We start from the raw sequence: 288,358 nt of genomic DNA, 5'->3' as shown, positions 1-288,358 counted from the left end.
TTCTGTCTAAACATGCATAGGGTTGCACCCTTAGACAGCTTCCTTTCAAGTCTCTGGGCCCCTTCCCTCCCTGAAAACACGCATCTAGCCACAAATGCAGGGCAGGAGAATGGAGGAGAGGATCCCTTCCATGGTCTGTCTGCCCTGCAAAGGATAAGAGGCTGCCTCTGAGTTCAGAGGCGGCCGAGTATCCCGATAGGATAGCGCCCTTAATGGAGGAGTGAAACTTAACGAATGCTGGCATGCACCAGGTAAGGGTTACTGAGGAGTAGGGACAAGGGGGCAGTAACACACTTACCTAAATGGGCCCTCTGTTCACATAGTGGAGCTTACACATTAATGCACCCACTAGGCCTGCATGATGGATACGAACCTTCTTTATCAAAAAGAGAGGAAGTTCTGTATGTGTCGACCTAGTCTTTTCTAGCCTTCCTGCTCATTACTGCACCCAAACCTTGCCTTTCCACCCTCTGGGAAAAATATATATGGGTACATGCACAAGTATAGACAGCACAGCTCTCCACTGTCCCAGTGGTTTTCACACAGTGGGCTGAAAGGGGCGGGAAAACCCAAGACTAGTGTTGTCCCAGTTCCACAAAGCGCACAAATGAATTCAAAACCCAAGCCCAGCAGGTGTCAAGGGCTCCTTGGAGGGCTCTCTCATTACGTAGATTACGTAGACTACGGTGACCAAATAAGGAACGCGAATGGCGGCTCCCTATGGGGGCCGCCATTTGCGTACGTGTTTTTTTTTTTTTTTTTAAGTCACCCGTGATAGGCTACGTAGCCTATTTACGTAGCCTATCATGGCTGACTTTGCAGATCTAGCCGTGATAGGCTACGTTAATCATCACGTAGCCTATCACGGGGGCATTTTTTTTTTTTTACTTTTAATTTCGTGGCCGGGAGAGGCGAGGCGCCTCCTCCCCGGCCTGAATTTCGGCCGGGCGAGGCGGGAAGCCTCCCCCCCAGCCTGAATTTCGGCCGGGCGAGGCGGGAAGCCTCCCCCCCCTGGCCTGAACTTCACGGGGGGATCAGCGAAACGCCTCCCCCCCACCGCGAAAAGCTGCGAGACCAGGTAAGTGACTTTCGTGCACCCCTAGTGGTAGCTTGAAGTGGAGCTTACCCTGGGTGAGAGCCAGGGGGTGCGGGAGAGAACTGCTTTGCCACCTTCCAGGTGAGATAGAATGAGCATGAACTGATGGAAGATGGTTACATGTCTATGAAATAGCACTTTACTTGTTCTCTGCTTTATTTGGTTGGGTAACAAGCCTGATGTCCTAACTGTGACCAGTGGCTGGTTACAACCACAATTACAAACTGTGACTGTATTAGTTTGGTTGGGAGTGATTGTTGGATGAGTGAAGTGTATGAGTTGACTGGTTGATTGTATATTTGAATGGTGGGTGGTTGTGGAGAGTGTGTGGGTATTTTACAGTGGTAAGGATGTGCCTAGGAGACTCTAATGTGGGGACCCATGAAGGAGGCACCAATATTCCATTGACTTGGGGCAGAACGAGATACGGCAGGAGGAGGGAGTTGGTACATCAAAGTAGAATGGGCCACAGGTGTTTTTACACTGTTCCCCTTCTACCCCCCCTCCTCTAGCTCTCATGTAGCTGGTAGCTCTTCCACTGTGCCCTCCTGTCTTGTGGTGCTGCTATTTAATGCCAGATCAGTCTGCAATAAGACTGCACTCATTCACGATTTAATCGTGGATTAGAGGGCTGACTTGGCGTGTATCACTGAGACTTGGGTGGGTGAGCTGGGTGGAGTCAACCTGACTCAGCTCTGCCCACCTGGGTACTCAGTGCAGCACCAACATAGGTTGGAGGGCCGGGGGGGGGGGAGTTGCCATGGTTCATAGAACTTCCATCTCTATCACCAGGAGACCACTCCACCTTGAGGGTTGCACCTGGTGTTGGGCCATAGAGACAGAGTGGGGATGCTGCTGGTGTACCGCCCACCCTGCTGCCCAGCATCCTTCCTGACTGAGCTGATGGAGGCAGTTGCAAGTGTGGTGTTGGAGGAACCCAGGACGGTGGTTCTGGGTGACTTCAACTTCCATGCTGACTCTGAGCCTGTCTCCGGAGTTCCAGCTCAGGACTTCATGGCCTCCATGACAACCATGGGGCTGTCTCAGTATGTCATCGGCCCAACACATGAAGCAGGGCACACCCTTGATTTGGTTTTTGCTCCAAGTTGTGAGATGGGTAGTCTGAAGATTGGGGGGCTCCAAGTAACCCCATTGTCATGGTCAGACCATTTCCTGGTGAGATTTGAACTTACAGCATTACTCTCCTCCTGCAGGGGTGGGGGGCCTATTCAGATGGTCTGCCCTAGGAGACTGATGGAATCCAATGGATTTCTGAATGCTCTTGGGGATTTTCCAGTGGAGAGAGCTGGTGATCCAGCCAAGACCCTAGCCTCACTGTGGAACAGTGAGATGCGGAGGGCCATCGACATGATCGCACCTGAGTGCCCTCTCCAGCACTGTGGAGCCCATTCTCCCTGGTATATGGGGGAGCTGTGGTCAGTGAAACAGGCTGGACGTCGGCTGGAGTGCAAATGGCACAAGACTCAAAGTGAAGACAACCGAGCATGCTCTAGAGTGCATAATCATGCCTATTGCATGGCAGTGCGGGTAGCAAAGAAGATTTATTTTGCTGCCTCCACTGCGTCCTCAAGTAGCTGTCCAGTGGAGCTCTTCTGGGTGGTCCGGCGGTTGTTAACATCTTCCCCAGTAAATGCGGCCCTGGCCCCATCGAGGACCTGCTGCGACCTTTTTGCATCGCACTTTTAGGACAAAATCGCTTGTCTCCACAGCGACCTTGATGCTGTTGATAGTGCAGTACCAGTCAAGGTGTCTGATGCCACCATCTGCCCAATTTTGTGGGATCAGTTCCAGTTGTTACGGCCTGATGATGTAGACAAGATGCTTGCAATAATGCAACCGACCACGTGCCCTCTTGATCCCTGTCCCTCCTAGCTAATAAAAGCTAGCCGAAAGGGTATGACTGGGTGGGTCCAGGGAGTGATAAATGCTTCCCTACGGGAAGGGGTGGTCCCTGCTGTCCTTAAGGAGGCAGTAGTGCGGCCACTCCTGAAGGAGCCCATCCTGGACCCAACGGTATTAGACAACTACTGCCCAATCACAAATACCCCTTTTCTAGGGAAGGTACTTGAGAGGGTTGTGGCGAACCAATTGCAGGCACTCTTGGAAGATACTGATTATTTAGACTCATTTCAGTCTGAGTTTCGTTCTGGTTATGGGACTGAATTAGTCTTGGTCGCCCTGATGGATTTCCTTCATCGAGAGAGGGACAGGGGGAGTGCAACCCTGTTAATTCTGCTCGATCTCTCATCGGCTTTTGATACCATTGACCATGATATCCTTCTGGATCGACTCCATGGGATGGGTATTGGAGGCACTGTGCTACAGTGGTTCTGGCCCTACCTACGGGGCCGATTTCAGAGAGTAACATTGGGTGACTATTCCTCAGCCCCTTGGCAATTGAGCTATGGGGTACCGCAGGGTACCATCCTGTCCCCAATGTTGTTTAACATCTATATGAAGCTGCTTGGAGTGGTCATTCAGAGATTTGGAGCTAAATGCCATCAGTTTGCTGATGACACACAGCTCTATCTCCCTGTGACATCTGAATCAGGAGAGGCTGTACAAGTCCTGAATCAGTGCCTAGACTCAGTGATGGGCTGGATGAGGGCCAATAAACTGAAGCTGAATCCTGGCAAGATGGAAGCCCTGTGGGTGAGTGGTTCCCAGATCTGGGAGATAGGCTCATTGCCTGTTCTGGATGGGGTTGTACTCCCTCTGAAAGATCAGGTCCATAGTCTGGGGGTACTCCTAGATCCATCATTGTCGCTGGAGTGCCTTTTATCAGCTTTGGCTGGTTCACCAGCTACAGCCTCTCCTGGACAGGGATAGCTTGACCATGGTGGTACAGGCATTAGTAACCTCAAGACTGGATTACTGCAATGCACTCTATGTGGGGCTGCCCTTAAGGCTGGTCCAGAAGCTGGAGCTAGTGCAGAATGCAGCAGCTCAGCTCTTGTTGGGAGCTGCCCCTTTTCAGCGTGTAACTCCTTTGCTGAGGGTACTGCACTGGCTACCTATTCGCTACTGGGCCAGGTTTAAGGTATTAGTACTAGTGTACAAAGCCCTAAACAACTTGGGACCAGGATACCTGAGAGAGCGCCTCTTTCCCTACCAACCTGCCCAGTCACTGAGGTCATCAGAGGGCATGTTCTTGGTGGTTCCACATGGACCTATGGCCTGGTTGGAGTCCACCAGGAGAAGAGCCTTCAGTGTGGTGGCCCCCTTCCTGTGGAATTCCCTGCCTTTAGAGGTCAGGCAGGTGCCAACATTGTGTTCTTTCCGGTGCCTCCTGAAGATGTTGTTCTTTCAAGAGGCCTTCCTTGCATGACCAGCCATGGGTTGTTGAATTCCATTTCATTGGGATTTGTCTTTTTAAAAATGTTTTAACTTTTTTAACTCTTTTAACCATTACTTTATTCTTATGTTGTTCACCACGCCAAAATTTTCTGATGAGGAGTGGTATATAAATATTGAAAATAAATTAATAAATTAATAAATTAATGCAGCCTCAAATAGCATTGGCCTTTTTTGCAGCCACATCACTTTGTTGGCTCATATTCCGCTTGTGATCTACAACAATTCCAAGATCCTTCGCACTTGTAGTGTTGTTGAGCCACGTATCCCCCATCTTGTAACTGTGCCTTTGGTTTCTTTTTCCTAGGTGCAGAACTTGGCATTTATCCCTATTAAATTTTCATTCTATTGTTTTCTGCCCAGCGCTACAGTCTATCAAGATCACTTTGAATTTTGTGTCTGCCTTTCAAGGTATTAGCTATCCCACCCAATTTTGTGTCATCTGCAAATTTGATCAGCATTCCCTGCACCTCCTCCTCCAAGTCATTAATCAAAATGTTGAAGAGCACTGGGCCCAGGACTTAGCCCTGTGGTACCCCACTTGTTACCTCTCCCCAGTTTGAGAAAATTGTTGTTTCATCTAGCCCACTTTGAGATAGTTTGCTCATCAGGATATCATGGGGCACTTTGTCGAAAGCTTTGCTGAAGTCAGGGTATATTATGTCCACAGCATTCCCACAGTCCACAAGGGAGGTTACCTGATCCAAAAATGAGATCAGATTCGTCTGGCAGGATTTGTTCTTGACAAATCCATGTTGGCTTTGAGTAATCCCAGCACTGTTTTCAAGGTGCTTACAAACGGATTGCTTTATAATCTGCTCCAGAATTTTCCCAGAGATTGATGTCAGACTGACTGGTCTGTAGTTCCCAGGTTCCTCCTTTTTACCCTTTTTGAAGATAGGGACAACATTAGCCCACCTACAGTCATCTGGCACTTCACCCATCCTCCATGATTTCTCAAAGAGAACAGACAGCGGTTCTGAGAGTTCTTCTGCCAGTTCCTTTATTACTCTAGGGTGCAGTTCATCTGGCCCTGGAGATTTGAACTCATTCAAAGTAATTAGGTATTCCTTGACCATATGCGTATCGATCTCAAACTGCAATCCTGCCCCTTCAGCCTGTACTTAGCCTTTGCCAGGGGGGTCATAGACCCTCTTTTGGGAGAAGACTGAGCTAAAGTAGGAATTGAGCACTTTTGCCTTTTCTTTGTCATCTGTTATCATTTTGCCATCCTTATTTAATAGTTGAACCACCAATTCTTTCCTCTGTCTTTTACTATGCACATATCTAAAGAAAGCCTTCTTGTTGCTTTTAGCATCCCTCACTAACCTCAGCTCATTCTCAGCTTTAGCCTTCCTGACGCCATCCCTGCAATTCTGTGCTACCTGCCTGTACTCTTCCTTTGTTGCTTGGCCTTCTTTCCACTTCCTATATGTGTCCTTTTTTGTTTTCAGGTCATCTCTTAGCTTTTTGTGAAGCCACATTGGCTTCTTCTGTTGTCTTCCACCTTTTCTTCTTGTTGGAATGGTTTGTAATTGTGCCTTGAGAATTTCCTTTTTATAAAACTCCCACCCATCTTGGACTTCTTTTCTTGTTAGAGTAGCTTGCCATGGGACCTTCCTTATCATTGTTCTGAGTTTATTCAAATCAGCTTTCCTAAAATCCAGGGAACGCATTTGGCTACACTCGGCTTTTGCTTCCTTTAGAACCATGAACTCAAGCATAACATGGTCGCTTTCCCCCAGAGTTCCTGTAACTGCTACTTTACCCACTAAGTCATCTCTGTTGGTTAGGATCAAGTCAAGGATAGCCGATCCTCTAGTTCCTACCTCTACTTTCTGTAGGAGGAAGTTATCTGCCACACAAGTCAGGAATGTCCTGGAGAGGCCATGTTTTGCAGAATTTGTCTCCCAACAAATATTGGGGAAATTGAAGTCCCCCATTACTACTACATCATGCTTCCTTGAAACATTGGCTATTTGCTTTCCAAAAGTTTCATCCTCATCTTCTCCTTGATTGGGTGGCTGGTAGTAGATTCCAACCAACATGTTCCTTTTATTCTTTACTGCATTTGTTTTAACCTAATGAGACTAACTAGCCTGCCTTGCTCAGGCATAAAAGTGCCATAGCCCTATTCCTCCCCATCAGAATAGCGATTTACCGCAGCACATGAGCCATTCTGACTTGCTTAAAACCTAAGGCCCTATCTCTGTCTCCAAACACTATCTAACCAACCAACAGTCTGCTTCTGCCTTTTATAAACTCAGTTTACACACACACACACACACACACACACACCTCCCACCTTTCACTCACTCACTACCAAACAGTTAACCCCAACTTACCTGGGTTCTATTTAACACAGCAAACACATATAAACATTAATATGAACTCCACATGGCAAGCATTCTGATTCTGTCACAGCTACCCATTCAAAAACTACAATAAACTGGGAGTTTCAAGACCAAGGTTTCCCAAAGCATAAAGTTCTGCCATACCTGTGGGTGGGACTGATGAATACACAATCAGCCTTGAGTGTAGCGGCAAGAACGAATCTCTCCCATCACCTGTGTTGCGCCTTCCAGTGCCACAAAACATCTTGGCAAGCCAAAAGTGACACTTCTAAGCAACACACTTGGGAGAAATACTTTAACATTTCATTTGTTCGTTCTTTTGTCCCCTTACATTGTGAAACTATCAATGCGATCGCATCACAAAGTGTGAAGGAAATTACTGTCGACAACATTTTCTGGAACATCTGACTGATAGTTCAGAAAGTGAAAAATCCTTTATAGATCTCATGTGGGGGAAGTCTGAGAAATGTAGAATTGAACCACATTGTTCCTTGACTGAAGAAGTTGCTTTGCTTTTCTTTCTTTTTTTATATAAAATGTATCCAATAGTCTCAAGTGACTAGTACAAGTCCATTAGTACCCTGAAGTTCAAGTTTCTTCTTAGCTGCTTGGTGCAAAGCTAGAGTGCTATTTCCTTTGGTATACTGGGAAGAACTAAGCATTATACCTGACATGTGGCTGCCATTGAAAATAAAATGTAGGAATGTTCTGACATTGTCACATATGTTTCTCCACTGACTCGGGCACAGCAGATGCTATGGCTCAGAGAGAAAATGGGGGAATGTATTTGCCTCAGCCACCAGCCACTGCAATGAATGTACAGAATACATCAAACATAAAGTGCAACTAAGAGAGCAATCCAGTGACCACTAGACAGTGTCTGTGGGGCCATGGGATGCTGCAGATCTCTTCCTCCAAGGCTGGAGACAGAGCTCCAACCTTGGAGGAGAAGATTGATCGGTGGATCTTCCCTCCACTCCACCCTACTCCCTGCCCCTTCCAGCTGCATTGTGACCTTGGGAGGCAAGGAAAGTACCTCTCCCAACTAGGGATGCTGGAGAAATTCGAGATAGATTAAAATAAGCTTGAATTTCTAAGAATCCAACTCATGGAATTATTATTATTTATAATTATTTCCATATTTTTCAGCATGATGAAAAAATATTCGCATCTGTCCGAGAGTGGATGATGGAACGAAAGGCACCTGACAATCTGCGAAACACAGACAGAATGGATTTTACACAGGCCTCCCCCAAGGGAGGCTTGGAGGGTGGCAACAAGGAAGAGGGCCTTCTTGGTGCCCCCCCCCCATTATGGAATGATCTCCCTGATGAGGCCTGCCTGACACCAACATGGTTATCTTTTTGGTGCCAGGTTAAAACTGCCCTCTTCCCTCAGGCATTTTGCAGCACATAATGACTTTTTATTCATGTCCTGGCTTGCCTTTGGTTGATTGTTTAAAAATGGGGGGGGGGGTTGATATACATTCTGCACTGTTTATGTGTTTTTATGTAAATTGTTTTGCACTTTGTATAATTTTTTAATGGTTTTTCAATTTTGTGAACCACCCAAAGAGCTTTGGCTATAGGGTGATATAGAAGTATAATAAATGAAATGAAATTGATGTGTTGAGGGCAAGTTGAGGAGAGGTCATGGATCCACTGGATCCAAAGGCCTCTCAGCAACCAGCCCAGCCCCCAGCCAGGTAAAGTGACTTAGGTAGACTCAGAAGCCCATCTAATGTAAAATGTATTGCCAGAAATTTAAAAGGCATTGCAACTGAGCTTATTTAAGGCAGATGGCTATATGATCCTGCCATAAGGTTTCTACTTACCTATAAAGCAATATAGATCACTTAGAATAGTTACAGGATGGAATAGCTGAGAGAATCAAAGATTGCTAGGCCCGATAAAAGGTTGGTTCTGTGGGCCTGGTTTGAGCCAGAGTGAATTTTGTGAAGTGATTATTGGGTAGCAAAGTTATTTGACTTTGCTAAAGAGAGAGGAAAAGCTTGTGAATAATGCACCATTTTTATATAAGTTGCCAGCCACAGGGTATAGAGAAAGGATATTTAAGGAGATGTTGAGGAGTTTTCAAGTTTATCCGGAATGAACAAAGAGTACAACAATGATGTTAGCAGATGGGAGGCACTTAGATTAGGGTAAGGGGCTTAGAAGGAGGTACACCACCTTAGGGATGGTCAGACTCACCTCCATCTGGGCTCTCTGAGTGCTCGATGAGTTGCTTGCCCCCGCTCACAAGCCCCCACACTCACCTGGACCCCTTCACCCAGCAAGCTGATCCAGCAGCTGTCCACTCCCTCAGCAAGTCGCCATTTTACAAAAAAATGGCGACTCATTCTATTCCATAAATCTAATCTTACTCAAATAGCGGCCATAAAGGGGCCATTTCCTCAACATTACAGGTCCACCTATGCCTGTAATGTTGTGGAAGTGGCTCTTTTACAGCCGCCATTTGCACAAGATCAAATTTATGGAAAAAAAACGAGTAGCCATTTTTTTCATAAAGTGGCAAGCTGCTGAGGGAGTGGATGGCACTGGGTGGTCATGGATGGGTCTGGTAAGTGCTGGGGGCTCAGGTGGTTTGGCGAGCAGTGGGTGGTGGTTCAGCAGGCACAGTCCAGGAGGCCAAGTGGTGGGGAGACCGTCAGAGTCCACACACACACACCAAGCTCCCACAACATCCCTATACCACCTTAAAATAACCAATCCGAAAGCTTAAAAGAGAATAGTCGCCAAGTATGGTATCAGGTGTAATAACTGGCTTAGGACTAAAGATATAAAAGAAGGTTTCACCTTATTGGAGAGGCCCTGCCTCCTGTCCTGATTCTAAGAGAACTTCTGCTCAGAGGGAGAGAGGGGAGAGCTTCTGTAAGTCTGTTTTTTGTTTTGGTTTTCTGTTTCTGTTTCTGTATTAAGTATGAAAGCTGTGTGTGCATGCTCCTTCTTTCTAATAAAAGCATTCTAATTTATTTTAAACCATTACCTATGTGAGTGGAAGTCAATATAGTGTCAAGGCAGCTACTTCTCCTAGACGGTGAGAAATTTTAGCAGACAGAAAATGGGAAAGTGTCATTAATGTAAACAAGTGGTTCAAGGTAAAATCATCAGCAAATGTTCATTTCCCAACAGCATTATCAGAGGGCGGAAAGCCTACAAAGGCCTTTGCCATTCTTCCCATCCTGCTGCACTTGGGATGGACAGAGGCCCTGAGATCAGAGTCCTCCAACCTAAAGGCATCCATCTCATAGGACTGTGCCCTAAACTAATACAATTACCAAATTAAAAATTATACAAGTTAAGGCTCCAAGCACCATAGCAGACCTAAACACTTGGCAGACTTAAGTTTCACAAGGATGTCAAAGTCTGCAAGGAGAAAAGGCACAGATAAGAATAAGAAGCAATTGAGCACATGACCACACATGGAAGGGCCTTCTCTTCAGTGGCTCCACACCTTTGGAACAAGTTGCCATCGGAGGGCTGCCATGCTCTGTCACTGCAGGCTTTTAAGAAGGCCTTGAAAATGTATTATTTTACCATGGCTCTCTCTCGATATAATTGCAGTTGTTGCTGGTTTTATTGTTGGTTTTTATTGTTGCTTTTATCGCTATTTTATTGTGTTTATGTTTTTATCGCTTTTAATATTTCAACTGTTTTTATGTATTTTATTGCTGGGAGCCGCCTTGGGAGAACTTCTACCTCAAAAGGTGGCCAAGAAACATTTTAAAGAAATAATAAATAAATAAATATAAACATGGGATGTTATTTTGAGTGGCATGTAAAACATGAGATGTTAATTTGAATGGTCTACATTTCCATTGTCCATGTATACATTATCTTGTTGATATCTGTTCAAACAATAGGCAATAATGGAATGATATTATTATTTATTATTATTATTAAATTTATTAATAGCCCATCTGGCTGGTCACCCATACAAACTTTAGTATGATAATGGCATCTATGACACAATAATGGCAACTCTAATGTAGCATGAGGGGTGGTAAGGTAAGTTTTAGATTTATAGTAGAGAATTTACAGTGACAGCCCTTGAGTTCGAATTAGGCTCATATGAAGGAGCATCATACACGTGCTTGAGATCAGTTTTTCATAACCCTTAACACATTATAGAACTAGTTCCAAGTGAGATACTTAATTTGCTTCCTGATATGGGAGTCACTTAACACTGTTTCTAAGGATCTAACTGTGTTTCAGAAAACAAGCAGAATAAGGAGCCAGCTCTAGATTTTTTTAAAAAAAATAATCAGGCAGTTATGTCTGAGAAAAAAGAATACAAAATGAAAAAATCTTGCTGAACTATAACTTTAGTATGGCTAGCTGAGTGCAACATAAAACCTGTATAATAGAATAGGTGCCAGAGGTTGGGGGGGGGAGAGAGTTGGGTCCCCAAATGAGAATTAGGATTATAAAGGGGTAAAAAGGATTGCAAGTCATCCCTTTAATAAAAGCCGTTTCTGGTGGGAAGTTGTTCAGGGTAGGGATGTTGGAGAATTCCGCCACGGACTCCAGTAAAGAAAGATTCTAAAGAATCCAGCCCCCCGGAGTCCATGGCAGAACAGGGTGATTCCCCCCACCACCCCGCGGAATCCTGCCGGGACAGAGCCTACCTGGCGGCAGCGGCAGCTCCAGCAGCGGTGACGGCATCAGTGACGGCTCCGGGTGGTCTTCCAGCCACTGCCAGGCTGCGGCCTCAAATGGCAGCCACTACGCCACCACCATTTGCATCCCTGCCAAGCCATGATAGGCTATGTAAGTATCTACGTAGCCTATCATGGCTAACGCAGGGACGCAAATGGCGTAGCGGCCGCCATTTGCGTCCCTGTGGTAGCCGTGATAGGCTGCGTATATATTTACATAGCCTATCACGGCGAAAGGCAGGGAAGCAAATGGCGGCTGCTACGGTGGCTGCCATTTGCGGCCGCAGCCCAGGAGCAGATGGAGGTCCGGCTATGGGCAGCCCCGGCCGGCAGCTCTGTGGAGTTGCCATGGAGTGGAGCTGGCTGGGGAGGATTCCGGGGGGGGGGAACGGAACACCCCCCCCGACCACGGATGGCCCCAGTGGAACCAGGTAAGTGTTTCATACACCCCTAGTTCAGGGAGGAGGGATTGGCTGACTGGGAAAAGAGATGGGACAACACCTTTGGCAAGAAGAGGTAGAAGAACAGCAGCAGATAGGCTAGGACAGAGAGGACAATTGGCATGTGGGTGGGGTCTGCATTGTCATGGAGTTTTCAGCACAGTCCTATGCATGTCTACTCAGAAATACGTCTCCTTGATTCCAGTGAGACTTACTCCCAGGTAAGTGGGTATAAGACAATCTTTCCCAACTTTGGATCCCCAGATGATGTTGCACTACAACTCCCATCATCTCCAGCCAGCATGCCCAATGGTTAGGGGTGATGGGACTTGTACTCCAACAACATTGGGGGACCCAAGGTTGAGAAAGGCTGGGCTAGGATCGCAGCCTAAATAGGAGTAATGTGTGGAGGTGGAGTGGGACGGTGCCTCTTGACCCCACCCTCGACATCATGCACCCACCCAGCTGATGCTCCACCTGCAGTCTCCATCAGCTGGGCTCCAGTCCAGAGGGGGAGCCAGATGTACTCATGTAGACTCCGAATCACATGGCGGTGTCAGGAATGAATCTGAGCGTGTGGAGATGTCTGGCAGCTCAGATTCAGAATCAGAATGGCAACAGCAAGAACAGTGGGAGGCACCCTCCCTAGTGAGCCCAGATACAGTGAGACTTTCTTCCCAAGACCTTGACATACAGATGGCCCAGCCTGAACAACTCCCCCATTCCTCCACCATGAGAACTCAAGTTTCAGAGGGAGAGAAGGAGGAGGGTGAGAGGCATGACTTGAGGGGCGCTGGGGTCCATCACAGGGTGAAGCGAGGAAAGTTAGGGGCAGGGCTCAGACGGTCCACCAGGTTGGCAACTCCTGGAAGCCAACGTAGGAGGGAACCACCCTAAGGGAGAGGCATCCCTGTGAAGCAAGTCTGTCCATGAAGTTCATGCCCAAACTGCTGGCAACTTCTCTAACTTCCACTTCATCTCCTCTACTGAAATCTATAGATGTGTGGATTAGCTGGTTCTGTGCAGTCTGAGAGTTTCCTAGAATCTGCATTTGTAAAGAAGTGGGTCATTTTCCAATAAAGTAGGGTTGCCCTAAAGCTTTGTTTCCTGGAGTGTGTGATTGCGAAGGGAGAGGACAAAGGAACGTGACAGGAGGTGCCTATGAAGGTACAGCTCGCTCCCCCTTTGGACCTTCATCCAATGTGTGGGGATCAGGTGTGGAGCCAGGTGGACAGCCATGACATCGGGCTGGAGACTCTGCACACATGGTGGCTGGTTCACAAGCTGCTGTGTGCATCATAGGTAGGGATGTCAGAGAATTCCGCCACGGATCTCAGTGAAGCTGAATGCCAATGCATTCAGCCCACCGAAATCCATGGTGGACCTAAGCCCCCTGCCCCACCACCCCGCGAAAGGCGCGTGAAACGGAGTACTTACCTGGTGCCGTTCGCGCTGCTTTGCGAATGACAGCCGTGTCTGAGGCCACCATTCACTTCCCCATTTAGGCCGTGATAGGCTATGCCATTTGCGTCCCTGCAGAGGCCATGATAGGCTACGCCATTTGCGTCCCTGCAGAGGCCATGATTGGCTATGTAAGTATTTACGTAGCCTATCATGGCAAAAAAAAGGGAACACAAATGGTGGCTGCCGTACCCGCTGCCATTTGCGTTCCTGTTTTTTTGCCATTATAGGCTACGTAAATATTTACGTAGCCTATCACGGTAAAAAAACACAGGCACAAATGGCATGGCAGCTGCTATTTGCGCCCCTGTCTTTCGCCGTGATAGGCTACATAAATATTTACGTAGCCTATCATGGCCAAAAACAGGAACGCAAATAGCAGCCATTGTAGCCGCCGCCATTTGTGTCCGCAGGCTCCAGACGCCTGCGAATGCACCTGGCCGGTGGCTCCGCAGAGTAGCCGCAGAGCGGAGCCAGCCGGGTTAGGATTTCGGGGGGAGGTGCAGACTGCCTCCCCCCACCGCGAATCACCCCTGCGAAAAGGTAAGTGACTTTCGTACATCCCTTATCATAGGTGGCAGAAACCAATGCGTATTCAATGATACCTAACAACAAAAGGCTCAGCTGCATCTCTCAACAAAGTGATGGATTGTATTAAGGGATTAGTATGTCATATGGGCCATGGGGTGGAGGCCAGCATCCACTAAGTACAAGAAACCATAGGTACCACTGGTGTTGGGGCTGTGTTAGTAGGGCAATTGTTTTCCTCTCGTCACAGATGTAGTCATCATCATATATGGAATTAAGAAGCTGGATTTTTGGCCCCTTCCCATGTAATACATGTCTTAACTTACTGCCCTGAGCTTTTGAGAGCCTTTTTGGGGCAGAAAACCAACCTAAACACACTCATGTTATGTACAAAAGATGACAAATGAAATCAGAATTGCTACCATTCCCTGACTTTGTACTCATCATGCTCATGAAGGTGGAATAGAGTCCCCTTTTTACTCATTACTAAATTACTCATTAATAGGGATGGGAGAACCAGGAATGCTCATGCTGGCTGAAATTCTCCAAGCTTCATTTCAGAGCTCAGTTCACAAAATTCCTGCCTTCGTTTGCAACCTGTTTATCTTTCCATTCATACAGAGAAAGTGTGCATTTTGAACGGGAAAAGTGCACATTTCCATAAACATTTTTTGTAAGTGTGCACTTTCCCCCCATTGCCTAAAGCATGAAAATGTCTAATTTTTAAAGTGCATTTTAAAGTGTGCATTTTTCAAAAAAATATTCAGTTTTCAAATGCAATCACAAGCTTGAGAATCTGTGAGCACTTTTCAAAAACTGCCCTCTGAATTGTGTTCGGGGTTGCAATCGGGACAAGTTCTGAAGATTTGCGAACTGGAATGAAATTCTCATACATCCCTACTCATTATGTTTATATTGAATTGATGAAAGAAGTCCAACCTTTAGCACTCAGATTCTATGACAGAGTGGCAAAAGGGTGCCAACTGCCAAGGGGTAATAATTCTATAAACCCAAGAGCTGCATCCACCCTTATGTAATTCTAAGCTTAATTTGAAATAATGTGATGTTTCAGAGATCTGATTCCTGCAAAGTCATTGCAAAGGGTGCCAAGGAGAAATCCTGTAAATTATTTAAGGAGTTATGCAATGCAGATAAGAACAGAGGCTATTTCTCTCCAGACGTTCGGATGTCAAAAGGTACGATTATATTGAAACCAGCAGCCAGTTTAGGAGAATTATATATTGATGAGATTTGAAATAGGAAAACAGGCTCTCTTACCTCTGAATGCATGATGGATCAGAGATGGAAATGGTAATTGATCAAAAAACGGTGTTTGGAGACAGGATGCCTTAGTGTCATTTACATAAAGAGGAAAAATCTGCTGCTTTCCTCTGAAATGCCTCTAGCACCTTTTGGAAGGAGAAAAAGTTCTGCTAGCTTACAAGTTTATTTGATCTTAGAGGCTGGGTGATGGAAAAAGTTACCTTATGAACATAAGAAGAACCCCACTGGATCTGATGGAATGTTCATCTGCTCTGGCATTTGGTTTCCAATTCTGGCCAGCCAAGAAGCCTACAAAGCAAAGCATGAAAGTGGCATACCTCCTGCTTGGTTGGCATCTGCTATTCAGAGGTTCCCAGAAAAAAAGGTAGATTCCAATTAGCTGTAATGGCTAATTACCATCTTCCAGAAATCTGTCTAGTCCTTTTCAGAGGCCATTCTTAACCTAGGGGTTGTCACCCCAACTTGTGTCTGTGAGTTCCAGAAGTTAATTGTGGCATTGCATGTAAAAGTTCCATGTCTATATATAGCGATGCCACAAGTGCCTGGCTTGGTCCAGGAGGCTGTGGACTCCCCCACGCCCAGCCCCTGCTCACCAAGCCATGGGGTACTGACAGACCCAGTCACTGAGCACCCCAGAACTCAGTGAGCAGCCAGGAGCAGCTCAGAGTTGTCATCACTGCGCGTGCCCCAACCACTCCCACTATCTCCTCCTTGCAAGGAAAAGATGAGAAGAGCAGTTGGGGCATGTGTGGCACTGAGGACTTGTCCTGCTCCCTACAGCTGTCAAAGAAGTCCTTAACAGCAGGCAGGGGCAGAATGAGGACGAGGTCTCAGCACCACACGCATGCACCCCAACTGCTCTATCCATCTCCTCCTTGTGAGGAGGAGATGGCTAGAGTGCTTAGGGCGCACACGACATTGAGGGCTCTGGCAGTCAAGCCCTTGCACACATAAAGCCCTTGTGCATACAAGGGCTTGACTGCCGGAGTCCTCGGCACACAGAGGAGGGGAGGCTTGGTGGACAAGTAGGGAGGCTCGCTGAGTGGGTCCAGGCCACACAAGCAGGGATGGTGTCTCATTCAGCTCCTCTGTGCCCTGGACGAAGGTCAGTCCGTACATCCCTGTCTATATATCATTCACATTTGGGCCATTGGGAATGAAAATAAAATATGTGGTGTTTTTTTAAAGGTGGAGATTAATGTAAAGCATTGCCCAGCTCTGGACTATGGATGAAGAGCATATCACTTTGCCTGAAGGACACAGCATGCAGTAGTTTAGAGCTGCTTTAGAAATAAATTCTAATATTAGATGGTAATCGTAGTCGAGCACAAAAAGTGCAGGAAACAATCTTTCAAAATTCACTAGTCTTATTGACTATAGTCTTCAGGCATCCCTCAAAATTGGTCAGATGTTTTGCCCAAGCAGGTACCCTTGTATTCCTCCCAAATTTTAACTTCAGATTAAAATAAGGATGCTGTTATATTCATGGCCCTTGCTATGGTCCAGTACTCATGTTACCCCAGCAATGTGGGAGATGCAATAGTGTTGTATCTTTTCATGGTGAGTTGTCATCAAACCAAGAAGCACCTAGGGCCTCAGGGGAGATAACTGCAGGTTCATCCTGCTGGAGGGTTCTCAGGAACATCAGCACCTCAGGCAGCAGGCCAATAGGGGCCCTATGAGAATGAGTGCTCATTTGCAAACAAGGACTCCTCAGGAGAAAGCAACTTCTCATGAGAAGGGCTCTGACCAGAGAGATCTAATGTACTGCAGTTGAGCCCTGAATGGGGCTCACCAGGCTTTGGTTTAAAATCCTTCAGTGACTGCCCAGCCAGTGCTGAGAACAATGCTGTTCTTTCAGCTCCAGTGTCTTCTACCTGCCACCTGGACTTTGCCCTGTGATTGATGCTCTGTGCTACTGACCCTTGGACTCCTCCTTGAGTCTGCTTCTTGACTGTGTAATGTATCTGACTGCCTAACTATGTTTTGACCTCTGCCCGCTATCTTGACCTCTCCTGCCTTAGCCTGAACCCCATTGGACTGACACCTGTGTGCCAGTCCACATGCCTGCTTCACTACTTTGCGCTTTGGTTAGACCCTTCACTCCAAGTCTGCTGCAGCCAATACAGGACATCAGCATCCTGTACAGCCACTGCACCTCTGCTAGTTCTGTTGCACCAGCAGAACTGACCACTAGAGAAACAGGAACTAGTGGTTCCTGACACAACCCCGGAAATTAGCAGAAATGCTTGTTTCCAGATGGGGACGGGTCCATGGAGCTCCCTTCTGGGAACTCCACTGATTTGCCCAGTTCTGGAAATGAGCACTACTGTACTAGCAGTGAGTTCCATTAGCACAGGGCAGCATAGGGCAGCATAGGATGCTGTCCCATGGTGTCAAGTAACATGGGACACTCCAGACCAGGTTGAGGTTTAAACAAGTGTCATGGTCACTGTACAAGATCCTCTCATCATCATTAAGAGTACAAAGCTTGAGGCAGGTCTTCTCCTCGGGGCCTGCCTTGTACCTCTATAAAGGGCTCAGTTCTGGTCTGGAAGGCCTGCAGACTATAGCCCTATGCAGGCATTCAGCCTGCTTCCAGGAGGGCTTAAACTGTGGTGGGGGTGAGGGTATATACACAAACCCCTGTGCTTTAGCAGGGTGCCGGATTGCATGGGACAGATCTACTCGCATTCAAGTGAACACAAGTAGAACCCCCTTCAGACCCTGCCACTCAACCCAGAAAGGTCAAGAACAGGGAGGGCAGGGTGGGTGCACATGATGTTAGGGGTGGGGTCAGTGCCCCCAACTCAGGTTCATATTTCCTCTTCAGGCATAACACCTGAACAGGGCTCAGGACTACCTGACGGCTTTGCCTTGCCTCTTGCTGACTGCCGTAAACCTCCACCAGCCATGACAGAGACCTTGTTCAGTTACCTCCACCCACCATTTCCTGTATGCTTCTATGCAATGCCAAGCCTTGTCCCACAGCCTTCCACTAGCTAGTAAAGTAAAAGGACAAATGTGTTCTTGGGCTCCCTGCTACAAGAAAATGCTCTCTCTCTACATTTTGGGGAAAGGAAAGAAATACCTAGCAACGCATTGTCCTTCTCAACAACTGCTATTACAGCCTGAAGTACTATAGCATAATATCTGTAGCCACTTAACATTAAATGTTCCCACTATGGTTTCTATTATTATGTGAACTAGGCAGTAAAAAGACTAATCCAAAGCGATGACTTGCTGAATTGTCCATGTACACAACCAGATGCAGAATTAAATGATATACTTTTCCTTCCAGCAAGTACAGGAGGGGGCTGAAGTAGGAAGAGAATGGTAGCAGAGAAAGAAGCTGCTATGTGGCAACAGGATTCCCTTCATGTGAAATAGTAACCAAGCAAAATCCTTTATTCACAACCTCCAATACCCATAACCCTATGGAAAGACCCATAGTATAGTGGGAAAGCACATGTTTTACATGCATAAGGCCTCAGTAGATTTTGCTGTTCTGGATGAACCAGTAGTCATGCTCAGTATATGATCTCCCCTAGAACAAGGATCCCTAGCATCCTTCTTGAATAAAAAGCAAAGTATGTATATGGATCTCAGAGAAATCCACAATGGAACCAAATGAATTCAGATTTTGATGAACCCAATGGCGGATTCCACAGCAGACTGGGTTTTCCCCTGTCAGGTGGATTCTGCAGACTTGCAGGCCAGTTTTCTAACTTTCCCAAATTTTGTGCAAATTTTGTAGTAGAAAAATACACTTTTAAAAAAATTGCCAAAAATGTGCATTTCCCCCATAAGCTAAAGCATGAAAATGCACATTTGGGGAGAATTTGTGCATTTTCGCACATGCAGATTTGTGCAAATGTAAATTTGCGCAAATTCGGAAACAAAAAAAATCAATTCCATAGGTGGGTGGGCAACAGAATGAAAAGTGCCTGACAATCCACAAAACACAGATGGAATGGATTTTAAACAATCCATACTGAGACCACCATGCTCCTTGAGGGGAGATTAGACTTTTCCCCCACCTCACCCCATGGGGAGATCTTAAAAAGCCTCCATTGATGCCAAAAGAGAACTTTTTCTAATTTTACCCCACACACACATACACTATGTGTGCTTATGCTGCAGTAAATAAAAAGCTAATCCTCTGCTACATGCTATGCGATTTGTGTGATGGGGGGGGGTTCTCTAAGAGACCTATCTTCACCCACAGAGAACTGCCTCTTTCTCTTTCCCCCATGGCTATCAGCAGGCAGCTTCCATCTAAGCTATTTTAATAAACACACACAGCATTAGGGAATAAGTGGTCCTTGAAGAGACTACGTGGTAGGTATTTGTTTTGTTTCTTTAAAAATTGTGCTGATTGCTTTCATTCTCGCCTAACAAGAAAAAGGGGTTAGGCAAGAATGAAAGAATGAAAAACGGGGAAGGGTGTATGTGTGTGTTTGGCATCATGCTGGTGGAATTGTAAATTGACCAGACAGAAGCAGTTTGTTTTTCAGTTTTCTTCTTGTCAAAAGAAACGGCTCAACATTAAACCATAGATTAACATGCTTATAGCAGCTAGAATGTTAATAGCTAAACGTTGGAAGATGTGTATGTTTCCATCTGCAGGACAAACGTTGGTTTGTTAAGGTGGAATCCTATGCATAGTTAGACAGAAATCCCTACAACTCCCAGCATCCCCCAGCCAGGCAAACTACTTCCTGTCTAAACATGCATAGAATTGCACCCTAAATGAATAAAATTTCAAAGATATGATTTATTTATGAAAGGGTAAACTAAGTGCATATCAGTTAGATTCTAGAAAGTGGGATCGGTTTATAAAGTATTGGAAAGCCAGGTTCCGTTATAATGATGTTTGTGACCAAGCATTAGCCTTGTTATCATTCTTTTCTTCCTTTCTCTTGATGCACTGGGAAAATGTTTACAAGCAGAATTAGGAGGTTAGAAGGTTAAAAGAAAATGCCTAGATTTTATTATTATGCAGTCTATGGGCAATTCACAGTGTTTTTTGCATATGTCTATGTGCCCAGATAGACTTATACACAAAAAGTGCTCTGAATCAAAACAAAAAGCCCATAGACTCTAGTCTCACAGCGCTATGTTGCGTATAAGTCTATGGGCACCGGCTGCCGATCGCCATGTTTTTTAAAAGCACGGCGATTGGGACAGAGACAAATGGGCCCGGGTAAGTAGCAGGCTGCTTACCAAGCACAGGACGGTGGTCTGGGGACTGGCGAGTGGGCGGGAGGGCTTGGTGGGCACAATTCAGCGGGCGCCGGTGCCGGCAGTCCAGCAGATTTGTGGGCCAAAACGGGCGCTCGCAACATCCCTAATCTGTGCCCTTTTATTGTCTCCATCAATCTGACAAAGTGGGCTTTAGTCCCTGAAAGCTAGTTACACACTTACAGCCCAATCCTATACATGTGTATTCAGAAGTAAAAGTCACTGAGGTAGCTATGGGACTGTTGCCTATATGTGTTGGTATTTAAGGTGCGACAGATTAATACAACAGACTGACAGAGCTACCCCCTCAAAAATGCATTAATGTTCACAGAAATTTACCAAATCAAAATGTAGCTGTATACTAGCAAGGTAATCAATGGGTGAATATTTTTTCTCATTAAGTCATTATCTTGGGCATTCGCACTTTATGTACTTAAAACAAGACCATATTTAAAGAAAGCGCAGACAAAATAAGTTATGGTAGGTAACTTATAGTCTTTCTACAGAAGAAGAGAACACTGAACAAATTGAAAATAGATTCATGAAATGGCTGAGAAAACATTTGAAACCCTAAATTCTATACTTAAAGTGCACAGGAAACGCGCCTTTGCAATTGCCAAATAATGTGAAGTGTTGCAAAATTAAGGCGACAAGCAACGTTTCTGCCATAATGAACAGCTGCTAGATTCAATCAACAATATTTTGCATAACAACAGAAAGCATTTGCCATTGGCCTTGTGGGAGGAATAACAGTCTAATAATTGAAATGAACTACACTCTACAGTAGCCAGTTTCCACAATGAGAAACATTATGCAAAACAGAATGTTTCATACAAACAGAAAATTACAGCATTTCGTTGTCATGCAAAATGGAAATTCTGTTCATCAGCTTGGCAATAAAATTGAATCATCCAGATGATATCCCGCATTGCAGAGTGTAACTTCGAAATAATTGGACTAAATGGAATACTTCACAGTCAAATTTAACCAAGTGATTTAGGCTGCAATCCGATACCCACTTACCTAGGGTTAATGCCCCACTGAATGATCAGAAACGTGGCTGCACACAACACAGTGTTTACATTGCAAAGGGGCCAGTTGGAGGCTAAAATAACTCCCTACATTTCTAAGGGCATGTCCACAGATAGAGCTCTGTGCATTCATCTCTAAAACAAATGAATGAAAAGTGTGCATTCCTGTCTAAAATGAATGGGAAAAAAAATGCACCACCATTTGTTTCTAATTCATTCCTGTGAGAAAGAAATGGACATGGAGAAATGAATGAAAATCATAATTTCTTTTGCACCAGTGAGACCCGCTGCTAGCATTACAGGAAGCTGGTACTTCCTAAAGCAACCTCAGAAACAAGCAGAAATGCTCGTTTCGAGAATGGGACAGGTTAGCAGAGCTCCTTCCTAAGAGCTCTGCTAACCTGCTCCATTCCAGAAATGAATGTTTCTGCTCATTTCCATTTGCTTAAGGACCCACTAGTTTCCTGTTGCACTAGCAGTGAGTTCTGCTAGCCCACAGGCAGCAGAGGGTACAGCCCAAAGCATTGCTTAGCAAATTCATACAACTGGAAATATCCAGGGAACATTCTGGAGAGAAGGAGTATCTAGGAGGATTCTGAAAGTTATAAAACCTATCCATTTTGAAGCATAAAGCAAGGAGAAGCTTAGTGGATGTCACCTCATTTTAAATTGCATATAACAATGCACCCATTGATAAATCTGTCTGAATCTTGGTAGGTCTGATGCCTTAAGGGATAGTAGAATGCCTACAAATTTATACCATTTCTCTGTGAACTATTACAGGAGAATACAAGAAGGTTCTCCATTGAAAACAATGGGATGTTTAGAGAATTTCACTTCCTTTTTAATTGCTTATAAAATGGGAAGCTTTTGTGTAATTCATCTGAAGCTTGGCAGGTCTGATTCTGTATGGGAAAAGTATGTTACCCGAAAATTTCAGGCCATTGGGACAGAAAATACCAAAGGTATAGGCATCAGGCAACAGTCTGGGTCTCAATATAGAAATGACAAGAATTAGAAACAACAACAAAAATTAAAATGAGTGAAACAATAATGAAAGAGGAATGAAATGAATGATATAATGCAAATGGAAAATGCAACTATTGGGGCTGCCAGAACTGGGTGGGGTGGGCAGGAATTGTACACATCCTTGCATCCATTGTTGCATCACTTTTGCTTGTTTATGAATGAATAAATGACTTTTTTATGGTCATATGGCCTGTTCAGTTTAAGATACATAAGAAATACATTAACACCAAGGAAAGAAAAAAGAATCCCAGATTAACTAGAAAAATCCATCAATGGAGCTCTTCTATGCATAGCCATTAAAAAGAAGTTAGCCACCTGTTCAGATATGTATGGGATATGATCTGATGAAAGATACATACCCAGGCTCTCATCTGGGTGCCCCAGTAAACAAATTTTTTAAGGGTAAATTGTATGATGTCTCAGATCAGAATAGAAGTCACAATGTAACAGTGCATGTATCAAGCTTTCAGAGACTTCAGCATTGCATGAACACAATCTATCTTGAAAAAGCATTTTCAGAAATCTGCCCTGATATACCACCATAGGTAGAGCATTAAATCTTGCAAGCATAAATGTTCCAAAGGCTTTTGTTCTCTTCAGAGAATTCAAATAAGATGGAGAAGTACCACAATTGGGGACCATGGGGAAACAAGTTCAATTAGCCAGGGGGTATAAAATCTTTCTTTCAATATCTTATAGTCTTTGGACTGACACTTTACATGGTTGTTGTTACCCAAGCACTAAAAGAGACTCCACTAAGACAGCAATTAGACCAATTTTATGTAGAACTATACAGGACCATTTACTGGAGTATGAGTCTGTTAACATAAGGTATACAATGCTGTATGTTGTTGAAGAAAAAGTGAAGATGTAGCCAAACTTTTAAGGACTGTATCTAAATTCTAGTATCCACAAAGCCTACACCAGCTTATAAACATATGGCTGCATATCATACACAATCCCACCTCTTCACCCCCAAAATGTGGCCACAACATAATGCCTGAACTTAATAATTGAGCCAATGATTGGGTTTGCATGACATGACAACCCACCATGGGCAGCCAGACATGGTGGGCCATCATGTTGTGGTGGGAACCTGGCAAGATCGCCGCAGAGTGGCTTAATTTTTGCAATCAAGCCTGAGAACCCATGGCTTGTTGTAGGGTTGTTCATACCCATGGTGAGCTGTCATGTCATCTGAACCTGGGAGAGCAATTGTATCATGGAATCCCAGGATCGGCTACAAAGCTGCCTGGCAAGAGCAGCAAAAAAGCCCATGCTGCTCTTCCCAATCTTGCCAGTGCCTCTGCAGCCTCCCTCACCAGTGACTGCCCCTCCACTGATGCCCAAACAGCACTTTGGAAGGACCATCACTCATTCACCTTTTATTTTTATTTTTTTGGTACCTCAACATTGCACAAATGGAATCATAATTATTATTGTCATCATCATCATTATTAATTTTCCCATTATTTTGCAAGTGCGAAAGAGCACACTTTTGGCTGTCTGATATGTGTAGTCTTGCCTGGTCAATTTCCTTGTATTTTTCAGCTGTCAAAGGGAGCACAGAAGTTGAGTAGGTAACATACAAGGAAACTGACAAGATGGGACTGCATATAAGCTAATTTGCACACATCCCAGGGGAGAAATAATAGTAAGAGAAAGGATGGACCTAGTAGCGCAATTCAGAAGCACTGAAAATTGCCAGGGGTGGGAGGTGAACAGAGCAAGTGCACCAAAAGGGAGGGGACAATATCTCCCCTTTGGTAGTATAATCCTTTCGCTTTTAAGTGTTCAATTGACACTTCTGTGTCCTCCTCCCATTCAACACGTCCCCGAGTCTCCACCTAGTTCAGAAAGGGGAGCGATTTTCCTCATGTTCTGGAATAACAAACAAACATGATTTTAGATTTTACAAAATGTATGGTCAGTATGTTCTTATCACAATAATTGCTTCTACATATAGCAGGAATAGTGTTTACTTCAGACCAAGCTTTGTAGAATGAACCTCTACCATCAACAGTGATGAAACCAGATCATTCAAAGGGAATGCACATGCTCAGGGAATGGACAAAATGAGGAATAAACATACCAGGGAATATGAAGAACTATATTCTTCCATTATGTGTGTGTATGTGTATGTGTGTGTGTGGGGGAGATTCTCTCTCAATCCAGCTGTTTCCCTGGTATGTTTATTCCTCATTTTGTCCATTCCCTGAGCATGTGCAGAGTGTGCTTTTTGTTCAAAGAGAAGCTTGCTAATCTTTCCCTTCATACTGCATCTGTTTAACTGTGACTGCTTCAGAAAGAACTTCCATTATACTCTCTCTTTTTCATGAGTTTCATAACAGAAGTAGGGATGGGGGAGAATTTCTCCCCGAAACTTCGGGGGGCTGAGTGCCAACGTGTTCGGCCCCCTGAAGTAGTTTCGGGGAGAAATTCTCCGCACCCCCCCACCCCCCACACCCCCCCCGGGATGGGACTTACCTTTCCCGAATGTCCCTCCCGGCGGCGGGTCCCGGCAGCGGTTCATCAGGTCTTCAACAGGGGCAGAGGCGGCAGCCGGTCTTTTGACCGGCTGCCGCTGCTGCCATTCCAATAAAAGTAAAAAAAAAAAAACGCCCCTGTGATAGGCTACGTGACGATTAACGTAGCCTATCACGGCTAGATTTGCAAAGTCAGCCGTGATAGGCTACGTAAATCGTCACGTAGCCTATCACGGGTGACTTAAAAAAAAAAAAAAAGCGTGTACGGCTAATGGCGGCCCCCATAGGGAGCCGCCATTCACATTCCTTATTTGGTTGCTGTAGTCTACGTAAAGATTACGTAGACTACGGCGAAAATAAGGGCAACGCTATTTGCATTGCCCTTATTTTCGCCGTAGTCTACGTAAAGATTTACGTAGACTACAGCGACCAAATAAGGAACGCGAATGGCGGCTCCCTATGGGGGCCGCCATTTGCGTACGCGCTTTTTTTTTTTTTTTTGAAGTCACCCGTGATAGGCTATATGACGATTAACGTAGCCTATCACGGCTGACTTTGCCGATCTAGCCGTGATAGGCTACGTTAATCGTCACGTAGCCTATCACGGGGGCGTTTTTGTTTGTTTTTTAACTTTTTAGTTTGCGGCCGGGCGAGGCAAGGCGCCTCCTCCCCGGCCTGAATTTCGGCCAGGCGAGGCGGGAAGCCTCCCCCCCGGCTTGAATTTTGGCCAGGCGAGGCGGGAAGCCTCCCCCCCCGGCCTGAACTTCGCAGGGGGAGCAGCGAAGCGCCTCCCCCCCACTGCGAAAAGCTTCGAGGACAGGTAAGGGACTTTCGTGCACCCCTAGCAAGATCTTGAGCATTACCTTACTGGCATGTGAAATAAGTGCCACTGTTGGATAGTTGGAACATTCTTTGGTGCTTCCCTTTTTTGGTATGGGGATATAAGTTGATTTTTTCCAATCTGGTGGCCATTCTTGTGCTTTCCAAATTTGCTGGCATATGGCATGCATCACCTTGACAGCATCATCTTGCAAGATTTTAAACAGTTCAGCTAGGATACCATCATCTCCTGTTGCCTTGTTATTAGCAATGCTTCTTAAGGCCCATTCAACCTCACTCTTCTGGATGTCTGGCTCTAGCTCACTGACCACACCATCAAATCTATCCCCGATATTATTATCCTTCCTATACAGATCTTCCGTATATTCTTGCCACCTTTTCTTGATCTCTTCTGCTTCTGTTAGGTCCTTGCCATCTTTGTTTTTGATCATACCCATTTTTGCCTGGAATTTACCTCCGATGTTTCTAATTTTCTGGAAGAAGTCTCTTGTCCTTCTTATTCTATTATCTACTTCCACTTCCACACATTGCTTGTTTAAAAATAATACCTTATCTCTTCTGGCTAACCTCTGGAATTTTGCATTTAATTGGGCATATCTCTCCCTATCAGTCACTGTTGCCTTTTGCTTTCCTTCTTTCTTGGGCTGCTTCCAGTGTCTTAGCAGACAGCCATCTTGCCTTCTTGGTTTTCTTTTTCTTTGGGATGTTTTTTATTACTGCCTTCTGAACAATGTTGTGAACTTCTGTCCATAGTTCTTCTGGGACCCTATCTACCCATAGTTCTTCTGGGACCCTATCTACTAAATCTAGTCCCTTAAATCTATTCTTCACCTCCACTGCATATTCATTAGGAATATTAGTGAGCTCATATCTACCTGATCTGTGGGTCTTCCCTATTCTCTTGAGTCTGATTCTAAATTGTGCAATAAGAAGTTCGTGATCTGAACTACAATCAGCTCCAGGTCTTGTTTTTACCAACTGCATAGATGTCCGCCACCTTTGGCTACAAAGGATATAGTCAATCTGATTTCGGTGTCGACCATCTGGTGAAGTCCATGTATAAAGTCATCTCTTAGGTTGTTGGAAGAGAGTGTTTGTTATGCACAGTGAGTTGTCTTGGCAAAATTCTATCAGCCTATGTCCTGCTTCATTTTGTTCTCCCAGACCATGCTTGCCTGTAATTCCAGGTGTCGTTTGACTACCCACCTTAGCATTCCAGTCTCTTATAATGAAAATAACATTTTTTTTTGGTGTACTATCCAGTAGGTGCTGCAGATCCTCATAGAACTGATCTACTTCTGCTTCTTCAGCATCTGTGGTTGGGGCGTATATTTTGATCACTGTGATATTAAATGGCTTACCCTGAATTCGAATTGAGATCATTCTGTCATTTTTTGGGGATTGTATCCAAGCACTGCTTTAGCCACTTTATTATGAATTATGAAGGCTCCTCCATTTCTTCTGTGGTCCTCTTGTCCACAGTAGTAGATCTGGTGGTCATTTGATGTGAAGTGGCCCATTCCAGTCCATTTCAGTTCACTGACACCCAAAATGTCTATATTGAATCTTGACATCTCCCCAGTAACCACATCCAATTTGCCCTGGCTCATAGATCTTACATTCCAGGTTCCTATGGTGTGTTGATCTTTAGAACGTCGGATTCGTCGTTCACCACTAGCACCATCGGCTGCTAGCCGTCCTTTCGGCTTTGAGCTAGCTGCGTCATCACATCTGAGGCTAGTTGAACTTATCCTCTGTTCCTCCCCAGTAGCATTTTGACCATCTTCCGACCTGGGAGTCCCATCTTCCAATGGTATACCGACATAACTCTGGTTGTGCTGATCCATTTAGTTTTCATGGCAAGAATACTGGGGTGGGTTGCCATTTCCTTCCCCAGGGATCGTATTTAGTCTGACCTCTCTGCCATGACCTTCCCATCTTGGGTGTCCCTTCACGGTTTAGCTCATGACATCATTGAGGTGCTCAAGCTCCAGCATCACAACAAGGTAACAATCTCCTTTGCTGAAGGTGCTTTTAGTAGTCAGGTGGTATACACCCTGGGCCTCATGCTTTTGCAACTTTGAGTTGTGTGATAAGAGTTGGACGCATAGGGAGCCACTCTGGAGAATCCAAAGATAAACAGTCTGTAAGATTAGATGGGGGCCGCAGTGGCTTAGTGGTTAAGACGCTGAACTGCAGACCGGAAGGTCGGCAGGACAGCAGTTCGAGACCCAAGTGCCGCGTGACGGAGTGAGCTCCCGTCTTCAGTCCTAGCTCCTGCCAACCTAGCAGTTCGAAAGCAAGAAATTGCAAGTAGATAAATAGGTACCGCCTCGGCAGGAATGGTAACAGCGTTCCGTGAACCTCGGTGTTCAGTCATGCCGGCCACATGACCACGGAAGCGTCTTCGGACAGCGCTGGCTCTTCGGCTTAGAAACGGGGATGAGCACCGCACCCTAGAGTCGGACACAACTGGTTGGGGACACCTTTACCTTTTAAGATTAGATGAGGAGACTGATGCATTATAAACCATTCTTGAAAAATAACTTTCCCACACCTTAGCCTGAATCAGTCAGAAAGTGCACATGCCCTAATTTTTAAAGCACTCATAATTAAAGACCAGAATAATTTATTATTGTTTCTAAGTGTAGCATTTATCAATAATTCCCATCTCTCCCTTTGCACCACACTTTACTTTTTAACAAAACACTTTTTATATTTCTTTTTACACTTATACTATTCTATTGAAAGAGTATTTAGTTTGTTTTTTTATGGTAAAAGTGAAACAAAGAAAGTAAAACAGAGAATTAATCTATTTTTTAAAATGTTGACATTCTCTGTCAGACCAACATTTGGTATCTTCTGCTTGTTTCTAATAGTCTTTTATTCCAATACCATTTGGATAGTCTGAATAAAACTTTCATAATATTGAAAGTCATTAATATGGTGAGTTGTAGTTATCTTCTGATTTAAAGTATTAGAGATATGGGAATTAAGAATCTTTATAATATTTTCATCTACAGCTTTTGTCCATCAAACATGATTATTAGGGCTATGCACCACCTTGGTCCAAAGCCCAAATAACGAATTGAAGTGGGCTGCTTTGGAAGTGGCTCCATGTGATATGAGGTGGAGCAGAATAGAAACAAGGCACCCCAAAGTGAAGCAGCTTGTATACAAAGTAGGGATGTACAAAAGTCACTTACCTTTTCGCAGCTTGGATTCGTGGTGGAGGGGAGGCGCTTCGCTTCTCCCCCCAAAATTCAGGCCAGGGGGGGAGGCGCCCCGCCTCGCCCACCCGAAATTCAGGCCTGGGAGAACCGCCCCGTCTCCCCGGCTGCGAAACAAAAAGTAAAAAAAAAAAAAGACTCCGTGATAGGCTACGTGACAATTTACGTAGCCTGTCACAGCTAGATATCCAAAGTCAGCCGTGATAGGCTACGTAAATCATCACGTAGCCTATCACGGGTGACTTTGGAAAAAAAAAAAGCGTGTACGCAATAGCGTGCCCTTATTTTCACCGTAGTCTACGTAAATCTTTATGTAGACTAGACGTGCCAAAATAAGGAACACAAATGGCGGCGCCCCATGGGCGCCGCCATTTGCGTACGCACTTTTTTTTTTCCCCGAAGTCACCCGTGATAGGCTACGTGATGATTTACGTAGCCTATCACAGCTGACTTTGGAAATCTAGCCATGATAGGCTATGTAAATCGTTATGTAGCCTATCACGGGTGTTGTTGGGTTTTTTTTTACTTTAGTTTTTTTTTTTTTTGCAATGGCGGCGGCAGCGGCCGGTCAGGAGACCGGCCGCCACCCCCTCCCATGATGAACTGCCGCCGAACCACCGCCGGGAGCCACCACCGAGAGGGACATTTGCCGAAGATAAGTCCCGTCCCGGGGGGGGCGGGGGGCCGGCAGAGAATTTCCCAACCAACTTCGGGGGGCTGAATGCATCGGCGCTCGGCCTCCCAAAGATTCGGGGGGAAATTCTCCGCCATCCCTAATACAAAGCACCTCGTCCAACTTGGTGATTCGTTCTGAGCAACCCAGACGGTCTGGTGCCAAATGTATCAACTTGAGAAAGTTCAGCAAGGGGTTGAGGAGGAGGAGGAGGGAGGAAGCTTTGGTGAAGGGAAATTCTAGTTGCCAAATTAGGGCTGAACATAACCCAACAATCTCCAATCAATGACAGTGGTGGAGGAGGGGGGAAGATTGAATCACTGGCGAAAGACGCCTACATTTCAGAGACAGAGATAATTCTGGTGGTGTTACTTAGGGATGTGAGAACACACACACACCCTCCAGGTTCTCTGGACACCCCCCCCCCAAACCCCTGCTCCACTAGCTGGTCCCTCTGCCTCTGCCACGATTGCCATGTTTTTAAAAAACATGGTGATAGGAAGTCAATGTACACTTAACTTATATGCAAAAAAGTGCCATGAATCTGGAGTGTATGGGTGATTCACAGCACTTTTTGCATGTAAGTCTATGTGTGCACATAAAGCTATATGAAAAAAGCTCTGTGAATTGCCCAGGCAGTGGGAGGAGAAGGAGGTGTGGCACACATCCCCGCCGCTAACTAGCTGTCTCCTCCTCATGAGCAGGAGACAGCTAGCAATGGGGGGTTGCACGCACCACACCTCTTCCTCCTCCTATTTGGTCAGCTGTCAAGGACAGCCAACCAGCAGTGTGGCATATGCCCCCACAGCCTGCTGTCTCCTCCTTTTGAGCAGGAGACAGCTAGCAGTCCTTGGGGGTGTTTCTGCCAGCAATTTTTCCCATGAACTGACAAGGCACAGCACGATCTCAAGGCTCCAGTTCTCCTTTGTTTGGTCTATTGCCTTAGGAAGAAAATTCAGCTCTTTGTTATAGGGATCCTGTAAGTTAAAATGGAGGCTGGTTTTGGTCTTTATATTTACTGCTCTCTTTCCCAGCACAATCATATGTGTCTCTACTCAGTTGCTGTTGTTCAGTCGTTAAGTTGTGTCTGACTCTTTGTAACCCCATGGACCATAGCACGCCAGGCCTTCCTGTCCTCCGCTCTCTCCCTGAGTATGCTCAAGTTCATATTCATTGCATCATTGATGCTATCTAGCCATCTCATCCTCTGCCGTCCCCGTCTCCTTTTGCCTTCAATATTTCCCAGAATCAGGGTCTTTTCCAGGGAGTTTTCTCTTCTCATTAGGTGGCCAAAATATTTGAGCTTCAGCTTCAGTATGTGTCCTTCCAATGAGCACTCAAGGTTGATTTCCTTTAGGATGGACTGATTTGACCTCCTTACAGTCCAGGGGACTCGTAAGAGTCTACTCCAGCACCACAGTTTGAAAGCATCAGTTCTTCAGCACTCAGCCTTCCTTATAGTCCAGCTCTCACAGCCATACATTACTACTGGGAAAACCATAGCTTTGATTATACGAACCTTTGTTGGCAAGGTGATGTCTCTGCTTCTTACTATGCTGTCTAGGTTTGCCATAGCTTTCCTCCCCAGGAGCAAGCGTCTTTTAATTTCATGGCTACAGTCACCGTCTGCGATGATCTTGGAGCCCAAGAAAATTAAATCTGTCACTGCTTCCATTTCTTCCCCTTCCATAGGCCAGGAAGTGATGGGGCCAGATGCCACGATCTTAGTTTTTTTAATGTTGAGTTTCAAACCAGCTTTTGCACTCTCCTCTTTCACCCTCAACAAGAGGCTCTTGAGATCCTCTTCGCTTTCTGCCATTAGGGTGGTATCGTCTGCATATCGGAGGTTGTTGATAATTCTACTGGCAATCTTAATTCCGACCTGTGATTCATCCAACACGGCATTTCTCATGATGTACTCTGCATATAAATCAAATAAGCAGGGTGACAATATGCAGCCTTGTCGTACTCCTTTCCCAATTTTGAACCAATCGGTTGTTCCATGTCTGGTTCTTACTGTTGCTTCTTGACCCTCGTACAGGTTTCTCAGGAGACAGGTAAGGTGGTCTGGTACTCCCATCTCTTTAAGAATTTGCCACAGTTTGTTGTGATCCACACAATCAAAGGCTTTAGCGTAGTCAATGAAGCAGAAATAGACATTTTTCTGGAATTCTCTTGCTTTCTCCATGATCCAGCAAATGTTGGCGATTTGATCTCCAGTTTCTCTGCCTCTTCAAAACCCCGCTTGTACTTCCGGTAGTTCTTGGTTCACATACTGATGAAGCCTCGCTTGTAGGATTTTGAGCATCACCTTGCTGGCATGTGAAATGAGCGCAATTGTGCAGTAGTTTGAACACTCTTTGGCATTGCCCTTCTTTGGAATTGGAATGTAAACTGACATTTTCCAGTCTTGTGGCCACTGTTGAGTGTTCCAAATTTGTTGGCATATTGAGTGCAGCACTTTAACAGCATCATCTTTTAGGATTTTAAATAGCTCAGCAGGAAGACTGTCATCTCCGCTAGCATTGTTGTTACTAATGCTTCCTAAGGCCCACTTGACTTCACTCTCTAGGATGTCCGGCTCAAGTTCAGTGAGCACACTATCATGGCTATCAGGGACATTCAGATCTTTCCTGTATAAGTTCTTCTGTGTATTCTTGCCACCTCTTCTTAATCTCATCTGCTTCTGTTAGGTCCCTGCCTTCTTTGTAGGGATGTCAGAGAATTTTGCCACGAATCTCAGGGAGGCCGAATGCCAGCACATTCGGCCCCCCGAAATTGGTGGCGAAATGGTCTGCCCCCCCCGCCCAGGACGGGACTTACCTTGGGCGAATCCTCCTGGCGGTGGCGGCTCTGGCAGCGGTTCGGCGGCGGTTCGGCGGCGGTTTGGTGGCGGTTCAGCGGCAGTAGCTGCGGCAGCCGGTCTTCTGACTGGCTGCCGTCGCCGCCATTTCCAGTAAAAAAAAAAAAAAAAAAATGATAGGCTACGTAAAGATTTACGTAGCCTATCATGGCTAGATTTTAAAAAAATACCATGATAGGCTACGTAAATGTTTACGTAGCCTATCACAGCTGAGTAAAAAAAAAACAACGCGCATACACAAATGGCGGCACCCATGGGCGCCGCCATTTGCGTTCCTTATTTTGGCATGTCTAGTCTATGTAAACATTTACGTAGACTACGGTGAAAATAAGGGGAACGCAAATAGCATAGTGTCTACGCTATTTGCGTTCCCCTTATTTTCGCCATAGTCTACGTAAATGTTTATGTAGACTACACGTGCCAAAATAAGGAACGCAAATGGCGGCGCCCATGGGTGCCGCCATTTCTGTACGTGCTTTTTTTTTTTTTTTTTTTACTCAGCCGTTATAGGCTACGTAAAGATTTACATAGCCTATCACTGCTGACTGCAGGGACGCAAACGGCGGCGGCTACGGCCGCCGCCATTTGCGTCCCGGCCGGCCAGGATTCGCAGCAGGAGGGACGGGGCACCTCCCCCCCAGCCAGAATTTCGGGGGGGAGGGACGGGATGCCTCCCCCCCCAGCCAGCGCCTCCCCCACACCGCGAATCAAGTTTCATGAAAGGTAAGGGACTTTCGTACATCCCTACTTCTTTGTCCTTTATCATGCCTGTCTTTGCACAAAACGTTCCCTTGAGATCTCCAGTTTTCTTGAAGAGATCTCTAGTCTTTCCCATTCTATTGTTTTTTATTTCTTTGCATGTTCATTTAAGAAGGCCTTCTTGTCTCTCCTTGCTATTCTCTGGAAATCTGCATTCAGTTGGATATATCTTCCCCTTTCTCCCTTGCTTTTCGCTTCCCTTCTTTCCTCAGCTACTTGTAAAGCCTCATCAGACAGCCACTTGGCTTTCTTGCATTTCTTTTTCTTTGGCATGGATTGAGTTGCTGCCTCCTGAACAATGTTACAGACCTCCATCCATAGTTCCTCAGGCACTCTGTCTATCAGGTCTAATCCCTGAAATCTATTCCTCACCTCCACTGTATATTCATAAGAGATATGATTTAGGTCATACCTGAACGGTTTAGTGGTTTTCCCTACATTCTTCAATTTCAGCTGAAATTTTGCAAGAAGCAGCTCATGATCTGAGCCACAGTCAGCTCCAGGTCTTGTTTTGACTGACTGTATAGAGCTTCTCCATCTTTGGCTGCAAAGGACATCATCAATCTGATTTTGATATTGACCATCTGGTGATGTCCATGTGTAGAGTCGTCTCTTGTGCTGTTGGAAAAGCGTGTTTGCTATGATCAGCGTGTTCTCTTGCCAAAACTCTATTAGCCTTTGTCCTGCTTCATTTTGGACACCAAGGCCATGCTTGCCTGTTATCCCAGTTATTTCTTGACTTCCTACTTTAGCATTCCAATCCCCTATGATGAAGAGGACATCTTTTGTTGGTGTTAGTTCTAGAAGGTGTTGTAGGTCTTCATAGAACTGATCAACCTCAGCTTCTTCGGCCTCAGTGGTTGGGGCATAGACTTGAATTACTGTGATGTTGAATGGTTTGCCTTGGATTCATACTGAGATCATTGTATCATTTTTGAGATTGTACCCCAGTACTGCTTTTCCCACCCTTTTGTTGACTATGAGTGCTACTGCATTTCTTCTAAGGGATTCTTGCCCACAGTAGTAGATATGATGGCCACCTGAATTAAATTCGCCCATGCTTGTCCATTTGAGTTCGCTGATTCCCAAGATGTCGATGTTCAATCTTGCCATCTCATGTTTGACCACCTCCAGCTAGGGTTGGCGGAGAATTTCTCCCTGAAACTTCGGGGGGCTGAGCACCAACGTGTTCGGCCCCCCGAACAAGTTTCGGGGAGAAATCCTCCGAACCCCCCCGCACCCCCCCCCCGGGACGGGACTTACCTTCGCCGAATGTCCCTCCCGGCGGCGGGTCCAGCCGGCGGTTTGGCGGGTGTTCGAGCGGGGCGGGAGCGGCAGCCGGTCTTTCGACCGGCTGCCGCCGCCGCCATTGCAATCAAAGAAAGAAAAAAAAACGCCCCCTGACGTAGCCTATCACAGCTAGATTTGCAAAGTCAGCCGTCATAGGCTACGTGAATCGTCACATAGCCTATCACGGGTGACTTTAAAAAAAAAAAAAAGTGTGTACGCATAATGGCGGCCCCCATAGGGAGCCACCATTCCCGTTCCTTATTTGGTCGCTGTAGTCTACGTAAAGATTTACGTAGACTACAGCGAAAATAAGGGCAACACTATTTGCGTTGCCCTTATTTTCGCCGTAGTCTACGTAAAGATTTACGTAGACTACAGCAACTAAATAAGGAACGCGAATGGCGGCTCCCTATGGGGGCCGCCATTAGCGTACGTGCTTTTTTTTTTTTTTAAGTCACCCGTGATAGGCTACGTGACGATTGACGTAGCCTATCATGGCTGACTTTGCAGATCTAGCCGTGATAGGCTACGTGAATCGTCACGTAGCCTATCAGGGGGCGTTTTTTTGTTTTTTTTTAACTTTCGCGTTCGCGGCCGGGCGAGGCGGGAAGCCTCCTCCCCGGCCTGAATTTCGGCCGGGGCGAGGCGGGAAGCCTCCCCGCCAGCCTGAATTTCGGCCGGGCCGAGGCGGGAAGCCTCCCCCCCCAGCCTGAACTTCGTGGGGGGAGCAGCGAAGCGCCTCCCCCCCACCGCCAACGTCCTTCGAGGACAGGTAAGGGACTTTTGTCCACCCCTACCTCCAGCTTACCTTGATTCATTGATCTTTCATTCCAGGTTCCTAAACAATATTGTTCTTTACAGCATCGGATTTTCTTTTCACCACCAGACACATCCACAGCTGAGTGTCCTTTCGGCTTTGGCCCAGCCGCTTCACTCTTTCTGGCGCTACTGGGAAATTCCCTCTGCTTTTCCCCAGTAGTATATTGGACACCTTCTGACCTGAGAGGCTCATCTTCTGGAGTCATATCTTTTAGCCTTGTGATACGTTCCATAGGGATGTCAGAGAATTCCGCCACGGATCTCGGTGAGGCCAAATGCCAGTGCATTCGGCCCCCTGAACTCCGTGGCAGAATGGCCTGCCACACCCCCACCCCTGCGCGGATTCCCCCCCCCGGGACGAGACTTACCTGGGGCAGATCTTCCGGGTGGCGGTGGCTCTGGCGGCAGTGGCAGCGGCAGCCGGTCTTCCGACCGGCTGCCACCGCCGCTGCCATTTCCAGGCTTGTGTATACATATAAAAAAAAAGATGTGATAGGCTACGTAAAGATTTACGTAGCCTATCATGGTTGGGTGGGTTTCAAAAAAAACCCGCGTACGCAAATGGCAGCGGCTACGGCTGCCGCCATTTGCATTCCTTCTTTTTACCGTTTTAATCTACGTAAATATTTACGTAGACTATGACAGCGAAAAGAAAGGGGAACACAAATAGCATAGCAGGCGCTATTTGCGTCCCTTTTTCATTCACCGTTTTAGCCTACATAAATCTTTACGTAAAAAGATTTACATAGGCTAAAATGGTGAATGAAAAAGGGACGTAAATAGCGCCCGCTACGCTATTTGCGTTCCCCTTTCTTTTCCCCGTCATAGTCTACGTAAATATTTATGTAGATTAAGACGGCCAAAAAGAAGGAACGCAAATGGCGGCGGCCGTAGCCTCCGCCATTTGCGTACGCGGTTGGTTTTTGCTTGTTTTTTACCCAGAGCCCTCCGTGGCTGGAAATCCGGCTGCAGACGGCTCTGGCCTGGCTAGGCCTGGCCAGCTGCTCCACGGAGCTGCTGCGGAGCACAGCCGGCCGTTCGAGGATTCCGGGGGGAGGTACGGAGTGCCTCCCCCCCGGCCAGGATTCCTGGGGGAGGAACGGAGCGCCTCCCCCCCACCATCAACATAATCCGCAGAAAGGTAAGTCACTTTCGTACATCCCTAACGTTCCATGGGGTTTTCTTGGCAAGAATACTGGAGTGGGTTGCCATTTCCTTCTCTGGTGGACCACATTTTGTCAGAACTCTCCACTGTGACCTGTCCCTCTTGGGTGGCCCTGAATGGCATAGCTTATGGCTTCACTGAGTTATGCAAGCCCCTTCACCACATCAAGGCAGTGATCCATGAAGGGGGTCTACTCAGTAGTAACTCCCACTGTGGTCAATGAGGCTTGCTCCTGAAATGCAGGTGCATCTGGACTTTCAGAGGAAAAGAGAAAGGGGGGAGAAGGAGGAAGCCTCTCTTATTGGTTGAGCAGCCCCTGCCATTCAAATGACATTCACTCCAACTGCCACCAGGAAGTATGTTATATGAAGCAATTTTTACTGCTCTGGAGAACCTGCTCATGGAGTCTTGTATGGACCACATTGCAGCAAAGCTTATTCCTTTTTTAAAAAAAATCCAGTACTCCTTCATTAGCTTCTCCTTCCATTGTCATGGAAACATGGCCATAGACAGCCGAGCAGGCTGTAGGAGGAGGCAGTGCGGAGTGGAGAGGTATAACTCTTTGCTTTGAGAGTTTTTGTTGAAAAAATCAAATTTCAGCTGCACCTAGCACAGAAAGTACTGATCCAAACAATCTGAAATTTGACAGGTGGGATCCCCTCCATGTCACCAGAGAGGTCCCCAGGTTTCACATATTTATTGTACTTATCATGAAAACTGGAAAAGCTATGGCCATAGCTTTTTCAAGTCAATGGGAAAACACCGAAACCAAGTGATACAGATATCTGAATCTAACTTTGGATCCAGAACCAAGTCAAAGCAGGGGGGGTCTGAGTCAAAGCAGGGCTGATTTGGAGGGTATGAAGCGACATCCGAAGCAAAGGAGGTGGGGGGGGTCTGTGCACAGCCCTAATGATTATGGCAACATAAATTATCTACATCCAAAACAAGGCAAGAGAGAGAGGGGGGGAAGGAACAGTCCATCTTAGAGCACAATCCTATGCATGTTTAGACAGAAAAAAGTCTTATAACTCCCAGCATTCCCCATGCTGGCTAGGGAATGCTGGGAATTGTAGGACCTTTTTTCTGTTTAAACATACATAGGATTGTGCCTTTAATAACTAGTGGGAAGTGCACACTGTGCGTGTAAACTCCTACTAAAAATAATAATTATAATAACACAAATGTGGTATTTCGACTGAGGTGAGACAAGAACATAATTACAACACTCCTGCCTCTTGCAGAGCTAAACGTATATTTTCCAAGAGCATTGTGGGAAAATATGCATTTAGAAGGTTTACCAAAGCAAATACATAATTTTACTAAACAAACCAAGCTTCATTTATCTGCAGATCCTTAAAGGACCTTGTGTAGGGGAGAAGACTCTCAACGGAATCCCAGGGCATGGTCTGAAGGCAATTGAGACAGCCACCTTGCTGAAGCTAAGCAGGTTTGAGACTGGTCAGTGCTTGGAGGGGAGACCACCTGGGAACCACATGTAGCCACCTTGAGTTCTATGATGGAAGATAGGTAGGATATAAATCTAATAATAAATAAATAAATAAATAACATCATTAAGGTGTATCGGAGATGAGTCATTTCCCCTCTCCTAGCATTAAAATTTCTGGCCACAAGTACTTCTGCAACAGGATATTGATCACATTCTCACTTAATTTTTCCCATTCCTCTGTGGTGAAAGATGGACATAAATGATAAGCAATTGAGCAATAGTGTTTTAATTAAAATAGCAAGAGCTAAAGAGTCATGAGAAGGAAGTTGTTAGCTCAAAGTGGAGCAGGGTACACACACAGGCCAGCAGTAAAATATCCTGAGTGAGCTTTAAGTAGCTGGCTCAGAAAAGGTACCATAGCCATTCAAAAATGTTTCTTCATCTGCCCAAGTTTCTTTGAGGATAATCACATCAAAAGGAAATAGAACATCCAAAAAACTAGGGATGGATGAGAAATTTCTTGGGGGTACATTTTAATGAGTTTTTTTTATTTTAATGAGATTTTAATAAGATTTAATGAGAAACATTGTAATTACCAAATTAGAAATGCAGTTATATGGTGATATTCGCCCTTTCCCAAATGTTGCAATGCAGTTTGCCAACTTAAAAATTGACAGAAATTGCATATAAATGGGCAAATTGTGCAGAAAAGCACATAGAACAAGGGAAAGTGCAGACACAAACCATATATGAGGAAACCGTGCACAAATATTAGGGGAAATCACTTGCAAAAATATGTATATTTAGAAAAGTGCATACAAATATGTATATATTTGGAAAAGTACATGTGAAAATGCATAATGTAGATAAATGCACACAAAAATATGTACAAATGTTCATGCTGACTTTAAAAAGAAACAAATTAACAAACTGTTGCAGAAACAGGACAGAATGAACTTGATGTAGGAAACATAAAACAGGGAAGGAGCCTGTGGGAAGGAGGACCAGCCAGCTGTACCAGGTGGATCCTGAGCCTGCTTTTGCCCCTGTCAAACAGGTACTTAAGGCGGGGCTGCCAGAGTAGGGATGGCGGAGAATTTCTCCCCGAAACTTCGGGGGGCCGAGCGCCAACGTGTTTGGCCCCCTGAACAAGTTTCGGGGAGAAATCCTCTGAACCCCCCCCCCCGCACCCCGCACCCCCCCCCCGGGATGGGACTTACCTTCGCCAAATGTCCCTCCCGGCAGCAGGTCCGGCCGGCGGTTTGGCGGGTGTTCAAGCGGGGCGGGAGCAGCAGCCGGTCTTTCGACCGGCTGCCGCCACCGCCATTGCAATCAAAGAAAAGAAAAAAAAATGCCCCCTCATAGGCTACGTGATGATTAACGTAGCCTATCACGGCTAGATTTGCAAAGTCAGCCATGATAGGCTACGTCAATCGTCACGCAGCCTATCACGGGTGACTTTAAAAAAAAAAAAAAAGTGCGTACGGATAATGGCGGCCCCCATAGGGAGCTGCCATTCCCGTTCCTTATTTGGTCGCTGTAGTCAACGTAAAGATTGACGTAGACTACGGCGAAAATAAGTGCAACGCTATTTGCGTTGCCCTTATTTTCGCCGTAGTCTATGTAAATCTTTACGTAGACTACAGCGACCAAATAAGGAACGGGAATGGCGGCTCCCTATGGGGGCCGCCATTAGCGTACGTGCTTTTTTTTTTTTCAAGTCACCCGTGATAGGCTACGTGATGATTGACGTAGCCTATCACGGCTGACTTTGCAAATCTAGCCGTGATAGGCTACGTTAATCATCACGTAGCCTATCAGGGGGCATTTGTTTTTGTTTTTTTTTTAACTTTCGCGTTCGCGGCTGGGGCGAGGTGGGAAGCCTCCCCCCCGGCCTGAATTTCGGCCGGGGCGAGGCGGGAAGCCTCCCCCCCCGGCCTGAACTTCGTGGGGGGAGCAGCGAAGCGCCTCCCCCCCACCGCGAACAAGCTTCGGCGAAACGTAAGGGACTTTCGTCCACCCCTATGCCAGAGGCTTAAGTCTCTAAGCGTCGCACTTGGAGTCACATGGAACAGCACCTGAAGACCCACCCACCTGCCTCTCCAGAGACATCAGCAGCCACAGATACCAGCAGCAAACAGCAGCAGCAGAGGGCAGCAGCTTTAAAGACCAGGGAGAAAGGGGCAAATGTAGATTTTATCTGCTCCTTATCAGCTGCTGTTCTCTTTTATCTCTTTTACCTTTTATATTCTTTTACACTGTTGTATATTTTATATCCTAACATTTTAACATATGCCTTGGAGGGCTATTGAGCAACTGAGGGGGTCAGGGAGGTGCCACCATAACTGTGGTCACAGGCAGGGGGAGGTATGGCATTGGGGGATTAACAGGCCAATTGAGGAGAAGAGGGGCTAGACATCTTACAGCTGTCCCCTCTTCTGGTTCTTCCCCTAACCTGATGGTTCCTGGCAGCCTTACCAGTCTGCCCTCGGGTCTGGTGGTGCTGCTGCTGAATGCCAGGTCCGCCCAAAATAAAATCTCCCTCATCCATGAATTGATTGTGGATGAGGTGGCTGACCTGGCATGTATTACTGATACCTGGGTGGGGGAACTGGGAGGGGTCACTCTCTCCCAGCTGTGCCCTCCTGGGTACTCGGTGCAGCACCAACACCGACTTGAGGGGAGGGGAGGTGGGGTTGCCGTGGTCTATAGGAATTCAATTTCCCTCTCTAGGCTTCCTGCTCATTCAAGTGCAGATCTTGAGTGTTTGTACCTTGTGTCGGATACCCAGGACAGATTAGGGATTCTGTTGGTGTACTGCCCACCCTGCTGCCCATCAGACTCCCTGCCTGAGCTGACGGAGGTGGTCACAGACTTGGTGTTGAGAACCCCTAGGATGATGGTCCTGGGGGATCTCAACTTCCATGCCGAGGCCACTGCATCCAGCGTGGCTCAGGACTTCATGGCCACCATGGCAACCACAGGGCTGTCCCAACATGTCATCGGCCCAACGCATATAAAAGGACACACGCTTGATCTGGTTTTCTCGACTGGGCAGGAGGATGGTGATCTGAAAGTGGAGGAATTAACATCTGTCCCTTTGTCACGGTCAGATCACTTCCTGCTGAGGTTTGGACTCCTGGCAGCCTTCCCCCTCTGCAAGGGTGGGGGACCTATTAAAATGGTCCGCCCCCGGAGATTAATGGATTCCGATGGATTCCAGAGGACTCTGGGGGATTTTCCTGCTGGTATGGCTGGCGCTCCTGTCGAAGCCCAGGTCGCTCTGTGGAATGCAGAGATGACTCGGGCGGTTGACACGATCGCGCCCAAGCGCCCTCTCCCTCTGAGCAGAGCCAGGCCAGCTCCTTGGTATACACCTGAGCTGGGGGCAATGAAGCAAGAAGGGAGACGGCTAGAACACAGGTGGAGGAAAACCCGTGCTGAGTCTGACCGAACACAGGTAAGAGCCCACTATCAAGCCTACTCTGTGGCAGCGAGGGTGGCAAAGAGACAGTTCTTTTCCACCAGCATTGCATCTTCTCAGTGTCGTCCAGCGGAGCTTTTCCAAGCGGTTCACGGCCTGTTACATTCCGGGCCAGGGAGAGAGATGGTGGAACCCTCGGTGGCACACTGTGATAAGTTTGCAAGGCACTTTGAAGATAAAGTCGCTCAGATTCGTCATGAATTGGACATAGGGGTGCACGAAAGTCACTTACCTGTCCTCGAAGCTTTTCACGGTGGGGGGGAGGCGCTTCGCTGCTCCCCCCGCGAAGTTCAGGCCGGGGGGGGAGGCTTCCCGCCTCGCCCAGCCGAAATTCAGGCCGGGGAGGAGGCGCCTCACCTCGCCCAGCCATGAACTAAAAAGTTAAAAAAAAAAAATGCCCCCATGATAGGCTACGTGACGATTAACGTAGCCTATCACGGCTAGATCTGCAAAGTCAGCCGTGATAGGCTACGTTAATCATCACATAGCCTATCACGGGTGACTTTAAAAAAAAAAAAGCGCGTACGCAAATGGCAGCCCCCATAGGGAGCCGCCATTCGCGTTCCTTATTTGGTCGCTGTAGTCTACGTAAATCTTTACATAGACTACGGCGAAAATAAGGGCAACACTGCGTTCCCCTTATTTTCGCCGTAGTCTATGTAAAGATTTACGTAGACTACAGCGACCAAATAAGGAACGTGAATGGCGGCTCCCTATGGGGGCCGCCATTAGCCGTACGTGCTTTTTTTTTTAAGTCACCCGTGATAGGCTACGTGATGATTTACGTAGCCTATCACGGCTGACTTTGCAAATCTAGCCGTGATAGGCTACGTTAATCGTCACGTAGCCTATCACGGGGGCATTTTTTTTTTCTTTTATTGGAATGGCGGCGGCGGCAGCCGGTCGAAAGACTGGCTGCCGCTCCCGCCCCGGATGAAGACCCGCCGAACCGCCGGCCGGACCCGCCGCCGGGAGGGACATTCGCCAAAGGTAAGTCCCGTCCCGTGGGGGTGCGGGGGGGGTGGAGAATTTCTCCCCAAAACTTGTTCGGGGGGCCGAACACGTTGGCGCTCGGCCCCCTGAAGTTTCGGGGAGAAATTCTCCTCCATCCCTAATTGGACACCACGATTAATGCAGTTCCATCGGTAGAGGCATTCAGAGCACCATCTGGTCCAGTTTTATTGGATGAGTTTCAGTTATTGAGGCCTGAGGATGCAGACAAGGTGCTTGGCCAAGTCCGATCAACCACTTGTGTGCTTGACCCTTGCCCTTCATGGCTTATTAAATAAAACAAGGAGGGGATGTCCGGCTGGGTCCAGGAGGTTGTAAATTCCTCCTTGAGAGAGAGAGTGGTGCCTGCTGCTTTAAAAGAGGCAGTAATTAGACCACTCCAGAAAAAGTCTAACCTGGACCCAGAGGATGTTAACAATTATAGGCCAGTGGCCAACATCCCCTTCCTGGGCCAAGTGCTTGAGCGGGTGATTGTAGGACAGCTCCAGGCACTCTTGAATGAAACAGATTAACTAGATCCATTTCAATCAGGCTTCAAGCCTGGTTTTGGAATGGAAACTGCCTTGGTCGCCCTGTGGGATGACCTCTGCCAGGAGAGGGACAGGGGGAGTGTGACCCTGTTGATTCTCCTGGACCTCTCAGCAGCTTTCGATACCATCAACCATGGTATCCTTCTGGATAAGTTGTCTGTGTTGGGAGTTGGAGGCACTGCACTGCAGTGCAGTGGTTCTGCTCCTACTTGGATGGCCGATTCCAGAAGGTGGTGCTGGGGGATTATTTCTCTGTGCCATGGCAATTGTGCCATGGGGTTCCACAGGGCTCTGTTTTATCCCCTATGCTGTTTAACATCTACATGAAACCGCTGGGGGAGGTTATCCGGAGGTGTGGGCTGAGGTGCCATCAATATGCGGATGACACCCAGCTCTACCTCTCTTTCTCATCAAACCCAGGTGAGGCAGTGGCTGTTCTGAATCAGTGCCTGGGCATGGTAATGGACTGGATGAGGGCCAATAAACTGAAACTCAGTCCAGACAAGATGGAGGTACTGTTAGTGGGTGGTTCGTCTGCCCAGCTAGGTGATATTCAACCTGTTCTGGAGGGGGTTGCACTCCCCCTAAAAGATCACGTTCATAGTTTGGGGGTGCTCTTGGACCCAGAACTGTCACTTGAGGCACAGGTGAACTCAGTGGCACGAAGCACGTTTTATCAGCTTAGGCTGGTATACCAACTACACCCTTATCTGGACAGAGATAGCCTAGCTACAGTTATCCATGCTCTGATAACTTCTCGTCTGGACTACTGCAATGCATTATATGTGGAGCTGCCTTTGAAAACAGTCCAGAAACTTCAGCTGGTCCAAAATAGGGCAGCAAGATTGTTAACAGGGACTGGCCTGTGAGCTCATATTACACCAGTACTTTTCCAGCTGCACTGGCTGCCAGTCCATTTCTGGGCCCGATTCAAAGTGCTGATATTAACATTGAAAACCCTTAACGGCTTGGGGCCAGGTTATCTAAAGGATCGCCTCCTCCCATATGTGCCTGCCCGGACCTTAAGATCATCGGCAGTGGCCCTTCTCTGTGAGCCCCTGCCAAAGGAAGTGAGGCAGGTGGCTACTAGGAGGAGAGCTTTTCCTGCTGTGGCACCCTGGCTCTGGAATGAGCTCCCTAGTGAGGTTCGCCTGGCACCTACATTGTATTCCTTTCGGCACCAGGTGAAGACTTTTTTATTTTCCCAGGCATTTTAGCATTTTAGATTTCTGGACATTTAGCTTTGCTGTTTTAAATCTGTATTTTAAACTCCTGCACTGCTGCTAGGTTTTATTGTGGTTGTATTGTTATATTGTGGTTTTAATGTTCTATATATTTTAAATTGTTTTATTGTGTGCTGTTTGGTTTTAATTTTTGTGAACCGCCCAGAGAGCTTTGGCTATTGGGTGATATAGGAATGAAATAAATACATAAATACATAAATACATAAATAATAAGCTGGGTGTAATCAAGGTTCACAGATCCATCTGTCCCTACCAGTTTTGCTCTGACTTTCCCTTTGAATCTAACAATGTTCCAAGATAGACAGTTTAGGGCACAACACTATGAGTTGTGCCCTCAGTTATCATATGCCCCTGAACTTGGAGGCTTACGGTCATCTTATGCAGCAACTGAGGTGATCTTTGCCTCCCTATCCTCCTGCCCTGCATTGTTTTTGCTAGATAGGCTTTTTTGCCCATCTAGCAAAGGCATTTTGGAGTGGGAGGGAAGGAGGGTGGCAGATACTTAGGATAGCTTGTATCCTGGCCTCTCCAGTTTCCTCCCCTCCCCACCCACTGAAATGCCCCCTTTTCCCCCTCACTGAGGTCAAGTTCCTGACCTTGGAGGCCAGCCAAAGCAGTTCTTTCCATGCGGGCTGAGAGTGGGTGTGGGGTTGGATCACTGTCCCTGACCTTGGAGCCAGGAATTTGAACTATCCCATGGCCCCTCAGACACTGTCTAAGAGCCATAGGGTTGCTACCTTAGAGTAGAAGCCCAATGATTCCTAGGATGTCAATCAAACTGAGTCCAGGTATCAAGCATCCCACACTTATCATGAAACACACTGCCATTCATATTCAAAAGTCAGGACAAAACTTCTCTCTGTGTTGAAAGGGGACTTGTTTGTTTGCTTGTTTCCTCTGGAGATTCCTGCTCTGATGATTCCAGTAACTGGTGTATAAAACATTTCTAGGGGCTAATACATTAACACCTGGTATCGTAAAATTAAAATCATGTGGAAAATCAGAATGTTTTGAAGCATTGATCAAAGTAAAAGTGCAGTTTGATTTGGATTTATTTATTTATTTTTCATGTGGGGACAAGAGCAGTAGAAGGACCTTGCTCAGATGAAAATTTAAGTTTAGACTGTGGAGGAAGTTTAGAATTTACTGGAAGTTCTTGAAGTCTTTATTTTAAGTTGGAGAGCCTTTTAACAATATAATTCTGCTCTTTATGAGGTAATTCAAAATAAGAACTAATTAGTGCCTCTTTGTAAGAATCAAAGGTAGAACCAGCTATATCTTCAGTTCTAATGTGATGAGATGGCCTCTCAGAAAAGAGAAGTCTCCTTATAATTTGTTGATATTCCAGAGAAGCTCATTCACAGAACTAGGGAGATTGTCCCAATTGATCAAATTACCACCTCTCTTTCTTTTCTTCCCTCATGAAAACTAGCAGCAGGCACTGGATCTAGGAAACAGAATGTCTATTTTTTTATTAAAAATATATCTTTGTGGAACCACCATCACCACCTTCTCACAAAATGCTTTCATTCTCATTAGAAGAGAACACGTCTTGTGAAAGGAAAAAAGTTAAAAGATTATTTGGGGGAATAGAAACTCCAAAACAATTACTGACAGATAAGGTGTTGTTCTTGCTAACAGGGTTAAAAAGAAAAGGTGTTACATTTTGTTTGGGCACAGACACACACACACAAAACCCTCCAGTAGGGAAAGGAGCTATTTTTTTTTTTTTAGGAAAGACTGACAACATTATATTTTTAGGTTGAAATATCAAATTATCCATAATTCTCAATCTCTTGTCTGGAGGTTCAGTCCTACCATTCCTCTATCTATTTTCCTGTAATTCAAAATTTAACTCCTCGAATATACCTGTCTTTATATCTAAGGATGTTATCAAATACATTGTGTGATCTACTTTAGTTGGATGAAATTGCATCTACTTGTATCTGTGTTGTTAACTACTTGCAAAATAGAATTATACTGTTCTAAGGACCAGCTAGTTTTATTACCCTGCCTTTCTTCCAAGCAGCTCAAGAGGGCATGCATGGTTCCTCCTGCTGCCTACATGTGTGCGCACACACATACACACACACCTTTAGCCTCTCAACAACTTTGTGAGGTAGGCTAGACTGAGACATCCTAGAATCATAGAATAGTAGGGTTAGAAGGGGCCTACAAGGCCATCGAGTCCAACCCCCTGCTCAATGCAGGAATCCAAGTCAGAGCATCCCGGACAGATGGCTGTCCAGCCTCATCTTGAATGCCTCCAGTGTGGGAGACTGGAACCTCTTGTGAGCTTCATGGCTGAGTGAGAATCTGAACCTTGATATCTTAATGGCACAATCCTATAGCCCCTAGTCAGCAGCTAGACAGCCATAGGATAGGTTGGTTCCCGGAGAACTGACCTCCACCCCCTCCCATGCTGCCTCATAGGCAGCACAGAACAGCCCCACACTCCATGCTCAGAAGAGGGACATAGAGAGGTGAAAACGGGGCATTCCTGGGGGTGTGCTGGGGTGGGGAAGGTGGAAGTTCCATTCTGATGCTTCCTATGTGTTGTCTGGTGTCTGCCCCCCCCCCCGACTTCCTGTGTCTAGACAGCTGAAATTGGCTGTCTAGCCTCAAATGCAGGGATGATCCCCTCCGCGCTTCTCCTGCCCTCATTGGATAGGCGGTCACCTCCAATTTCAGAGGTGGCCACCTATCCCAATAGGATTACGCCATAAGTCATAGTCCAACATCTAACCACTACATTACACTGGCTCTCCTAAGATACTTAGAATTTTGAGCTTCTCACTTTTGTTCCAGACCTATGCTTTGTCAATTTTCTATTAATATTAGCTCTCTCCATCATGCCCAACACCAAAATTAGGGCTGAACATATGCACAGAAAACATATTTAAACAGCAAAAAAAAAAAAATGAGGAGGAAGTCAAAGTGTTTAAGCTACATTACTGTGCTAACTCCTGAGCAAATGTACTTACAACTCAGCATAGACATTTGGAATAAGGAGACTATGCCCAGTGCGATATCCATTGAAAACAACAAATCACCATCTAGATGGTGCCTTTTTAATGTTCAAAGTGTTTCAGGAGTTCTGACCTAAGATCTATAAAATAGGCCACTATTATTTCCCCATACTGCAGTGGCAGGTGGGGTGAGGAGGCTTGTGAAAGAGCAGCTTGCCTAAAGCCACCCAATAAGTTCATGGCTGAAGTGACGTTTGAACATTTGAAACAGGGACTTCATGGTTAAAAACACACACTCTTACTACTGTGATACACTGGCTCACAAGGAGCATAAATGTTGTTTCCTGGAATGGGGCCACTGGAGATCGAAATCCAGCCTATCTACATTTACCCTCCAAATGAGTAGGCAACAACACAGAATGGCAGATTCCAGGAGGGCTACTTGATCTCTTCTGCCACTCTAAGGAGTAGGGATGTACGTTCCATCTGTTCTGTCTGTGTTTCGCGGATTGTTAGGCATCTTTCATTCCGTCATCCACTCATTAACAAAACTGAATTTTTTAAACTGGAATTTGTTGTGCTTGTGCTCATTTGCATTACTTTCAAAAAATTTGTGCAATAATTTGTGCCAGAATTTGCACAACTGCACATTACCACTAATGCATACCCTCACTAATGCAGATTAGCGCGTGTGCACACACGCACACACACACACACACACACCATGAAAAAACAGTTCACAAAAGTCCATGGAATCGTGTGGTTTGGAAAAAGTTGGTCCACTGCAGAATCCACAGGTTGGACTCATGGAAATCTGAACTCATCTCAATCTGTTGCAGATTTCTCCAACATCCCTACCAAGGAGTGAAGCTAGAGGCGTGGGTTATAGTGGCAGTTGCTCGTGAAGTTCCGTACTGTACTTAATTAAGAAAGTTGTGCCCTTGTTTCAACCCAAACTAGTGTTTTGTTGTTTACCAGGGAATGGGAGCTAATGAGTTGCTTACACACTGGTGCTACTCTCCACAACAATTCAGAGCCCAAAAATCCAGAAAAAAAAAAGTCAAGCAGGGAAAACCTCATGAGCATTCTTATTCAGGAGTGCTTTCAAATATTGTAATGCTCTTTTAAGGGACCTGAACTCTTTGAGTATCTTACACTAGGAGGATTCTGGGCTATTTCAATTATTTCTTGGTTCACTTCAGGCCGCAAGAAGCTCTCAGCAGCTTCCTTTGGAATGAGTTCATTCTTTGCATTTATCTTTCAGTGAAACAGAGAGGTGCAGAGTCCTATAGAAGCTGAAATTCAAAAAGGTAACGAGACTTCCAGTCTCAACATTTGAGCAAGTTTCCCATGAGCTGCTAACATAATCTGCACATCTCAGGCTTACCCTTCCCAATACACTATTAGGTCAACAAGTACCTTTGCATAATAATTCATCTGGCTTTGACAGGTCAGATTTCTCAAGCAACAACTTGAGTCAAAATACTTTGAGGCCGGCAGCGTTCAGATTGCTCTGCAGCCTCATCAGATATATCTGCATATATTTGCTTTCCTTATATCACATTTTCTCCTAGCCATGGAGAGGCTAAGGACTATAAGGGCCGAAAAATTCTCCTACATTTTTTTTTCAGCCATTCTCATTCAATTTGATAGAAAAGAAATTGCTCTCGAAAAGAAATTCAAAGGAGGAGAAATTTCGAAGAAAATCTCATGGATTTGGTTTGGGGTTCTTGTGCTTACCTTACTTGTGAGGTGGCTGAGGAGTGTGCATGAGTGTCCTGTCTGTCATTGTACAGTAATCTCTGTGGCAGCCTGTAGCCTCCTTGTCTTCCCACACTTCAGTTACAGCCATCATGAGGAAGACATCATGAGGCAATTACTCCTGTGGGGCTTTTTCAGTTCAGGAATGGCAAGTGGCCTGGGAGGCTGCAGAGCAATAGAAAGATTGTGTAGTAGAGAAAGAAAACACACACAGCACCCTCGGCCACCTTGCAGTGATTAGGTAAACTCAAAAATACCACCAAAAGAAATTCAAAATTCTGCCTCAGAGAAGTGGAAAGTTCAATACAGTTGATGCTGTTGTCACTTAAAGAAGTAGTGCAATAAACCAAAAACCCTTAGGGAAAAAAAGAGAAGCTGTGCCACAACCCCTGCCAATAGTGAGCCCTGTTTGTGAGAAATTGTTGGAGAATTTCTCCTCCCCTAAAATTTGGTGAAATTGTCCCCCCAATTTTTCTGCCCACAAATAGGCTGGAAAATTTTGAGAGGCCATTTGTGCACAGCTCTAGTTTAGACAGAGCACAGATTCCCACGGCTTTATCACTGAAGGAGTCCCTTCTGAAATTTGACTGCCTATATTGTATTAAACCAATTCCTGTTATGGCTCAAATACATTTATTACTTAATATTCACTCATCTCCACAATCATAGGAACTCGATTCAAATCATAAGGACTTTCAGCACAAGGGCAACATTTAATTTTCGAGAAGCTCTTGGGGGCTGCAGGACAGTGGTGTGCCAGGCCAAAGGCAAAAGGAATAGCATCAAAAATACATCAAATACCAGCATCTTTTGGCTTAAAGTTCTTACTGCCAGTAACGAAGCTAAAGGAGAGGCAGTTCACCCTTTAAGAACTGAGGGTGGGGGAGGGGGGAGGAGGAGAGAGAGAGAGAGAGAGAGAACACAAAAGCCAGGAAACCACCAAATGATTGAGATACAGGGGGAGTAGCCATCTGGGGAACCACTGAGGGCCCTATTTGGCCCCTGCTCCTGAGGTTCCCCACCCCTGGACTAGAAACTTGCTGAAAAAGTAAGCACTGAGAGGATGCCAAATTCTCTACCTGATGCCATGCTCACACTGCCCTGGTGCATGCACATGTGATATGACATACACAAAGGAAGGTGTTATGGGGCAGTTGTTGTTGTTCAGTCGTTCAGTCGTGTCCGACTCTTCGTGACCCCATGGACCATAGCACGCCAGGCCTTCCTGTCCTGCGCTCTCTCCCGGAGCATGCTCAAGTCCATGTTCATTGCATCGGTGATGCTATCTAGCCATCTCATCCTCTGCCGTCCCCTTCTCCTTTTGCCATCAGTCTTTCCCAGCATCAGGGTCTTTTCCAGAGGGTTTTCTCTTTGCATTAGGTGGCCAAAATATTTGAGCTTCAGCTTCGGTATCTGTCCTTCCAATGAGCACTCAGGGTTGATTTCCTTTAGGATGGACTGATTTGACCTCCTTGCAGTCCAGGGGACTTGTAAGAGTCTTCTCCAGCACCACAGTTCGAAAGCATCAATTCTTCAGCACTCAGCCTTCCTTATAGTCCAGCTCTCACAGCCATACATTACTACTGGGAAAACCATAGCTTTGATTATGCGGACCTTTGTCGGCAAGGTGATGTCTCTGCTTCTTACTATGCTGTCTAGGTTTGCCATAGCTTTCCTCCCAAGGAGCAAGCGTCTTTTAATTTCATGGCTACAGTCACTGTCTGCAGTGATCTTGGAGCCCAAGAAAGTAAAATCTGTCACTGCTTCCATTTCTTCCCCTTCTCTATGCCAGGAAGTGATGGGGCCAGATGCCATGATCTTAGTTTTTTTAATGTTGAGTTTCAAACCAGCTTTTGCACTCTCCTCTTTCACCCTCAACAAGAGGCTCTTTAGATCCTCTTTGCTTTCTGCCATTAGGGTGGTATCGTCTGCATATCGGAGGTTGTTGATAATTCTCCCAGCAATATTAATTCCGACCTGTGATTCATCCAACCCGGCGTTTCTCATGATGTACTCTGCATATAAGTTAAATAAGCAGGGTGACAATATACAGCCTTGTCGTACTCCTTTCCCAATTTTGAACCAATCAGTTGTTCCATGTCCGGTTCTTACTGTTGCTTCTTGACCCTCATACAGGTTTCTCAGGAGACAGGTAAGGTGGTCTGGTACTCCCATCACTTTAAGAATTTGCCACAGTTAGTTGTGATCCACACAATCAAAGGCTTTAGCGTAGTCAATGAAGCAGAAATAGACGTTTTTCTGGAATTCTCTTGCTTTCTCCATGATCCAGCGAATGTTGGCGATTTGATCTCTAGTTCCTCTGCCTCTTCAAAACCCAGCTTGTACTTCCGGTAGTTCTCAGTTCGCATACTGCTGAAGCCTAGCTTGTAGGATTTTGAGCATCACCTTGCTGGCATGTGAAATGAGCGCAATTGTGCAGTAGTTTTAACACTCTTTGGCGTTGCCCTTCTTTGGAATTAGAATGTAAACTGACCTTTTCCAGTCTTGTGGCCACTGTTGAGTGTTCCAGATTTGTTGGCATATTGAGTGCAGCACTTTAACAGCATCATCTTTTAGGATTTTAAATAGCTCAGCTGGAAGACTGTCATCTCTGCTAGCTTTGTTGTTAGTAATGCTTCCTAAGGCCCACTTGACTTCACTCTCGAGGATGTCCGGCTCAAGTTCAGTGACCACACTATCATGGCTATCAGGGACATTAAGATCTTTCCTGTATAGTTCTTCTGTGTATTCTTGCCACCTCTTCTTAATCTCATTTGCTTCTGTTAGGTCCCTGCCTTCTTTGTCCTTTATCATGCCCATCTTTGCACAAAACGTTCCCTTGAGATCTCCAATTTTCTTGAAGAGATCTCTAGTCTTTCCCATTCTGTTGTTTTCCTCGATTTCTTTGCATTGTTGATTTAAGAAGGCCTTCTTGTCTCTCCTTGCTATTCTCTGGAACTCTGCATTCAGTTGGATATATCTTCCCCTTTCTCCCTTGCTTTTCTCTTCCCTTCTTTCTTCAGCTACTTGTAAAGCCTCATCAGACAGCCACTTGGCTTTCTTGCATTTCTTTTTCTTTGGGATGGATTTCGTTGCTGCCTCCTGAACAATGTTACGGACCTCCGTCCATAGTTCCTCAGGCACTCTGTCTATCAGGTCTAATCCCTGAAATCTATTCCTCACCTCCACTGTATATTCATCAGGGATATGATTTAGGTCGTACCTGAATGGTTTAGTGGTCTTCCCTATGTTCTTCAATTTAAGCTGAAATTTTGCAACAAGAAGCTCATGATCTGAGCCACAGTCAGCTCCAGGTCTTGTTTTGACTGACTGTATGGAGCTTCTCCATCTTTGACTGCAAAGGACATAATCAATCTGATTTCGATATTGACCATCTGGTGATGTCCATGTGTAGAGTCATCTCTTGTGCTGTTGGAAAAGAGTGTTTGCTATGATCAGCGTGTTCTCTTGCCAAAACTCTATTAGCTTTTGTCCTGCTTCATTTTGGACACTAAGGCCATGCCTGCCTGTTATCCCGGTGATTTCTTGACTTCCTACTTTAGCATTCCAATCCCCTATGATGAAGAGGACATCTTTTTTTGGTGTTAGTTCTAGAAGGTGTTGTAGGTCTTCATAGAACCGATCAACCTCAGCTTCTTCGGCATCAATGATTGGGGCATAGACTTGAATTACTGTGATGTTGAATGGTTTGCCTTGGATTCGTACTGAGATCATTCTGTCATTTTTGAGATTGTACGCCAGTACTGCTTTTCCCACCCTTTTGTTGACTATGAGTGCTACTGCATTTCTTCTAAGGGATTCTTGCCCACAGTAGTAGAGATGATGGTCACCTGAATTAAATTCGCCCATGCCTGTCCATTTGAGTTCGCTGATTCCCAAGATGTCGATGTTCAATCTTGCCATCTCATGTTTGACCACCTCCAGCTTACCTTGATTCATTGATCTGACATTCCATGTTCCTAAGCAATATTGTTCTTTACAGCATCGGATTTTCTTTTCACCACCAGACATATCCACAGCTGAGTGTCCTTTCGGCTTTGGCCCAGCCGCTTCACTCTTTCTGCCGCTACTTGGAAATACCCTCTGCTCTTCCCCAGTAGTATATTGGACACCTTCCGACCTGAGGGGCTCATCTTCCGGCGTCATATCTTTTAGCCTTGTGATACGTTCCATAGGGTTTTCTTGGCAAGAATACTGGAGTGGGTTGCCATTTCCTTCTCCAGTGGACCACATTTTGTCAGAACTCTCCACCATGACCTGTCCGTCTTGGGTGGCCCTGCACGGCATAGCTTATGGCTTCACTGAGTTACACAAGCCCCTTCGCCACAACAAGGCAGTGATCCATGAAGGGGTATGTGGCAGAAATACACATAAAGGCCTCCTACTTCCCCAGTGCTATGGTCTACATCTTGAACAGGCACACTGAAAGTGGCAATCCAGGGACATCAAGACCTTTAACACCATAAATGGTTTGGGATCAATTTACTTGAAGGACGGCCTTCACCCATATCAGTTTTCCCGTGGTTTAAGATCAGAAATGCCCTCACCCCGGCGCCAGCTTGTCTGGCTGAAAGGGGGGGCCATTGCGGGCGGGTGGGGTGACAAGACATAGGGGCCTCTGACTGGTGCACCACAGTGGCACCACCATGCAAGGAGGGGCAGGCTGAGCTGCCTTAAACTCAGCTCCCCCTCCCGATCTCAGCTCTCTGGCTCGACGCAGCTAGAGAGAGTTACAGCTCCGTCTGAAAACAAATGAAGGACACCTGCCTACTGGAGATCGGCTTCGTCGTCATTCCAGCCTCCCGGACTCCACGTGCAATCAGCGCGCCTAAACCGCTCCATGTCAACGCTTGCCTCAACTCCAGCGTTCCCGGTGCTCGCGGCGGATCGCTCGCGCTCCGGCATGGTTTCCTCGGGCCCGCCGCCTGCCCTGTTGGTGGGAAGTGCTGGCATTGGTGGCGGTAGGCGCTGGGGCACGGCTCCTTGGAGGCCTCTCTCAGTCTAATCCAGTAGCCAAGTCCAGACACAGACAAAGGGATTCCTTTCAAAGCTTTATTCTTCTTTTACAACTTAACAACTCTACTGTTAGCAACTAGATATGAGCAGCAGAGTACCTATGCCCTAAGTTGAAACAGTTGGTCCCCATTTGAAAGGGAATTACTGGCAGACCCTGAACTTAAAGACTAGGGAGAGTCCCTCCCCTTTTCCCTTGGATCCTCGGGGTGCAGCTGTTGTTTGCGCGCCAACCAGGCACTGCGCCTCCTTTCCACGCCCTCCATCTGGCGCCGCTCTCTGCGTCTGCGTCGCGCATCCACCAAGTCTGCTATCTCTGCTCGGTCACTCCCTGGACTGCTTTCTAATCTAGAAATGCTGGTGGGAGGAATCTCCGTCAGCTGTTGGTCCTGGGAAAGAGGAGCGCGCTCCTCTCCCAGGAGCGACTGCTCTTCCTCAGAATCAGAACTACTCTGGGATTCTATGGGCTCAGTGTCCACCCTGACACGGCCTTTCTAGCAGCGGCCCCCCGCCCCCCAAGATTCGCCGGCTCTTGTGCCGCCCGGGGAGCGCAGAGCGCTCGTAGCAGCGGCACGTTCATCCCCCCCCAAGTCAAGCAAACACACACACACACCAAACAAAACCAAACCAAATAATAATAATAATAACAGTAATAATAATAATAATAACAACAACAACAACAACAACAACAAATTAAAAACAATGGGGCAAGAAGAGGGGGGAAAGGGGAAAAAAAAGGAAAGAAAAAGAAAGAAAAAGAAAAGAAAGGAAAGAGAAAGAAGGAGGAGCAAGGCAATGCCCGCGTTCAGGCCCGGCTCCCGTGGCCATGGGCCCTTCCCATGCCTTTTGGGCACCAGTTTTTGCAACGGGCGACAATCGCACCCTCCCTCCGCGCCACTCACATTTTTAGTCATTATCGGCCGTGGAGTATGGACCTCCTATCTAGAGGCGCTCCCCACTTCCATCCCAGGACTCTCCGCTTTAGCTTGATCTCGGGTCTGCAGATCTCGAGGCCTGTGGGGTGTTGTCTATTGCCCTCGAAGCCCAGTGTGTAGCCTCCTTCTGCATTTACTTCTAGGGGTGCTGGTTGGAGTGTTGGACTGGTCTGGCATCTGGGCTATCGCTTCCTTCTGCCAACCAGCAGAGGGCTAGAGGTGCCAGCCATTGTCTGATCTGGGAAGTTAAGCGGGGTCAGCCTTGGTCAGAATTTCCCAACATCGTGCCAAGCCTAACCCACTTATTCATTTGCCCCCCCCCCCCAGGAAAGGCCAAGATAGAAAGAAAGGGTAGGGTAGGGCCCCTGCCTCCCCTCCCCAAGAAACCACTGCCAAGGTCCAATTATGAGTCTAATGAGAAGGCAGACCCGGTGCTGGCATCAACTCTTGCTCGTTTAGAAACCGATGAGAGTTCCTCAAGGATCTCTCCCCCTCCCCTGGTCAGGCCTTAGAAGCCCTCGGCTGTCCAGCCCAAGCAAACACGACAGCAGACCCAACGCTCGCTACTACTTTTTCTTTCAGCTCGTCTGGATGCTCTTGAAGCCTCCACTTCTTCTTCATTAGCTCTTCTGGATGGCTCACCGCCCATGGTTGAGCTCCTCCCTTCAGCCACCTCCTCTTTCCCGAGTGCCCAAGCATCAACATCTAAGTTTCCAGTCAAGCACGGCCACAATGGGTGCAGCTCGTCTGGATGCTGTTGAAGCCTCCATCTCCTTCCTTGTGGTTTCACCCAGGCGACACACCACAGCTGGGGCGGTCCGCCCTCCTGGGGCATCTCCGTCAGGAGCACTGCAAGTGGCATCGTCTTCCTTGCTCCCAGGGACCCTGATGTGGCTGCCTTGGATATGGGTGAGATGACTGCACCTTGCCCCACTTGTCCAGACGGGCGACCTGCAAGGCCGTGGGGTTGCCGCCTTAGCTTACCTCCCTGGCGCAGCTGGCCCTCCCAATGTCACCGGCAACTCTGTCAGTCACACCCCACGGTAGCCCCAGCCGCTCAACTCAGCATCTTACAGGGTTCTGCTGGATTAACTTACGATCCCTCGCCCTGCCCCTGCCCGCTTGGGCATCCACGTAGGTGGCATATCAGATCCCTACGCTAACCTGGCAAGTTGGGATGCCACCAGGGCTACTTCTCCTCCTAATGGCTTTCACCTGAGGAGGTGTGTGCCCGGCTTACGTTGAGGCCTTTCACAGGAGGGCCGTCATTGACCCTTCTCTGCGCAGGAACCTGTTGGACCAAGACCTTTCGCGCCTCTTTTGACTCCTTCCCGGCCTGTTCTGCGACAGATCTGGCAATGGCCAAATTCACCAGGCTGTCTCCTGCAATGGCCTTTCGCCTATGGCAGATCCGCTGCTTCAGCACCGCTGTCTGTGCTGGGAATACAGCCCCAAGGGTGCATACTCCCAGAACCTGTGCCTTTTCCGTCATGAGTGCTCCCAAGTAGCAGTCAGTACTCATCCTCCTCTTGTCCAATGCCTGGGGATGGTAGGGTCCCCCCCCCCCTTGGAAAGGCCGAGGCAGTAGGAAGCTCTCATGGGCCCATGGCCGGTTAGGTTGGTGCCACTACTCCGACACCCCAACGGGGGGGAACACGCTTTAACTTGGAACATGGTTTTATGCTAGGTTCTGGGACCTCGCCCCTTTTTCTAGGTCAACACACGCCATCCTTACCTCGTAAGCAACATTGCTCCTCGCCAGGCGTCGACTGGTTCCTGACAGGTTAACAAGGCAGTACTGGCAGAAGGATTATAGCCCCCCCTCCCTTTTTCCACACCCCGTTATCTACTCTATGGATCTCCTTTCTGGAAATGGTGCCCAGGAAATCATCTAGGGAGTTTATTCTGATTCGTAACCTCTCTTCCCTGAGGGCCAGCCTGTTAATCAAGAGATTCCTGTTCATTTGTGTTCAGTGCGACACACCTAGTTGACAGGGCAGTTGTCTTGGTTCAGGATCCCGTCCATGGGTCCCTGGTGGGCATATACTACATGGAGTCCGAAGACGGTGGTCAATGTTCTGACCTAACGCGAGCATTGCTTCCCTTTCCTGTTACCTTGGTGCCCCTTAGCTCACAAAGGCTCAGGGCCTGTTGCCCACATCAACATTTGGTAAAGCCAATCTGATACCCTTAGGCATTATTCTAGCCTCCCTCAGGACAACTTTCAGGTCCTTTGAGCACAGCTTCAAGCAGTTATACATCTTCCTAGGGTTTTCCTTTGGGGGGCCATGCGAGATATGGTAGGGCATCTTCTTTTCACAGTTAGGGTAGCTGCCCCTGACCGTGCCTTTTCGCGCCGGCCCAGTCTGGGCAATGTAGGGTCTGCGGCTTCCTCACCATCAAACCAGGGTTACTTCTGCTGTGCGCAAGTATCCATAGGCATGGGTTCTACTTGGTAGGGCTTTAATGGCACCTCCTTGCGGAGGCGTGAGCCACTTCTCAAAGCCAGACTGCGGATTCACTTGGTTCTGCTGCCGCCCAAGGTGGTTTCGGGCTCTTAGGGCAGGTCCGATCGTGCTGAGGGTAGTGGCCTGTAGAGTGGTGGCCGCAGTCTCCGAGCACATCTTCAATGACCTTATAGACAGGTCAGTAACCCCCCCCCCTTCGGTATGACAACGTGACCACGTGATTCATTCTCCATCCTCCTGAAATCGGAGGGTCATGTCATGTGTCAGTGTGCCCGCACTCCAGTGTCGGTGTTACAACATTTGGTTCTGGGTCTACCATGTGCCGGGTTAGACAAACCCAATGGTCAAAGCTTTGTCATGAAATTAAGTAAGTCACTTCCGGGCTTTAGCCCCGCGGGTGCTCCATTCCCAGATCACATCCTTGCAGAGACTGGGAGACTGAAGCCAGGCATGCCATCCTGCATTCCAGGGCTCTCCGTACAGGAGCCACCTGCGACAGAGCAGGTGGGGTGTGCCGCGCATTAGGCAAAGCTTCAGTGTTAGGATTCATGACCTTACCATAGATCATCGGCTGCAATTTTGTGCCTCCTTAGGAACAACAGACTATATGGGACTATAAGTCGCATGCTGGCCACTTAGCCTTCCAGCCCACAATGGTGGGATTCTCTGACTTCAAGTCAGATTTTAGGTTCGGCAGGCAATATAGGATTGGGCATAGATGTTGCCTGCTTTTAGTATATTTAGTCACTCTCTCTCCCCAGATACCCCTTTTGGGTTCCAGGGATAATGGCACTCCATTTGCACTTTCCAGAAAAACATTTCCCTGTCCACGCAGCAGCCTTAACAGCCTTTATCAACGCCCCCCCCCTTTAGGAATTCAGGGTGGGTCTGGGCTCCCAAGTACGACTTGTCCCGGAGGGCCTTGATACAGTTCAAGGTGCATGTCTGGCCCAATGTAACCCACTTATGCATTTGGTGATCAAATTGATCGGTATGGCAAGGGCACGGCAGGGGCCCATGGCCAAACGCAAGTCAATGGGTAGTGCCCCGTCGGGACCTTAGGGTTCTATGGAATGCCGTGGGTCTGAGGAAGGGCCTCCATTGTATCAATCCAATGGCTTACTGTTGACATAAGGGCAATTTGGGCAGTTTCTACATTAGCTCTACCCCGCTGGGCCTAGGTAATTCTGCAGTTTAGAACCCACAGTCACTACATGGAAGCAGTCTCCATGATAGTTGATGGAGATTTCTCTCTCAGGCACGTTATGGCAGTTTAAAAAGGGGCTTCACAGTGCTCCGGCCTGCGTTAGCGAGTCGTCTGCTTCTTCCTGACAGAACTCTCGCTTTGCTTGCCCCAATGTGTTTATGCCCTAGACCAGCAGACTTGTCGTATGCCGGAACGGGAGCCCTTACATGGGCATGTTATGACGTCTGGAGCTGCATGAAGGGCTTGTACATTTTATTTATTTGTTTGTTTGTTTGTTTATTTATTTATTTCATTTCTATACCGCCCAATAGCCGAAGCTCTCTGAAGCTTCGATTTCAGACTTCAGCTTCTGTCACACTGTCACATTAAGATCCAGTGGCTTCCCAGACAAGGCATGCGGTGGGAGTCCCCTCCTCACTCTGTTCCACCAAAGTTCGTCAGTCTTTCTCCGCAGGTCCAGGTGCTGCACATTGAGAGGAAGGACTTCGGCTGTAAGCCAGGCGAGGACCTGATCGAACAGGCCTTGGTTGAGATGCAGGTGGTCCGGCATACCTGGCCGGAAGTAGCCTATTGCAGCCCTCACTGCTCCCATGAATCAATGGGAAGGAATGGAATGACTTTGCCAGTGGCAGGGCACGTCCGAAAGTGCACAGAGAAATGGCTTATGGCCTATGTGAATGAGGGGATGGATGCACCACCCACCAGGGAATTCTGTGGACATGGAGGGAGCGTTGCAAGATGGACAGCGTCCGCCTGTCTCATGTAGTGTATAACATATTTCTGTCTGATCTGCAAAGGGGCCTGCGGGAAGTTCTTCTGCGCAGGTGGGGGGAGTTTCACAAGCTCTAGGCTTGTGACTCCTGTGGCGGCTAGGACGGGCAAAAACAGGAAAGTAGGGATGGTGTGCATGCAAAGGCACCTTATGTTGACAGGTGATGCCTGAGGCCCCCCGAACATGTTGTGCGGCTCAGCAGGGGGATAAGGGTTGCCTGGGAGACCAACCCTACTCACTCACCCAGGTGTTGTGAGGCACCAGGTTGGGGGTGACACCGGAAGGTCTACCTCCCCCAGAAGGGGCAGTCCCGAGGGATGGCGAGATCACCGCCACCCCTCGGGCTGGGTGTGTTTTTGCCCAAGAAGTGCCAGCTAGCCGCTGACACAGTTAGATGCCTGTCCTAGTTACCCCTTTGCAGCTATTTCAATAAATGTGGTCCAATTTTTAACCCAAGCTTCTTGTCTGCGTCTTCTTTAACCCATCTCCGCTCGCAAAGAGAGGCCCTTCTCATTTGCCAAACAGTGAGGGCAGTCAGGCGAGTGATCACAGGTGAGAGGGCCTTCTCTGCAGTGGCCCCACACCTTTGGAACAAGTTGTCCACCATCAATGCAGGCTTTTAAGAAGGCCTTGAAAGCATATTATTTTGCTGTGGCCTTCTCTTGATATGACTCCTCTTGTTGCTGTTATTGCCGTTGTTGGTGCTGGTTTTATTGATGGCTTTTATTGATGGCTTTTATTGCTGTTTTTATTGCTACTTTATTGTATTTATGTTTTTATTACTTTTAATATTTTAACTGTTGTTATGTATTTTATTGCTGTGAGCTCCCTTGGGAGAGCTTCTGCCCTGAAAGGCAGCCGAGAAACATTTTAAATAAATAATAAATACATAAATTTGAATCCACACCTTCAGAAAGTTTATGAACTGATTTAGCTACTTGTCCACTGCAGCTCCGACTACCCCGCAGTCTTCTACCAAGCTCTAAGGAAGGGAGCGCACACCCAGACAGCTTGTACAACTACACATTCAAAAGTGAAGGCAAATGTGCACGTTTCCTTCCAATCTAAATAATGCATTTTGAGCACATTTCTGGTTGTGAAATTTGAAGCAGGTTGTTTGGGCAAAAACTCTAACGCCCTATTATGACGTATGTTAGGTTTGGAGGACTCACCAGTCATGAAGCTAGACAAGACCGTTAGTTGTCTCTCTCCAACAAGAATGGAATAGCAACAGGAAACTCCGGTCTCCACCCAGATACAACTAAGTCCATTGCCACCTAGTGACCAAACAATAAATGACACAGCCCGTTTTCCATTTGGACTCCCAAAAAAAAGGCTTCCATATGCACCTAGATCAGAGCTTCAGCTACCACTTAAATCTACTGAGGATTAAAAATCATTTTCAGTCCTGCTTCTTTAGGCCACATGGCTCTGTTTTCATAAGTCACCAGTGGATACAGACAAGCTCAGTGTTCTCTCTCCAGAAAGAAAGGGTGTGCTTGTTAATTTTAAAAAGCAGGTTTTAAAGAAGAATGAAGTGGGCAATGTTAGGTTCATTCCCACCAGAACAGTTTGAATTTGAAGTCAATGTTAAAAGGAGAAGAAGAAGAAAGCCCATCAGGTTCAATCAATCTGTCTTGCAAGACCAGATTTTGCTTCACCAGTTGGCATCTTTCCAGAACGCCCCTGCCACCCTTCAAAGTCCCCATTTCCATTATTGGTTCTGTTGTTCTAAATTATTCCCTAATGGAGATGATAGGGTTAAATAATTAAATAGGGGAACAGCCAAGGCAATCAAATATTGAAAGAAAGTTGCATAGGGTTTATCTGAAGGATCACCTCCTCCCATATGTGCCTGCCCAGACCCTAAGATCATCATCAGCAGGCCTTCTCCATGAGCCCCTGCCAAAGGAAGTGAGGTGGGTAGCTACCAGGACATGGGCCTTTTCTGCTGAGGCATCCCAGCTGTGGAATGAACTCCCTAGAGAGTTTCACCTGGCACCTATGTTGTACTCCTTCAGGCACCAGGTGAAGACCTTTTTATTCTCCCAGTATTTTATTCTCCCAGCATTCCAGCTTCCTAGTCTTTCAGCTTTGGTATTTTAAATTTCTGCATTGCTGCTAAGTTTTATTCGGGTTGTGCTGTTATATTGTGGTATTAAGTTTTCATATGTTATATTGCTTTATGCTGAACTTTGTGGTTTGAATTTTTGTGAAGTTCCCAGAGAGCTCTGGCTATTGGGTGGCATAGAAATAAAATAAACAAACAAACAAACAAATTTCACTCTTAAGCATTATTATGCATATCTTATGTATATAGTCTGTGTACATTTCAAGTGGTTATTCACCAACCTGTGTGACACAAGGTAACTGCTAGCACAGGCATGGCGAATCTCAGGTCCAGGGGCCAAATCCCTGATGTTCCAAGCTGGCCCTTCAATATTCCTTGAATAGCCCCTCCGCCTTTTCCCCAACCAGCAATTGTTTTTGCAGCTTTCCCCACGCTCAACATCTACGGTACTCCTCTGGGTGCCTACTCCAACAGAGGCTCAGAAGCCAGCAACAAGGGCCTTCTCAGTGGCAGCCCCCCAATTGTGGAATGATCTCCCTGATGAGGCCCACCTGGTGAGAACATTGTTATCTTTTTGGCACCAGGCCAAGACTTTTCTGTTTTCGCAGGCATTTGACAGCATGTGATGAGTTTTAATTGACTCTGGATTTGTTTTATGATTTGGCTGATTGCTCAAAGTTGTTTTTAGATATATGTTGTCTTTGTGTATACTGTCTGTTTGTGTGTTTCTTTTATTGGAATACCACAGGAATGCAGCTCCTGAGAGCTTCTCCAAAACTGAATTGGGCCCACAGGGTGAAAAAAGTTCTCCATCCCTGTGCTAGTGTGTCCTCTGAACCCAAAGTACCCATACAAAGATGCCCCCTACATTTCTGCATGACGCCCTGTTTCAGCTTCCATGAGTAATTCTGACTTGTCACTACTTCAGATCTGATGGATCAGTCAATCAGTCAATTACTCCTGCCACAGAGATGCACCAGAATTGCCCACCCTCATATCAAAGGAGGCTGCCCATCGCACCTCTGCATAGTTACTGGTCTGGGCTGGTCACTGTCCAATTAGAGGTACAGCCAGATCATTCACACAGAAGTACTGGGTGTGGACTCCTTTGAGGATAAGTAATTATCTAGGGCAAGCTTGTTTTCTTTTATTTTTTATATGAAAAACGTATGAAGCACACCTTCATCTCGAAAGAAATTTCAGGGTGGTGTACATAAAGTTATCTAAAACCAAACCAATACCATATAGGGATGTCACAGGAGTCCAAGAGGGGGTGGAGTCCAACTGACTCCCCCACCCCCAGCTCAGCTTCCCAAGCCCACTCGCCAAGCCACCACACACTTACTGGGCTGTTGGACAAGCACCGCGCAGTCCACAAGTGACCAGTGGCCACCTGTCCCCTCACCGAGCCACCATTTCAGGAAAAAAAAACGGTGGCTCAGAGCATTCCGTAAAAGTAATGTTGTGTAACTGGCAGGCATAAAGGGCCATTTACGCAACATTGTAGGCGTAAATGGTTCATTTACGCCTGTAATGTTGCATAAAATGGCAGCTTGCTAAGGGGATGGGCAGCTGCTGGGTGCTTGCCAGGTATTTACTGGGCCATCCAGCAGCTCATGCAGCATGGCAAGCAGGGGCAGTCTGGCGAGCACCCAGCGGGAATGGAAGGAGGTGAGTCCATCCATCCCTAATACAATATAATACAGTAACATTTAAGTTAACATTGTGCGGGCTAATGTATTCCAAGAGGGTTTTTTTGTTCAGCTACATTTTTGGAATGTGATACCAATGAAATCTGCTTTTTTTCTGTTAAACTAAAGTCATTTTAAAATCAAATACTATTTTTTTCCAGCTAGGATTTTAGAAGCATCTGCTGAACCTGCCGCTGAGGACCTTCCTCCCTATGCCGGCTGTCAAGTGCTTCCTTAATAGCTGGCGGAGGCTGGAAGGGTTCTGTTGTGGCCAGCCCCCAGGGCTCTTGCCCTGGCCTCCTTGAGTGAGAGTGCTGGGGCTGGCTACGCCAAAGCCCTTCCTCCCCACACTGGCTGTTAAGGGAGCCCTTGACAGCCAGCAGAGGCAGGACAGGTCCTGGCACGACCAGCCCCCAGCGCTCTCACCTTGGCCTCCCCTTGAGGAGGCCAGGGTAAGAGCAGTGGGGTGTTGTGGCCCTGCAGCTACTCGCTGAGCTCTGCGGCTCTTGGCAACCAGGTCCTTCAGCACACCAGGGCTCAGTGAGCGGGGTCCAGGAGGCTGGATGATGGGGGAGTCCATCAGACTCCACCTCCTTTTTGGAGTCCCGCACCATCCCTAGGAATTTATTTATTTATTTATTGCATTTATATCCCACCTTTTTCCTCTTGCAAGGAACCCAAGGCGGCTTACATGATCCTCCTCCTCTCCCTTTTATCCTCACAACAACAACCCTGTGAGGTAAGTTGGGCTGAGTCTGTGACTGGCCCAAAGTCACCCAGTGAGCTTCCATGGCTGAGTGGGGACTAGAACCCGGATCTCTGGTCCAACACTCTAGCCACTACACCACACTGGCTCTCAGCTTCAGGAACATAGGAAGGTGCCTTTTATATGGAGCTTTTCTACATGAGGCATTTATTGTGCACTCGTGATTCATTGCTCAGAATTGTTCACATACTCTCTAGATGACTTTGTGACCCTCCAGTTTTGCTTCTGTTCTTTCAGAGCACTTTCCTGTTCTTTTGTTTGTTTCCTTGCTTTAAGAATGGGGAAAGTGAGGTATTATTTTAGAACCAGGAAAATGCTGCTGTTTCTATTTGTGTATTTGAGCTATTCCACTCCAGTACTACTCTACCTAGAGGTTCCGTAGCAGAAAAGCGTGAAAGGGAAAGCTCTTTGTGTGGTGCTCAGATGTCAATTCTGGGATGAAACCGTAAGTAGATACAGTGACTGACAGCCCTGTGTAGAAAAGCTCTGCGTCAGGGCACTGCTCTATGCAGCCCAGTATTGTCAACACTGACTGGCAGTGGTTCTCCAAGGTTTCAGGCATGGATTTTCCAAGTCCTACCTGGAGATGCCATGGATTGAACCTGGGACATTCTGCATGCAAGGCAGGTCCTCTACCACTGAGCCACATCCCCTCCCAGTGTCACATTGATACTGTCAAAGTAAGTGGTGGAGGCGGTTAAACAATTTCTTTTCAGAACACACCTTTCTTTCAAAGCATGCATTTTTAAATGTGATTTGACACTTTGAGAATTGCATCCGAACATTCGGGAAGTGTGAGAGCCAGTGAATAACTAAATTCTGATTCACCCATTAGTCTGTGAGGTGTTCATCAGGTCAATTCATCCTGGAATTGCTGAAGCATCCCTAATTTAAAGTAAATAAAGCGAGACAATGTCATTCTACTTTTCTTCTGAAGAGAGTTCATTCCACCACGAGTGCCTGATTGGATGAAGGGGAAAGACCTTGAATTCTGACTACCTTTTCCTATAAAACAGGGTGTTTTCCATTCTCTAACCCCCTGAAACTCACGGACACATTGAGCCTCTGCATTGCGACTGAGATTGTCCCCAATTCATTCACTGTCGCATCCAGTATTAGTAGATAAAGTTAGAAACATTGAACTTTTAGAAATCCAGTAGGCAGTAGCTCCTTATCTTTTATTTCCACCTGAATTTCATGGTGAGCTGTAAAATCTGCTTAGGTCAGATGTTCCATCTGGCCATTAGAGAAAAAGATGGAGCTGCATGTTTGAGGAAATCTTGATAAAACATTTTTTGGGAGGAAAAAAAATGATTCCCCTATATTTTCTTGCTAAAACGGTATGGGAAAGCTTTCCACTGGTTTTAGAAGATTTCCCCCTCCAGGGGTCTAATCCTTGCTAAATTGACTTAACAGTTAAAAGATTTGCCATTTGCTTATTCTTTCTAATATGAAGGTGGATCATTTGATGTAAGTAGGTTTAATTGCATCTTTGCCGGCAATTCTGTAACAACTATAATCAAATAAGGTTGAATACTCTACTCTTAGTTTTCCTTTGAAAGTAAACAAATGGGGCTTTTGACTTTAAATCCAGCTCCAGTGGGAACAGATTAAACAATGGAGACAGATTAGGCAATGGAAACAAGAGAAGTATTTACAGAATGGGAGGGGCATTTCAGAAGGCATTTCTGTATTATAATGCAGATTTGGTGGCGGTGGTCGTGTGTTGGTGGTGGTGAAGCCTCTGTCAGGGACTAGTAGAATTGCTCTAAGGCACTAATGGGCTATGGGCAACTTCAAGGGGCCTGGGGCCTAGGGGCTGCACTCCCATCACCATGCACTGCCAAATTTTTAATCCACCATCATGGTTTGCAACTGAAATTTGGCAGCAAACCACCAGTTCTTTTGCTGCTGCCGCTGCCACAACAAATTCATCCACAGCTACACTTAAGGCTGAGGAAGCTGCCTGTTGCATATAGAAACAAGGCACCCAACAGGGCCTACAAAAGAAATGCATAGAAGAAGCATGGGCCATGGAAATCAGAACCCAAGGGTCTGAGAAGGCAGCAGGCCATATATGGAAATAAGGATTAGGAGAGAGAGAGTGGTCCAGGAGAATCAGATGAAGAGGAAAAGGACAGAGAATGCAATCTGAAAGAAGACAAATCAGGAAGGAGAACTGGCAGAAAGAAGAGCACCCCGTTGCCAAAATCCACAGTGGTTTGAAATAGCAAAGCAGAATACTGGCTATCAGCCTCTAGACATATACAGGAGAAGTCTAGCCCTGCTGTTAGGGAGAGTGAGCAGCCTAACTCTGGCACAGATTTGGGGGTATCATTAGAGGAGCTAATTTAGTTTAATATTGTTTTTTTTAAAAAACAAATAATTAAAAAAATCAGGGGTGCTATTTATAGTTTCTGTCTCAAGCACCAAAATGTCTTTGGATGTCTCTGAGCAAATGAGGGATGTACAAATCAGCAAAACTCAAGCTCACCAAAGTACTCCAAATTCCATCTTGAAGCTCGTTCGGACTCAGGTCCGAATCAGACTGTGAGCTATTTTTTTGCTTGACAATCTGTGCATATTTCCATGCATATTTTTTAAATGTATGCATCGATTGTGGGCATCTTTGAAATGTCTGCATTTTTTCTCCCATTGATTAAAGAATATTTCCACATATTTTTCAAAAATGCACACTTTTTCATGTGCATTTTTTTCAAATGTACACATGCTGTCAAACACTTGGGGGAGGGGGGTGTCCATGAATCACGTTGCGAACTGGGCAAATCCTGATCAAAAATGAACTGAAACTAATTTCCTAGACATCGCTAGAGGAGAGAGATGACAATGCACCCAAACTTATTTTTAAAAAGAAAGAAACCCATAAGGCATTATATATAGAAAGAAACCCATAAGGCATCTACAGTATACATAGGAAGGCTTTTAAAATAATGTTACCTTGGCTTAAATGCCATGTAGAAGATGTGCACCTCTTTATTTCAGTGGGAAGGAGATAAAGAACAGTCTACCCTTCAGACGCAGGTTTACCGTGCACTGTTACACACAGGTAACATAGATGACCACAAGGTAAGTATCCATACTTTAACTGATACTATAATTTTAACACGCTTTGGGAACTATCTGTTCCCTTGCAAGGTAGCCACTCATATACAGAAGGATCTTCCTTGGGGCACGTGCAATGCAACACATCAGACCTTTACCAGAATCAGCTCAGGCGTGCCTCCAACACGTCAATCAAGCCCGTCTGTCTTAGTTTATTATTCTATTCTTTACCCCCATTTGGTGAAGAACTGTGACAAAATCACAATGCTTGCTGTGTGGAGTGTATATTAATATTTATATGTGTTTGCTGTGTTAAAATAGAACCCAGATAAGTTAGGGTTAACTGTTTGGTAGTTAGTGAGCGAAAGGTGGGAGGGGTGTGTGTGTGCACTGAGTTTATAAAAGGCAGGATGGAGCATTGGTTAGATGGAGAAAGGGGTTGGAGAAAGGGGAGAGAGGGCCTTAAGAAGCTACATCTAGATAGTAGGGTTGTGAGAATAGGTGTTAGAAGGGGTAGAGTAGGCAGGGTAAGACCGAGAACTGAGTGATTAATTATATGACATCAAATCTCTTATATTAAATAAACTTTAATTTGTTTGTTTTAGAATTATAAAACCCCATGTCTTGTTCATCTTTCTGCCCTACCAACAGTGTTCATATTTCCTGGGTACTTCTCCTGGTTGGATAAAGGGAACCAATTAGGCATATTAGGTGTCTCTTTTAGCTGGTGAATTTAGGGGCTGAAGCTTGTGGGACAGTGAGAACAGCTGTCCCAAGCCGGAGGCAGATGGACCTGAGGGAGGGGTACATCACAAGAACCATTTGGATTGTCTGTCTTAGACTCCCAAATTCCCCTGTGTGGGAACAATGAATCATGCCATTAATTTTGGACTTTTTGGTGTGTTATCTGTATGGGGAGAAATGCATAGGATATTTGCAGAGCAAATGATTACTTATATTAGATGACCAGCTTAATACAACAGGAAAGCAAACTGTTCAGACCAGAAAGCAAAGCAACCTAGGAAGACTTGAATATGTTCCAATCACATCCAGGCCCAACCTGTGGTCAGTCTGATGTGGGAATGGAAGAATCAGCAAGAAGACTCAGTCTCAAGCTCACAGAGGTTCCCCATTTTCCACCTTGAAGCTTTGTTGGTTGCATCCCTGTTCCCAAACTTGAGCTTTTTTTCTTTCTCTTTCTCAAATGGAAAAAGTGCGCATTTGGATGCACATTTTGTTAAAGCATGCACTCAAATGTGCACTGACCCCCATGGACTAAAAAATGAAAATGCACGCTCTCTTTTTTCCCAAAATGCACATTGTAAAGTGTGTATTTTTCCAGTGAACACATGTTTTGAATACAATCACAAGCTCGGGAATATGCAAGCTTTGGGCTAAAAAATGTGCTCCCGTTCTCTTTCCTGTTCAGGGCACATTATGACGCTTAAAAGAACCAAAACAAAATCCTCGTACTTCCTTAGTTTGATGCTGCTGTACAAGTAGCAGCTGAGAGATCATTCAGACAACCAGAGTAAAGGGCTAAGTAGATAAGTGTAGAATTCTATGGCTCACTGACTATTTAGTTGCCTTGCCATGTCTTCATTCTGAAACTCAACCCACATTTAACAAAGTAGCTTCAAAGCTGTCGAAGGTATGTTTGTGCAGCAAATGGGTTGAATGCAGGCTGATGACCCAACTTCTTCACCATGTACTTATCTCTACATGAGTCCATTCGGCCACTGTCACTGCACCAATTTGGCCATTCAAACTGCAATGTATGCAGGCTGGTGACAGTTAGAGATCCAAACTTGCTCCTCCTCCCACTGTGAGACTTTCTGCAGATAAAATTCTTTCCAGAATTACAAGACGTTTTAAAAAAACACAGTACTTATGGAACAACTTGTTTAAATAGCCAGATTCAGAGCTTTTTTAAGGCTAAGTGTAATACACTGACAATTTAACTATGCATGGCTGTCTTCTATTGTCTATGGACTTTTTTTCACCCATCTCCAGTATTTTAATTAGCTCTCATACAAGGAAATGTTGCATCCAGTCAGTCACTGTCTACATATTTCCTTTAAAAACATACATAAATGGTAATCGCTGTTTTTCTCCCATGGAAACAAGATATTACATGGTTTTCTAGAGAGCATTTTGATGATTGTATTAGAGGAAATACTGTAGTAGCAGATAATGCTATGTAATAGTGTCATCTAGCAGAGATTAAGGGTTTTAACTGCAAAATAAATTGTCCAATACATTATATTTTCTGGGTACTAAAATGCATTCCTGGACCCACCCACACTTTGAAAATGAATGCATGTTTGTATCAATTGTATATATGATTGGATATATTGCATGTAAATATGGAGGACTGAGCTATCTTTGGAAGATAAGGCTATCAATAACCATATTGCCATAGTTAAGAAAGGTGATCAATACCTCTTCATGAAAGGGGGTTGTTCCCTCTTGATTAAAGGAGGTAGTAATAAAACTCTTATTAAAGAAACCTTCCTTTGAACCAATAGAGTTACGTAACTGTAGTCCAGACTCCAATGTACCATTTCTGGCACAGGTGACTGAGAAGGTGGTGGCCATGCAACTCCAGATGCATCTGGATTATCCTGATTATCTGGACCCATTTCAATTTGGCTTTCAATTGGAATATGGGAATAAGACTGTGTGACTCACATTGACAGATGTCTAATGCCAGAAACAGGATGAGGGGAATGTAACCCTAGTAGTTCTCCAAGTCCTCTCAGCAGCTTTGAATACCATGGACGTTAGTATCCTTCTGAACCACCTGGAAGGACTGGGCCTTGAGAACACTGTATTGCAGCGGTTCCAGTCCTTTCTGCCAGGTCATGTCCAGAAGGTGGTGTCGGGGGACTACGGTTCCAACACCACAGCCTTTGGCCTATGGTATTCCACAAGGCTCTCTCTTGTCCACTATGTTATTGAATATCTACATGAAGCCACTGGGAAAAATAATCCAGTACTTTGGAGGTGCCACCAATACAAAGATGACACTCAGCTCTATTGCTCTGTCACCTTACACCAGGGAAATGGTCAATACCCTTGAACATTGCCTGGGCTTGATAATGGGCTGATGAGGTAAACAAGCTGAGACTATATCCAGACAAGATAGATAAGATTCAACCTGTTCTGTAAGGGGTTGTGGTCCCCCTGAAAGATCAGGTTCATAGCTTTGAAGTGCTCCTTGAACTAATGTCACTTAGTGCACCAGCTGTGACATTTCCCAAGTTGATCTGCTTTGGCAACAGTTATCAGTGCCTTGGTCACATCCATGTCTATTTAGTCTATTGCAATTTGGTCTATGTAGGACCACCCTTCAACAGCACCCAGAAGCTTTGATTGGTACAAAATGTAGCCGCGAGGCTGCTAACTGGTGCATGCTGTCAAGATCTCATTGCTCCAATATTCAAAGACCTGCACTGAATACCAGTTGTTTTCCAGATTCAGTTCAAGGGGTTGGCTTTAAACTTTAAAACCCTACATGGCATAGGGCTTGGCTACCTAAGGGACCACCTGTCTCACTATAAACCTGTCCAGTTACTAAGATCTGCAAGAGAGGCCCATTTGAAGACACTGCCACTTGCCAAGGCCCGTGAGAGACCAGCACATGTGAGAGAGCTTTTTTCTGTGTCATTCCCAAATTGCGGAATGCACTCCCCTTGGAGCTACAAACAGTCCCCACTCCCTCTGCTTTTACAAAGTGTTTCAAAACACGAAACACATCTTTTTAACTTAAGATGCAATGCTATGCATGTTTAGACAGAAAAGAGTCCTAAATGCCGAGCATTCCCCAGCCAGCTGGGAGTTGCAGGGCTTTTTTCTGTCTAAACATGCATAGGATTGTGTTCTTTGCCATTTAAATTATTTTGTTCATAGTGTTTTTGGGGATGGTTTATTGTTTTTACTGTTCTTATGATGCTGTCATCTTCGTTGTTTCCTATTTGATCTACAGCGCCTTGGTGGTTTTAGCAGAAAAGTGGTACGGAAATACTATAACTAAACAAAGAAATCAATCCTAAGCACAAGCAGGGGGGTGCTCTTGCCCTCATGTGCTGCTTCTGGGCTTCCCAGGAGCAGCTGGCTGAACACTGTGGAAATAGAATGCTGGACTAGATAACCGTTGGTCAGATCCATCAGGGCTCTTCTTATGTTCTTATTTCTTAGTCTTTGTTAGGGATGTCACTAGAGTCCATGGGGGGGAGGAGTCCAATGGACTCCCCCTTACCCACCCTCACAGACCCCGGTCAATGAACCACGGGGCACTCACGGACCTGCTCGGCGAGCGCCCTGTGGCTCGCCAGGTGCCCAGCAGCTGCCCCGTCCCCCTAGCAAGCCGCCATTGTGCGCAACAGTAGTGGCTTGTGCGCTTCCAGGTAGGCAATGTTACATAATTGGCAGCCGTCAAGGGCCCATTTATGCAACATTACAGGCATGGATGGCGCGTTCACATCTGTAATGTTGAGTAAATTGGCCTTTTACAGCTGCCAATGACGTGACATCATCTACCCAGAAGCTCCCGATGAGCCGGCATTGCTGCGCACAATTGCGGCTTGTTAGGAGGACGGGCAGCCCTGCGGCTTCATCAGGCACTCGCCGGGCTGTGACAAAGCTTGCGTGGTGCCAAGAGCAGGGCATGGGGGAGTCCATCCACCCCTGAACTTTCTACACTACTGCCCCAATTCTGCTAGAGGTGCAATGTGCACAGAATCAGAATTCCATATGCGTATTCCCAGCTGGTGGAGCCACATGCACCCCCAGATTCTGTATGCATGGTTCCTTCCCCTGATCCAACAGCAAGCTAATCCAGGCCCTGGCTTCAGCACACGCATACATACACATACCTTCCAGCTCCACCAAATACTTATTTTAGCTATTGTGAAAGAGCAGTGTATGCACTGCCCTGGGTGCTCTGCCTATGCTCCTTTAGCATGGGGCATCTATACCAATCCAACAGGAAGAGTAATTATAAATTAATGCAGATCGTTATAAATGAAGATGCAATTTGGGTGGGGGGGTCTATCTAGGTAAGTAGTAACAAGAGACGTTGCCTTGATTTTATCTGTGCAAGATCTCTGCAAATTAAAACTTTAATGAATGTACTTACTGAAGCATATGCAAAAGAATATTAAAGCTGCAATATAATTTTTCATTTTATTAAAAGTTTGGAATTGTGTTGGTGATTTGTTTTGTTTTTCCTTCTCAATTCTACAGTGCAGTCAAGGAAAGATATTAGCCATCATTATTATTAGTGAGTTTTGTATATATTTAGAGAGCAATCTACATACATAATGTCACCGGGGAGTAATGCAGGCAACAAATTATAAGAGCTCAAAAAGGATTGCTATGGAATGTGTCAGGCATCTTAAAATCCGTGTAGAACCCCACTTTTTAATGAGGTATTAGACACAGAGAGAAAATAGCAGAACAGATTGTTGGAAACAAAACAAAAAATGCTAAATGCATTTTCTTTCTAATTCTTTAGAAAGTACTTTTCATTTTTCAAGGCCTGGATGGAGGCAGCCATTTTGGTCCCATAAACAGTACATCCCAATATAGAGGAACTGTCTCAATTTCTCTCCATTGTTATTAGAGGTGCAATCAAATTCCACTTCAAACAGCAAGGATGAATAATACTGATCTACCTTACACATTTACTGTCAGGATTAAAGGTCCAAGCTTAATGTGTCAGGGGCAGATCCCTGTGTTTAAACACATATCTGCCCAAATCACACAATGTTGGAGCTACAGGTGTCACACTTGACATCCTCAAGCAGCTGCCTTGGCCCACCACTGACAACTACCATGGGCCCTTCTTTTAAAAAGCATCTGCCTCCAGGACCTGCCATTTTAATTTCCCACAATGCCCTAAAGTGACAGTCCAAGAAGGGCATTGTGGGAAATTAAAATGGCATTTCCTGGAAGCAGCTGTCTGGCACTCATTGGAACACTACTGCTGCCTGCCACTACCAGGTACTCCCTCCTATGTCAGGGAGGGGCACCAGAAGGTACTTTGCCAAGGGGCCCTCAAACCTGTAGCCATCTCTGATTTTAATAGCAAAAGCAAATAGCAAAATGTCCTGAGGGCATTTGCCAGCTGGACAGTATACAAATCAAATACATAAACAAATTAACAAATAAATGGAGCACCATAAGTCTCCCGCCCACTGCTAACTTCCCCTCTCTCCATTTCCATGTTTCTCCTTTACCAGAGCTTCCAGTACTGGAGGTCTGCACTCATGACCTCCTTGTGGGTTTCCAATGGGCAGTTGGTTGGCCACTGTGTGAACAGAATTCTGAACTAGATGGACCCTTGGTCTAATCCAGCAGGGCTCTTCTTAGATTCTTATAGGAGATGAAAGGCTTCAGGGAAGAAAGTTACAGGGCTGGGAAGATGTAGCAGCCCCCTTCCTTAACCTTCCTTTTGCTAGTAAAATCAGATTCCAGCCATGTTCAAACACATGCCCATGGTGTCTGTTTTGTCCCCAAGATGTGAGGTATTTACATAAATGCTAATTATTATTTGTAGTAGAATTATTATTATTCTGTTTAATAGAAATGTGAATGTGGGATGGAAGACAGAAAGAGATAATCAAGCTACTGAGAGGTGGGTTCTTTGTCTCTGCCCCCCCCCCCAATACTATAGTCTTTTTGGTGCCCAGTCATGTTTGAGGCAGTACAAAAGGAAAAGGGGAAAAGACAGACTTGAGAAAAAGGAGGGGCACCTGTATTTTCAAGGCAGCCATTTGTGGGCCATGGGCTTGGAAGTTCAATATCCTTTCCCCATTGATTGTGATCTGCTGACCAGGATTATATGATGATATATCTACTCTCCCCACCGCCACACCTTCTCTTTCTCCTAGTTTTATACAAAACAAATATCCACTTTCCCTTTTGGCCTTGAAAACTACAAGGGAGTTGGATTATTACTGAAGAACATTTAGAGCAACCTCTGTAATACTATGAACAACAGAAACTGAATTTATTTGTTGTGATCAGGTCAAAGTAGCGAGGTTTCATCTTGAATTGTATTATAAATCGCTCCTAATGCAGTCTGGTACACTCAGGAAGCTGCAGGTGTCAAAGCAAATGTTTTAATGTATAACCCTATTATACATAAAAATATATATTGCACACAAATACAATGACCTGGGTCATTTTTTCCCCCTTACTTGATATCATTTATTCTGCATGGACCCTGGTTAATGATTTTGTTTTGCAGCTAGATGTAACGATTATACGACATGGTATGCATGACATACTCAATTTCCTTTAATGGTTTTCTTTGTGTGTACACCCACTTCAAGAGCACTCCGTTGACTTCACCAAAAGGTACGAGCTTTTGTTATGTTCAGATGTTGATCCACTCCTACACTGGTTGAAATGAATACGGTGAAAAAGGAAACAATATTAATAATGAATATGGACAGTGCTTCAGCCTGGAAGTGTTAGGAAGGGGAGGGGGATAAGCTTCAAACCCCTTTGGCACCCACTAGAGGAAAGGGAGGTATCACAACCCAGAGTTCTTCCAGACTAGATTTAGAAGCCAACATAAGTCCTACTTAGAGTAGACCCATTGAAATGAATGGGGGCACTTAGTCATGACTAAGTTAAATCCCACTAGTTTCAATGGGTCTACTATAAGTAGGGCTTATCTAAGATTTTACCTTAGGGGTTGGATCCAGGCTTAGTCATACTTAGAGAAGGTCCATTGAAATAAGTGGGACTTAACTTAGTTTTTGGGAGGAGAGGCAGACATGGCAATATCAGTTCTCTTTCTCCAAAATTAACTTGAAAAGCGCCTGTCACAAAAATTCCTGCACCTGCCTGTTTACAATTGAGCAGGCTTAATCTCTGAGAAGGGGCTACTATGTCTACAATGTTCATCCAATTCTGCCAAGAAATAAAAAATTAATCATTGTTTATTAATTTCTCCATAATAGTTAATGGGAAGACACCTGAAGCTTCCGAAAACCAAAGTAAGACTCTGCCTTGGATACGAAGCAAAGCAGGGCTTGTCTGAAGCAGGTTCCAAATAAAAATGACCCCTGTCCAAAGCAGGTTCCAAAGCAATTTTCTTCTGCGCACAGCACACCCCTAAATGCAACACAAAAAGTCTTTGGTGCAATTTCTCAAAGTCTGGTTTTCAAAAATGCTATTGAAATGGCACGCACAGCCGCATTGTTGCTTTCCTGCCAATATGGCTATGTTATGGCTACTAATGTAGATGGAGTATAGTGGGATGTACATATGTTCACACATGGGTGGCCATTTATGAGTCACCAACAAAAAGGACAGTAATTTGCATAAAATCTGCATGTGCTAATTTCTATGCACAGAGGCAAATTTAGAGATAATATTTATAATTTTTTTTATTTATTTATTCATTCATTTCATTTCTACACTGCCCAATAGCCGAAGCTCTCTGGGCGGTTCACAAAAATTAAACAACAATTTAAATAGAAATACAGTAGATTGTATCTCACCATAATGTGGAAGACTGGTCAGGTGACCTATGTGTGTGCCTAGGGATGCTGGAGAAATTCAAGATGGACTAAAATGAGTTCAGATTTCTAAGAATCCGACCTGTAGAATCCGCTGCAGAGTGACCCCCTCCGGCCGAGTGGAATCTGTGGACTTCTGGATCTTTTTTTGTACTTTCCCAAAATTTATGCAAATTTGTGGGAAAATACACATGTTTCTGCTAAGACTGGTAAACATATGCAGGGAAAAGTTGAATGGAATGGGGGACAATACGCTACATGTTATGTAGTAACGTAAATTATGTAAATTGTTGCGAACCTTCTTACGGAATTATTTTTTTCCGCATAACAAAAAAAAAAAATCAAAACCATCTGTGAATAGGGATGGACGAAACGGACTTACCTTGTCCCACAGCTTGCTTCACGGTGGGGGGGAGGCGCTTCGCTTCTCCCCCCGAAGTTCAGGCCAGGGGGGGAGGCGCCCTGCCTCACCCGGCCGAAATTCAGGCCGGGGAGAAGCGCCCCGTCTCCCCGGCCACGAAAGAAAAAGTGGGGGGGGGAAACCGTGATAGGCTATGTAACGATTAACGTAGCCTATCACGGCTAGATTTCCTAAGTCAGGCGTGATAGGCTACGTAAATCGTCACGTAGCCTATCACGGGTGACTTTGGGGGGGGAAGCGCGTACGCAAATGGCAGCGGCCCATGGGCACCGCCATTTGCGTTCCTTATTTTGGCACGTCTAGTCTATGTAAAGATTTACGTAGACTACGGCGAAAATAAGGGAACGCTATTTGCGTTGCCCTTATTTTTGCCGTAGTCTACGTAAATCTTTACGTAGACTAGATGTGCCAAAATAAGGAATGCAAATGGCGGCGCCCATGGGCCACCGCCATTTGCGTATGCGCTTTTCCCCCCCCCAAAGTCACCCGTGATAGGCTACGTGATGATTTATGTAGCCTATCACGGCTGACTTTGGAAATCTAGCCGTGATAGGCTACTTAAATTGTCACGTAGCCTATCACGGGTGTGTGTGTTTGTTTTTTACTTTTTTATTTTGTAATGGCGGCGGCGGCGGCAGCCGGTCGGGAGACCAGCCGCCGCCCCCGCCGAACCGCCGCCGGGGCCCGCCACCGAGAGGGACATTTGGCCACGGTAAGTCCCATCCTGGGGGGGGTGGGGGGCCGGTGGAGAATTTCCCCAACACTTTCGGGGGGCCGAATGTGTCGGCACTCGGCCTCCCGAAGATTCGTGGAGAAATTCTCCGCCATCCCTATCTGTGAACGGATGCTGGAATGAATGACATCTCACAAGCAACGAAACACACATGGGACGGATTTCACAAAATACGGACACCTCTGTGTGTGCCTGCCTGTTCAGTCTGCAGTTCAGGTGCTAACTGTGGATGGGCAACACATAAAGTTATTGTACTCTTTAAACTGGAATTGGACAACCCTTCACATCAGAGATGCCTTCAAATACAGGACTGTCCTCTGCAAAAAGAAAAAGACAAAAGAAAAGAAGGACACATGGCCACCCTTACACACAGTCCAAAAAGTAGGAAGTTAGCTGCAATTCCTGCCAAAAGTGCTTGTCAAAATGTAGGAAGTTGGCTGCCATTTCACATGTAGTTTACATAGGGATGTCAGAGAATTTTTCCACGAATCTCGGGGAGGCCAAATGCCAGCGCATTCAGCCCCCCGAAAATGGTGGCGAAACGGTCTGCCCCCCGCCCCCCCCCTGGAATGGGACTTACTTGGGGTGAATCTCCATGGCGGCAGTGGCGGCGGCGGTTCGGTGGCGGTGGCTGCGGCGGCCGATCTTCCGACTGGCTGCCGCCACCACCATTTCCAGTAAAAAAAGAGAAAAGTGATAGGCTACACAAAGATTTACGTAGCCTATCACGGCTAGATTTTTAAAAAATACCGTGATAGGCTACGTAAATGTTTACGTAGCCTATCACGGCTGAGTAAAAAAACAAACAAACAAACCGCGCGTACACAAATGGCGGCACCCATGGGCGCCGCCATTTGCGTTCCTTATTTTGGCACATCCAGTCTACGTAAACATTTACGTAGAGTAAGGCGAAAATAAGGGGAACGCAAATAGCGTAGATGCTACGCTATTTGCGTTCCCCTTATTTTCGCCGTACTCTACGTAAATGTTTACGTAGACTAGACGTGCCAAAATAAGGAACGCAAATGGCAGCGCCCATGGGCGCCGCCATTTGCGTAGGTGCGGGTTTTTGGTTTTTTGTTTTACTCAGCCATGATAGGCTATGTAAACATTTACGTAGCCTATCACAGCTGACTGCAGGGATGCAAACAGCGGCGGCTACAGTCGCCGCCATTTACAGACCCGGCCGGCCAGGGTTTGCGGCGGGATGGACGAGGCGCCTCCCCCCCGGGCCAGAATTTGGGGGGGGGAGACGGGGCGCCTCCCCCCCCGGCCAAAATTGGGGGGGGAGGGACAGGGCGCCTCCCCCCCACCTCGAGTCACATTTCGTCAAAAGGTAAGTGACTTTCGTACATCCTTAAGTTTACAGTGGAAAAACAATGCCGGGGTAGTACTGAAAGTTTGCAGTCTAGAAGCACCGCTTCGCCCTTCTCTCTGTAGCTCCTATTCACTTCCTGACCAGAGAGAGCCACAGAGCTGCCTCCTTCTTGGCATTACCTCTATCCTGTATATGCCACAGTCTAAGCATGCTCCCATGTCTCTTGCCTTACTCCAAGAAGACTATTGCTCACGAGGTGACCTCCTTCCAGCTCAATGGACCTGGTTACTTGGGCAAGCTTATCACTTCTGCCACTTTCCATATGATTCCTCTCTCCACTGCAGCTTCCCTTCTTTTAAGCACTACCCCTGTAACAGACCATGTGCCCATATCTAGAAGCTTTGGTAGTGGGGTCTTCTGAACATCCACAATAAGTTAAACAAGAAATGGATTTGTTATATAGTTTCTATAAATCCATACCAGCACAGAGGGGATCATATATACTGAGCTATGTTAACATGCCAGGGAAAATAATTTAAGACATTGCTTAAAACCCCATGAAGTACTGCATTCACAGATAAAAGTTGTTATATCACTTCCCACTGTTTTTTATTAAAGTCACATATTGACTCATGCTGAAACTGGAATGATTGAAAGAAAAAGGGGGGGGGGAGAACACGAAGTCATCTCTCAATGGCAAATAGGTAAAATGCAGGGTATGGTGGAGGGAAACTGGAATCTGCCGTGTGACCAGATGAAGTTTATAGGTAGTATCCAATGTTATCCTAGTTCTAATGATGTTGCTCTAGTGTAAACCACTGTGCTTGCACAATATAACTAGCAAATGGGGAAAAAGTGGCCATTTGCTGATGAAATTCAGCAATGTGGCAGCAAAAAGGGGCAATATTTCTTCAAAACAAGACACTACCCTAAAAGTTCAAAAAGAAACACCAGTTCTTGTTTCTCCAGTTCTCACACCTGCTGCTGAATCCCAAATGACGTCCTTAGCTAAGAGGGCATTTCAAAAATTGTAGACCACCATGGGGAATAGGTCTATCCGTGTCTATCAGTACACATTACATATTTCTGTATCAAAGAGACAGTTATATTAAAAATAAGTGCATATGAGAATTATGTGTCAATAAGAAGCCAACAATTAAGAATCAGCTGTGAAAGGATTATTAATGCCTAAGTTTAGAAGGAAAAGGCTATTCCACAACTGAGAGAAGAGTCTTAATATAAACAGAAATGGGTCTTGATTCCTTTGAGGGGGAACCCCAGATGGAGCACAAAGGGTAGCACTGTGTTAAATGGGAAAAAAGGTTCACTGCGATTAGTTGGACCTCAACTAGAACTCAAAAGAGAAAAAGGGGGCCTAAAGGCTGACATCAAAAACTGAATTATTTGATAGATGAAAGTTACAGCATCTCTATTTCATGCTTCTCACTAGCTAAACAATTAAGATTTTTTGTTATTAGCCATCTGTTACTCTTTCTCTTAAACAGAAATGGAAGAACAGAACGTTCTGTCTCGGCAACATATTTGACTCACCACAATATGTTTACCCTTGAAATATGGCACTTTTTGTTCTAAGCAAGTTGCTGGGACGATGTAAAAGCCGGAACTAAATGAAACAGCCCGGAACAGCTCCTTCATAAATTAGTTGATGCCAAAAACAGACACATGAAAAGAATATTTAAGAACTGAAACCCATCCAATATCATACTTTGCCCTTCATACCTAGAAGCCATCTGGAACAGATTGGAATAGCCCGGAATGAAAATCTCCAAGTTAGCAAAACCAACCACATTCCCCAGTCACATACGGCTAGATGGGGTCAATGCCATAAGCCACAAGGCTACTACATAATCTATATTCCAGGTCCCATTCCAGGCAATAAATGATATTCCACTAAAATGGCCCAGAACATCAACTTCCGAGTTAGCGAAATCAATCAAATTCACTACTCCCAAGTAGGGATGTTGCAGAAATCCGGGGGGGGGGGATTCTGGCAGACACCCCCCCCCCCCCAGACACCAGTCTGTAGACACTTGAGCTTGCCTGACTCCGTGCACACTGAGTCAGGAGAGCTTGCGGTGTTCCAGCACCCCATGAGCCACCATTTTGTGCAAAGTCACGGGTAAGCTATATACATACATTGCAATTTTGCACATAATGGGGACCATAAGTAGCACCATTTATGCAATGTTGCATGTGTAAATGGTCTAATTAGACCATTTATGCCTATAATGTTGCATCAATTGCTCTATTTATGGCCGCCATTATGCACAAAATTTATGCACAATTATGCATTATGCACAATACGCGATTTACGTATATAGCTTACCTGTGATTTCCTGCAAAATGGTGGCTCGCAGGGCAGTGGGTTTTTGTTATCATTTGATATCCTTTATTCAAATGATATCATTTATTCAGTCACCTGCGGACCATCTGGCAGCTCACCCCATATGCCGAACAGGGTCAGGTGGGTGGCGGGGGTCCAGCGAGCAGGGCATGATGCGGTGGCAGGTGAGCTCAGCCATTCCTACCCTAGTCCCAAAGGATTAGATGGATGTGACACAATCAATAAGCCACAAAACAACCACAGAAGACACATCCTGGTACCTGTCCAGGCAATAATTAGCATTCCAGGCAATATGATAGCATTCTGGAAAAATGGCCCCAAACAGCAACTTCTGAGAAAATCAAAGCAACTCAATTCTTATGGCATATAGGACTAGATGGGATGCAATATGCCACAAAACAGCCACAAACATGATGTTCCAGTACCCGTTCCAGGCAATGAACTATATTACCTCAATGTAGCCTGGAACACCAATTTCCAAGCTGTCCAAACTGGCAAATTATTATAAGTAACATTAGACCAAATGGGAACGATACGGTAAGCCATCAAATCTCCACAGAATACATGTTCCAGTACCCATTCCAGGCAATAAATGGTATACTGGGAGGAAAATAACTTTTTTTTCTGGGATATCAATGATTGCCAGGAATAGGTAAGGAGAATTTTCTGCTTTCATTAAAAAAAAGAAAATCTGCCCATTCTACATGTAGAAACTCAAGGAAAAGCATAAGAATTCTACCTAATTGTTCAATAATACAAAAAAATTGCTCAGTAAAAAAAATAAAACCTCATGCCACCTTGCAGTGTTCTGCCTCCATCATCCAAAGGCACTGGGATAACAGAAAGGGTCTTCAAATGTTATCGTATTATTTTATGCTGTTAGTAATCATCTAACTTTATTAACTATTACTTGATGTTATAACCCCCTCCCCCCTTTAAAAATGTACTGGGATGCCTGTATTTAAGTTCTGCATGTTTGTGTTGCATGAATATTGGACCCCTCACTATGAACCTTCTGGCCCCTTCCTCATAAGATGGCTGGTTTTGACCCTGAGCCTCCAATCCTATACCCACCTACCTGGGAGTAAGCCCCACTGAACTCAATGAGTAGACATGTGGAGCATTGCACTGAGAGTTAATTACACCAGTTAATTCTTAACAAGTGCCTGGACTTCAGTTCCTGCACAGCCTAAGCCTCTTTGCAAAGTTCACACAAATGTTGCATCTCTCATGGAGCCGACATTCTTTAGAATCCATCCACCTATGCTCCAAATCCCTACTCACTGCGTAGTACATGCAGAACCAGGAGAATCTGAAGAACTCACACCAGGATGGACACTTTCTGCTTGTGAGGAGAAAGGAAAGCAAGACAGCTGATAGCTCTTTAGGTCTTTGGGGATTCCAAAGACTTGCAAATTAGGTGGAAGCAGAGAAGTTTCTGCTGCCTAGAGAGCAGAGCAAAGAAAGCAAGAGAATAAGTTCAGCTGCAACGCTGATATTTCTGTCTCTTTCTATCCCCACCAACCATTAGAAGGCAAAAGGGGAGAGGAAAGCAAAAAGCTCTGTAGGACCCCAAAGATTCCTACAGCTTGGTGTCCAAATAACACACATTTTGGATAGAATAGAAGAGGACTAGAAAAAGAGACAGAAGAAAAGTATTTGCTGCTACAAGGCAGAAAAAAGAGATGTGAAACAAGCTCAGTTCTATCTGCCATTGCCTCCTTCTCTCCTCCCCTACCCCCAGGAACAGGCTCTTCATAGCCAGTTCTGTTCTCTCTCAAACAAATAATGGAGGTGTTGAACCAGTCTCTCCATCTCTGGGTACTCCTCTCTCCATGGTGCAGCTTTAGCTGCAGTGCTAACTGTAGTTTGCTCACTGCTCTTGCCCTCCCAGCCCTTGATGGCGCAGTTGCTGGGGTGTGGAGCTGGCTGGTGTCCTGGCTACTTCCTCTCATCTCCGTTAGCGAATGGCAATGATGGGGGGGCAGGGGGGCAGTGCAGGAAACTCTGCCACTTGTAGACAGGGAGGTATGGATCGTGTAAAATCCATTCCATCTGTGTTTTGGGGATTGTCAGGTGCCTTTCATTCCATCATCCACCCATTGACTGTATTGAAATTTTTTAATTTCCAAATTTGCGCAAATGCGCAGTTGCACTAATGCACAAATTTCCCCCAAATGGCATTTTCATGCTTTAGCCTATGGGATAAAATGCACATTTAGGGCTGGTTTTTTTAATTTGCATATTTTTCTATGACAAAATCTGTGCAAAATTCAGAAACATTACAAAACTGGTCCACAAGTCCACGGAATTCACCTGACAGGGTAAAGGCCAGCCCACTGCGGAATCTGCGGGTCGGATTCATAAAAATCCAAACTCGTGGTTCCATTGCGGATTTCTCAACATCCCTATTTGCAGAGCCAGCTCAGAACTCATTGTCTCCTGGGGGAGAGGAGAGCGCAGGAACTCAGAGATGGCAACAGCATGCCACTCCTGGAGTTGAAGACTGACGCAATCACCTACTTCACATACTCTTCACAGTAGCCCTGCTGGGACCCCACATTCTGGAAGCACCCTCTAACTGCATTAAACTCAAACACATCCCACAGGGGTTTTTTACATCAGTTTTATTTATAAAAGTGCCATTTTGGCCCATTCTGCTCTGGCTTTAATACCATCCCCAGGTTGCTTAGGATGGTATCATCATAATTGTGGATTGATATCTGTGCATGTTCAGGAGCATCCCAACTTACTGCCCCAAGGCCGGAGAGGGGGGAGGAAAAAGGTGCACCATGAGGGAAGGGGACAAAAGAGGTGAGCACCTGCCTCAAGGGATGTACTGTGCCGAGAATAGTAGCATGGCTATAGAAAAGGTGGGCAACTGTGGCTTTCCAACAATTGACCCAGGAAGAGTAAATCATGAGGCTACAATCTTGGAAACACTCCCTCAGCTAGGAGCAGTTGCTATAGACAGCGCAGGAGGAGAGGCTTACTCATGGTTTAGGAAGGTGGAGAATGATCCACTCTTTGGAACAAGGAGGATTGCAAGTGCTTATCAACCTCTGCCTGAGACGTTGGTCAGACAGGTGCAGGGAGCAGAAAGAATGGTGTACCATGTTAAATTGTTCTCATTGTGCGCCTAGGCCCAGCAGCCATGATTTAGCTATCTCTTTGTGTGTAGCCCTGTAAAATGAGCTGCAAACATGGAAGTCAGCTCTCTGATGAGGTGGGGGAACTAAATCCAACTCCCATGCCTAAGCATCGGATTCAGATGTGCTTGATTGCAGCTTATTTGGGAGGCCGACATGTGTTCCGTCTTAGCAGCTGGATTGGGTTGGGAAATTGGCATCTGCATGTTGGGCTAGGAATTAAGTATCAGTGGACTGCAGAAGATGCTGCTTTTGTTTGTTCTTCAATTAAAGTGACATAGACTAGTTCATTTGCTGAGAAAGTGCAGTTCCTTTTTATTTATTCGATTTTTTCTTCCAATTCTGCTCCAGCAGAATGGTTATTCTGAACAGGCGCTACAGAGCAAGCAGCTGCACCAGCTGTGATATTAAATCAGAAGAGCAATGGGACTAAATCACCCATCCCATGGCAACCTGTTCAGTTTTAAAATGCCAACTGCAATTGTGATCCTGCAGAAAGTTTTCGGTTAGTAGTAGTAGTAGTATTTTGGGAAACTCTAAATTTTTAAAACTGTGTATGACATTTCAGGTTTAATTTAATTTCTTGCAACATTCCTGAAATACACCTCTAAGTATCCAGAAGAACCATGCTTAATTGGTAAGCATTTTTGTGGGCATTTCTCCCTAATCATGCATTTTTGTATGCAGTTCTGCTTAATACACACATTTTTGCAGTCAACTTTTCTAATAGAACATGCTTGATGCTTTTGCTAATATACACAATTTTGTATGCACTGATGTACACATTTCCCTGATATACATATTTTTGTACACATTTTTGATTGGAGAATTCCACTGCAAAATTTGGAAAAGTGCACATTTCAATGGATAACTGAGTTTTGGTTCATGTATTGATTCAAAAGTGTGAAAGTAGGAAAGTTACCATAAAAATGTGCATGAAATTCATTTCTCCCCCATCCCTAACTCAGGCTTTCCTCTTTTCCCTTTGTAGCCTCCTGCCAGTGTCAAAATTTCAACTGTAAGCTCCTTGGGGCAAGGACTGCTGTCTTTACCTATATTATTGTATAAAGTGTCATGTACACTGATAGTATAATAACGAGGAAGAGGAGGAGGAGACAGGCATGCACACATTTGCATGGGGCATACTAGGAACACAGAAATCTGCCTTGTATTGAGTCAGATTGCTGTTCCATCAAATTCAGCATTATTGACCACACTGCCTGTCAGTGGCTCTCCAGGATGTCAGAGAGGGGTCTTTCCCAGACATTCCTGGAGAATGAATCTGAGACCTTTTGCATGCAGACCTTTTGCTCTACCGCTCAGCTGTGAAGAGCTTTACACTTAAGGCCTCTTTTTTTCCATAGACTCTGGCAGCTCTTCCCTGCATTGCCTCGGTAATGCAAGAAGCACTGGACCACATGGATGAAGCATCTCCTTTCTCAGAAACTGGAGCAATACTGGCATGTGAGGATGCCCATATGGACCTGTCCCATGAGGCCTCTGGCTTCTCTAACTGCCACTGGGGCATGGGAATGGGCAATGCTGCAGAGGCTCCCATACTGTGAAGACTGTACGAGTAGTCGGCCAATCAGGTATGGAATTTCCAGGTTCCTATGAAGGATGCTGGAATCAGAAATATATTATAAACCAGGCACTTAAAGCTGTAGCGGGGATTATTCTGTCATTGGAATCTAATGCTTAAATTCCACAATGAAGGGCTTAAACTTCTGTTTGTTCTTGTCTACAGACTGGATTGGTTTCCAGATCACCAGCCCTTTCCCCACAGTTCAAGGTTGAGCCAGAGAACAGACACATGGTGTAGCCCTGCTCAGGTATTCCACATCCCATGGGGGAGGGGTGCTACGCTCGCCATCCCTACCTCCTCTGTCACATTTCTGATGGCTCAGCCCTACCGCCCTCCATCTGCTGTGGGTTCTCTACTCTATGCATGCATGCTTTCCACCCAGTTTAGAACCCTGATCATGCAAGGTCCTAAGTGGTGTAGGATCCCCACTGCCAAAGTTCAGGGGGCTCCCCCAATACATACACACACCCAGAGGGCAGCAGAGCCAGGCTGGAGGGAAAACAATGTATGGGGCAGGGTTGACAGCTCTTTCTCTCTGTCACAGCCCAGACAAAGATCTCTTCTCTGAAATTGCTGTTTGTGTTTCAGATCCAGCAAGTAAAGCTTACCTGCTTGACTTTATATGAGGTTTGCTCAGGCTTTCCCTTGGCTGCAATTTACATAACAAAAGCTGTGCACCTTGCATGGGCAGTTACATGCACAAAGGGAGTCAAGATGTATCTGCACACACAGGCACCCCCCCCCCCAAGATCTAATGTTTAGGGCAGAGGTGGGCAACTTGTGGCCCTCAAGATGTTTTGGCCTTCATCGCCCATCACCTGTCACCATTGGCTTTGCTGGCTAGGGCTGATGGGACTTGTAGGCTGAATCATCTGGAGGACCACATGTTTCCCATTCCTGCTTAAAATAATATAGGAGAAGGGTCTGAAATGTGAAGTAAGGCAATTATCCTGTGTATTTTAACTGGTGCTGGGCTGAAGTATTGGTTGGTTTCAGAACCAAGGGTGTGGGGCAGGGGTAAACAGCCTCTCGATATTGTAATAATATGTGGAGACTTCCAGAAATATGTTGATGGGCGCGGGGGGAGGATTACATTGATTTGAAATAAGGTGGCTTCATCCTTTATTTTCTCTTTCTGAAACAAAGGGTGGGGAACCTTTCCACCACTTCAAGCAGCAGCAGATCTGCAGTAAAAGCTATCCAGCAACATTCCCATTTGCTACAAAATGGCATCCCCATTGAAGTTGCAGCAAAGTTGTTTTCTTGTTTAAGGAATAAGGGGTAAGGGGACAGGACATCTTTCTGTTGCCTCATCTTAAATAATGGAAATCTCTCCCCAGTAAAAATTAACAGCTTTATGAATACCTGCCCAAAACATCTCCCCCACCCCAGGAATGGCCCTTTGAAATTAAGGAGGGGAAATATTCATCCCCACTTTAATGTTAAACTTAAAAAAAAGAAATTCCCAACATATAAAACAGGAACCATGATTTACAAGAGCAGCTTCTACAAAATAATGATTGCCTTAGGAAGTTGGGGCCATTAGAACATATGCAAGGTGTCTCTATCAAGGACACAGGGGTTTGTGTGTTTTGGTACAATTTGTGTGATAAGGAAAAAAAAGAACTTACCCTTTCATGTGTTTGTAAAAGCTACCAATAATGCTGACAACAAACAGCCCCAGAATTCATTCCGACAAGAAGCACTGCTACATACAATCCTTTAGCAAATGATTGGAACAGACGTGTCTTCTGAAAAGCTCCAATCAAAGGCCTTGTAGAACTGGGTGGCCTAGATATTAATAAGTATATCCATACTAATGATGATGAACCAGCTGTCCACAGAAAGGCTGATTTTAAAGCATATTCCATTTTATCATCCTGACAGCTCACATGAAGGCCCAGAGAAAAATAATTTCCATTTCTAGTGGTGGTGTCAAATTAGAGTTTTATTTAAAAGATAAGGGGGCAATATCAGAACATTTTACATTCCCATTTATATGACCTATTTCTTTAATACTTTTACATTAAGAACATTCTAACATGTGGAGGCCAAGGGCCAGATTTTGCTGTCATGTGTATGAAATTAAACCAGGAATAATTCCACTGGTTGGAGACAGAATTAAAGCTGGTGTAATAGAGAAAGAGAATAATTATGTCTACAGAGTGCTTTAGGGGAAAGAACAAGCTGATTTTTCTTGTGGCTGTTAAAAAGAACTGAGGACTACTCACTGTGGTACTTTTCCAGACATGCAGGAAAGGGCTGTAATGGCAGAGCGCATGCTTCGCATGAGAAAGATCTCAGATTCAACTCCTAGCATCTCCAAGTCAGGCTGGTAAAGACCGCTGTTACAGATCCTGTAGAGCTGCTGCCAGTCGTAGAACTGACAATATTGAACTAGAACAAGGGTCTTCAGCTATTATGGGCCAGTAGATACATTTGGAATTTTGAGAGAGCATCATGGGTGCTCTCACAAAATGGCTGCACTGGGGGAGCCGTGCCCTTTCACAAAACGGCTGCCATGCTGGGCATGGTCAGTCACAAAACAGCCATTTTCCAGAAGGCAAACTGATGGGACTAAATGGAAAGTAACAGCCCTGTCCAACTTGGTTCAAGGTACCCAGAGGTGCTGAAAGCAGTAAGGCACATACAAAAACGGAGGGTCAACACAAGACCCCATGGGGACAAGTCAGGTTAGGTGTGCTAAATAACAAGTCAGGATCTTTCAGGGCCTTGGGTAGCTCCAAGTTAGCTAAGACACAATCAAAGGAAACTGTTGACTCAACAACAGTCAGAAGCTTTCTGAAGCCTTATAAAGGCCACCATCTCAAGAACTGCAGTTAGCTCCACCCCCTCAGAGAAGCAATTTGTTTCTTAAAGGCTACTGCCTGATTTGTAGCCCTTGGTTCCTATGGGAGTGGTGAAGGCAGTAATGGGGGAGCATCCTCTGCATCTGAGGAGTCAGGTAGAGGCAAATCCTCTGGCCTGGAAGTCTGTGGCATAGCAGGAGTTGCGTTAATGGAGGGAGTCTCCTTTGCCTCTGGGGCTTCTTTGGAGCTAGAGAATGAGCAAGACTGGGGAACGTGACAGTAACTTGCCCAAGAACCTGTGTAAAAAAGCCTACATAGAGTCTGAGCTCCAAAACAGAATACCACTCTTTCAAACCCAAATAAAGATGGCACCGCAGGGAGCACTTTGCTTTACAGCAAGCAAGCTTCCCCATTTAAGAAAATAATAATTAACCAAATCTTAAGAAATAAAATAAAAATCAGGAGGAGCCAGGCACCTGGTGGACACACATTTCTGTGCACATTTTTCCTGAGATGAGCTGCATCAAGAAGATAAATGCAGATTTATGTAGGCAGCTCTGCCCCAGATTGCTGAAAGGTTCAGGTGGAGCTAATATGGCAAATCCATTTAAAAAACTCAAAGTGAATTTCTCAGTCATCTCTATTGGCCCGTGATTGTCAGCATGAGTTTTTCTACACACAGCTGTTAATTTGCTGTGTCTACTTTTGGTTTTGTCCTAGAATTGAGATCCACACAAAAACATTTTCCTTTCCTGCTTTTCCACTATATAACCTCTAGGTGACACTGTGCTATAATGGAATATTGCAATTACAAAAGTGAGGAAATACCTTTTGTTTTGCTTTCAGAAATAATACCCTGTTTCCCCTTCTCTTTTTAAAAAAAAATGGGAAAGTGCTCTTAAAAACCAGAAGCCAAACTGGAGGATCACAACAACATTTAAAGAACCTATAAACAACAATGAGTAAGCACACAATAAATGCCTCATGTAGAAAAGCTCCATATGGAATAGCTATACACATTAGATGAACACATCTATGCGCTGAGTTCCATTCCCCCCCCCAGTTTTGTTTTGTTTTTTAATACATACATGGATTTGAATGAGCTCCATTCCTTGACTCTGCTAGATATCCCTCCCAGGTACCAGAATTATGTCATGCAGAAGCTGGTAGTTACAATCTGATCCTACCAGCTACTTCTTACAAGGATCATGGCTGCAGTGTAGAGCCCCGCCCTTGCTAACCTTCTGGGCAAAGTATCCATTCCCTTACCTGTCCTTTAGATAAATAACACTTAATTTATCTTTTGTCTCTCATAGAGCACAAAACTAGAAACACATTTTCTCCCCATCCGTGCTGAAGGCATGCCTTGGAAATGTTATAGTGCTACATTTCAAACTCAGGTGGATGCCAGCATGTTTGTTTGTTTTAAAATAGCCACATAAATTGGTCCATGCTTGTCTTCACAGCTTTGCTACCATGTGCTGGATTTGGAAAGAGTAAGGGTAGGAGGATAATGATAACTTTCAATTTAATAAATGCTACCATTCATTGTTCAACTGACTCAGGTATTTTCTCTCATTCCAAAATATTATCCAGCAATAGAGTTTGCCTTAACCTCTCCATTCCACCAATTCAATTTTGCTATTACCAATTATATTTCCCCACCAGCACCACTGGATCTATTAAAGATTAATAGAGCAATCCTGTACAGGATTACTTTAAGTCTCTCTCCACTTTCCTGGGAGTAATCCCCATTGAACTCAGTGGGGCTTACTTCTGAGCAGACATGTATAAGATTACACTGTTCATTAATGGGCCAATAAAGCATAATTATGGTTTCAGAAATGACATTATTCCAAACACCATCCGATGATGTGGAGGGCTCTCTCTTCTCTTCAGTTTTCTCATTACCATGGTAAATTAGAGGCTGCCTAAGAAATCAGAAAAAAGTTGCAAGGGCCTTCAGTCTCTATCTGTACCCAGAATACACTGTTTTAAATAACACACTGCTCTTGGTCCATCTTTTTCCTGAGAAACTTAACATATTCACATCACTTACAGGATTCCTGCTAAGAAAATAGGCAGTCCTTCAATCAGGATTCTTTACAGATCATTTCCAGCTGATAAAGAAATTGTTAGGAGAAACAAAAATAATTAAACTACCCACTGTGTGCAGAATTCACTTATTGTACTTTCATGTCACTGGCCAAAAATGTACAGAAAAGTTGAAGAAAATCGTCCTAAGGCTACATTGTTGTCAAGAGACCTGAAATGCATTGCTTTCCACTGTGCGCACACATTTTGTCCCACTGTTGGACTCTAATCAAATAGGGTTTGCAGGTTTTTGAAAAAAAAAATTGCAAAACCTGTGTTCCCAAAAAGTTGGGAATGGCAAAAAATGGCAAAAAGTTCAATGTCACAATTCATGTAGCACTCTCTCTTTTAAACTGCCTCAACCCTTTGAAGAAAAAAAAACACACTTGAATGTAAGTTACTATACCACTGAAACAGGAAGAAAATTCACCTATGCACACACAAAAAGCCATGGCTCTCTGGTTAGTAAAGAAAGCCAAGAAAAACTAAAGGGGATACAAAAACAACAGATTGTCTTCTTCTTCGGATGCAGAGTGCAGCAGCTTTCATTAAAAAGTTGGCATTGTCCTCAGCCTGTGAAAATTTGCCATCTCGGAAAGGAGGAGGATGAAAAACAAAGACAAGGAGAAGCAACAGCCAGTTGCCAAGTGGTCACATTAAGGATGAAGTTATTTCACTCCTCTAGAAAGGGAAATGCAATGCAAGGAGAATATCTCTTTCAAACTGGAAACGCCTTACAACCTTGGGATGGCTCTCACTTGCATATCAGAGACCCCCAGACTGCCAGGGCTAGTGGAGACGGGGCCTTCTCTGATGTGGCACCCATACTCTGGAACTACCTCCCCAGCTATATACAGTAAGTACCTACCTGACTAAAATCAATGGTCTATTTAAGTACATATCTACTCAGAATAAATTCCATTGAATCCAATGGGTCTTACTTCCAGGAAAGTGAGCATAGGATTGCAGTCATACTCAAGAGTTAAGTCCCTACTGAGTTACATAGGATTTATACTCTCAGGAAAGGGTATATAGAATTACATCTCCCAAACTTTTGGAATTCAGTGATCAATGGAAAGGAAAGATTCCTTCCTCCTGTGCAAGCACCGGGTCATTACTGACCCCTAGAGGGACGCCGCTTACACTGGCGTTTTCATGGCAGACTATAGCAGGGTGGTTTGCCATTGCCTTCCCCAGTCATGACTACCTTTCCCCCAGCAAGCTGGGTACTCATTTTACCGACCTTGGAAGGATGGAGGGCTGAGTCGACCTGAGCCGGCTACCTGAGACCCAGCTTCCACTGGGATCGAACTCAGGTCGGGGGAAGAGTTTCGGTTGCAGTACTGCCACGTACCACTCTGCGCCACATGAGGCTCATCAGTGATCAATACTTGATTCCTTTTTTTAGTCTCTCTATTGTTTGTTTTCCCCTTCATGGATCACTGCCTTGTTGTGGCGAAGTGGCTTGCGTAACTCAGTGAAGCCATAAGCTATGCCGTGCAGGGCCACCCAAGACAGACAGGTCATGGCGGAGAGTTCTGACAAAATGTGGTCCACTGGAGGAGGAAATGGCAACCCACTCCAGTATTCTTGCCAAGAAAACCCCATGGAACGTATCACAAGGCTAAAAGATATGATGCCAGAAGATGAGCCCCTCAGGTCGGAAAGTGTCCAATATACTACTGGGGAAGAGCAGAGGGAATTTCCAAGTAGCGCCAGAAAGAGTGAAGAGGCTGGGCCAAAGCCGAAAGGACACTCAGCTGTGGATGTGTCTGGTGGTGAAAAAAAAATCTGATGCTGTAAAGAACAATATTGTTTAGGAACCTGGAATGTCAGATCAATGAATCAAGGTAAGCTAGAGGTGGTCAAACATGAGATGACAAGATTGAGCATCGACATCTTGGGAATCAGCAAACTCAAATGGACAGGCATGGGTGAATTTAATTCAGGTGACCATCAAAACTACTACTGTGGGCAAGAATCCCTTAGAAGAAATGGAGTAGCACTCATAGTCAACAAAAGGGTGGGAAAAGCAGTACTGGGGTACAATCTTAAAAACGAATCAGTATGAATCCAAGGCAAACTATTCAACGTCACAGTCATTCAAGTCTATGCCCCAACCACTGAGGCCGAAGAAGCTGAGGTTGATCAGTTCTGTGAAGGCCTACAACACCTTCTAGAACTAACACCAAAAAAAGATGTCCTCTTCATCATAGGGGATTGGAATGCTAAAGTAGGAAGTCAAGAAATCACCGGGATAACAGGCAAGCATGGCCTTGGTGTACAAAATGAAGCAGGACAAAGGCTAATAGAGTTTTGCCAAGAAAACACGCTGATCATAGCAAACACTCTTTTCCAACAGCACAAGAGGTGACTTTACATGTGGACATCACCAGATGGTCAATATCGAAATCAGATTGATTATGTCCTTTGCAGCCAAAGATGGAGAAGCTCTATACAGTCAGTCAAAACAAGACCTGGAGCTGACTGTGGCTCAGATCATGAGCTGCTTCTTGCAAAATTTCGGCTGAAATTGAAGAACGTAGGGAAAACCACTAAACCATTCAGGTATGACCTAAATCATATCCCTTATGAATATACAGTGGAGGTGAGGAATAGATTTCAGGGATTAGACCTGATAGACAGAGTGCCTGAGGAACTATGGACGGAGGTCCATAACATTGTTCAGGAGGCAGCAACTCAATCCATCCCAAAGAAAAAGAAATGCAAGAAAGCAAAGGGGCTGTCTGATGAGGCTTTACAAGTAGCTGAGGAAAGAAGGGAAGCGAAAAGCAAGGGAGAAAGGGGAAGATATATCCAACTGAATGCAGATATCCAGAGTATCGCAAGGAGAGACAAGAAGGCCTTCTTAAATGAACAATGCAAAGAAATTGAGGAAAACAGAATGGGAAAGACTAGAGATCTCTTCAAGAAAATCGGAGATCTCAAGGGAACGTTTTGTGCAAAGACGGGCATGATAAAGGACAAAGAAGGCAGGGACCTAACAGAAGCAGATGAGATTAAGAAGAGGTGAAAAGAATACACAGAAGAACTATACAGGAAAGATCTGAATGTCCCTGATAGCCATGATAGTGCGGTCACTGAACTTGAGCCAGACATCCTCGAGAGTGAAGTCAAGTGGGCCTTAGGGAGCATTACTAACAACAAAGCTAGTGGAGATGACAGTATTCCAGCTGAGCTATTCAAAATTCTAAGAGATGATGCTGTTAAAGTGCTGCACGCAATATGCCAACAAATTTGGAACACTCAACAGTGTTCCAAAAAAATAAAAAATAAAGCACGTACGGCTAATGGCGGCCCCCATAGGGAGCCGCCATTCACATTCCTTATTTGGTTGCTGTAGTCTACGTAAAGATTACGTAGACTACGGCGAAAATAAGGGCAACGCTATTTGCGTTGCCCTTATTTTCGCCGTAGTCTACGTAAAGATTTACGTAGACTACAGCGACCAAATAAGGAACGCGAATGGCGGCTCCCTATAGGGGCCGCCATTTGCGTACGTGCTTTTTTTTTTTAAGTCACTCGTGATAGGCTACGTGATGATTTACGTAGCCTATCACGGCTGACTTTGCAGATCTAGCCATGATAGGCTACGTTAATCGTCACGTAGCCTATGACGGGGGCTTTTTTTTTTAACTTTTTATTTCGCGGCCGGGCGAGGCGAGGCGCCTCCTCCCCGGCCTGAATTTCGGCCGGACGAGGCGGGAAGCCTCCCCCCCGGCCTGAATTTCGGCCGGGCGAGGTGGGAAGCCTCCCCCCCGGCCTGAACTTCGGGGGGAGAGCAGCGAAGCGCCTCCCCCCCACCGCGAAAAGCTGTGAGACCAGGTAAGTGGCTTTCGTGCACTCCTACATGGAACAACCGATTGGTTCAAAATTGGGAAAGGAGTTCGACAAGGCTGCATATTGTTGCCCTGCTTATTTAACTTATATGCAGAGTACATCATGAGAAACGCCGGGTTGGATGAATCACAGGTCGAAATTAAGATTGCCGGGAGAATTATCAACAACCTCAGATACGCAGACGATACCACCCTAATGGCAGAAAGTGAAGAGGATCTAAAGAGCCTCTTTTTGAGGGTGAAAGTGGAGAGGGCAAAAGCTGGTTTGAAACTCAACATTAAAAAAACGAAGATCATGGCATCTGGCCCCATCACTTCCTGGCATAGAGAAGGGGAAGAAATGGAAGCAGTGACAGATTTTATATTCTTGGGCTCCAAGATCACTGCAGACGGTGACTGTAGCCATGAAATTAAAAGACGCTTGCTCCTGGGGAGGAAAGCTATGGCACACCTAGACAGCATAGTAAGAAGCAGCAGAGGTCAAAGGTCCGTCTAATCAAAGCTATGGTTTTCCCAGTAGTAATGTATGGCTGTGAGAGCTGGACTATAAGGAAGGCTGAGCACCGAAGAATTGATGCTTTCGAACTGTGGTGCTGGAGAAGACTCTTATGAGTCCTCTGGACTGCAAGGAGGTCAAATCAGTCCATCCTAAAGGAAATCAACCCTGAGTGCTCATTGGAAGGACAGATACTGAAGCTGAAGCTCAAATATTTTGGCCACCTAATGCAAAGAGAAAACCCTCTGGAAAAGACCCTGATGCTGGGAAAGACTGATGGCAAAAGGAGAAGGGGACGGCAGAGGATGAGATGGCTAGATAGCATCACCGATGCAATGAACATGGACTTGAGCATGCTCCGGGAGAGAGCGCAGGACAGGAAGGCCTGGCGTGCTATGGTCCATGGGGTCATGAAGAGTCGGACACGACTGAACGACTGAACAACAACATTGTTTGTTTAGACTTTGGTGGTATTTTGATTAATTTGGCTGTCCTGTTGTCGATTTCATTTGTGTGTGTGTGTGTGTGTGTGGTGTGAGCCACCTTGGAGACACCGATAACATCATAAAGGAGGGATGGGAATGTTTTCATACATAATAACCATGTGTGAACCAAGCCTTCACTGAAAGGGCTGCCACGTTCACACCAGTTGCAATGGCCATAGTAATGTGGCAATAACTACAAGAAGATTGAGTATTGGGTCATTTAAAAATAAAATAAATACAATACAACACATTTTAATAAATAAATGGCTTTAAATGGGAATTAGATAAATTAATGGAGGATGGCTGTTTATAGACAACAGCTATGACAGTTAATAGAACTTCCATGTGCCAAGGCTGGGTACCTCTGAATACTAGATAGTGGTCATGAATGGGACATTCTGGCAGGGGGGCCCCAGGAATCTTGCTCCCTGCATCACGATGACAGCTTGCAAGCAGAGGGAACTGCCAGCCTGATCTCTGCCTGCACTACTACAACGCCACCACTGCAGATGACCAGAAGGCATATTTCAGCTTTTATCCCAGGAGGACCCAGGTGAGGAATCCAATAAGATCCCATCTGGCCCCATAAAGCTATTGACTGGCCAGTCTGAGCAAGTTGTCACTCAGGCACAGAAGCGGAGCTGCTCAGAGACTGACTCCTGCTTAATTCCCTGCTAAACCATCTGCCTGCCTCCAGGGCCCCCAACCCTGACAGGGACAAACACAGGAAGCCTGTTGCTTTCATGTTGCTTACCTGGGGGCTTCCAAGAGGTATCTGGCTGGCCACTGTTTGAAAGGGAACACTAAACTAGATGGGTCTTTTCAACAGAGCTCTTCTTATGCTTGAATGGAGGCACAAGTTCACACAAAATGATGCCCTACATGAGCAAAGCATGGCCACAGGTCTGGCAGCCCTGCGTGCTGTTGGCATGCTTGCCTGGGGGCTACTAGTAGGCTTGAGGTAGGGATGGGGGAGAAATGTGTTCAGTTCACATTTAATGTGGACTTGCCTAATTTCATACCTTGGAACCACTATGCCCTGTCTCCTACATCCCAGGGTGTGCCGTTCCTGCCCCAACAAGATCTACTTGCATTCCTTCAAATGTGAGTGGCACTCTCTGCACAATGGGGGATCCTGATAAAGCACTGACTTGTCTGTCGAGGCACTCCTCTACATCTTCCACAGAACCCCTAAGCATTACAGAAAGAATTCTCAGGGGTGGGCAGGAGGTAAATCTGGATGATTTGCAGCAGAGGTCCTCTAAGGGCTTTGAATTCCCAATAGTTTAAAAACTGCAAGTAAAACTCAAAGGTTAAAAAATAATTATCTGGCATGGCTGACCTTGTACTAAGCATTTATCTCCCGGCCTCAGTGTTCCTCATCAAAAATATGAAAATCTGCTGGTTGCCTTTGACCAGGTCTTTGTGCAGCTCTGCCGTCCAGTTTTAGTGTTGTATTACAGTTGTGATCTATTTCAACTGAGGGCCAAAACAGACATTACTATAGGGTGCAATCCCCTGTACTTGCTGCTTGGGAGCCCCCAAACTCAGAGCCTTCCAAGATTCCTATGCCCTGCCAAGCTGAAACCAGCAGGATAGGGGGAGCGGCGGAGGCAATCTTTGCCTTTCTGTCCTCCAATCTCCTTTCTTTTCAGCCTATCTAAGCAAGGGCGATTTGGAGGGGAAGGGAAAGAAGTTAGAAGAGGCTCAGGATAACTTGTATCCTGGCCTCTCCAGCTTCCTCTCCTCCCTGCCCACTGGCACATCCCCTTTCCGGGTTGATTTTCCAACCTCAGAGAGGCAGCTGGAGTGGTTCTCCCTGTGCCAGATGCGAGGGGGCAGGGGTGGGAGGCAGATCTCCAACTGCCCTCCCAATGTCAGCACACTGTCTCCAACCTTGGAAGGGATTTTTGGAGCCATATTATGGTCCCTGGGATGCTCACCCTGGGACCATAGAATTGCTCCCTTAAAGATGAAACTGCCAGCAATGTCACTCATTTTTATTCTGGAGTAGGCACAGGGGCCCCAATCTGGATTGGGCTCCACATGCCAGCAATTTAAAGGACAAAATAGCAATCCATAATAGTGACCCACATAATGCAGTAAAAGACTGGTAGTGGTGGTGCGCAAACTGTCTTTCACACATCCTGTTGAGTATTAATAATCTCCTCCTTGAGGAAATGCTGATAAGCTTCCCAGGTTCCCTACCATGGACGTCGTTTGTATTACACCACTCTAGCTCTCTATGACTAAAGCCCACGTGGATGTCAAATCAAGTACGTTCCTTTTAAAAAGCCACTCTGAAAAAGACGGAGATAAATCCATGTCAGAGAGGACTAGGGGACTCGGCAGATTGTGATACTAACATACACAGGGCTGTGTTATCAAAACTAGAGGTGAAGCTTCATGTATATGGAAACTCAATAAAGGTTTCTGAGGTAATTTGTCAAATGTTTGTTCATGGCACATTAGTAGACAGGAACTCCTGCTTCCCATAGTTGGCTGTGTGTAAAGAAAATATTTTGAGAGTAGAAAGTGAAGAGAAGAGAAAGAGGCCCATTGTATTTCCAGAGTAGTATATCAGTTGCCAACAAAAAATGTTTGAAGGTTATGGTGTCAGCCCTCAGTTCTCCTTCTGAGAGTGTCAACTCTCTAATAAACCCTCAGCACCTACACTTTCAGTCTCCTACCTTTGTAAGCTCCATGTCTATTTTCGTATGGCTGTTTCCATGAAGGTTGAACCCTAGTAGCTTGGTTCAGGGGACACTGCTAGGGGTGTTGGAGAAATCCAAAAAGGATTCACATGACTTTGGATTTCTATGGATTCAACCTATGGATTCTGTAATGGGCTCACATTTTCCAAGTTGTGCAGATTCCACAGACTTGTGGAGCATTTTTTAACTTTCTGGAATTGTACACAAATCTAGCCAGATGAAAATATGAACGTTATTGGAAAATACGCTAATATATATGCCATTTTAAAACACACACAATTTTATACATCTTGGATCTCTCTTCAGCTGCAATGTGTAGCACTCCTTTTGGGGTGGGGGAGAGGTGTTTCAGTCTGCTCATTAACTATACACTGAGCTAAGAAAAATACACAAAGTGTTACATGACAGCCAAAGTTACACAAATTGTGGAAGATTTTTTCGTGAACTCTTCCAAAGGGGGGGAAAAAGTCCAATTCCGTCAATGAGCGGACAATGGAATGAAAGATGCCTGATAATCAATAAAACACACATGAAACAGATCAAACAAAATCCATACATGCCTAGTCACTAACCCTACACATTCTCTATACCAGGGGTGGGCAATGTCTGGGGGTTGTGGAGGGACATTGCCCCCCGGAACCCACCAAAGGCCACACCCCTGCCCTCCACTGCCCTCCACTGCCACAGAATCTGCTGATAAAATTGCTGTGCTTGAAAACAGGTACACAAGGAGCTAGGGATGGCGTGGGGGGCCATCTTGGTCCGGGAATCCGGCAGACCATCCATGCCTGCATCCCTGAGCTGATCCCACTGAGCCCCTGCTCCCGCTTGACCCCACCTTCCGCACACTCACCGAGCTGCCCACGCTTACCCAGACCCTGACTTCCTCCGCCGTGATCGCCATGTTTTGGAATGTGTGCATTTTTTGCACATAGACTTATATGCAAAATGGCGCTGTGAATCACCTAGATACACAAGATTCACGGTGCCATTTTGTGTATAAGTCTATGTGCACAGTATTTCAATCACCATGTTTTTTTCAAAATATGGTGATCGCAATGGAGGAGGAAAGGGCCCAGGTCAGTGCAGGTGGCTTGGCCAGTGAGCGTGGGCCTCAAGCACAGGTCTGAAGGTGTAGGATGGGGGGGGTACCTTCCATCCCTTCAAGGAGACCATATCTTATTTGGAAGCAAAATCATGCTTCTGGGATGCTTCCAGGAGCACGATTCTGCTTCCAAACAAGGTATGTACCTTTGCACACCTTGCTTTCTAACAAAATCATTGCTGTTTTTGCCAGTGCTGCCTGCCACTGTAATGGCAAATTTGGTGTGGTGGAGGGGCAGTGAAGCTGCAAAAAGGCCAAGGCGCCACATGCAGCTTGTGGCTCACATGTGGCCCACCCCTGCTACAACTCCAAGGTAGGTAGCATGTTAACATTCCCAAAGGCATCAATGGGGCTAGTCATGGATGTTAGCTTTTGCCTTTTGCTAAGAAGCTACTCAGTCATGTAGGATTAACATGTTTCCATAATAGCACAGCAATGAATCTACCAAACAATCTAGAAGTATTTCCAAACATCCCTAGAAATCTAATTGGAAAGACTCACCATCTGCAAATCCAAGCTTCAGAGGAATTATAACTAGATGAACTGTAAGTACAAATAATTGTCTACCTAGAGAGGTTTAGGGCACAATCCTATGGAATTTTAGACAGAAAAAAGTCCTACAATCCCCAGCATTCCCCAGTCAGCCATGCTGGCTGGGTAACGCTGGGAGTTGTAGGACATTTTTCTGTTTAAACATGCATAGGATTGGACCTTTAGAGTGCAATGCTATCCATTTCTACTCAGATGTAAGTCCCACTGAGTTCAATGGTATTTAATCCCATGTTGCAAGCAACTTGCAAGCAACTATGCAACAGCTCCTGGTCCAGCAGTCAAGTTGTTGCAATATGTGGACAAATAAAAAGGAAACAATTATTACCATGCAATCCATGACATATATTCCCCCCACTTTGCTCTTTGGAGTTGCTCCAACATATCCAACTTTCAGGGACAAAAGCCTTGTGGAAATTAAATTTCAGGGCAGGAAAAAAGAGGTAATGTGGCACCTTTATTTACATTTCACTGGTGGTAAGTACTATGCAATAATTACTTTTATCTTTTAGATAGCCATTTCACAGCTGATTGTACTTGGAGCAGACATGGTATTTTAGATCATTTACATGAAGATAATGTCACCCTCTCCAAAATTACCAGCTTTGCAGGGTTGCATTTCTTCATAGTGGCATTTAAGGCTGACGCTTGCATTTACTGAAAAGAAGGCAAAATAGCAAACTGCCCTCAACAGATGTCCAGATGCAGAACTAGAGATAGCTACAGGCAGAAGGAACCAAAGGGACGGCTGTGAGCCATGGCAGTAAATGTGGAGGATGGGAAGAAAAGGCATGCAAGAAATCCACACTAAAGCAAATGATACGATACAAGAGTAGAATCTGTTTTTGCATGTTACATTTCCAAACTGGAGCCAAAATAATTGAAATGGAATAACCAAAGCTGTCCTTACTCTGCTCGAGGCCTACACAAGTTGGGGCTCACCAAGCTCACTGGAGCCCAGTTGTCATGCCGCTTGCCAGGTGCTTGACAATCTCTTTGCCTTTGCACTCTGAAATTAGCAATAAAAACAGGAAATTGATCATGTCCCTAGTTGACTACTGTATATGACAAGAGGGCTGTATTCTGGTTGTGTAGCATTATGACTAAGAGACTGAATCAATCAGGCAGTCATGGGTTCAGATTTTGTCTCTGCCACAAACTCACTAGGTACTCCTGGATTCAGCCCTTAATTTGGACGCCCAGGTTTCGGAGATGGACAGGAGTATGTTTATTTACCCACCTTTCCACCAAGAGAATGGCACTCAAGGTGGCTACCAATCATAGGAACTTTAAACAAAATAGAAATAGATAAAAACTTGGTTAAAAAGAATTATAAAATGCAGGTAAAACACACACAATATACAGAAGAAAAACAGCACCCAACCCAACAGACCAGGGGAGTGTCTCCACGACAACAGAAGGAGAAGCCAATGGTGACTTACCCAGATTTTCAAGGAAACAGCTTTGGTCCACACAGGGCTCCATGAATGAGTACACTGCACCATTCCAAGTCTCTTCACAGGAACATACTTCTGGGTGGGGTGAGGGGATTGGAGTGAACATCATCAGACTGGCAGTTGGTGATCAACCAATGTGAGAGCCCCACCACCACCACCAATGCAAGAGGCTTCCCCGTCCTTCCTTACAGCTAACAAAGCGCAAATGATCGAAGCTTCAAGGCTTCGCATTAATTACTCCAAAGCAAACATTAAAGAAACACAGGTGCAGCCTTCTTTCTCCCCTCAAGCTCATGATGCTGCAAAAAATCGACGCTTCCAAGCTTCACATTAATTACTCTCTTACAGCTGAGAAAGCAGCTTCCACGTAGGGCTTCACAGCCTTTAGGAGAGTTAACCCTCTGAATACTTGAAGCTGGCTTCAGGTATTAGTATTAGAAAGGGGGCTGGCTCCAACCAGCCCCTTTTCTCCTTTCTGCTGAAACTCACGATACTGCAAAGGATCAAAGCTGTGAATTAATTACTTCTGAAAAGCAAGGAAGCAAACATCAAAGACATGCAGTTTTGACATTAGGGCTCCTAAAAGTGTTATTTCAATGCATGGGAATCTCAGTAACTTCTGGAGTGTGCATTTCAGGAACATGCCTCATTGACCACAATGGGAGTTACTTCTGAGTAGATGCATATGTTTGTCCTGGGAAACACAGGGATGAGAAACCAGCCCCCTTTCTAACCCAATGCAGTGCAGGGTCAACGGTGTGAATTAGTTACTTCCAAATGGCAATAAACCAAACAACAGAGAATTGCAGTGTTGAGATAGAGCTTTACAGCCATTAGGGAATTAGTGCTTTAAAAGGTGCTATTTCAATTGAGGGGGATCTCTGTAAATTCTGAAATGCATATTCAGGGGATAAGCCTCATTGACCACAATGGGAGTTACTTTGGAGTGTACTAATTCATTTACTAATTCATTTGTGCTTGAAAACACAGGAATAGGAAACACAGGGACAGGAAACACCCCTTGACAGGGGTTACAGCAAAAGGCACACCCCTGGGCAGGGCTAGCATACCTGAGGTAAATGCAGGGGTTGGGGCACACAACAACTATACTGCGGAGAACCTGATTTAAGGAAAAGAATTGTACTTAAAGTAATCTCAGGAAATCTGCTTTTTCCGCAAAAAGCTCCAGGGTGGCTGGGGGATGGCCATGATGTCATGTGCCCTGAATGATCTTGAAACAGAGCCAGCTCTCAGCAAATCAACCATCGAGACACACACACCAGCTTACACAGCAAAGGCCTGCTTGAACAGAAGTAGAAGGACAGCACTGGAAGGATAGCCAGCCTAGCGTCCCTTGACAGGAAGTTCAATAACCTGGGAGCAGCCACTGAGAAGGCCCTCTCTCGCATCACCACCAAACAGCAATACCAAGAGAAAGGCACAGCTGAGGCTAGTGCACCAACTGCATCCACTTCTAAGGGCATTTCTACATGAGGCTTTTATTGCACACTCACAGACATTTGCAAGTCCCTTACATGACATCATCAACCTCCAGGATGTCTCCAGTGCTTTCCCCCCTTTATCCCACTTTCAAAAAGATCAGAGATAAGCTGTAATAAACCTTAATGGCGCCATAGTGGCAGTGTGAAATGCCACCATTGTCTATAATTCAGCCACTAGATGGCACTATTTCAGTGAACACATACAGCATTGCAGAGAAGGGAGGTTTTCAATTGCAAATCACGTGTTTGCCATCTAAAGGAACCCATCATAAACCTGGAAAGACTCTGGACGAAGGAAGCCCCAGTAAGGATGTGGGATTTTTGCTTAATGTAGAGAAGCCCTAACAATGTCAGATCTGGCCACAATGATACATGGCCGAGTTACGTTCTGTATCAGTTACTGGAACATGCTCTACATGCTGGGGCTGCTTTCAAACACTAGGGATGTACGAAAGTCACTTACCTTTTCGTGGATTCTGTTCGTGGGGGGGGGGAGGCACTCCGTCCCTCCCCCTGGAATCCTCGATGGCCGGCTCTGCTCCGCGGCGGCTCCGCAGAGCAGCTGGCCAGGCAGCCAGGGCTGTCCGCAGCCAGATTTCCAGCCGCAGACTGGCTGGTGTGGACACAAATGGTGGCTGCCATAGCGGCCGCCACTTGCATCCAGCCAGGGAGCCGTGATAGGCTACGTAAGAATTTATGTAGCCTATCACGACTAACCCCCCCCCAAAAAAACACGCAGCATATGCAAATGGCAGCGGCTACAGCGGCCGCCATTTGCGTTCCTTATTTTTCGCCGATTTATCTTACGTAAATATTTACGTAAGATTAAATGGCGAAAAAAAGGGGAATGCAAATAGCGTAGTGGATGCTATTTGCGTTCCTTTATTTTTCACCGTTCTAGCCTACATAAATATTTATGTAGGCTAGAGTGGCAAAAAATAGCAAACACAAATGGCGGCCGCCATACCCACCGCCATTTGCGTACACTGCGCCCAGCCGCGCCCGGGCAGGAGACCAGCTGCCGCTGCACCCGCCGCACCCTCCGCACCTGCTGCCGCTGCCGAATCCACCGCCGCCACACCTGCCCCCACCAAATCCGCCGCCGCCACTGGAGCCACTGCCGCCGCTGCCAAATCCGCCGCATCTGCCCCAGGTAAGTGCCGTCCGGGGGATTCCACGGGGGGGGTGGGAGGGCAGGAGGCTAGCCTTATATTAGGGAAATTGCTTGCAAAAATGTGTGTATTAGGCAACATTACATACAAAAGTGCAGATATTAGGAGAAATGTATACAAAAACACACATGTTCATGCACACTTTTAAAATAAATTCTCAAAGTTCAGGACAAACCAAAGTTAAAACTGGAAAAAATTATCAAAGTTGGAGACAAACTGAACTTAACATTGGAAAATGAGCATCTGAGAGAACTTGAAATTAAGAGATTCGTCTATCCTTAAACTATGTACACATGAATATGTAAATACTTAAAACTGCACATGCAGAAATCACAGATGTAATGCAGCATAAACAGGAAATGATAAACCTCAGTGCAGCTGAAGACTTTACTATTACTTCTATTTATGTTCACCACTATTAGGCTGCAATCCTAGAAGTGGATCGCATTAACCAACTGGAGCTTTCTTCTGAATGCCCATGCCTAGACATGCCCTGTTGGGCCACAACTGAACTGAACAAAGCAGAACTTCTTTCCAAGTAAACATACATAAGACTGGGCTATTAATTCATGAGATTCACCTTCACACTAACCTTAGGGGTTAGGTTGCTAGTATTACTTGTCTGCAGATGAGAAACTGAGGGAACTTGAGAAGATGAGACATGGCTGCTTATGAGTGCAGGACATATGAACTAGGGATGGGTGAACTGACCCCTGTCCGTGCTGCTCACTGGACCTGCTGACTGCATGCGGCGAGCCACCAGGTGGTCAGTGGGCACCCAACAGAAGGCGTCCCACGTCCTGCTTCTCTGCTGAGCCACCATCCTGTGCAAAATGGCAGCTCAGCCTTTTCTGTGAAAGCTGGTTTTACATAAATGGTGGCCATAAAGAGGCCCATGTATGCAATAGTACAGGTGTAAATGGTCTAAATAGACCATTCATGCCTGTAATGTTGTGTAGATGAGCCACTTTATGGCTGCCATTTACATAACATTGGCCTTTACAGAAAAGGCCGAGCTGCCATTTTGTGCAGAATGGTGGCTTGGCAGAGCAGTGGGGCCTGCAGCACTTGCCTGACTTGGTGCACACTGAGTCGGGCAAGCGCGGCGGTCTGCAGACTCCAGTTGGGAGGCCAAACTGGCAATAATCTGCCAATGCTAAGCTGCCAACCCGACTCTGCTGCCATGCCTAACGCGAACTACGAAAAATGCTTGAGTGTCACCCTACACCAGAAGTGACCAGACGTTAGATTGGAATGGAAACCAATCTAATCATTGGCTAAAATTAAATTGGGGCGCAATCCTACATATGCTTAGACAGAAAAAAGTCCTGCAACTCCCAGCATTCCCCAGCCAGCATTGCTGGCTGGGGAATGCTGGGAGTTGCAGGACTTTTTTCTGTCTAAACATGCATAGGATTGTGCCCTGAGTTTAGTTTTAGCTAGTGATGGTGTCTCAGCCTTACTTATACCACAGGGCTGTCTAAAATGGGCAGAGAGAAGTATCCATGCAAACTACACTCAGATATAAAAGTGACAAGAAGGAGAAGGAACATGGGTGGGAGGGTGCTGTTGCACCTGTGTCCCACTTGTGGGTTCCCAGTTGACAGCTGGTTGGCCACTGTGTGAACAGAGTGCTGGAGTAGATGGACCCTTGGTCTGATCCAGCATGGCTCTTCTTAGGTTGCTATGTTCTTAAGGAGAAGGAGAAGACATTGTTCCTGCAGAGGGGATTTGTCTGTGCATTCTAAGTTTGTGCCTGCGCTACAGGTTTTGAAGCGAGTTCTCAGAAGTTAGCCAGCTTCAGCTATACATTTCTGCCAATTGTAAAAAAAGAAAAGAAAAGCAGATTGACTGAGATCTGCGAATCTTTAGGAGCTATATCCTCATGCCGATGGACAATGTTTTCCACTGTGAATACACCCATTGCTTCCAGTAAAACATGTTTATTCATATCTGGTTTGACTCCAACCATCTATGATTGGCTTAATTTTGAAGGTTCAGGGATTCGATTCTCTGCAGTTTCTCAGAATCATTTTAGGAATATTCATATTGCAGCTCATTATTGGCAACATATCACTGGTTATAAATCCGTAGAAACCAACAGATCACTGCTTTCACATGTAAATCGACTCTAGCATCGCTGATATTTACTCAATTGCCAAGTGACAGATATTGTATTTTTCAGGTTGTAGAGCATTAGGAGGAAATGAATGTTCTCTATGCAGCATAATTTATTTTTGTTTAACTCCAGAAAGATTGAGTCTCCTGAAAAGGGTTGACAGTAAGAGCTGAGATGGGGGTTGGGGGGGAGGGGAGAGAGAGAGGGGGAGAGAGAGAGGGGGAGAAACACTTTACTGGATGATATATTGTAGTGAAACCAATGAAGGGAAGGAAAACAATCTGGAGTGCTAGTGAGAAAAAAGAAAGCTGAAATGTAATAGCTGATCTGATGCAATTAAGTTTCCTTGAAAGGTAATAGAACTGGGGAGGGAAGTTTACAGTAGAGGAGTAAAAACTGGTGTTTAGAGCTTGAAGCAGAGAGTGCAACAATGTAACTCATATTCTGGGACAATGAAATCTATAGATGGAGAAGTTTGTTCAGGAGACCTTGGATTTTACCCTCAGAGGGCTGAATGGGAGTTTCCCTCCCATGCCAAACAGCATCCTGGGAGCAGTTCATTATGACTGTGGCATGGGAGGAAAGGGTTAAGCCCCTCCCCATATGTTGCAGACCAAGACCTGATCAGCTGCCCCAGTGTCTGCTATTTATAGTTTCAGAGACTCATGCAACTCCAAGTGACTCATTTGATGTCACATGTAGCTTGGCACTAAGTAGCCTCACTGTGGCAACAGAGGCCAGATCTACACCTTGTGTCATATTGATATGATCCCATCATGGTACCACTATATTGCATTTATACCTTGTAGCACAAACAATGGTATCTGTTGCAGTATTTTGGATAATATGGAACAAAAAGTGGGAAATGGAACGTGTCATGTGCCCCAACAGTTATCAGTAGTTATCCGGCAGAACCACCCCCGCCTGCTCGCCAAGCCCGGCTTGCTGAGCCCCTGCCCCTGCTTGCCCCTGCACCTGCTTGCCCCCTGCCCATGCTCAGCAAACAGCCTGCACTCACCCTGGTGGCCTCATCGAGCTTTGGGTCATCATTTTTTGAGAAATAAAAAAAAATATTTCAGGGATGGGTTTGCACATTCCTAGTTATCAGTGCTCAATACTGATAAAAAGCACTAATGTAGATCTAGCCAGAGACACCATTCCAATTCTTATTTACACTTCACCCTTGCTGGATGAACTATAATCAGGGCTCTGTGTATAATCAGTGCTATGCACAGGTAGAAAATGCACAAAATGTGCAACAGCTTCCTTGGGCATTTCAGCTTTCATTTAAAAAACACAGACAAACACAACTTACTAGCCCTTATGGCTGTGAAGATACATTTGAAAATATCTGAGCTATGCATGCCAGAGGGCTGCTTATCAAGATTTCTGGTGAATGGGGGTGGGACTTCAATGCCTTGCATATCTCCCTGCCTTACAAATAGTGGAACAGGAAAATTATGCAGAAGAAGAGAAATTTGTTGTTGCTTTTAGTTCAGCGTACACAGAGCCCTCACTATAATGGTGTAGAAGCCCAGAGATTGTGTTGGGTATATAAAGTGAAGGTGGAATCTGAAATGAAAGCTTCCCAGAATAAAGAGCACCAGAAGGTGTGTATACATGAGGCATTTTGATCCCAGAAAATTTGTGTTCTGTATAAAAGAGAGAGAAAATAGGAGTAGTTGACATGCTGAGCCTCACCTGATCAACCCTTATGTTCAGGGCTGCTGCCAGGCATTCTTCTATGGCACAGATTAACACATAATGAAGGTAGCTGTTCATGGTGCAGCTGTAAACAATCTGAAAACAAAAGAAAACACATGATTGCAAATGACTGCAAGTCTCTGTGGGCATGTTCTTAAAGAACTCTTATAAAGACTTCAATATCATTCACATGCTGCAAAATTTAGCCACAATTAGCAACACCCTTGCTGGAGGGAAGAGTTTTTAAACTCTGAGCTCCTTCACATCACTAGCACATTTGAAAGCGCTCCTCATAGCTTCCTTCGATAGGACTTAGATATATATATTACTTCCCTTTTTTTCAGTGTGTTTGTTACACCAGTTACTTTTTTCAAACATTTCTTAGTTTCAAGCACCATGGGAGCTTTCCTCAGAAGCTTATCCAGGGTTTTTTGAGGAGACCATTAGTAATGGCAGACAAGCTTTCAGGAAAGACCATTTGCCCACTGGGTCCAATCTTCCACCGCAGTGTGCAGCTCCAGAGGAGTGTTGCATGTGTTCTGAAGTGCCTCTCTTCACGTCGAGCAATGGTGTCACACCTCAGCACATGCAGAGTTGATGGCAGAAATGGGCTTCAGACTTTACAAGACTGGCACAGACAGTTGATATCCACAAACTGGGATTGAAACAAATTAACTACCAATAGCAACAATTTGTTAATCATGCATTGATCCTATTCTATCACTCTCCCCCCATCCCTCTTTCTCACTGAAGCTTCTTCACTCGCTTATCCCCTCCAGCTGAACTCAGTGAATTTTTAATTCTCTAGAATGTTGCTGTCACCATACAGCAGCTCCTCCCCTGACTTTCTAAAGGGTAGCACATTAAAATGGTGGGACACAACAGGCCTGGGCTGCAGTGCATGTGGACCAAGAATGCACCCTAGAACACAACCCCCTTCCTCAAAATCCTCAGTGCTGTGGATAAGGTTTCATGACAAGGAAGTCACTGCATTGTGCAATGTGGTGTACAGAATTCCTTTATTTCATGGGTTGGATCCAGACTTATGTTAGTTGAGCTTGGTTCCCACAGAAACCAATTAGACTTAAGTTACTACCAATTTAATAATAATAATAATAATAATAATGTAATGTTGTTCAGTCGTTCAGTCGTGTCCGACTCTTCGTGACCCCATGGACCATAGCACACCAGGCCTTCCTGTCCTTGGCTCTCTCGCGGAGTGTGCTCAAGTTAGGCATGGCAAAGAATTCCACCACAGATCTCAGTGAGGCCGAATGCCAGCGCATTCGGCCCCCTGAAATCCATGGTGGAACAAAGCACCCCACCCCGCAAAATGGGCCCGAAACGGAGCCTACCATGGTCGGCCGTTCTGGTGCTCCTCAAATGGCGGCCACGTCTACAGCCGCCATTCGCGTCTTTGCAATGACCGTGATAGGCTACGTAAATACTTACGTAGCCTATCACGGCTAACGCAGGGACGCCATCTGCGTCCCTGCGGAGGCTGTGATAGGCTATGTAAGTATTTACATAGCCTATCACGGCAAAAAAAGGGAACGCAAATGGCTGTGGCTACGGCGGCCGCCATTTGTATTGCCTTTTTCACCGTGATAGACTACGTAAATATTTACGTAGCCTATCATATCTAAAAATGGGAATGCAAAAGGTGGCCGCCGTACCTGCCGCCATTTGTGTTCCCTTTTTTTTGCCATGATAGGCTACATAAATATTTACGTAGCCTATCACAGCTAAAGCGGGAATGCAAATGGCATAGGGGACGCCATTTGCGTCCTTGCTTTAGCCATGATAGGCTACGTAAATATTTACATAACCTATCACGGGCCGGAGTAGGGACGCAAATGGCTTCCACTACACAGGATGCCATTTGCATCTGCACCAGCCTGGCAGCTGCTGGAAGCCCCGCTGCGGGTTGGCCAAGCTGGTGGCTCCATGGCCTGGCTGCGGAGCTGAGCCAGCAGGGCAGGATTCTGGGGGGGAGGAACAGATGGCCTCCCCCCACATCGAGGATTCCGGGGGGAGGAACGGATCGTGTCCCCCCACCTGCGGAACCCGGCGGAGCCAGGTAAGCGGGGTTTCGTACACCCCTAGCTCAAGTTCATATTCATTGCATCAGTGATGCTATCTAGCCATCTCATCCTCTGCCACCCCTTCCCCTTTTGCCTTCAATCTTTCCCAGCATCAGGGTCTTTTCCAGGGAGTTTTCGCATTAGGTGGCCAAAATATTTGAGCTTCAGCTTCACTATCTGTCCTTCCAATGAGCAGTCAGGGTTGATTTCCTTTAGGATTGACTGATGTGACCTCCTTGCAGTACAGGGGACTCATAAGAGTCTTCTCCAGCACCACAGTTCGAAAGCATTGATTCTTCGGCACTCAGCCTTCCTTATAGTCCAGCTCTCACAGCCATACATTGCTACTGGGAAAACCATAGCTTTGATTGTACGAACCTTTGTCGGCAAGGTGATGTCTCTGCTTCTTACTATGCTGTCTAGGTTTGCCATAGCTTTCCTCTCAAGGAGCAAGCGTCTTTTAATGTTATGGCTACAGTCACCGTCTGCGGTGATCTTGGAGCCCAAGAAAATAAAATCTGTCACTGCTTCCATTTCTTCCCCTTCTATGTGCCAGGAAGTGATGGGGTCAGATGCCGTGATCTGAGTTTTGTTAATGTTGAGTTTCAAACCAGCTTTTGCACTCTCCTCTTTCACCCTCAACAGGAGGCTCTTTAGATCCTCTTCGCTTTCTGCCATTAGGGTGGTATCATCTGCATATCTGAGGTTGTTGATAATTCTCCCAGCAATCTTAATTCCGACCTGTAATATTACCAATTTAATAATAATAATAATAATAATAATAATAATAATAATAATAATTTGTCCCATTGATTTCACTGGGACCTAAATTCAGCTTTCTCCATCTGGATCTATCCTTATATCTACTAATTTTAGGTCAGGGATGGGGATAGGGTTAGTGTCAAGGTTAGGCATGGTTGGGCACTTGCCGAGGGCCTCATCCCAGCAAGATGCCCCTGGACTTGCTCCTCCTCTTCACCATTGCAACCTGCTTGTTCATCTGCCTCTCTCTCTGGTCCAAGCAGACAAGTGGTACCAAGGATGAGGAAGATAAGGAGTTAGAGCAGCTGGTGAGAAGGAAGACTCAGTGAGTGAGGGGGGCCCTTTGAGAGTATCTTGCTGAAGGACTCTCATAAACCTGGAGCTGACTCAGGGAACCTGTGGCGCTCCAGATCCCATCTGCCCAAGCCAGTATGGCCATTTGTAAAGGTTGATGGGAACTGTAGTTCAACAACATCTGGAGGGCCACAGCTTCCCCACCCCTGTTTTAGATAGTTACTTTTAAAAATAGATCTATTTTTTAGTAGCAATCATCACAGGATAAGAAAACCAAAAACAGCAGGCAGCAGATAGGACGAGCAAAACAAGTTTTGCCTAACAAAATGATCATACCCTCTGCTGACACTCTGAATGTTTTAAAGATGACAAGCGGTTTTAAATAACTAATTCAGTGATTCAGTGGTAGGAGCTGTGTTTTGGTCTGCAAAACTTCTCATGTTTGACAGATTAATTATATCACCTCACTCAGTTCTTAAGCTTTTATAGTAGTAATCATGGTTTATTTCTTAGAATCTGATGTATTTTTGACACTGTCCTAATAGTTTCATAATTTGTAGGATAATAAAATATATTTTCCACATTTATTTTTTAAGCATGAACTTCACTAAGTTTATAGGAAGTTTAACCACATGGATATAAGCTCTGTACATCACTACAAAACATTCCTTCAGTTTGATGCATTTAACTTTTGGGTGAAACAGATTTGAAACATGTTACCACACCTGCACATGTCTCTAATCACCTCTGTAGATTATGTTCAGGGCATAAAGCCTTCTGGAACATGAACGCTGGAGGCAATTGAACTCAAATATGATAGGATTCTGTGGGTTCACAGAACCCACTGTGAACCCAGCTCCATTCTGTTGAAGACAGCCTGTTTTCTGTCTGGCAGAGATCACCTAGAAATTAGCATAATTACCAAAATATACTGGAGTGCAGCATGAATAACTTTGGATCAAAATCTGGATAGCAGAGTGTCAGAAAATAAGGTTTTATAAAGAAAGTAAACAAAATGGCCATTTAGGAGTCTATTTATTTATTTGTTTGTTTATTTATTAAATTTATTAATCGCCCATCTGGCTGGTCATCCAGCCAATCTGGCCAATGTATAATAATACAATAGTTTAAAACAATACAATTCTACATTAAAAACATAATATTTCTAAAAATACCCTAACCCACCCCAAATGCCTGCCTGAACAACCATGTTTTTAATGCGTGGTGGAAGCTCATTATAGAGGGGGCATGGTGGAGTTCCCTAGGGAGGGAGTTCCACAGAGTGGGGGCCACCACAGAGAAGGCCCTCTCCCTCGTCTTCACCAGTCTAGCTGTCCTGGCTGATGGGACAGAGAGAAGGCCATCCAAGGCTGATCTTGTTGAGCGGCCTGTCTGGTGTTGCTGGAGGCGCTCCTTAAGATAGGCTGGGCCGGAACCATATAGGGTTTTAAAGGTCAATACCAACACCTTGAATCTGGCCCAGAAAACAACTGGTAACCAGTGCAACTCCTTCAGCACTGGAGTGATGTGATCTTGCTGCCGGCTGCCGTTAATCAGGTGAGCCTCCATGTTCTGTACCAACTGCAGCTTCTGAACCATCTTCAAGGGTAACCCCATGCAGAGTGCATTACAAAAGTCCAAACGAGAAGAGACCAGAGCATGTACTGCCGATGGGAGCAGATGGCCGGGAAGGTTGGGGTGCAGCTGCCGCATCAGATGGAGTTGGTATAGCGCTGTCCAGCTCACAGCTGATCCATGAGCCTCCATGGACAGCTGGGAGTCCAAAATGACCCCCAGGGTACGGACCTGATCTTTCAAGGGTAGCCATACCTAGGGATGGGGGAGAAATCCTCCACGGACCCCAGTGAGGCCGGATTCAAAAGAATATGGCCCCCCGGAGTCTGTGGAGGATCAGAAGACTTACCTCCACCTCCTGGAGGAATCCTCGCTGGCTGGATCCTCCCTGCCAGCCAGCTCCAGAGTGCCAGCAATATATCCGCCACTGCTGTATCGCTGACTGGGTGGATTGACTGCAGATGCAAATGGCGTCCTGGACGCCATTTGCACCCATGCTTTTCATTAATGCGATAGGCTATGCAACTATATCGTGTTAATGAAAAGCACAGATGCTTTTCATTAACGTGATAGGCTATGCAAATATATTGCATTAATGAAAAGTACGGACACAAATGGCATCACAGACACCATTTGTGTCCACTGTCAGTAGTCACCTTCAGCCAGCGATATGGCATGGCGGCTGTATTGCTGGGACTTCAGAGCCGGCCAGCAGCTCTGCGGAATTGCCGTGGAGCAGAGCTGGCAAAAGAGGATTCTGGGGGGAGAAACAGATCGCCTCCCCCCCCTGTGGATCCCCCCCCGGACTGGCAGGTAAGGGATTTGTACATCCCTAGCCATAACCCATTCAACACCAGGTCAACATCCCCCAACTTCCTCTTGTCTCCCACCAAAAGTACCTCTGTCTTGTCAGGGTTCAGCTTCAGCTTATTCCTCCCCATCAACTGTGATGGCTATCCCAGAGAAGAGAGAGAAGCATGAGAAGTCAGTCATGTGCCCACTATGTGTGCACAGAGGAGGCTGTGCGGTGTCTGCTTTGGCTTGTTGAAGTGAGATGGCGGGAATGCAGAAGTCAGAATACTATACTTTTCCTTGCTATGTGCTATCTAGAACACAGGGAAGGAGAGCATCAGGGCAAATTGAACAAGACAGTAAAATATTTTCCTCATCTGTGGCAGGGCTTTACTTGATAGAGTCTGGTGCAAGCAGGAGTACAGAAGAGCACTAGAAGATGCTAGAAGAGCCCAGAGCCCAGAGCCCAGATAGAGTTTATCCCATAAAAAACTTTTCCAGAATCAATTCGAGATTGAGGTGCAAGGAAAAGTCACCACATCTAGGAGCTCAGGAGCCAGACAGATAGGGTGTGTCCCAGCAAGGCTCTCCTGGAGAAGATAAGAACGTAAGAAAAGCCCTGCTGGATCAGACCAAGGGTCCATCTAGTCCTTCATTCTGTTCATACAGTGGCCATCCAGCTGCCTACGGGAAGCCCACAAGCAGGACATGAATGCGACAGCACCCTCCTGCCCTGTTCCCAAGCAACTGGTGTACAGAGGCATGCTGCCTCTGATACTGCAGTATGTAGCCAACAGAACCAGTAGCCATCGATAGCCTTATCCTCCGTGAATTTATCCAATCCCCTTTTAAAGCCATCCAGAGTGGTGGACATCATTACACCTTGTGGAAGTGCATTCCGTAGTTTAATTATGCCCTTTGTGAAGAACACAGCCTTCCTTCTATCTGTCCTAAATCTACCACCAAACAGCTTCATGGGATGACCCCACTGGATTCTAGTATTATGAGAGAAGGAGAAAAATGTCTCCTTATCCATTTTCTCCACACCATGTATAATTGTGTACACCTCTATCATGTCTAAGCTAAACTTTTCTAAGCTAAACTTGGGGGAAACTGCTTGCTTAGTTCAGGAAGTTGGATTACAATTAGGGCTGTGCACCACTTCGGCCCGAGGCCTGAACCCTGAGTCGAAGAGGGCTGCTTCGGGTCACTTTGTGCCCCTTCCGAGGTGAAGCAGAGGGGGCATGAAGCAACCCGGAGTGGGTCAGGGGCTCTCCAAAGCACTTGAGGCACACACGCACACACACACACGGCCCAGCCTCCCCCGGTGCCTCCAGGTCCTTTCCTGAGCCGCCTTCTCTGCCACTGTCGCTGCATTCTCTACCACCTTCTCCACCGCTGCCATGCCGCCACCACACTGCACTGAAAGTTCCAGGAAGTTGCCATTTTTAAAATGGAAACTCGAGGCAGTAAGAGTCGCCATGTGCATCCAGGCCTCAGCAGTTGGCAGCAGCGAGGACGGCGGAGGAGAAGGCGGCAAGGACGGCGGTGGAGAGGATGGCAATGGCAGCGGAGGAGGCGGTGGCGGCAGCAAGGTAAGGGAGTTTGCACAGGGGTGTCTGGGGGGGACCCGAAGTGGGGTTTGACATCCAAATCTGGCTTCGGGTTTGGGGCTGAGGCAGATCAGGGGAACCCCGAATCTGCCCGAGCCAAATCGGGCCAGCCTTGGAAGCTGCTTTGCAGCTTCCGAGTCAGATCAGGGGGTCCCTGCAGAGCTCCAATTACAATGTCTTGCAAAAAAGTAGGGTTGTCCTGGAATGACAATTGCCAAGTGTAGAAAACAGAGATGATCCTCTTTTCCTGTACAGCAAAGTGTGGGAATCCTACACCTTAGTTGGAAGTGACAGTTTAAAATATTTCTTGTAAAGAAATCTCAGGGCTCTCCATAGCTGGTTGATAGGTGAGGCTGTATCACTTTGATTAGATTAAGAGCAGAGGACAGCTGAGAATTAACTTTTGCAGGAGATCCCATGACAGTGTATGAAGTATTGGTGTTGAACCTCAGGCCACGGGCCAAAGCCAGTTCACCTGGAGTCTGAATCTGGCCCTCTAGATGACCACACCCTGTTCTCATGGCTCCACCCCATTTCTCCCAGCCACTGATCGTTTGATGGTTTCCCAGCTTTTGCACAGTTTTCCTCCCATTGTAAAAGGTTGAAATACTTTTCCTAAGCCGAGTTAGTGGCAGTAAGAGCTTTAATCTAAAATATGCTAGTACTGGGTGTATTTGAGGTCTTCCCCTTTTGTCTTCAGCCATACCCACCACTGGACTATGGCCCCTGAGAGCTCCTCCAAAGTTGAATTTGGCCTCAGGCTGAAAAAGGTTCAACACCCCTGGTATAGAGGGTCCTAGTTTACTAGATCCTTGGTCAGTGATCTTCCCAGGCAACATGGAACTATATAAGTCAAGGTGCTATTAGCTAGGAGAAACTCCAATTCCCATCTGATTTGGCTCATGTTCTTTACTATTTATTTATTGAATTATATTTTTAATCTGCCCAATAACTAATGTTCTCTTTTTATTTTGCAGGACTTGCTGTAGAAACCTATTTCAGCAAAAATAAATGAACAGTCTTGTGGAACTTTAAAAACAGTGCCAAAAGACTCTTAGCTTATTGCAGCAAAAGCAACCATCACAGCTACCCTCTGGAAACCTATTCCAAACATTCTCATAAATAACCCAGCAGGATGGGTAGGAAAGAATATCTTCTACTGTCTTCTCCCCCCTAGTATAGTAATACAGATGGAAAGGAACTTTGCAATACTGTCCTTCTACAATGGCCAAAGGGCATTTGCTGGAATCCTGATAAGTTCAAAGCGCTCCTTAAATCAAATTGTGACAAATCCCAGAAGTAATTTTCCAGACGATGGTGAAATTTTAACATTGCATACATGGCACTGATCTTGCATTAGGCAGTAAAGATATACATGTGGAGCTGCTGAAAGCCTAGTTTAGTGGCTAACTGCTGCCTTTCATTCAAATAATTCCTGGAGAAACCACATGATTGGGTCAAATAGACAATTTTGTAGAGTGAGCTGACTGAAATAGCTGAAATACATTGAGGAAGTTCATGCAAACAGAGGTTTGTTTGTTTGTTTGTTTGTTTGTTTGTTTACAATATTTAGATACTGCTCCACATCAAAAGATTTTGGAGTGGTTTTGTCAATTGAACATCTGGAACACAACTTAGTTTAAGCCAAATAAGAGCAATCTCATCTGAGCTGGGAGTGTTTCTGACACCGTTCACAACACCGAACTCCTGGCCCAGCCAGATAGAATTTAGAATTTCTTCCAGAAAAGAAACCAATTCTCTCCTTTCTACAGATGTACGAGAATTTTATTTCTGCTCACAAAACATGCAGACATGCCCTGTTCGCAACCCCAAATGCAAATGTTCACAAATTCTCAAACATGTGCTTGCATTCAAAGAAAATGCTTTTTTTTCCCCCCAAGAAAAAAATGTTCAAAACTGTGCAGTTTAAAACATGTGAAATGTCACACTTTAGTCTTTGGGGGGAAACCTTGGAAATAACATTTGTATCTTAACAGCTGATGAAGGCGGAAGCCAAAAAGTTTTGTTTGTCAAATTAAAATCTCTGTTGGTTAATCATGATTACCACTCTCTCTCTCTCTCTCTCTCTTTCTCAGTGTGTGTGTGTGTGTGTGTGTGTGTATACGTGTGTATATATATGTATGTATGTATGTGTGTGTGTATATATATATATATATATACACACACACACACACACACACACACACACATACATACATATATACATACATATATTGTTGTTGTTCAGTCGTTCAGTCGTGTCCGATCTTCGTGACCCCATGGACCATAGCACGCCAGGCCCTCCTGTCCTGCCCTCTCTCCCGGAGCATGCTCAAGTTCATATTCATTGCATCGGTGATGCTATCTAGCCATCTCATTCTCTACTGTCCCCTTCTCCTTTTGCCTTCGGTCTTTCCCAGCATCAGGGTCTTTTCCAGGGAGTTTTCTCGTCGCATTAGGTGGCCAAAATATTTCAGCTTCAGCTTCAGTATCTGTCCTTCCAATGAGCACTCAGGGTTGATTTCCTTTAGGATGGACTGATTAGACCTCCTTGCAGTCCAGGGGACTCGTAAGAGTCTTCGCCAGCACCACAGTTCGAAAGCATCAATTCCTCGGTGCTCAGCCTTCCTTATAGTCCAGCTTTCACAGCCATACGTTACTACTGGGGAAACCATAGCTTTGATTAGACAGACCTTTGTCGGCAAGGTGATGTCTCTGCTTCTTACTATGCTGTCTAGGTTTGCCATAGCTTTCCTCCCAAGGAGCAAGCGTCTTTTAATTTCATGGCTACAGTCACCATCTGCAGTGATCTTGGAGCCCAAGAAAATAAAATCTGTCACTGCTTCCATTTCTTCCCCTTCTCTATGCCAGGAAGTGATGGGGCCAGATGACATGATCTTCGTTTTTTTAATGTTGAGTTTCAAACCAGCTTTTGCACTCTCCTCTTTTACCCTCAACAAGAGGCTCTTTAGATCCTCTTCGCTTTCTGCCATTAGGGTGGTATCGTCTGCATATCGGAGGTTGTTGATAATTCTCCCGGCAATCTTAATTCCGACCTGTGATTCATCCAACCCGGCGTTTCTCATGATGTACTCTGCATATAAGTTAAATAAGCAGGGTGACAATATGCAGCCTTGTCGTACTCCTTTCCCAATTTTGAACCAATTGGTTGTTCCATGTCTGAAATAAATAAATAAATAAATAAATAAATGTCTGGTTCTTACTGTTGCTTCTTGACCCTCGTACAGGTTTCTCAGGAGACAGGTAAGGCGGTCTGGTACTCCTATCACTTTAAGAATTTGTCACAGTTTGTTGTGATCCACGCAATCAAAGGCTTTAGCGTAGTCAATGAAGCAGAAATAGACATTTTTCTGGAATTCTCTTGCTTTCTCCATGATCCAGCGAATATTGGCGATTTGATCTCTAGTTCCTCTGCCTCTTCGAAACCCAGCTTGTACTTCCGGTAGTTCTAGGTTCGCATACTGCTGAAGCCTAGCTTGTAGGATTTTGAGCATCACCTTGCTGGCATGTGAAATGAGCGCAATTGTGCGATAGTTTGAACACTCTTTGGCGTTGCCCTTCTTTGGAATTGGAATGTAAACTGACCTTTTCCAGTCTTGCGGCCACTGTTGAGTGTTCCAAATTTGTTGGCATATTGAGTGCAGCACTTTAACAGCATCATCTCTTAGGATTTTAAATAGCTGGGCTGGAATACTGTCATCTCCGCTAGCTTTGTTGTTAGTAATGCTTCCTAAGGCCCACTTGACTTCACTCTCGAGGATGTCTGGCTCAAGTTCAGTGACCACACTATCATGGCTATCAGGGACATTCAGATCTTTCCTGTATAGTTCTTCTGTGTATTCTTTCCACCTCTTCTTCATCTCATCTGCTTCTGTTAGGTCCCTGCCTTCTTTGTCCTTTATCATGCCTGTCTTTACACAAAATGTTCCCTTGAGATCTCTGATTTTCTTGAAGAGATCTCTAGCCTTTCCCATTCTGTTGTTTTCCTCAATTTGTTTGCATTGTTAATTTAAGAAGGCCTTCTTGTCTCTCCTTGCTATTCTCTGGAACTCTGTGTTCAGTTGGATATATGTTCCCCTTTCTCCCTTGCTTTTCGCTTCCCTTCTTTCCTCAGCTACTTGTAAAGCCTCATCAGACAGCCACTTGGCTTTCTTGCATTTCTTTTTCTTTGGGATGGATTTCGTTGCTGCCTCCTGAACAATGTTACGGACCTCCGTCCATAGTCCCTCAGGCACTCTGTCTATCAGGTCTAATCCCTTAAATCTATAACTCATCTCCACTATATATTCATAAGGGATATGATTTAGGTCATACCTGAATGGTTTAGTGGTTTTCCCTACATTCTTCAATTTCAGCTGAAATTTTGCAATAAGAAGCTCATGATCTGAGCCACAGTCAGCTCCAGGTCTTGTTTTGACTGACTGTATAGAGCTTCTCCATCTTTGGCTGCAAAGGACATAATCAATCTGATTTCCATATTGACCTTCTGGTGATGCCCATGTGTAGAGTTGCCTCTTGTGCTGTTGGAAATGAGTGTTTGCTATGATCAGCATGTTCTCTTGCCAAAACTCTGTTAGCTTTTGTCCTGCTTCATTTTTTACACCATGGCCATGCCTGCCTGTTATCCTGGTGATTTCTTGACTTCCTACTTTAGCATTCCAATCCCCTATGATGAAGAGGACATCTTTTTTTGGTATTAGTTCTACAACGTGTTTAGGTCTTCATAGAACCGATCAGCCTCAGCTTCTTTGGCATCAGTGGTTGGGGCATAGACTTGAATTACTGTGATGTTGAATGGTTTGCCTTGGATTCGTACTGAGGTCGTTCTATCATTTTTGAGATTGTACCCCAGTACTGCTTTTCCCACCCTTTTGTTGACTATGAGTGCTACTCCATTTCTTCTAAGGGATTCTTGCCCGAAGTAATAGATATGATGGTCACCTGAATTAAATTCTCCCATGCCTGTCCATTTTAGTTCGCTGATTCCCAAGATGTCGATGTTCAATCTTGCCATCTCATGTTTGACCACCTCCAGCTTACCTTGATTCATTGATCTGACATTCCAGGTTCCTAAACAGTATTGTTCTTTACAGCATCGGATTTTCTTTTCACCACCAGACACATCCACAGCTGAGTGTCCTTTCGGGTTTGGCCCAGCCGCTTCACTCTTTCTGGCGCTACTTGGAAATACCCTCTGCTCTTCCCCAGTAGCATATTGGACACCTTCCGACCTGAGGGGCTCATCTTCCGGCGTCATATCTTTTAGCCCTGTGATACGTTCCATGGGGTTTTCTTGGCAAGAATACTGGAGTGGGTTGCCATTTCCTTTTCCAGTGGACTACATTTTGTCAAAACTCTCTGCCATGACCTGTCCGTCTTGGGTGGCCCTGCACGGCATAGCTTATGGCTTCACTGAGTTACGCAAGCCCCTTCGCCACAACAAGGCAGTGATCCATGAAGGGGACATATATACATACATACATATATACATACATGTATGTATATGTATACATACATATATACATACAGAGAGAGAGAGAGTCCTGAGAGTCTATAGTTAGGATTAGTGCTGGGCACCCTCCCCTTTCCTCGGGCAGTATTCAACTGTGTCATTCCATGCATTTCTGTTGTGCAAGTGGTTGCACAACTGCTTGCACCTGTTGCACAACCCATTTTACAATGCACTGTGCAACCGGATGCACAAGCATCATTGGCAACTGCTTGCGCAACGGAAAGATTCAGCAGAGCTCCACAAGCACTTATTTGAGCTTGTGGAATGTCAGCATTGGATGCTGCCCCTTGTGCATCTCAAATTGGCTTGGAATGAAATTGGGGGGCTAAATTGTAACCCCAACCCCCCCATGACACCCCCTGTCACTCATGAGTCTTCTTTTCTCCTTCCTTCAATCCCCATCCGTGCTAAAGAGATGCTGTCAAAGGTTCTTGCATCATGTACAACAGGGGTGTCATGAAAACTACATTTCCCAACCCTCCTAGTAGCACCTAGCTTGCTGCCATAGCCAGTTTCTATTCCAGGGATGGGCAAGAGAAAAATGTCACCCTTATTGCTGCCAGAGCTGCAGCAACAAGGTGAGTGAGTAGGCAGGCAGTTGGAAGCAAGCAGGTGAGGTGGGAGGGAGCGGGTAAAGGATCCCAGTTGTTTTCTAACTTGGGTTACACTTCAAACTGCACAAGAACTTGGGACAGAGATTGCATTGCTCAATTTGAAGTGAGCATTACAAAGCCACAGAGTTCATAGCACACAGAGTACATAGTACACAGGGCAGTATCCAACTGGGTCCTTCTGTGCATGGCCAGCCCTGCCGATTCCGGTCTGTGCTCAGAAGGCTCCACCAGCCCTGATCTGCAAGTGTCCCCTGCCACTTGCATGACACAATATCACACTTCAGAGGGCAAGTTTCTGGATGCAGCAGTGTTCCAGCGACCTCCCTCCTTCCAGAAACAAGTATTTCCACTAATTTGTGGGCTTTCCCCCAGAAGTGCGATATTGCATCATACAAGTAGTAGGGGCCACTTGCAGATTGGGTTCGGTGAGCCATTCCACACATGGACCAGAATTGGCAGGGCTGGCCACGTACAGAAGGACCCAGTTGGATACTGTCCTGAGAATTCTGTATTATTAATCCTAACTCTCAGAACTACTCTTCCCTAGGGATGGAAGAAGCAGCAACTTTCAAGCTTGCCTAAATTCTCCAAAAATCACTTTGAAGCATTTCAGCTCACTCCCATTTATGCCTTTGACTTGTTTTTCGGCTTGTTCAAATGAGAAAAGTGCATATTTCGAATGGGAAAATTACACATTCCTGTGTACACTTTTCAAATGTTGCTCCCCCCCCCCATTGACTAAAGCATGGAAATGTGCATTTAAAAAAAAATAAATAAATCATTTTTTTCAAACAGAATTGCAAAATCAGCAATTTGAAAATGTTTCTTGTGGGGGGGACACTCTTACTTACATTTGCATTCCAGATTGCGAACGGAACATGTTTGCATGATTTGTGAACAGAAATGAAATTTTCGTACATCCCTACCATTCCCAGAGTTCTCTAGAGGGAGGGAGTGACTGTAAGCTACTTGACATCTGTGGTCTAGATATGCCCTAACTGTATGTATTGAAAGTGCTATTGAATCTGCAGATTGGACACTAAACAAACAAAAAACACCATCTGGAAACACCCAGGTCTGGAATCTTGTGCACAAGACAAACAGGCCCTGGGCAGAGATTTCAGCAATCACTGGCTGGTGTTTCAGTGTGGGGCTGAGCCAAGACATGTTTCTTCCTGTGGCAAAGGCTAATATGGCACCCCTTCCCATTCCATTTACAAAAGCCAACCAGGCTGGCAGTTGAATCTCACTTCAACACTGGCAATGGGACACTGTCCTCCACCACACCAGAGGGCAGCAGGCTAACACAGGTGACACAGGGCAAGTCACATGGCACAAACCCACTGCTCTATCCTCCAACAACTCCACACCCTCCCAGCATCTGCCGCCTGAGGCTGCTACCTCACTGTGCCTCATGGTAGGGCTGGCCCAGTTGCAGTGCTGAACACTGCTGCTGCTTCCAATGGCTGCTATTCTGCTTTTATCCACTTATCCCCCAACATCCATGCAGTTCTTCCAGATTCAAATATCTAAAACACAAGCAGAGACCCTTTAAGACTATAGCACTGCCCTGAATAAATCCAATGCAAAGGGGAAATCCCCCAAATGTATTATTGCCTCTGTCCCAATGGTCCTCCTTATCGCCAGCAGAATGTAGACCAGCCCCCGAGCACATATATTTCTGGCCTGATACATGTCTTATTTGGGATACACTTAAGGACTCCTATGCACTGGATTGAATTCCTTTGATTCCCTACGATACTCCAAGTAATAGGATTTTTGTTTTTAAAGAATTGCTTCTCCAGAGACAGCTCGCACCAGATCAGTTTTTAAAAAATAATCTCTTCTATATCATTACATTTTTCCCCCTTCCCTCTTAGAATGTATTTATTGGGAGATATCAGCAATGCTTCAGCCCATTACATTATGGCCATCGTAGTTTAATTTACCAGAATTACAGAATTCACTGTATGATATGTCATGTGTAAAATTTGATTTTCTCTAGTAATAAAAGTCTTCCCTTAATGTGCTTAAAATTAGTTTGGGCATTTGAATTTTGATACCTAAGTGGAATATCAAAACGAGGTGATTATAACAATGAAATGGAATGAAACCTAGGATGAAGCAGACAGTACTAGATTGCCAATTTCAAGGAGCCTGCAATGGACATCACTTGGAAATTCAGAACAGAACCTAAAGCTTAAGTCAAGTTTACAATCATCCCCAGCATGTAGGTTTTGCACAGGGTGAGGCACAGGGGTGAACCCTGTGAACTGGGTCTTACGGAGACTTGAGCCATGCTCATTCAGGCTGGAACTAGATATAGTAACCACAAGCCTGCCACTAAAAACAGTAGCTGTGTTTCATTCTCTTCTTCCCTGCAACATCCATGACATGGTGGGCAACTCCAGATGCTTTGGTCTACAACTCCCATAATCCCTCATCATTGACAATTCTGGCTTGAGTTGATGTGAGTTCTTCTGGGCCAAAACATCTGGAGGGCCACCCTAATCTAGGAATGCCCAACACATGATATGATGGGTTGAATCCACTGTTAGTCTACCTGGAGTCCTATTCATTTCATTGAGTCTTCTCTAAATAGGACTAACATTGGATACAGCCCAATGTGACTGCATTTCCTTGCCCTTATATGTGGCAGCCAATGAAGTGGACCTGTGGGTGGAAAAGCGCACTGTGGGATGGCCTCACATCGCACGTTGATCATTCCTAGGTATTTTGGTGGATGGAAGGAGACATGGGCTGCACTTTTGTAGGTCAGTCTCCACTTTACTGTAAAGTCTAGTTGCAGCCTATTCTGAGGTTTTTCATAGGACTGTTTTCCACTGAACTTCCAGAGATAAATAACAACTTCCTATTATGATCACTTATCTGGGGATGGAAGAGCAGGAAGTTTACTGCATCTTATATTGAGAGGGCTGTTGGATAATTTCAACTTCTGATTCACCCCTTGAACATGTATACAAACTAGGGTTGGGAAGTGTCAGGAGGCCTGCTAAACTAGGAGGTCTGATCTTGTAACACAGCATGATGATGAAAATTCCTTGTCCAGACAAATTGAATTTAGATGTTAATTGATATGCGTGAATACAGGAAGCGCAAGCCATGTTTCCTTTCCTCACACATATCATGAACATATATCTAAACATTATCTGTTTAGGTGATGCCTAAAAGGCATAGTGAAAACTCCACATGAAGCAAGAGGTGTTTTTATACATTCCCTCCTGTGAATCCTCTTACCTGAAGGCAGGAAGTTTGAAATCATTGGTGAAACTCAAGGAATTAAAACGATTTTATCTTCCTGTATATAACTGCCACATCCTCAGTTTACTTAACTGCACTAAATACGTTATTTTATTGCTATTGCCTTTTTATCTGAGGAGGTATTTGGCTGTAGGAAGATAAGCAGGTAATTTAGCGTCATTTGTTGACAGAGTGCTACAGCTGGGATGTGGGGCAATTAGGGCCCGTACACATCCCTTAAAAGATGGCACTGATTCTTGTCCTCTTGTACAAAAGTCACAATCAATAGCAGCTTTTGTTCTAAACGGGTGTTTAAAATGAATGGAATGAGATGTTGTGAGCATTTCAGAAGATAAATCTACATACTTATTTAACATGCACTTTAACAGAGGAATGAAAAAGGAAGCGGCAAGGAGGGCAATAGCAGATCATGGTTATCAGTTGTGCAGCCTGAGTCTTTAGACCTTTAGCTAATGTAAGAACATGGAACAGTTTCAAATGTATTAAAGAGCAGCAAGGGCTCTTTGCTACTGTCAGGCCTGGTCTCAGCCAAAGGCACGATGGGGCAAATACCAGGGCCCATGCGACTGACAGTGACAGTGTCACTCCCTTATTATTATTTTTTTTACTAGTAGCTTATATTGGTTCTGTGCTCCCCATAGAAGTGCTGAGGGAAGTAGCTGCAGCGACTGCTGCCTTGATTATACCGCTATGTCTCTGGACCCCATGTATGCTGGGGCCCAGAGGCATTCTGGGGAAATAAAGATGGTGGTGACTGCAGCTGCTTCATTCAGCTATGATGCCCATACTCACCCGCCATCACCTCGCACACTGTTCGCCAGACCCCCGCCAGCCTCCTGACCCTGCTCGGCCATCAGCACGAGCTGCCAGATGGTCTGTGGGTGCACGGTGAGTGGCACGTGGTGTTCTGCTTATCCATGAGCCACCATTTTGTGGAAAACCATGGGTAAGCTTTTGATGTAAATGGCCATTTTGCATAAAATCGGAGACGTAAATAGCGCTGTTTATGCAAAATTGCAGGCGTAAATGGTCTAATTTTGCACAAAATGGCCATTTACGTGAAAAGCTTACCCGCAGTTTTCTGCAAAATGGCCGTTCAGGGGTAAGTGGGGATCCCAGAGCTTACCTGACTCAGCACCCACTGGGTCAAGCAAGCACAGGGGTCTGCAGACTGCATCCAGGGGGCTGAGTGGGAGGATGTTCGCTGGACTCCACCCCCTTCCCAGACTTCCGTGATATCCCTACACTCAGCACTCTTCTTGTGAGTGCTGGACCAACCGTGACTGCCCATTGCTTCTATTGCCCTGATAATCTTAGGAGGAGGCAGGCTGAATGGTGGCACCCAGCCGAGCCCTCACAAGAGAAGCACCAAGTGAAGCAGCCTCTGTCCCCACTCCACCACCACCACCACCACCACTCCAATAGTGCCTCTTGTCAGAAACTGATTTCTCTGTTTAGAAAATGAATGCTCATAGATACTCTTGGGGTCCACATACCACAGGTGAGTAGGGCAGAAAGGCAAAAGAAGTGTGGCCAACAATTCCAGAACTACCAGCATATTTTAGCTTGAAGTTCTTACTGACGGTAACTAAGCCTTGGGAGAGGTGTATCAACCTTTTAGAATGGAAAAACCCTCACAGTGCAATAGCCAGAAAACCATCAAATGATTGGTGGTTGGGGTAAAGGAGATGGGGCAATGGGAAGCTTGGAAGAAAGCAGACTAAGGGGAGACATGATAGAGGTCTACAAAATTATGCCTGGTGTGGAGCATGTGGCTAGGGAGACATTTTTCTCCCTCTCTCAAAAGGCTAGAACCCGGGGTTGTCCCATGAAGCCAATTGGTGGGAGATTCAGGACAGATAAAAGGAAATACTTCTCACAGCACATGACAGCCAGCATGGTGTAGTGGTGAGTGTTGGACTGGGAGATCCAGGTTCTAGTCCCTACTCAGCCATGGAAGCTCACGGGATGACTTCGGGCCAATCACAGACTCTCAGCCCAACCTACCTCACAGGGTTATTGTTGTGAGGATAAAATGGAAAGGACAGGAAGAGGATAATGTAAGCCCCCTTGGGTTCCTTGCAAGAGGAAAAAAGTTGGGATATAAATGCAATAAATAAATAAATAGTTAAACTATGGAATTTGCTACTACAGGATGTAGTGATGGCCACCAATTTGGATGGCTTTAAAAGGGATTTGGACAAATTCCTGGAGGAAAATGCTATCAATGGCTACTAGTCTTGATGGCTATGTGCTACCTCCAGTACCAGAGGCAGTGAGCCTATGTACACTAGTTGCTGGGGAACATGGGTGGGAGGGTGCTGTTGCTCTCATGCCCTCCTTGTGGGTTCTCTGGTTGACAACTGATTAGCCACTGTGTCACCAGAATGCTGGACTAGATGGACCTTTGGTCTGATCCAGCAGGGCTCTTCTTCTTATGTTCTTATGAAGAGGAGGGGAAATCTGGCAAACTGCAAGTGGGCCAGATGTGGCCCATAACACTGAGGTTCAACACCCCCGTTACACATATTAGTTGTTCGTGCAGTGTAATATATACTCTGACCAGATATTGTAACATATGTGTTCAGTCTTTTCATTTGTTGTGTATGCATTTTAAGATCTGGGGAAAAAAATATTTAAAAGAAGTGGCATAACTCCAAGTGGAATTTTATAGACTTCTGTGATGCTGAACTTGTATCAAATGCATGGCCTCTCAGTCTTTTTCCAACACCAGCAAAGAGGGAAAGCACAAGTGGAAATGTCTGCATCTTGAAGGAGGACAATACAAGCCTTCAAGCAGATAACAAGCGCATCCTTTCCGAGGCTTATGTCATGCTTCCTCTGCCCATTCACAGTGCTGTGAGAAGAGGCTTGTAATAGCTAGAGAGAGGCAGCGGTGGGTTAGGGGAAGGATAAACTATTTCACTCACTTTGGATGTTTTAAGCTCTCTGAAATCTCCGCACATATTGGGAATCAATGAAACAAATATTTGGTGTTTCAGGCCAGCTCACAAATGGCAGGCACTTTCCCATTCAGTAATTGACCCTGGGGTACCAATAATTCAAAGCTGTTGCTAGTCCATGATTGTTCTCTCTGTTTCTCTCACTCTCACTCCCTCTTGCCCTTTGTTCTCTCTTCTCTGTAATGTCTAACCTATGTCATGATGACATTGCACTGTGAATCTCCTCACCCTCAGCTCATTTCATTGGCTGGCTGGGATGGGGCTCAGGCAAGGATCATGTACAACATGATTAAGGCATCTAACACAAAAGATGTGTGATATATTATGAGGAAGAGAGATGGTAAATGAGGGAGAAGAGACATGAAACAGTGGCCTTCAAATCACTACCTCTTTGGTACAAGCACCATTCCTTTTTAGTGATATCTGAACTAGCAGAATGTCGATAGTGGTTATACTTATTATAATAGGAGGGCTCATATCTCAGATGTAGAGCACATTTTTGCACATAATCGATCCTGGGTTCGAACCTTACATCACTTGTTAAGGGATCTCACATCCCTTGGAGATTTGCTGACAACCAGACTAGGCAATACTGCGGATCAATACTGTGCTACATGTATGGTACGATTTAGTATAAGGCAGCTTCATATGTAATTTTAAAATGTTTCAGGGGTTCCCGCAGTTACCCAGGGATAGTTTCCTTAGAAGGAAGTCACTGGAGATTTATGGTGTGATATAAGATTTATTTACACACACATATACAGGTTGAGAATAAGATGAGGGTTCACAGCATTACCATGTTAACAGATTCCTGTGCCCCATCAGATTTCCTGCAGAGAGCAAAGTCAGCTCTCTGACTCTTTTTCAGACCCAGTTCCAGAACAGACTAACAAAGGCCTCACTTGCCCCTCCCCTTAACCAGTGGAATGGGTGGGGGGAGAGAAAGATGAGTCATCGCTGCGCATCACCTGTGCCTTCTTGGGCCACCCTAGATACCATTAAAACACATGGTTACTGGCTATCAACTGTTTTCTTTCTGTCTTAAGAGGTCCTGCCTCAGAGGGCACCCACACAAAAATTACCAAACTGGAAGGGGTCTTATTGAGTCATCTCGACCAATTCCTGTCCCATAACACTACTAACAGCAAACTCATTCTCTCAACGTGGATCCTAATGTGGCCAAAATAGTGTAACACACACACAACTTTTTTAATTTTTTAAAATTTATTTAAAACATCTGTATCCCGCCCTATATCATTAAGATCTCAGGATGGCACAAAAATAAAATCAATTTAAACAGTATAAAACAATACATAATTTCAACAGCTAAACCATTAAACAAGCTAATACCAATTAAAATCTAAAATAATAAAACAGTTTAAACAGTGTGCTACTTTAGGGAATGCATTTAGCCCTCAAGGGCTTTGGTAAAAAGCCATGTTTTAAGTTAGCGCTGAAATGAAACCAATGTCTGCGCCAATCGGGCCTCCAAGGGGACAGCATTCCACAACTGGGGTGCCACAGCAGAGAAGGCCCTCTCCCACATACCACTATAGTGTATGTCTCACACTGGTGGGACGTAGAGGAGGGCCCCTCCGACAGACCTCAGTCCTCGGGCAGGCATATATAGGGAGAGGCGCTCCCTTCAATATTGAGGAAGAGGTTATCAGCAGGCCTTAATGTTGTAGAAGTACAAAAAATATTTAGGGTGGGCAGGGGGAATCCCTAAGATATGGCTGGCTGGCTGGCTGGCTGGCTGGCTGGCACCTAGTACAGGAGAATTCATAATGCAACATTTTGTTGCAGTTCCCACTTGTATATATTAATACAACTGCAGAATGGCTCAGCTGTTGTTGTTTCCGTTTGAGCCTGGAAATGTCAAACATATGAACAGCAGGCAGAGGGCAAGGACTGATCTCTAGGCCACTAGTGCCACAACAGCTTTTACCTCTGCAACAAAAGCCTTTTCTTTACTGCTGTTCCTATTAGGGGTGCTGCATCTTGTGGCATTGTTGTGGGTGAAAGGTCACAGGCTGGGCTTAATTCGGGCCATGAGCCCTGGTGAATCTGCTTTCAATGCCAAGGACCCACCATGGAAGATGTGACCTGGCCATGGTTGAAAATGTCCCACAGTAGATGTAGTGTGCATTTTCCTCAGTTACAGAGTTAGAAAACCATGTCACACCAGGGAAAATGGAAAAGGTCCTCCAGATCAAAAGACTTGAGCCCTAGGGATCTCTTTTTCTAGGAATAACATTCAGTATGGACCTTTATATAAAATTTCCTATCCTTCTAAGCTCTTCCCATTGTGACTCTCTTGCTTATGCCAGTAAAATTTCTCAGGAGGAGTAATTTGGTAAACAGATGCAGTTGTTTCTGAGACATCAGGAACTTTATTAAAGAACATTCCAAATACTCTTCAAATAAAGTTTCATTGCTGGATCTTTGCTTGGAATTTGCCATATGCATTTTTCAATGTTTAGCACACGTTAAGGTAGATTTCATGAGGTCTAGTCAGTGAGAAAATGTATACATTGGAAATGTCCCAGTCTGGCTCCCAACCCTTGGAAGTACTCCTGGTGTATTTCACTAGTAAAAAGTTACTATGTGTCAGAATTAGGAATGTATGAGAAATTCATTTCATTTCAGTTTTGATCATGATTTACTTAGTTCACAACTTCTTGTCAGGTTTCCCGATCCCCCCAGAGCACACGCTCAGGCAATCTGACACCAGACACCCAAATCAGTGAGATTTCTTTATTCCAGGCAATCCCACGGCAAAAGCTTAATAGTTACACTCTTCAGAAATCATATAGCTGATGGTCAGTAGCTATAGGCCCTATGCAATTCCAGAATAGTCAAAAGCTAAAGACTACTACCGTGACTGAGATTCTCATCAGCGTGGTTTCTCTGTCGCCATCTCCACGGTTCTGAACACAAGGAAAGGGACTCTGGATTCCTGGGTACCTAACCCAGACAATCCTTTCATGGGGTTCCAACCCCGGGCATGGAAAGAGAATGATTCCTGGAATGAACCCATCCGGCAATCAAAGGGAAGGTGTGACTGTTGGACAACCCCTCCAGATCCCTTGACAGACACGGGGCGTTAGCCTTTCAGCAAGGCCCCTGTCTAAACAGGGTGGCACTGCTCAGCTTTCTAGCAGTGTGATGTGTCAACCTGGGCAACTCTTCTGCAAACCCCACCCCACCTCTGTCTGGTTTTCACAGATAGCTTCCAGCCTCCCTGCCTGCCAAGGCCAGACCAGCAGGTGGACAGGGAGTTGGGTGACTCCCCCTGGCCCCACTCTGAGAACACTGACAGAGATAAGCTCACACAGACTCTGGCATTCCAGAAACTGAATCGACTCAAGCCCTTCCAGGCTACTTCTAATCAAATCCTGGCTATAACCTACAAGTCCCACTGTGGTACTGAAGCTGGGCCCTGATGCTTCCAGACCAAACACAGACTTGAATGCAATCTGCAGTCAAAGTCCGTACATTTCTGAGCTTGTGATGTGATTCATTTGCAGCATCAGAACCATGAACTTGACAGCAGGCGTGCTTTTGAAAAATGCGCACAAATATGCTTTAGGAGAATAATGTGTACATTTCAAAGATGCACACAATTGATGCCTACATTTGGAAAAATATGCATGAAAATACGCTTAGATTTTCATGTGGAAAAAAACCCACAAAGCTTGCAAACTGACATGGACTTGAGTTGGAATGAGCTTCAAGATGGAATTTTGAGAACTTTGGTAAGCTTGAGTTTTGCTGATTCACACATCCCTAGTCAGAATCACTGGTGACATTTATGAAGCGGACCAATACCGAACCAGGTCATAGGCCCTTCTATCCCAGTGCAGTGGCTTTCTAGTGCAGAGTAGACAACTTGGGGGGTGGGGGGCCTGTGGGCTCATTTACCTAGTTGAGAAACTGTCCTGGGCACCACCACAAAATAGCCACATGTGAGGAATGACAAGCAACATGCAACCTGCCCAAAAGCCAGAGTACAAAGCAGATAAGGGGAGTGGAGTGAAGCCCAACACACTAAACAATTCCTTTGAAGCCAGAGTTTTCAGCACCAAGGAAAACCTCTTTCACAGCAATCCCAGCTTCTAGTAAGAAATGTTAATTAAAAAAAAAAAAAAAACGCAGGAGGGTAGGACACCTTGGTGGGCACCCAAAAAGACATCCAAGGGTACATTGATGCCCAGGTGCACCACATTGCCTACCCCTGCTGTAGTGCTATCTGAGATCCATCCATGTTGGAGATACTGGGGACTGAAGCTGGGAGATAACGGGGATTGAAATTTCTACATGCAAAGCAGATGCAATAACATGTTTGGGTTTTTTTTTTACCCTGCTGGTAAAAAAAAGCACTTGTTAGCATAAGAAATGCATTGCATATGGAACAGCGCTGCCTATTTTTAATCTCACAATTAGGTATGAAATTACAGTTTTATGCACAGCATATGCTTTGCCCTAAATGTTACGTATGCATATCTTGCAGTAAACAGAAATGGCACAAGAGATCTTCCCAAGAATAATCATGGTATATAAAGAAATCTCCTTTGTAGCTGTTGGCTGGACTTCTGTAATGGAAAAGATAAAGAAAACCCTTTGAGACAGTTTAAAGCTAGGGCAGGCCAGATCTAAAGATTGTGACATTTTATCAAGGCCCCAGGTTTTGAAAAACAAGTCAAATGGTGTAAATATTTTATCTACATTATAAATGTCATTCTGGTGATTTTTTAAAGCAGAAATCTTCAGTGTATCTTCCTTTCCCTCTCTCTCTTCTCAATATTAGGGCTGCCAACCAAATAATGAATTTTGAGTTGATTAATCATCTGGCTTTTAATTGAATAATCATTCAATGAAACACAAGATGATGAGGATGACATTAAAAAGTCCCCTGACCAAAGGAACTTGCAATCTAAATTTTGAGAGAAATGGAGACAAAAGGAGAGGGGAATGAATCCGGAAAGACAGAGGCAAGGAAGATTTTTTAAGGAATTATTTGAGGGGGGGGGACTGCAGTTAAGGAGGATGAACCTGGTTGTCCTGTTAATTTATGTTTAACCTCATCATAATAGAAAGTCAAGTTATGGGTGGGAAACGCATTCATTTTAAATACACATGGAAAATCAAACAAGTGAGTCCCATTTATTTTTTAGAATGAAAATAGGAATGAAAACAAATAAAAGTTCCCTTTTTTCCAACTGTTTTTCATTAGTTAGTATTTATTGGAATGAAAAATGGCAGTGCTCTGGAACAGTTTGAACAGGTCGTAGAAAAGCTGCAGGGAGAGGTAAGAAAGAGAACAGTGAAATTGATATATATAAAATAGGATCTAGAAAATAGGAACCCTTTCTCCTGTCTGTCTTTAGCAGGTCTGATATTGGGGGGTGGGGGGAGCCTCAAAGTTTCAGGCCAATAGGATGGAGAACACAGAAGCAGGAGAGAAGTAGCTGGGCGTCCCAATGTAAGCAATGGGAAGATAATAAATGTGTGCCTATTTAATTGCCTCTCAGACAGCGGTCTCTTTTTTCTAATCTGTCTGAAATCTGACAAACCTGATGCCTTGAAGGAATGGCAGAAGCCCTGAAAATGTCGTGCCATTTGGACAGCAAATACATGAGCTACAAGCAGGAGAAATGCAGCTGGGACTTCCATAGAAATCAACAGTAAGTTCAACTTCTTAAATGAAAATAAATGGAGTAGCAATTAAAAAAATAAATTCCCTTGCCCACCTCTAATTATGGAGCAGTAAGTTCCTGTATCAATAGCATCCATTGTTTTTCCAGACATTAAACTACTTTGCCATATTTTCAATTCCAGATCATCTACTAGAGCTTAGCTGAGGGGAGTTAAATGAAACCTGTCCCATGTTCTACATGGATTAGCTAATATAAATTCTGCTTTACTTATATTGGTCTAATATCTTTTCCCCCCCCCCAAACAATGCATGCAAAGAAATGCCAGTTATACTGTTCTCAAATTGTGAAATGTCCAGTTTTGGATATTTAATCCATTGATTTAATACGATTGAAGCATACTAAACCTTTAAATTAGGGAAAGACAATCCACCTCTTCTCATCTTGTACTACAGTCACTTTAACTGTAGATTTCTTATTGCTCCATAAAAATAAATTCTGTCAGTAGCTTCTGCCATTATTAAGTTGATCATTATTTCGCTTAATGGAAAGAACCTGGAACAAAAAGTTTATTTCAAGAAATAATTCCTTTTTTACTGTTGAGATTCTACCTTAAAAGGACAAATCATAGCTTTTTTCATTGCTCAATTAACAGAGGGAGGGAGAAATCCTATGGCCCTTAGTCAGCGACTAGATGGCCATAGGATATGTGGGTTTCCGGGCTCTGAGGTCAGTTCCCGGAGAACTGAACTCCCCCCCCCCCATGCTGCTTCACAGGCAGCTTGAAATGGCCCCACACTCCGCGCTCGGAAGAGGCGCACAGAGCGGCAAAAACGGGGCATTCTGGGAGGTGTTGCAGGGTGGGGAAGGTGGAAATGCTGGCATGACACATCCTATGTGTCAGGAGCTCCTTGGTGGTCTTCAGTCTAATCCAGTAGCCAAGTCCAGACACAGACAAAGGGATTCTTTTCAAAGCTTTATTCCTTTTTTACAACTTAACAACTCTACTATCAGCGACTAGCTATGAGCAGCAGAGTACCTATGCCCTCAGTTGGAACAGTTGGTCCCCGTTTGAAGGAGAATCACTGGCAGACCCTGAACTTATGGGCTAGGGAGAGTCCCTCCCCTTTTCCCTTGGATCCTCTGGGAGCAAGCAAACTACACCTCCTTTCTGCGCCCTCCATTTGGCGCCGCTCCCTGCGTCGGCGTCACGCATCCAGCAAGCCCTCTTCCCATGCTCTCTCATGCCCGGGACCACTATCTATATCAGGAATGCCGGTGGGAGGAATCTCTGCCAGCTGTCGGCCCTGGGAGGGATGAGCACGCTCCTCTCCCACGAGCGGCTGCTCCACCTCAGAATCAGAACTAATCTGGGATTCTATGGACTCAATGTCCACCCTGATACTATGTGTTGTCTGGCAGCTGCTTCCCCTGCTCTGCCTTCCTGCAGCTAGACAGCTGAAATCAGCTGTCTAGCTGCAAATGCAGGGCGGGTGAAGCATGGAGGGGACAATTCCCTTTGTGCTTCTCCTACCCTGCATTGGAGAGGCCATTGCCTCCAAGTTTGGAGGTGGCTGCCTATCGCCATAGGATTGCACCCTACGTTTCTTATATAGTAATTCATAATTATGATTATATGTCATCTAGATTACCATGGGTTGGATCCAGATTTGCCCTTCTGTGGATGGCTCCTTCCATTCACAGAAGGAAACAGGAACCAGTGCAGGCTCCCCGCAGGGAAAGGAGGCAGCATTATTCACCAGTTCCTCCTTCCCCCTGCAGGACCCAGACCACTGCCCATGCTGCCTGTTCCAGAGGGTCTTCCAACCTTCCCAGCAGATTTTTGAGGTCATCGATAGGGATGGCGGAGAATTTCTCCCCGAAACTTCGGGGGGGCCGAGCGCCAACGTGTTCGGCCCCCCGAACAAGTTTAGGGGAGAAATCCTCCGAACCCCCCCGCCCCCTGCACACACACCCCCCCCGGGACGGGACTTACCTTCACCGAATGTCCCTCCTGGTGGCTGGTCCGGCCGGCGGTTCGGCGGGTGTTCAAGCGGGGCGGGAGCAGCAGCCGGTCTTTCGAGCCGGTCTTTTCATTGCCGCCATTGCAATGAAAGGAAAAAAAAAAACGCCCCCTGATAGGCTACGTGACGATTCACGTAGCCTATCACGGCTAGATTTGCAAAGTCAGCCATGATAGGCTACGTCAATCGTCACGTAGCCTATCACGGGTGACTTTAAAAAAAAAAGCGCGTATGGATAATGGCGGCCCCCATAGGGAGCCGCCATTCCCGTTCCTTATTTGGTCGCTGTAGTCTAAGTAAATGTTTACGCAGACTACGGCGAAAATAAGGGCAACGCTATTTGCATTGCCCTTATTTTCGCCGTAGTCTACGTAAACATTTACGTAGACAGCGACTAAATAAGGAACACGAATGGCAGCTCCCTATGGGGGCCGCCATTTGCGTACGCGCTTTTTTTTTTTTTTTAAGTCACCCGTGATAGGCTACGTGACGATTGATGTAGCCTATCACGGCTGACTTTGCAGATCTAGCCGTGATAGGCTACGTGAATCGTCACGTAGCCTATCAGGGGGCGTGTTTTTGGTTTTTTTTAAACTTTCGCGTTCGCGGCCGGGCGAGGTGGGAAGCCTCCTCCCCGGCCTGAATTTCGGCCAGGGTGAGGCGGGAAGCCTCCCCCCCCGGCCTGAATTTCGGCCGGGGCAAGGCGGGAAGCCTCCCCCCCCGGCCTGAACTTCGCGGGGGGAGCAGCAAAGCGCCTCCCCCCCACCGCGAACGTCCTTCGACGACAGGTAAGGGACTTTCGTCCACCCCTAGTCATAGAACAGGGGCCACCTGCAGCTCCCACAGCTCCCCTGTGCAGCCCCTGCCACCCTCTGAAATTTGGGGAGACCATAAAAAATGTGGTTTTTTTTGTTTTAAATGGAAACAAAATAGCATCTGCAGCTGCTACAGAGTACCAAAAGGTTCAACGTTGTTGTTGTTGTTGTTGTTGTTGTTGTTGTTGTTGTTATCAAAACTAATGTTGACCCCTTGGGGATTTGATAGACACTACGGAGCCCCCAAAGGGCCGAAATTAGCATGCAAACAAGATAATTTGGTGCTCCGTAGCAGCTCTAGGTGCCATTTTGGTTTTTTATTTTGTTTTTCCCCATTTCAGGCTCCTGCAGGGAGGTGGTGCAGCCTACAAGGATCGGGGGGGAGAGAGGAAGGCTCCCAGACCTTTCAAGGTTGCTCACCCTGGCATAGGGGGATGCAGGGGGAGGGAGGATTGGCAAAAATTGCTTCCTACCTTCCACCTACAGGAGCATCAAGTTTGTGGAGTTCTGTTCTGCATAACTCTTGATCCAACCCTATGTCATTTTACAACTATGTATCTTACTGCAGGGGTAGACCACATGTGGTCCTCCAGATGTCTTGGCCTACAACTCCCATCATCCCTACCCTGCATAGCCAATGGTGAGGGGTCATGGGAGCTGAAGGTCAAACATTCTTTTTTAAATGTTTGGTCTTTTATACAATAGTCACTTATGTTTGTACGTGATGTTTATACTTATGTTTATATTTATTTCTTCACTTATATTTATACATGCCTGCCCAGACCCTAAGATCATCTTCAGGGCCCCTTCTCCATGAACCCCTGCCAAAGGAAGTGAGGCGGGCGGCTACCAGGAAGATGGCCTTTTCTGCTGTAACACCCCAGCTGTGTAATGAGCTCCCTAGAGAGGTTTGCCTGGTGCCTACGCTGTACTCCTTCTGATGCCAGGTGGAGACCTTCTTGTTCTCCCAGTATTTTAGCATTTTAGCTTCCTAGTCTTTTAGCTCTGCTGTTTTAAATCTGTATCTGTTTAAATCTCTTCACTGCTGCTAGGTTTTATTCTGGTTGTATTGTTATACTGTGGTTTTAAGCTTTCTTTTTTTTTTTTTTTGCTGTGCTTTGTGGTTTTAATTTTTGTGAACCAACCAGAGAGCTTCAGCTATTGGATGGTATAGAAATGAAAAAAATAAGTAGTATCCAGAATTTCATATTTTTCTCTATTTTAATTTATAGCTAGCAAGTAACCCAACATCTGCAATAATTTGTGCAGTAGGAACTCATGCAGCAACTCGTACAAAAGCAGGTACAAAGTTCCATAAAACATCATATGGAGCTTTCTAAAGAGCCCCTTCTCTTCTTTGTCATCATTAGTTGGGCCCGTGGTTTTCAAATTGTGTTCCAGGGAAACCCAAGGTAATGGCAGACAAACTTTCTTGAGAGACATTTAGCCCACTACTACTGATCTTTCCCTGTAATTGTTGACCGCAGCAGAGGGGGGGGTGTCCTAGGGTGCACTTCAAGCAAACGTGGCTACTGCTCCGTTCAGATTGTTCCCCCACCCCTAGAACAGGAGTGGGCAGAAAGTAAATCGGGATCTACTGGTAGATCTCTAGGTGACTGGCAATAGATCACTAAGGATTCCTGACTCCCAACTGTTTAGCATTCCTGACTCCCAATGATATGACTTTTCCCACCTAAATGAGGCTGCTGAAATTAAGGAAGCTTGTGTGAAAGGACTGTGATTGGTTCTGTACTGAAAAACAAATCCTTGGGCTCAGAATATGCTCTGAGGCACCCTGTTCTTTCATTCTAAGTGAATGTCTTTGGGCTCTCATTGGTGGGTCTTGGAGTTCTAGTCTGCCCTGCCCTGTCCTATAAATATGTCCCAGGATCCTCTGCAGCACACAAGATTTCCATGGTGGGCAAGTTGTGCCAGGTAAATGGTTCCCTTAAGGAAGAAAGTTTGAAAGCCACTGAGGTAGGTAAAGGTGTGCCTTTATTTCACACAACATTTCACAGTGTCTTGTCAGATAAAGATTCAAGAGCAAGCCCGGATAGCCTTGTAAGCTTTCAGTTGCTGAGCTTTGCAAGCAGTTATTCCTGCAAAGCACTTTACCACTTCAGGTACACAAGCATTTCGAGTGAAGCTAAAATAGTTATTTTAAAAAAATTCAACAGCAATAGAAAAGACAGCAGATGCCCTTTTCAGACATGTAGTATGGAAACTGCCTCTTGCATCTGATCTTGTGCAGAACCAAATTAAAATTAGCATTGTACCTCTACCTGTACCAGAATCTGTTACATACAGCTGGCCTGCTCCTTAAGTTATCTGAGGCTGTGCATTATGTTTGTTAATAACGCTACTAAATCACAATCAGTCCAAATAGGTTTTTCATTCGGAGAATGACCTGAGTCTGAGTTTTGCAAAGCTTATGGTGGCCATGGTGAATGTGCACCATTTGGCTTTCCAGTTTATAGAATTTGGTGGGGGGGGGGGGTCACTGTAACAAACGTAGCTCCTGCACAGAAAAAAAAAAGATTACTTTGCTTACTGGGAAAGGGCAGCAGGGCGGGGTTACTTTATCAGATACTACTTTTCCAGTACAGTTAGGATTCCATGCTAGTCAGTAAAATATTGGCCTGCTGCAGGAGTGTGCAAGAAATGTCTCATTCCGTTATTCCATTCATTTTTATTGTGAGGCCCCTCACTCATTTTGCTATCCATTCATTCAAATTGCATCCATTTTGCTATTCATTAATTAGCATTGTTTGATCATTACTCAAATTTCACACACACACACATGTTTTGTGGTTGTTGCTGTTTGTTGTTTATTTTTTGTATGTTTGTTTGCTGTTGCCTGAGGCAGTGGAGCAGAATCCTGCAGCCATTCTTGGAGGTTGCCATTTTTTCTCTCAGAATGCCAAAGGGGTTGTGTTATTCCAGGTGGGGAACAGTGGCCCCCAATGGCAAGTGCCATCCCCGCCCCCCCCCCAAAAAAAATCCTCAAACAATCTAATATCCAGGGCATTCTAGGAGGGGAAAAAATGTCTGGCAGGAATGGCCACAGAGGTCAGCTCCACAGCCAGAGACAGGCGCACCGCAAATGAGGTAAGCTCTCTCTGTATTTGTTTCAGAACAATAATTGGCCCAGTTTGACTCAGTTTTTCAGTCTTCTGAAACGAATGCCCACCCCTATAGAAGAGTATCCTATTGGTCAAACATTATTTGAGTCAGAAAAGTCAATATGTTACATGTTCTGTCCTGGCTGTATCCTCTCAACCCACCAAGTTCTGCTTTGACTTCACCCTCTGACTGCTACATTGGAAATCAAAAGCTTGCAACTCTGCACAAAGTGCACTGAGAGAATGAACACTGTACAGCAGCATTTCCCACATTCCTAATAGTCGAGGCCCACATTTTCTTTCTGAAATAAATAAATATGGAGGCACAGCCACTCCCATCAGATCTACATGGTATTGCCACTAGGAACCATAAATGGTTGAAAATGCAGAGCAGAGGCCTCTTGCACAACTCGCTTGCCATTTTCCAATGGCAGAACTACGCATCCCATGTAACTCTCTGATCAATAGCTGCTGAGGGCCAAAACAGACATTGCTTTAAACGTATCCCAAGCAGCCATGTCTTCATTTCATTCTTGCTCCAGAGTAGGTGCAGGGGGGGCAATCCAAATCCAAGTCTGTCTTTTCCCCCTCAGTCAGGCTTACGTTAGATCTTGGGACCTGGATGCGGGGAAAATTTCATTACAAAATTGTCCCGGGAAGGGAGAACAAGGAAACAGGGAAAGAGTTAAGGACTCCACATCCACCTGCCAATTTGTTGCTGAAAATCCTACCTCAGCCACTACATTAGTATTGTGACATAAAAACACAGGCTTGGGAACTCCACACTCATCTTGTCACATGTAGTTCTAGTTCATGTTAACTAACTGTAATTCACATTCACCCAGGCCATTCATAACTGTGCTTGCCTTTTATTCTCTCCTGGTTCTGAAGACAGGAACATAACTTTAACCCCTCTATAGTTTTATTTTTGCCCCACACTTCTTCCCCTCACTTTGACCTGCCACAGACAAAATTTAGTGAGATCTAGAAAGTAAGATAAAAAAAAATGCCCTCTTTCTTCTTATCAGCCTACAGATAAGTAATATTACTCCCAGAGGGAGCTGTCCAAACAGTTTCTAGCTGTGTGTTATCATTTCTTCAAAACGCGCAGCAGCTCTGAGCTATAGAGCCAACCCTTATCGTAAAAGAATATATCCAGGGTTATCTTTGGAAGAGCTCATCCCCCAGTTACATTGTGGCTCTGGGAATATTTTCATCAACCTCCAGCCTTTTATGTGAAGGGCAAGAAATTTTTGCTTTCTCGTTGTTCTCAGGGCTGAGTGGCTACTGCCAAAGTAATGTTTGCTGCACTCTGCAGACTTTTAAGTTAAATGCCCACTTTCCTAGAGGAAAAGGACAATTTACTGTTTTGTGCCACTGCATCATGTGCCCACAACAAAGGTGCCAATCACACAAACTCAGAGATCCATAAAAACAGGGGAGAGAAACCAACATGCCACATCTGGTGTTAGCATAGGGGTTGACGTTCTATGCTTCAGGGTGCCCACTGATTACTATGAAGTGTGGGTAAGCAAGAAAGAAGTGATTGCTTAGATTGGGGGGGGATATGCAGCACACAGGCTGCATGCAACCTCCATTGCTCCCTAAAATTGTAAACAAGTGCCTTGAGTGGCCATCTTGACCCCTTTTTGATCCTTCCATTGCTTCATAGCTACTATGGAGTACCAAAAGGGTCAACAATAGCTTGCAAACAAGCTTATCTTGACTCTTTGGCACTCCATAGCCACTCTGGATGCCATTTTAAAAAGTTTTATTCAAAAAAAAATACAGCACTGCAGAGGGATTGTGTGTCCTGCATGGGAGTCCAGGGGACAAAAATGGCCCTGGAACTCCCAAAGTGCCCCATCCGTGTTGTAGACACATCTAGTAAGGATACAAGCTTTCAGTCAACATTGTTACTCTTTCATATTTCCAGGAAATGAATACAATCATGACATTTTGTATATGCCATATTGTTTAGATAAGTATATAGTCACCATATTACTTAGAGTCAAACTACACATTACATTGCATCCTGCATAGCATGTATGTCTTCTACTACTACTACTACTCCTCTGGAATAAGCGTGCACAGCATCAATTTGAATTCAAACCACTGCACAACAGGAGGGGAGAATTAAACCTTCCCTTCACCCATTTTTATTGTGAAATGCACATACGTATACACATGGGTTACACAAAGAAAAAAAGTCTCCATTGGCATCAATTAATGTAGTGTGTGGTTTGACCCCAAGATGGTGCTTTAAGTGTTCAAAGTGCTTCCCTTTCATTGCCTGAAGAATTTTTATACTTGTCCTGTAGGATGTGCCCTGATTATAATCCACATCAGGATAATATGGCTCACTTAATGCTATATAGTTTGTTCATGGCTGAGGCAAGATTTTGAACCAGCAGTTCCCTGGCTCATACCTCATGCTCTTGCAGCACAACCTTATGCAAGGAGCTAGAGGACTGCAGGCTGGAATTTAGACAATCTGGCACAGGAGATATACTAAAAACATGTGGGCCAGTGGAACCAGCAGGACACTGTGTAGGAAATCACTTAAAAGAGGATAGCAGGCTGTGCTGGAGGCCGTGTTACACTGTAAATTAAATTAGTTATAAAATAAAAATTAGATAGAAATATTTCTGGCCTTTTGCACATTTCTACTCTGTCCAGTCTCTCCGCAAGCAGGTCAGAAAAGGAGTATGATATTAGAGACTGGTCAGTTGAATAGGATGTTGACAACTACTGTGACATGCAAAAGTAGACTAGAGTAGAGATGGCGGAGAATTCCGCCACGGATTTCAGTGAGGCCGAATGCACTGGCATTCAGCCCCCCGAAATCCATGGCGGAACAGCCTGCCACCCCCCCCGCCCCCCGCAGATTCCCTCCGGGACGAGACTTACCTGGAGCGGATGTTCTGGATGGCGGCGGCTCCAGCGGCGGCAGCGGCGGCAGCTGGTCTTATGACCGGCTGCTGCGGCCACCATTTGCATTCTGGTCTTTGCTGTGATAGGCTATGTAAGTCTTTACATAGGCTATCACAGCAAGCCAATAAAAAATTAAAAAAGGCGTACGCAAATGGCGGCGGCTACAGCGGCCGCCATTTGTGTTCCTTATTTTTTGCCTTTCTAACCTATGTAAATACATAGACTAAAACGGTGAAAAATAAGGAATGCAAATGGTGGCCGCCATAGCTGCCGCCATTTGCGTACGCCATTGTTTGTTTGTTTGTTTTTACCAGACGTGATAGGCTACGTAAAGACTTACATAGCCTATCACGGCTCCCTGGCTGAACGCAAATGGCGGCCACTATGGCGGCTGCCATTTGTGTCTGCAACAGCCAGTCCATGGCCGGAAATCTGGCTGCGGATAGCCCTGGCCTGGCCGGCTGCTCCGCAGAGCCACCGCAGAGCAGAGCCGGCAATCGAGGATTCCAGGGGGGAGGACCGGATCGCCTCCCCCCCATCAAGGATTCCGGGGGGAGGGACGGAGCGCCTCCCTCCCCACCACGAACACAATCCGTGAAAGGTAAGTGACTTTCGTACATCCCTAGAGAGGTCAGAACTGTAGCTTCCTCTTGCCCAGGGAATCAGCCCTTCCTCCCTCAGCCATAGGGGATGGTGGGGCTAGAACCAGAGACCTGTGGGTTCTGTGTGCTGTTGTGAGCATCAGATCTTCCTGGCAGTGGAATATTTCCAGGCTCTGGACTGACCCTGCACGGGAAGGGCTATAAAAGGCTTCCCAGTTGAACTGGACCTTGTCTAATAGCTCTTCTTGGCTCTGATGTATTTCTGTGTGTCTCCTGGTTCCTGGCTCACTTCTGACAGTTGCCCATAGCTCAGTCATGACAAACAATCCAGGATGGGGGCATTCCTTCCTTAAGCTCGATAGAGACAGCTGATAGGGGATATGGCTGCAATCCTACACTTACTGACCTGGAGTGCATCTCACTGAGAGCTCACCACCACCCACCCCTGCTCACCACACTGCACAAGCCACTGGACAGCATGGTGAGAGCCCATCAAGCCACCCATCCCCTTTACAGCTGCCATTTACACAACATTAGATTTCTGCAAAACCTGGAGCTGCTGGTATTTTGCAAAATGGCAGCTCACTAAGGGGATGAGCAGCCACCAGGCACTTGCACACTGCGTGCTGCTCAGCGAACGGGCCTGGTAAGTGTGCTACGGCTTGGCAAATGGGGTCCAGGAGGCTGAGCAGAGGGGGGATTCCTCTGGACTCCACCCCCTTCTCAGACTCCCATGACATCCCTAGCTCCCAGGCTTCTGATATTTGTGCACAATCTCTTACAGACTTGCATAGGTGAGCTTTCAAGTTCTCCCCACAATGTTCTTTTTTTCCTCAGCCAGGCTTCCTTTCAGAAGTGGGGAACCCAGCTGAGGGGAAAACCCATGTAAACATTGTCTTGGGAGGGGCAGTTGCAGGGAAGAAGAGACAAACAGGGAGTTAAGCAATTCACTTCCACCTGCCAATTCTTCCCTGCAAATGCCTCCTTAGCCCCCACATTAGCATTATGAAATAATCACAGGATTGGGAACTCCACGTTGGTCCTGTCACATGTCATTCCACCCTTATTCATGTTCAACTTTTCTAATTCAAATTCACCCAAGATATTCACAACTGTGTTTTCCTGTTACTCTCTCCTGGACTACCCTTTAAGCCCTACATATTTACTTTTGCCCCAGCCTTACTTCCCCTCATTTAGACATGCCACAGTTAAAATTTAGTAAGATCTATTAAGCCACAATCCTATTCATATTTAGACAGAAAAAAGTCCATAACTCCCTGCATTCCCCAGCCTGCCATGCCAGGTGTCCATGGATGCTATGTTATCTATTTATTTACTCAATATATTTTTATTCAGACTTTCCAAATGGCTTAAGGAGCAGAGGAAGTGCTCCTCTGTCTTCATTAAGACATTCAAGTACTGAACGGTTTCATATGCAGAAAACATGTAATTTTTAATTCCATGCATATGCCAGATGCCAATGGAATGACTATTATCAGTGAGGAAACAAGTCATAATGGCCACTTATTCTCATTCTTGCTTTCTTTTTCCAAATCCCTAAAAATCAATTGTAATGTGCTTACTGTAATGTGCTTAGGGATTGGATGGTGTTGTTGATGAAGCATTTAGCACTGATTGGTTGATTTTGGCTACTTGTCCTGACAGTGACATGCTACATCCAGTATCGGGGGCAGTAAGCCTATGTACACCAGTTACTGGGGAACATGGGTTGTGCTCATGTCCTGCTTGTGGGTTTCCTGTGGGCAGCTGGTTAGCCACTGTGCGAACAGAATGCTGGACTAGATGGACCCTTGGTCTGATCCAGCAGGGCTCTTCTAATATTCTTATAAGTTGTACAAAAGTCACTTAGGGGCAGAACATGTGGATGATCACATGACTGCCATTGGATGAGCTAGTCTTATCCTAGATAGGGACACTGTAAGGCCTACCCTTGGGAAACACAGAAGCCTAAGGAAAGAAGTGGTAAGAACCTTGGACAATAGGCCTGCAACTTGAGAAGGGAGTAACCCAAGGGAAGCTAAAGGGCCTGTGAGAGAATGTTGAAGAAGGGGTGATCCACAGGAATGGGATGCAAAGGCGTATTGGCCCCAGGAGCATAGCCAAGTCATTTGTAGTGTTAGAGGGGCCTAGAGATCCATAATGCTTGCTTAACTTCATTATTGTTGCAATTCCCGATAGCGCGGCCTAGCACATTCCATATTAAAGAGTGAGAGTGTTATCAAGCACTCTGCCTGGGAAGCGAAGTTTGTTTACAGGTGGCTGTGCTGAGAACCAAGTGCTGTTAGTTTATTCTGGGAATGAATGCTAGGGGGTGCTTGCTACTTTATTGCTAAGCATGTATTATATAAAACCCTTTTAACCCGATGGCTCGTGGTTCAGAGAAGCTGTCTGATCCAACCACTGGGTACGCTTGTATGCTTTAAGTTACCCAATAAAGTGTCCTTGTAAGTAAACCTTTGAATCTGATTTATCACTACCTTGGCACCTCTAACCTAAGAGTTCAATGCCCACAGCTGGGGCGATACAAAAGGGAAAGAGTTGGGGGCATTGGGGGGGGGTAAGGAAAGCTTGGAGAAAGAACAGGCAAAAAAAGGGATGTGCACCCATTATTTCAAATCATCCAGTCCTATATGCACCTGAAGACTAAATTTTATTGTGCCATCAGACATGCTGAAATAAATGAAGTTCGGGAGTATTTTTCAGCATGTTCGTGTTACCCAAGAATGACCTACACATGATAATAAGACTGCTCTTCCACATCAACCAATTTAAGACCCATGCATATTTGGCAAAGGTCTGAAATTCCCCAAAGTTGGGATTAATTACCAGATGCTCAAGCAATCTCCTCATCACAGCTGAGCAGTCCTCACCTCTCACAACAGCACCGTGCTTATGATCTTCGCAAAATCTCCAGACAGCCGCAGTCGGCAGGATATTCCACCTTGAAACCATTGATTTTGTGATTTAGCCTTGTCTTAACTTTCACTAATCATATAATGTGATCTTACTTTTTCTGTGTAACTAGCAAAGATACTATTTCAACAGAACATTATCTACCAGTACTTGAGGAGTTACAGTGCTGTAACATTTTGCATGGTCATGCCACGCCAAGGTGACATTTCCTTGATGATTACTCATAGCAAACATTTCTTCTGCATGTTTCCCCATGGAGACAGATCTGAAATTTGCTACATCCTGGAGAACAGATTCCCTTCAGTGGCTCTAGGGGATGGGAAAAAGGAGAGCTGGGGTAGAGGCCTAGAGATCCTGTATGTGGATGATGGGAAGAGCAAACTGGAACCAAGTGGGTGAGAGGATAGCTAGTAAAAGCAAATCTGGTTCTAAATGGAGGGATTTGGGTGGGGATTGTAGGATTTGAAGCTGGATGGAGGGGGAGGGAAAGTAATTGTGTCATTGAAGTCCTGCCTGTATACAGGTCATCATGACCCAGTTCTCTCCCTCACTTCCTGAACTGTCCCTCTTACTTCAGTCCTACATCTCCACCAGCCTCACTAATATTTCTGCTTAGATGTTTCATTGACTCAAACCCAATGTGTCAAAGACAAAACCTCATCTTTCCTACTTGAACATCCTCTCTTTTCCTTACCCATTAGCAATGCTAGAATTGACCCTTTCCTTAGTGCCCAATGATGCCAAACCCTGATGCCAGGCCTAATTGGGAGTTCCTCAATTAAAAGAATAGTAATGGTGGACTTTGCTAAGACAGTTTGTCTACCTGTTGATCTTCATCAGTAACGTACAGCTGAAGGGACATACACAAAGGTGAACTCTCAGTTCTCACAGGTCAGCATATCTCAACTACTAGCCCATATACTCAAAAGCTAGGATTTAATGAGCTACTTGTGGCAGAGTTCGGGACCCCCTTACTTTTAAAATAATACCCAAGGCCAGAAGCTCAAGGCCAACTCACAAACTGCATTGAAATTCCTGTTCAGGATTTATTTATGAAATATTTATATCCTCCATTTTCTGTCCCAACAATGGGACTTCCAAGGCAACTACTAACTGTTCAATTGAAATGGTTCAATTAAAAACATTAACAAGTACAATAAAAAGCATAGTAAGGTAGTATAACAGCAGCATAACAAATAACAATACTAGAGAGAAAAAGGAACATATCATTCAGGTCCTAAGCTAAAAGTACAGTGAAATAATCATGTTTTATTGATGCTTTAGAACATTATCAGTGGCAGAGCCAGCAATTTCCCAAGGCAGAGAGTTCCAAATCCAGGCACCATGAGAGAGAAGGCCCTGTTCTGTGTAGGGATGGGTGAAAGAGTGATGTTCACCATCACTAGGATTCTCTGAATATCACCTTGCCACTTGTCTTGTGTTTGATTCCCATTCACATTTGCGATTGCTGCTTGCTTTGCACGAATGTGAGATCTGAGCAAAGCAAGCAGCCATCAAATGGCACATTTGCACAAACCTCTTGAAATTTATACAAATTTCTGAATTTGTGCAAAATTCCTACATAGACAAAAACAGGGCTAACTTAGTCTACCAGGGAAAATTTGCTCAAATCACACTTGGAATCAGGAATGAGACTAATGCGAGTGCACAGTTGCCAATTTGAGAACATATTTGGTGGCATGTGTTCATGCTCATGTTCAGGGCTTTGAATGGGGCATGCTCACATTTTGTGAGCAAAAATGAAATTCTCATGAATCCCTAGGCCTGAGAACCCACCAATTGAACCTCTGATGGTAGTGGGACATAGAAAAGGGCCCCTACTGAAGACCTGAATGGATGGACAGAAACAAATGGGGAGAGGTGGAATGTCAAAAACCATCATCATAACCCTTTAGAGCTTTGGTGCAGAAACTCAGGCCAGGGGCCCAATCCAGGCCTCTAGGATTCCCCAGACAACCATGCCCCTTCTCCTGGCCCCACCCCTGGCCCTTTTCCTTTGACCCTGACCCTTTTGTCTTTGAGCCACCCACTACTGGAATGTGTCACTAGGGATGTGTGAATCCACCCGTCTGGGTTTTCTGGGCACCTGCGCAGCCCCTGCCCCTGCTCACCAGTCCCCGGACTGCACTCGAGCCCCTCCCGTGCTTGGCAGGCAGCCCACACTACCCTGGTGGGCTCATTGAGCTCTGTGGTTGCCATTTTTTGAAAAATAAAATGGCGATCACTGAAATGCTCATATTTGCACATGGGCAAAAATGCACATTTTCACAAAACAGCAAATATGGGCATATGAAAGATGTACACTCGCAAAAATGTGTATTTTCGCATACGCAAAAATGTGCATATGCAAGAATGTGCATTTTCGCACATATGCAAATATGCACGTTTTTGCGATTTCTATTTTATTTTTCAAAAAATGGCCACAGTGGAGCTCGATGAGGCTACCAAGGTGAGTGTGGGCTGCTTGCTGAGCGCAGACAGGAGGAAAGCAGGGGAAGGGGCTCGGCAAGCGGGACTCAGGGGTGCGGGCAGGAGGGGTTCTGCTGGATTCCTGGACAGAATTGGGTGCCCATGCCATCTGTATGTGGCACCCTGACAGCTGAATTCAATCCTCAGGCTGAAAGAAGTTCAGCATCCCTGATTTAAGACATGACAGTCTGCCGTTTGAGACACCCAATACCAAAACTCCATGTACAGGTGGTCAAAGAACATATAAAGAGGTTCAAAGCAGCAAATGGTTTACAGAATCTTTCCATTTACTCTCATTTATTCATATAGGTACAACACATACACACACACACACGGTAGTATACTTCTCTCAGAGAGCAGCTAGAAATAATGCAAATATTAATGCAAATGCAATGTTGTAACTGCTGCTATTTTTACACTCTGCATCTGATCATATCAAGTCAGGAGAAAATATAATCCTTTAGGATCTTTCATCGCTTAAGAATCTCAGATATTCTGAAAGGAATTCAGCCTCTTTTCCGGAAAGCTTCTTAACATGGGACAAGGAAATTATATTAGCTGAGAAACAAGGTCACAAATGGAGTGTGTCTTCTCTATTTGATAAGATTATGAACACAATTTACACTGAAAGCACAACAAAAGAAATTATTTTGGAGTGGTGGAAATTCACAGTATATGGCATGAGCACTTGCACTATTGTTTCAGCAGAAGAAGAAAAATAAATGGATAAGGAGAAAGCATCAAGAGAGTCTTTCATTCTCTTGATTTGCAGACAATGTGGGTTGCTTGAAAGTCGTCTCTAATGCTGTGTTCTGAAGGCAGGGAAAAAATCATTTCCAACTTCCAAGAAGTAAGACTGTTTTCTGTTGCTACTGATGCAGCCTTTGCTTGAACTATAATGGGTTCAGTGAAGGGAACCAGTTCCACTTCTGAAGAAGAATCTGTATGAGTTGCCTAATGTATGGGCTTCTAATAGCGCATGGTATTCTGAAGCGGGTGAAATTTCAAGTAGGTTTTCCTAGTTCAAATCTGCTTGCAAATACTGGATTCATATTATCTTAATTTATAAGTCTTTCAACATCTGCAATTATGGATGGGCAGATTCTTAAGTATAATGCCACTATTTTGTTTAAAAGTTGAAACGTGACCTGAAAGGTAACCTCTTTCTCACACTACATGGTAAGCTGGCCACACATGAACTGACAAAAAAGGACATGCATCACCAAAAAAGAGAGGACACAACTGATAGACCAGCTTTTCCCAACCTTTTTCCTCTAGATGTTTTGGACTACACCTCTCGGCATTCCTGACCATTGGCCATGCTGACTGAGGCTGATGGGAGTTGAAGTCAGAAATGTTTGGAGGGCATCAGGTTGGGGAAGGTTGTGATGGACAAACAACAAAATTGTAAGCATCACTTGAGAACATGGTCTCTCGTTCACTCTTGTTGGCATTTTCAAATGCTGGCAGGTATATCTGCCCTTCACCATGGGATAAATTCATATAAGTTCCATTTTCATACAAACAGGGAAAGAAAAGATGTTGCTGCCTGGTATGGGGGAGGAGGAGAGCAAGCACAGGCAGGAGGAGAAGGGAAAGAGTGGAGAAAGAACAAGAGAGCACCAGTGCAGTGTGTATGTGTCCTTGACTGAAAGTTCTTTTTTAAAAAAACAGTGTGTGTGTGTGTGTGTGTGTGTGTGTGTGTGTTGACTGCATTTGGGGGCCTTCCAGACTGCAGGGCCCCGAACCAACACCCAGTGGTCCAGCCCCTGGCTTCTTTGCATGATATATAACAGTATTTTATAATCACAAAATTCTAATATAACATAACCCATTCAAGCCTATAGGAAAGCAAAGCAGTATTAGTTGCACAGCATGGCCCATTTTAATGGGTAATTTATTTATAGAGTTCCTTATGGAGCTGATAATAAAAATGGTATTCTCAGTCTAATTAATAAACTATGAAATATCTAGACAAACAGATGTTATTAAAGCAATGGGGGGAAAATGGTTCTTTGATAGACAATTTGACAAGAGGAGAGTGATTTCCATGTAACTACTGCAGAAATTTGCCATGAGAATTCTCCTAGATGCTGCAATATAAGCAAAGGACATTTCTATATTTGCATTATTAGCACTTGGGTGATGATCCAGAGGTGTGGTCCTCATTTTTCCTGACAATATACTGCTCTGCAGCTTTCTCCCACCAAGTCCATGCTAAAACTTCCTCAGATTTGAAACATAATTTGAAGAGCTAATTCAAAGGGTGAAGAAGGCAAAAAGTATCAGGAAAAAATCTGATATCTGGTACTTATCACTTTGCACATGATGGTTGCTTCACTAGATCATGCCCATGGATTACATCACAAGTAAATTGCATGGTATGGAAACATGCCAACAGGAGGCAGCAGCACCCATGCAAGAAAATATCTGCCCTAGGTTTGAAGGCATTAAAAGGGCTAGAGCTATATCTTCAGCCTATCACGTGGCGGTGAAGGCAGCAAAAAAGGAATATTATGCTGCCTCCATCGCGTCTGCAGAGTGCTGCCCCAGGAGGCTGTTCCAAGTGGTCCGGAGCCTGGTCGGTCCTGTGGCTCCGGAACCACTGGAGAATTCTAAGGCCTCCTGTGAGGCTTTGGCAAGGCACTTTGCAGATAAAATTGATCAGATTAGGTGTGTTACTCTGCACACTGTGGATACAGTTAGTGAGCAAGAGGCGGCCTGTGGCAAACCGGTTTTGTGGGATCGGTTCCAGCTTCTTCCTCCTGATGAAGTGGACAAGGTGCTTTCATCGGTACGGCCGACCACCTGCTTACTTGATCCTTGCCCATCTTGGCTCATTATGAGCTGCAGAGAGAGACTGGGTGAGGGGATCAAGGCGGTGGTGAACGCCTCCCTTGAGGAGGGAGTGATGCCATCAGCCCTCAAGGAGGCAGTGATAAGACCGCTCTTAAAGAAGCGCTCCTTGGATCCTCAAGTTCTGAACAACTTTCGCCCAGTCTCAAATCTGCCATTTTGGGGCAAGGTGATTGAGCGGGTGGTGGCGGTGCAGTTGAAGGCACACTTGGAAGAAACTGATTATCTAGACCCATTTCAGTCGGGCTTCAGGCCTGGGCATGGGACAGAAACGGCCTTGGTCGCCTTGGTGGATGATATGAGGAGGGCTCTGGATAGGGGTGAATGCTCCTTCCATGTTCTCCTCGACCTCTCAGCGGCTTTTGATACCGTTGACCACGGTATCCTCCTGGACCGCCTGGACGGGTTGGGCATTGGAAACACTGTATTGCGGTGGTTCCGGTCCTTCCTCTCTGGCAGGTACCAGAGGGTAGCACTGGGAGAGGAGGTTTCGGACCCGTGGCCACTCACTTGTGGGGTGCCACAGGGTTCCATCCTCTCCCCGATGCTATTTAACATCTATGTGAAGCCACTGGGGGCTATCATCAGGAGGTTTGGGGTGCAGTGTCATCAATATGCGGATGACACGCAGCTCTACCTCTCATTCAAATCTTCACCAAGGTTGGCCGTAGAATCCCTGTCCAAATGTCTGGAGACGGTGAGTGGCTGGATGGGGAGGAATAAGCTGAAGCTCAACCCTGACAAGACCGAGGTACTTTTGGTGGGAGACAAGAGGAGGCTGGGGGATGTTGACCTGGTGTTGAATGGGGTACAGCTACCCTTGAAAGACCAGGTCCGCAGCCTGGGGGTCATTTTGGACTCCCAGCTGTCCATGGAGGCTCAGGTGTCAGCTGTGAGCCGAACAGCGCTGTATCAACTCCATCTGATACGGCGGCTGCGCCCCTTCCTTCCCGACCATCTGCTCCCATCGGTAGTACATGCCCTGGTCTCCTATCGTTTAGACTACTGTAATGCGCTCTACATGGGGTTACCCTTGAAGACGGTTCGGAAGCTGCAGCTGGTACAGAACGCGGCGGCTCGCCTGATTAAAGGCAGCCGCCAGCGAGATCACATCACTCCAGTGCTGAAGGAGTTGCACTGGTTACCAGTTGTTTTCCGGGCCAAATTCAAGGTGTTGGTTTTGACCTTTAAAACCCGATATGGTTCCGGCCCAGCCTATCTTAAGGAGCGCCTCCAGCAACACCAGACAGGCCGCTTAACAAGATCAGCCTCGGATGGCCTTCTCTCTGTCCCATCAGCCAGGACAGCTAGACTGGTGGGGACGAGGGAGAGGGCCTTCTCTGTGGTGGCCCCCACTCTGTGGAACTCCCTCCCTAGGGAACTCCATCATGCCCCCTCTTTAATGAGCTTCCGTCGTGCATAAAAAACGTGGTTGTTCAGGCAGGCATTTGGGGTGGGTTAGGGTATTTAAAAAAAAAAAATTATGGTAAAATTTTATTGTTTTAAATTGTTTATGGTGGGTTGTACATCGCCCAGAGTGGCTGGGTGACCAGTCAGATGGGTGATTAGTAAATTTAATAAATAAATAAATAAATAAATAAATAAGATCATTCAATGGAAGACAGATATCTGGATACCACTGAAAGCACAGTTATGCTGTGTATATACTAGCACTGTGCCAAACGTTTCCCCACAATTTTTTGACCTTTCTCATTCAATTTTATAGAAAATACATTGTTTTAGAAAAGAAATTCAGTGCTGAAGAAATTCAGAGAAATTCAGAGAAATTTCAGAGAAATTCTCATGGGTTGGGTTGGGTTTCTTGTGCCTACCTTAATTAGGAGGTGGCTGAGGCGTTTTTCACTGTACAATCATCTCCCCACTTGCCTGCAGCCTCCTTGGCTTCCCACACTGTACTGTTTTTTCACCGTACAATCATCTCCTCACTTGCCTGTAGCCTCCTTGGCTTCCCACACTTCAATTGAAGCCCAGGAGAAGACATCAAAAGGCTTTTTCAAATCAAAAAGCACAGGTAGCTTGGGAGGCTGCAAAGAAATGGAGAAATATGTAATAGAAAGAAAACACACACACAACACCCTCGGCCACCTCATTATTATTATTAGATAACACCACCAAATTAAAGTATAAACCACCCTGAGAAAGAAACAGAAAAACAGAAGCCTCTTTCAATGGGGAAGAACATTTCAGAGAAATGGGAGGGCAGATTTTGGCAGAGTGTTAGCTCCACCTCTTCCCTGGACCTAGACACAAACAAGGGGGAGAATTTTGAGAAGCCATTCATGCACACTGTAATATATTCAGAGTTGCTCTTTGGACACTTGAAGGTGCTGTGACTGAGCCACCATTTCCTATCCTACATAAATTCATTTTTGTGTTGCATTGTGTAACGGTTTAAAAACCTGCAAAACCTATTTGAGCAGAGACCACAGCAAGACAGGGGAGAAAGTGTGTGCACCATGAGCACTGATGACTCTATCGCATTATCTCCATACCTCCGAAATGCTACCGTCTGAAACAACCGATTTCAGCTGTCTGGCCGTGGGACCTTGGAGCACGGGAAGTGGCAGCCTGACAACATGTAGGATGTGTTGTAACCTGCATTTCTGACTTCCCCGCCCTGACACGCCCCCAGGAATGCCCTGTTTTTGCCACTCCGCTCTTCCCTCCCGAGCGCAGAGCCATTCCGCACTGCCTACAAGGCAGTGTGGGAGGGGGTGGAGGTTGGTTCTCAAGGAACCAACCTATCCTATGGCCATCTAGCTGCTGGCTAGTGGCCATACAATTGCTACCTTAAACACTTTTATCTTTGGCCAAATCATGTTAAGGGTAGTGCTGTGCTGAAAATTTCTCCCACATTTTTTTCAACCACTCTCATTCAATTCAATAGAAAAGAAATTGATTTCAAAAAGAAATTCAAAGGAGGAGAAATTTCGGAGAAATTCTCATGGGTTGGGTTTGGTATTCTTGTACTTACCATACTTCTGAGGTGGCTGAGGAGTGTGCATGAGTGTCCTGTCTGTCATTGTACAGTAATCTCTGTGGCAGCCTGTAGCCTCCTCGGCTTCCCACACTGCAGTTAAAGCCTTCATGAGGAAGACATCATGAGGCAATTCCTCCCATGGGGCTTTTTCAGTTCAGGAATGGCAAGTGGCCTGGGGGGCTGCAAAGCAATGGAAAGATGTGGAATAGAGAGAGATAACACACACAGCACCCTTGGCCACCTCGTAGTGATCAGGTAAGCTCAAAAACCAAAAGGAATTCAAAATTTTGCCTCAGAAAAGTGGAAGCCTCGACACAGGTGATGCTGTTGCCCCCTACAGAAGCAGTGCGATAAACCAAAAACCCTTATGAAAAAGGAAAGAACCTACAACCGCTGCCCATAATGAGCCCTATCTGTGAGAAACTGTTGGAGAATATCTCCTCCCCTAGGACAAATTCGGTGAAATTGTCCCCCCAATTTCTCTGCCCACAGGCTGGAGAATTTTGAGAGGCCACAGGTCTAGTTAAGGGGGAATCAAATGATATTGTTGAGTGTGTTTTGTTTGTTTGTTTGTTTGTTTTACTACTGGTGCAATTGTACTAGAAATAAACTCCAGAGCAGAATGTGATAAAATGTATTTTGTCCCACAGATAGCTGTGTGTGTGTGGGGGGGGGGATGTCTTGTTGTTATTTGCAACTTTGGGATTTGAACACTCTAGAGCTAGTTTACATAAAACCACATTTCTACTTGAGTTTTGGTGATCTTACAAGCTGTCCATTTTCATGGTTCTAAAGAAGCTCATGGAAATGAACCTGGCAGCTTGCTGGCCACTAACAGATGCTTGCCACTTGCTAGAAAGTCCCAAGGGAGCTCTTGCTTCAGTAATGGTCTGGCTCAGACTGAGAGCCCATATAGAATCTGAAGTAGGATGGGTGAGAATTTCACTTCAGTTCATATGGAATAAGAACTTATCAAAATTCACAAATGTCTTCATTTGAGATCTTTTAAAAAATGAATGTGGGAGAAACCAAAACTGATAGATTTGTCCATCCAGGCCCAGGACTGTGAGTTCTTGGCTCTTAAAAGTCTGGGTTTGAATCCCTGTATATTCAACCATATTAGTTCTCAACTGGGGTTGCCACCTCTTTTTTATGACAGGCGCCTCACCTTTAACATCAGTATGGCAGGCAGATACATCGTGGTCCTCTCCAGGCTGGAAATTCACCTATTGAATTTGGCCTGTGGATATGGGTGAGAATTTAATTTCAATTCACTTTTGATATGAATTTTTCAAACTTTGCAAATTTCTTCATATTCATGATGGAAAGAATTTGAGATCTTTTTTTAAAAAAAAACATGAATGCAGGAGAATGCAAAGCTGACAAATCCATCCATCCCTAACCTGAAGGCTCTTCCTCTTCCTCTCAGCTAGGCCCTGATCCAGACAGGCAGCTCTCTTCTCCTCCAGAAATGGAGCCTCCTTTGGCTATCTGGCCACCTCACTGATGACAGCGAAGCTCCTACCAGGCTGACCATCTCATCTCTTGCTATGACCCAGAGGTTGACTGGGGTGATATCCAAGATCTGACTTGAAGCCAAGGACTGTGTCTTAAATGTTCATGCCTGAATATTCTACAGGAAGAACTAATTTCTCAGGGTTGCTGATGATGCTAGGGGTTTACTGGGGTCCCCATCTGGCCCTCCGGGGTTCCCTGATGGCCAGGCTCTTTCCCTCAACAGCTAATCATTTGGTGGTTTCCCATCTTTGGGCATTGTTCCCATTCTCAAAGGCTGAAATGCTTCTCCTAAGGCTATTACTGGCAGTAAGGGCTTTCAGCTAAAGGATGCTGGTATTTTTGGTTCTGCCCCTTTTGCCTTTGGCCCTGCCCACCACTTGAATGCGGCCCTGAGAGCTTCTCCAAAATGCAGCCCTGAGAGCTTTGGTCCTCAAAGTTAAAGTGGCTGCAGGGCTCTCCCTGCCCTTCTTCTGGGGAGACTTCAGAGTCTGGGCATGGCTGGACCCTGACAGCAGCACATAAGGACATTTACTAGACTGAGTGCCTAAACATCCCTATGTTGGTCATATGTCTAACTTCTTCAAGTGCCCCCACTAAGTGAGATATTGTACGTGGCTATGACCAGAAGGGGTTCTTTAGTTGTGGCACCCCACAGAGAGCACTCCATTGGCACCTAGTTTGATATTTGTTCCACTCCAGGAAAAGGCCCTTTTTATTTTCCCAAGTCTGTTAAGCTCAGGGGTGGGCAACTTGCGGCCTTTCAGATTTTTTTTGTCCTACAACTCCCATCAGTTCTAGCCAGCATAGCTAATGGTGCGGGATGATGGGAGTTGTAGGCCTAAAATATCCAGAGGACCACAAGAGCTGGAAAAAGTGCAGAAAAAGGCAACTAAAATTATCAAGGGGCTGGAGCATCTCCCCTATGAGGGAAGGTTACAACAGCTGGGATTGTTTAGCTTGGAAAAAAGGAGGCTAAGGGGAGACATGATAAGAGGTGTACAAAATTATTCATGGTGTGGAGAATGTGGATAGGGAGATATTTTTCTCCCTCTCTCATAATATTAGAACCCGGGGCATCCCAACCAGATTGGTGGGAGACTCAGGACAGATAAAAGGAAGGACTTCTTCACACAACACATAGTTAAACTATGGAATTCGCTACCACAACATGTAGTGATGGCCACCAGTTTCAGTGGCTTTAAAAGGGGGTTAGATAAATTGCTGGAGGAGAGCGCTATGAACAGCTACTAGTCCTGATGGCTATGTGCTTCCTCCAGTACCAGAGGCAGTATGCCTATGTACACCAGTTGCTGGGGAACATGGGTGGGAGAGTGCTGTTGCGCTCATCTCCTGCTTGTGGGTTCCTGGTTATCAGCAGGACATGAGCACAACAGCACCCTCCCATCCATGTGTGAACAGAATGCTGGACTAGATGAACCCTTGGTCTGATCCAGCAGGGCTCTTCTCACGTTCTTATCTTCTTAAGTTGCCCACCACTGATTTAGCTTTTAACAGCTCTGACTACTCATTTTGATTTTCTGCTCCGTATTTTCTTTTATTTTGTTTTGAAATGCTTTGACATAGTTTTACTGCTGTGTTTTATCTTATGTTATTTTTATTGTATCCTTGTATTGGTTATTTTTATTCTGTGAGCTGCCCAGATAATTTATTATTGCCTATAAATAATATTAAATAAATAAGTTGCATCTGTCCCCAAAGAGAGCACCAACTTTTGTAAAGTTTTCTTGATTGGCTGTCTAGAAGCCAAGTCTCTCTTTACAAGCCTGTGCAAATGTGAACGCAGCCTGACTTTATTACTTGAGCAAGGGGCTGGATGTGCCCGATCTCATCTGATCTCAGAAGCTAAGCAGGGTCAGCCCTAGTACTTGGATGAGAGACCGCCTGGGAATCAGGCTTCCTGCATTGAGCAGGGGGTTGGACTCGTCAATGGTCTTGTAAGCCCCTTCCAACCCTATGATTCTACGTGTTCTATGAGTTATACATGAGGAAAGTCACAAGTCATTACAGCTAGGGATGTACGGACTGTGTAAAATCCACTCCGTCTGTGTTTCATGGATTGGCAGGTGCCTTTTGTTCCTTTGTCCACCCACAGATGGATGTGAATATTTTTTCGTCATGCAGAAAAAAATCGCAAATAATTACATAAGTATTTACATAATTTACCTCAGTAGGTATCATTTAGCATATTGTCCCCATTCCATTCAACGTTTCCTCAGGAGAAACTTGAATATTTTCCTACGAATATATATGCATAAATTTTGAGGAAGTAAAAGAAAATCATCCAAAAGTCCACGGACTCCATGCAGCCTTAGGGGGGTCACTCCTCAGCAGATTCTGCAGATCGGATTCTTAGACATTTGAGTTCATTTTAGTCCATCTCAAATTTCTCCAGCATCCCTAATTAAAACATACTCATATTCCCCCCCGATATACAGGAGGACCTGGCTGTTCAGATATGGAGAAAGCACATTCCACTTTTCTTGATTTTGTGCTGAAATAATATTTCCTTCATGTGCTTGTAAAAGGCATAACTCTTCATGACTGAGCTCTGACTCAGTCTGTGGTATGATCAACTGTTTTACATTTTCACACCAGTGATGAATCCCTCTGAAACTGGCTTTCATTGGTCATCTTTCCCCTTCCCCTCTCCCCCTCAGAAGTCTGCTTTTAATCAGTACAAATGGCACTACATTATTTAGCACTGAGAGCACCAGCTCATCCATTATTGATCCTTCATGATGCAGAGTTATGCCACACTAATTAGGCAGAGTGGAGTTTTTAGAAGTTAGGGTATTCTGACCTTTTTTTCCAGTCAAGTGCATACCAGACTGGCATGACTTTGAAAACACATGGCATTAGCAGCCGTATATGTAAGGCCTGGCCAACCCACACTGCAGAAGGAGGTGAAAAGGGGGTGAAAGTGTTTTGAGAGCTAGAACGGACAGCACAGCACTACATCAAACTACAAGGGGAAAATCATAGCTATTGATGGTCTCCAATCTCTCTCTCTGTGTGTGTGTGTGTGTGTGTGTGTGTGTGTACATCAGTCTGTCTGGTCCATAAGTATAAAACTAGTGCAACAGGGCTAAGTGAGAACTGTTTTCCCAGATGCACTGGTATGTTTGATTGTTAAACTCACTGTGAATGTTAAACATGAGGGAAGCATTCAAAATGGTATCCCTTACCTGCAACCTGATGTGCTACACTCCATTCCACCATCTCAAGATTCTGTCACCTCATGTGTAGACCAGCTCTAAGTAAAAAAAGAAAAGAAAGCACAACTCCCTCTCTGATGATACCTGTTCAGATATGTATTTGTTACATTTATATGTAACAAACATTTATACATTTATCTGACTTGGATTCCTGCATTGAGCAGGGGGTTGGACTCAATGGCCTTGTAGGCCCCTTCCAACCCTACTATTCTATGATTCTATGATTCTATATACTGCCTTTCCTCCAAGGAGCCCAGGGTGGCATACATGATCCTCCTCCCCCTCTCCATTTTATCCTCACAACAACCCTACAAGGTAGGTTAGACTGAGAGTCAGTGATTTGCCCAAATTCACCCAGTAAGCTTCTTGGCAGAATGGGGACTTGATCCTGGATCTCTCTGGTCCAACACTTTAACATTGGATCTTGACAACCCCCATGTGTCCAGTGATTGTTCCCATTAGCCATGCCTCCAAACTCTGAGGTGCTCCCTGCCCATTCCCGCTGTCAGCATTGCATTTGACAGTAGTATGAAAGGGGACCTGTATGCATACCAATGCACATATATGGGATTCCTCCATGTGAGCAGGAACCCTGATTGTCCAGAGTTCCCACTCATGCGGAGGAGCCTCTTTCACATTACTGGCAAATGCATAGGCATCGGGGCATGGCCAACAGAGACATCTGCATCAGCATCAGGGCAGTGGCTAGTGAGCATGATCCAGCTCCTGCCTCATGCCTTTTGAATGCATGGGAGTGTTGTCTCAACACAGCTAATGAGCATTCCATTCCCAGCTAATGACTTCCATACTCAAATGTGGCACTAATGCTGTAGTCAGAATAAATGATCCATTAAGTCTGTGCAGATCTATCATATTTGCTTCAATATGCAATTTTCACAATTACTTGCATATTCGCAAGTAGCAGTGTGGTGATGGAAAAAGAGCACTGAGTAGCTAAATAACACTAAAGCCGTATAGGTAGGTGAAAATGACTGGATGGCACCAGGTACCACATAACGGACACACCTTCATCACCAGGTGCACCAGGTAGGGGGGATCAGGCATTCGTCAACCTCTCCACATATTTCAAGCCACATGTGATTATTCCTCAGGAACATCTCTATATCTCACCGACTCATTGGTTCATGGAGCGGCAGTCATTACAAACTATTAAATGGGCCTCTGTACCCCTAAATGTTCCAAAAGCACAGGTCCCCTTGTGTGCATTTTTAAATGGCTCCCATTTTGTATTGTCCAGTGCTGTAGTTCTTATGGAGTACGACCAATTAGCACTGTGCCTAAGATGCCTTTCTTCAGAAGTTGCATTGAAATGTGTTGTTTGTTTTGCTTTGTTTTGCTCTCTTTTGAAAACCTGAGCAGCAGAGTCAAGCTGCAGTTTATACTTGAAACAATGAATTATGTTCTGAATGTGGTCACCAGCTTTCATCCCAGTGTCTCAATTTTCAATAGAGGTCCTTTGCATTGTGTTATGGGAGCAGGGGGTTGAATGGGAGTTTGTGGTTGAAACAATAGTGCAGTGTTTTCCTGAATATGCACTTGGCTCCTTTGAAAATGGATGTGGGGTCAAGCAGAGGCTTGAAACACAGGAAGTTGTCCTCAAATGTGCCCAACAAATTTGATTCCAATATCTCAGTGTGGAAGGGAGCTATCACATTTTGTATTGTACTTTGCATTTTTCACTTCCTGTTTGAATATACATGTAGATGTTCAGGTGGAATTCTAACTTGAAATGTAGAATAGTGCCCTGAATGTACATACCAAATTTCATTTCTCAATGTTCAATGTTGTCACGCTGCTAAACAAACAAATGAAACAAATAAATGGAATGCCCCCAACAAAAGGTAAATAAAAGGTCTCACTTTGTTCAACCAAAAAGAACACCAACTCACCAAATGATCTTAAATTACAGTTTGTTCTTGCAATTTAACCTTGGCCATATCCAAGAATGGAGTGTGCCTTTGGACCTTACTACTAAAAAATCTCATTGCCCCTTCATCCATACTAAAATCTGAGATGGTGTAATTGACCACCGATCTTAAGGGAAAGCACCATAGCTCAGTGGTAGTGCACATGCTTTGCATGCAAAGGATTTGATCATCAGCATCTCCACATAGGACATGATCATCATTTGATATCAGCATCTCCACATGGGTAGTAAAGACTTCTATCTAAAACTATGGAGAGCCCCTGCCAATTAGCGTAGAGTAGGCAATTTGGTGTCCTTCAGATGTTTTGGACTACAGCTTCCACAGTCCCTTACCATTGGCATGTTGGTTGGACCTGATGGGAGTTGTAGTCCAAAACATCTGTAGACCACCAAGTTGCCTACCCCTGGTGTAGATGCTACTGAGCTAGATGGACAAATGGTCTGACATTGCCTAAGCCCTTTGTCCCCAGCCCAAGTATTGCTCTGCATGCATATTTCTTTGCACAGAAGAAATGCCCCCTTAGGGAAGCTCTTATAGACAAGGGCGCCGCATGTACTCATTTGAAGAACCAGCATCCACAAATCACTGAAGTACAATTCTTGCATTTTCCAAAGATGTCTCCACAACCACAGAAGCTGCTCAAAAAACATTGGTACAGCGAGAGAAATACCAGAAAACGTATGGTGGATAAATGAAGAGAGAGTTAGCGCAAGTATTTTCATATTTGATGACGTGCACAAGTGTGCATTGCAGAATGCAGTACTGGGAGGAACACCTAATTTGATTTACTTCATTTTATTTGTATGCGGTGTTGAATATGTTGAATGCCCCCATTCAATGATTTCCCCTACCATACTCTTGTTTATATCAATTTTGATAACACCCGCTGCAGACATTTCACTTGATGAATGTGATCTGAATAACAAGAGCACGCAATGTAGATCAATGGTGTGATATCAAATCCATACAATGAGGTTCTCTCTTTCCACTCTCAACCAGGGGAAATGATAGCGTAGTGAGTCTTGTAGGAAATAACTGGACTGAATTCTTTATTGATAGCCACTGTACAGATCTACTACAGTTATGAATATGCCAGACAAAGAAATAATACTAAATTACTCCCAACTGCATGCTTTGTAATTAATGAAAACTGTGGCAGGATTCACTTCCTTTATTTTTCCTTGCTACTCTGAATGAAGTTTGTAGAAAATTGCGAAGAGCAGAGCAAAATTTAACAGAACTTTTTTTCTCTCCTGCTAAATCACTTAGGCTCTTTTAATTGTTTCTATTAATCTTCTTGACTTTTTCTTTCTGATAACTGAATGAAAAGCGAACAGAATTAACACTACATGGAAATTCTGGCCTTTCTGTTAACCAATGCAGTATCTCAGCCAGATCAGATATATTTATGAATTAGGGTGCAATCCTATGCATATTTAGACAGAAAGAAGTCATACAACTCCCAGCATTCTCCACCCAGCCAAGTTAGGGAATTCTGGGAGCTATAGAACATTTTTCTGTCAAATCATGTATAGGATTGTGCCCTTATACTCTCTTAGAATTTTGGTTCATAAGACTACTACAGTGTTTATATTTTCCCCTTAAAATGTAAGAGCCCAATCTTAATGTTTACCCAGAAGTCCCATTTAAATAATTATGTGTGAAGAGCAAGAAGTCTTATCTATGCTTAGAAGCTGTCCAAATTCCACCACTACACTGCTTAGGCAGTTAGGCTGCAACACTTTCCATGTGTAGACAGAAAAAGGTCCTACAACTCCCAGCATTCCCCAACCAAGCATGCTGGGAGTTATAGGACCTTTTCTGTCTAAACATGCAGAGGACTGTGGCCTTACTCTGTCATCTTGTGATGATCACTATGTCTGCTTATTTAAAAGCCTACATATGCAGTGCTAAGCATGGCTGCCAGGTTATTCCCAAAGATAGACATGACTCAAAAGAGATCAGAAGATGGCTTTTTTATTGGAACAATTGTAATTAGGGATGGGTAGGAATTAATTCCGTTTCACACTTTTCCTAATTTTACAATGTTGTTGTTCAGTCGTTAAGTCATGTCGGACTCTTCGTGAACCCATGGACCAAAGCACACCAGGCCTTCCTGTCCTCTGCTCTCTCCCAGAGTGTGCTCAAGTTCATATTCATTGCATCGGTGATGCTATCTAGCCATCTCATCCTCTGCCGTCCCCTTCTCCTTTTGCCTTCAGTCTTTCCCAGCATCAGGGTCTTTTCCAGAGAGTTTTCTCTTCGCATTAGGTGGCCAAAATATTTCAGCTTCAGCTTCAGTATCTGTCCTTCCAATGAGCACTCAGGGTTGATTTCCTTTAGGATTGACTGATATGACCTCCTTGCAGTCCAGGGGACTCGTAAGAGTCTTGTACAGCACCACAGTTCAAAAGTATCAATTCTTCGGCGCTCAGCCTTCCTTATAGTCCAGCTCTCACAGCCATACGTTACTACTGGGAAAACCATAGCTTTGATTAGACGGACCTTTGTCGGCAAGGTGATGTCTCTGCTTACTATGCTATCTAGGTTTGCCATAGCTTTCCTCCCAAGGAGCAAGCGTCTTTTAATTTCATGGGTACGGTCACCGTCTGTGGTGATCTTGGAGCCCAAGAAAATAAAATCTGTCACTGCTTCCATTTCTTCCCCTTCCATATGCCAGGAAGTGATGGGGCCAGATGCCATGATCTTCGTTTTTTTAATGTTGAGTTTCAAACCAGCTTTTGCACTCTCCACTTTCACCCTCAACAACAGGCTCTTTAGATCCCCTTCACTTTCTGCCATTAGGGTGGTATCGTCTGCGTATCTGAGGTTGTTGATAATTCTCCCAGCAGTCTTAATTCCGACCTGTGATTCATCCAGCCTGGAGTTTCTCATGATGTACTCTGCATATAAGTTAAATAAGCAGGGCGACAATATGCAGCCTTGTCATACTCCTTTCCCAATTTTGAACCAATCGGTTGTTCCATGTCTGGTTCTTACTGTTGCTTCTTGACCCTCGTACAGGTTTATCAGGAGACAAGTAAGGTGGTCTGGTACTCCCATCTCTTTCAGAATTTGCCAGAGTTTGTTGTGATCCACACAATCAAAGGCTTTAGCGTAGTCAATGAAGCAGAATAAGATGTTTTTCTGGAATTCTCTTGCTTTCTCCATGATGCAGCGAATGTTGGCGATTTGATCTCTAGTTCCTCTGACTCTTCGAAACCCAGCTTGTACTTTCAGTAATTCTTGGTTCACATACTGCTGAAGCTGAGCTTGTAGGATTTTGAGAATAACCTTGCTGGCATGTGAAATGAGCGCAATTGTACAGTAGTTTGAACACTCTTTGGTGTTGCCCTTCTTTGGAATTGGAATGTAAACTGGCCTTTTCCAGTCTTGTGGCCACTGTTGAGTGTTCCAGATTTGTTGGCATATTGAATGCAGCACTTTAACAGCATCATCTTTTAGGATTTTAAATAGCTCGGCTGGAATACTGTCATCTCCGCTAGCTTTGTTGTTACTAATGCTTCCTAAGGCCCACTTGACTTCACTCTCGAGGAAGTCCGGCTCAAGTTCAGTGACCGCACTATCATGGCTATTAGGGACATTCAGATCTTTCCTGTATAGTTCTTCTGTGTATTCTTGCCACCTCTTCTTAATCTCATCTGCTTCTGTTAGGTCCCTGCCTTCTTTGTCCTTTATCATGCCCGTCTTTGCACAAAACGTTCCCTTGAGATCTCCAATTTTCTTGAAGAGATCTCTAGTCTTTCCCATTCTGTTGTTTTCCTCGATTTCTTTGCATTGTTCATTTAAGAAGGCCTTCTTGTCTCTCTTTGCTATTCTCTGGAACTCTGCATTCAGTTGGCTATATCTTCCCCTTTCTCCCTTGCTTTTCGCTTCCCTTCTTTTCTCAGCTACTTGTAAAGCCTCATCAGACAGCCACTTTGCTTTCTTGCATTTCTTTTTCTTTGGGATTGATTGAGTTGCTGCCTCCTGAACAATGTTACGGACCTCCGTCCATAGTTCCTCAGGCACTCTGTCTATTTTACAGTGCAGTTCCCAAAATCAAAATATGTGTATAAAAATGTATGTGTTAGGGGAAAGCGTGCACAAAATGTGTAAATTAGTGAGAATAATGTTCAAAAATACATTATATTAGGAAAACTGCTTGCACAAAATATGCATACTATGCAACATTGCATACAAAAACACATGTATTAGGAGAAATGTGCACAAAATACATAAATTTTCATGAAAACGTCTTTTAAAAAATCAGAAATTTTTAAATTCTGAGACCAAATTTAAGATTGCAAATATCTCACATTTTGGGATAAACTGAATTTAAAAATGGAAAAAAATGAGATACTGAGGAAAACCAAATTGAACAGATTCATCCATCCCTAAGTTATACCATTATCATAAAGGTAAAGGTGTCCCCAACCAGTCATGTCCGACTCTAGGGTGTGGTGCTCATCTCCATTTCTAAGCTGAAGAGCCAGCGCTGTCCAAAGATGCTTCCGTGGTCATGTGGCCGGCATGACTGAACACCGAGGTGCATGGAACGCTGTTACCTTTCCTGCCGAAGCAGTACCTATTTATCTACTTGCAATTTCTTGCTTTCGAACTGCTAGGTTGGCAGAAGCTGGGACTGAAGACGGGAGCTCACTCCATCACGCAGCACTCGGGTCTCGAACTGCTGTCCTGCCGACTTTCCAGTCTGCAGTTCAGCGTCTTAACCACTAAGCCACCGTGGCCCTTATCATACCGTTATCATAACTATTGGTACACATGACACCAACGGGCACCAATGGTTATGATAATGGTATGATAACAGTATGACTGATATGTGTAGATTCATCCTAATTCTAATGGCAGAGTAGGTCAGCAAGCATAGTTTGCACCAAATTTCTCCTGCCTGTACAAGAGTTTTGCAAAACGTGGCAGCTATCCTATTCCAACCAACACTCTTGGTCCAATAAAGAGTGTTCTTTGTATTCCTTTGGATCCCAAAACAGGTATAGGCTCTTTTGGATAACTGGATGTTTATAACAGATGTAGTCTGCTAAGAATTCTGTTGCAAGGATCTGACCCTAATACAGTTCCAAACTCTGTAATCTTCTATAAGGCAAAGAAGCTGAAGAGAGATGTTATTATGCTCTTTTTCTAATAATTTTATATCCTGCTGTGTCAGCAGATTTCTCCTAAATAGTCTTTTCCTCTCCTCAAAGGGGCCCTTTAAACGTCACCATAGCCATTCAACTACTTTTCTATGAGTGGATCCCAATGGCCAAAGGTAATATTTAAATGACCCAATCACATGGGGGGGGGACTGATTGCATGGGTCCTAAACACAGCATTGGCACCCCCTTAGGAATCACAGGAGTTCTGTAGGAAAGGCCTTTGAGGGGTGTGTGTCTATTACAGAACTAATGAAACTAAGCCTCGGTGAACCAGCTTTGGCTGGTTCACCAGCTACAGCCTCTCCTGGGCAGGGAATGGATAGCTTGCCCACTGTGGTACAGGCATTAGTAACCTCAAGGCTGGATTACTGCAATGTGCTCTATGTGGGACTGCCCTTAAGGCTGCTGCGGAAGCGGGAGTTGCTGAAGAATGCAGCAGCTCAGCTGTTGTTAGGAGCTGCCCCTTTTCAGCATGCAACTCCTTTGCTGAGGGAACTGCACTGGCTGCCTATTCTCTACCAGGCCAGGTGTAAGGTTTTGGTACTAGTGTACAAAGCTCTAAACAACTTGGGACCAGGATAGCTGAGAGAGTGCCTCCTTCTTTACCAACCTGCCTGGTTACTGAGGGCATCAGAGGGCATTTTCCTGGTGGTTCCACATGGACCCATGGCTCAGCTGGAGGCCCTCAGGAAAAGAGCTTTCAATGTAGTGGCCCCCTTCCTGTGGAATTCCCTGCCTTTGGAGGTCAGGCAGGCACTAACATTGTGTTCCTTCCAGAGCCTCCTGAAGACATTGCTATTTCAAAAGGCCTTCCTTATGTGACCAGCCATGGTTTATTAAATTCCACCTTATTGGAATTTGTCTTTTTAAAAAATGTTTTAACTGTTTTAACTTGGTGTTTTATTCTTTTACCTTTGTTGTTCACTGCTCCAAAATCTTCTGATGTGGAGCGGTATATAAATATTGTAAATAAATAAACAAACAAACAAATAAACTGAATGGAGCCCAGTCACTTCAGTTCTCATTTATTTCAAAATGAATGCATTGAGGAATGGGTATTTTTTTTAGTTACCCTCATCTGTATGCATTCATCCTTTATTCATGCCATCTGGGACATGAGGGACTTACCTGCTCCAGTGGCAGCAGAGATCTTCTCCATGGCTGCCACCTTATTTACCCACAATTTCCTAGGCAACATCAAGGGCATTGAAGGGGGGGGTGATGGTGACCCCACTGGCATCTGCAATTGTTGTGGTAGCTGCCATTTTCCCTACAGTTTCTTGGAATGATGGCGCATTGGGGGTAAATAAAATGTGGTAAAAACCACAGGCAACGGGGGGGAGGGGGACAAGCTGAAGAAAACCTACACACATGTACCCCACAAATCTGAATCATTAAAATTATCATCAGTGCATCAAATAAGTAACAAAATAAATATGATTTGTCAAATTAACAATGACATTAAATTGTCTTTCCAAAATGAAATCAGATGGAGTAGAAAAGTTGGAGGGAAACCTTGCCTGCCCCTATTATGCAATTGATCACTGATAATGTAGTTGGGACATTTAACCTCAGACCTGTGAGAGCTGGCCATGCAGTTCAGGTGCCATTCAAAGGGCACCTGACTCTGAAGCAACTTCTGCTACAGGTTTTTCCATTCCGAGGCAACGTGAAGTCAATAAACAGAGAGAACGTAGGAGGCTCTTTTTAATTACTTGGCCCCTGTACCCGATTAGAGCATTCCTTAAAGGTCAGCAGTCAGTGTCACAATGAGTAGGCCAATTTCATGCCTGTTCTGTGCTTACAGTGCTACCCTCCCCACTCCTGGCTCTCACATCTTTATTCATAACGTTAAAAATCTGTGTTGCATTCTCCTATTGATTTAGTATCCCGGGTAATGAAAGTGGGAGAAGCTGAAAAGGCCAGAGGCATGTTATTGCCACACTCTGAGAGATGGGACCTTGTTCTATTAAAAGGGCAAGCAGAACACCAAAATCTCTCTGGTGCTATTAAAGAGGGACTTATCAGTGCTGCCCTCAACCTGAAATAATGCCTAAACCATAACATGTACAGAGGGACCAGGAAATACCCTGCCTTATACTAAGCTGGATCATTCATCCATCTAGCCTAGGGGTCGGCAACCAATGGCTCTAGGACAGCATGCAGTCCTCAGCTTAATTTCATGTGCATCTGCATGTGATCAGTTCAGTCCTTTGGTAAGAGTGATCTTTCCCTTCCTTGGAAGCCTGCTGGATCAGAAGGAAGAGTGAGTGAGAGAGAAGGGGATGGCAGAAAGAGAGAGAAAAGGGGTAGCAGAAAGAGAAAAGGAGTGACCCATTCACTTTTGGCCCTGTCTCTGCTCACCACTGACATGTGGCCCCCAATAGGTTACCCACAAGGAAATGTGACCCTCAGGTGGCCAACTCCTTATCTAGCCCAGTGCTGTGTTAACTAGGATAGAACTTTCCCACCTCTTCTGACCAAAATTTGTTCATTCATTCACTTATGGCATTTGTATACCACCCCATAACATGGTGGGTAGGGGTTTCAATCATTTGCCCTTCTCTGCATTTCCCAATCTGGATTCCCCCCCCCCCATGTTTGCTATTTGCATGGGAGGAAAAGTTCCCATTTGCTCCAATGGGAACTCCCCCCCACAATCTAAATATCATGTGCAGGAGTGGGGCTGCTCCTGATCACTCCCTGCGATGGCTAATTCTGAAAGAAATATCTTACTCTCGAGAGCAAACCACGTGAACAATGCCATGTGTACTTTGGCCCTTAGTCTGAGTTGCTGGAATTGTCATTCTTCATGATCCAACTCCTTCCCTGCTGTCTTTAGAAGTTGAATCTTAGGGGAGGAGGGGGGATATGCAACTTGTCTATGGTGCACACCTAGGTAAACCTGCATGAACGCTGAGGTGTTATGCAGTTCACAGTCTGTCGTTTCACACAGGGCAACTGCTGAAGTATGTTTTGAGTTCCTGATTACATATCGTATTTATTTTATTTTTTATTTAAAACATTTCCTGGCCACCTTTCAGGGAAGAAACCCTCCCAAGGCAGCTTACAGCAATCAAATACATAAAAACAGTTAAAATATTAAAAGCAATAAAAACAATGAAAACAACACTAACAGCCAACAATAAAACCAGCAACAATGGTAGTAACAGCAACAACAGCAGTCATACCAAGAGAGCCAGTGTGGTGTAGTGGTGTAGAGTGTTGGACTGGGAGCCAGGAGATCTGGGTTCTAGTCCCCACTTGGCCATGGAAGCTCACTGGGTGACTTTGGACCAGTCACTGACCCTCAGGCCAACCTACCTCACAGGGTTGTTGTTGTGAGGCTAAAATGGAGAGAAAGAGGACGATGTAAGCCACCTTGGGTTCCTTGCAAGAGGAAAAAGGGTGGGATATAAATGTAATAAATAAATAAATAAAATAATCAAGAGAAGGCCATGATAAAGTAATACGTTTTCAAGGCCTTCTTAAAAGTCTGCAATGACGGAGTATGGCGGACCTCCGATGTCAACTTGTTCCAAACATGTGGGGCCACTGCAGAGAAGGCCCTTTTCTCTGCATATATGAACAGTATACATACAACTACATTCTTTAGGCTCTCTCCAAAGAAGTGTCACCCTCCTGATTTTAAATCTGTAGGTGGCAGGCATTGTAGGACTAGAGGGCATATTGTGAAAGTTTTGCTTTCTCCCACATTCAAAATATTTTAATACCATCTTCTTTCCATGCCAAATAAAAAGTAGGGATGTCACAGGCATCTGGCTGGGCCTTGAGGCCTGGTGAGAAATTGCCACTTCGGCCTCCCAGGTGCCAGTCCATGGATCCCTCACTGAGCCACAAAATGGCAACTCGGCCTTTTCATAAAGGCCGATTTTACACAAATGGAGTCCTTAAAGCAACCATTTATGCAAGATTACAGGCATAAATGGCCATTTATGCCTGTAAACTTGCATAAATGGCCACTTTACTGCTGTCGTTTAGTAAAACCAGCCTTTATGAAAACAGCCAAACTGCCATTTTTATGCAAAATGGCAGCTTGGTGAGGGATTGGATGGCTGTGCGCCACTCGCCAGGCACTCGCAGGCCACATCCACATGGCAAACAGGGGCATGGTGTGGGTCCGGTGAGTGATGAGTGACCCAGACCACTGTTAGTTCATACATCCCTAATAAGAAGAAATGTGTAAACTATGGAAAATTCCTAAGAAAAATGAAGTGAAGCAAAATTCTCAACCCTCTGCAGAATCAAAATTCAATAGGTGCTTTTCCCAGCATAAAAAAGGACCATGTTGTATCTGCCTGCCATACAGCTGTTAAAGATTAGGAGCCTCTCAGAAAGAAGAGGTGGCAATCAAAACTGCTAATGTGGTGGAATAAACAGGGAGTCAGGGCTAACTTACCTCCCATTAGATATGATTAATTCTAGATCCAACCTGCTCAAATTTCTGATCACCTCCTCCCACCCCCCACAACACATGTGCACACACACACACATGCAGATCAACCTTGCTGTCATCTTCTTGGTTTAGAAAAAAGAATCAACTTTACTTTAGAGTTATATTTCCTGGAATGCTCAAAGTAAGAATTCATCTCTGGCTGCTTCCAAGCACAACAATTTTTGTCCAGTGTTTAAGGATGGACGAAAGTCCCTTACCTGGTCCCGCAGCTTGCTTCGCGGTGGGGGGGAGGCACTTCGGTTCTCCCCCCGAAGTTCAGGCCGGGGGGGAGGCACCCATCCCATGCTGCCGAAATTCAGGCCGGGGAGAAGCTCCCCGTCTCCCCGGCCGTGAAATAAAAAAGTAAATGTAAAAAACACACACACACACGTGATAGGCTACGTAACGATTTACGTAGCCTATCATGGCTAGATTTCCAAAGTCAGCCGTGATAGGCTACGTAAATCATTACGTAGCCTATCACAGGTGACTTTGAAAAAAAAAAGTCATATATTTGAGCTCCACTGTGGGGGAACCTGCTTGTCACTGAATGTACTGCAGATTTTGCTGTGGATTCTCCCCCAAAAGGCGAAGGCAACAAAAAGCATTTACGAACACACCAATTATTTTGCATGGCAAGCCGGAAACGTGAGGTATAATGACTGATGAAATCCTATGCCTTCCACCCACTCCCACAAAATCCTATGCCTTCCCCCCACCCCCGCCATTTGCATACGCGCTTTTTTTTTTCTTTTTTTTCAAAGTCACCCGTGACAGGCTACGTAAACGATTTACGTAGCCTATCACGGCTGACTTTGGAAATCTAGCCGTGATAGGCTACATAAATTGTTACGTAGCCTATCACGTGTGTGTGTGTGTGTGTGTGTGTGTGTGTGTGTTTTACATTTACTTTGTAATGGCGGTGGCAGCAGCCAGTCGGAAGACCGGCCGCCGCCCCCACCCCTGCCGAAACGCCACCGAAACGCTGCCGAAACGCCGCTGGGACCCGCCGCTGAGAGGGACATTCGAAGGAGGTAAGTCCCATCCCGGGGTGGGTGGCGGGGTGGAGAATTTCACCGCCAATTTTGGGGGGCCGAATGCGTTGGCATTCGGCCTCCCCGAGATTCGTGGAGAAATTCTCCGCCATCCCTACCAGTGTTCATTTTCATCACTGAATAGAATTTTACATTTTGAATGAAGTCACCTTCTGTCTGATCATGAGAATGAATGAATCTATCAGTTGAAGGTATGGCGCTATTGGAAGCCCAAGAAGCAACTCAAAATGAACGCACTGCACTCATGAAGTTCATTCACAAAGCTGTGCAAAATTACATAAAGAAAAAGAATGTAAATGCAACATCAGAGTACATGTGCAGAGGGATTTAACACTTTCCTCCCCTGCAGTCGTGAGGAGAATATCTTCTCTGAACCTGACATTTGCTTTGGGGAGGGGAACCCCCACACATACATTGATGCCAACACAAATACTAATGTCAGAGATTTTCCCCATGACAGAAGCAGGGGAGGAGTCAAATCCCGCCCCCATTCCTGCGCTGATCCCGTTAATTATCAGCCCACCGCAGCTCATGCAATTTGCCATTTTCAAAACCTGCACATTAAACGTGAAGATGCTTTTAACATTACATGTAGTTTGGCCCTAACTTTAATTAAAACTTAAAGCAAACCTAATGAAGTGTTCATTAATTATTGTGAAACCCCCCCTTTTTTCCCTTTTCTTTTTTATTTACTATAGTCCCATACAGCCTGAGTCCAAATTCACTAAGGGTCTCATCTTTCAGTCCCTTGAAAATTCAAACTAAAACAAAACCACTTCAATTTGTGGGGGAGAAAGGAACCCATTGTACAGGATAAATTAACAGAGCATCGAGCTGGAAGTGAAGAGCCTATAACAGTGTGTACTGGTGGAGGGCTTAGGGTTTGCACTGTGATCATTGAAATGACAATAAGTATAATAAGCATCTCTCTGGAAAAGACCCTGATGCTGGGAAAGACTGAAGGCAAAAGGAGAAGGGGACAGCAGAGGATGAGATGGCTAGATAGCATCACTGATGCAATGAATATGGACTTGAGCACACTCCGGGACCAGGAGAGAGCGCAGGACAGGAAGGCCTGGCGTGCTATGGTCCATGGGGTCATGAAGAGTCGGACACGACTGAACGACTGAACAACAACATAATAAGCATGTCATTATTTCCATCTGCGAAATGTTGGAGAGTATGAAATTGGCAGAACTTTGGATTTATAATGATAAAAATGCTATCATCCCTCCTGCAACACAGTGTAGTCACTGCTACCATTCATCAGTGTTTCCTCTACTGCCTGGTATTGGAATCCACTAATGACCTGCCAATTCTACATGACCAGGCCATCAGTATTAGATGTTCCGGAAAATAATAGTTTTGTTTACATTGTTTTCCCACACACATATAGCCCCCACCCACATACCTCTACAAATCAGAATAGTCTGCTTCCCTTTTCACCCAAGACGGGAAGGTCATAGCAGAGAGGTCAGACTAAATACGATCCCCTGGGGAAGGAAACGGCAACCCACCCCAGTATTCTTGCCATGAAAACTAAATGGATCAGTACAACCAGAGTTATGTCGGTATACCATTGGAAGATGGACTCCCAGGTCGGAAGATGGTCAAAACGCTACTGGGGAGGAACAGAGGATAAATTCAATTAGCCCCAGATGTGATGACGCAGCTAGTTCAAAGCCGAAAGGACAGCTAGCAGCCGATGGTGCTGGTGGTGAATGACGAATCCGATGTTCTAAAGATCAACACACCATAGGAACCTGGAATGTAAGATCTATGAGCCAGGGCAACTTGGATGTGGTAACTGGGGAGATGTCAAGATTCAATATAGACATTTTGGGTGTCAGTGAACTGAAATGGACTGGAATGGGCCACTTCACATCTAATGGCCACCAGATCTACTACTGTGGACAAGAGGACCACAGAAGAAATGGAGTAGCCTTCATAATTCATAATAAAGTGGCTAAAGCAGTGCTTGGATACAATCCAAAAAATGACAGAATGATCTCAATTCGAATTCAGGGTAAGCCATTTAACATCACAGCGATCCAAATATACGCCCCAACCACAGATGCTGAAGAAGCAGAAGTAGATCAGTTCTATGAGGATCTGCAGCACCTACTGGATAGTACGCCAAACAAAGATGTTATTTTCATTACAGGAGACTGGAATGCTAAGGTGGGTAGTCAAACGACACCTGGAATTACAGGCAAGCATGGTCTGGGAGAACAAAATGAAGCAGGACATAGGCTGATAGAATTTTGCCAAGACAGCTCACTGTGCATAACAAACACTCTCTTCCAACAACCTAAGAGACGACTTTATACATGAACTTCACCAGACGGTCGACACCGAAATCAGATTGACTACATCATTTGTAGCCAAAGGTGGCGGACATCTATGCAGTCAGTAAAAACAAGACCTGGAGCTGATTGTAGTTCAGATCACGAACTTCTCATTGCACAATTTAGAATCAGACTAAAGAGAATAGGGAAGACCCACAGATCAGTTACATATGAGCTCACTAATATTCCTCATGAATATGCAGTGGAGGTGAAGAATAGATTTAAGGGACTAGATTTAGTAGATAGGGTCCCGGAAGAACTATGGACAGAAGTTCGCAACATTGTCCATGAGGTGGCAACAAACAACGTCCCAAAGAAAAAGAAAACCAAGAAGGCAAGATGGCTGTCTGCTGAGACACTGGAAGCAACCCAAGAAGGAAGGAAAGCAAGAGGCAACAGTGATAGGGGGAGATATGCCCAATTAAATGCAAAATTCCAGAGGTTAGCCAGAAGAGATAAGGAATTATTTTTAAACAAGCAATGCACGGAAGCGGAAGTAGATAATAGAACAGGAAGGACAAGAGACCTCTTCCAGAAAATTAGCAACATCGGAGGTAAATTCCAGGCAAAAATGGGTATGATGAAAAACAAAGATGGCAAGGATCTAACAGAAGCAGAAGAGATCAAGAAAAGGTGGCAAGAATATACGGAAGATCTGTATAGGAAGGATAATAATATCGGGGATAGATTTGACAGTGTGGTCAGTGAGCTAGAGCCAGACATCCTGAAGAGGGAGGTTGAATGGGCCTTAAGAAGCATTGCTAATAACAAGGCAGCAGGAGACAACAGTATCCCAGCTGAACTGTTTAAAATCTTGCAAGATGATGCTGTCAAGGTGATGCATGCCATATGCCATATGCCAGCAAATTTGGAAAACACAAGAATGGCCACCAGATTGGAAAAGATCAACTTATATCCCCATACCAAAAAAGGGAAGCACCAAAGAATGTTCACCCTATCGAACAGTGGCACTTATTTCACATGCTAGTAAGGTAATGCTCAAGATCTTGCAAGGTAGACTCCAGCAATTCATGGAATGAGAACTGCCAGATGTACAAGCTGGGTTTCGAAAAAGCAGAGGAACTAGAGAACAAATTGCCAGTATCCGCTGGATAATGAAGAAAGCCAGGGAGTTTCAGAAAAACATCTATTTCTGTTTTATTGACTATTCTAAAGCCTTTGACTGTGTGGATCATCACAAATTGTGGCAACTTCTTGGTGGTATGGGGATACCAAGTAATCTTGTGTGCCTCCTGAGGAATCTGTATAACGACCAAGTAGCAACGGTAAGAACAGACCATGGAACAACGGACTGGTTTAAGATTGGGAAAGGAGTATGGCAGGGTTGTATACTCTCACCCTACCTATTCAACCTGTATGCAGAACACATCATACGACGTGCTGGGCTTGATGCAGCCAAGGCTGGAGTTAAAATAGCTGGAAGAAACATTAACAATCTCCGATATGCAGATGATACCACTTTGATGGCTGAAAGCGAGGAGGAGCTGAGGAACCTCATGATGAAGGTGAAAGAAGAAAGTGCAAAGGCTGGGTTGAAGTTAAACTTAAAAAAAAACAAGATTATGGCAACCAGCTTGATTGATAACTGGCAAACAGAGGGAGAAAACGTGGAGGCAGTGACAGACTTTGTCTTTCTAGGCGCAAAGATGACTGCAGACGCTGACTGCAGCCAGGAAATCAGAAGGCATTTACTTCTTGGGAGGACAGCAATGACAAATCTTGATAAAATAGTTAAGAGCAGAGACATCACACTGGCAACCAAGGTCCACATAGTTAAAGCAATGGTATTCCCCGTAGTAACCTATGGCTGCGAGAGCTGGACCATAAGGAAGGCTGAACAAAGGAAGATAGATGCTTTTGAACTGTGGTGCTGGAGGAAAATTCTGAGAGTGCCTTGGACTGCAAGAAGATCAAACTAGTCCATACTCCAGGAAATAAAGCCAGACTGCTCACTTGAGGGAAGGATATTAAAGGCAAAACTGAAGTACTTTGGCCACATCATGAGAAGACAGGATACCCTGGAGAAGATGCTAATGCTAGGGAAAGTGGAAGGCAAAAGGAAGAGGGGCCGACTAAGGGCAAGATGGATGGATGATATTCTGGAGGTGACGGACTCAACCTTGGGGGAGCTGGGGGTGGCGACGGTCGACAGGAAGCTCTGGCGTGGGCTGGTCCATGAAGTCACGAAGGGTCGGAAGCGACTGACTGAATAAACAACAAGAACGTTCATATGCAACACAACCCTTTTTTAAAAAATCCAGAAGATTAAATTATATCAACAGTTCTCTTAGCTGTATCTTTTGCACCAAGGAGTTTATCCGTGATGTATTGGTTTTATTTATAATTTTGTTTTGGCTTTATACCACTATAACCATTATGCTCTCCCGCAAATACTCACAGGATTCCTCATGTATTACCTTAACCACAAGCCATAATAATCAGTATACAATCATTTACATGTATAAATGGGACACACATCCATAATAATGAACCTCTGAAAGAAAACACTAACATAAAATCGGGATTTAAGAAATCCAGTTTGCTCTAGGGGAATCCATTTCATGGAGAAATGCAAAGGTTAACAGAAATTGATACAATACCAGCCCAATGAGAAAAATATCTGGTTTGTAGAAAATGTTACTAAATTCCACTAAGGAAATCTAGGCCTTTAGATAACTTAAGGTCTGAAAAGCAGGGCCACCATCTGTTTTCCCTTTGACCCAGCCCTAATTACTGCAGATGCCCAGGTCTCATGACCAGATAAATTGATATTTTTTTCTGCAATTCAAGTCTGTCAGAGGCTCAGAGCAGGGTTGGGCAGACTTCAGGCTTGCAGGATCTACTTCATTTTTTACTCGTGAACATACCCAGCTTTGCACAGGTTGGAATAGCACTTAGTCCAATACAGCGAAGACTTCAGGCAAACTCACGGAGCTGTCAGAGTCAGACATATTGTGCCCACCCCATCTGAGTGAAGTCATGCCTGTTGGCACCCCTAGGCACAGTCCCTGCCATGCTATGGCCCCCTGACTGAGGGGTCTGTCCATTCCTTTGAGGGGGAGGGAGCCATGTAACTCTGCCCTTTGGACTACTCCCCGCCCTAGCTTCAGACTGTATCAACTGCAAAAACTATGTATGGTTAGGAGAGTCTTCCACCTAGTGACTGAAGATATTACTGCAGGCTTCAAACACAGAGACACATTTAAATTAATTAAAATTATTAATGGATTTTAAAAAAAAAAAAACCCAAATAATGCAGAGGGACACATTCCTATTCCATAGGGTCCCCTTGATATGCATGCCAATTTTCAGATGTCTAGGTTTCCTGGTCTTAGCACTATCATGCTGAAAGACAGACATCCTCTTTTATTATAATAAACTAGAACCCAACCTATCCACCAACCAGAGCATAATGCTAAAGGCATACACTTTGATTTTCAGAATTCTGAGCCCAATAATTTCCACAGAGATCTACTTTCTGTCCCCCTGTCTCATCCACCATTTTAGAGCAGGAAGTGAGGGGAACTCTTAAAGCCAAATTCAGACCATATTCTTATTCTCCAGCCAACAAGGTCTCAGAACACAATTTTTGCTGGCAGACATTCAAAAAAGCCAGGTGGAAATGCATTCATCCTAAAGGTTCAGGTTCATACTTTGGGGGTAGGCTGGCCATTTACACATCAACAAAATAGAGAAAATGCAGCTCTAAAAAAGATGACACCAATCTGCATAACATTTTCATATGCTAATTTAAATGTGCAGATGCACACTTAGAAATAATTACTAGAATTTTAACAGAAATGCATCTCACCATCACAGGGAAGATTATGGCCAGATGAGATGACTGGTATGTCTGTTCAGCTTGTTGTCAGGTGCTAACCGTGGAAGGGCAACTTCAAGGCTCCTGTTGTTCTCCCTTCTTCTGGGTCTTTATCAGAAAACTGGTCTCAGACAGGAAAGCCCTTGAAATAGAGGACTGTCCTCTCCTCTGACAGCCCTTCAAATAGAGGACTGCCCACTGTAAAGTACGGCATCTGTCTGCCCTACTTTTGGGGTGCTCCTAGATCCAGCTGTATCACTGGAATCCCAAGTAGCCATTAGCAGCACTTTCTACCAGCTGAGGCTGGTACAGCAGTTACCATTCCTCCTGGATAGAGATAGTTCAGCCACAGTTGTTCACGCACGGGGAACCTCCAGATTAGGTTACTGTAATTCATTGTTCATGGGTTGCCTTTGATGGTTATTCAGAAAATGTAGCTAATTCAAAATACAACTGCTAGATAGGGATGTACGAAAGTCACTTACCTTTTGCGGATTATGTTGATGGTGGGGGGGGAGGCACGGAGCGCCTCCCCCCCGGAATCCTGGTCCGCCAGCTGTGCTCCGCAGGGATTCTGCAGAGCCGCCGGCTGGCTCCACCAGCAGCTGGACATCCAGCCGCTGGCTAGCAGGGACGCAAATGGCGGTGGCCATAGCCGCTGCCATTTGCGTCCCTGCAGTCAGCTGTGATAGGCTACGTAAATGTTTACGTAGCCTATCACATCTGACTTAAAAAAAACAACAACGCACGTACGGAAATGGCGGCGGCCATGGCCACCGCCATTTGCGTTCCTTATTTTGGCACATCTTAGTCTACGTCAAGATTTACGTAGACTAAGACAGCGAAAATAAGGGGAACGCAAATAGCGTAGCAGACGCTACGCTATTTGCGTTCCCCTTATTTTCGCCATCTTAGTCTACGTAAATCTTGACGTAGACTAAGATGTGCCAAAATAAGGAACGCAAATGGCAGTGGCCATGGTCGCCGCCATTTGCGTACGCGCGTTTTGTTTTTGTTTTTTTAAAAGTCAGACGTGATAGGCTACGTAAAGATTTACGTAGCCTATCATGTCTTTTTTTTTTTTTAACTGGAAATGGCGGCAGCCGGTCAGAAGACCGGCCACTGCAGCCGCAGCCGCCGCCGCCGAACCGCCGCCGCCGAACCGCCGCCGGAGCTGTCGCTGCCAGGAAGATCCGCCCCAGGAAATTCTCGTCCAGGGGGGGCGGGGGGCAGACCATTCCACCACCGATTTTGGGGGGCCGAATGCGCTGGCATTCGGCCTCCCTGAGATCCGTGGTGGAATTCTCTGACATCCCTACTGCTAGACTTCTGGCATAAGACTAGTTACTGGGAACATCTCTCACCAGTCCTTAGATATCTCCATTGTTACTAGTCCATTTCCAAGCACAATTCAAAATCCTGGTACATGACTTTAAAGCCTGACACCACATGGAACCAGGGTTCTTGAAAGGCTTACTTCTACACTAACCGGCCTGTGCATTTCAATCATCATTGGAGGCCCTCCTGTAGATGCCAAAGGGAGACTGGAAAGAGAACCTTCTCAGAGATGGTGCCCCAGCCAATATTGGTTGGTTCTACTATGCACATGTGCAAAAACCCTTCTCAAGCCAATAGATAGGTATCTTCCATCAGAGAGGCCCATGCCTATCCTCTTTCTAGCAATATATGGGAAGCAACATTATCCCAAGGGAAGGAGTAAGAGCAGAGAAGAAATCTCCAATGCAGCTGACAGATACTGTATGAGCGAATCCCTGAGGGATCACCATCATCCAGAAAACATGGTCTAGTGCCTGATCTGTGAGCCCTAGGTGACTTGAGGAAGCACTATTAACCGAGATACCATGCAGTGTGCCTCCATGTTTTTCTGGGAGCTCATAAAGAATCTGTATGGACACAGCACTAAGGTATGTAGCCATGAAATTAAAAGACGCTTGCTCCTGGGGAGGAAAGCTATGGCAAACCTAGACAGCATAGTAAGAAGCAGAGACATCACCTTGCCGACAAAGGTCCGCATAATCAAAGCTATGGTTTTCCCAGTAGCAATGTATGGCTGTGAGAGCTGGACTGTAAAGAAGGCTGAGCGCCGAAGAATTGATGCTTTTGAACTGTGGTGCTGGAGAAGACTCTTACGAGTCCCCTGGACTGCAAGCAGGTCAAATAAGACCATCCTAAAGGAAATCAACCCTGAGTGCTCATTGGAAGGACACATACTGAAGCTGAAGCTCAAATATTTTGGCCACCTAATGCAAAGAGAAAACTCTCTGGAAAAGACCCTGATGCTGGGAAAGACTGAAGACAAAAGGAGAAGGGGACGGCAGAGGATGAGATGGCTAGATAGCATCACTGATGCAATGAATATGGACTTGAGTACGCTCCGGAAGAGACCGCAGGACAGGAAGGCCTGGTGTGCTATGGTCCATGGGGTCACGAAGAGTCGGACACGACTGAACGACTGAACAACAAATGGTGCAAACAGGCATGAGCCTTGGACTTGAACAATGCCACCTCCTCTGGTGCAATTTCAAGAAGAATATCAAAGGGCAGTATCCAACGGTGTCACTCTGCAAACTCAAGTAGTGCTAGCGGAGCTCCAACAAAACTTTCTGTTGTGCAAGCACTTCTGCATTATACTTGCACAACTCAGTTGTGCAACTGCTCGCACAACCGTGCTTGTGCAAACTTAACTTCCATTGGATTCTCCTCTTGCGCATAATATGGAATCTACTTTTCTTTACGCAACATCATTTGTGCTAGCAGAATGACACAGTTGGATACTGCCCAGAAGCTTCCACTTCCACTTTTAAACTAACCAGATTTCCTTGTCATGTCCAGACTCAGGGAATTCTGGTTAGATACTTCAAACAAGCCAGTATCAAACCATGATTTATGATCTTGGCTTGTTCACTAATCATAGCATAAACTAGCCAGAGTTCTGTGAATTCTGATGTAACGAAGAACTCTGGTTAGTTTAAAGGCAGAGGTGGGTGCTTCTGATCTCCTCCTTGAGGTCACACCAGAACTGAAGAAAGGAAGGGAGAGCATGCAAGCCCAAGGCTTTGGCGTGCAATGCTAAACCATTGTTTAGTGTCATATTCGAACATTTATCTTTTTGAGCGCATGAATGCAGTGTGCATCCAGGTTTAATATATGAACAAGTCCATCTCTCAGGAATCAACTGGTTGGGAAACACTGCCTTAGTAAGTGTGCTCTGAGACTACAGCCTTGCTCAACATTTTATATGGAAAAAGGGTTTGAAGAAGCAGCTCTTTCTCATAACTTCACAGAAATATTCATTAGCACTGACATCTCCTTCCTGAATTATCAGGGCTGGAGTTTGCTCAGCTAAATGCCTGCACACATGAATGAACATAAAACAACTTCTTTTAGCCATTCTGTTTATGTATTTGGCTGACAACCTGCCCTAATTTTGCATATCCTTTTCTTGCAACTGCCTAGATGTTTCTATTTTTACCCTTATTAACATAGACTTAAAGTCTACCCATAAGGTTTTTGCTCGTTTACAAAGGAGAAGTCTATATGCAGGATATCAGACACTAGTTCTTGAAATAAATTATGATATAGAGAAGAGCAAACATTTTTATTTTGGCCAAAAATGGAAAAAGGAAAAAAGCTTCCATATGCAATTTCTTCCTTACTGAATATTTCCTTTAAGTCTCCTGTGTGCATCCAAAATAATCAAAATTCATTAGTCTAAATTCAGATAAAGAAGCTACTTGTAAGTCATCCAGAGAAGCACTTGCATGTGTGAACCAGGTTTTTTTTTTTCCTGGGTTACCCTTCATCAGGCTGTTTTGTTGCTTGAGACAATGGACAAGATGGGGAGAGGGGGCTGGTAGGGATGTACAGATTTCATAAAATCCATTCCATCTCCATATTGCAGATTGTCAGGTGCCTTTCATTCCATTGTCCGCTCACTGGTGGAATCAGATTTTTTTCCAATTTCCTAAATTTGCAGAACTCCACATTTGCAAAAATTTGCACTTGCAAGAAGTTGCACCTGCATAAATGTGCAAATCCCACAAAATTGCACAAATCCCCCTCAAAATGCACATGTTTGTGCTTTAGCCTATGGGGGAAGTGGCCGGTGGTTTAAAAAAAATTATTTTACGTATTTTTCTATGACTAAATTTCAATAAAATTCCAGAAAGTTAAAAAAATGGTCTGCAAGTCTGCGGAATCCATGCCACCTGGGAAAAGCTGGTCTGCTGCAGAATTCACAGGTTAGATTCATAGAAATCTGAACTCATTTGATTTGGTTGCAGATTTCTCTGACATCCCTAGGGGCTGCCCATTCAAAGCCAACTAGAGTGGCTGTTGAATCTCACTTCAACACTGGTAACAGGACAGTGTCTCCTACTGCACTTGAGGGCAGCAGGCTAGTGTAAGATGTGCAGGGTAAGCCTCAGGGCACACATAGTTCTGTCCTCCAATGCGTCACCATTGCTCTCTGCCTCTCCAGTATCTGCCACCAGGGGTGGCCACCTCACATTGCCTCATGGTAGGGCCAGCCCTGCCCATCATGTCTGCTCTCCATATTAACTGGTTTCCATTTGGTGCAACATTGGCTTGCATTGTTGGTCCCTGTGTCTAAAGCTTAATCTGAGCTAGAACTCAACAAGGCCAAGCCCTGAAATGTATTTTCAATTCTTTAGGTCAAAGTTAACCTAGTCAAGACAAGCAGAATCACCAGTCTGGGATTAGGTGCATAGCATGTTTTGGAAGCAATTGTATTCCCTGGAAGGGTCATGTTCACACTCTGGGGGAGTTCCTTGATACAGATTTTCTCCTGGATAAGCAGGTAGCCTCTGCAGCCCAAACCCACAGCTTGTGAACCAGCTACACCCTTCCTTGGAAAGCTAAACTGTCACACATCTGGCCACTGTCACATATGTATGCTTTCGTCCCACCCAGGTTGGATTAATGTATTGTGCTCTACATGGGCTGCATCTGAAAAGTGTTCATGAACCAGAGCTGGTGCAGAATGCTGGGGTCAAACTATTTGAGGGTCCCCCTTAAATGGAACATTTTGCTCCATTACTATTCTATTTGCATTGCATTAATTTCTGGGTGCAATTCAAAGTGCTGGTCATTAAAGTCCTATAGAGTTTTGGCACAATGTATTCTAAAGGACTGCCTCCTCCCCTATGAACCTACCCACCTGCTGTCATCATCAACTGAGACCTTCCTTTGTGGAAGGTCATTAGAAGTGTGGTTGGTGGTGACTCAGGACAGGGCCTTTGCTGTGGCAGCTCCCAGGGTGTGGAACTCCCTCCCTCTGAAGGTTCCTCTGTGCCCGCCCCCCACTACAGGCTTCTTAGAATGTAAAAACCTTTTGATTTGGCTTGGCCTTTGGTTTCAAGTGCCTTTTTGTTGTCTTGATTATCTTTCTTCACAGCTGGTGTAGCATTGTGGCTAAGAGGCTGAGCTATGAATCAAGAAGTCTCTAGTTCAAATCTCACCTCTGCCATGGACTCACTGGGCAAGCTATACTCTCTCAGCCTCTATTCTCCCATATGCAACATGAAGGATCATATACTGACTTACCTTACATGGTTGTTGTAAGGACTGCAATGAGATAATGCATGTGAAGTGCTTTCAACACATGAAAGCTGTATAGAAATATTTATTTGCATATTTTTGTAGTATTTATTTGTATTTAACTAATTATTATTATTGTTTCATTATCAGTTTGCTATTGGATTATTGCTATGGATTGTATTTCTTGAGATTCTCCATTGCCCTGTATTTTTAGTTTTTTGTTTGTGTTCATTGGGTTTTATTTGCTTTCACCATGTAAGCCATTTTAAAGGCCTCTGAGGGGAAAAGCAACTCATGGGCTAGATCCAGGATCAGTCTTCCATGAGAGGAAGGCACCTTCCACAAGAGAACGGGCTCTGCTCATGGAATCACCTGATTTGGGGGGATCTCCCCCTTCCTCCCCGTACACAGCACACCATTCAGTAGCGTCTCCCGAATCACTGTGTAGCATTTCCAGAGGGCTGGAGGGGCTGTTTGTGGGAAGGAGGGGTGGGAGGATCCACTTCTGCCAGCATAGTTGATCCATCATAAATCTGGATCCAACCCTATGAATATAAATACAAATAAATAAATACATGCATACAGTCCCTTTTCCAATGATGAAAAGACACTACCCATGGGATTATTCCATTTTATCCTAATAACAACCATGCAAGGTAGGCTAGAATGACAGACAGTGACTTAACCAGTGGCCACCCAGTTAGCTGCATGGATAAGTGGGTATCTGAACCCACGTCCGATAATTTATCCACCACATTCCTATTCCATGCATTTAAGAAGTGCTATCAAAATATATACATTACAGTACAAGTAGTACACTTTGCCAATACTCACCACATTCTTTACTAATAAGGGCTGTCTATAGTGGGATATCTATGTGCGTGTCAATGGTCTGAGCATCGCTGTAAAAATACATTTATCTTACATGTTGCTAGCAATTATGCCTGTGAGTTTCTTGGCCAGAACAGGGCACTAATGTGCTATCAGCTCTGCAATGAACATAATAAATACCCATTAGCCTAACTGTAAATTATCATAATAAAAGAGCATAAATGCTGCTATGGGCCGCATGAGCTCCTTTTGAAAGTGAACCCATGGGACAGAAATGAAACCTCCTTAATTTAGGCACAGCAGTCCAGGTTGTGCCATTAAATTAAGAATGACTTTACATTACAACACATCTAACCTTTCCTCCCCTGCTATAAGCCATAACATCAGTATCACAAAGTATATCTGTACTTAATGCATCGGACCTTTTTGTTCTGGTCCACATTAAAACAACCAGATTATGCATTAAAACAATGCCAACACTCTAAAAGCTATGTTTATTTCCTGGGTAGCAAAGCAACAATGCAACATATTGATGCGGACAATGGGTGGCATCCAGTGTTAGTCCTACTTAGAGTAGACCCATTGAAATGAATGGGGCTTAAGTTAGTCATGACTAACTTAAGTCCCATTCATTTCAATGGGTCTTCTCTAAGTAGGACTAGCACTGGATACAATCCAATAGAGAAAGCAGGAATGGCCAATTTTTGGTACCCTATTTTCCAGACACTATCCCAGGGACCTGAAATGCTTTAGGGCACTCTGGATAATTTGAGGGGCATATTTCCCCTCTTTTGAGGGGGGAAGTGTTGGAAGTGCTGCTTCAAGGCACTTGGGGTCTTCGTAGAGAAGGGTGACCCACGGGAGGGGGCTGGTGACTAAAACTGGTGGCTTGGCCAGCAACGCCAGCCCAAAATTGTAGACACCGGGGGGCGGGATGCTGTGAAGTTGTCGTACCACTGGCACTGTAGGAGAGGTGATTAATTAATCATCATTAATTGATTAACTAATTAAGGTGATTGATTAATAAATTAAATAATTTGAGCAGAGCGCATAGCTAGGGCTGTCAGAGAAATCCTCCGTGGACTCCAATGAGGCCAGATTCCAAAGAATCCGACCTCCAGAATCCACAGCGGAGTGGCTCCACTTACCTCCGGCTCCAGAGGATTTCATTTGTGTCTGTGTTTTTTCCTGCGAAAGGCTAGAGTGTCACAGGAAAAAAAAACAGACACAAATGGCATATTGGACGCCACTTGTGGCCATAAAGCCCTGAGTTTAACCTAATTGCAACCGTTTATGGCTCTGTTTAGGTCAAAAACAGTGCTTTACAGCTGCAAGTTGCATCCAATATGCCATTTGCAGCTGAATTTCTCCCAGCAATATGGTAATTGCAGCCGCCATTACCATATCGCCTGTGCTAGGGAGCCGGAGTGCCGCTCCGTGGAATTTTCTGGATGCAGAGCCACTCCAGAGGATTTCGAGGGGCAGGAGCGGCACGACTCAGTCTCTGGCATTTCCCAGAAGAACTAGGAAAGGCTTCTGTCTCAAATCCTGGCCCTTCTGCGGACCCCCTCCCCAGACCGGAAAATGGGGGGTTCATACAACCCTACACATAGCTCAGGGACAGAGTACATGCTTTGGAAGCAAATGGTCCCAGCCAGGTTCAGTCTCTGGCATCTCCCAGAAGGACTAGGAAAGGCTTCTGTCTCAAATCCTGGAGAGCCATTGCCAGTCAGTGTAGGCAAGCAGCTTCCAGGGGTTGTGGGTAGGGATGTATGGACTGAGTTAAATCTGCCCTGTATTTCACAGATTGTCAGGTGCCTTTTGTTCCATTGCCAGACGGATGCAGGTTTTTTTTGTCATGCGGAAAAATACACAAATAATTATGTAAGTGGTTTCATAACAATTTACATAATTTACCTTGGTAAGTAACATTTAGCATATTGTCTCCCATTCCATACCATTTTTCCTCAGCAGAAACTTGCATATTTTCCTATGAATAAATATACGTAAATTTCGGGAAAGTAAAAAAAACAAAAAAAAATCCTAAAGTCGATGGACTCCGTGCGGCCTGAGGGGGGCGCTCTGCAGCAGGTTCCGCAGGTCGGATTCTTAGAAATCTGAGCTCATTTTAGTCCATCTCAAATTTCTCCAGCATCCCTAGTCCTAGTCCTCATTGCCCCTCCCAGAACCCACCAGTGGGCTCACACACACACACACCCCACCGAATTTGCTGCTGACGTTTTCATGGCAGTGAAAACTGTGGTGATTTTGCTGTGAAACCAGGTGCCCAGAGTTTTGACAAGCTGGATCGCACTTCTGGAAGGCTTCTAGAAGCCTCCTAGAAGTGTGATTAGGCTCATGCCAACTGTGTTCACCCTGCATGCCTTGTTCCAGTGAATATCACAGCAATTTTTGCTGCAGCACTTTTGGTGTCCATGACAGCAGATGAGGGGAGAAGAGGCAGGAGCTGTAAAAAACAGCTGGGGGCACATGCAACTCACAGAACAAGTGTTGTCCACCCTGGTGTAGACCAGGGGTCTACTGAGTTAGATGGACCAACGATCTGACTCAGTATAAGGCAGCCTCCTATATTCCAATGTTTTCTCTTCAGGTTGTTGTGTTCTTGCTATCAAATTTATTGTGGAATGCCCTCCCCAGAGAGGCTGTCCTGGCACTTACATTATGGTCTTTTTGGCTCTTGGGGAAGTCACACCCAATCGCCCTCCTCCCTCAGTCTGTCTACCTCCTGACCACCATTGTTACCAGCTGCTTTTGCTCCTCATCTTTTTTTTCCTCAACATTGCTACCACTTCCTTGCTTGACAGGCAGAGCGCTAGGGAACAAGCAGGCAGTGGCACCTACTGCTCCCTCTCACCATCACTGGGCCAGAGTGAAATGCAGGTGAACAAGCAGGTTGCAATGGTGAAGAGGAGGAGCAACTCCAGGGGCCTTTTGTCACTGGGCCCCTGCTGGGGTGTAGACCCTTGGCAGGTGCCCAACCATGCTTACCCTTGATGCTGGCCCTCCTCTCCAATGCTGACACTGCACCATTTCTCATCTGATCCAGGAAGCCCCCCAGACCATCTTTGCTGTGATGTTGTAATCTCTTGACAACCCTTGATTTTAGGCTGACTCTGTGATGCATGAAGTCTTGGTGTATTGTTGGGAAGAGCCATAGCTCAGTGGTAGAGACCATATTTTAGATGTATAGGGTGGCCCACTGTCAGTCCTTGGAAAATCCCATCACAGGGCCAAGCTAGATGAGATGCTAAAAATCTCTGATCATCTACTTCTCCCCCTTCTCACAACCACCATTTTCTGGGCCAGAATGAGAGCCCTATTTTTTTTACCTATGGATGGCAAAGTGATTAAATCATCCCCTTTCTCCCCACCCCCACCCCCAGCCCTCCTGCTGCAATCAACTTTACCCTCCCCCTGCATTTCCTTAAAAAAAAAAAACCCAAACAAACCCAACAACAACAAAAATAACACCATGCCAGAAGACCAGTTAACTGCACTTCAGGGTTGCCATGCACTTCACTCTCAACACTACCAGCAATAGATTACTTTGCAGGAACGATATGAGCCACATAGTTGGAGACATGCCCTAACCCCAGCACCAGCTTGTCTGGCAGGAGGGGGGGCCGTTGCGGGCGGGTGGGGAGAGAAGGGGTGGCTCTGTGCCATTGGGTATCCCCCAGTGGCACCACCAGGCATGGGAGGGGCCAGCAGAGCTCTCTTAAGCTCTGCACCCCTCCTAACAGAAGCTTTCTCGCTCTCGCGGCTCTTGGGCGAGAGAGAGCCATCCATTCGGGAGAGCACCAACAACTGCCGACTCATGTCAATGCTGCGCCCCTTGCTCGTCCCACGTCTCCTGCTGCCAGCGCTTGCCGCACCTCTGAGGGCACGGGCGCGGGCGCTCCCCCTGACAGCGCACACACCCCTTGCCGGTGGCTGCGCTCCTCTGCCTAGGCGCTTCTCTGCCTGGGTGTCCTGGGTGACACAGGCAACGTCATCCGCCTCGCTGGCAAGGGATCCAAGCACAGCCCCCTGGGTCCAGACATCTCTGTCGGCAGCAGCGCAATCAACATCGTCCATCTTGTTGGCAGTGGACCCGAGCACTGGACGCCATTTAGGCCTACACCTCATCTTCGCGGGCTCGCCCAGGTGGCTCACCACCATGGGAGGTGGTCCTCTCTCCTGTGGCATCTCTGTCAGTAGCACCGCAAGCGACATCATCCCCCTTGCTTGCAGGGGACCCAGGTGCAGCTGCCCTGGATATGGGTGAGATGACCGCACCTCGCTTTGCCTGGCCAGGCGGGTGACCTTAGGAGCCTTGTGGTTGGCTGCCTTACCTTACCCCCGTGGGGTGGCTGTCCCTCCCAATGTCATCTCCCTATACAACTCTCTGGCCTCCTGCAGCTCCGTCAGTCACACCCTACTATAGCCCCAGCCGCTTAACTCAGCATCTGGCAGGGCTCTGCTGGATTAACTCAGGGCCCCTTGCCCACTTGGAGATCCACGTATGTGGCAATATTAGATCCTTACGCCAATCTAGGGCGAAGAGTGATGCCCACCGGGGCTACTCCTTCTCGTATTGGCTTTCACCTGAGGAGGTGCGTGGCTGGCCTATATCAAGGTTTTCTGCTGGAGATCCCTCTCTGCGCTGAGCCCTGATGGACCGGGACCTTTCATCCCAGTTTTTTTACTCCTTCCCGGCCGGGTTTCAGTGACAGATCTGACAGCAGCCACATTTTCCAAACTGTCTCCCACACTGGCCTTCAGCCTATTGGGGGTCCAGTGCTTCAGCGTCGCTGGCTGTGCTCGGTACGCCGCTCCAAGGGCGCATTCCCGAAACCTCTGCCATTTCTGTCATAAGTGCTCCCTTTGTAGCACACTGCACCCGTGCACCTCCTGTCCAAAAGCCTTGGGATGGCAGGGTCCCCTTAGGGAAGGCCAGGGCAGTAGGAAGCCAGTGGCGGGCTACAGCTCCCTCCGGTGGGCCCCCGCCTGGTTGGGTTGGCGCCGCTTCTCTGGCTTTTAAGACGCTACCCCGACAGGGAGAATGCGATCTACTGGGAACATGGCTTCATGCTAGGTTTTAGGAACCCCCCCCCCTTTTCTACATCTACGCAGGCCATCATTAGCTCGCAAAAGATAATCCCTCCTCGCCAAGCATTGACAGGTTCGCGAGAAAATCGACAAGGCAGTACTGGCGGGAAGGTGTTATAGCCTCCCCTCTTGGAAGGGTCCCCAAGAAATCCTCTAGGGAGTTTAGGCCAATTCATAACCTCTCTTCCTCAAGGGCAGCCTGTTACTCATAAGATCCCTGATCATCTGTGCTCAGTACGATACACCTCTTCGATGAGGAGGTTGTCTCGGTCCGGGATCCCGGCCATGGGTCCCCGATGGGTGTGTGTTACTTGGAGTCCATAGACGGTAGTCAATGTTCTGACCTAATGCAAGCATTGTTTCCCTTTCCTTTTACCTCTGTGTCCCTTTAGCTCACAACAAGGCAGAGGGCCCGTCTGCCACGCTGACATTCCTGGGGATCGAGTTAGATACCCTTAAGCAATGTTCTCGCCTCCCTCAGGACAAATTTCTTGTCTTTGAGCACAGCTCCAGGCAGTTACACATCTTCCTAGGGTCTCCCTAGGGGGCCCTGAAAGATGTTGTAGGGCATTTTCAATTTCCCATGCAGGGTAGTGGCCCCTGGCCGGGCCTTTCTGCACCGGCTCTGTTTGGGCAGCGCAGGGACTGCAGCTGCTGCTCCATCGAACCAGGGTCACTTCTGCTGTGCATATGAATCCACGGGTATGGCTTCAACTTAGCAGGGCTTTAATGGCATCTCCTTCTGGAGGCATGAGCTGCTCCTCAAAGCCGACTTTCTGATTCACTTGGGTGCCACCGGTACTCTGGGGTGTTTCGGAATCATGCGACTGGACCAATCGTGCTGTGGGCTGGGGCCCATAGAGTCTGGGGCTGCCGCTGGGATTTGTCAGGACTGTACCTCTCTGGAGTTCTTCCCTATTTACCTAGCTGAGCACATTTCAGCGGACCTCATAGCCAAGTCAGTAGCTGTCAAGGGCTCCTTGGAGGCCTCTCTCAGTCTAATCCAGTAGCCAAGTCCAGACACAGACAAAGGGATTCCTTTCAAAGCTTTATTCTTCTTTTACAACTTAACAACTATACCGTTTGCAACTAGATCTGAGCAGCACAGTACCTATGCCCTCAGTCGGAACAGTTGGTCCCCGTTTGAAAGGGAATTACTGGCAGACCCCTGAACTTAAGGACTAGGGAGAGTCCCTCCCCTTTTCCCTTGGATCCTCTGGGCGCAGCCGTTGTTTGCGTGCCAACCGGGCACTATGCCTCCTTTCCGCGCCCTCCATCTGGCACCACTCTCTGCATCGGCGTCACACATCAACCAAGTCTGCTATCTGCGCTCGGTCACTCCCTGGACTGCTTTCTAAGCTAGGAATGCTGGTGGGTGGAATCTCCATCAGCTGTTGGCCCTGGGAAAGAGGAGCGTGCACCTCTCCCAGGAGCGACTGCTGTTCCTCAGAATCAGAACTACTCTGGGACTCCATGGGTTCAGTGTCCACCCTGACATCAGTCCCCCTTTGGTGCGACAACATGGCCACGGTGTACGTTATTCATTCCCTGTTCTCCTGAAATCGGGAGGTCATGTCGTGTATCAGAGCATTCATGCTCCAGTGTCTGCATCACAACATCTGGTTTCAGGCCCGCCATGTGCCGGGTTGGGCAAAACCAATTGCTGACGTTATGTCACGAAATCAGATCGACAGGTTCCGGGCCTTAGCCCTGAGGGCACATCTGTTTTCAGATCCCATCCTTGCAGTAATAGGGGAGACCAGCGTACTGAAGCTGAGCATTCCATCCTGCATTTCATAGCTCCTAGTACAGGAGCCACCTATGACAGGGCAGGTAGGTAGTTCCACGCCTTCAGGGTGAACTTTAGTTACAGGATTTATGGCCCTTACCTATAGATCATTTGCCACAATTGTGCGTATCTTTAAGGAACAAGGGGCTATCTGACAGGACTATAAGTGGCAAGCTGGCCGTTTTAGTCTTCCGGGCAACAACGGAGTTACTGTCTTCATGTCAAATTCATGGTTTGGCGTGCGATGTAGGGTTGGGCACAGATGTTGCCTGCTTTCATAGATTCCTAGCCACCCTCTCTCCCCGGATACCTTTTTTGGGCTCCGGGGATTATGGCCCTCCATTTGCACTTCCCAGTAAGACATTTCCTTGTTCCACACAGCAGCCTTAATGGCCTTCTTCGGGGCCCCTTAGGAATTCAGGGTTGGTCAAGGCTCCCAAGTCAGACTTGTCCGGAAGGGCCTTGATATACTTCAATGTACAGATCCATCCCAATGCAACCCACTTACGCATTTGGAGATCAGAAACTGATCGGTATGGCAAGGGCACAGCAGTGGCCCATGGCAGAGCGCTAGTCGATGGGTTTTGCCCCATCAGGGCCTTACAGGTTTTTTATGGAATGCCGCTGGTCTGAGGAGGGACCTCTGCTTGTTATTCCGATGGCTTACAGTTGACATAATGGCAATCTGGGCAGTTTCTACATCAGCTTTACCCCGCTAGACCTAGGTAATTCTCAGTTCAGAACCCACTCCTTCTGCATTGGAATGGTCTCCGTTTCAGCTGTTTTATGTTTCTGTCACAAGCACATTATGACAGTTCGAAGATGGCGCTTTGAAGTGTTCTGGCCTTGTGTTTGCAAGTTGTTTGCTTCTTCCTGACACAATTTTTCCTTCCCTTGCCCTAATGTTCTTACTCCTTGACCAGCGGACTCGACCTGTGCCGGGACGGGTGCTCTTACATGGGCACAGTATGATGTTTTGAGCTGCACAAAAGGCTTTTACATCGACTTTGGATTTCAGCTTCTGTCACCCTGACATGTTACGATCCAGTGGCTTTGCAGATGGGGCATACGGTGGGAGTCCCTCCTCCTCACCATGTTCCACCAAAGTTTTGGCAGTCTTCCTCCACAGGTCCAGAGGCTGCACGTGGCAGGGAATGACTTCGGCTGTGAGCCATGCAAGGATCTGATCGTACGGGCCTTGGTTAAGGTGCAGGTGGTCCGGCATACCTGGCCGGAAGTAGCCTTATTGTGGTTCTCACTGCTCCCACAGATCAACTGGAAGGCTTGGAATGATGTTGCCATTGGCAGGGCACATCGGAAAGTGATCTGAGAAATGGCTTATGGCCTATGCGAATGGGGTGATGTATGCACCCCCCTCAGGAAATTCTGTGGACAAGGAGGGAGCATTACAGGCAGGACAGCGTCCGCCTATCTCATGTAGGGAAGAACATATTTCTGTCCGATCTGCAAAGGGGCCTGCGGGAAGTTCTTCTGCGCAGGTGGGGGGAGTTTCACAAGCACTAGGCTTGTGACTCCTGTGGCGGCTAGGACAGGCAAAAGTAGGAAGAGATTAGGGATGGTGTGCATGCAGAGGCGCCAGCTTGTCTGGCAGAAGGGAGGCGTTGTGGGCAGGTGGGGAGAGAAGGGGTGGCTCTGTGCCATTGGGTATCCCCCAGTGGCACCACCAGGCATGGGAGGGGCCGGCAGAGCTCTCTTAAGCTCTGCGCCCCTCCTAACAGAAGCTCTCTCGCTCTCGCGGTTCCCTCCCACCCTCCCTTAAGCAGTGTGGGTAGGGGTGCACGAAAGTCACTTACCTGGTCTCGCAGCTTGCTTCGTGGTGGGGGGGAGGCGCTTCGCTGCTCCCCCCGAAGTTCAGGCCGGGGGGGGAGGCTTCCCGCCTCGTCCGGCCAAAATTCAGGCCGGGGAGAAGCGCCCCGTCTCCCCGGCCGTGAACTTCAAAAGAAAAAAAAAACGCCCCTGTGATAGGCTACGTGACGATTAACATAGCCTATCATGGCTGACTTTGCAGATCTAGCCGTGATAGGCTACGGTAATCGTCACGTAGCCTATCACGGGGGCGTGTTTGTTTTTTAACTTTTTATTTCGCAACCGGGCGAGGTGAGGCGCCTCCTCCCCGGCCTGAATTTCGGCCGGGCAAGGTGGGAATCCTCCCCCCCGGCCTGAATTTCGGCCGGGCGAGGCGGGAATCCTCCCCCCCCAGCCTGAACTTCGGGGGGAGCAGCGAAGCGCCTCCCCCCCACCGGGAAGCAAGCTGCGAGACCAGGTAAGTGGCTTTCATGCACCCCTAACGGCTCGGCAGGGGATAAGGGTTGCCTGGGAGACCAACCCTCCTCACTCAACCAGGCATTGTGCGGCAGCGGGAGGGGGTGACAGGGAAGGTCTACCTCCCCCAGAAGGGGCAGTCCGGAGGGGCGGCAAGATCGATGCCACTCCTCAGGCTGGGTGTGCTTTCGCCCGAGAAGTGCCAGCTAGTCGCTGGCACAGTCAGCTGCCCATCCTAGGTTCCCTTTTGCAGATGTTTTCAATAAATGTGGCCCAATTTTCAAACCAAGCCTTGTTGTTTGACTCTTCTTTGACCCATCTCTGCTCGCAAACAGCCTTTGCAATATGGGCATAGTAATAACGATGGACTTTATCTGTATTTGCAGTGGTAGAGTGACTTTTAAAATGTTTACCCCCAAAAAAATCACATTTGGGGGCATGAAATAAGAGCTGAGTTAAAAAGAGTATGAACGCCTGTCTTTGCAGCTGCCTTTGTTTCTGGGTGAACATGCCACTGTCCAATCATACTAAACTAAAATTCTGGATTTCTCCATTGTTGTCTATGGGCAGCTATCATCTCTGCCATAGGAAGATGAAAACACAAGTTAGGGCTGGAGGTAAAATCCATTCAGTCTGAATTTTTATACAAACTTATCCATTTCACACCTCCTGAACCTATACGTGAACTGGAATGTACTTGTGTGCCAAAATCCACCATACACAAAACTGTGTATATCAAGGGAAAGTATGCACAACAACAATCACATATTAGAGGAAACTATGTGCACAAAAACATTATATTGGGGGGAAATTACTTGCAAAAAGTGTGCACACTATGAAAATTGCATACAAAAATTGATATTAGCAGAAATGCACATGGAAGTGTAGAGGAATTTTCATGCAGACTTTTTTTGGCTGAATTCACAAACTGATGTGGAAACGTGCTGAAATAAACTTACATCTGGACAAATGGAAAATGAAAAGAAACCAAAACGGACACAGATTCGCCCATTAATTCAAAATGAACCAGGAAGCCTCTTCTCCAGAAAATAGATGTCAATAAATGCTGTAACTTCTCTCATTGACTAAAATCACTGAAAGGCAGGAATGGGCTCCTGTCTCACCAAACAATCAGATAGATTAATTCTTGCACATTTTGCCTCCCATTTCTGGTTCTACAGGGGCTAGAGCAGGGGTGAAGAACTCCAGAACTCTGGAGTTTCCAATAAAGCTGTGCACAAATGGCCTCTTGAAATTCTCAACCTTACTTGTGGGCAGAGAAATTTGGGAGACAAATTCCACCAAATTTCTCCAAGGGGAGGAGAAATTCTCCATAGTTTCTCCCAAATAGGGCTCCCCATTGGCAGGGCTTGTAGCGCAGCTTCTTTCTTTTTTCCTAAGGGGTTCGGGGGGGGTTCATGCTGCAACAGCATCAGCTGTCTTGACAGGCTGGCCCCCAGTTTGCATCCACGGCAATGCAGGTGGGGGCAGTGTTGTGTCCAGCTCCAGGGAAGAGGTGGAGTTAGTGCTCTGCCCAAATCTGTCCTCCAATTTCCTGAAAGTTTTCTCCCCCCATGAAAGAGGCTTCCATTGTTCTGCCTCATTCAGGTTGTTTTATAATATATGTTTGTGGTGTTTTTTAACTTACCTAATCACAGCTAGCCTCCCAGGCTGCCTGTATATCCTGATCTGAAAAAGCCCTGTGGGAGAAATTACAGCATGGTGCCTTAAACTTTAATTGAAGTGTAGGAAGCTGAGGCAGCTACAGGCTGCTGGAGAAATGATTGTACAATGAAAAACAGGCCAGTTACACTCACCCTTTGACCACCTTCTGAGTAAGGTAAGCCCAAGAAGCCCAACCCATGAGAATTTCCCTTAAATTTCTCCTCCTTTAAATTTATTGTTGAAAGCAATTTCTCCTCTATCAATTTGAATGAGAATCGCCCAAAAAAATGTGGGAGAAATTTTCGGCAGAGCACTAGTTTCTCCATGCCCCTTTCCCCTGGCTTTTGTGTCAGGTGGTTTCCTGGCTTTTGTGCAGTTTTTCCCCATTCTAAAAGGCTGGAACGTCTCACCTGAGGCTGAGTTACTGGCAGGAAGAGCTTTCAGCTAAAATGTGCGGATATTTTTGGTCCTGCCCCTTTTGCCTTTGACCCAGCCCCTTTTGTCTTCAGCCCCACCCACTACTAAGAGCTTCTCCAACATGCAGTTAGGCCCTCAGGCTGAAAGGAGTTCTGCACCCCTGGGCTGGAGACCTGGGTTGATGTTTTTAACATAAAAGCTGGGAATCTCAGCCAGCTAATAATCAAAATGGGACTGCACCATTGGTGTGGTACATAACCATGTAATGTACAAGAACAGCAGGCCAGGCGCAGCCATAGGACAATGGCAACCATACGATGCAGATAACCACAAGTAAACAAGTATCTCTCCTCCATGCATTAACAGTGTTCACAGTTTGGAGGCAGACAATGGAGGCAGACAATGGACAAACCACACATTTCCTGTGATGTGGTGTGTGGCTGTAACTCTATCAACTCAGAGAAGCACAGTCCTTTTCCATCGTCATTGTTGGCCTTTTAAACATTCTCCCACCCACTCAGAGATGTCTTTAAAGCCGAACGTTCTCGGCATGCCTCATATTGCCTCATGTGCTCTACATTCTTCTAAGCTCTTTATCATGTTTGATGTGCTGCTCTGAATCACCTTTGACACATGGCAAGATGAAGGAAGGAAATCAGCCCTCTTGAAACCAGTACAATTTTCAGCCCTCTTCATATGTAACTGTCACTATTAAATGGGATGGCAGCTTGTAGACTTGAATCTTAGCAGGAGGGGGGAAAGATGCAAAGGGATCACAGTCACCTCAGCAAATGACAAGCTTTAATATTCGTTTCCATTTACTTACAGGTTCAGGGGACCTAACATGCTTACCATTCAGCTCACAAGCAGAGGGTCCTCAGTATCAGGAATAAGGTAGGCAAATGAAGGCTTTAAGATGGCAATGAGAGCCTCTTATTGGTAACAGGACTGTCTGCATTGCTGCAGTGGCATGGGAGTCTCTTCCACATGTCTTCCCTGGTAAAGTATCTGTGAGAAAACCATCATACTTCTTTGTGCTCCTTCTGATGCTCAGTGCTAGTGTTCAAAGGAAAGATGCTATTCACTCCACCCCATGAGCTTCTCCATTGACTGTTACTGGGACAGAACTGAAAAGAGCCACAGGCAAGCCTTCCACTACTATAATATACATTAAAAACTATCTGTGGTCCTCCAAATGATGTTGGAGTCCAACCCCAATTGGATTTTGGATTCCAATGGTAAATGCTAATGGGAGTTGTAGTCCAATAGCATCTGGAGGGCCACAGGTTCACCATCCCTGGTATAAATGGTGAGGAATTACCATTTGCCTGCAATGGCACACTTTTTCTAGGAAATGCAATTATTTACATCAGGGTGGGCAACATGTGGACTTGAAAGGGTTTTGGCCTACAACTCCCATCAGCTCTAACCAGCATATCCAATAATGAAGGATGATTGGAGTAGTTGGCCCAAACGTCCAGAGGTCCACAAGTTTCCCATCCCTGATTTACATTACTGATAGCTCACAGCTTGTATGATCACAGGAGTAAATGTGAACGTATGAACTAGTCCAAAGTTCATTAAAAAGATAGACACATAGAGCTGGCTCTAAGATTTGGAGTTCTTAGAAAGGCACTCTCTCTGAGAGCTCCCTTAAAATGGAAGAGCTGTGGCATACAAGAGATGTGACAGTTCTCTCACACTGCCTTTGATCTTGTTGGGTCCTCCATACAAATGAGGACAGCAGCACTTCTCTTTCCTGGTCTTGCCCAACCTTGTCGTCCTCTGGCGCTGGACCAGGAGACACATATCAAAGCAGTGCCATTAGACATTGTATAGATGTGTGAAAATAGGATATGCAATTGCCTCATGCTTCCTGTTGCAGCACTCCCTGCAATTTCCAAAGGGGTGCTCCCCCTCGTAATGCATCCAGAGCCTGAATGTAATTATGTGCATGTCAGCTTGAGTGCGAGATGACAGTTTTACTCTGAATGTTACAAAAAAAAGCCCAGGAACAGAAAGCACAAGTCACATACACTTTCTCTTTTCCCAGTGTCTCTATTATGTCCAAAGATGCTCTCAGATTCTCAAATTTCCTGTGCTTCCCACTCTGGGGCAAATGCTTCAAAGACAAATAAATAATCACTTAATTGTCTCTGTATGTTGTAGTACAATATCACAAGTGGGAAAAAGATCTACTGAAGATTGACAGATTACCTCCAATAATATCCATTTATACTTGCACTCACTTCACGTGCTAAGGTTCTCCTCCATCTTACCAAAGAGCCTCACTGCTTTCATCAAACATCTGCATGAAAAAGCTCCACCCAGTAGGCAAAGTTATTATATAGACTCCAAATTTATGATGTACCCCAATTCCTGGGATTAGGGTAACCTCAGCATGGCTTTTAATCCCCCCACCCAATCTTAGACTACTCCTATCACTGTCAGCATGGGACCAATCCTGCCCTAAGTCCATCCAGTTCTAATGGGTCTTCATGAGTCCAAGACCAGAGGACCTGCTTACCTGATATCTCAGTTTCATGCCTCTCTCCATGTTCCTGTTATACACATACACCTTGGCAAATCCATGTTGCTTCAAATTTGTTAGGTATAGCTGCAACCAGGGATCATGAAAATATGGACCATAATTTGCTGGCAAATCATTTCTCCCCATTTAGATAAGGCCATATTGATTCCTCACCTTTGTGGGCTGTTTTGACACCACCCATGAGAAGTGCTATACAGCTAGCAATTTATTACATCTCCCTTTTATGTAGTAGTTAAAAGGCTATGTTGAAGCTCTCAGTCTGACACACACGCCCTTCCGTTTTCATGCGCTCATTAAGCTCTGACGATGTGTCCTCTGGGGCTGAACCTTTCCGCACTTGATCTCAACCCAAAGGTTAATTTGTTTGGAAACCTTCAGTGAAATACTTTTTTAAAAATTCCCATTAAGGTTACTCTGAAGAAGGCTATTCTTTGAGTTTTTAGCAGGGTGGGGAAATAAAATGAAAAGTTTATAAGTGATTTGAACTGCTGTTTCAAAAGGTTCAATGGCTTGTCTGGGACAATTTCCAGAGCGTCTATGAATTACCAGCTGTTCTATAGCATTATAAAGTACAGTGATCACACAGGTACAATTTCATGACCAATAGTTGCTCATGCTGATGAAAACAGTTTGGATAGATTACAGGAACTTTCAGACGGTGTGATCCTGATGCTAAACTTATATCCAAGGTCAGGGCAGTTTTGCAACAAGTAGAGTAGAAGTGCCCCTTCATCGATATATGAATACTTCGCCTTGTTGTGGCGAAGGGGCTTGTGTAACTCAGTGAAGCCATAAGCTATGCCGTAGGGATGGCGGAGAATTTCTCCCCGAAACTTCGGGGGGCCGAGCGCCAACGTGTTCGGCCCCCCGAACAAGTTTCGGGGAGAAATCCTCCGCCCCCCCCGCCCCCCGCCCCCCCCCCCGGGACGGGACTTACCTTCCCTGAATGTCCCTCCTGGCGGCGGGTCCGGCTGGCGGTTCGTCCGGTGTTCGAGCGGGGCGGGAGCGGCAGCCGGTCTTTCGACCGGCTGCCGCCCCCGCCATTGCAATGAAAGAAAAAAAAAAAAAGTCCCCTGATAGGCTACGTGACGATTCACGTAGCCTATCACGGCAAGATTTGCAAAGTCAGCCGTGATAGGCTACGTGAATCGTCACGTAGCCTATCACGGGTGACTTTAAAAAAAAAAAAAAAGTGTGTACGGATAATGGCGGCCCCCATAGGGAGCCGCCATTCCCCTTCCTTATTTGGTCGCTGTAGTCTACGTCAATGTTTACATAGACTACGGCGAAAATAAGGGCAACGCTATTTGCGTTGCCCTTATTTTCTCCGTAGTCTACGTAAACATTGACGTAGACTACAGCAACTAAATAAGGAACGCGAATGGCGGCTCCCTATGGGGGCCGCCATTCGCGTACGTGCTTTTTTTTTTTTTTTTTAAAGTCACCCGTGATAGGCTACGTGACGATTCACGTAGCCTATCACGGCTGACTTTCCAGATCTAGCCGTGATAGGCTACATGAATCGTCACATAGCCTATCAGGGGACTTTTTTTTTTTTTTTTTTTACTTTCGTGTTCGCGGCCGGGCGAGGCGGGAAGCCTCCTCCCCAGCCTGAATTTCGGCCGGGCGAGGCGGGAAGCCTCCCCCCCCGGCCTGAATTTCGGCCGGGCGAGGCGGGAAACCTCCCCCCCCAGCCTGAACTTCGCGGGGGGAGCAGCGAAGCGCTCCCCCCCACCGCGAAAAAGCTGCGAGAAAAGGTAAGTGACTTTCGTTCACCCCTACTATGCCGTGCAGGGCCACCCAAGATGAACAGGTCATGGCAGAGAGTTCTGACAAAATGTGGTCCACTGGAGAAGGAAATGGCAGCCCACTCCAGTATTCTTGCCAAGAAAACCCCATGGAACGTATCACAAGGCTAAAAGATATGACGCCGGAAGATGAGCCCCTCAGGTCGGAAGGTGTCCAATATACTACTGGGGAAGAGCAGAGGGTATTTCCAAGTAGCGCCAGAAAGAGTGAAGCGGCTGGGCCAAAGCCGAAAGGACACTCAGCTGTGGATGTGTCTGGTGGTGAAAAGAAAATCCGATGCTGTAAAGAACAATATTGTTTAGGAACCTGGAATGTAAGATCAATGAATAAAGGTAAGCTGGAGGTGGTCAAACATGAGATGGCAAGATTGAACATCGACATCTTGGGAATCAGCGAACTAAAATGGACAGGAATGGGAGAATTTAATTCAGGTGACCATCATATCTACTATTGTGGCCAAGAATCCCTTAGAAGAAATGGAGTAGCACTCATAGTCAACAAAAGGGTGGGAAAAGCAGTACTGGGTAGGGTTGGTGGAGAATTTCTCCCCGAAACTTCAGGGGGCCGAGCGCCAACGTGTTTGGCCCCCCGAACAAGTTTTGGGGAGAAATCCTCCGAACCCCCCCGCACCCCGCACCCCCCCCCCCGGGACGGGACTTACCTTCGCCGAATGTTCCTCCCGGCGGCGGGTCCGGCCGGCGGTTCGGCGGGTGTTCGAGCGGGGCGGGAGCGGCAGCCGATCTTTCGACCGGCTGCCGCCGCCGCCATTGCAATAAAAGAAAAAAAAATGCCCCCTGATAGGCTACGTGACGATTAACGTAGCCTATCACGGCTAGATTTGCAAAGTCAGCCGTGATAGGCTACGTCAATCGTCATGTAGCCTATCACGGGTGACTTTAAAAAAAAAGAAAAGAAAAGCGCGTACGGATAATGGCGGCCCCCATAGGGAGCCGCCATTCCCGTTCCTTATTTGGTCACTGTAGTCTACGTAAAGATTTACGTAGACTACGGCGACCAAATAAGGAACGCGAATGGCGGCTCCCTATGGGGGCCGCCATTAGCGTACACGCTTTTCTTTTTTTTTTAAAGTCACCTGTGATAGGCTACGTGACGATTGACGTAGCCTATCACAGCTGACTTTGCAGATCTAGCCGTGATAGGCTACGTTAATCATCACGTAGCCTATCAGGGGGCGTTTTTTTTTTTTTAACTTTCGCGTTCGCGGCCAGGCGAGGCGGGAAGCCTCCTCCCCGGCCTGAATTTCGGCCGGGGCAAGGCAGGAAGCCTCCCCCCCCAGCCTGAACTTCGCGGGGGGAGCAGCGAAGCGCCTCCCCCCCACCGCGAACGTCCTTCGAGGACAGGTAAGGGACTTTCGTCCACCCCTAGTACTGGGGTACAATCTTAAAAATGATAGAATGATCTCAGTACGAATCCAAGGCAAACCATTCAACATCACAGTCATTCAAGTCTATGCCCCAATCACTGATGCCGAAGAAGCTGAGGTTGATCGGTTCTATGAAGACCTCCAACACCTTCTAGAACTAACACCAAAAAAAGATGTCCTCTTCATCATAGGGGACTGGAATGCTAAAGTAGGAAGTCAAGAAATCACCGGGATAACAGGCAGGCATGGCCTTGGTGTACAAAATGAAGCAGGACAAAAGCTAATAGAGTTTTGCCAAGAGAACACGCTGATCATAGCAAACACTCTTTTCCAACAGCACAAGAGACGACTCTACACATGGACATCACCAGATGGTCAATATCGAAATCAGATTGATTATGTCCTTAGCAACCAAAGATGGAGAAGCTCCATACAGTCAGTTAAAACAAGACCTGGAGCTTACTGTGGCTCAGATCATGAGCTGCTTCTTGCAAAATTTCGGCTTAAATTGAAGAACGTAGGGAAAACCACTAAACCATTCAGGTATGACCTAAATCATATCCCTTATGAATATACAGTGGAGGTGAGGAATAGATTTCAGAGATTAGACCTGATAGACAGAGTGCCTGAGGAACTATGGACAGAGGTCTGTAACATTGTTCAGGAGGCAGCAACTCAATCCATCCCAAAGAAAAAGAAATGCAAGAAAGCAAAGTGGCTGTCTGATAAGGCTTTACAAGTAGCTGAGGAAAGAAGGGAAGCAAAAAGCAAGGGAGAAAGGGGAAGATATATCCAACTGAATGCAGAGTTCCAGAGAATAGCAAGGAGAGACAAGAAGGCCTTCCTAAATGAACAATGCAAGGAAATCGAGGAAAACAACAGAATGGGAAAGACTAGAGATCTCTTCAAGAAAATTGGAGATCTCAAGGGAACGTTTTGTGCAAAGACGGGCATGATAAAGGACAAAGAAGGCAGGGACCTAACAGATGCAGATGAGATTAAGAAGAGGTGGAAAGAATACACAGAAGAACTATACAGGAAAGATCTTAATGTCCTTGATAGCCATGATAGTAATGTCCTTGATAGCCATGATAGTGCGGTCACTGAACTTGAGCCGGACATCCTCGAGAGTGAAGTCAAGTGGGCCTTAGGAAGCATTAGTAACAACAAAGCTAGCGGAGATGACAGTATTCCAGCTGAGCTATTTAAAATCCTAAAAGATGATGCTGTTAAAGTGCTGCATTCAATATGCCAACAAATTTGGAACACTCAGCAATGGCCGCAAGACTGGAAAAGGTCAGTTTACATTCCAATTCCAAAGAAGGGCAACGCCAAAGAGTGTTCAAACTACCGCACAATTGCGCTCATTTCACATGCCAGCAAGGTGATGCTCAAAATCCTACAAGCTAGGCTTCAGCAGTATGCGAACTGAGAACTACCAGAAGTACAAGCTGGGTTTTGAAGAGGCAGAGGAACTAGAGATCAAATCGCCAACATTCGCTGCATCATGGAGAAAGCAAGAGAATTCCAGAAGAACGTCTATTTCTGCTTCATTGACTACGCTAAAGCCTTTGATTGTGTGGATCACAACAAACTCTGGCAAATTCTTAAAGTGATGGGAGAACCAGACCACCTTACCTGTCTCCTGAGAAACCTGTACGAGGGTCAAGAAGCAACAGTAAGAACCGGACATGGAACAACCGAGTGGTTCAAAATTGGGAAAGGAGTACGACAAGGCTGCATATTGTCACACTGCTTATTTAACTTATATGCAGAGTACATCATGAGAAATGCCGGGTTGGATGAATCAGAGGTCAGAATTAAGATTGCTGGGAGAATTATCAACAACCTCCGATATGCAGACGATACCACCCTAATGGCAGAAAGTGAAGAGGATCTAAAGAGCCTCTTGTTGAGGGTGAAAGAGGAGAGCGCAAAAGCTGGTTTGAAACTCAACATTACAAAAACTAAGATCATAGCATCTGGCCCTATCACTTCCTGGCATATAGAAGGGGAAGAAATGGAAGCAGTGAAAGATTTTACTTTCTTGGGCTCCAAGATCACCGCAGACGGTGACTGTAGCCATGAAATTAAAAGACGCTTGGTCCTGGGGAGGAAAGCTATGGCAAACCTAGACAGCATAGTAAGAAGCAGAGACATCACCTTGCCAACAAAGGTCCGCATAATCAAAGCTATGGTTTTCCCAGTAGCAATGTATGGCTGTGAGAGCTGGACTATAAGGAAGGCTGAGCGCCGAAGAATTGATGCTTTCGAACTGTGGTGCTGGAGAAGACTCTTACAAGTCCCCTGGACTGCAAGGTCAAATCAGTCCATCCTAAAGGAAATCAACCCTGAGTGCTCATTGGAAGGACAGATACTGAAGCTGAAGCTGAAATATTTTGGCCACCTAATGCGAAGAGAAAACTCTCTGGAAAAGACCCTGATGCTGGGAAAGGCTGAAGGCAAAAGGAGAAGGGGACGGCAGAGGATGAGATGGCTAGATAGCATCACCGATGCAATGAATATGAACCTGAGCACACTTCGGGAGAGTGCGCAGGACAGGAAGGCCTGGCGTGCTATGGTCCATGGGGTCACGAAGAGTCGGACACGACTGAACGACTGAACAACAAGAGTAGAAGTGTAACTATGTAGATAGGAACATCCATATACTTCAAATGAACTTCAGAATTGACCGAATCCAGCTAAACTTTCGAATGTTATACTCTGTCACTCAGATAGAATCTTGAGCTCCTTTAAAGTGAAGTTAGCTACTTTGCCATTGATGCTTACAATATCTGTAATAAGCATCCAGAGATCTGAGTTAACTGGGATGAGGGGGAATACAAGTCCCCATTAGAACCCTGGTGGTGATGGTGATGGTGTTTGGTGGTGGTGGTTAAGCTTTCTGAATCTAGGCATCAAAAAAAGCATCATCAAAAAAGAAGATATTGGAGTAAAATTCAAGGGATTGGATCCAGGGTCTGCCTTCTGTGACAGGAAGGGTTCCACTTGTGGAAAGTCTTCCTGCCTTATTTTTGGGGAACTTCCTGCCCCTCACCACAGCTCATCCCATTGAGCAGGGTCTCCTGACTCTCTGTATACCACTTTCAGGGGGAGTGGAGGGGCTATGGTGGGAAAGAAAGAAGAGGAAATCCACATCCCCCAGCACAGTTGACCTAGCTTGAATTTGAATCCTTTCCAAATTTTGAATCCATTCCAGAAATCACACAGAATTGGTGGCCTTCCTTTCCCTTGGGTTAGAGGCCCCAAACTCAAACCTATCCAAACTTTAATCTTCATATAAACAGGAATAAAGAGAGACAAAGATTCCAAGCAGAAAGCCTATGATAATAGGTGCCAGTAGGGTTGCCGGGCCTCCAGGCCTGACCCGGAGTCTCCGGGCCTCCAGGCCTGACCTGGAGTCTCCGGGCCTCATCCTGAGTCTCCGTGTGGGATAGGAGGGGGGGGAGATTTCTGAGTGAGAGTTTTCCGTCTGCTGCATTGTTGTTGTTTTTCTGAGCAGGAGGAGGAGGCAGATGCGACAGAAGAGGAGGCCACTGCCACATCTGAAAAGAAGCCAGTGGCATCTACTGCTCTCCCTTCTCACCACTACCATTTTCTGGGCCACAACAAGAGGCAGGCAAACAAGTCGGTTGCAATGGTGAAGAGGAAGAGCAACTCCAAGGATCTTTTGTCAGTGGGCCCCTGCTGGGCTGTGGGCCTGTCATGGCCCAGCAGCCTGAACCATCATCCTCGGAGGAGTTAAACCCCTCATCCTCAGAATAGGCTCTGGTGTCAGCAGGAGAAGACTCAGCCACAGAGAAACCCCAGGGAATGGCTTCCCTGTATCCAGAGGAGGCTCCATTACTATCCTCAGAGGACTCTGGCCATGAAGAGACTAAAATTCCACCACCACTGCTCCCTCAGTGCCAAAGGCTGAAGCTGCTAAAACAGACCAGGCCCTTTTAAGAGTCAAAGCATCTGTAGAAGAAGAGGTGGAGCTAACCAGCCTAGAGGCCAGTCACTTCCTATTTAAGCCTCAATCTTTGTTGATCTTTGTTGGAGCAACTTATAGTCTTTCTAGCTCCATTCATGGCTTTCTTTGGTGTTGATCCATTCCTGTTCCAGAAACCTGTCCTTCCTGACTGTTCCTGAATCCTGATCTTCTTCAAAACTCTATCACATACAGGTAATATGTAACCTTGGCCTCACCAAGTACCTCAACGATGCTGAGCCTTTGCTGCAGCAGAGGCAAGAACAGAACAGGGCCTTTGGCAGGTCCTGGATGTGACCCCTGACATGTTTCCCTGAAGGAAATGCAGCCCTCAGACCAAACCATTTCCCCTGCCCCTGTTCTAACATGTAGAAAATATGTTCTGACTAGAAAGCTATAAGGTAGGTGTTAGCGACTGTTCACTCCTAACCCAAATCTGGTTACCAGTTGCCAATGAAGAACAGAGGTCTGGAAAGAATGGTAGCTGCATAGAGAAGTGAAGGCCAAGAAAAGAACTGGAAAACTTGGTGGGGGGGAACTTTTTTCTGTTTTGTTTTGTTTTCCCCAAGGCAGTTTTTGTTTTTTTCTGAAAAATTGGACAGCTTTGGATTATGAAATATTTTCTTTTAGAATTTAAGACAAAGTATTCATATATTGTTACCCAGCCTTTACTCCTCCCAAAATGATTTCTAAAAACTATCTAATAAGAACATTTTTATAGAAAGACCAGAGATGTTAAATGTCTGGAAGTAATGAAGCCATGGGGGGGGGGGGGATTTAATCCTCTCTGCAAGATTCCCAGCATAGTTAGTTCTTTCATTCCTTATTAAAATTATTGATCTAAAGTATATTTTACTGATAGACATTTATGCTCAGTTTCCCAACATGCGAGCAGAGTCACCATTGTGCGTTATTAACAGTAAATGTGCATTCTTGACAGTTTGGGTTTTGTTTTGTTCTATAGAGTCCTGTGTTTCTGATGCTGTAGCAGTCATTCAGTGTAGTTCTAATCTATTCAGACAATAATTACAAATTTACTGAGTTTACTTTTAAAAGTTTTAAAATATAATGATACTTTTATGAGCAAACTAAGTCATACATAAAATTACTTTAGGAACAGAAAGGTTGCTGTATGTTTCTAAAGCAGCCCTCCCCATCCTTGTGCCCTCTGGATGTTTTGGACTACAGTGCCCAGCATTCCATGCTGCCTTAGGCTGATGGGAGCTGAAGTCCAAAATATTTGGAGGGCACCCAGATAGATATCCAATTCCCCACTGCATCTTCATGAAAATCTGGTCTTGAGGGGTGAGAGACCCTCTGAAATAGCATGGGAGCAGGAGTGGAGGGGGAGCAAGTTGAATGTATGGTGGGGGGGTAACTTGTGTGAGTGGAAGTGCCTTTCCACAGGTACAAAGCACCTTTGGATCCAAGGCTATGGGTTGCATCCAATGTTAACTCATTATAGAGTAGACCCATTGAAATGAATGGGGCTTAAATTTCCCTAACATTGGATCCAAGCCTATGTTGTTCGACTTTTAATGACTTGATGTCTGGGATGCTCTGCTCCTGGAAATCTTAGCCGGATTTGTTATGTGCACTCAAATTCTGACCATTGATTATGGAACCTGCCATCCTATCTTTTTCCCACCTCTTCTTCAATCATTTTTCTCACCAGAAAAAAATCAGTTGAGGAAGAAAAGACAGAATAGCTGCACATGCCTTTAGGTTTTGCTTCTGGAAGCCATCTGGAAGGACCAAAATAGGGACCATAGTTTGGAAAGTGCTCTCTCCGTATCTCTATTTCAGTTCCTATCTACTCAATTTTACAAAGTGCCTGAATACATTCCTCCCACCACACCCCACCCCACCCCACCCATTGGTGCTTTTGAAACGTTGACTGTCTGGTGTATACCTTTTATACTCTCACATTTTCTTTTCTTTTTAAATGTTGCTTTTACTACATTATCTTTTTATGTAAAGTGCCCAAGTACCTATTATTATACTGTTTATCTGTTTATCAGTCCAACTGCTTTTTAGCAAAAACAGTACTCAAGACATTATAACACTTTGAAATGTAAGTATTAGAGAAATACACTTTGATATTATATTATATATATATATATATATATATATATATATATATATATGTACTGTGTGTGTGTGTGTGGTGTGGGAGTGAAAGACAGCTTTAGATAATCTTTTAGCGCAATTACTATGGTCAAAGACAGACTAATGAGATAACAAATTAAAGCACAGAGACTGTAGGCTTAAACGAGATAGAAGTTTTGTTCATTTGTCAAAATCTGATAAATCCAACAACAGAAAACCAGAGTAAACATCAGTATCCTGCAGCATTTGAATTTCCATAGCAATTCTCTGCAAACAACATTTGCTAGTCATTGGCTGAACTGATGATGTGTTATGGAATATTTGTAAACACTCCAAGTGCAATTTAGTCAAACTGTCAGCACACAAGGCTCTATAATGTTGGCTGGAAGGGGTATAGTGGAGGATAGAGTAGGCAGTACCACCGCATATCTGGTCATCTGTTAGACTGTAGACCAAACTATCCATTACACTAAATGTGTAGCATATGGCTACATCTTTACTTATTCTTTCATTAATTATAGGCACTGGTGGGGATGATAGTTATTGGGACTGCAGCATGCAGGAAGGGAAGGTTCATCCTACGCAGTGCTCATTTATTTTATTGGGCTGGGCTTAATCTGGAATAATTATAACTTCTTTGCCATTTCCATGGAATCACATCCTATTTCTGATTAATAACAGCCTTTTGAAATGGAACACCCTGGCCCAGGTCCCCAAACTCCTGATATCTGTATTTCTTTCACACATGCACGTGCATACACATACACACACACACACTGTAAACAGCCTGAAGGAGGTGATTTTCATCAGGAAAATGGCATGATAGGAAATGGTTCTTCCCTTAGCGCTGTGGATTTGGAAGGCCTCACAGCAGCTTCTGAGGTTGCAAAAAATCAGAGGCAGATTGTCGTGACTACCAGTCGTGACTGCCTTTCCCCCAGCAAGCTGGGGACTCATTTTACCGACCTCGGAAGGATGGAGGGCTGAGTCGACCTGAGCCGGCTACCCGAGACCCGGCTTCCGCTGGGATCGAACTCAGCTCATGGGGAGAGTTTCTGTTGCAATACTGCCGCCTACCACTCTGCGCCACACAAGGCTCTGAAGGAAGCCCTTCAGTATTGAGAAGAAGCATGAGAAATGGTTTCCTGTTAAATATTTTCCCTCAGGTTGGCACTCTGTCTTTAACCAAAACAGAGACAATATAGCTGACCCTGAAAATTCAGCACCCATCTCAAACCATCCTGCACAACACATTAAAATTCAGTGTACTTTTTACTGGGAAATATCTAATAGCTGTTTCTACTCCTAGGCAAATACAACTGGGATATTTCCAATCTGATAAAATATTAATAAATAGCAATAAATACTGGATGATAAAACAGAACCTATCAAATCGTTTGCATTATTATTAAAGAGAACTGCACAAGGTATGTTAACTCAAGAGTGTCGATAGGCAAGAAAATCCTCGCTTGCTGGGCATGATCAGCACTAGTTAATGTCAATTGTTACATGTAAAAGCTGGCAGCCCTGGATAAGGGAGTATATTCTTGAGTGTATCCTGGATAATTGATGTGCATCAAAAGCCACATCCAGGCATTTCAGTGAGGTCCAATCGGAGCACTGCTATATGGAGCAAATAAACATCCAAATGCGCATCCACATCAGCTGTGTACATGGTAGACTTACCTTTTCACGGATTCTGTTTGTGGGGGGGGAGGCGATCCATCCCTCCCCCCGGAATCCTTGACGGGAGGGGGAGGTGATCCAGTTCTCCTCCACAGCATCCTCAACAGCCGGCTCTGCTCCACGGCGGGTCAGCAGAGCAGCCGGCCAGGCCAGGGCTGTCCGCAGCTGGATTTCCGGCCACGGACTGGCTGGTGCGGACGCAAATGGCGGCCGCCGTAGCAGCCGCCATTTGCATCCAGCCACGGAGCTGTGATAGGCTACGTAAGTCTTTACGTAGCCTATCACGTCTGGGGGGGGGGGGAAACGGTGCACGCAAATGGCGGCACCTACAGCGGCTGCCATTTGCGTTCCTTATTTTTCGCGTAGTGGGCGCTATTTGCATTCCCCTTTTTTTCGCCGTAATAGTCTTAAGTAAATATTTACGTAGACTAAAACGGGGAAAAATAAGGAACACAAATGGCGGCCACCGTAGCCACCGCCATTTGCGTATGCCGTTGTTTTTTTACCCAGACATGATAGGCTACATAAAGACTTACATAGCCTATCACGGCAAAGGGCAGACTGCAAATGGCGGCCGTGGCAGCCAGTCAAAAGACAAGCTGCCGCCGGAGCTGCCGCCATCTGGAACATCCGCCCCAGGTAAGTCTCGTCCCGGGGGGAATCCGCGGGGGGTGGCAGGCCGTTCCACCACAGATTTCGGGGGGCCGAATGCCAGTGCATTCAGCCTCACTGAAATCCGTGGCAGAATTCTCCGCCATCCCTAGACATGGAAGTTTCCTTCTGTGCTTGGGTCTACTGAGTGGATCAAGGCATAAGACTTTCTCGATACTACATTTTAGTTGTTATAAAAAAATCAAACCAAGTATTGCTGGATGTGTCCAAAGCAGTGGTCAATTTTGAAGTGCAGGCACTTATCATGACAGTCCCCATAGCCATAACCCAAAGGAGAGTCCAAAAACACTGGCAGCTGTTTTGATCCATACCAAAACATATCAGTTCTAGGAGTTCTCATCTCCACCAGGAGCAGGTCTTTTGTAAAGCTAATGGGTCTTAATTGCCCATTCAAGATCAAGCCACTGCAAGACACTTTGCATTACAACAAGGAACAATATATAGTTGTTAGGAGAATTCATTACCCGCCCCCCCAGTTACTGTGAGAATTGCAGCTAAGCTCACAGAGCGAACAGGGAAATATAAGGGGTGGCAGATAACATCAGCATCCCTGCTAATAAAAATGTGCTGCGCTGTATCCCTGGGAGCCCTGGCTCCACTACCTAGGGGTGCATGAAACCCACTTACCTGGTCTCGCAGCTTTTTGTGGTGGGGGGGAGGCGCTTCGCTGCTCTCCCCCCGAAGTTCAGGCCGGGGGGGGAGGCTTCCCACCTCGCCTGGCCAAAATTCAGGCCGGGGAGGAGGCGCCTCGCCTCGACGGCCGCGAAATTAAAAGTTAAAAAAAAAAAACCGCCCCCGTGATAGGCTACGTGATGATTAATGTAGCCTATCATGGCTAGATCTGCAAAGTCAGCCATGATAGGCTACGTAAATTGTCACGTAGCCTATCACGGGTGACTTTAAAAAAAAAAAAGCGCGTACGCAAATGGCGGCCCCCATAGGGAGCCGCCATTCGCGTTCCTTATTTGGTCGCTGTAGTCTACGTAAATCTTTACGTAGACTACGGCGAAAATAAGGGCAACGCAAATAGTGTTGCCCTTATTTTCGCCGTAGTCTACGTAATCCTTACGTAGACTACAGCGACCAAATAAGGAACGGGAATGGCGGCTCCCTATGGGGGCCGCCATTTGCGTACGCGCTTTTTTTTTTTTTTTTAAGTCACCCGTGATAGGCTACGTGACAATTTACGTAGCCTATCATGGCTGACTTTGCAGATCTAGCCATGATAGGCTACGTTAATCGTCACGTAGCCTATCACGGGGGCGTTGTTTTTTTTTAAGTTTTATTGGAATGGCGGCGGCGGCAGCTGGTCGAAAGACCGGCTGCCGCCCCCGCCCCTGACGAAGACCCGACGAACCGCCGCCGGGACCCGCCGCCGGGAGGGACATTCGGGAAAGGTAAGTCCCGTCCCGGGGGGGGCGGAGAATTTCTCCCCGAAACTTGTTCGGGGGGCCGAACACGTTGGCGCTCGGCCCCCCGAAGTTTCGGGGAGAAATTCTCCGCCAACCCTACCACTACCTCACTGGTCCAAAGCAAACAGCTTTGTACTATGTTTCAGATTCTGTACAAAATTGTCTGATTTTTATCAGATTTTTTTCCCCGCTGGGTAAATTTAAGAGATACTTCTTGCTCTCCCTCCAAAAAAGAAAGCTTCACCTCATATTCTTTCCACTACCTGGGAAGGAAGGAAGGAAGGACAAAAATCTCAATCCCGCAGATATTGTGAACACTCAGAAACATGCTCCAGCATTCTCTCTCAGCTGAGATTATTATTATTAGTATTAGCATTTCTATACCACCCCATAGCCAAAGCACTCTGGGCGGTTTACAAAAGTTAAAACCTTAAATACAAAATAAAAAGTTTAAAAGCCATTTACAAAAAAGCACATAAAAGCACACAAACAATATACACAAACATATAATTAAAAACAACATTGGATTTATCAGACATAACTAAAGACAATCCAGGACCAATTAAAACTCATCATGAGCTGCCAAATGCCTGGGAAAAGAGGTAGGTCTTAACCTGGAGCTGAACAGATAATAATGTTGGAGCCAGGCGGACCTGATCAGGGAGCTTGTTCCACAGATGGGACTGCATTACATCTGTGTAGATTTGTGTGCCTGTGGAATATGGGACTTCCAAGTTAGTATGTTGAAAACTGTGGTGCATCCCTGTTACTAGCTCAAATTTGCAGTTAAAAAGTGGTTTTGTAGGGGAAGGCCCATAGCTCAGTGGCAGAGCAGCCACTTTGCAAGCAGAAATTCCTAGGTTCAAACTAGGGATGTATGAAAATCACTTACCTTTCGGGGATTATGCTGATGGGGGGGGGAGGCGCTCCGTTCCTCCCCCCCCCAGAATCCTGTCCGGCCGGCTGTGCTCCGCAGCGATTCTGTGGAGCTGCCGGCCAGCTCCACCAGCAGCCGGACATCCGGCCGCTGGCTAGCAGGGACGCAAATGGCGGCAGCCGTAGCCGCCGCCGTTTGCGTCCCTGCAGTCAGCCATGATAGGCTACGTAAATGTTTATGTAGCCTATCACGGCTGATTAAAAAAAAAAAAAAACGCATGTACGCAAATGGAGGCGGCCACGGCTGCTGCCATTTGCATTCCTTATTTTGGCACGTCTTAGTCTGCGTAAACATTTACGTAGACTAAGACGGAGAAAATAAGGGGAACGCAAATAGCGTAGCGTCTATGCTATTTGCGTTCCCCTTATTTTCGCCATCTTAGTCTAAGTAAATGTTTACGTAGACTAAGACGTGCCAAAATAAGGAATGCAAATGGCGGCGGCCGTGGCCACCGCCATTTGCGTACGCCCGTGTGTGGTTTTTTTTTAAGTCAGCCGTGATAGGCTACGTAAACATTTACGTAGCCTATCACGGTGTTTTTTTAAAATCTAGCCATGATAGGCTACATAAATCTTTACGTAGCCTATCACTTTTTTTGGTTTTTTGGTTTTTTTAACCTGGAAATGGCGGCGATGGCAGCTGGTCGGAAGACCGGCCGCCACCGAACCACTGCCGGAGCCGCCGCTGCCAGGAAGATCCGCCCAAGGTAAGTCCTGTCCCGGGGGAGGCGGGGGGCAGGCCATTCCACCACCGATTTTGGGGGGCCAAATGCGCTGGCATTCGGCCTCCCAGAGATCCGTGGTGGAACTTTTGTACATCCCTAGTTCAAACCCCAGAATTTCCAGGTCGGGCAAGAATCTTTCCTGAAACCCTGAGGAGCTGCTGACATTCAGTGTCAGCAATACTGGGCTGGATAGGCCAATGATCTGACTCAGTATAAGGCAGCTTCCTTTGTTCCTATGGTTGTTGCTTCCTCCGAGAGAAGACTTTGATTTGTTACTAATGCTAATCTAGGTGCTGTGCCAAATCCTGCCCCTATTTTTGGGAACTTTTTCTCTTCCTGCAAAAGAGACTTTTTTTTTTCTTCCTCTTTCTCAGGGAGGGGGAGAATTTCAGAGAATTCTTCCTGAATGCCTATTGGAGAGGGTGAGGTCACATGGTCTCCTGGGAGTTCAGAAAGAATTGCCAAGCTGAAGAAGAGTCCTGCAAGAGTCCCTCCTGGGCTCCTGCAAGTGCAAGAGGTGCTGTGTATGTATGTATGTATGTATGTATGTATGTATGTATATGACCCCTCAAGAATTGCCTACCCTTAAAAAAGTATGTGGAAACCCTGTCCCCCTCCCCAAGGAGAAAATTCTCCAAAATATTCACCTCTCCCAGCATCTTTTGCCAGAGTTTTCATTTTGCTCCCACCCCCACCCCACCCCCATGAAATGCCAAAAATGGAAGAATCAATTTTTTTGGCACAGCCCTACCTAATTTCTAAGTTGAGCCCAAGCATCTCCTTCACATGCACCTAACTCCTCTAGATTTGTATCTTGTCTCCAGATCAAAACCACAACATAGGAACATAGGAAGCCGCCTTACACGGGGTCAGACCATCGGTCCATCTAGCCCAGTTTTGTTGACACTGACTGGCAGCAGCTCTCCAGAGAGTCAGGTAGGAGTTTTTCCTGACCTACCTGGAGATGCCGGGAATCAAACCTGAGACCTTCTGCATGCAAAGCCAGTGCTCTGCCACTAAGCTATGGCCCCTTCCCATCGAAGAGATTCATAAGCTTAGCTTGAGAAATTCTACAAATATGGGGAAAAGGAAGTACCATTCCCCCCCCCACACACACTGCCCTTTGTTTCAAGTGCAAACCCTGTCTCAATAATACCTGAAAGAACTGGGGAGGAAACACTTTAAAATGTTATGTTGCCTTCTCTGTAGCTTTCATTTTACTTTGATGCCACTCATTTGCATGCAACCTTTTACGCTGCAGGATCAGAATGCAATTATGCTATTACATTACTCTGGCATTCACCTTTTACTTTGGCACTTTGAGGTTAATTGACTAATCATTAGCAACCCATATCGTCTGGTACAATGGAATTGAAATTGATTGGAATTCAAACAGAGCAAGCACATAGCCTTAAAACTTACAGTACAAAAGGGCATGAGGTGGCATGGGGAGCACACGAGCCCTTCTGGACTAGAGAACCCACCCTCAGCTTTACATCTTTATAATCTTGGTCATAGAATCATGGGGTTGGAAGGGGCCTACAAGACCATCGAGTCCAACCCCCTGCTCAGTGCAGGAAGCCTGATTCCCAGGCAGTCTCCCATCCAAGTACTAACCAGGGCTGACCCTGCTTAGCGTCTGAGATCAGATGAGATCAGGCGCATCCAGCCCTCAAATGATGCTTCATCACCAGAAATAATATATATTCCACCTTTTAGCTACTTAGCATTTTCTTACTGATGGCACTATTACATTTTTTATTACAATTTCCCACCTGCACAACCGATAGCACATTGGATATGTTCAAATCTCCGCTCATAACTAACAGCTGCTTTTTATGTACAGATATAAAAAGTAATATTTGCCTACAACAGATGCATATATTGTGCACATATCCATACCAGGAAGCCACAATCAGATATGGTTCCGCACCACATATGCTAACGAGGTAAGGCATCCATCAGCAGTCACTGGCTGCACCATCGCTCATGGATGGTTGACTCTTAAAATGTCTCTACTTGGTCATGTTAGGGATGCTTCCAGCATTATTCTCGTCCTAGTTCCTTCCTGAATTTTGCCATTCTGAAGGCCTTTAAAAAGAATGTTTAACTGCTGTGTGTTTTATTTTTAATGTGTTTAATGCTGTGTTTCTAAATTGCCTTTTTCCATGTTTTAGCTGCTTGTTCAATGGGGATTTAGTACTTCAGATAGGAACACTCAATTCTCGAGCAGAGTAGATAGCAGAGCTCACATAACAGAGCTCTGGCAACCTGTGCCGATCCAGAAACTACCATTTCTGCTCATTTTGGAGCTTGCTTGTGCAACTGGTGAAATCCATGTTGCACAAGCGATGGGTCCTTCTTGTACATCAACATAGCAGACCTGTTGGATACTAACCTTGCATATATTTATCTTTTCAAATTATTTCAAATTATTGTTGAGGCTAAAAAAAAAAAGGTGTCCCCAACCAGTCATGTCCGACTCTAGGGTGCGGTGATCATCCCTGTTTCTAAGCCGAAGAGCCAGCGCTGTCCGAAGACGCTTCCGTGGTCATGTGGCCGGCATGACTGAACACCGAGGTGCACGGAACGCTGTTACCTTTCCCGCCGAAGCAGTGCCTATTTATCTACTTGCAATTTCTTGCTTTCGAACTGCTAGGTTGGCAGGAATTGTTGAGGCTACCCTTGCATATATTTATCTTTTCTTTTCAAATTATTGCTGCTACCCTTGGAAATTTTTCTTTTCTTTTCAAATTATTTCAAATTATTCTAGTTGCTAAAAAATTTTTAATGTGTTTTATCATTGGTTTTGTTGTATTTGTTTTCATTATGCCCTGAAAGCTTTGGACATAGGGTGACTCATAAATTGAATAAAAAATAAAATAATAAGAATTACTCAGTCATGTTTCTAAAGTGGAGCCCTTGAATTAGAAATCCTCCATTTTTCCATTGCTCCCCCTCAAAAAAAAAAAAAAAAAAAAGTTTCTCCTGTGCAGGCACTGGGTCATTACTGACCCCTAGAGGGATGCCACTTATGCTGGCATTTTTCATGGCAGACTATAGTGGGGTGGTTTGTCATTGCCTTCCCCAGTCATGACTACCTTTCCCCCAGCAAGGTGGGTACTCATTTTACCGACCTCGGAAGGATGGAAAGCTGAGTCGACCTGAGCCATCTACCCGAGACCCAGCTTCCGCTGGGATCGAACTCAGCTTAAAACCCCCCCACCCTTTTGTACACAGTTTGCTACACGATTCATTTCGTTTGTGCCATTCTTTCTTTCCCTCAACACTGTCAATGTGCGTGTGTTTATCTTTTGAAACCAATTTACTAAGGTCAGATTCATAGATTGCCACATCAGCACCAGAGCCACTTCTCCAAGGTCCAGAACCAGGTACAGAAGAAAAGCCTGACATAATCAGAACAAGAATGCTATCTGAACCAACATTCCGTTTTCAATGGTAGCCGGTCAGGTACTTTTGGGAAACCCACCAGAAGGGAATGAAGGTAACTGGCCTCATTGCTAAAGCCAGTGCTGCAGCTAAATAATTTTATACCCTGAACATCATGGTCTTATAATGATCAGCCCCAAGGTCCAGACCTTCAACCCTTTGGAAGCATTCGATTGGGACAGTCACAAAGGTGCGACAACTCCACAAAGACCTGGTGCAGCGCAGTCCTAATTCAGATCAGGGTCTCCCATGGTGTTTTTTTCCTAAAGGAAGAGGCATTCCCGATTTTTAGGAGTTCAAAATGCTTTTAACTTAATATGTATTGGCCCTTGTTTTCCGTCTGTTTTCATAATAGATGAAGGAATCTGTGATTGCTTCACTCACAAAGTGTATGCGAAGGAATCACATCGATCACCCTACCCATATGGTTCCATCATCTAGACACTGCAAGAGTATTTACTGTATTTATTTATTTTATTTAAAATATTTATTGGCCACTTTTCAGGGCAGAAGCCCTCCCAAGGTGGCTTACAACAATAAAATAGATTAAAACAGTTAAAATATTAAAAGTGATAAAAACAACAATAAAAACAACGATGTTAGCAGCAGCAACAGTAACAGTCAAGAGTAACTTTGAACCAGGCTACAAGCAACCAGGCTACAGGGAAACAGCTATGATTTAGAGCTAAGAATCCTCTTGTGCAATATTACAGAACAGGAGTGGGCAACACACAGCCCACAGGCTACAAGCAACCCACCTCTGCCATTTTTGTGGTCCCCACTGCCACTGTCCAGGAGCATGATTTCACTTGAAACAAGGTGCATGCTCCCCAACACCTTCTTTTAAAGCAAAGCTGCCACTTTCTTTTCCTGCTGTGCCAAATTTTAATGGCGAATTTGGTGGTAGGGCAGCACCAGGGGCACAAGTACGCCCCCCCAGTGGAGTCTAGGGTGGCAATGTGGGTCTTGCCTCCTGGACGTTGCCCACTTCTGTCATAGAAAGATAGAATTATATTGTTGGAAGGATCCTTGGAGGTCATCTGGGCCAAAACCCTAATCAATTGAAGATCTACACTCCAAGATCCAGTTGCAGCATCCCTGGCAGATAGCCGTCCAACCTCTCCTTAACTACTTCAAATTAAGAAGAACCCACGACCTCTCGAGGCTGTCTGTTCCACTGCTGAATTGCTCTTACTGTCTGTTATGTCAGAACTTTGCTCCTTTGTTTTGGATGAAAACTTTGTTAAAATGTTGTTTGTTGTTGTTCAGAAGATACCAATAATGCATACAATTTACTGTCCCTGGCCTCTCGTCTTTAAATCAAAGTGGGCTCCCAAAAGATTGATTTAATGTTTTGCTCAGTCCTGACACATTCTATTGACAGCTGGATTTAATTTATATGCCAGCAGCCCTGCTGGTTATACCTGCATTAATTTACACAGCATTGTCCTAAAACCTTTGACACAGCAATAGCTCATATGACCCAACAGAACATAATAATATTTGATTGCACCAGAATTAGGGAAGATGAAGGCCTGCAGTTTTTCAACCAATTTCTCTCAAGAGAAAATTAAAAAGTTGAAGACATCTTGGCTATGACATGGCTCTGATTTGAGTATTGCCAGAAAAGACGACAGTGAATTATTTATTCTGTAAATAATGAAACACTTTTATTGTTGGTGTGCACCATTCTGTGTAATTTTAAAATCTGCAGATCATCACAATTCCTTCTAATTTTATTCATTACATGTCTATACCATCCAATAGCCCAAGCTCTCTGGGAGATTCACAACAATACCAAAGGTGGTGGTTCCAGTTGACAAGAAAACCATCAAGATGGAACTTTCTGTATACTCGCGGGACTCCTCATGTGTGATACATTCATTCAGAAATTAAAGAGAGAGAAAACAGAGCTTTTGAGCATTAAGCATGCTCAGTGGCCTCTGGGAGGGGGTGGAGTGGGAAGGATTTGTGCTGGCCCTAGCCTCTTATCCTGGGCAAGGGGGTTAGGACTGAGGACGTATGCACCACAAAAGTTAAAAAGCTCCCTTCCCTGCACCATATGGGGAGCTTTCAGCAGAAAGGAATTTTTTTAAAGGCCATCTATTTGTTTCCACTCTCCATTAATCTCTCCCACTGTATATCAGTAAGAGCCAAACTACACATCCTGCTAATCACACATGAAGCTATGCATGATAGACCAGTGTGGTGTAGTGGCTAGAGTGTTGGACTGGGAGCCAGGAGATCCAGGTTCTAGTCCCCACTCAGCCAGGGAAGCTCACTGGGTGACTTTGGGCCAGTCACAGACTCTCAGCCCAACCTACCTCACAGGGTTGTTGTTGTGATGATAAAATGGAGAGGAGGAGAATGTAAGCTGCCCTGGATTCCTTGCGAGAGGAAAACAAAGGTGGGATATAAATGAAATAAATAAATAATGCCCTTACTTTTGTGTAAGTGTATGTGGCCCCACTTTGGATTGAGACCATGGTGCTGGGGGGGATGCTTAAACCTTCCCCCCACTGATTTTGTCCCTGAAATTCTACCCCTCCCTTGGAGGGGGCAGGTTTTAAAAGGTCTCCATTGACTCCAAGTAAAAGTTCTGAAAGGGTAGGTCTCTGGAAGAGGAGGTCTCTGTAACCTTGCTCCTGTATTACAGTAGCTAAAAGAATGAGCTATGAGCCAGGAAGTCTCTGATCCAAATCTTACCTCTCCCATAAACTCAGTAGGTGGCCTTAGCAGTTTGTCTGTCTCTCAGCTTCATCCTCGTATGTGCAGTGGGGGGTGGGTCATACTGCTGACTTGCCATACAGAGCTGTTACAAGATTTGCTGAGATGATTTACATTAAACATTTTGAACATTCTAAAGTGTACCACTTTTAACTAGCAGTAGGCAAACATTTGTGGTAACCACTAAGGGGCCACACTATGACAGAGGATAGTGAGGGGGTTTTTTACAGCATGGCACACGACTATGGTGGAAGTTGCTAGTGATGTTATAGGGTGCTTCCAGACTAGGCTTTTCTTCTATGATTGCCATGCCTTATTCACGGGATTGTATACAAGTCCAGACAATGACATCTTCACTTTGTAACTCTTCCATGTTTTCCTTTGGCCTTATCTGTATTTTTTTCTTACAAGAAAAAAACCTGTGAAGGAGGAAAAGATAGAACAGCTGCATCAAAGCTTTTCAATTGATAGCGCTAGGAGTTCTCCATCGGGAAGCACCCACAGACAGGCATTGTACAGTGGGTGCTTCTGGCAGCAATCCTATACACACACTTACCTGGCAGTAATCCCCACTGAATTCTATCTGAGTAAGATGTATATACAATTGCACTGTATGGCACCTATTCAACCATATTGCACACAATGTTTACTATAGCAATGGAAGCTCTTGCTGCAGGAGAGGAAGAGATCACTTTTTCCTCAGAGGCAAAGTATTTCTTAGTGCTGGGGAAGCACAATATATCCTTACAACAAAACTGCTAACTTGAGAGAAGATGAGTGGAGCTACCATACCAAATGAAGAAGAGTTGTGCATTTTTTTACTGCTTTAAAATTGATCACCTGGAAAAGTCCTGTGTCAGCATCAGACGCTGTAGGGCTGCAGCATTTAGTCAATTAACTGGTTACATTAAAAGATCAATTAAAAAGATGCTCTCAATTAATTAGGCAACAATTTACAAAAAAAAAAAAACCCAACTTTTTAATATAAACCTTTACAGCAGGTGGTAGGCACTAGGGCTGTGCCCAGAAAAAAATATTTGCATCTCAGTCTGTCTTCTTGGCTTGGCTAGGGGACCACCTCAGCTCAGAGGCTTAGATAGGCACCACGCATCACCACAGATCCAAGGTGGAGGATCATCACCTCATTTTCTAAAACCTTACATAGGAACTGTCAGGGTTGGGACTGAGCCCACAGAGCCCCAAAACAGCTCTGATTCTGAGGAAGAGCTACAACCCGTGGGAGAGGAGCCCGCTCGCCTCTCAGAGGCGCAGCTGCAGGGAGAGGCCCCCCCCAGTTCACATTCCTGAGAGAGATAGTGACCCTGGCAGCGAAAGAGCGGGACAGCGGCAAGGCACCGGTGCAGAGACAGGCATGAGGTGGAGGGCGCCGAGAGGAGGCGCTCAGCCCGCTTGGCGCTACGGGAACGGCTGCGTCCCAACGTCCCACGGGTAAGGGCGGGAGCCTCCCCTCCTAGCCCATAAGTTTCAGAGCTTTTCCCGCTCTTCTCCAAACGGGGACCAACTGCATACATGGAGCTTAGGTTACTCTGCTACAATACACTATGCAGTTCCTTGCTTAGTCGCTGGCAATTAGCATCTGAAAGAGTCATGAGGTTGTAAGGGAATAAAGCCTTGGAAAGAATCCCTTTTGTCTGTGTCTTGTTTTGGCAACTGGAGGGGATTTTAAGAGGCAGCTAGGGCGCTCCTGACAGGAACATAAGAACAGCCATGCTGATTCAGACCAAGGGCCCATCTAGTCCACCATTCTGTTCACACAGTGGCTGCCCAGCTGCCCACAGGAAACTCACAAGCAGGACATGAGTGCAACAGCACCTTCTTGCCCATGTTCCCCAGCATACTACTTCTGACACTGGAGGTAAAATATAGCCATCAGGACTAGTAGCCATTTATAGCCTTATTCTCCATGAATTTGTTCAAGGCAAGCCCCTTCTAAAGCCATCCAAATTGGTGGCTATCACTACATCTTGTGGAAGTGAATTCCATAGTTTAACTACATGCTGTGTGAAGAAGTACTTCCTTGTATTTGTCCTGAATCTCCCACCAGTCAGCTTAATGGGATGACCCTGATTTCTAATATGAGAGAGGGAGAAAAATGTCTCCCTATCCACATTCTCCACAACATGCGTAATGTTGTACACTTCTATCATATTTCCCCTTACTTACCTTCTTTTAAGCTAAACCGTGACAGACCTTGTAGTGTTTCCTAACAGGAGAGTTGCTCCAGCCCCTTGATCATTTTTGTTGCCCTTGTTTGTCCTTCTTCCAAATCTACAATGTCCTTTTTTAGGTGTGGTGACCCAGAACAGTATTCCAAGCTGGTCACACCATAGATTTGTATAAGGACAGTATGATATTGGCAGTGTTATTTTCAATTCCTTTTCTAATTATGCCTAACATGGAATTTGCTTTTTTCACAGCAGCTGCACACTGGGTCAACATTTTCACTGAGCTGTCCACCACAACCCCAAGATATCTTTCATGGTCTGTGACTGCTAGCTCAGATCTCATTAGCATATATGTCAACTTGGGACTCTTTGCCGTAACATGCTTATACTTGCTTACATTGAACCGCATTTGCCATTTTGATGTCCATTCTCCCAGTTTGGATATATCCTTTTGGAACTCCTCACAATGCCTTTTTGTTTTAACCACCCTAAATAATTTGGTGTCATCAGCAAACTTGGCTACCTCACTGCTTACCCCTAATTCCAGGTCATTTATGAACAAGTTGAAAAGCATTGGTCCCGAATTTAGGGATGGCGGAGAATTTCTCCACGAATCTTCGGGAGGCCAAATGCCAATGCATTTGGCCCCCCGAAATTGGTGGGGAAATTCTCCGCTGGCCTCCAGCCCCCCCCCCCCCCGGATGGGACTTACCGTGGCCGAATGTCCCTCTCGGCGGCGGGTCCCGGTGGCGGTTCGGCAGCGGTTCGGCGGGGGCGGGGGCGGCAGCCGGTCTCCCGACCGGCTGCCGCCGCCACCATTGCCAAAAAAAAAAAGTAAAGTTAAAAAACACACACACACACCCATGATAGGCTACATAATGATTTACGTAGCCTATCATGGCTAGATTTCCAAAGTCAGCCGTGATAGGCTACGTAAATAGTCACGTAGCCTATCACGGATGATTTGGGGGGGGAAGCGTGTATGCAAATGGCGGCGGCCCATGAGCGCCGCCATTTGCATTCCTTATTTTGGCACGTCTAGTCTACATAAAGTTTTACGTAGACTACGGCGAAAATAAGAGAACGCTATTTGCGTCGCCCTTATTTTCGCCGTAGTCTACGTAAATCTTTACGTAGACTAGACGTGTCAAAATAAGGAACGCAAATGGCAGTCCCCATGGGAGCCGCCATTTGTGTACACGCTTTTTTTTTTTTTTCAAAGTCACCCGTGATAGGCTACGTGACGATTTACATAGCCTATCACGGCTGACTTTGGAAATCTAGCCGTGATAGGCTACGTAAATCGTTACGTAGCCTATCACGGGTGTGTGTGTGTGTGTGTGTGTTTTACTTTTTTTTTCGTGGCTGGGTAGACGGGGCGCTCCTATCCGGCCTGAATTTCACTGGCGAGGGATGGGGCGCCTCCCCCCTGGCCTGAATTTCAGCTGGGCGAGGCGGGGCGCCTCCCCCCCCCTCACCTGAACTTTGGGGGGAGAATCAAAGTGCCTCCCCCCCACCGCAAAGCAAGCTTTGAGAACAGGTAAGGGACTTTCGTCCATCCCTAGTCCCAATACAGATCCCTGTAGGACCCCACTGTTTATATCCTTCCATTAGGAGAATTTACCATTTATTCCTACTCTCTGCTCTCTGTTCTTTAACCAGTTACTGATCCATAAGAGGACCTCTCCTCTTTTTCCATGGCTACTAAGTTTGCTCAAGAGTCTTTGGTGAGGGACTTTATCAAAAGTCTTTTGGAAGTCCTAGTAAACAACATCTACCAGATCACCCCTGTCTACATGTTTATTGACACCCTCAAAGAACTCTAAAAGGTTAGTGAGACAGGACTTACCTTTGCGGAAGCCATGATGATTCTTTTTCAGCAGGGCTTGTCCTTCCATATACCAACAAATTTTATCTTTAATAATGCTTTCAACCAAATTACTTGGAACATAAGCTTTAAGCTAACCAGCCTGTAATTTCCTGGATCCCCCCCACCCCGATCTCTTTTTTAAAAATCGGTGTTACAATGGCCATTCCCCAGTCCTCTGGAACAGAGGCTGATCTTAGGGACATGATACCTATCTTTCTTACAGGATTATACCATCTGGGCCTGGTAATTTATTAACTTTTAATTTGTCAATAAGTTTGAGAACTTAATCTTTTGTCTTCATCCTTGGATATCTCCCAATTGACTGGAAGAAGAAATAAAAAATGCCTATAGCATTTGGATTTCCTGGCAGAATTGGAAGACATTTCTAAGTGTAGTAGTCCCTTATAAGGGGACAGAGCTTGCCAAATGTCAGAGAAATATGTGCAAGAGTAGGGATGTCAGAGACTTCCACCACGGACTCCAGTGAGGCCGGATTCCTTAGAATCCACCCCCCCCCCCGGAATCCATGGCGGAACGCCCCCCCCGCCACCCCGCGGAATCCCCCGGGATGGCACTTACCTGGCAGCATGGGCGGCTCCAGTGGTGGTGGTGGCTCCAGCTGGTCTCCTGGCCACTGCCAGGTTGCTGCGGCCGCAAATGGCAGCTGTCGTAGCGACCGCCATTTGCGTGGCTTCCTTTTGCCATGATAGGCTACATAAATACTTATGTAGCCTATCACAGCAAAGAGCAGGGGCACAAATGGTGGCCGCTACACCATTTGTGCCTCTCCTCTTTGCCATAATAGGCTACGTTAAGTATTTACGTAGCCTATCACAGCAAAAGGCAGCCACGCAAACGGTGTAACGGCCTCCATTTGCGTGGCTTCCTTTTGCCGTGATAGGCTACATAAATACTTACATAGCCTATCATGGCTTAGCAGCCACACAAATGGCGGCCAGTGTAGCGGCCGCAGCAGCCTGGCCATGGTCGGAATTCCGGCTACGGCCGGCCCTGGCCCACGGCTCCGCAGAGTCGCCGCAGAGCGGAGCCAGCCGGGGAGGATTCCGGGGGGAGGGACAGAGCGCCTCCCCTCCACCGCTGATGCCCCGGAACAGACAGGTGAGTACATTTCATACATCCCTATGCAAGAGTTTTCATGCGAGGCACTTTTAAACATTGAGTATTTTTGTAAACACACATGCACATACCTCTATAACTTCATCATCATCATCATTAAAATTTATAAACCACTTCGCATATTTTAAACAACATCTCTAAGCAGCTTACAAGGAGATTAAAGTCTCAAATATGGGCTACCAGTGCTGTTTTGATCATGTCACCCACCCCCCACGATACTTGACGAGCAGCCACCAAGAGATGTTTTATCGAATTTCTTTCCTTTGGTGATATGCCAAAGGCCAAGCCTGAGAACCAAGTTTTCAAAAAGTGAAAACTATGTCAGGAAGTAGAATCCAAGGGGTAACATCTTACCCATATAGAACAGTAAAAGCAGCAATGCACACAATCCATCTAGATGTTCTTCGGAGCAAGCCCTGTTGTGAGAAGCTACACGAGTGCTGCCAATTTCTTAAATGGGGCTTGAGAGGGAGGATATCCTGATGAACTAGCTATGCCTAGCTTCTGTCTTATTAATACAGAGATTCCTGGTATCCCAGTTGCCCCTCTCCCAATGCTTTCCCAAATGGTAGGCTGCCTAACCTTAAAACCTATCCCATGCAAAATGATCCTGCTTGGCCTTTTAAAAATGAAATAATTGAAACACAGGGCCTGGCTTCCCTGCAATTCAGTGAAAATTCAACTACTCAATTGTCTGGAGCAGTAGGGCTCCAAAATTGTAATTAACATAATTCCTGCTGGTGAATAACAACAACTTTGACATTACCCAAGTATTTATGAGCTATGAAATGCAAGTAGTAGTCAAGTGAAAAAAGGGAGACATCTGCTCTGTTTCAGGCGAGGTGAAATGAGTTAATATGCCTTATTTTAATCAGGATCAAGTACATATGACAAGCTGTGTCAAATCATTGCTACTTAGGAGGCTGATGACATCCACCACCATCACCCAGCACTACTTCTCTTCCGCTGACTAATAAGCCTCCAGAAAAGTTACATCTATCCGGTCCCCCTTTGTCTTAAGCAATTTCGCACATCTCTCTTAAGAGATGTTAGACTTGCTACATGTGGTCTCCAATTCTCTTTCTCCCAAACAATACTTTCGTTTCTCAGGTGGTATGAGATCAAATGATTAAACGAGTAAGATTTCTCTGGAAGAGACCAGGAGTGCTTCCAGACAGACAGCTCCTAGCACTACCAACCAAAAGATGTTGTTGTTGTTCAGTCGTGTCCAACTCTTCATGACCCCATGGACCATAGCACGCCAGGCCTTCCTGTCCTGCGCTCTCTCCCGGAGCGTGCTCAAGTTCATATTCATTGCATCCGTGATGCTATCTAGCCATCTCATCCTCTGCCGTCCCCTTCTCCTTTTGCCTTCAGTCTTTCCCAGCATCAGGGTCTTTTCCAGGGAGTTTTCTCTTCGCATTAGGTGGCCAAAATATTGGAGCTTCAGCTTCATTATCTGTCCTTCCAATGAGCACTCAGGGTTGATTTCCTTTAGGATGGACTGATTTGACCTCCTTGCAGTCCAGGGGACTCGTAAGAGTCTTCTCCAGCATCACAGTTCGAAAGCATCAATTCTTCGGCGCTCAGCCTTCCTTATAGTCCAGCTCTCACAGCCATACATTACTACTGGGAAAACCATAGCTTTGATTAGACGGACCTTTGTCGGCAAGGTGATGTCTCTGCTTCTTACTATGCTGTCTAGGTTTGCCATAGCTTTCCTCCCCAGGACCAAGCGTCTTTTAATTTCATGGCTACAGTCACCGTCTGCGGTGATCTTGGAGCCCAAGAAAGTAAAATCTGTCACTGCTTCCATTTCTTCCCCTTCTATATGCCAGGAAGTGATGGGGCCAGATGCCATGATCTTAGTTTTTTTAATGTTGAGTTTCAAACCAGCTTTTGCACTCTCCTCTTTCACCCTCAACAAGAGGCTCTTTAGATCCTCTTCGCTTTCTGCCATTAGGGTGGTATCGTCTGCATATCGGAGGTTGTTGATAATTCTCCCAGCAGTCTTAATTCCGACCTCTGATTCATCCAACCCGGCATTTCTCATGATGTACTCTGCATATAAGTTAAATAAGCAGGGTGACAATATGCAGCCTTGTCATACTCCTTTCCCAATTTTGAACCACTCGGTTGTTCCATGTCTGGTTCTTACTGTTGCTTCTTGACCCTCGTACAGGTTTCTCAGGAGACAGGTAAGGTGGTCTGGTACTCCCATCACTTTAAGAATTTGCCACAGTTTGTTGTGATCCACACAATCAAAGGCTTTAGCGTAGTCAATGAAGCAGAAATAGACGTTTTTCTGGAATTCTCTTGCTTTCTCCATGATGCAGCAAATGTTGGTGATTTGATCTCTAGTTCCTCTGCCTCTTCTAAACCCAGCTTGTACTTCCGGTAGTTCTCGGTTCGCATACTGCTGAAGCCTAGCTTGTAGGATTTTGAGCATCACCTTGCTGGCATGTGAAATGAGCGCAATGGTGCGGTAGTTTGAACACTCTTTGGCGTTGCCCTTCTTTGGAATTGGAATGTAAACTGACCTTTTCCAGTCTTGTGGCCACTGTTGAGTGTTCCAGATTTGTTGGTATATTGAATGCAGCACTTTAACAGCATCATCTTTTAGGATTTTAAATAGCTCGGCTGGAATACTGTCATCTCCGCTAGCTTTGTTGTTACTAATGCTTTTCTATCTTTCCCTCTTTTCGTACGGTAAGAGAAAAGACAAAAGAAGTGATAGGAAAACACGAGGGGGTTACAAATGGAAGACGACGTCTGGACACACACATGGACACAGGCACACCCTGCCAGCATGGTTCTCATTCTACAAATGAGAAACGTTTGCACAATAAAGGCATCATCTGGAAGCACCCTAGGACAATTCCTCATCGGGAAGCACTCCCTCATCTGGAAGCACCCCAAAGCAATTCCTCGAGGCACCGCAAGCTCACTTGGAGTGCTGTGTAATGTGGTGGATTCATCTTTGTGGATCAGGGCCAGCCCTGCCAAGAAACAGGCCATAGAAACCTGTTCATAGATGGGCATCAAAATGGTGTAGGTATTAAATAAACAAACAAACAGACAAACAAACATTGACCCTAACATGGGGAGGGAGGCCAGAAATACTATTTGGGCTCCCCTTTAAATAACACCATCTATTGTTGTGGATCTGGGATTAGCAAAAGACAATAGGATGTAAGCCCCTTTATTTATCTAATCCAGGAACCTCAGACCCAGGAGCCAAATCCAGCCCTCTTATGGTCCCAATTTGTCCCTCTGGTGTTCCCCAGCAGGCCTCACCACATTCCCCTGGTACCACCTCTTTTCCCCCAAACTACCAATTGTTCGGTAGCTTCCTGTTTTGTTTTGTTTTTCTGCCATCTTTCCCTCATTCTATTTTTGGCCCCACCTCTTTGCCCTTGGTCCCACTCACCACTGGAATGCAGCCCCCAAAAGCTTCACTGAAATGGAATTTGGCCCTCAGGATGAAAGAAGTTCTGCACCCGGATCATATTTATCTGTCTGTCTATTGCATTTCTATCCCACCTTCTGATTCTTCCCTTCCCCTGTTGTGAAGATTTAATCTTCACAACAACCCTTTGAGGTTAGGCTAATAGAGAGTGTGAGGGTTCACACGCCACTGGAAGCCATGGTGGTTTATAAGCTACTCACAGTAGCTTGTTTGGAAAATAAGGTACTGTGATCCCTCACATGTTAGGACAAATAAGCTACGCAGAGTAGTTGTTGTTTTTTTCCCCTTGCCCTTCCTCCCTCTGTAGTCCTCCTGCCTGGTTAGGATGGTATCCCAGCTTCCTTCATGCTGGATACCGTTCCCGGCTGACCCTCGCACTGCAGCTATCTCACGTTCCTCTCTCTGATTGGCCAGCTGAAAGCTAGGGGGCATTGTCTTCTGTCTCTGCCTTGTCACCACCAATTCACCCCAGGGTCAATCCTTACCTGCTTCCCAGCACCCCCACTATCATCACCCCACCCAAACCACTCCCAACCACCCAGTCCCCACCTGGATTTCCATGCTTTCCCCTTCCCTACTACCTGCCTGCACCCTCACCACCATTGCCCCACCCAACCCACAGCACTCCCCACCTCTCCTTGCACTGCCCTTTCCCCCTCCCCACCCACACCAAAAAAGTTCTAAACCCTTGGAAGTTTCCAGGAATGAGACAAAATTCATACCCTGGTTCCCCTTGTAAGGAGGCACCCAACGCACAACCAGAACCTTACACATTTGCAAACACGTGCAAGCAAAAGCACCTTTGCACCACAAATCCTTGGAGGTTTACAGGAATGGGACAAAATTTCATTCACAGGTTCCCATCATGGGGCAGCACCTGAGGCAGAACTAAAAACCCTGTGCAGCTATGCCTCTCCGTGGGAAACGTGGAGGTTTGCTGCTTCAAAAGTTTGCAGAGCGCACTGCCAAGGGAGGGATGAGGGCGGAGACAGGCAGCGAGCGCAATCTGTTGCTAGGCAGATCTCAGAAGCAGATATTGCCTGAGAGGAGCAGAGCAGCGGCAACAGTTTCGGCTGCTCTGGCCAGGCGACTCTGTAGGCAATCTGTTTAAACCACTCTGGAGCACCAGATGACACAATAACCCATGATGGTTAAAATAAACCTCGCTGCAGACCATGGCTTATCAGGGTGGCTTATTTTGGATAAATAAACCACCGTGGTTGGGGAAAACCACTCGCAGATGACATGATAAACCATCATGGCTAATTCAGAAAAATAAACCATCATGGTTTATCATGTTATGTGAACCCAGCAAATGACATGGCTGAGTGGGGATTTGAATTTGGCTCTCCCTAACCCAGCACTCTAACCACTATACCACACTTACTCTTATAGCCTCATGCATAGGCTTAACACAGACACCTTGCCAACCAGTGAAATCATGTTCCAATAGCTAGCCAGTATCAGTTGCTGAAAACCCTGTAAGCTCTGGAGTGACACTGACAATGATGTTTTTACAATTCAAAGCTAAGGAAAGAAAAGCTGTTGTTTTTAAGTACATCAGGTTGTAGAGTTGACGGGGGAAAGCGGATATGGATACTACCTTCCAGACATGGTATTAACCATCTGGAGCAATCCCTTTACCATACATAGATGTTGCTTGCATTAAATCAAGCTAGAGGGATTTTGTGGTTCATCCTCCCCTCTCTCCCTTTTCCCCTGCAACTTAAACAGAATAATAAATATGTACTTTTCTGGAGTCTCGCTCTCCTCCTGCTATGGACGTGACAATGGTTGTAGCTAGGAGTGCACAAAAGCCACTTACCTGGTCTCGCAGCTTGCTTCGCGGTGAGGGGGAGGCGCTTCGCTGCTCCCCCCGAAGTTCAGGCCGGGGGGGGAGGCTTCCCGCCTCGCCCGGCCGAAATTCAGGCCGGGGAGGAGGCGCCTCGCCTCGCCCGGCCGCGAAATAAAAAGTTTTTTTAAAAAAATGCCCCCGTGATAGGCTACGTGACGATTAACGTAGCCTATCACGGCTAGATCTGCAAAGTCAGCCATGATAGGCTACGTTAATCGTCACGTAGCCTATCACGGGTGACTTAAAAAAAAAAAGCGCGTACACAAATGGCGGCCCCCATAGGGAGCCGCCATTCGCGTTCCTTATTTGGTCGCTGTAGTCTACGTAAAGATTTACGTAGACTACGGCGAAAATAAGGGCAACGCAAATAGCGTTGCCCTTATTTTCACCGTAGTCTACGTAAACTTTACGTAGACTACAGCGACCAAATAAGGAACGGGAATGGCGGCTCCCTATGGGGGCCGCCATTAGCCGTACGTGCTTTTTTTTTTTTTTTAAGTCACCCGTGATAGGCTACGTGACGATTAACGTAGCCTATCACGGCTGACTTTGCAAATCTAGCTGTGATAGGCTACGTTAATCGTCACATAGCCTATCACGGGGGCATTTTTTTTTTTTTTTACTTTTATTGGAATGTTGGTGGCGGCGGCAGCCAGTCGAAAGACCGGCTGCCGCCTCTGCCCCTGTCGAAGACCTGATGAACCGCCGCCGGGACCCGCCGCTGGGAGGGACATTCGGGAAAGGTAAGTCCCGTCCCGGGGGGGGGGTGCGGGGGGAAGGGGGGTGCAGAGAATTTCTCCCCGAAACTACTTTGGGGGACCAAACACGTTGGCGCTCGGCCCCCCGAAGTTTCGGCGAGAAATTCTCCCCCATCCCTAGTTGTAGCATGACCACTGACAAACTAAAATGCCCAGTGTGGGCACAAAGATACATAAAGGAACAAAGCAACTGATGCCTGAAGGGAGGGAGATGCCTTAAATTATTCAGGATGCTTCCTCTGTCTTCTTCAGAATTTTTTTTTGGGGGGGTGGTATAGCAATTGAAATGAGATGCTCACACAGCATGAGTTGTCAGATTGCACGAGCTTCCAAGGGACTGCAGTATATCGTCAATTTTTTTATCCACTGCGTCCCTCACTGGCTAATTCACACACACACGTGTGTGTGTGTGTGTGTGTGTGTGTACAATCCTAGGCATGCTTAACAAAGCCTGCTCACTCAGAGCTTTGGAGCAGGAGGAAATTAGGGTCACACAATTCAAATCATTCTAAGGGCCCCTTTTATAAACTTTCTACTAAAGGGGGTACCTCACTACGCTAAGCACAGAAAAGTATTTTTTGTTCATTTTCTTCTCCTTTTAAACCTATGCTCTACTAGCCTTCTTTTTCTTTCTACACCCTACAATATGCTCTCTTTCCCCCTCTCTACAAGTCTACTAGTCTCTCTGAACTAGGGATAGCTGGGAATTTCAATTCAGTTCAGTTTTAAAAAGGATTTATCGAAAGTCACAAAGTTCTCCATATTCAGGACAAAAGGCATTTGAGATTTAAAAATAAAAATTGAATGTGGAAGAAACCAAAACTGACAGATTTGTTCCTCCAGGCCTGAATACTTTTCTCTTAAAGGCCTGAGTTTGAATCCCTGTACGTTAGTGCTGTGATGAAAATTTCTCCATTTTTTTCAACCGTTCTCAATAGGTTTGATAGAAAATAAATTGCTTTCAAAAAGATTCAAAGGAAAAGAAGTTTCAGAGAATTCTCATGGGTTGAGTTCAGGGTTCTTGTGCTTACCTTACTTATGAGGTGGCCAAGGAGTGTGCACAAGTGTCCTGTTGTTCATTGTACAGTCATCTTTCTGGCAGCCTGTAGCCTCCTTGGCATCCTTCACTTCAATTAAAGCCCAGGGAAAGACATCTTGAGGTAATTCCCCCTTTTTCAGATCAGGAAGTGCAGGCTGCCTGTGAGGCTGCAGAGCAATATAGAGGTATATAATAGAAAATAAAAATACACACACAGCACCACAAAGTGATTAAGTAAGGTCAAAAACACCACTAAAAGAAATACAAAAGGAATTATACAATAGGGCTGTGCACCGCTTCGGTCCGAAGCCTGAATAATGAGGTGAAGCGGCCTGATTCGGAGGTGCCTTGGTATGATATGAGGCAGATCAGAACAGCTCCAAGGCATCTGGAAGCGAAGCAGGCCACCTATGAGGCACCTCGGTCTGCCTCGTATATTCAGAGCTCTTCTGATATGTTCTGATTAACCCAGACAGCTTGTCTCCAAAATGTATCAACTAACTTGTGAAAGATGAGGGAGGGGGAAAAGGAGGAGGGAGTGAGCATTGGCAAATGGCCAAATTAGGGCTGAACTTAACCCAGCAGTGTCCAATCAGTGACAGGGGGGGAGATACTGTATTTTTGGTGAAAGCCTGCATTTGTTCATAGCACAAGAGTGAGTGCTAGAGGGTTCATTGGGTTACTGAGAGAAATGCCCTCACCCGGCGCCAGCTTGTCTAGCTAAAAGGGGGGGGCCATTGCGGGCGGGTGGGGTGACATGATGCAGGGGCCTTTGATCAGTGCACCCCAGTAGCACCATCATGCAAGGAGGGGCAGGTTGAGTTGCCTTAAACTCAGCCCCCTTCTCAAACTCAGCTCTCTGGCTCAACGCAGCTAGAGAGAACTACAGCTCCGCCAGAAACGACGAAGGACACCGGCCTGCTGGAGACCGGTGTCGTCGCGCACGCTGAGGGCCCCGGCTCTTGAGGCTGCAGTGCGCCCACCCCCCCTTTCTCCTCAGTCACGACGAGGGACTTTGGCCTGCTGGAGAACGGCTTCGTCCTCGTTCCAGCCACCTGGACCCAGCGTGCTTCTGCGCGCCAAAATCTTCGCTTGGTGATATTGTTCGCCTCCCTCCCTCCTTCGCCGGCTCCTTTCCTCTCGCCCGCCCGTCTGCTTGGTCTCCTCGTGTACTCGCTCTCCTGCCCGCTCGCCCACCCGCCCGCCCGCTCAACCCGCCTGCCCGCTCGATCGCCTGCCCGCCCGCTCACTCGCCCTGCCCGCTCGCCCGCCCGCCTGCGCGCTCAACCCGCCAGCCCACCCGCTCACTCGCTCACCCTGCCCGCACGCCCACCCGCTTGCCTGACGGGCCCGCCGGCCGCCAGGCCGGCTCACGGCCCGCCTGCCAGCCTGTCTACCCAGCCGCTGGCCTCGCCAGCCTCTTCCTCCTCGCCTTGCCGGCCTCCCTGAGGTGTTGCTCCCGGCGGGGGGCGTCGGCGGGCGGGTGAGCGTGGTGCCGGTGTTTGCCGGCGGCAGCGCTCCAAGCGATGGTCTGACTGCCCCCCCCCTGGTCAGCCGAGCCTGCCTGTTGGGAGGGGCGCCTGGCTGCTGAGCCGAGTCGGGGCGTGTATATCACAGCCCGATTGGTCGCCTCCCATGGGCTTGGGACGTCTCTCCCTTCCACCCAATAAATAAATAAATAAGGAAGGAAGGAAGGAAGGAAGGAAGGAAGGAAGGAAGGAAGGGCTGCGGCTCAGTGGCAGAGCACATACTTGGCATGCGGAAGGCCCCAGGTTTAATCCCCAGCGTCTCCAGGTAGGGCTACGAAAGAATCCTGCCTGAAACTTTGGAGATCTGCTGCTGCCAGTCAGTGTCAACAATTCTGTGCTAGATGGGCCCAGGGTCTGACTCAGTATAAAGCAGCTTCCTATGTTTGTATGCAAAGAAAGCTTTAATTAAATAAATAATAATATTAGTATTAATAATAATAAAAATTAATTAAATTACGATTATTAAATATTTAATTAATAAAATTGCATAACAGCGGCGACTGCCTGTTTGGCGCCTCCCGTGACAGGATGCCCTCGGCTGTGGGTGCCCACGCTCAAACGCAGCTCCATCACCTTTGGCCCCTGGCTGCGTCTCTTGAAAATCTGATTTTCTATCTAAACGGTAGTGCAGCGCTCCCATCTTCATCCCCAGGCCTCTCTGTCTCGGTCTGGAACTCATACCCACAGATCTTAAGACTGTGGGGTGGCTGCCTATTGTCTAGGGTGCCCAGCGGCTTTATTAACTCTTTGATGGTGTCAAGGGCTCCTTAGAGGGCTCTCTCAGTCTAATCCAGTAGCCAAGTCCAGACATAGACAAAGGGATTCTTTTCAAAGATTTATTCTTCCTTTGCAACTTAACAACTCTACAGGTATCAACTAGATCTGAGCAGCAGCATCCCTATGCCCTAAGTTGGAACAGTTGGTCCCCGTTTGAAAAGCAATTACTGGCAGACCCCTGAATATAAGGACTAGGGAGAATCCCTCCCCTTTTCCCTTGGATCCTCGGGGCGCAGCCGTTGAGTGCGCGCCTTCACTAAGTCTGCTATCTGTGCTCGGTCACTCCCTTGACTACTAACTAAAACTAGGAATGTGGGGGGGAGGAAACTCCGTCAGCTGTTGGTCCTGGGAAAGAGGAGCGCGCTCCTCTCCCAGGAGCGACTGCTCTTCCTCAGCATTAGAACTACTCTGGGATTCTATGGGCTCAGTGTCCACCCTGACAGATAGCTTGCTTAATTCACCTCCTGCATCATGCCTCCTAAGAAGGGCCAGGGTGGTAAGAAAGGGAATGGCAGGGCCCGCCCCCCCCAAAGCACGCTGCCAAGGCCCGATTCTGACTCTGATGTGGACGCAGACCCGGTACTGGCATCAATTTTTTCTCGTTTGGAAGCTGCTGAGTGTTCCTCGGGGATCCCTCCTCCTCCCCTGGCCAGGCACAAAAAATCCTCAGTGGTCCAGCACAAGCGAACACGACAGCAGACCCAACGCTCGTTGCTCCTTTCTATTTCAGATCGCCTGGACGCTATTGAGGCATCCACCTCCTCTTCATCGGCTCTTCCAGAAGGCTCACCGCCTTCAGCGGAGGTCCTCCCTTCTGCTGCCTCATCTTCCCTGGGCTAGGAGTGCACGAAAGCCACTTACCTGGTCTCGCAGCTTTTCGCGGTGGGGGGAGGCGCCTCACCTCGCCCGGCCTCAAAATAAAAAGTTTTTTTTAAAAAAACGCCCCCATGATAGGCTACGTGACGATTAACATAGCCTATCACGGCTAGATCTGCAAAGTCAGCCGTGATAGGCTACATTAATCGTCACGTAGCCTATCATGGGTGACTTTAAAAAAAAAAAAAAAGCGCGTACGGCTAATGGCGGCCCCCATAGGGAGCCGCCATTCGCATTCCTTCTTTGGTCGCTGTAGTCTACATAAAGATTTATGTAGACTACGGCGAAAATAAGGGCAACACAAATAGCGTTGCCCTTATTTTCGCCGTAGTCTACGTAATCTTTACGTAGACTACAGCGACCAAATAAGGAACGGGAATGGCGGCTCCCTATGGGGGCCGCCATTAGCCGTACGCGCTTTTTTTTTTTTTTAAAGTCACCCATGATAGGCTACATGATGATTTACGTAGCCTATCATGGCTGACTTTGCAAATCTAGCCGTGATAGGCTACGTTAATCGTCATGTAGCCTATCATGGGGGCTTTTTTTTTTATTGGAATGGCGGCGGCAGCAGCCGGTCAAAAGACCGGCTGCCGCCCCCGCCCCTGACGAAGACCCGACGAACCACCGCCGGGACCCGCTGCTGGGAGGGACATTCGGGAAAGGTAAGTCCCGTCCCGGGGGGGGGTGCGGGGGGGGTGCGGAGAATTTCTCCCCGAAACTTCTTCGGGGGGCCGAACACGTTAGCACTCGGCCCCCCGAAGTTTCGGGGAGAAATTCTCCGCCAACCCTACCCTGGGCGCACAAGCAACAACCTCGGTTTTTTCCAGCTGGGGATCAGAGTGTGCCCACGATTGGTACAGCTCGTCTCTGGGTTCAGGGCACCCGGACACCATTGAGGCCTCCATCTCGCCTTCGCAGGTTCACCATGGCAGCACCCCACAACTGTAGGCAGTCCACCTTCCTGCGGCATCTCCGTCAGCAGTGATCCAAGCAACATCCTCCTCCTTGGGGTTTCGCCCAGGCGACACAGCACACCTGAAGGCGGTCCGCCCTCATGAGGCATCTCCATCAGGAGCAATGCAAGTGGTATCGCCTCCCTTGCTCCCGGGGACCCAGACACGGCTGCCCTGGATATGGGTGAGATGACTGCACCTCACCTCAGTTGTTCAGACGGGTGACCCTTAGGGCTGTGGGGTTGCTGCCTTAGCTTACCTACCTGGGGGCGGCTGTCCCTCCCAATGTCATCTCCCTATATGACGCTCGGGCCGCCTGCAGCTCCGTCAGTCACACCCCAGTAACCCCAGCCGCTTAATGCATCATCTTACAGGGTTTTTTTTTTCCTGAATTAATTAGGATCCCTCACCTGCCCCCGCCCGTTTTGGACATCCATGTAAGGGGCATATCAGATCTCTATGCTAATCTGGCGAGTTGTATTGTCACCAGGGCTACTCCTTCTTGTAATGTCTTTCGCCCGAGGAGGTGTGCGAATGGCTTGTTTAGGCCTCTCGCAGGAGGGCCGCCATTGCCCTTCTCTGCGTAAGGACCTGTTTGACCAGGACCTTTCACTCCAGTTTTGACTCCTTCCCAGCTGGGGTCAGCAACAGATCTGGCAGTGGCCACATTCACCAGGTGGTCTCCCGCACTGGCCCTCGGCCTATGGCAGGTCCGCTGCTTCAGCACTGCTATCTGTGCTGGGAGTAAAGCCCCAATGGGCACATGCTCCCAGGACACGTGCAGTTTTCATCGTGAATGCTCCCTTGTAGCAGTCAGCACTCTTGCACCTCTTGTCCAATGCTCGGGGAGGGTAGGGTCCCCTTGGAAAAGCCGAGGCAGTAGGAAGCTCTGGATGGCCAATGCCTAGTAAGGTTGGCGCTGATACTCCGGCTTTAAGACACTACCCAACTGGGGGAATGCGTCTTAACTTGGAACATGGTTTATGCTAGGTTCTAGGGCCCCCTAGCATTTTTTCTTTAGGTCAACATAGACCATCCCTACCTCATAAGCAACATTTCTCCTCGCTAGGCGTCGACAGGTTCAGGAGAGGTTAACAATGCAGTACGGGCAGAAGGGTTTTAGCCCCCCCTTTTTTTCCACACCCCGTTAGCTATTCTAGGGATCTCCCTTCTCGAAATGGTGCCCAGGAAATCCTCTAGGGAGTTTATCCTGATTCATAACCTCTCTTTCCTGAGGGCCAGTCAATTATCACGAGATCCCTGATCATCTCTGCTCAGTGTTTCACACCTCTTCGATGAGGCAGCTGTCTTTGTCTGGGATCCCGGCCACGGGTCCCTGATGGGCATGTGCTACATGGAGTCCAAAGATGGTGGTCATTGTTCTGACCTAACGCAAGTATTGCTTCCCTTTTTCTGTTACTTCAGTGCCCCTTAGCTCACAAAGGCTGAGGGCCTGTCTCCCACAGCAACATTCGGTGAAGCCAATCCAATACCCTTAGGTGTTATTCTCACCTCCCTCAGGACAATTTTCAGGTCCGTTAGGCACAGCTCCAATTAGTGATACATCAGGCATGGCTTCAACTTAGTAGGGCTTTAATGGCACCTCCTTTCGAAAGCGTGAGCCTCTCCTCAAAGCCGGACTGCGGACTCACATGGTTCCGCCCCTACCCCAAGGGGTTTCAGATTCTTAGGGCAGGTCCAATCGTGCAGTGGGTAAAGGCCTGTAGAGTGGAGGCTGCTGCCCCCGCCAAGCACATTGAGGGATAACCTTATAGCCAAGTCAGTAACCCCCCCCCCTTCGCTATGACAACATGACCACGTTATTCATTCTCCGTCCTCCCGAAATTGGAGGGTCATGTCATGTGTCAGTGTGTTCGTGCTCCAGAGTCAGTATTACAACATCTGGTTCTGGGTCCACCATGTGCTGGGTTAGGCATACCCAATTGTCGATGCCTTGTCATGAAATTAGGTCAACATCTTCCAGGCCTTAGCCCTGTGGGTGCTCCATTCCCAGATCCCATCCTTGCAGTACTATGGGAGATCGGGATACTGAAGCCAGGCATGCCAGCCTGCATTCCATGGCTCTCCGTACAGGAGCCGCCTGCGACAGAGCAGGGTGTGTGTGCCGTGCATTAGGCAAAACCTCAGCGATAGGATTCATGGCCCTTATCTATAGATCATTGGCCACAATTTCACGCCTCCGTAAGGAACAACAGACTATTTGGGACCATAAGTCGCAAGCTGGCCATTTAGCCTTCCAGCCCACAAAGGTGGGTTTCACTGACTCCATGTCAGAATTTAGGTTTCGGCGTGCAAGATAGTGTTGGGCACAGATGTTTGCCTGCATTAGTAAATTAACCACCCTCTCTCTCCGGATACCCCTTTCGGGCTCCGGGGGTAATGGCCCTCCATTTGAGCTTTCCAATAAGACGTTTCCCTGTTCCACATAGCAGCCCTAACGGAATGCAGGGTTGGTCTGGGCTCACAAGGCCAACTTGTCCCGGAGGGCCTTGATTTGCTGCAAGGTACAGGTCTGGCCCAAAGTAATCCATTTACATATTTGGTGATCAAATTGATCGGCAGTGGCCCACGGCCAAACGCAAGTCAACGGATTATGCTCTGGCGGCACCTTATGGGTTTTATGGCATGCCACGGGTCTGAGGAGGGGGCCTCCGTTTTTTATCACTTCAACGGTTTGCTGTTGACTTAAGGGCAATTGTGTAGTTTCCCTTAATGTGCTTCTTCCTTAGACCAGCAGACTCATTGTACGCCGGTACGGGTGCTCTTACATGGGCACGTTTTGATGTCTGGAGCTGCATGAAGAGCTTGTATGTCTTCTTCAGAATTCAGCTTCTGTCACCCTGTCACATTAAGATCCAGTGGCTCCATAGACGTGGCATATGGTGGGAGTCCCCTCCTCACTCTGTCCCACCAAGTTTGTCAGTCTTCCTCCGCAGGTCCAGGTGCTGCACATTGGAGGGAATGACTTTGGCTGTAAGCCAGGCGAGGACCTGATGGAACAGGACTTGATTGAGATGCAGGTGGTCCGGCATACCTGGCCGGAAGTAGCCTATTGCAGCCCTCACTGCTCCCATGGATCAATGGGAAGGAATGGAATGACGTTGCCAGTGGCAGGGCACGTTGGAAAGTGCACAGAGAAATGGCTTACTGCCAGGTGAATGAGGTGGTGGATGCACCACCCGCCAGGGAATTCTGTGGACATGGAGGGAGCGTTACAGGTAGGACGGTGTCCGCCTGTCTCATTTAGTGAATAACATATGTCTGTCTGATCTGCAAAGGGGCCTGCGGGAAGTTCTTCTGCACAGGTGGGGGGAGTTTCACAAGCTCTAGGCTTGTGACTCCTGTGGCGGCTAGGACGGGCAAAACAGGAAAGTAGGGATGGTGTGCATGCAGAGGCACCTTATGGTGACAGGTGACGCCTGAGGGCCCCCCGAACGGGTTGTGTGGCTCGGCGGGGGGATAAGGGTTGCCTGGGAGACCAACCCTACTCACTCACCCAGGTGTTTTGCGGCACTGGGTTGGGGGTGACACCGGAAGGTCTACCTCCCCCAGAAGGGGCAGTCCGGAGGGATGGCAAGATCACCGCCACCCCTCAGGCTGGGTATGTTTTCACCCAAGAAGTGCCAGCTAGCCGCTGACACAGTTAGATGCCCGTCCTAGTTACCCCTTTGCAGCTATTTCAATAAATGTGGCCCAATTTTCAACCCAAGCTTGTTGTCTGCGTCTTCTTTAACCCATCTCCGCTCGCACCTGTGTGTTTGTTAAGTTTGGTTAGATCAGTGATGTGGGGGGTGCGCAGCTTTATCTTATTATTTTCCTACCCAGTCCTTCTCCATTGAATTCTTTGTTCTTTTCTAGATTATTAATTGAAAAACAAACGTTTACTTCATTAGTTAGCTTCTTCTTGGCTTGTTCTTTACCACCACCACCCTCCGCCGCCCTTTTCATTATTATTCAGCCATTTAGGGTTTTTTTCCCATTCTTTCTAACTTATTTATTTAAAAAAATCAAGACATAGTACTAGTAGCCTATCTGTGCCTTGCTTTATTGTTTTGCTCCCCCCGCCACCTTCCCAAGTCAACTCTTTCTTCATCATTTTATGTCTGAATCCTTAAAAAAAAATTAAAAAATTGTTTTCTTTTCTTTTGCTTGCTCTTGGCTGTCATCCCCCCCCCCACACACACACACACACCCGTTTCAATTCCTGTATTTCTCTCTACCCATTCCATTTTTGAACTCTCTATATTTTTCCTTTAAAAAAATTAAATATAAAATAATAAATAAACCCTTTTTCTTTGCTTGTAGGTAGTTCTATATTTGCTTTTCTTTTGCTCTTGTGTGTCTGTGTGTGTGTGGTTGTGTTGTGGTCAAGCAAAGCACTACACATGTCCACATTGCAATACAGTGGGCAATACATTGCAATACATGTGTAATATGTGCATATTACACATGCATATTTATTAACTTCTATTATTCCAATAAAACTCCACTATGTGGAAGAACAAGCCAGCCCAATATGAAGCATCTCTGAGGTCCTGGCAAGGGCAGAGGTGGGTGAGGTGCTGCTGAGACTAGCAGCACACCATGGTACACATGCTGGTTCTCTCCCAGTCCGGATAGTGTGTTGTGGTGCGTTAGAGCAGCAGAGCGTGGAGGCCAGTTGCAGTGCCCGGAGGTCACTGTTCAAGGAGACTGGTGCAGGCAGCAGCAATAGCAATTTTGCCAAAGGAGCAGCAGCATCTCCTTCTGTAGTGAAAGAGGGGACCTGCTGATGGACATTACGTCAGAGGTGTCTGATGTCCTCAGCATGGTGGAGGGCAAAGAGGAAGAGATCCTTCAGGGTGTTGTGGGGGGGGGAGCAGGCAGAGGCTCAGTCTCTATCACCTGATGCCTCTTCCATTGTTCCCCCTGCTCCTGTGGTGACCCCCAAGATGAAAGGCAGGCAGTCTGTGTCTCCTCCACAGAAATGCCAGGGCAACATCATGTGGGATCACTCTGAGGTGGGAGTGGATCCCAGCACTGCCGTCTGCCACCACTGCAAGGTGTCTCTGAGCAGGGAGAAACAACCAGAACATTACACCACCAGTAGCCTGATCCTGCACTTAAGGAGGCAGCACCAATCAGTCTGGCTTGGGGAAGAGGCCCCCCCATCCCAGCAGGCAGGCAGCAGGGGCAAGCAGAAGGCTGGTAGTGCCACCAGAACTCCTGCAAGCTCTCAACTCTCACCCCCAAGAGGCTTAGGCAGACCACCATAGAGGAGATGGGGTGGGGGAAGTATGGGTCCAGAAGGCGGAGGTTTCCATAGCTTGACTCGATGTGCCCTCCTGGCAGGGTTGCTTACGGTATCTTGCTGCCTGTGTCAGACAAGACAACTGAGAGCCTGAGGCCATGACTGTAATTCTGAATAGGAAAGTACTAGGGGAAAGGGGTTGTTTGCACTTCAAAGAAACCTACAGCAAAGATTAGGGACAGTGTCTTCCTCCACTTCAAAACCTAACTTCTCTGATTATTATTCCTTCTGAGTTTGGTTTGAGTGTCTGAGAACAGCACATTTTACCTGTGCCTAACACAAAACATACTGAGCAAAACTGTCTGAAATTTGGCAGCCGCACCCACCACTGGAATGTGGCCCCCAACGTCTTCTCCAAAATGCAATTTGGACCTCAGGCTGAAAGAGGTTCAACACTCCAGTTCTAAGAAGTCTTCAAAGGCTTCCCCATGTATAACACATTGCAGCAGTCCACCTGAGAGGTTACAAGTGCATGGATAACTGAGGCCAAGGGGGGTACCTCTGTCCAAAAGCAGTTGCAGTTGGCACACCAGCCACAGCTACTGAAAGGCACAACTTCATACCTTTCAGGTCAGTTCCTCTTCTCTCTTAGCATAAAAAGAGCCATTCTTGATGGACTCCTGGCAGTTTCCTACAGAGGTCCAAAAAACAAAAAAAAAAGTGTGTGTGTATGCGTGTGTGTGTGTGTGAGTGTGTGTAAGATTGCCTAACAGAGTACACAGAGCCCATGTGGTGCAGTGGTTAGAGTGTCGGACTGGGACCCAGGAGATCTACATTTGAGTCCCCACTCAGCAATGAAGCTCACTGGGCGACTTGGGCCAGTCACTGACTCTCAGCCCAACCTCCCTTGCAGGGTTGTTATGATTATGAGTATAAAATGGAGATGTGAGCCACAGTGGGTTCCTTGCAAAAGGGAAAAAATGTGGGATATAAATGTAATAAATAAATCACACAACAAGCTGGGTAAAATGAATGCACATATGAAAACTGGAGATAGAGGAGATTTAACGTTCCCAGTATTATAAGGTAATGTTATGATTGTTACAACTTTATGTTATGATGAGCAGAAACAGCAGAGCAGAGGATAAGGCACTAAGTGCTCTCCCTGTTTCTATACTGAGAAAAAGTCCCCGTACTGCACACAAGTGGGAATGGAAGATACTCAGACGCATCTGTTCATGGCTCTCTAACAGATCATCTTCAGACCCATCAGTCTTGCACTGGTGCCATTTTGCACAGCAGTGCAAGTTTTGCACAGCAAAATGGCAAAGTAAGGGAGCTCTGTACAACCTGCCTGATACAGGTTGTGGCTGTAGCTATCGCCGCTAGGGGCATCACAAAAGCCGGCACAGATTAAAGGACTGGCCTTCCCCTCTCTATAGTAACCCTGCAGCATTACCAGGGTGGCCATTTACACTTTGCCCCAAAAGAGGAATTACATCACCAAAAGGGGGGGGGAGAAATCCAATTTGCATAACATTTTTATATGCAAATTCATGCGTAAAACTGCAAATTTAGAAATAGTGGGTAGTATCCTATACTGCCGCTGCACTCCTGCTGTTTCTGTTGCACCAAGTGTCACCCCAAGTGCTAGAGAAAGTTAGCACTTCCTTAAGCAGCCCCGGAAATGAGTGGAAACACCAGTTTGTAGAACAGGACAGGTCAGCTGAGCTCTCTTCTGCAAGCTCCGCTGACCTGCACTGTTCAGGAGATGAGCGCTTTGGCTTGTTTCCTTTTACTTAAAAGTCCACTAATTTCCCATTGCGCTAGTGGCGAGTCCCGCTACTGCACAAGCAGTGTTGTAGACTGTACAACAGCTATAATTTAAACAGAAATACAATTAATCTAACCATAGTTGAGATGACTGACCTGTGTGCCTGCTCATTCTGCTGTCCAGGTGCTAAGTGCTGATGGACAGCTTCAACGCCCCTGTTCCTCTCCCCTCACCCCTCATGGTTCTTTGACTTTAAACTTTGAATTGACTTTAATTATGGAATGATCTCCCCAGTGAGGCCTGCCTGGCACCAACATAGTTATCTTTTTGGTGCCAGGTCAAGACTTTTCTCTTTTCCCAGGTATTTGGCAGCATGTGATGAGTTTTAAATGATCCTGGATTTGTTTTATGCGTTAGCTGATCGCTCAAAGTTGATTTAGATACATGTTTTCTCTGTGTATACTGTCTGTTTGTGTGTTTGTTATGTTTTTAAATTTGCCATATTGTATTTGTAATGTTTTTACCTTTGTAAACCACCCAGAGTGCTTAGGCTACGGGGCAGTATAGACATGTAATAAATAAATGATAATAAACAAGACTTGGACTGAACATCCCATCAAAGAGAGGACACCTTCAAATAGAGGACTTTCCTCTACCAGTTTTGCAAAATAGAGGACTATCTTCTGTAAAGTAAGAGACCTGGCCACCCTAAGTATTACATTGATTTAGTTGCTTTCTCAATATAGGAATACGGATTCAGCATGATATAACCATGGCCTCTCCACACACATACACAGCCCTGTCCTTGACTATCATCTTCAGTTGTCAACAAGATGCTCCCATCACTGTCTCTCATTCATCAGAGGATATTTGCTTCATTCCACAGCATCTCTTTTCAATTTGTCTCACTTCCTTGGCTTCTATTTGTCTTCTTTTCAGAAGAGCTGTCGCCCTATTTTCAGATTTGCATTACTCTTTTTCTGTGCAGTGTTTACATTTCTCTTTCAATATTATCCACTCTTCCCCCAGTGACTTAGAACCCATGCTTGATTTGCTTCTCTCCTGGCACTTTAAATGACAGCCCAATACATACATGCCACATTCAGGGAGCTTCAAAAGGTCAGAGCAAGAAAAGCGTAATGCGCTCAACATGAGAATACTGAATTGCCAAGTCATCACTGTGTGGCCACTGGAAGGTCATTCAGAGACATACAGCTAGGGCATAAAGGGGAACAGGTCAATGAACTTCAGAGCTTCTGCCAATCATTCCTAACCCTTCAAATTCTTTTAAAAATCAAAATAAAAACCTTTCTCCCTCCTATTGATTCCAGAAAGAACCATTCTGAATATAAGTAATTATTTCTTTATATCCTGCTCTTCTACAATTGCACTCAAAGCAGCTTACATAAAAATGCATCAAATGCAATCCTAAAAAAAAAAAAAGTAAAATGATGCCATGGCAAACAACATTTAAAAGATATATTTTCAAAACTAAAAAAAGAAAAACGTGTGGCAACAGCAAAAATATTTTTTAAAACAGTTAATGAGTTGAGCATTATAAATGATATTTAAAACAATTATTTAAAATCCACAGAAAGCCTTCATTTATTAATAGACCAAACTGATGGACCTGATCTAGACAACTATAAGCACTTTTTAGTCCCAATGATTGCAAAGAAAGATATTTAAGCATGTGCTTAACTCTCTCACTGAAATTGATGATTTTTAAAAGTGCCTAACTTTGAACAGACATCAAAACCCTTTTTCATTTTATATAGGAACACGATTGCGTATTTCCAAGTTCAATGCCCAGGAAAAAAGTGGAGAGGGGGAATGCATACTCCTGCACAAAAACAAACATTCAAACTATTCTCAGGTGTAGCTTAACTATTCACCATTCTGTTCAAGTATTATTCTCTGTATATCTAATATGAGGCAGGCAGTGCAACCATACTGCTTCTTCCCTCACCAACCACCAAATCCAATCCTCACTAGGATTGTCCCTTTTGCAAACACTAGCAGGAGCATTTCTCTCCCTTTTTTTCTTCTTTTTTTCAGAAATTTCGCAAATTCCAGAAACTGCAATCACAGTGGAAAAATGCACATTTTCCCAAAGATATGAATTTTTACACTTTAGTCAATGGGGGCAATATACGCACTTTTGAAAACTACTCACAGAAATGCACACTCTTCCTTTTCACAATACATTCTTTTCCCATTTGAATGAGCTGAAAAATAGGTTGCAAATGAAAACAGGACCCAGCTGAAATGAGCTTCGAAGAGATTTCTGGAGAATTTAGGCATGCTCAAAAATCACTGGTTCTCCCATCCCTAAACCTGACATTTCCTATTATAAAAAAAAAAAAATCCTCCAGGGAGCTTTTCTATTTTTGCTCTCTGAACAGAATAACGGGACAAAATGAGCCACCTTTATCCTCTTGCCAAAAGGTAATTTTCTTCCATTGAAACACCTTTGTTTTAATAAAAAGATATTAATTTAATCCAATAGTGTTCTGTATTTAGATGTAATGCATTAGAAAGTTATTTAAATTGGTATTGTATTAGCAGGTTGATATATAAGGTTATGTATGAGTTTTTTTTTTTTTTTAAAGATCCAAACTGCCTGGTTCTATCTGATTATAATTTTAATTTATTGATTATAACATTTGCTGTGAAGTCCCCCCTACCATTTTTTGTTTAAGAAGGCATATTTTTTTATTATTTAAAATGCAAAAATAGCAGTTGTGGCACAGCTGGAGTCACCAACGTGATGATCATATGGGGCACAAATGTGCTTATGGGCCCCTCTCTTGATGCACACCTATCATTCCTGACTTTTATATTATTTCTTAATATTTTTAGGTGCAATCCTATGCATGTTTAGACAGAGGTCCTATGCTGGCTGGAGCATGCTGGGAATTTTAGGACTTTTTTCTGTCTAAGCATGCATAGGATTATGCCCTTAATTACATTTTTTAAAACTGAGAAGCTGCCATACTGCAAAGTGAAGGGCTGCCCTCCAGTGCTATTTTTATTTGGGTTCAAAAGGGTAGGTTTGTGTTTTGGAGCTCAGGCCCCACCTCTGACTTGAATTTCTTGGGCAAGTTGCTTTTCTTTTGGTATCATCAGTTTGTTGTTCAGTCGTTCAGTCATGTCCGACTCTTCGTGACCCCATGGACCATAGCATGCCAGGCCTTCCTGTCCTGCGCTCTCTCCTGGAGTGCGCCCAAGTTCATATTCATTGCATCGGTGATGCTAGCTAGTCATATCATCAGTTTACTTTCTATAAAATGAGTATTCTGTGACTAGCATGACCACCATCTTAGCCATTTTATGATTAGGCAGGCCCCACCCATGGAAGCCATTTTGTGAGAGCACCCATGACACTCTCTCAAAATTCCAAATATGTCCACCAACCCAAAGGGTTTGGGGATTCAGATACAGTAATGTTAACAGAACAGAACTTCAGTGAAAAATTGAGTGTATCAAAGGAATTTCCCATCAGATATTAGGGATGAGGTGACTTCTTCTTTTAGAAGAAAAATTGGTGAGCTAAGATTCTCTCCAAACTCACTATAGAGTTGGCAGATGAAATAAAAACACTTGAAATGTATAGCTAAGGGTGGCAGCCAATGATGCAGAGCAGAGGTGGGGAAACGCACAGTGTAATGGCATCACACAGTGAGGTATGTTATACTATGCATGGTTTAGGGGGAGCTGGGAAACCCAACATGGGGCTGCCAGTTTTGGCTCCCAATATTCTGTCACACTGAAGTGTGGCAAAGAAACAGAACCCAAGGTGGGACTGTGCAAGCAATGGAGCAGAAGGCCTATAAAGATTGGAGAAGGCGCAATGCAATAGTTAGAGTCACAAAGGGAGAAAGTAGATTTAGTCCTGACCCCTGTACTTTCTTCCACATAAGTAAATGCTTGCTCTTCTGTCTTTTGGGGAAAAGTACAATGATGTACTTGGGGACATTACTGTAGTGAAAGCTGCTTCAAACCCTGACAGTCATTGGCCCTATCTTCTGTGATAGGGGTCCTATTGGGGGTGCTAATTGACAAGTACCACATGTAGCCACCTTGAGTTCCACAATGGAAGAAAAGTGGGATATAAATGTAATAAATTGTGTGTGTGTGTGTGTGTGTAGGGTGCATTATATATATATACAATGCATATATATATACAATGCACCCTATCTGTCTTAATTATGGGCATTTTGCTATTTTTTCTAATCTCATGTAGTTCCACCCTGCAAAAAGATGGGGGGGGGGGACCGATGGAGATATTTGGTTTATTTTAAAACTTGTCCATTCCTTTTAGTATTTAAAAGTAGCAGCCCTAAACTTTGCATTTTATATATCTCCTCATAGCTTTGAACCCTAAGTAATCCATTTTGCCAATGATCGCCTCTATATTTCACAATTACTTGCTTTATCTCATGTTCACACATCCTAAGGGATAATCCAGAGAGTCAAACAAAAACTCTTTAAGAATGGCATCTTTATCCAAAGAGATGGGACTGTAGACTTCAAAATGGTGTTCTGACTCCATTAAGGTTGATGGGAGCTTAGCCATTAATTTCCACAGAGCCAGAAAGCTCCACACCACAGGTGGTTCTCCTGCAAAAGGTTACTTTAAAACAGGCACAGCAGGACTTCATATTGATTGTGTCTCACAGACAGAATCCATAGAACTGTTGCTCATATCAAGCGTGATTTCAAATTGGAATATTTCCCCACTGCAACAGAATGATGAAACGATGAATTAAAGTTAGTACACAGGGAAGCATAACAGAAATACATGAGTGAGTTCAGAACCAGTACAAGTGCTGGTTCTTACCTTGAAAGCCTTAAATGGCTTGGAGCCAGGGTATCTAAAAGACCACCTATTCCCATATAGGGATGTAAGGATTGTGTAAAATCTGCTCCATCTGTGTCTTGCAGACAGAGGTGCCTTTTGTCCCATTATCCACTTACAGACGGATTCTATTTTTGTTTCATTACATGGAAAAATATGCAAATCATTCCATAAGAGGGTTCACAACAATTTACATAATGTATCTTAGTACGTAACATTTAATGTATTATCCCCAATTCCATTCAACTTTCCCCCACATATATTTACCAGTCTCAGCAGAAACTTGCATATTCTCCTACAAGTAAATATATGTAAATTTCAGGAAAGTAAAAAAAAAAAAAAAATCCAGAAGTCCACAGACTCCATGCAGCCTAAGGTGGTCGGTCCATAGTGGATTTCACAGCTCAGATTGGCCTTGTAGGCCCCTTCCAACCCTACTATTCTATGATGCTTAGAAATCTGAGCTCATTTTAGTCCATCTCATATTTCTCAAGTATCCTTATTCCCATATGAGCCTGCCCAAAATTTCCATTCATCTTCTGAGGTCCTGTTAAGTGTCCTACCTCCTAGGGAGGTGAGGTTGGTGAGTACTTGCGACGGGGCCTTTTCTGTAGCAGTACCTCAACTGTAGAACTCCCTCCTTAGAGAAGTTAGACTAGTAGCTTCTTTATTGTCCCTTTAACAAGCTGGTGAAGGCAACATTGTTCCACTGAGTGTTTAATAGTTAATGGCACTCTCTGATTTTACTATTAATCCCTAGTTTTTATTGGATTGCAGGGGTTTTTTTTCCCCAGATCCTCTTGTTCAGCTTTCTATAATTTATGTATTTTGTTCTTTTTCTTGTTTTGATATGTGCATCGCCTGGATTGATTGTTGAGCAGAGGGGCGGTCCAGAAACATACTTAAAAAATAAATAAAATCTCTGTATGGACTGTCCATGCCCATTACTATACCACTTCAGGTTACAGATAGGGAGTCCAGGGCAGAAAGAGATGGCCATCTCCAACAACAGATGCTTGGGGGAAGTGGCAGCCCTCTTCCCCCCACAGCCATTTCCAACCTACTAAGCTGGCACCATTGTGGCATTAAAGTTTGCTCCTGGCTGCCTGGGCAGGCCAACCTGGTCCTTTCCCCTTCCATTGCATCACAGACAGCATGGCTGGGAAAGGCTGCAGACCAAATGAGCAAGCAGAGAGGCAGCTATCTCAGGCAGCATCTCCCAGCAGCCATTGTGTGTGGGCATGCAGTGCACTGCTCATGTGACACATGCTGGCACCACCGCTGCTACGTGGCAGCATTTGTCAGTGCAAGTAACCCACTGGTATATTTCCCTTTAAGAATTCTGGAGGAGGGGATATTCCTGCACATGCTCAGTAAGGGAGTGAGATAAGAAGTGGGCAGTTACCTCATTATGGGCAGTTACCTCAATGCAGTTTGAAAGAAGTGAGATAAGAAGTGGGCAGTTACCTCATTATGGGCAGTTACCTCAATGCAGTTTGGAAGAAGTGAGATAAGAAGTGGGCAGTTACCTCATTATGGGCAGTTACCTCAATGCAGTTTGGAAGAAGTGAGATAAGAACTGGGCAGTTACCTCAGTATGGGCAGTTACCTCAATGCAATTTGAAAGAAGTGAGATAAGAACTGGGCAGTTACCTCAGTATGGGTAGTTACCTCAATGCAGTTTGGAAGAAGTGAGATAAGAAGTGGGCAGTTACCTCATTATGGGCAGTTACCTCAATGCAGTTTGGAAGAAGTGAGATAAGAAGTGGGCAGTTACCTCATTATGGGCAGTTACCTCAATGCAGTTTGGAAGAAGTGAGATAAGAAGTGGGCAGTTACCTCATTATGGGCAGTTACCTCAATGCAGTTTGGAAGAAGTGAGATAAGAAGTGGGCAGTTACCTCAGTATGGGTAGTTACCTCAATGTAGTTTGGAAGAAGTGAGATAAGAAGTGGGCAGTTACCTCATTATGGACAGTTACCTCTGTAAGGCCTTAGAGTTACCTCTGTAAGGCCCTGAACCCTTGAGATGGGTTAGTAGTGAGGTTCCCTTTACACTTTTTAAAGAAACATGATTTTCACAAACACTATGAGTTCCTTGTCTGTTAATGCTCTTTTATATTATATAAAGGGCTGTCTGTAAAGTCTGTTCCTATGTTACTGGACTCTGCTCCACTTTGAGAAGACTGCTGTGAAGCTGAGGTGAAATGAGAAGAGACTGCTTTCCCTCTTTGGCCAGCAGAAAAATCAAGCTTCAGGGAGACGTTTCATTTAAATTTTTGTCGTGGACAAAAATATTCCAGAATCTGGTCTAAAATCCAAGATTGGATCAGAGCACTTCCAATTGTGGTTCAAAAGTTCTATTTTAGGCAAGTCTTTTGTTGTAAGTTGGGGCTGGTGATGTCATTGACCATGCAAAGACTAGCACATTGTGGGGATAGTCCAAAGCCACAATAGGCCTAACTTCACATGCCCAGAAGCTATTCTGGGATCAATTATTTTGGATTTTGCGAAATCTGTTCCATCTGCATTTCGCGACTTTTTAGGTGGCTTTTGTTCCATCATTCACCCGTTGACAGAATCAGATTTTTTTCCAATTCCCTGAATTTTTCCCAGTTTTTTCCAGTTTTCCATTTTTTCCCCAATTTTCTCCCCAAATACACAAATCCCCCCAAGAGGCACATTTTCACACTTTAGTTTGTGGGGAAAATGTGCATTTTCCGCCAGGTTTTTTAATTTTATGTATTTTTCTATGACTACATTTGCATATAATTCTGGAAAGTAAAAAAAAAAAAAGCTGGCCTGCAAGTCCACAGAATCCATGTGACTCAGGAAACGCCAGTCTGCTGTAGAATTGGGGGGTCAGATTCATAGAAATCTGACTTCATTTGATTTCATTGCAGATTTCTCTGACATCCCTAGTATGCACTGGACTGACTAGGGATGTCAGAGAATTTCTCCACGAATCTCCAGGAGGCCGAATGCCAACGCATTCGGCCCCCCAAAATTGGTGGAGAAACGGTCCGCCACCCCCCCGCCACCCCCCGGGATAGGACTTACCTTGTGCGAATGTACCTGGTGGCAGCAGCTCCCGGTGGTGGTTCGGCAGCGGTTCGGCGGTGGCCGGTCTTCCGACCGGCTGCCACCGCCGCCGTTTCCAAGTTAAAAAACAACAACAACAACAAACGTGATAGGCTACGTAAAGATTTACGTATCCTATCATGGCTAGATTTTCAAAAAACACCGTGATAGGCTACGTAAATGTTTACGTAGCCTATCACAGCTGACTTCGGGGGGGGGGGAAGCACATACACAAATGGCAGCGCCCATGGGCACGGCCATTTGCGTTCCTTATTTGGGCACGTGTAGTCTACGTAAACATTTACGTAGACTATGGCGAAAATAAGGGCAACGCTATTTGCGTTCCCCTTATTTTCGCCGTAGTCTACATAAATGTTTACATAGACTAGACATGCCAAAATAAGGAACGCAAATGGCGGCGCCCATGGGCGCCGCCATTTGTGTACACGCGGGTTTTTTGTGTGTTTTTTTTACTCAGCCGTGATAGGCTACGTAAACATTTACGTAGCCTATCACGGTATTTTTTAAAAATCTAGCCTTGATAGGCTATGTAAATCTTTACGTAGCCTATCACGTTTTTGGGGTTTGTTTTTTTTTACTGGAAATGGCGGTGGCAGCAGCCGGTCAGAAGACCGGCCTCCGCCGCCGCCGAACTGCCACCAGAGCCGCCGCCACCAGGAGGATTCACCCAAGGTAAATCCCGTCCCGGGGGGGCGGGGGGGGCAGACCGTTTTGCCACCAATTTCAGGGGGCCAAATGCGCTGGCATTCGGCCTCCCCGAGATTCGTGGCGAAATTCTCTGACATCCCTATTCCAGCTTCTTAGACCTCTATGGAATTTATGGTGGACTGGAATAGGCTTATTTGAGGATCCACCAGGACATTCTGCAATGGAAAACAGTGATTACACTCATCAGTATACTTCTAAAGGTGATTTTCTTTTTCTTTCTTTTCTTTTCTTTTTTTTGCTTGCTTTCTGTGTTATCAAATACATAATTTACAATACAAACAACTACAAATACATTTAAGAGAAAAGAAAATCACACTAAAGGCCTCCAAAATATCTTAAAAGTCTTTTCTCTAGTTGTGCAACAAGATAGTTTTATAAAACTTATGTTACTCAAAGAATCCTCAAGCCATTCATCTGATCAGGTATACTAGAATGCCTTTCTTCTAATAAAATGGTGTCAATCTGATTCTTATTTATGACCATGCATAGTCCACAAAATGGAACTGCAGTACTTAGATTCCCATTAGGTAAACAGTGCACCGAAGGAAATTATTTTATCTTGGCTTTTTAAGAGCCTTCTCCCACAAAAAGCTTTGCTGCTCGGAACTTGACCAACAACAGGATCTTTTATTTGCCAAACAATCACTCAGATTATTAGCTATGAAGTTACAATTTTATTGACAAGAGCAAGAAAAAGGAAAGAAGCAAATGTCACCAGTAAACGATAAATCCAGGGTTATGCAACACACTTTTTTTGTAATCTTGCAGTAGAAAAGAACAAGCAAGCAGGGTGGCAAGGGACCACAGAGATGACAGAATTAAGGATGTTAGAATGGCTGCAACTGTGGCTTTTCAATATTCAAAGTCTGAGCTCTTTTACAGCTGATTCTAGATATTCAGTTCTTGCCTTTTGCAAAAGGCAGGTGCCTGCATTGATCACTACTCCTCAATACATCAATACAATTTATTTTTATGTTTATCTTTGTCTATGAAGGGGTTTTTTTTGCGTCTCAGTTCTTTGGAGGGTATCAAATGCTTTGCTTTTCTTAGTTGGAAATGGAAAAAGCAAAATGGATGACTAAAGTATAATTGATGGGAATGGGAAAGGACTACTGTATACTATAGATAACTAGGAATGCATAATAATTCGATATTTGTCTGCTTGGTAAAATTTTTGTTGTTCACTCGTTCAGTCGTGTCCGACTCTTCGTGACCCCATGGACCATAGCATGCCAGGCCTTCCTGTCCTGCGCTCTCTCCCGGAGCATGCTCAAAATACCTTTCTTCAAAAAAGTGCTCTAGGATTATATTGGGAAGAATTCACCAAATTAATCTGCATATGCTGTTTTTTTTTTCCCCTGTAGCCAGAGGCCCAGCCAATTCTCTATTCCCTGCCCTCCTCCCATGTGCCTCCCATGTGTATCTTGATCTTTTGTGATTTTTCAAATTCAGGCTCAAATTCAGATGACCGCTATGTTTCATAGAATTGTCAGATTATGTGTGTTAAACTGAGACCTGAATCATGCCATCATGAACATGGGAAATTCCCCAAAGCAGTGTCATCGCAGATACCCAGAATTCTCAATTAGTATACAAACATATTGATTACAGGCCAAACAAAACGTCCCTTTAATCATGCAGTGCTGAGCTGTGTGTGATTGTCTGCCCTACTCTCCTGCGCACACATGTCCCCAATTTGGATTGGGACCATGGCACTTCAGTAGAGGAGGGTTTAAGATTCCCCCCTCCCATTTCCATCTTGAAATTGTGCCCCCCTCTCCATGGGGGGATTTTTTTAAAAAGCTCCATTGATTTAATTAAATCAGCTATGCATGATTAAAGGACTGTTTAGCTTGGCCCTAAAAGGGTAGGAAAGTAGACAGTTCTTAATTAAGCTAGCAGTATTATCAAATAGGCACATGCTGCCATATAAAATGGCTTAAATTTCCAAGAATTATGCTGTAAGTAGCAAATTAAAACTGTTAAGGTTTTTGTGTGTGTGTGATTGGTATCTCCAAATGAACACACACACACAACCAGGTATAGAAAGCGATGTGGGAAAGGCCTCTCCATCAGATGCTGTATAAAAGCTACTTATTATGCCACTTGAAGAACAAGATCCTTGCTTCTGTGTAATCATGTAGCATGCTGGTAATGTTTGAAATGGAAAAAACATATAGAAGGGGGATATGGCATTATGATTTTCCATGTTGGTGCTGCGTTGGGGGGGGGGGGGTCAGTGACAATGTTTGTGGGATTGGGGGATGAATGTATTGTTCAGCCCTACTGATGACCAGGGAAGTGGGTTGCTGCTAAACCCAGAAAGCAGCATCACTTGATGATCTCAGAGGAAGGACTGCATGGTACAAGTGCTACCTTTGGAGAGTATTTAGCAAAGTCTAGGGCCAATGGTCTGCCCTGCCATGGTGTCTGCACTTTGCCTTCCTAACAGGGTACCCTCCAGATCTTTTCGACTGCAGTTCCCATCAGCTCCAGTGGTCAGGGATGATGGGTTCTGTAGTCCAACACATCCAGAGGACACCAGGATGCAGAAGGCTGATTGGATTTCCAGGCCACCCTGTGCTCTCAGCTCTGGTGATGGGGCGGTATAGAAATCTAAATAAAGACGTCTAGTTAATACAGTGCTTAGCAGAAGAAGCAGCCAGTTTGATGGACAGAGGCTCAAAGTGAGGCTGCTTTCATCCTGAAAGAATCTGCTGGGACAAAGGAATGCTGACTTTGATTGCCGCCCTTGAAAGCACAAGCCGCTGCCCATCAAGCCAGGATTGAATTTTTACTTTCTACCAATCTTACCGCATGTGGTCCTTGTAAGTGACAGAAGGGTGACCAAAAGGTGGGCAGGAGGAGAAAGAAGGATGACCCTTTTTTAAGAGAAAAAGTGACTTTCTCTGAACTGTAAGCTTTTAGCAGACTTTGGAGAAAGCCAAAAAAAAAACCCTGAAAAAAACACATATTTGAAAAAAATGGAAAGTGCATTTCTTTTAAGTTTCTGTCACATAGATGTTGTTTCTCATCATAAGCAGCAGCAGCTATCCCTACACCTTAAAAGCCAGCAAGTACATTTGCTTTGTGTGTTCATTTTGTGTGAGGAATTAAAAGTGCAATAGATAGCAACGATTAGGACTGGGGTTTTCTGGAATACTTTTCAACTGTGTTGAACATCACCTCCCTTTTAATTTTTTGACAATGCCTGCAAAACCCTTTGCTTCTTCATTTACATTGCCCTCTCTGCCTCCCCCTCTCAACTGACTTCATTTAACCCCAGTGATGTTATCACATAGTCAGATTTGATTGGCTGAACAGTGTAGTGATGTCATCCCATTCACTGCATGATCTCTGATTGTCTGGGTACCATGTGACTAATTAGTCCCCTGTTCTCTGTGACCAATCTACAAAAATGAGAGAAGCAGTAATGGGACAGAAATAAAGTACTATCCAAGCAGTAGCTGTAAAGGAAATTAACAACATTTAACAAGATCAATAGAAGGTGAATATACCATCAAAGCATTTCTGGGAAATACTTCTACCCTCCAAAATAGCTATTTTCTACACACACACACACACACACACACACACATCAAGCCATGAGAAAATTCTGTGCAGCCCTAATACTGACAGTTATCTGGAAAAGGATGTAAATCAGTTCCATGCAAATTGTGACTACCAAAAACCAACTCACCAGTCATGTGTTCCAGTCTTGCTCTTCATTCTTTCTGTTACTGTGATCAGAATGAAAGGACACGGAGAAGGGTTGCTGCTTTTCACATGCAGCAACATCCACTCTGCAGAACTCTCTTCCTTCAATGGGAAATTTGATTGGCTTCTTCCTTGCACATTTCCCACCACTAATTAAAAAAATCCTTGCTTTCAAAGGCTTTTGCTAGTGTTGATCAAATGACTGATGTTAGCTAGTTTGCCTTACACACACATGCTGCAGAGATTTGGTGCCATCTTGGGTCTCCATGTGTTCTCTGTTTGAAGGTGTCCTCTGTTTGAAGGGGTGTCCTGTCCAATTCTGGTTTAAAGACAGAGAACCATAATAACTATTTTCCATCAAGAGTAAGCACTTGAACAGCAGACTGAATAGGCAGGCACACAGATCACCTGGCCACAGTCTTCTACACTATGGTGAGATGTACTGTATTTCTATTTAAATTATAATAATTGTTTCTCAATTTGAATCTATGGATATAATTTAGCATATGCACATTTTACACAAATATGTGCTGTATTTGTCCTCTGTTTTGGTGATGTATTTCCTTTTTGGGGGAGAGGATTCATAAGCGGCCACCCTAGCGCCATCACTGGTCTCTTTGATAGATGCTGACTCAGGTTGAGTCAGACGTGGTGCAAACAGAAAAATGGGTAACTTCTTAATGGGCAGCATCTGCAAGCTAGGAACATAATGATCCAGTACTTAAGAGTGAATGGAAACTGATTGCTCTACAGAAATAATGTAACTAGTTTAGCCAGCCATTGGAAATCAGCATTCTCACACTTCCAGCGACATTCCTTTCAGAAAGAGAACAAACGGGGTAGCTTTTAAATCTGGCCAAAATGGCTTTTCTTCTATCTAGCAAAACAAGTTATTATCAGCTTCACAAATCTCAGTACATACCCATCTATGCTCTTAAATGCTTGATTTGATTTTGTGCAGTGCACTATTATGTTTACTCAGACTTAAGTCCCATTGTGTTCAATGGGGCTTACTCCTAGTTAACTGTGCACAGGATTGCAGCCTAAGCATGGTTTAATTAAATGAGTGTTTTAATGTTATGTTGTATGTCACTTTCAGCCCTCTTGGCCGAGTTGGAAAAGCAAATAATGCACATTATAAGTAAAAATAAATAAATACTGATCCACTGGAGATTCAGTTAACGTCCTCTTTTTGCTGCTGGTCTGGGATTGCAAAAAAGGCAGAAGCTTTACGGGTTACAACTTGTGCAGGCAGCAGGGCTGCTGCTGATAATAAAATGGTTTATAAAGACAACACCATATGCCTGCACATACCATGCTGTAAAAAAAAAAAATCTCTTGTACCTCTAACAGCCATTTGTTGCAACAACATTCAGAAAATTAGGCTTCCCCTGTCGAAATTCCTTTGGCAATGCTTTCCCTGCCAGATCTTCCTTAGCCATTGAACTACTGAAGACACAGAACTCCCTTCAAGCCTAAACATCAGTCATAAAAGCAGGAACCAACTTCTCTGCTGATTGTTCCATTCACTGATATATTAAAGACAGCAAGCTGCAAGGCAATTCTGAAGCAATGACCATGCTTTGCATATGTGTTTCTACCTGCTATAAAGTAAATTGCCTTTGTTTACCATCCTGGTTTCCAGTCATTAATCACTTCAGTGGGTCTGTGCATGACACTTTGGATTAGATCTGACTCATCCTGAATCCAGCTGCTTTGGGCCTCTGATCTGAAGCTGCTTGCCAGAAAGTTTTGTGCGGATTGATGTGCTCTTTGCCAAGCCAAAGCAAGTGCTTAGCAGCTGGCAAATCCTCCATTCTTTTGTCACTGGTCCTATAGTTTGTAGCTGAAAGCTTCCCTGATGAGTGGGGCTCCATGCTGCCCGAGCTAAGCCAGTGAGCTAATCAGCCTTTATATGCTGTTTGCTACTTTTCCCCAGCCTCTGCTGGAAAGTCAATTGGCAAACCGAACCTCTGTTTACTGAACAGATAGTACAGGATTTGAAAGAACAGCTAGCCACTAAATGTGGAGATTGGAGATGGAGAATTCACAGAGATACTGTTGACATGGGCATTGATAGGAAAATGGGGAAAGGATTCTAAACATGTCTGAATACCACAGAGAATTGTTCTAAGACAGCCTTCTCCCTCTTGGTGCCCTCCAGATGTTTTGGACTTCAACTCCCATCAGCCCCTGCCAGCATGGCCCCAATGATCAGCAATGCTGAGAGTCATAGTCCAAAACATCTGGAGGGCACCAGGTTGGGGAAGGTTGATCTAAGATGTTACTATAATGGGATGACACATCTTGGAAACTGTATAAAATAAAACTAGTATGGGAGGCTGGTGTTGGAGTAATGTAAAAGGGTACTTTTTATCACATGCAGAGGTATTGTACAAAAATGATGACCTTCTTGAAAAGGGTATTAATTTCAAAAGAGGAGACAAACTAACTTGGAGTCCAGTCTGCCTGCTAAACTACCTGAAAGAAACAATGCTGTCACTTCTTCTGTATTTTTTCTTACCAGAAAAGCATCCATTAAGGAAGAAAAGATGGAGCAGGTAGCACAGTGCCTTTCAACTGTTTGCCTAGGAGCCCTCCATCTTAAAGTACCTTATATACAACTTGTAAATAAATATCAAAAGGGAAGGAGTTGGCAAGCAGTAATGTGCTGACAGTAGCAAACCAATGAAATACATTATTTACATATTGGCCTGGATCAGATACAATGGAAAATCATGCTTTTCTGCTACATGAATGGCCCATGGAGAGCCTTGAGCTCTCACATTCCCTCCCGACCCCTCCTCCTCTGTTGTACCTGTGAGCAAGAGATCTGAAGCTTTCACTTCCAGTTTAAACTAACCACTTCCTCATCTGAACTTGGGGGACTTGATTTGTTTAAACTATAGTTAGTTGGAACAATCCAGGACCAAACCATGGTTCAGATCCTGGCATGCTCTAAGCATAGGTTAAATCAGGAGAGGGTAATTTTGCCACCATGGAACCCTGCTGGGGCCATCCCTGTCCCCACAACATGTGGCTGAGCCACCAAAATCCCAGTGATTCTGCTGGGAAACAAGGCCCTCAAGGAGCACAAGCCTTGTTTCCCAGAAGAACCATGCTCCTGACAGCCCAACAAACAACTATAAAGTGGGAGCCCCATTTTGCTTGAAAAAAGGCATGGAATGGGGTTCCTGGTCACTGGGATTTCAGGGGTGGTGGTACCAAGGGCCAGATGGGGGTCACGCAAATGGTCATGGAAGGCCACATGTTGCCCACCCCTTGTTTAAACAAACCACAGTTTTCTGAATTTGGACATCTCAGGGCACTGCAGGTTGTTTAAAATCAGATCTCCTCCTCTGGCACATGCACACAAAAAGAAGAGGAAAACGGGGAGCTTGAAAGGCAAAGGCTCACTGCAGCTTCTTTATGTAGAAGGAAAACATGGTTCTGAAGTGGACCATTTTGAAGGTTTGTTGTTGTTGTTCAGTCATTAAGTCGTGTCCAACTCTTCGTGACCCCATGGACCATAGCACGCCAGGCTGGTGATGCTATCTAGCCATCTCATCCTCTGCCGTCCCCTTCTCCTTTTGCCTTCAATCTTTCCCAACATCAGGGTCTTTTCCAGTGACTTTTCTCTTCGCATTAGATGGCCAAAATATTTGAGCTTCAGCTTCAGTATCTGTCCTTCCAATGAGCACTCAGGGTTGATTTCCTTTAGGATGGACTGATTTGACCTCCTTGCAGTCCAGGGGACTCGTAAGAGTCTTCTCCAGCACCACAGTTCAAAAGCATCAGTTCTTCTGCCCTCAGCCTTCCTTATAGTCCAGCTCTCACAGCCATATGTTGCTACTGGGAAAACCATAACTTTGATTATATGGACCTTTGTCAGCAAGGTGATGTCTCTGCTTCTTACTATGCTGTCTAGGTTTGCCATAGCTTTCCTCCCAAGGAGCAAGCGTCTTTTAATTTCATGGCTACAGTCACCATCTGTGGTGATCTTGGAGCCCAAGAAAATTAAATCTGTCACTGCTTCCATTTCTTCCCCTTCTATATGCCAGGAAGTGATGGGGCCAGATGCCATGATCTTAGGTTTTTTAATGTTGAGTTTCAAACCAGCTTTTGCACTCTCCACTTTCACCCTCAACAACAGGCTCTTTAGATCCCCTTCGCTTTCTGCCATTAGGGTGGTATCGTCTGCGTATCTGAGGTTGTTGATAATTCTCCCAGCAATCTTAATTCCGACCTGTGATTCATCCAACCCGGCGTTTCTCATGATGTACTCTGCATATAAGCTAAATAAGCAGGGCGACAATATGCAGCCTTGTCATACTCCTTTCCCAATTTTGAACCACTCGGTTGTTCCATGTCTGGTTCTTACTGTTGCTTCTTGACCCGCGTACAGGTTTCTCAGGAGACAGGTAAGGTGGTCTGGTACTCCCATCTCTTTCAGAATTTGTCACAGTTTGTTGTGATCCACACAATCAAAGGCTTTAGCGTAGTCAATGAAGCAGAAATAGATGTTTTTCTGGAATTCTCTTGCTTTCTCCATGATCCAGCGAATGTTGGCGATTGATCTCTAGTTTTTCTGCCTCTTCAAAACCCAGCTTGTACTTCCGGTAGTTCTCAGTTCACATACTGCTGAAACCTAGCGTGTAGGATTTTGAGCATAACCTTGCTGGCATGTGAAATGAGCACAATTGTATTTGTACGGTAGTTTGAACACTCTTTGGCATTGCCCTTCTTTGGAATTAGAATGTAAACTGACCTTTTCCAGTCTTGTGGCCACTACTGAGTGTTCCAAATTTGTTGGCATATTGAGTGCAGCACTTTAACTGCGTCATCTTTTAGGATTTGAAATAGCTCAGCTGGAATATTGTCATCTCCACTAGCTTTGTTGTTAGTAATGCTTCCTAAGGCCCACTTGACTTCACTCTCAAGGATGTCCGGCTCAAGTTCAGTGACCGCACTATCATGGCTATCAGGGATATTAAGATCTTTCCTATATAGTTCTTCTGTGTATTCTTGCCACCTCTTCTTAATCTCATCTGCTTCTGTTAGGTCCCTGCCTTCTTTGTCCTTTATCATGGCCGTCTTTGCACAAAAGGTTCCTTTGATATCTCCAATTTTCTTGAAGAGATCTCTGTTGTTCAGTCGTTCAGTCGTGTCCGACTCTTCGTGACCCCATGGACCATAGCACGCCAGGCCTTCCTGTCCTGCGCTCTCTCCTGGAGTGTGCTCAAGTCCATATTCATTGCATCAGTGATGCTATCTAGCCATCTCATCCTCTGCCATCCCCTTCTCTGAAGAGATCTCTAGTCTTTCCCATTCTATTGTTTTCCTTGATTTCTTTGCATTGTTCATTTAAGAAGGCCTTCTTGTCTCTCCTTGCTATTCTCTGGAACTCTGCATTCATTTGGATATATCTTCCCCTTTCTCCTTTGCTTTTCACTTCCCTTCTTTCCTCAGCTACTTGTAAAGCCTCATCAGACAGCCACTTGGCTTTCTTGCATTTCTTTTTCTTTGGGATGGATTGAGTTGCTGCCTCCTGAACAATGTTATGGACCTCCGTCCATAGTTCCTCAGGTACTCTGTCTATCAGGTCTAATCCCTTAAATCTATTCCTCACCTCCACTGTATATTCATCAGGGATATGATTTAGGTCATACCTGAACAGTTTAGTGGTTTTCCCGACGTTCTTCAATTTAAGCCGAAATTTTGCAACAAGAAGCTCATGATCTGAGCCACAGTCAGCTCCAGGTCTTGTTTTTACTCACTGTATAGAGCTTCTCCATCTTTGGCTGCAAAGTACATAATCAATCTGATTTCCATATTGACCATCTGGTGATGTCCATGTGTAGAGTCTCCTCTTGTGCTGTTGGAAAAGCGTGTTTGCTATGATCAGCATGTTCTCTTGGCAAAACTCTATTAGCCTTTGTCCTGCTTCATTTTGTACACCAAGGCCATGCTTGCCTGTTATCCCGGTGATTTCTTGACTTCCTACTTTGGCATTCCAATCCCCTATGATGAAAAGGACATTTTTTTTGGTGTTAGTTCTAGAAGGTGTTGTAGGTCTTCATAGAACCGATCAACCTCAGCTTCTTCGGCCTCAGTGGTTGGGGCATAGACTTGAATGACTGTGATGTTGAATGGTTTGCCTTGGATTCATACTGAGATCATTCTATCGTTTTGGAGATTGTACCCCCGTACTGTTTTTCCCACCCTTTTATTGACTATGAGTGCTACTCCATTTCTTCTAAGGGATTCTTGCCCACAGTAGTAGATATAATGGTCATCTGAATTAAATTCGCCCATGCTTGTCCATTTTAGTTTGCTGATTCCCAAGATGTCAATGTTCAATCTTGCCATCTCATGTTTGACCACCTCCAGCTTACCTTGATTCATTGATCTGACATTCCAGGTTCCTAAACAATATTGTTCTTTACAGCATTGGACTTTCTTTTCACCACCAGACACATCCACAGCTGAGTGTCCTTTCGGCTTTGGCCCAGCCGCTTCACTCTTTCTGGCGCTACTTGGAAATACCCTCTGCTCTTCCCCAGTAGTATATTGGACACCTTCCGACCTGAGGGGCTCATCTTCTGGCATCATATCTTTTAGCCTTGTGATATGTTCCATGGGGCTTTCTTGGCAAGAATACTGGAGTGGGTTGCCATTTCCTTCTCCAGTGGACCACATTTTGTCAGAACTCTCTGCCATGACCTGTCCATCTTGGGTGGCCCTGCACGGCATAGTTTATGGCTTCACTGAGTTACGCAAGCCCCTTCGCCACAACAAGGCAGTAACTATACCAAACATTTTTAAATGATCAGAACTGTTAAACCAGAGGCACAGTGCACCTCCTTTCCTCCCAACCAATAAATACAAAACCTAGACATTCAAATCTTAACTGTTACTGCCCTACTACTAGTAAATAGCAGCAACATGGAGTGAGCCCTGAAATATTGTTTTTCAATTCTCCATACTTTGTAATAAGAGGTTTAATTATTAGTATGAATATCTCATTCTTCCATACGGGAATGCATTTAGTTGAGCATTTCATAAAGAGATTCCCCTGTTTCTATCGCTTTGTATAATCTCCACTGCTCTTATGTGGCAGCATACTCATATTTCAAAGCTACAAATGCCATATTTCATCCAGCCATGCATGAGCCTTCAGGGAGGGCTAAGTATCACTGTCTAATTTGTCTGGTCACTAGAGCAATTAATCCTTCAGATCCTTAAATTCCAAACAATTCCTATATTCTCCAGCAGCTTCCTGGGTTCAGCAAGAGAATTCCCTTAAACAATTGCTTTAAAGAATTTATTATTAACTGATGAAGGAATGAAATAATAGTGCTTTGCTATTCTGATGCATGGCACATGGTCTGTCGCCCTGCTGGGAGAGATGAGATTTTTGCTTTGAGTCACAAAAGTAATCCAAAAGTATGCTGCTGGTGACACAACTCTTCTTTGCTTTTTCACCATATTCAGATGGAGCTGTGAAAACCAAGAAGCTTACTGAGTGTAACATGAGCTAATTCAGTGTCAGCCTAACCTACCTCACAGTGCTGATGTGAGCATAAAAGAAATGGAATGACCCACCTACCCTACCCTGAGCGATTTGGATACCAATGTGTTAAATTAACTTCAATTCCCTAGGTTCATCTCGGCATATTTTTTAAAGCATCCATATGACTGGATATTGATCTTAAAGGGATTCATTTAACCTTATAATTGTGTTGCTTTAACTACAGCTGTTGACTTTCCTAGTGGAGTATATTTTGTGAGGTTGAGCCAATAAATGTGTACATAAAACAGTAAAACTGAAAGAAGTTAAGCGTCTTCTACAATAATGTACCAGATGTTTCTGCACAAATCAGTCTGTCTGCCTTGTCTCCTCAACTGCTCCACCAAGATGAGAAAAAGAGGTATGTGTCCCCTGCATTCTATCTCCTCCCAACTCCATGTCACCATCTCCTCTTTTATTATCCCTTCTCTCCACTCAGTGAAACCTATCACTGTCCTCTGCCTCCTTCTCTACTAAGTCCATTCACTTCTCCCTTTTCATCTCCGTAAAAATACAACCCTTCCTCTCTGCAACTCAGTGAAAACTCTGGTTCACGCTCTGGTCACCTCTTTTCTTGACAACTGCAACCTTTGCCAAAGTAGTCTTCCATTGTCACACTTCTGTCTAGTACAATGTCACCAAAACCATTCACTTCTCTTATCACACCTGTCATCCCCCACTGGAGAAACCTCAGAGGAGGATCTAGAGCTCCCAGAGATCAAGAGCACCTCAGATCGGCCAATATTAGAAGACCAGAAGCAGCCTGAGCCCTCAGGGGGAGATGGCCACAGGTCCATCCCTGCAAGGGGCAGGGGACCGGGACACCACCTCTGAAGCAGAAGCTGAGCAACCCCCTGGCCCCCAGGAGAGTCATCACCTCAAGAGGCAGGCCAACAGGGCTCCCTTGAGAAAGAGAGCTCATTTACAAAGGAGGACTCCTCAAGAGGGAATGACTCCTCATGTGTAGGACTCTTGCCAGAGGGATATAATGAACTATAGCCTTCAGTTGCATCCTAGCCAGTGGTAGAAATGCCATTTCTTCATCTCCTTGTACCTTGTTTCTCTGACCTTGACTTGTGTTTGGACCTCTGTGCGATCAATCTTTAGACTTCTGCCTGATGCTGCCTTCTGGATTTTGATTCTGCTTGACTGATGATACCCTGTGCATTTGACCTTGGCTACTCCTTGAACTTCTCCCTGGAAGTTCCCTGTTTGACCAGTAAAACTGTGCTTGACTTTTGCTTACTTGACTTTTCTATTGTAATCAACTCTGTGTTTTGCATAGCAGAGAACTGAAACTAGTTGGAGCAGGACAACACTCAACAACATGATGCCCATCTTAAAACTCTACACTGGCTTTCTGTCCACTCCCACATCCAGCACAAACTTCTCATCCTGCCCTTGAATGGACTTGCTTCCCCCCACCCCAATTTCTTTGCTGTCATATACAAAATATCCATGCTTCTGTTAGGGATGGCGGAGAATTTCTCCCCGAAACTTCAGGGGGCCAAGCGCCAATGTGTTCAGCCCCCCGAACAAGTTTCGGGGAGAAATTCTCTGCCCCCCCACCCCCCGCCCCCCCCGGGACGGGACTTACTTTTGCCGAATGTCCCTCCCGGCGGCGGGTCCGGCCGGCGGTTCGGCGGGTGTTCGTCCTGGGCGGGGGCGGCAGCCGATCTTTCGACCGGCTGCCGCTGCCGCCATTGCAATAAAAGAAAAAAAAAACGCCCCCGTGATAGGCTACGTGACGATTGATGTAGCCTATCACGGCTGACTTTGCAGATCTAGCCATGATAGGCTACGTTAATCGTCATGTAGCCTATCACGGGGGCGTTTTTTTTAAAAAAAAACTTTCGAGTTCGCGGCCAGGCGAGGCGGGAAGCCTCCTCCCCGGCCTGAATTTCAGCCGGGCGAGGCGGGAAGCCTCCCCCCTCCCAGCCTGAACTTCGCGGGGGGAGCAGCGAAGCGCCTCCCCCCCACTGCGAACAAGCTTCGAGGACAGGTAAGTCACTTTCGTCCACCCCTAGCTTCTGTTGTTTATCACTGATTAAACTGATTGCTTTTTTTAAAAAAAGGAGAGGGTATATATGCATAAGTTTGTGAAACAGGGAGGTCTGTGATAGAATATTCATCCTGCTGTGATATTAATGTTGACTCTTTAAACTTTTTAAACCTGATGTGAAGATATTGCTGTATAAATGATTTGGTGGAAGGCGCTGTTTGATATTTAATATCAGTATTAGACTTACAGGCACTAAATCAATTCTTGTAAGTGTTTCTTCTTTAATATTTAGTATTTACTGTTTATAATATTGTATTTATGTATTATTGGTATACTATAATATGATAAATATAATACACAATTTTTCTTTTTAAAGAATTGGTTTAAAATTCCTACCTCTGATCTTTACTGTTTGCTCTTCAGATCCAACACCTTCAGTCATTCCAAAGGTTTCCTGTTCCCTCAAAGGCCTTCATCTTTGCTTCCTTCCTGCTTCTAATCTGGACTATCCAATGCGACACTACTGCTATCATACATTGTGTAGTGCTATGGTAAATGACAGCACTTGCTGTCATCACAGCTTTTCCAGGAAAACCAGTTGCACTAGCAAGCACTATTACCATTGCGCTAGAGGTCATTTACACTAGCACAACATAACGTATGGCAGTGTTACTGTAAAATGCTTGGAACGGTCCTCCACAACACTTCTTTCAGACCCCCATTTCTTTCATGAAACATTTGACAAAACAACGTAGTCCCATAGCCTATTGTAACTAAGCCTAAATGCATGTCACTGAAATCAATGCATATTTTCCCTGTTTCCCAGTACCACTGTCTCTCTTCACTTCCTCTATTGTCAGATTTTAAGACTGCAAAGCCCTTGGAGCAGGAACCTGTCTTCTTGTTTTATAATAATAGGCCTGCAATAATAATACCTGCAAATGCTCTACATCTCTTTCAGCTTTATCAATAATAGTAATATTAATACCAGCAACAAAAGCTGAGATAGGCTGGATCTACACTTACCACCTTTTTTTGCTTCCAATGAGGTTTCACCGCCCGCCTTTCACACTACGCAGTACCCGCCTCGAATTAGAACCGGAATTTCCCACTTCCGTGCTCCCACTTTCAATACCCTAATATCCCGGAATTTCCCCTTAATTTGCTCTGATTTTCCACCTTCGCTACCATATCTGGTCGTAGTCCCCTCCCCCGCCTGCCCATACACAGCGGTGTTTGCATTTCTCCCCTGTCCGATCACAGCTCTCGACGGCCCCATATGTTCTTTCAGCTACTGATCGCATAGCTTCCTCAGCAGCCCCCATTTCCTCAGCAACAAGCAAACTGCTGGATGTGCGCGCACTTCTCTGATCTTGGAAGCTAAGCAGGGTCAGTCCCAGTCAGTGCTCGGATGGGAGACCGCCTGGGAATCAGGCTTCCTGCACGGAGCAGGGGGTTGTTCTATCCCTTTAAATGAAATTAAGTTTTACCCCCTCCTATCCCCTGCTCTGGATGTTGTTGTTTTTTAAATTAAGGCGTTATCCTCACAGAATCGGGGCTTCTCCATGATTTTTTTTTTCTAATTGAGGCATGATCTTCGAATCTTCGACGATCATGCCTCAATTAGAAAAAAAAACATTGCGAAGAAGCCCCGATTCTGCGAGGATAACACCCTAATTTTTAAAAAAACAGCCGACCCCACTTAGCATCTGAGATCAGACAAGCATGCGCAGGAAAACAGCACAGCACTTGAGTGTGAATCGAGCTCACGCATTTGAGGAAGCACTGCAGCGGGGAAAATGGGTGAGTGTGAATAATCATGTTTTAATGCAAGAGCATTTAACCTGACAGGACACCGAATTCATTGAGACGGTGGGCTCAATGTAGATCGGCCCATAGAAACAAAATGTTTATAGAACTTGTGAGAGACCACACAAACACATACATGCTCCTTACTGCTAGGAACAGCAGTAAGGAAAAAGAAATGGTGAGCAAAAGACCATTATGATATTGCCACCCAGTTCACCAGTCCCCTCCCTCTGATTTGTGCCTATTTGTATGCCCCAAACATCCAAGTAACAGTTAAATTTCACCTCTGAGGCAGCTTTAAAGGGGCTTGGAGACCTGCCAGGTAAAAGATGAGACTCTTTGGGGAAGCAGGGATAAGAGAAAAAAGGCAAGGCAAAACCAGCAGAGGAAGAAAGTTGTGGTTGGCACTTCCCACCCTCTTCAGCTATAGTGCCATGCAAATTCCCACTATGTTGAGGTATACTGCTGTTTATCAAAAATTATTAGTATTAGTATTATTCACGCCAAAGTCTTTCTGCACATAATGGAGTACTCCAGATCCAGTATCTGTTGCAGATGTTTTCAAAGTATCGGGCATTTTCATCAACAGCAATTAGCCAATATTACATTAATGTAATCTTATAATTATACATATTAATATTTTTCCCCTTGGATCCGTATTGTCTTTTATTCAAATTTTCTTAGTTACTGGTGGCTGGGGAGTAAATTAATTAACTATTCTGCAATGGGAAGTGGCAGCTTTTACTTTGATATGATGTATTTCCTTTACCCTTCCACCAAAATACAAGTCCAAGAAAACAGATTAATTAGCCCACAGACTTTCTGTCTGTTGTGTCAGAGCTCAAGAAGGTGAGAGGAATGACAAATGACCACACGTTTGCAATGCACCCTAGTGATGTACTCCTGTTGTGATGAACAAACTTTCAAGAAGAGCAGAGTAAAATGTGCAGTATGTTTTTTCAGATATGCTTGGCTTTCCACAGGTTATGTTAGGGAAAATGGCAGAGAACTTATTTAAGCTGCTCATTGAATGCCATTAACAAATTGTATTTTTATCTAATTTGTGATTACACCTCAGGTAGATCTTGTAGGTTTCCGTAGTTATTTAGGTAAGGGACATAATTACTTTAGGACTGGATGTCTCAAAAACAGAAGTAGTGCAAGGAGAGAATTCACCTGTATCATTGAAATCGGACTTCCAGGGCCATTGCAAGGCACTTAGAAGGCCCATAGGACACAAATATTAATAAAATTTGCCTATTCTAATTCATATCTATATATGTTAATTTAGAAATAATTACTAGGATTTATTTACATTTTACAGAAAGCCAAACCAGCCAATTTCAAATAAAATTAATTCCTTCATTAATTTTCACCCCATCCCAGGTCATCCCAAATAAGTAGTTCCTTTTCAGTTACAATTAGTTTGTAACCTCTCACTGTCCCATCCCCACTTCTCTCTCTCCCTTCCACTTCTCTCTTTCTCTCCTTTAGGAAAGTTGCCCCCACCCCATGCAATCTTATATACATAATTCAAAGTCACGGGTTAGTTGGTCATCACTTTTTGGCTGTCTTTTCATGAAACATACTTCATTGAAGAGTTCCTGACATTCAGATTCCACCAATAACAATGTTTTTTTTAATTATAATTCAAAGTCAAGCATGTATTTATGTCCATAAAGCTTTTTTTTTTTAAAGAATTAGGCTATTCTCTATTACACCTAGTGCAAAGTCACCACAGGGGCTAGTAATCTGAGAATGATTGGATAAAAATATGTTTGCCCATTTCTTGCGACTGGAACAACTTTACCATTTCTTCAAGTTTGAGGTCAAAAATGCATGATGCAAGATTTTTCTCTTTGTTCTCCCTCTGTGTCCTTTCACCTCTTTCTCCTAAGCGTCTCTTTTATGAACACATAAAAGTCTCTGTACACCTTTATAAACACAAGTGCAGGCCAAAGTACAATGATATGCCAGTAACGTATGATCTGCAAACAAATCATGAAGGGATGAAGAGACACCTACAGTTCAAAGTACCCCAGTCAAAGTTTAGTTATTGCTCAGAAAGGAAGTCTCCAGCTGTTAAATTTAACAAAATATAATTTAAAGTCTCTGTATACCTTTAGATAAAACTTTCATTTGATTTGGTTTTTCTCCATGAACTGTGTTTGCTGGGAACCAACTTTTTAAGCTTAAAAGAAAATCTTCCATTTGCATCAGTGGACTCTCAGGTTTTGGGGAATAAATCCAAAGCCCAGTGAAACAGATTAAGGGTTGGCACCCAGACCTAGCAATGCCCCTAAGTGTAACCAGTTGAACAAAACACACAGCCAGTCAGGCATACATGACTGTGGCATGCCAGGTGTTCGATGGAGACCCAGGCAGGGGTGGTAACCTGAGTTTCAAGCACCGTATACAACCGGTGGGTTCTGTTTGGCTTGGTGGGACACAAGTTGTATGGGTGTGCTTGAAATCCGTTTAACATTCAAAAGGCAAGTGACTCCAGTGTGCTGCCATATTCTCCAATGTACCCATGGTCACCTTCCTTGGTGGTTGCCAGGTTCCTGATTTTTAAAAGATGTTTGTTAATTTTGAAAAACATTAAAACAGAAAGTTAGCATACTGCAAAGCACCCGCCTTCAGGGCCATATTTATGTCTAAGAATGCCTCCGGTCCCCACATAGACCCCCAAAAGGATTCTTAGAAAATAAACATGGTAGGTGGTTTCAGTCCAGTGCTTTTTTCTGAAACTTGCCCAACCATCCAGCAAAGAAAAACTAAAGCAAGCTGGACTAGATTGACCTCTGATCCAGCATGGCTCTTTTATGTTCCTATGGGGTGTGAGGAGCATCCTAGTGGTGAGGAAAGAGAGATGTGTTTTGCCTATGCTGTGAGGGAGGGCTATGCATTTCTTTTAATGTAGTGTGTGTGTATGTGTGTGAGCTGATTTGTTAGTTTCTTTGGGTGTTCTGTGTTCCGCCTAGTTGTGTGTGTGTGCTGCTTTACCTTGGGTGTTTTGTTTTCCCCTTTGGTGTATGTGTGTGATGTGGCTCATTGTTTTACCTGTGTGTGAGCATCGCTTGGAGCATCACCAGTTTGCCTTCTGTGAAATGGGTATTGTGTTCTGCTTTGTGGAGGCAAATATGTGATTTGGGGCTCAGATCCCACCTCTGCCGTGTACTCAGTTTCTTGCCCAAGTATTTTTTTTTATTCATTTATTTATTTACAAGATCTATATACTGTGTTACATTGAATAAACAATTCAAGTGGTGAACAATTAAAAAAAGAGGAGTTATAATAGTGATAATAAAAATTAAAAATTAAACTCCCTACAAGGGGCCTACAAGGCCATCGACTCCAACCCCTTGCTCAATTGAATTCCTGCAGTGAGCAGGGGGTTGGACTCGATGGCCTTGTAGGCCCCTTCCAACCCTACTATTCTATGATTCTATGGTTCTTTGAACCTTTAAAATTGGATTGTGCCAATCAAACGGTGGCTGGTTAGCTAGGGAAGGCTTGCATAAATAAAACAGAACAATGAGGGAGCCAATACACTAAAGGCTGTACTCTGCCTGAACTCTAAATGGACTGCAGGTCCATGCAGAACCACCAGGGGTGTCTCATCCAATGAGCTCAATAACCAGACAAGCTGGTAAGGGAGAAGGCACTCTCTCAAATATGCCGGTCCCAAGTTGTTTGCGGTTTGTACACCAATAACAAATAACAAAACCTTAAACCTGGCTCAGTAGCAAATTGGCAGCCAGGGCAGTTCCAGCTCCCAACAACAGTACAGCTTCTGCATACTGCATTAGCTGCAGTTTCCAGACCAACCTTAACAGCAGCGCCACATGGAGCACATTGCAGTAATCCAGTCTTGAGGTTACTAGTGCCTGTACCACTGTGGCCAAGCTATCCCTGTCCAGGAAAGTCGAAGCTGGTAGAGCCTCCATGGCCACTTGAGCTTCCAGTGACAAAGATGAACCCAAGAGTACCCCCAGACTGCGAGATACAGTTTTGGGGGCACTGTTTGCTGTTTGTGAACTGGGTGTTGGAGCAAAAAAGTGTGGATTCTAAAGAGTGTGTTTGTGTTTTGGAACTCAGCCCCCATCTCTGCCTTGTATTTAGATTCTTGGGCAAGTTACTTTTCTTTAAGCCTCAATAATTTGCCTTCTGGTAAATAGGTATTTTGTGACTGGTCACACCCACCTTGGCAGCCATTTTGTGAGAGCACCCCTGACATGCTCTCAAAATTCCAAATGTGCGCATGGGCCTAAAAAAACTGGGGAAACTCTCAGGGCTGTTTGGACAAAGTGATTTCTTCTTCCATTATGAGCAATGTTGGGACAACCCACCAAGAACACAATTGGTGTTATGTCCCAGTTCTCCATTATTTATACAGTGCCACCAGTGTACATGCTACTTTATAGGCTGAGAAGCAAAACAGACAGTCCTTGCTCAAAGCCTTTGCACAGTTGGATGATGTAGGGATAACAGAGCGGGAGGGGGACAGAAAGGTGCATTAGCAACATACTGCTCTCCTTTAAAACATACCGTGACTTTTGAGAGCTCAATATGAACATTCAAAAAGCACTACTTAGCCAACACTCACCCTTCCCTTTCAGTCCCTCCTTCCCTGGTGTGTAGGTAGATGTATTTGAATTTGGTCTGAAAGACAGCCAATAAATATTTTAATAAAATAAAATAAGAAATAGCAGGTGGATCACACCCAGTATGAAATATTGTTCCGAGTGTCATTTGCCACCAGGGCTGGTACCTTCTCCATCCAAGAGAACCCTCCACCGCCTGCTACCCTTTCCCCTTCTTTCCTTGGCTTTGGGACAGGGGGCATGCAGAGGGGAATGGAAGTCATGAAGGGGTGAGCCACAATGCAAACCAGGCCCTGCTCAAAGGAGGGCTGTGCCAGACTCAAACTAGGGCCACTCTATTACAGTGTGTGGAGCACCCCTTGGATGCTCAACTCTTTGCTAGAGGAATGGAAGAGAATGTGAGCAAATACAATTCCACAACTTCATTTTGGTTAGGTATGACGTCGAAGGTGTTAGGTCAAAGGCTCTGTGGAAAAGGTGAGTCAACTGGAGAGTTTTTGAAGGAGGTGAGACGGAGGTTGGCACCATGTAGACATTTTGAAAGGGAGGTCCACCATAAGAAGAGCCCTGCTGGGTCAGATCAAATGCCTGTCTAGTCTAGTATCCTGTTTCCCACAGTAGCTAACCAGATGCCCACGGAAACCCACAAAAAGGATATAAGGGAAAGCAAGAGTGAATGGACAGAGCTATTCAAGTGAGCAGGAAACATCTGGGTAGCTGAGAAGTGAAGGAGTCACGAGTAGAATTATACTGGACAATGGGGTGGGGTCATAGGTCAATGTAAGTGTATGTGCTTTACAGACATAAAGTCCTAGGTTCAATCCCCGATATCCCCATTTGAAAGGACTTCATCTGGCATTTCTGGGAAAGACCTCTGCTTGAGGTTCTGGAGGTCTATTCATGAGCCTAAAATTCAGGGGTGATCAACTTGTGGCCAGTGATGTGGGATGCAAAATTTCCCAGTGCTTTATTATTCTGCAGAAAATTTTCCATTTCATAAGTTTATTAGTAACAATGAATGGATGTCAATTGCAAATACAGTATTAGGCAGGTTTGGCAGTTTCAGAGTTGTAAATGGGCGGTTGTCAACTGATCATACACATGTCTTTGGATTGCTAAAATTAATTAGTGGGTCAACAGTTTCCAGTACCTTTCTTTTTTTTCTTAAATGTAAACAATGTAAGAGGAGTCAATACATTTTACAAGTATTCCTATTAAAAAAAAAAACTACATTATATAACATTTAAATCTCATTAAAGGCACAATCCTATGCATGTCTAGACAGATACAAAGGCCTGTAACTCCCAGTATTTCCCAGCCAGCCTGCTGGGGCATGTTGGGAGTTGAAGGCCTTTTTTTCTGTGTAAACATGCATAGGATTGCACTCTAAGTGTGCTTTAACATACACACACCCCGCCTCAGATATTTCAGGTCAAATACATACAGTGTATTGGGACCCAAAAAAATAAAATGGGGTACTTTTTTGGCTTTCATAGAATTATAGAATCATAGAATATTAGGATTGGAAGGGGCCTATAAGGCCATCGAGTCCAACCCCCCTGCTCAATGCAGGAATCTAAGTCAAAGCATCCCTGACAGAGGGCTGTCCAGATTCATCTTGAATGCCTCCAGGGTGGGAGAGCCCACCGCCTCCCTAGGTAATTCCATGGTCATATTGCTCTAACAGTCAGGAAGTTTTTCCTGATGTTCAGCTGGAATCTGGCTTTCTGTAACTTGAGCCCATTATTCTGTGCCCTGCACTCTGGGATGATTGAGAAGAGATTCTGGCCTTCCTCTCTGTGACAACCTTTCAAGTACCTCAAGAACACTATCATATCCCCTCTCAGTCTTCTCTTCTCAAGGCTAAACATGCCTAGTTCTTTCCTCATAGGGCTTTGTTTCCGGTCCCTTGATCATCTTCATTGTCCTCCTCTGAACCTTTTCCAGTTTGTCTGCATCCATCTTAAAGTGTGGTGCCCAGAACTGGACACAGTACTCAAGATGAGTCCTAACCAGTGCTGAGTAGAAAACACTTTGTTTAGTACTTCTGCTTTGTTTACTAAATACAAGTAAAACAAACATGCTAAATTAGAACACTTCCCAGGGATGCCGTCCCCAAACTGGTGTCCTCCCAATGTGTGAATCAACTCCCAACATTCCCAGACAATATGGCCTTTGAGTATGCTGACTGGGAATGCTGGGAGCTGCAGCTCAAAAAATCTGTAAGGCACTAGATTAAGGAAGGCTGCTGTAGGGCATCAGAAAATTTTCCAATTCATTTTTTTTTCCAGAAACCCCACATCACTACTTGGAGTCCTCCAGATTTTGTTGGACTACAGCTCCCATCTTTCCTCATAATTGACTCTGCTGGCTAGGGCTGATGGGAGTTGCAGTCCAACAACATCTGGAGGACCACAAGTTGCCCAGCTCCTGCTATAAACTGCCACTAACCAAGGTACAGAATTAGGCTTGAGAGACCAATGGTCTTCATATGACCTTTAAAAGCTAAGGAGAATGAACAACTCCCAGGGCAGTATCCAGCAGGACTCACTGCCAGTGTGACCAGATGCCAGCGCTTCTGAAAGCAACTAAAAATGAGCCAAAATGTGCATTTCCAAAACAAAACAGGTCAGCGCTGCTCACAGAAGGGAGGTCCTGTCCCACTCTGGAAACTAGCATTTTGGCTCATTTCCGGGGTTGCTCTTAGAAGTGCTAGTTTCCTGTTGCACCAGCAGTGGGTCCTGCTGGCATAACACACTAAGCAGAGGGCAATAAGCAGACATTGTCCCTAGTCCAGATTTTTAAGTTATGCACATCTACATTTGGGAGTTAGGAGTAGATACTTCACAGAGAGGAGGTCCAAATAGGAAGAAGTAACATGATTTACTGGAAAGATTAGGAGAGAAGAAGCAGCGTAAGATGGAGCTGTTGTGATTTGCAGAGGGTGGGGGGTACAAAGTATACTTTGCTGCTCCTAGAAGCTTCTCAGACCCATTTCATGTCAAGAACTTCACTCAGGATTGCAAATAATGATATGCCACTTCTACCTACCGCTGATTGCAAGGCAGGTATGATAATAGACCTGAATTCACACTAATGACCTCACAGCCATTTACCATATGTTTCCTTTTCTTTCCTGAAATTGAACAACTGCTGGCTTCGATTTGCTCGAGACTGACTAGCCAGCGTTGCTGTTAAATGCAATCTGTTCTTGTAAGCAGGGATAATGTCGTTAATCCACTAGTTTTATCTTGAGGAGGGAGCCTGCATTTCTCTTGTTTACATGCATTCTAGCGATTCTATTGCAACTTATTAAGAAATAATGGATGATGAAGCAACACTGAATTCAAGAACAAAAACGTGCACTCCGTTTGAAACTTCCATTGGTTTTGTTAATTCATCACTTGTTTTTGTTAATTCAGCTGCTGTTAATGGGGGAAATAATTGCATTTGTTTTACTAAGACTGGGAAGGTAATACTTTAAAAACAGCAACAGCAGCATTTATGAAAATATACTGAAAAGATGTCAGCAGGAATACTATTGGATTGTGCAAAATGAAGAGATTAGCCTCAAAATAACCTTTTTATATACCTGGCTTCCTAAAGGAGCTTCCTTAATGGGCAGTGACAGTTGGTTGAGGTCTTCAGATCTAGGGATGCAGGTGATGGCTTCCTGCCAAGGTAGAGGTACTGGAAGGAACAGCTTTGCACTCTGAAATGTTGCCAGCAAAACAGGCTAAGGTTGGCAAAGAGCAGCCTTGGAGAGCTGCAAGATTATGCTCTAGTCTTTGGAAAGATGAAAACTTCCTTTCTGTATGTGTGTCTGTGTCTGTCTGTTTCTTGTTGCCCAACTTGTCTTTTTTGTAAGACAAACTGATCTTATAAAAACTGCTGTAGCTGGTATCCGAAGAGCCAGGTTAGGCATGTCTTGGGGAGCTTTCAAAAGCAGTTTCAAAAGGAGCACCTCATATGGGCACTGTTCAAGAAATACAAGCCTGAAGCCACCTTGACTTATTTATTTACTTACTTACTTACTTACTTACTTAAAACATTTGTATTCTGCCCTATATCATTAAGATCTCAGGGCAGCATACAGATAAAATCAATTTAGGGAGTAATCCTATGGCCACTAGACAGCGGCTAGATGGCCAGAGGATATCTTGTTTTCCGGGAACCGACCTCAGAGTCCGTTGCTCCAAGGTTGATTCCTGGAGAACTGACTTCCCCCCATTTCCGCACTGCCTTAGAGGCAGCGCGGAGAAGCCCCATCCTTTGCACTCACAAAAGAAGTGCGGAGCGGCCAAAAAGGGGCATGTCTGGGGGTGTTCCAGGGTGGAGAGGGCAGAAATGCCTGTATGACACATCCAATGTGTCATACAGCAGGCTCCTCCACCGCTCCCCCCCCCCCCGCAGCTAGACAGCCAAAATTGGCTGTCTAGCAGAAAATGCAGGGCAGGAGGAGCATGGAGGGAATGATCCCCTCCGTGCTTCTCCTGCCCTGCATTGGATAGGTGGTTGCCTCCGAGTTCAGAGGCAACTGCCTATCTGAATAGGATTGTGCCCTTAAATAGTATAAAACAATAAATAATTTAAACAGCTAAAACATATTAAACCATTAAACAAGCTAATACCAATTAAAATCTAAAATAATAAAACAGTTAAAACAGTGTGTTACTTTAGGCAATGCATTTAGCCCCCAAAGGCTTAAGTAAAAAGCCATGTTTTTACTTGGTGCCAAAATCAAACCAATGGCTGCACCAATCAGGCCTCCAAGGGGAGGGCATTCCACAACCAGGGTGCCACAGCAGAGAAGGCCCTCTCCCATGTCCCACCATAGTGTATGTCTCACTAATGAACAGTTCTTTGTATCCTGGCCCAGAACAGGACTCTCCCCTCAAGAAAATTGGTCTAGTAAGTAAGGGATGCTTCTTGGTACTGACACTCAGAAAAGTGATATATAACACACACAACAACAACACACTTATTCCCAACTTCTAAATCCCTCCTGAATAAAGATGCCTTCCATTACTCACCCTGAAGGAAGAGAAGCTACAAAGCTGGTGAGCAGCCACCAAGAGCTGCATCTCAGTGTTCATATTTAATTCACAGAGGACATTTTCATTCATATCTATATTAATAAAGTGGATCCTATGTGGGTACATGTGCTTGGAGCCTACACTTTTTTAGACCAGGTTTCTATAAGCTGAATACAGTTTTATAAGTTGGCACACTACTCATGAGACGTATGCATTAGGAAAGTCACACTCATTAAACAACCCAAGCTTTTTATGACTTCATATGTCAAAACTAGCACCTTGAATTTGGGCCAGAAGGCTGTAGAAAGATAGAACCACTACTTCATCACTGGTGTAATGTGCTCCTAAAGCACCGTTGTGACAAGATCACAATGCTTGCCACGTGGAGTTTATATTAATGTTTACATGTGTTTGCTGTGTTAAATAGAATCCAGGTAATTAGGCTTAACTGTCTGGTAGTGAGTGAGTGAAAGGTGGGAGGAGCTTGTGTGTGTGTGTGAGGAGAGTGAGTTTATAAAAGGCAGGAGCAGACAGTTAGTTGGATAGAGATAGGGCCTTAGGTTAGATAGGGCCTTTGATGAAGCTACAACTAGATAGTGGGATTGTGAGAACAGGAGTTAGAAGGGGTAGAGTAGGCTGGGTAAGACTGAGAACTGAGTGATTAACTATAAGATATAACATCTCTTGTATTAAATAAACTTTAATTTGTTTGTTTTGAAATTATAAAATCTCACATCTTGTTCATCTTTCTGTGCTACCAATAGTATTTATATTTCCTGGATACTTCTCCTGGTTGGGTAAAGGGAACCAATTAGGCATACTGGGTATCTCTTTTACCTGGTGAATTTAGGGGCTGAAGCTTGTGGGACAGTGAGGACAGCTGTCCCAAGGTGGAGGCAGATGGACCTGAGGGAGGGTTACATCACACCCCTCCTCTGTTGGATCATCCATCTACTGTAGCAGTTTCAACCCTAAAAACTGCACGTAAGAGAACAATGTTGAAATCAATTCTCAGGTTTGTTAATAAAATGAATTTTACAAAAGCAGCCCCACCATACAATCCAATCATGATACAAAACTTGATTATACATTATACAAAACTATTCTTGATCCCAGAATAGTTACATTTGGGTTGTTGTACGTAAGTAAGCTTCTAGTCCTTATGGGTATAGAGAAACATTAACAATTATCATTCCCTAATGTCCAAGAAATCATAGACCTTCCAAGTCTGAGAAATGTAACTGCATTAATAGAACTTTGTTTCCTTCCTTCTTTCATTCTCTCTCTCACTAATTTCTCAAGCCCATTTGGCACTACTAAAGCTTTCAGAGATCAGATGAGTTATAAAATAAGCCATAATATATGTTCTGAAGAAGAATACAGGCCTTGAACAGAAACGGTCATGTTTTTTTTCTTAATTAACTTAAAAAAACAAAGCCCTGCACTAGAACTTTAAAGTCTTTTTTTCCTAGCAACGAACTCTTATGTACCAAATATAACTTCCTCAGTAGCAAAAAAACACCATCTCCTGTCTATGCATGCAATTTTGAAGAACAAGAAACAAACATAATATTCGCACTTTGCCTAACCCTGGGGCAAAATACAACAGAAGGGGATAAGGAAACCTCACTTCACAAGGTTTTAGTAGTACAATAAATCTGCTCCTTCGGATATTTGACAAGCACGCTTTTGTTGACCTCTTTATTTAGGGAGATTGGCAGGAAAATGGTGCTTTGGTGAAGGACATGGTGGTACATAAACAATAAAGTGGAAGGTGAAATATTGGTATGATTTTGTCTCAAAAATGAGGTCTGGTCTGTATGACAGAAATCAGTTATGCTTTTAGCTTCATGCATTTGAAAGAGCAAACCCCAAACATACAGCCTTTGCGTGCGCTTATCACAGAATGGCATTTTGGCTCTATTTTCTTTTAACGGAAAACAGGGAAAGGAATGCCAAGTTTCTTCATCTTGGTGTCTTTCTAAAGAAATCACTATGCATGTCAGATCTATACACGAGTATAGAAACATCTCTCCATGTAAACTATTGGACAGGTTAAAAAAGGTCACTGCTTTGCTTCTTCTAGATCAGGGGTGGGCAGAAAGTAGATCCCCAGATATTTTGGCCTTCAACTCCCAGCATTCCTGATCATTGGCCATGCTGGCTGGGATTTCTGGGAGCTGAAGTCACAAAATCTGAAGATATACTTTCTGCCCATCCCTGTCTAGATCATATACAAAAGCAACATTTTGGCCAGCAGCAGAAGTGGGAGTAATAGAAGCTAGATTCTTTCAAACATTGTGTAAAAGCCCACACTCAGAAACTTGAGAATCTATTATTGATTTATTTTATTTATTCAATTTATAATCCACCTGTATATAAATACTCTAAGTGGCGTTCAAAGTTAAAAACAATTCAACAAAAAATCCAACCATAAAAGCAACACAGCATAAAAACACTATATAACAGTCGACAAAGAGGAGCGAGAGTTCTCTTTATTTATTTCTAGATCAGGAGTTGTAGGACTTCTTCACATGGATCTTTTATCCTGCTATTGCTCACTCACGAAAGTTTGCAGTAAGGATGGCGGAGAATTCCTCCCCGAATCTTCGGGGGGCCAAGCGCCAACGCATTCGGCCCCTTGAAATCGGCGGTGAAATTCTCCGCCACCCCCCCACCACCGCCCGGGACGGGACTTACCTTTGGCGAATGTCCCTCCCGGCAGCGGGTCCCAGCGGCGGTTCGGCGGCGGTTCGGCGCAGGCGGGGGCGGCGACCGGTCTCCCGACCAGCTGCCACCGCCACCATTGCAAAAAAAAAAACCTAAAGTAAAAAAAAAAAAAATCCAGACTTTTAATCCACACACCTTAAATGTGTGACCTTGTTTGCCTTTCTTTCGTTTCAGTACCAAAACCGAAAACAACACCCAGAAATTGTGAGGAGGCAATCAGAATTGGGATTACAGTGTGTGTGCATGTGTGTGTATGTTGGGGACGGGGGGGTAATCCTAAAACATTTCTTCTTTGCCTGTGGTCCCAGGGGATGAGTACATACTTAGCACGTCAGCAGCTGCAGGTAGGATGATGAACAGCCTTTTTAAAAAAAATTAAGAACAACACACAGAAACATAACCATCTGCTAGCAAAGCAAAGCAGTGACAGACATCCACAAACTCCAAATGTACACAAAAAACAGAGCCACGCCCAGCGAGACCAAATCACACTCGGCAAGATTCAGAGGGAGAACTGGATTGTTCCCATCAAAGGCACATTCAGTATACTGCAAATCCTTTCCCTGGCACCGTTTTCCCTGCAAAGTTCATCCTTCTCAAGCTGTGATTTGCACCAGGAGGGAAACGGCTATTTATGGCCAGAGAACCTTCCCACCCAGGACAAAGAGCAGCTGGTGAGGGGGGATTTTCACTGGGAAAACGTCATAGTGGTGAAAGGGTTAAGCCTTCCAATCCCTGGAAGAATAGTTGATTGGGATCAGAGGGAGCACTTTCCTACTGGTCCTAATGCATCCTGAGCCCAGCACACATTTAGGTTCAAAATTCCCTGACCCTTAAAGTGGAAGTGCGGAACCTCTTTCAGCCCAAGGGACAGAAGTTCTCAGGGGGCTTCCATTTCAGAGAAGCTCTCAGGGGATGCATTCCAGTGGTGGGCAGGGCTGAAGGCTGGGGGCAGGCAGGAGGAGGGAAAATTACCAGCGTATTGTAGCTTAAAGCTCCTACTGCGAGCAACCAAGCTTAAGAAAAAGCATTTCAAACGACAGCTGTGTGGAAATAGCCTCTTGAATTTCTCCACCTTATTTGTGGGCAGGGAAATTTGGGAGACAACGTCACCAAATTTCTCCAGGGGAGGAGAAATTCTCCACAGTTTCTCCCAGGAAGGGCTCCCCATTGGCAGGGCTTGCAGCACAGCTTCTTTCGGTTTGGTAAGGGGGGGGGGGTGTTAGTGCTGCAACAGCATCAAGTGTCTTGGCCAGCTGGCCCCTGATTTGTATCCACCACAATGCAGGTGTGAAGGGGGAGGAGTGTTGTGTCCAGCTCCAGGGATGCGGTGGAGCTCGTGCTCTACCAAAATCTGCCCTCCAATTTCCTGAAAGTTTTCTTCTACCATGAAAACGGCTTCCATTGTTCTGCCTCATTCAGGATCTTGTATAACTTATGTTTGTAGTGTTTTTGAGCTTACCTAATCATGGCTAGCCTCCCAGGCTGCCTGCACATCCTGATCTGAAAAAGCCCTGTGGGAGGAATTACCTCATGTTGCCTTAAACTGGGCTTCAGTTGAAGTGTAGGAAGCTGAGGAGGCTACAGGCCACCAGAGAGATGATTGTACAATGAAAAACAGGGCACGTGCTCACTCCTCAACCACCTCCTAAGCAAGGTAATTTATTATTGCATTTATTTATTATTGCATTTATATCCCACCTTTTTTCCTCTTGCAAGGAACCCAAGGCGGCTTACATTATCCTCCTCCTCTCCATTTTATCCTCACAACAACAACCCTGTGAGGTAGGTTGGGCTGAGAGTCTGTGACTGGCCCAAAGTCACCCAGTGAGCTTCCATGGCCAAGTGGGGACTAGAACCCGGATCTCCCGGCTCCCAGTCCAGCACTCTTGCCACTACACCACACTGGCTCTCAAGCCAGTGTGTAAGCCCAAGAGTGTGTAAGCCCAAGAAGCCCAAACATGACCCATGAGAATTTCTCCAAGATTTCTTCCCCATTGAATTTCTTTTTGAAAGCAATTTCTCTTCTGTCAAATTGAATGAGAATGGCCAAAAAGAATGTGGGAGAAATTTTCAGTACAGCACTAATTTTAATATTTATGATACAGCACTATTAATATTAATGTTTTAATATTAATATTAATATTTTATTTTTAATATAATTTTAATGTTTATGTTTAATATTTATTTATTTAATATGTATTTATTTATATTTAATTTAATGTAATATTTCAATATCAATATTAATATTTTTTATTAAACAGCACTATTTCAAACTTCTAGCAGGGGCTGGGGGAAACTGGGCAAAAGCTCGGAAACCACCAAACAATTGGTTGGGGAAAACGGTACAGCCACCTTGAGAGCCAGATTTGGGCCCCAGGCCTGAGTTTCTGCACCCCTCCCTTTAAAGGCTTATAGCATCCTCAACTGACAGGGAGGGGATCCTTACAGGATACCATAAGCTGTTAGGAACTCAGTCTGACCAGTTTCCTTTCCCACATCCCTTTCCAACTGACATTCAAGTGCTTTCAACATGCCATTCTTCATTAGGTTTTGGTTTTTGTAATTGTGTTTTAATGCATTTGTTTTACTATCGTTTTAATCAAGTTTCAAGGCAGTGTACAAATCCAATCAATCAAGAAATAGGTCATTTTAGTAGGATCTTTTCTTTACTTTTCGGTTCTTAATTTTCAGACTCGTTCTTTTCTCCATACCTGGGAAATCAACTTCACCTGTCAGAAAGCCATGCTTTCTGGACAGCCCCCATTCCATTGTTCTACCGATAGGCATGGGACCACCAAGGTTGCTATTTGAAGAAATGATAACATGCAGGAATCTGGACAAGCGGGAAATTGAATAGAGGTTGAAAAAGCATCACAAATCTAAAAAAATAAAAAAATTGCCACCCAGACCTTCAGAAAAACCTTCAAAAAGCTCACCCATTCATCACCAGTTGGCAGGTGAAGAATAGGGAAGCCTCCTTCTATGTATCTTTGCGTCTGACAGAGCAAAACTGAAAGAGATTGTTCCCCTTCCACTAACATCACTGAGCAAGATTCTGCTACTGAAGCCTGTCAGCTGAGCTCCCTTTGAGGCGAAGGACCTGTGTGAATTTACATCAGTAGGGGATCTGAACCATGGCTCCTTTCATTAAGCTGAATCAGAAATAAAAGCATTGCCTTTATCAGGAATGAACAAAAACTAACACTGAGAGGAGATAAACCTCTAATTTCAGCTGTCAGGCATCTCTACTTAAAAAAAAAAAACAACCCTCTGCTGCTTTTATGTTCTGGCAAATCCTACCAATTACAGATTTTTGGACCCATGAAATTATTGGTCAACCTACAACATCCCGAAGGGTGAACAGAAGGCACTCTGCTAATTCAAAACAATAGTGGTCCATCAAGACCAATATTCTTTGGCCCTGGATGCTCATATTATGCAATGCAAGATAATAAAGTAGATCAGCCTTTATCAACCTGGTGTCCTGGCTAGGGATGCTGGCAGTTGTAGTCCAACACATCTGGAGGGCACCAGGTTGAGGGAGGCTGGGGTTGATCATTCTTTGCCATGGATCTCTGGCACTGGTAGCTGCACGTTGGTGAAGAGTTTTAAGTGGGATTTTACTTTTCATCAATAGTACCTTAGAGGTTTAGGCCTGGCTACCTTGATATTTGGCTTGCCAACCTAAGAAGGTACTCTTCTCTGATCAGATTAACTACTGAAAAAGCATCACCCTTCATAGTAATAAGTGTAATTCCAGACATGGAGCTCTTCAGTAATGCATCTTTGAGCTTTTCTACATGGGGCATTTACTGTGCGCTCATCAGTTCCTACGCACAGTTGCTTACAGGTTCTTTAGATGATGACATGACACTCCAGTTTCACTTCTGTTTTTAAACAGCACTTTCGGCGAGTTTTTTTAGAGCAGGGAAAATAGGATATTACTTCACATGGCGAAAGAAAGCACAATTTCCTCTTGTGTACCTGTGCTATTCCGCTATACCACAGCACCACCTAGAGGTTATGTAGTGGGACAGCAGGAAAGGAAATGCTCTGCATGCAGTGCTCTGATCTCAATTCTGTGAAAGTAGATACAGTGGATCAACAGCCTCATGTAGAAAAACTTGCTGACTCCATTTATATGTTAGTTGTCATGATATAGTTGCCACTGTTCTGTGGTTGCTTCTGTGCCACTCTCAGTAACAACTGCTTATTTCCCCTTATGTTGGTCATATGGTTACAAACTGCCCTAGAATAGGAATGTCCGGCACAGGGAAATTCAGCCCTCTTGGGGCTCGACGGCTTTCCCCAGAGCCCCTGGCTCAGCTTGCCTTTGCAAGTTAGCTGCAGGCTCCCCACCAGAACTCATGGACTCTGGTTGTTGTGCACAAGTGTCTCCTTCTTCCTACCAGGGCCCCAGGGAGAAGGAGACACTCGTGCACAACGACCGGCAATGGGCAATTGCCACACAGGTTGATGTGTGCAAGTGTCTCCTTCTCCCAGCTGGGACCCTGGCGGAGAGAAGGCAACACTTGAAGCTGCTATTGCCCGCCAGCCACTCTGCACAACTCTCCCAAGTGAGAATGTTGTGCAGAGTGGCCAGCAATGGAGACAGGACGGCAAATGTCCGCAAGCTGGCCTGACTTGACACAGGTTGAGTTGGGCCAGCTCGCGGACAAGTGAGCCCGAATCCAGGGGGCTGAGCTGCAAAGCTCAGCAGACTTGACCCCCCCCCCCGAGGGATTCCTCCGACATCCCTACTCTAGAAATGCCAGCTCCATTTGGCAGGAGGATTGCTAGTGTGATACATAATCATACAACCCACCCTAACCACTTGCACAGAAGGTGCACAGAGAGGTTAGGAGTGAGCCTCAGGCTTGTGCACTCTCTCCGGGCTCTCCTCATTGCAGAGAGAAATGAATACCCCAACCAAAGTTTCCCATGGATTCGCCCTTGATCCTGGAAAACTTAATCTTCTGTAAAGAGCATTTAAATCCTGTATGGCAGGGGTGAGAACACATGGCCCTCCAGAAGTTGTTGGATGGCAGCATAGCCAATAGTGAGGGATGATGGGGATTGTAGTCCAACAATATCTGGAGAGCCTCACATTCCCTATCCCTGCTGTAGGTGGAGGAGATCGTATATAGCCATGGGATCATTTGGTTTGGGCATTCCTTTTTTCTTGTGTGATGGTGGAAGAGGAGAGGGAGAAGAACATGTAAGCCTAAGGCCCCTGTTCCAAATCTCTTGTTGGGGAGAAAACAGCATCAAAACAGGTCCTTTTAGGGTGGAACAATTCCACCAACAACCAACATAGATTGGTGTCTGTACCTATTCCTGGATGTCTTCATCTGCACATTACATGTTAACTTTGACTCCAGCAGTGGTCGTGCATGGTGAAGAACAGGCCCTAGTTGCACTTCAGCTGCTACTAATGAAGAGTAGGGGTGTACGAAACCCCGCTTACCTGGCTCCGCTGGGTTCCGCAGGTGGGGGGAGGCGATCCGTTCCTCCCCCCCAGAATCCTGCCCGGCCAGCTCCACTCCATGGCCAGGCCAGCCGGGCCAACCCGCAGCAGGTTGCTGCGCAGCTGTGGATGCAAATGGCGTCCTGCATAGGGGACGCATTTGCGTCCCTACGCAAGCCCGTGATAGGCAACGTAAATATTTACGTAGCCTATCACAGTTAAAGCAGGGACGCAAATAGCATCCCCTACGTAAATATTTACGTAGCCTATCAAACGGCTAAAGCGGGAACGCTAATGGCGTAGGGGACGCCATTTGCGTCCTTGCTTTAGCCATGTTAGGCTACGTAAATATATACGTAGCCTATCACAGGCCAGTGTAGGGATGCAAATGGCAGCTGCTACGACGGCCGCCATTTGCGGCCACAGCATCCCTGCAGCGGCTGGAGCCGCTGCCGCCGCCGGAGCCACAGCCAGGTAAGCTCCGTTTCAAGGGGCTTTCGTGGGGTGCTGGGGCAGGGGGCTCCGTTCCGCCATGGATTCCAGGGGGCCGAATTCACTGGAATTCAGCCCCCCTGGGATCCGTGGCAGAATTCTCTAACTTCCCTGAGTAAGGCCCAATCTACATGGGGTATTTACTTCAGTGCTACTGCACCTCACACACGGATGTGACACATGACGTTACCCCCAATCTGTCAGTCCCGAGTTTTCTTGCCATAAAAACCACATTTTCACAAAGTCCTTTTGTGACGGATTTTCCAGTTACCATGACTTCCATGCATTGTGGGACTCAGTGTGTTCTAAACTTGCGGTACTCCTCCGGGGGGAGTAGGAGTGGCTTCAACGCTGCGAGGAGGAACGAAAAGTTGCATCAGCTAAGGCTGGACCTGACACAAGCGGAAGGAGTTAATACTTCCTGTTGGCTTCACCCTCCGCTGACCATGGGGGTGGGGGGTGTTTGTTTGTTAATATGTACCTGCCCATCATCGTATATTTGAATAAGCTTAATAAATGAAACATGTTTCTCTCCTTTGCTCATTTTATTTCTTTGCCTCAAGGAACAGCCTGCTGGTACAGATAACCCTGTTGGCTCAGAAGTAAATCACATTCACTTCAATGAGGCTCACTCCTGAGAAAGTCTACACCTTACTTTTGGGATGCCTTTTTTAAAAAAAGATCTACATTCATCATCACATCTGCAAAGCTTAATGAATGTCAAAAGGGCGGGGGGAGGAAACTTGTTGATGTCCCGATTCCCCAGACGGAGAGATGTTATTAACTCATTCCTGCAATGCTGCTTCACCTCCCCCTCCCCCTATCTTCCCGATTCTCTCCTTTGTCCTTTTTATGTCTTTGCCTCAAGGAACAACTAGCTGAAAACGCACCGATAAACATGACTCCTCAGAAGTAAATCACATTCTCTTCAATGAGGCCTGCTCTTGACAAAGTCAGCACATTGCCTTGGGGATGACTTTAAAAAAAAAATCCTCCACTCTTTCGCACCAGGCTTAGTATTTATTTTTTTTAAAGAAAGGAAAGTTGTTGATGTCCTGAGACTCTGCCTACGTAGCCGAATTAATGCAGTTTAAGATTACATTGGTCCCAGAAAAGTGAGATTTATAGCAAGTCTACACCGGATTAATTGGCTACGTGTCCCATTGGAGGAGTAGATGCAAATTCAAGAAAATGCGTTTTTAAACTGCATCAGTGTCAGAAGATGCCTGATTCACAGTGGGAGGGGGAGGCGCTCCATCCCTCCCCCCGGAATCCTCAATGCGGGGGGAGGCAATCCGGTCCTCCCCCCTGGAATCCTGCCCAGCCGGCTCCACTCTGCGGCGGCTCCGCGGAGCAGCTGGCCAGGGCCGTCCGCAGCCAGAGTTCTGGCCGCGGATGGGCTGCTGCAGACGCAAATGGCAGCTGCCGTAGCGGCCACCATTTGTGTCCAGCCAGGCCGCCATGATAGGCTACATAAGCAAAATGCATACACAGCAAGCAAAACAAAATAGCATACGCAAATGGCAACGGGTATGGCGGCCGCCATTTGTGTTCCCTATTTTTCGCCGTTTTATCCTATGTAAATATTTATGTAGGCTACTATGGCGAGAAAAAAAAAGGGAATGCAAATAGAGTAGTGGGCGCCATGTGTGTTCCTTTTTCCCCCCACCGTTTTAGCCTATGTAAATATTTACTTAAGCTATGCTATTACAGCGAAAAAAGGAACGCAAATAGCGCCCACTACGCTATTTGCATTCCCCTTTTTTTTCGCCGTAATAGCTTACGTAAATATTTACGTAGGCTAAAACAGCAAAAAAAAGGGAATGCAAATGGCAGCCGCCGTAGCCGCTGCCATTTGCGTACGCTGGGGTTTTGGAGGGGGGGGGTTGCTTGCCGTGATTTAAATACCCGGCAAGCAAAAAAAAAAATAAAATACTTATGTAGCCTATCATGGCAAACAGCAGATGCAAATGGCGGCTGCAGCAGCCAGTCGAAAGACCAACCGCTGCCGCCGGAGCTGCCGCCGCCGGAACATCCACCCCAGGTAAGCTTCGTCCCGGGGGGGAATCCGTGGGGGGGCGGGGGGGAGGCCGTTCCGCCACGGGTTTCGGGGATCCGAATGCCAGTGCATTCGGCCTCACTGAAATCCGTGGTGGAATTCTCTGCCATCCCTACCTCCAGGTAGACTGGGCTCAAGTCTGAACCAACCAACCTCTCTGACACATCACTGTGTCAGATCACTGAGCGCTCTAAGGTGCAAACCCAAATCTATGCATGTTTGGCCAGAAAAAAGTCCTACAACATGGCTGGCTAAACTGTCTGTCTAAACATCCATAGGACTGCACCTTTAATAGCTCTTACAGCCACTGGTTTATACCAGCCACTGGTTTATTCCCAATCTGCTACCCTCCAGAAGTTTTGGACTTCAACTCCCATCCGCCCCAGCCAGCATGCCAATGGTCAGGAAAGCTGGAAGTTGTAGTCCAAAACCTCCGGAGGGTACTGAGTTGGGGAAAGCTGGCTTCTGCCATAATACCACCACAGCCACGGACTGCATGAAAATGGAGAGAAATTCAGCAAGGCATCTTCAAATTAACAAGAACCTTTTGCAACATTGCAGGAGATTAATAATTTAATTCAATTGTTGCAGAAAATCTTCCAAATCAAGCAGATCAAAAGACCTCACATGTTCTACTTTAATCAAGTAAAAGAAAAAAGAAAGAAAGAAAGAAAGAAAGAAAGAAAGAAAGAAAGAAACTGGATCCCAGCCAAGTGTGTAAAATTCACGCAAATTCTCAGGGTCATTAACTTCAAGATTTCAGGACTGAAGATAACACTCTCAAGAATCAGGTGATTGCACCAAAGCCTGCCTGTTGTTGCTGGTGGTGGTGGTAATTGGACCCAACAGTGCAATTTAATTATTACAAGTGAGTACCTGCGAAGATTTATTGCAGGGGTGGGAAGAGGGTGAACAACAGGGCAGCGGCAAGGTTGGCAGGTGCATAGGGATTTGCAAATCATCAAAACTTGAACTCGCCCAAGTTCTCCAAATTCCATCTCAAAGCTCATTCCGACTTGAATCTGTTTCAGATTGTGAGCTTTTTTTTCTTTTTGCAAGAAAATCCATCTATATTCTTGTGCATATTTTCCCAAATGTATGCCTCAGTTGTGTGCATTTTTGAAATGTATGCATTCTTCTCCCATTTATATGCATTTTTCAAAAGTATTTTTTATGTGCATCCTTCATGCACATTCTTCATGTGCATGCATGCTGTCAAATGCATTTTTTTGGGTCCACGAACCACATTGCAAGCTCAGAAATGTACAGACTTCGACTGCAGACTGTGTCCAAGTCCATGTTTGGTCCAAAAGGTGCAAACTGGGTAAATCCTGATCAGAAACAAACTGAAATGAATTTCCCATACATCCCTAGGGGTGCACCACCATCTAACTTTCTTTTTTCCTTTTTTGCAAAAAAAAGGGGGGGATTTAAATTTGTCACATGATATATTCCATTTAAAGGACAAGAACTTGTTTTCTAGTTTAAAAAAATAAGTGGCCGCTGGTGCCCTGGGCCACAAATGGTAATCCTGCAAATTCTGCCCAAACTGCCCAGCTCTGCCCTCGTAACCATCCTTCTGGCTCCAGGTAGATTTTTTTCAAGATTACTATCACCTTTACATTGTTTGAGTCATTCTGGGAGGGGCAGGGGGAGGGGGCGACCCTGCAAGTACATATAGTGGACAAGGTTGACTACTGATCAGCAAAACAACAACTGGTCTGCTAGTTTTGTTCATTTATTTCCTTTCAGACTAGCTGCCAGAAAAGGAAAGGGTACAGTTGTTGTTTTTCCTACCCAGCCATTAGTAAAGCTTTAGCTTTCGTGCTGGTAGGAGCTGCCCTCCTGAGCAACCCAAAGTAGCTCTTGAACTGCCCCAGCAAAGCCACTGGCCTTTTGCTGGGACCAACCAGACATTCCTCTGGGATTTAGCTCTAGCTCCACCCCCTGGATCCATGTTGGGCTCTGCCCCGATCCAGAAGGCATTGTCCCAGGTTCCACTTCGTTGTCAGAATTTTTGGTTTCAAGAGTTCGCAACCATAGCAGTGAATTGTGGAAGTGAGCTATGGCTCCCTATGGCACCCCCTGTGTTTAAAGACTTTAATGTGAACAAGAACATATGTGAATAGGCCCCTATCTTCGATTTCCTGTAAAAGAGAGATCTGAACAAGGCCTACTCATGCAGATTTTTAGGTACATAAGCCATAAGAACATAAGAAGAACATAAGAAGAGCCATGCTGGATCAGACCAAGGGACTATCTAGTCCAGCCAGAAATCCACAAGCAGGGCATGAGCGAAACAGCACCCTCCCACCCATGTTCCCCAGCAAATGGTGTGCATAGGCTCACTGCCTCTGGTATTGGAGGTAGCACATAGCCATCAAGACCAGTAGCCATTGATAGCCTTCTCCTCCAGGAATTTGTCCAACCCCCTTTTAAAGCCATCCAAATTGGTGGCCATCACTACATCCTGTGGTAGTGAATTCCATAGTTTAACTATGCACTGTGTGAAGAAGTCCTTCCTTTAATCTGTCATGAATCTCCCACCAATCAGCTTCACAGGATGACCCCAGGTTCTACTATTGTTGTGTGTGTGATGGGGGAGGCTGGTTCTTCTCTGGCTGCCACCACCCACAATGGTGTGGCAGGTGGCTACCAGAGAAAAAGCCTTCACTGTAGTGGACTCCTGTCTGTGCAATGCCCTTCCCAGTGAGATCCGCCTGGTGTCTACACTGTATATCAGGGGTGCAGAATCTTTCACCCTGAGGGCCAAATTCCATTTTG

General features: G+C 45.4%; 1 long non-coding RNA gene across 1 annotated transcript; it reads left to right on the top strand.

Moving 5' to 3' along the window:
• The first annotated feature begins 192,220 nt into the window (after window positions 1-192,220).
• Window positions 192,221-205,156, top strand: LOC146347828 (uncharacterized). The gene is made up of 3 exons (XR_014789902.1): window positions 192,221-192,399; window positions 195,309-195,374; window positions 203,748-205,156. It is a non-coding gene; the product is annotated as an uncharacterized LOC146347828 (long non-coding RNA).
• Window positions 205,157-288,358: the final 83,202 nt, after the last annotated feature.

Source organism: Heloderma suspectum, chromosome 4, assembly GCF_057233095.1.
Source record: "Heloderma suspectum isolate Gila_16-S chromosome 4, 16-S_ref, whole genome shotgun sequence".
Classification (NCBI taxonomy): domain Eukaryota; kingdom Metazoa; phylum Chordata; class Lepidosauria; order Squamata; family Helodermatidae; genus Heloderma; species Heloderma suspectum.
The sequence above is the reverse complement of the archived record's forward strand: the minus strand, read 5'-3'. Positions and strand labels throughout refer to the sequence as shown.